The following is a 288358-nucleotide window of genomic DNA, read 5'->3' as shown; positions in this document are numbered from 1 at the left end:
ATTTCTCTCACGCGAGTGCAAAACGCATTACAATGTTTTGCACTCGCGCAGAAAAATCGCGCATGTTCCTGCAACGCACCCGCACATTTTCCCGCAACGAGGCCTGTGAAAGAGGCCTAATTGTCACCTGGCCAAGTTGCTGCCGGTGCAGTTGCTGCCGTACCATTTACTAAAGTCTGCTGTCTTCAGGGAGTTGATGGCATGCGCTCAACCTCGCTGGAACCTACCTAGCAGCCATTATTTCTCCTAAGAAGCCATCCCTGCCTTGTACTCTCACGTGGTGGATAACATATGCTGCTCCCTGCAATTGTCGCTGTGTGGCAAGGTTCACTACAGAGTGGACATCTGGAGCAGCTCTTACAGGCAGGGACAGTACATAAGTCAGGATAAGGACCCACCGCCCCTACCTACTTGCATGGTCACCCTAGGCAGTGACCCCACAGCTGGAGGACAGTCCCTATACTGCAATATGTGAAAAGGCGACACACAAACAAACACCAAAAGAGCAGTTATACAGAAAAAGGGTCAAATGCCATTTGGATGATGCAGTAGAAGATGAGCTAGAGGCAAACGAGAAAACCAAACACACCAAAAAGTCAGAACCGAGAGATCAATAGTGTTGAGCGCAAATATTCGAATATCGCAGCTTCGAGAATTCGCGAATATTTCGAACATAGTGCTATATATTCGTTATAGCGAATATTCGTCATTTTTTCCCCATCAGAACACATGATTCCCCCCTGCTTCTTGCTTGAGTCATTGGCCCACAAGCAACTCAAGCATGGAGGAATCATGACTTAGATGGAAAAAATTACAAATATTCTAAAAAACTAATATTCACCCTCCAGTATTCACCCTCCTTGATTTTTATTTTGTATTTTGTTACATTACAACCTTAAGTTCAATGTTTTTTAATCTGAATTTTTATGTGATGGATCAGAACACAATAGTCTAAGTTGGTGACGTGAAATAAGAAAAATATATAGATTAAACTATTGTTTAGAAATAGAAAACAGAAAATCGGCATGTGCTTATGTATTCACCCCCTTTGTTAGGAAGCCCATAAAAAGCTCTGATGCAACCAATTACCTTCAGAAGTCACATAATTAGTGAAATGATAGCCACCTGTGTGCAATCTAAGTGTCACATGATCTGTCATTACATATACACACCTTTTTTGAAAGGCCGCAAAGGCTGCAACACCTAAGCAAGAGACATCACTAACAAAACACTGCCATGAAGACCAAGGAACTCTCCAAACAAGTAAGGGACAATATTGTTGAGAAGTATAAGTCAGGGTTAGGTTATAAAAAAATATCCAAATCTTTGATGATGCCCAGGAGCACCATCAAATCTATCACAACCAAATGGAAAGAATATGGCACAACAGAAACCTGCCAAGAGATGGACGCCCACCAAAACTCATGGACCGGGCAAGGAGGGCATTTATGTAGAGCGCATAGAGACCTAACGTAACTCTGGAGGAGCTGCAGAGTTCCACAGCAGAGACTGGAGTATCTGTGTAACATCCCGGAGTATGTCACCAAACTCTTTCTCCCCGCTACAACATGTTAGGTGTATGTAAATGGTCATCTTGTGTAATTATTCTGTTATTAACCTCATTTTATATATTTCTAGGCCTGTTTTACATATTATGCTGTAATTTCCCTGTACACCAGCAGGTGGCAGCAATGTATTTAGCAGGACCATAGCCAGTTTAGTATTGCTAGACTGGAATCAGGGCCGTCTTTACCAAGGGGCAAAAGGGGCAGCTGTCCCGGGCCCAGTTGCTCCTGGGGGGCCCAAGGCAGCTGCATCTTGAGCCCTGCTAGCCACTGCCCCGGGTGTCAGGCTGTCAGCTACACAGGGGGTGCTGCCATGCCATACCTGCCGGCACTGAGTCCAGGCATCGTACTGTGTTAGAGCTGTGATCTAGGACCATAGATGATATCATCACCATGTGACCAGTAACCTAGCAATATTACTGGTCACATGGTTTTGAGGTCATCACAGGTCCTAGCAGGAGTGTTACAGGAGAAGTTGGAGCTTTTTTGTGTGAAAATTACATCAGAAAAAGGTGACAGGGGCTGTTATGCTAATATACTGTAAACTACTGTATAGTGGGTGCTGTATACTGTTTGGGGAGCTGTATACTGTGTGGGGCTGTATACTGTGTGGGGGGCCTGTATACTGTGGGGGGGGGGGCTGTATACTGTGGGGGGGCCTGTATACTGTGGGGGGGCCTGTATACTGTGGGTGGGGCTGTATAGTGTGGGGGGCCGTATAGTGTGTGGGGGGCCGTATAGTGTGGGGGGCCTGTATAGTGTGGGGGGGGGGTGTATAGTGTGGGGGGGGCTGTATACTGTATACTGTGGGTGCTGTATATTGTGGAGTGCTATACTGCTGTACTGTATACTGTGGGGGTCTGTATACTGTATACTGTGGGTGCTGTATACTGTGTAGTGCTATACTGCTGTACTGTATAGTGTGGGGGGCTGTATCGTGTATAGTTTGGGGTGCTGTATATGGTGAGGTGCTATACTGCTCTACTGTATACTGTGAGGTGTTGTATACTGTGGGGTGTTGTATACTGTGGGGTGCTATACTGCTCTACTATATACTGTGGGGTACTGTATAATGTGGGGTGCTATACTGCATACTGTGGGGTGCTGGGTTGCACTGTAACACTAGGGTGAGCCGAGCCCTGGTCTCCTTCCTGCAGAGCGGTGCCCACTTCCAGCCTGAGCCCAGCTGCCCAGAGCACTGATCCTGAGCCGCTGGAGTCTTCAGAACTGGAAGTATTTACAGTCATTCACTATACTCTACCAGGTGTGTGGATTTTTTGTGTGTGTGTTGTGGTGGAGGGCGTGGTTGCCTGCTAAGGTGTGGGAAGGCGGGATCCAGGGGGCCCAAGTAAATTTTTGCCCAGGGTCCAATCAATATTAAAGACGGCCCTGACTGGAAAAGTTCATTACAGTTTTAGCTTTCCCTTCTCTGTGAGCAGAAGTGGGCTGGTCCCATGTCCTGTCTTATGGGGAGGAGAAGGAAGTTTAGTTTAGTGTACCAGCCGCCCCGGCTAGGGGAAGGCTGTGTTAGTAGAAGCTCCCAGAAACAGGGATCCCAAGACAGGATCAAGCCTCGGCTGAGGCCAGAGATCACCCTTCCCAGTCCGAGCCCTGCAGCCTCGACTGTGGACAAGAAAAGCAGCCACTTCCAGGAAGAAGCATTCCCTGTGAGTCAAGCTGTGAGTACATATCCAGAGACCAGGAGAAGCCAAATTCCTCCTCAGCTAGTCAGTCCCACATCAAGCAGAAGATAAATACCTGCCAGATTCTCCAGGCACATAGTATAGAAGCAGAAGAGATATTGACCCCTGCCATATATTGCCTATACCTGCTGGGACCCAAGACTATTGCTGTTACTCGTATGGATTCAAAGCTGCCATTCAGTAAAGACAAGTTGGATTACATCTCCAGTCTGGATCCCATTTACTGCTACCAAAGTTCCTCAGTTACTCCTATTAACAACACTCATTTTATTGCAAGTGAGCCAGGATCCAGGAGTCCAGCCGTACCCAGGTAGGAGACACCGTTGACATTACACAGAGACACTATCCCCACTCTGGCATTTCTCCGGAATACATCGGTGTTGCAATACGCAGGTAACCCAAACCACGTGCAACAAACATTTCCACTGGCGCCAAATTTGAATCAGGACATCAACCCTTGAGACCGGAGTTGTATACCAACACGCCGAGTCGAGGAACCATTATCCAGTGCAAAGGAGCCTCGGGTAAGCACTTGCATATCCCACTCATAAGCGATCGCATCATACTAACACAGCGGGACGCCGCTGTGCGAATCAGCAGCCAAACTGATATCCAGTATAATTTCATAGCTGCATACGCTTGGGACTTTGATTTTTTCCTACTTGAGAGACCTATTATAAAGACTGGCTGTCGGAGTGGATCACCATACATGGAATTATTCTTCAGAATTTAACCAGTGAATATCCCTATGTTTGACATTTGAACTCACTATCATATTTTTAACCATATATATCGGGATCTCATTTATCAATTTATTTATTTATTCAAATAGTATTGTATTTAATCCTTTTTTATCGCTTTTTATTGCTGTTGTATTTTATTATTCATATCATCGCCAGTACCAAATTTTATTTGCTCTCCTTTTATTATAATATTGATATTATATTGTTCTTATTGTACTTCTATTGTGTAGTGGTTCTAATAAATTCAAGATCCCTATACTTTTAGTGAGTGCCCCACTTCTATTCTTTAGATAACAGTCTCAGACAGTCTTTAGCAAGGTTATTTTCCCAAGAAGTACTCACTCAGACCTCTGGATGTTGCTTCTCAGGATCCAGGGAAGAAAAAAACTGCATTTTCCCTTTTCCAAGATGGCCACCGCTTCCCTTCCTCTTTGTCCCCTTGCAAACTAGTACTAAGCACTTTCCTTCCTTCTGCTGTAAAATGGTTTCTCTGTGGAGGCAGGCTCTTTGTTTCCCTCCCCTCTGCTGGCTGGATGCCTTCCTTTCACTACACAAGGTCCAAATCCAAGATGGCTGATTAACCCCTGTTTTGACACAGTGCGGAAATCGCTGCAGATTTACACTCTCCAGCAGTGAGTAAATGCAATAAATCCTCTTGTTGGTGGGTTTTACAGGCACTAACGTAGATCCTCTCTAGTCCTTGCAGTATAGGGGCACACACGTATTTCTGTTCGTGACGCCACTTGCAGCGTCCGTACATGGGTCTAGGGTTGTTTTTTAGTAGGTTTTGTCATGACGCCAGTTGCATTGCAGCAACAAGGGACTGAGTTCCCTTAAGTAGATGGTGTTGGTGGTACCCAGGTGTAGGAATGCCAGAGTGGTGTAAGGGTAGCCTATAATGTCCCCTAATGATGTTGCATATGTCACAGTGCTTCTACCTAGATACGCTGGACCCCAGGCGTTGTCGGACGAAGCTGAGCAAATAGGGTTAATATGTGGGGGAGAGGATGATTAAATAAATGGAGTTCAAACTTGTAACAACGTTGATAACAGGTTTGCTTGAATAAATTTGCATCAGAAAACAATCTTGCAACCTTGTCTTTGTTACAAGCAGGTTTTAGCATGAAAATGGCAGGCAAACCCTCTCGGCTCTGCTACATCTGCACTCTCTAAGGCTACTTTCATACTCGCATTTGTTGCGATTCTGTCAGGGATCTGCACAAATGCTTCCGTTCAGATAATACAACCGCATGCACCAGTTCAGAACGGATCCGTTTGTATTATCTGTAACATAGCCAAAACGGATCCATCTTGAACACCATTGAAAGTCAATGGGGGACGGATCAGTTTTCTATTGTACCATATTGTGTCAGTGAAAACGAATCCGTCCCTATTGACTTACACTGGGTGTCAGGAAGGATCCGTTTGCCTCTGCATCGTCAGGCGGACACCACAATGCTGCAATCAGCGTTTTGGTGTGCGCCTCCAGAGCGGAATGGTGACTGAACAGAGGCAAACTGATGCGTTCTGAGCCTGATCCTTTTCCATTCAGAATGCATTAGGGAAAAACTGATCCGTTTTGGACCTCTTGTTAGAGCCCTGAACGGATCTGACCAACAGAAACCAAAACGCCTGTGTGAAAGTAGCCTAACTCTGCTGTGCTATCAGGATGAAATATAAATTTTTCCTTTCTCTTGAACTTAGCTTTCGGTAGTCTGACTCTGTCCTTATCTTTATCCAGAGAACTTTACTCCTGGCTTGTGAGGCCTCTATGCCCAACAGAGCTGAGGCTGTGCTCTGCTGGCTTGCACACGGCCTTGCCCTTGCAGGGGCTACTCTAGTCTGACCTTCACTAACTAAAGCTCCTCCCTGACTAGAGAGAGGGCTGGAATAGAAGAGGGGTTCCATTCCTGGTAGACCAGGCACATTACATTCGAACATAAACAGATGCATAACAGGAAATGCACAAGATATGGGACTTGGGTGAAATTCGGCTTCATAACTAATCTATTTTTTCCTGAAGTTCGGAACTAATGCCACTTTGTTAACTTCGATTTGCTCAACGCTATTGCTGATGGAAATCACTGACCACAAACAATGTCAAAGAGCACTAAGGGTAAATGTCGGAGTGGCAAAAAGGACATTTTCTTACTGACCTTTTTACATTTTTATTTAACACATTAATACAGAGAATGCAGAATGTGTGCTTTTGAATCCATTAGTACTGTATTGTATATTATTAATAAAGATATTTAATTTGGTTTTTATTCCCAACAGTTCTCAGGTAGATTTATCATCAAAAGGGTAAATATTATGGTCACTAGGGACCTTGTTAGGACTGTTTTTCAGTTATCCACCAACAGAATGGATTTAATGAGATTGTCTTCAAAGACAAAGGAAATGGCGTCCCCTGTGTAAATCTTAAAAGTCAGAGACAGGGGAAGGAAAAAAAGAGGGTTAGTCACTGGGCCTTCAGGAGTGATGGTCCAGGGGTAACTACGCAGGGCGCCAAAGGTAGGGCAGACTAGGTACAGTACGATTGTGTATTATATATTTAAAAAATATATATCTTAGGAATATATATATTGATCAAAAGATTATGGTACAGAGATAATGGTAAAACAGAAAAGGGGCAGGCTGCCGGTGGTCTCAACCCACCCTGATCTCTCAAGGTGGGTGATTGGAAAGGAAACAGTGGGGTTGCGTGAAAGCGCAATAAAAAGGACCACAGGGGGGGGCAAGAACCCTAAAATCTATGGTTATGAATGTGTAGAGCACAACGATAGAGGCTTATCCTTTTGTATACACTCACCGGATAATGTAGTTGTTGGTATACAATGGGTAAAAAATAGGTTGTTAGTAGTTAGGAAATAAGATAACAGTATTGATAAAATATATAAAATCAACTTATAAGATCCCAATAATGGGTTGTAAAATCAAATCAAAATTTTTATCAAAATTTTAGTGACTCACTTCACCCAGGAGGGTAATGTGGGATAAAGCTCAAGACACCCACATCACACCTCCTGCGCCTGGATCGCCAGTAGAATCTCAGAAACGAACAGTGATCACTCTGGAGTCCTATGTTCTTTCTTTCAATCTTTTATTTCAAAGCCAGGGTGGGGGAGTGAGGAGCTCGACGCGTTTCGGGGCCTCTTAATGGGTCCCCTTCATCAGGAGCAAAGATAATAATAACATGGTACACATAGGGTTTAAATAGTAATGAGGGAACAAGAAAAGACCGCCAAAAACGGTTTGTAGATTGGTCACTTCCGGTATCTCCATGCGTTCCACCGTGGAACGCACCGGAAGTGACTTCTTGATAGTTATAGGTAATTTTTTCCTCTCTATACAATTCGTGCTGATGTCCCAAGCACTGGGTTACCCGTGTGGCTGGTGGAGGATCCTGTTATGTGTCCCCTCAGCCTATTGGTAATTTCCTAAAGGTGCGCTCGTGGTGGAACGCATATCGGACTTCCGGTGCGTTCCAGCCTGGAGCGCATCCGGACCGGAAGTGAGCCTCTAGTCCGAGATATTCGTCTAATAGCATTGTTACTGAAAATGTACATCTAAATATTGAAATATACATATTGAAGGGGCATGTCGATACAAATAGAATATAGGATACATCTTTTAGACAAGAAAATATATAATGGCAAAAAAATATATATATAATGGCAAAAAATAAAAAATAATTTTTTTTTTTTTTTTTTTTTTTTTTTTTTTTGGAGGATACAGATATGTCAATTTTGTATACAAAATATCTTTTTGCTAAGGTGTCTTTGGTGATGAATCACATCGTGGGATATGGCGATAATAATGTATCTGTGTTTATGAATATAGTAAAGTAAAAGGATAGAGGGGAAAATAAAGAGCAATTGAATAAGTGGATTATATATTATAGAAGAGACGGTTTTAAAAATGTATATATATAAAAATATAAGAAATTTTGGCTTAACAAATGCGGCCAATAAGAAGGGGATCATAATAATAGAGAAAGATCGGGGATGTGTATATATCGTAAAATTGTACGGGAATATAATGTGTATATATGGATGTACATACCATAGATATTCACATGACATGGTTTAAATTGATAGTTGAAAACATATATTGAAACATATAATAAAAACACATATTGAAATAAATATTAAAAGTATATGTGGATTTATAGAAGAGCAAGTGGTGTAATAAAAAGGTACATTATATCTCTTCTCTCTTCCTTTACTTATTAGAGGTTATGTTATCGTTGTATATATATATATATATATATATATATATATATGTTTATGTTCATTTAATAGTTGGAATATTCTAGACATTCATTTAGGCCGAAGGGGGATAGAGTGTTCAATGTGAAAATCCAGTACATCTCTTTTCGGCATAACTGTTGATAAGATGAGGTAATGGTTTCTATAGGGGTGACTTGGAGGCCGGTTATGGAGCCTTCATGTTGTGTGGAAAAATGGCGGGATACACTGTGTGTCAGGACCTTACGTTTGATGTTGGACCTGTGTTCGCACATCCTTTCCCTAAGGGTCTGTGTGGTCCTACCCACATATTTTAAACCGCACGGGCATCTCAAAAGGTAGATTACATTTCTTGTCCCACAGTTTAGGTCTTGTTCTATTGTCCAAGGGCTTGAGGGGTCTCCGGTATCGATAGTCTTAGTGTTATGTGAGATCATCACACAGCATTTGCATTTTTTAATGTTGCATCTGGAGCACCCTTTTCTCGTTGGTAGTGGGAAAATTGTTTTTGTTGGAGCTTCCAGTTTGGGACAGGATGGGGCGATAATATTTTTAATGGTTTTGGCCCTTCTGAATGTTATAGATGGTAATTGGGGTAGTATGTTTTTAAGGATGGGGTCCTTTAGTAGGATATACCAATGTTTCATAACTACCTTTCTGATATTAAGGTGGTCTTTATTATATCTGGTAATAAGGTTGTATTGGTATCCTTTTGGGTCTAGTGTTTTTGTGGGTGGTGGTTTCAGTGCTTCTCTTTGGTCTGTTTTTAGGATCCTCTGGGTTGATGCTTTGATTAAACTTTTCGGGTAGCCTTTTTCTAGGAAGCGGTCTTTTAGAATTCCTAGTTGTGTCCTCAGAGTCTTTTCATTTGAACAGTTTCTCCGAATTCTCTTCATCTGCCCGTATGGTATGTTTCTCTTCCATTTTGTATGGTGGCAGCTAGAGTATTCAAGGTAGCTGTTAGCGTCAACTTTTTTGAAATGGGTACTGGTGGTAATCTTGTTGGCGATGGTTTTGATGTGTAGATCCAAAAACATGACTTCCTTGGAGTCAGATTCGTGTGTGAACTGAAGGCCCCAGTCGTTTTGGTTTAATACTGATATGAAGGATATTAATTCTTCAGAAGTTCCCCCCCAGATAAAAATTATGTCGTCGATATATCGACGGTAAAAATGCACATCCTTATGGGATTGGAGACCTGAAGAATCTTCAAAGAGGCCTACAAACAGATTTGCATAAGAGGGTGCAAATTTTGTGCCCATGGCAGTACCCCTAGTTTGGATGTAAAACGTTTCATTAAACAGGAAAAAATTGTGTTCTAAAATGAATTGTATTGCGTTTAATATAAACTCTTTTTGGAGGGGGAGCATTTCGTGATCTAGCTCTAGAAAATGTTTGATTGCGCGTAATCCTAAGTCATGACGGATGTTGCTATAAAGGGAGGCCACGTCAAGGGTGACCCAGATATAGTGGTCCTCCCAAGTTATATTATTGAGGGTATTTATGAGATCTGTGGAGTCTCTTAAATAAGAGGGGAGTTTTTGTGCATATTTTTGTAGGAAGGTGTCAACGTAGGCTGAAAGGTTTGATGTAAGGGAGTTTATACCGGAGATAATTGGTCTACCAGGTGGGTTAATAAGGGTTTTGTGGATTTTGGGTAGAAAGTAAAAGCGAGCAGTGGTAGGATGGTTAGGAGTGAGAAAAGTTTTTTCTTTTTTGTTAAGGATATTATGATTGGACCCCGAGTCTACAAGTTCAAACAGTTTTTTCTTGAAAGTGGCCGTTGGGTCATTAGCTAGCACTTTATAGTAGGTTGGGTCAGACAAGATTCTTTTGGATTCCTGTATATAATATTCTAGGTCCATAATTACAACTCCCCCTCCTTTATCGGCGTTTTTTATTACGATCTCCCTATTCTTTTTGAGGTCCGTCAAAGCTCTTTTTTCTCGGGCATTGAGATTATTCCGACTGTCTGAGGTGATGGTTGCTTTTGGGGTTTTGAGGTCGTCTAGGACTATATTGAGGAAACTCTCTAAATAGGGACCTCTACTTTGTAGGGGATAGAATGAGGATTTTGTCTTAAGGCCAGATGGTATGTAGGCGGTGGTTTTTTCTTCTGGTGGGGATGGTACAGAAGGATCTTCTGTGGTGAGGGTGGTTGGCTGTATGGTGTGAGTGGTATTGGTGGTATCTGATATTGCTGATGGGTTTTTATTTATTCCTGAACTGATCTCTTGGGTTGCAAAATGTCTTTTGAGTGTTAACTTTCGGATCCACTGATTGATGTCGACAAATAGTTCGAAGGGATCAGAATTGTTTGTGGGGCAGAAGGAAAGTCCCTTACTGAGTAAGCTAAGTTCGGTTGGTTTGAGTTTGTATTTCGATAAATTGAATATTCCTCTAGTTTCTTTAGGTGTGTCGGTCTGTGGGTTAATGAGGGAATCTTTTAGTGTGTTGGGGACTGTGGGGTTGGGTCTGTCGTCGTGCTCCTTAATGTATTGGGCGTTTTTAGTTTTCTTTTTTTGGGGGTGTTTGGTTCTACCTCCTCTGCATCCCCTGAATCGTTTTTTGCTCTTTTGCGGGATGTCGGGATCGGGCTGAAAAAATGTGTGATCTTGAGATTTGGAGTGGGAGTGGGCATGGAGGGTAGGGGTCCTGTTGGGGTGAAGAAGGGGCTCAGGACTTGGAGACTTGATAATATCTGTCTGGCAGGTGGAGTGTGATTGTGGTCGTTTAATGAGGGCGAGATTCTCCCTAAAAAAGGGCTTTCGGAAAGGTTGGGGGGCAGGGCTAAAAAAAATTCGGATTGAGTGGTGGAAACTGAATGTGTTGAAATATCGTTTATAGAAAGTTTTGATCCAGTGGGGGTGGTAAGAGAGTTGGATTTGTTCTGTACGGTGGGGGACGGTGTTTGATTTGGACTGGAACAGATGGATTTGGGAGGTGACTTTGGTGGAATGGGACTCTTATTGCGTGTGGCGGTAGAATCAGAGCAAGGGGAGCTACTGTTTGGTGTGTGGACTGGGGGGGTTTTTCTCTTGGTATTTTGGCCTATGGATTTCGGTCGACAGGAGGTATCCTGTGTCTGGGTGGAGCCCCAGTGGAGTTTTGGGGGAATTGCTGCCCTGGATATTTGTTCTTGATCTTTAGCTGGTTGGGGGTGTGGTGTAGGGGTGTGAATGGGTCTTGTTGGCCCATATTTGTTGCTATTATAGAAAACTCTGTTGTGAGAAAAATGTTGTGTTGGCATGGAGGTGGGTCTGTAATGGGACTCTAGGTGAGTGGCTCTAGTGTAGGAGTTTTTTGAAAGAGTGGGTACATTATTGGGAGCATGGGGGGAAGGATGTTTTCTTTCCCAGGATCTGGTCTTATTTAGATTATAGTCTCTGATGTCCCTGGAAAGTTTGTTGCATTTTCTAAGCACCTCATTGTATTCATGGGCACAAAATTTGCACCCTCTTATGCAAATCTGTTTGTAGGCCTCTTTGAAGATTCTTCAGGTCTCCAATCCCATAAGGATGTGCATTTTTACCGTCGATATATCGACGACATAATTTTTATCTGGGGGGGAACTTCTGAAGAATTAATATCCTTCATATCAGTATTAAACCAAAACGACTGGGGCCTTCAGTTCACACACGAATCTGACTCCAAGGAAGTCATGTTTTTGGATCTACACATCAAAACCATCGCCAACAAGATTACCACCAGTACCCATTTCAAAAAAGTTGACGCTAACAGCTACCTTGAATACTCTAGCTGCCACCATACAAAATGGAAGAGAAACATACCATACGGGCAGATGAAGAGAATTCGGAGAAACTGTTCAAATGAAAAGACTCTGAGGACACAACTAGGAATTCTAAAAGACCGCTTCCTAGAAAAAGGCTACCCGAAAAGTTTAATCAAAGCATCAACCCAGAGGATCCTAAAAACAGACCAAAGAGAAGCACTGAAACCACCACCCACAAAAACACTAGACCCAAAAGGATACCAATACAACCTTATTACCAGATATAATAAAGACCACCTTAATATCAGAAAGGTAGTTATGAAACATTGGTATATCCTACTAAAGGACCCCATCCTTAAAAACATACTACCCCAATTACCATCTATAACATTCAGAAGGGCCAAAACCATTAAAAATATTATCGCCCCATCCTGTCCCAAACTGGAAGCTCCAACAAAAACAATTTTCCCACTACCAACGAGAAAAGGGTGCTCCAGATGCAACATTAAAAAATGCAAATGCTGTGTGATGATCTCACATAACACTAAGACTATCGATACCGGAGACCCCTCAAGCCCTTGGACAATAGAACAAGACCTAAACTGTGGGACAAGAAATGTAATCTACCTTTTGAGATGCCCGTGCGGTTTAAAATATGTGGGTAGGACCACACAGACCCTTAGGGAAAGGATGTGCGAACACAGGTCCAACATCAAACGTAAGGTCCTGACACACAGTGTATCCCGCCATTTTTCCACACAACATGAAGGCTCCATAACCGGCCTCCAAGTCACCCCTATAGAAACCATTACCTCATCTTATCAACAGTTATGCCGAAAAGAGATGTACTGGATTTTCACATTGAACACTCTATCCCCCTTCGGCCTAAATGAATGTCTAGAATATTCCAACTATTAAATGAACATAAACATATATATATATATATATATATATATACAACGATAACATAACCTCTAATAAGTAAAGGAAGAGAGAAGAGATATAATGTACCTTTTTATTACACCACTTGCTCTTCTATAAATCCACATATACTTTTAATATTTATTTCAATATGTGTTTTTATTATATGTTTCAATATATGTTTTCAACTATCAATTTAAACCATGTCATGTGAATATCTATGGTATGTACATCCATATATATACACATTATATTCCCGTACAATTTTACGATATATACACATCCCCGATCTTTCTCTATTATTATGATCCCCTTCTTATTGGCCGCATTTGTTAAGCCAAAATTTCTTATATTTTTATATATATACATTTTTAAAACCGTCTCTTCTATAATATATAATCCACTTATTCAATTGCTCTTTATTTTCCCCTCTATCCTTTTACTTTACTATATTCATAAACACAGATACATTATTATCGCCATATCCCACGATGTGATTCATCACCAAAGACACCTTAGCAAAAAGATATTTTGTATACAAAATTGACATATCTGTATCCTCCAAAAAAAAAAAAAAAAAAAAAAATTTATTTTTTATTTTTTGCCATTATATATATATTTTTTGGCCATTATATATTTTCTTGTCTAAAAGATGTATCCTATATTCTATTTGTATCGACATGCCCCTTCAATATGTATATTTCAATATTTAGATGTACATTTTCAGTAACAATGCTATTAGACGAATATCTCGGACTAGAGGCTCACTTCCGGTCCGGATGCGCTCCAGGCTGGAACGCACCGGAAGTCCGATATGCGTTCCACCACGAGCGCACCTTTAGGAAATTACCAATAGGCTGAGGGGACACATAACAGGATCCTCCACCAGCCACACGGGTAACCCAGTGCTTGGGACATCAGCACGAATTGTATAGAGAGGAAAAAATTACCTATAACTATCAAGACGTCACTTCCGGTGCGTTCCACGGTGGAACGCATGGAGATACCGGAAGTGACCAATCTACAAACCGTTTTTGGCGGTCTTTTCTTGTTCCCTCATTACTATTTAAACCCTATGTGTACCATGTTATTATTATCTTTGCTCCTGATGAAGGGGACCCATTAAGAGGCCCCGAAACGCGTCGAGCTCCTCACTCCCCCACCCTGGCTTTGAAATAAAAGATTGAAAGAAAGAACATAGGACTCCAGAGTGATCACTGTTCGTTTCTGAGATTCTACTGGCGATCCAGGCGCAGGAGGTGTGATGTGGGTGTCTTGAGCTTTATCCCACATTACCCTCCTGGGTGAAGTGAGTCACTAAAATTTTGATAAAAAATTTTGATTTGATTTTACAACCCATTATTGGGATCTTATAAGTTGATTTTATATATTTTATCAATACTGTTATCTTATTTCCTAACTACTAACAACCTATTTTTTACCCATTGTATACCAACAACTACATTATCCGGTGAGTGTATACAAAAGGATAAGCCTCTATCGTTGTGCTCTACACATTCATAACCATAGATTTTAGGGTACTGGCGCCCCCCTGTGGTCCTTTTTATTGCGCTTTCACGCAACCCCACTGTTTCCTTTCCAATCACCCACCTTGAGAGATCAGGGTGGGTTGAGACCACCGGCAGCCTGCCCCTTTTCTGTTTTACCATTATCTCTGTACCATAATCTTTTGATCAATATATATATTCCTAAGATATATATTTTTTAAATATATAATACACAATCGTACTGTACCTAGTCTGCCCTACCTTTGGCGCCCTGCGTAGTTACCCCTGGACCATCACTCCTGAAGGCCCAGTGACTAACCCTCTTTTTTTCCTTCCCCTGTCTCTGACTTACATTTGTTCGGCCGATGGGTGACCAACGGCCGACCAGAGGAGCAGCGGCTGACATAGGTTCGGCATATTTGGATAGAGATATCCATGGCTTAATGACGAGAATCCTAAAGGAAGTTAGAAGAATTCCCACCACAACTGAACTAAGACTACCCTTCCCAAACACGATCAGTGGTACCTGGCAGTCCATCGAGGAACAACTCCTCCCAACACCTGAAATCGGAAAATTGAACATTACTAAAGAGGACCTCGAGATACCAGACACCATTAAGAACTTTTTAAAGAACGAAATTGACTGGTATTTCCTCTACATTTATGAATTTATGGGGATTATCCCCCGAGGCCTAAGACTGTCCATAAAACCATCTTTTATAAATGACCCAGAATTTGTTAAAAATTGGATAAATACAAGTGACAAATGTTCACAACAATACATGAGGCTTTTAATTGCCAAAAGAAAAGCCACATGTATGCACCTGGGGCAAAAACTCAAAACCTGGTCCTTAACCAGACCGCATTTCAAGGCCAATGAGAGAACAAATCCCCACTGGGACCCTCTTAGAGGCTTTGAATACAATGAGGTGCTTAGAAAATGCAACAAACTTTCCAGGGACATCAGAGACTATAATCTAAATAAGACCAGATCCTGGGAAAGAAAACATCCTTCCCCCCATGCTCCCAATAATGTACCCACTCTTTCAAAAAACTCCTACACTAGAGCCACTCACCTAGAGTCCCATTACAGACCCACCTCCATGCCAACACAACATTTTTCTCACAACAGAGTTTTCTATAATAGCAACAAATATGGGCCAACAAGACCCATTCACACCCCTACACCACACCCCCAACCAGCTAAAGATCAAGAACAAATATCCAGGGCAGCAATTCCCCCAAAACTCCACTGGGGCTCCACCCAGACACAGGATACCTCCTGTCGACCGAAATCCATAGGCCAAAATACCAAGAGAAAAACCCCCCCAGTCCACACACCAAACAGTAGCTCCCCTTGCTCTGATTCTACCGCCACACGCAATAAGAGTCCCATTCCACCAAAGTCACCTCCCAAATCCATCTGTTCCAGTCCAAATCAAACACCGTCCCCCACCGTACAGAACAAATCCAACTCTCTTACCACCCCCACTGGATCAAAACTTTCTATAAACGATATTTCAACACATTCAGTTTCCACCACTCAATCCGAAATTTTTTTAGCCCTGCCCCCCAACCTTTCCGAAAGCCCTTTTTTAGGGAGAATCTCGCCCTCATTAAACGACCACAATCACACTCCACCTGCCAGACAGATATTATCAAGTCTCCAAGTCCTGAGCCCCTTCTTCACCCCAACAGGACCCCTACCCTCCATGCCCACTCCCACTCCAAATCTCAAGATCACACATTTTTTCAGCCCGATCCCGACATCCCGCAAAAGAGCAAAAAACGATTCAGGGGATGCAGAGGAGGTAGAACCAAACACCCCCAAAAAAAGAAAACTAAAAACGCCCAATACATTAAGGAGCACGACGACAGACCCAACCCCACAGTCCCCAACACACTAAAAGATTCCCTCATTAACCCACAGACCGACACACCTAAAGAAACTAGAGGAATATTCAATTTATCGAAATACAAACTCAAACCAACCGAACTTAGCTTACTCAGTAAGGGACTTTCCTTCTGCCCCACAAACAGTTCTGATCCCTTCGAACTATTTGTCGACATCAATCAGTGGATCCGAAAGTTAACACTCAAAAGACATTTTGCAACCCAAGAGATCAGTTCAGGAATAAATAAAAACCCATCAGCAATATCAGATACCACCAATACCACTCACACCATACAGCCAACCACCCTCACCACAGAAGATCCTTCTGTACCATCCCCACCAGAAGAAAAAACCACCGCCTACATACCATCTGGCCTTAAGACAAAATCCTCATTCTATCCCCTACAAAGTAGAGGTCCCTATTTAGAGAGTTTCCTCAATATAGTCCTAGACGACCTCAAAACCCCAAAAGCAACCATCACCTCAGACAGTCGGAATAATCTCAATGCCCGAGAAAAAAGAGCTTTGACGGACCTCAAAAAGAATAGGGAGATCGTAATAAAAAACGCCGATAAAGGAGGGGGAGTTGTAATTATGGACCTAGAATATTATATACAGGAATCCAAAAGAATCTTGTCTGACCCAACCTACTATAAAGTGCTAGCTAATGACCCAACGGCCACTTTCAAGAAAAAACTGTTTGAACTTGTAGACTCGGGGTCCAATCATAATATCCTTAACAAAAAAGAAAAAACTTTTCTCACTCCTAACCATCCTACCACTGCTCGCTTTTACTTTCTACCCAAAATCCACAAAACCCTTATTAACCCACCTGGTAGACCAATTATCTCCGGTATAAACTCCCTTACATCAAACCTTTCAGCCTACGTTGACACCTTCCTACAAAAATATGCACAAAAACTCCCCTCTTATTTAAGAGACTCCACAGATCTCATAAATACCCTCAATAATATAACTTGGGAGGACCACTATATCTGGGTCACCCTTGACGTGGCCTCCCTTTATAGCAACATCCGTCATGACTTAGGATTACGCGCAATCAAACATTTTCTAGAGCTAGATCACGAAATGCTCCCCCTCCAAAAAGAGTTTATATTAAACGCAATACAATTCATTTTAGAACACAATTTTTTCCTGTTTAATGAAACGTTTTACATCCAAACTAGGGGTACTGCCATGGGCACAAAATTTGCACCCTCTTATGCAAATCTGTTTGTAGGCCTCTTTGAAGATTCTTCAGGTCTCCAATCCCATAAGGATGTGCATTTTTACCGTCGATATATCGACGACATAATTTTTATCTGGGGGGGAACTTCTGAAGAATTAATATCCTTCATATCAGTATTAAACCAAAACGACTGGGGCCTTCAGTTCACACACGAATCTGACTCCAAGGAAGTCATGTTTTTGGATCTACACATCAAAACCATCGCCAACAAGATTACCACCAGTACCCATTTCAAAAAAGTTGACGCTAACAGCTACCTTGAATACTCTAGCTGCCACCATACAAAATGGAAGAGAAACATACCATACGGGCAGATGAAGAGAATTCGGAGAAACTGTTCAAATGAAAAGACTCTGAGGACACAACTAGGAATTCTAAAAGACCGCTTCCTAGAAAAAGGCTACCCGAAAAGTTTAATCAAAGCATCAACCCAGAGGATCCTAAAAACAGACCAAAGAGAAGCACTGAAACCACCACCCACAAAAACACTAGACCCAAAAGGATACCAATACAACCTTATTACCAGATATAATAAAGACCACCTTAATATCAGAAAGGTAGTTATGAAACATTGGTATATCCTACTAAAGGACCCCATCCTTAAAAACATACTACCCCAATTACCATCTATAACATTCAGAAGGGCCAAAACCATTAAAAATATTATCGCCCCATCCTGTCCCAAACTGGAAGCTCCAACAAAAACAATTTTCCCACTACCAACGAGAAAAGGGTGCTCCAGATGCAACATTAAAAAATGCAAATGCTGTGTGATGATCTCACATAACACTAAGACTATCGATACCGGAGACCCCTCAAGCCCTTGGACAATAGAACAAGACCTAAACTGTGGGACAAGAAATGTAATCTACCTTTTGAGATGCCCGTGCGGTTTAAAATATGTGGGTAGGACCACACAGACCCTTAGGGAAAGGATGTGCGAACACAGGTCCAACATCAAACGTAAGGTCCTGACACACAGTGTATCCCGCCATTTTTCCACACAACATGAAGGCTCCATAACCGGCCTCCAAGTCACCCCTATAGAAACCATTACCTCATCTTATCAACAGTTATGCCGAAAAGAGATGTACTGGATTTTCACATTGAACACTCTATCCCCCTTCGGCCTAAATGAATGTCTAGAATATTCCAACTATTAAATGAACATAAACATATATATATATATATATATATATATATATATATATACATACAACGATAACATAACCTCTAATAAGTAAAGGAAGAGAGAAGAGATATAATGTACCTTTTTATTACACCACTTGCTCTTCTATAAATCCACATATACTTTTAATATTTATTTCAATATGTGTTTTTATTATATGTTTCAATATATGTTTTCAACTATCAATTTAAACCATGTCATGTGAATATCTATGGTATGTACATCCATATATATACACATTATATTCCCGTACAATTTTACGATATATACACATCCCCGATCTTTCTCTATTATTATGATCCCCTTCTTATTGGCCGCATTTGTTAAGCCAAAATTTCTTATATTTTTATATATATACATTTTTAAAACCGTCTCTTCTATAATATATAATCCACTTATTCAATTGCTCTTTATTTTCCCCTCTATCCTTTTACTTTACTATATTCATAAACACAGATACATTATTATCGCCATATCCCACGATGTGATTCATCACCAAAGACACCTTAGCAAAAAGATATTTTGTATACAAAATTGACATATCTGTATCCTCCAAAAAAAAAAAAAAAAAAAAAAAAAAAATTTATTTTTTATTTTTTGCCATTATATATATATTTTTTTGCCATTATATATTTTCTTGTCTAAAAGATGTATCCTATATTCTATTTGTATCGACATGCCCCTTCAATATGTATATTTCAATATTTAGATGTACATTTTCAGTAACAATGCTATTAGACGAATATCTCGGACTAGAGGCTCACTTCCGGTCCGGATGCGCTCCAGGCTGGAACGCACCGGAAGTCCGATATGCGTTCCACCACGAGCGCACCTTTAGGAAATTACCAATAGGCTGAGGGGACACATAACAGGATCCTCCACCAGCCACACGGGTAACCCAGTGCTTGGGACATCAGCACGAATTGTATAGAGAGGAAAAAATTACCTATAACTATCAAGACGTCACTTCCGGTGCGTTCCACGGTGGAACGCATGGAGATACCGGAAGTGACCAATCTACAAACCGTTTTTGGCGGTCTTTTCTTGTTCCCTCATTACTATTTAAACCCTATGTGTACCATGTTATTATTATCTTTGCTCCTGATGAAGGGGACCCATTAAGAGGCCCCGAAACGCGTCGAGCTCCTCACTCCCCCACCCTGGCTTTGAAATAAAAGATTGAAAGAAAGAACATAGGACTCCAGAGTGATCACTGTTCGTTTCTGAGATTCTACTGGCGATCCAGGCGCAGGAGGTGTGATGTGGGTGTCTTGAGCTTTATCCCACATTACCCTCCTGGGTGAAGTGAGTCACAAAAATTTTGATAAAAATTTTGATTTGATTTTACAACCCATTATTGGGATCTTATAAGTTGATTTTATATATTTTATCAATACTGTTATCTTATTTCCTAACTACTAACAACCTATTTTTTACCCATTGTATACCAACAACTACATTATCCGGTGAGTGTATACAAAAGGATAAGCCTCTATCGTTGTGCTCTACACATTCATAACCATAGATTTTAGGGTACTGGCGCCCCCCTGTGGTCCTTTTTATTGCGCTTTCACGCAACCCCACTGTTTCCTAAATCTTAAAAGCCATATATTGCCTTGAGTAACTGAACCTCATTACATTAACATTGTGAAAGCAATGGAAGAATGCCATGTTTTTGACCAAAGCTGTTTTTGACCAAGTCAGTATTAGTAAGGTGAAAATGACAGTGACCTGTTACACTTCCTGGCCAAAAAAAAGGTCACACACTCTAATATTTTGTTGGACCACCTTTAGCTTTGATTACATTTCCACAAGCTTCTGCAATGTCACAGCATTTATTTCTGTCTAGATGTTGCATTAATTTTCCCCCAAGATCTTGAATTGGGAGATTTGGACCACTGCGCAAAGTCTTCACCAACACATCCCAAAGATTCTCAATGGGATCAGGATCTGGTGGCCAATCCATGTGTGAAAATAATGTATTTTCCTTCCTGAACCACTCTTGCACAATTTGAGCCTGATGAATCCTGGCATTAACCTCTTGACATATGCCCCATGCAATCCTTTGATGGAATAACCTGGTCATTCAGTATATTTAGGTAGTCAGCTAACCTTATTCTTTGAGCACATAACATTGCTGAACCTAGACCTGGCCAACTGAGAGGCTCTTACCTATCTGCTTATTTAAATCCAGGTGGTGACCTTTTTTTGGCCAGACAGTGTATATGGCTTAGGGTAAACACATATGATAGACGATGGTACATTTAAGACATTTTAAATTTGGTGTTGTTGAACCAGTAGCCAAAGCTGACTAAAACTTGAACATCTTGTAAAATAAAGCTTTTAGAAGTATCTACTAAATGGTATTTAAGACTTGGTATAACTTCTTCAGATCGTCTGCTTCTTAGGTAAGGATTCTGTACATCTGGCGATTTGATAGTTTCAGCCAGTACATGTCCTTGCACTGCACTGAGAGCATCGCTTATCACCATCAGGGTTCCTGATGCTTGTAGCCCTGAATCTGAAGTTGGTGGCTGAGCCTATGAAAAGGCAGCTCTCAAATTCTCTAAAATCGGGTCACACAAAATTTGTCTTCGGTATAATCAGAATTGGCTCATCTCTAATATTTTATTGACAGTTGTCACTTAGGCTCCTTACCTTACTTCAGTGTTATTCATATACTGTATTATTATTTGGGGACTGTATACACAATAAGGGGAAGATGAGAATGACAAGAGAGACATTTTATTTTTTCACACATTTACATAGTGAGTGCGGTATTTGTGCAGTTGAATCTGTTGATATTGTAGGTTTGTCACAGTGTAGTTCACTGTGTCACTAGTTGCCGTACATACTCGCCTTAGTAGCTCTCTAGAATACTGGCTGCGGTGGATTCCGTGTAGGTTGGTTGCTATGACCTGCGTGTAGTTGTAGCAGCCTGTGTGAGAACTGCTTCTTGTGCTTGCATGCTCCTCTCCGTGTTGTCTCGGTTCTGGTGGGGTTAACTTTCCCTGTCCTTTATGGGTGTGTTAGATAGGTGGTCAGATGAACTCGTTACTCTGCTATAACATCCTGCGTGCTGTGGGTTTGAGGTCAGTCTGCATGTTATATGTGTGGTCACCTAGTGAGACTAGTGATGAGCGGGAGGTGCCATATTCGATTTCGCGATATTTCGATGGAATATTCGTGTTATATTCGTCGAAATTAAATATTCGTAATTATTCAATTTATCGCTAATAATATGCGATTTAATTAATCGCGTATTGCGATTTTTCTTTTGATAGTATAAGACAACGTTCCTATGACTAATTGACTATGGCTAGGCTAATATGTGTATTTTACGAATATTCGCAATATTGCTCCAACTTCGTCTTTTAAAATATTCGGAATATTCTAAAAGACAAAGTTAGAGCAATATTGCAAATTTTCATAAAATGCAAATATAGATCGTAATTTAGCTAATATAGTGCTATAATCCTTTTTTTTTTTCTCAAATTTTTTTTTGCCTCTTCTGAACTACAGTTTTGGAAAATATGTACACTATTAAAAAAATTACTATAGCATTATATTAGCTAAATTACAATCTATATGTGTATTTTACGAATATTATTATCATCTCACTGCTCAGGGATAACGCTCAGTCTTGGGCCTTTTCACTACCAGTGGGGGCATGGCCCCTCCGATCCGTGGATGAATTTTTTGTAGCCCTGGGTCAGATATATGATGATCCGGATTGTATTGCTCTGGCTGAATCTAGACTACGTCTATTATGCCAGGGTAAACAGTCCGCAGAGTTATACTGTTCAGAATTTCGGAGATGGGCAGCTGATTCTGGTTGGAATGATGCTGCACTCCGAAGTCAATTTTGCCATGGTCTTTCAGAGGGATTGAAGGGAGACCTGCCTCCTTGGAGTCTGCCATGTCTCAGGCTGTTCGTATTGACAGGCGTCTTAGAGAGAGGAGAGAGATCACTCCTTCCTGTCATATTCACTCCAAGGACAGTGGGTCTCTCTCATTCAGTGCACAGGGGTCTCAGTCTCTCTCAATCCCCTTTGAGGAGGAGCCCATGCAGCTGGGTTTGCTTGCCTCTAATAATAGAGCATTCAGCTTTCCGAGGAGGGTTTGTTTCTGTTGTGGAGGTATAAATCATTTGGCAAATGTTTGCCCCTCTAGAAGATCCAGGGAGAGTTTTGAGGGTAATAAAGAAACAAAAAGAAAGAAATCCTCTAAAAAATTTCCATCTGTTTCCATTGGCAAGGTTGATGCGGAAATTGAAGCTTTTCTGTTTGCTTGTAGTTCTCATTTTGTCCTTCCTGCCAGGGTGGAGCTAGAGAGCAAGAACATTGTTTGTGAGATTTTTGTGGATAGTGGAGCAGCTGTCAATCTCATTGATAGTCAATTTGCTGTAACACATGGTTTCCAGGTATGCACTTTGGGAAAGGACATACCTGTTTTTGATATTGATTCCGCTCCACTATCTCAAAAATCATTAAAGGGCATAGTTCACAATATCCGTTTGACTGTAAGTGATGCTCATGTTGAGGATGTGTCATGTTTCGTCCTAAGCGGGTTACCTTTTTCTCTAGTATTGGGGCTACCCTGGCTCACTAAACATAACCCGATCATTGATTGGCAAGCAAGGCAAAAAAATGGTTGGAGTGACTTTTGCAGAGAGAATTGCCTCTCGACGTCTCTTTCAGAGGTTTCTACTAAGACTGTACCATCTTTTCTCTCAGAATTTTCAGATGTGTTTTCTGAGTGTGGTGTTCAGGAGCTGACCCCTCATCGGGAGTATGATTGCCCTATTAATCTCATCCCAGGCGCCAAACTGCCTAAATCTTATATCTCTGAGAGTCTGAGAAAAGGACACATACGACCCTCGAAATCACCTGTTGCCGCTGTTTCTTTTTTTTTGTTAAGAAAAAAGATGGTTCTTTAAGACCATGTCTGGATTTCAGGGAGCTGAACAGTATCCCAATTCGTGACCCTTATCCGCTTCCTCTGATCCCGGACCTGTTTAACCAGATTGTTGGGGCTAAAGTTCTTTCCAAGTTGGATTTAAGAGGGGCTTACAACCTTGTCAGAGAAGGGGACAAATGAAAGACGGCCTTCAATACCCCTGAGGGCCATTTTGAGAATTTGGTTATGCCTTTTGGTTTGATGAATGCTCCAGCTGTCTTCCAACATTTTGTGAACAGTATTTTTTATCATTTAATGGGGAAATTTGTACTAGTGTATCTAGATGACATTTTAATTTTTTCTCCGGATTTCAAGACCCATAGGGATCACCTACGTCAGGTCTTGCTCATTCTGCGGGAGAATAAATTGTACGCTAAACTGGAAAAATGTGTGTTTGCGGTTCCAGAAATTCAATTTCTGGGGTTTCTCCTCTCCGCTTCTGGTTTTCGCATGGACCCCGAGAAGGTCCGCGCTGTGCTTGATTGGGAGCTTCCTGAGAATCAGAAGGCGCTGATGCGCTTTTGGGGTTTTGCCAATTATTACAGAAAGTTCATTTTGAATTATTCCTCTGTTATTAAGCCACTCACTGATATGACTAGAAAGGGGGTAGATTTTTCCTCCTGGTCGGTAGAGGCGCGTAAGGCCTTTTCTAGTATCAAGGAGAGTTTTGCTTCCGCTCTCATCTTGGTACAACCTGATATCTCTCTGCCCTTCATTGTTGAGGTGGACGCTTCTGAGGTGGGTGTGGGTGCGGTCTTGTCTCAGGGTCCCTCTCCTGCCAAATGGCGTCCGTGTGCCTTTTTCTCGAAGAAACTCTCCTCCGCAGAGAGAAATTACGATGTGGGAGATAGGGAGTTGTTGGCCATCAAGTTAGCTTTTGAGAAATGGCGCCATTGGCTAGAGGGAGCCAGACACCCTAATACCATGTTTACTGACCATAAAAATCTGGCCTACTTGGAGTCAGCCAAGCGCCTGAACCCGAGACAGGCCAGATGGTCTTTGTTCTTTTCAAGGTTTAATTTTGTTGTCACGTTCCGCCCTGGGGTTAAGAATGTGAAGGCGGATGCCCTGTCACGTTGTTTTCTTATGGTAGTGGTGGACCGTTTTAGAAAAATGGCGCATTTCATTCCTTTTCCTGGGTTGCCCAATGCTAAGACGCTGGCGCAGGCATTTATTGATCACATTGTCAAATTGCATGGTATTCCTTCAGACATAGTCTCTGATAGGGGCACGCAGTTTGTTTCCAGATTCTAGAAGGCTTTCTGTTCTCGCTTGGGGGTTCGGTTGTCATTCTCTTCTGCTTTCCACCCGCAGTCGAATGGCCAGACGGAGCGCGTCAATCAGAATCTGGAGACATATCTTCGCTGTTTTGTGGCGGAGAATCAGGAGGATTGGTGTTCTTTTCTGTCCCTTGCTGAGTTTGCTTTAAATAACCGTCGTCAGGAGTCCTCTGATAAGTCACCATTTTTTGGTGCATATGGGTTTCATCCGCAGTTTGGGACATTTTCTGGAGAGGGGTCTTCTGGTTTACCTGATGAGGAGAGATTCTCCTCGTCTTTGTCATCTATTTGGCAAAAGATTCAGGATAATCTAAAGAGCATGAATGAGAGATATAAGCGTGTGGCGGATAAGAGACGTGTGCCTGGTCCGGACCTGAATGTTGGTGATCTGGTGTGGTTGTCTACTAAGAATATCAAATTGAAGGTTCCCTCCTGGAAGTTGGGTCCTAAGTTTATTGGGCCTTACAAAATCTTGTCCGTCATCAATCCTGTTGCCTACCGTCTTGATCTTCCTCAGACTTGGAAGATCCATAATGTTTTTCATAAGTCCTTATTAAAACCTTATGTCCAACCCATTGTACCCTCGTCTTTGCCCCCTCCTCCGATTGTGGTTGATGGTAATCTTGAATTTCAGGTCTCTAGGATTGTGGATTCTCGTGTTGTCCGCGGTTCTCTCCAGTACCTCGTTCATTGGGAGGGTTATGGTCCTGAGGAGAAGATGTGGGTCTCAGTGACGGACATTAAGGCCACTCGTCTCATCAGGGCTTTCCATAGGTCCCATCCTGAGAAGGTGGGCTCTAAGTGTCCGGAGTCCACTCGTAGAAGGAGGGGTACTGTCACCGCCAGATATCTGAGAAGCTCTGACAGACGTTCTTCAGAACCTCCTGCTTGAGGTTCTTTTGTTTTGCTTTCGTTTTGTCATCTCGTTTCCCTCTCTCAGCTGTCATCTAGTTGCACTGATTGCATCCCTTTAAATTCCCTCCCATACTGTATCACTTTGCAGTTTATACAACTTCCTAGAGTGTGTGCATGCTGGATGCTGCAACTGATGCTTCTACAGATAAGTCTGTTCATTTATTTGTGTTTTCCTGTTTGCTTGATCCTAGGTGACCCTGACTCCCTCCGTATTAAGTGTAGGAAGTTAGTGGTCCTGTCCCCTCACTATTATAGGGTGTTCAGGTGTCATACAGTCGAGGCATGAGGGCTCACCCTTATGTTCCTTAGTTTGGGATCAAGTCAGTCGGATCTTCGTTTGTTATCTTCTAGTTTTCTGCAACACCATCCGTGACATATATGTAGTCTATGTGTGCAGCTCTGCCTGTGTATGCCATTTGTAGTTCTTCATAGGGTCCAGGCATATTCTTGTCTGCCTGTCTGGGCAGCCTGTGATCGCCATGCATCTGTTCTGCATGGGGTCCAGTCATCTGCTTGTGTTCTGGTTCCTGTTTATCTTGTCTTAACTGTGTCCTATACAGTTATGTTTGGATTTCAGTTTGTGTGCCTGGGTTCCAGTCCTTATGTTGTGTAAACTGCTTGCGCTTGCACCGTTAGTCTCTGCAGGTAAGTCACCAAGTGCACTGGGACCATCCTGGAGGTGCAATCAGTGAACCCTCGGCTAAGTTCATCCCCACCATCAGGTGCTCTGTGAAGAACAGGGCTCACTGAGTCTTTGCCCTCTGGGTTTGGCCCCAAGTCAAACCAGTGCACTTGGTCCAGTGGTATTACCTGCCACTATACCCTTAACTGCTGGTCCAGCTCACTGTCATGTCCTCATTTTGTTATTAAAGTATACGTTTTTGGTCCTTGCTTGGTCTGTCTGCTTGCCTTGGTGTCCTATGCCTGAGAGATGTTCTAGGGGTTGGTAGGACCCTCGTTAGAACATGACATTAGATTATTGCTAAATATAATTCAGTTTTATTGGTTCTTATGTCACACATGATTCTGGATTTATCATTAGAGGATTAAAATATATATACACTCACCTAAAGAATTATTAGGAACACCTGTTCTATTTCTCATTAATGCGATTATCTAGTCAACCAATCACATGGCAGTTGCTTCAATGCATGTAGGGTTGTGGTCCTGGTCAAGACAATCTCCTGAATTCCAAACTGAATGTCAGAATGGGAAAGAAAGGTGGGCTACAACAGCAGAAGACCCAACCGGGGACCACTCATCTCCACTACAAATAGGAAAAAGAGGCTACAATTTGCACAAACTCACCAAAATTGGAATGTTAAAGACTGGAAAAATGTTGCCTGGTCTGATGAGTCTCGATTTCTGTTGAGACATTCAAATGGTAGAGTCCGAATTTGGCGTAAACAGAATGAGAACATGTATCCATCATGCCTTGTTACCACTGTGCAGGCTGGTGGTGGTGGTGTAATGGTGTGGGGGATGTTTTCTGGGCACACTTTAGGCCCCTTAGTGCCAATTGGCCATCGTTTAAATGCCACGGGCTAGTTGAGCATTGTTTCTGACCATGTCCATCCCTTCATGACCACCATGTACCCATCCTCTGATGGCTACTTCCAGCAGGATAATGCACCATGTCACAAAGTTCGAATCATTTCAAATTGGTTTCTTGAACATGACAATGAGTTCACTGTACTAAAATGGCCCCCACAGTCACCAGATCTCAACCCAATAGAGCATCTTTGGGATGTGGTGGAACGGGAGCTTTGTGCCCTGGATGTGCATCCCTCAAGTCTCCATCAACTGCAAGATGCTATCCTATCAATATGGGCCAACATTTCTAAAGAATGCTATCAGCACCTTGTTGAATCAATGCCACGTAGAATTAAGGCAGTTCTGAAGGCAAAAGGGGGTTCAACACAGTATTAGTATGGTGTTCCTAATAATTCTTTAGGTGAGTGTATATATATAGTCACTAAAGGCCTCGTTAGGACAGTATTTTAAGTTATCTACCAAACCATGATGGCTTTAATGAGATTGTGTTGAAAAGGAAATGGATTTTCCCTGTGTATATCTTACTCTTATATTGCTTTGAGTAGCTGGACCACCGTAAACATTCTTAAGCCAAAATGTAATGGAAAAATGCTATGTTTTTGACCAAAGCTGCATGGATTGTTAAAATATGAAGAGGTATTAAGATCTGTACAATGTAACACTCACCACTACACCGTCTGGACGAATCTTGCTGTGCTTGGGTAGCTGAGAAGACAGTCCCATTGCAAGCAAGGAAAAGTTGTGGCACCCAGCACAAAATCTATTCCAAAAGCAATTCCAGTAAAAAAAAAAAAAAAAAAAAAACACACCATATAATCAAGACTTTATTAAATCCAGATTAAAATAATGTACACAGGCACCCTGTATATAAATTATTACTTCTCTATGCTATGTAGAACATAAAATAATTAAATATAATTTCATATTGTTTCATATATATGAAATATACTGAATATATATTATTATTTATATATACATACCACAAGAAAAGTGGAATCATTGTCACTGAATTTTAGCAATATAAGTAGAGATGAGCAAACTTTTGATATTTGTTTTAGGTCTGAATCAACTATTCAGATTTAGTTTGGGCGCAATTTTTTTTGACATTTGGAGCTCTCCTAGTACTACCTATATACAACCCTTTTCAAGCCCGTTAATACTTAGAATTAGCAAAGTGAAAGCAGAATCCACCCCTCAACACCAAGAAGGACAAGCTGTAAGATTATGCAAATCAAGTACAAAGCAGATGTCACTAAAATTTGCAAATGATCAAATTTCTAAACACCTAGCTCCAATCTGTGGTATGTGGGAGGGGCATAAAAGCCTGATTGCAAGCAAAGTTTTTTAGGCACATGAAACCTCAAAAATTAGATCACTCATGTGGGATCATTGTGCAATGCCTCCTATTCACCACCAGTTATCACCACTTGTTGCAAACTGAGAGGGACAGAATCCTTGAACTGAGAAACCTTGGTTTATCAATCTAGCAGATCACTATGTGCCTAGACCGAGATGGCAGTACTGTTCAACTTTGCTTGTCCTGGTGGTTGAGAGGACAATAATAAACTGGAATGATTAGAGGTGCGCAGAGGCAAACATTTGCACAAAATTTGCACAGACAGATCATCTGATTAAAAGAATGGTGCTCAGTGATCCATCCTGTACTGCAAATGAGACTGGACATCATATCCCAAGCCAAGGGCAGCAAAAAGTGTCTAAACAAACCATCAGAGGGCCTTTGTATAACATTGGGCTATCAGCCAGATATACAGCTACAGGTGTTCCTATGACCACACATCGGGGCATGTCAAGATGACAATGGAGGCTGAAAATAGTTTGTAGATGATACCTTAGACCACACCAGGCTTTCAAAACTGCAGTGTAGATACTGGCAGTTTGAAACATATCTGGTAGGACAGTAAAGTGATTTCTCCCCTGTAAAGTGTGATTGGGAGTTTTTTATCTCAAAGATGTGGTTGTATAATCTCTTACTAAGCAACCAGTGTTCTCACATCTGTGCAGAAGACAGCAGGATGACAACCTAAAAACATTTAAATCTTCTGGTCCCCAACTCGACATTGACTAGTGCTGTAAGTTATAACTAGAGATAAGCAAAAATTCGATTTGGCTGCTTCCCCGAATTTCACAAAGAAATTTGATTTGTGACGAATTAATTCATCACAAATTAAATTCCATTGTATGTATTACGGGGAGAGACGATCGCAGCATCTGACATGAATGTTAAGGTCTATCAGGGGTAAAAAAAAAACATATTTCATCCGTTTACGAAGAGGCTGACGCCGCCATCTTGATTGAAGAAATTGTGTAAAATCTTGTGTAGTGACGTCCCTACGTCATTACGCTGGGCAGGCCGAGAGAGATTTTACATAGTTTATTCAATCAAGATGGCCAGGCAGCCTCTCTGCATGCAATTGGTTGAGGTGAGTATGTTTTTGTTTTATTGGCGCCATTGATTCATTGCCACGAGGCACGATGAAATTTGGCTTCATGACCAAAGACTTTTTTCTTGAAATTCGGATCAAAGTAAATTCACTCAACACTAGTTATAACCTATTCACCTGTAACCACATACGTAGATTACATTCCATACTCATGTAATTTCAGTTAGTTGGAATAAATTCTGACAAAGTTAAGGCTGAGATCCTGTTTGTTGGTGGTCAAAAATTACACTATACTGCACCATTCATCTTTTGGGGAGATGCTTTACCTTACTCATATTGTAGCAACCTTTTCTTCCTGAGGAACATGGTGAGGATCAAATATTGTGTGTTCCCTGATAACTTATACATCTATTTGCTTTTCACCAAGATGACATACAATGCTCAGTCCAAAAATATCAGACCCAAAACCAGTATGTTAGTGAAAAATACACTTCTTTACTGCCAGTGAAAAACCTTCCTGAGGTTTACACATCTTACTAAAAGTCTTCATCTCCAAGCACATTCACTGTGTTTTACCATAGACAATAATATGGCGTTGGGCTATCTTTGGAAGCTCTAACGGCCCTCACTCTTCTGTGATATCAGTTGAATATCCATCACTTCTCTGATTTTACAGAATATCTTCATTTATGGAATACAGCAACACAACCTATGTGACAGAATTCATCCTTTTGGCTTTCTCAGAGTTCCATCAGTATCAGATTTTACTTTTTACTATTATCTTATTTACATACATTGTTTGTATTGCTGGAAATATGACTATCGTTCTGCTGGTCGTAATGAACCAGTCTCTCCATGTGCCCATGTATTACTTTATTAGCTTATTTTCAGCTGAAGAAATGTTTTTTGTATCTGTTGTATTTCCAAAGCTCTTGGCCAACCTGATGACAGATGATCAGAAAATATCTTTTGTAGGTTGTTCTGTACAGGTGTATTCATATCTTACTTTGGGACAAGTGGAAAGTTTTTGCATCATGATAATGGCCTACGATAGGCACTTGGCCATTAACAAGCCATTGCATTATATAGTTATTATGAGTCGGACCCTCTGCATAGGACTGACGATTCTTCCATGGTCTTTTAGCTTGTCTAGCTCTTTAATTTTGACACTGTTTACAATGTTTTTGGATTTTTGTGGCCCTAATGAAATCAACAATTTCTTCTGTGATGTAGGACCATTACAGAGTCTGGCATGTTCAGATAGATACCTGCACATCACCAATACAGTGACAACCGCAGCTGCCGCCATAGCATCTGTTGTCCCATTCATGATAACTTTTGGGCTCTATACCAAAATCGTTATGACTGTTTCGAGGATAAGGAGTTCTTCTGGTAAACAAAAAGCGTTCTCCACATGTTCATCTCATCTTATAGTAGCCATGTTACTTTATATATCAGCCTCTGTTATCTACCTTAAACCTTATGACAGACAACGTGATAAATATTATTCTCTCTTTTACTTTCTCATTAATCCAGTAGTCAACCCTTTTATATATGCCTTACGGAATAGGGATGTGAAAGATATTCTAAAAACAATCTTGAAATTCAATGCAAACTAAAGCAACATACAGTAGAATTACCTATGTCTAAGGCCACCGAATCATCAGAAGGTTTGTTCACAAATGACTGTACCAAACAGAAAGCTTTTAATAAACAATTTTGGTATTTCAGTTTCCACTTTTGTTGGAAGTTGCAGTATTTCTGTAGGTTCCTTTTCCATATCAAAGGGCATCTCTCCACTACCAGGTCTAATGCTCCTCATTAAGAATTTAAGGTACAATTATCAGACGTTATGATGTAAAGAGGGTGCGTCATACCCTCCCCCTCTCCTACTGCCACGCTCCTCTGTGCCTCCAGCCCCGCGTATGTCCAGCGTCTGGTGCACTCCTGGGCTCTGGATCTCAAGACCCGTTTGCCGAACCATCTGCTCACTCTCCGTTGCTTCTTCTGTGTGAAGATCCCGTAATGGTTCATGCTTTGACTCTGTTATTCTAGCCCTACCTGCCTATATTGAACTCCACGTCCTGTTCCTCCCTGCTTGGCTGCCCGTACTGTGTGGCTTCTTTCTCTCATTCTGCCTCCTCTCTGCCTGGCTGCTCTGGGTCGCTGTGTGGTCTCTGTGTCTCCCCTTGTCTCCCCTATTTGAAGATCCTGTTAAAAAAAAGCAAGTGAAATTATCTCATATTGAATCGTCTTCTATAAAATAAATATTGCTGGCAGTTAATAAAAAATGCGGAATTGATACAGGATATTTCATTGCAGCTCGGGTCAATCCAGTCTGATGTAGCTCTGATTAGGAATGATGTATCGAAGATTCGGGATAGAGTTAATATTATAGAAAAGTCCGTGGGTGTTTTACAGAATGAATTTAACATATCAAAAATGGAAATCTCTACCCCGAAGACGGGCTTTAGTTTGCTAAATAAAAAGTTATAGATTTGGAGGACAGGTCAAGGAGATGTAACGTGAGAATCCTGGGGTTACCTGAGGGTGCTAAAGAAAAAAATCCTGCTCAAATGATTCAACTGCTGATCTTGGAGAAGTTTGGAAGGGAACATTTTTCTTTTTCTTTTTAGTGGAAAGCGCACATCGGGTCCCCAGAGGTAAACCAATTCCTGGAAGGTAGCAACGGACACTTCTGGTAAAGATACTGGTCTCACGAGACAGAGATATGTTATTGAGAAGGGCAAGGAAATGTTCACCTATTTTATAAATGGGAACAGATTGGCTTTTTTTCCAGACTTTTCTAAGGAGATCCAAGGAAAGATGCGTACTTTTACCGAGGTTAAAAAACACTTACAGGAAAAGGACATTAAGTATTCATTTGTGTATCCAGCTAAACCTCGGATTATATTTAATGAGGGATTCGGGAACTCATATTTTTGATTCTTTGGACCTTGCTATGAACTGGCTTGACCGGAATAATATCTGATTGGCCTTACTTTCCTTTTTCTGATTGGTATTAGTGGTGGGGCTATGTTGTAGTGAGAGGGGGAGGGGCGGGCTTAGTTTAGAGATCGGTTACATAATACGGCTGGTCAGTTGGATTGGGGGTTATTTTATTTTGGGGAGAAAAGAGGGTATAGGGGCATTTGCGATGCGTCTCATAGGTTAAGGGAAGAGAGGCTTGGGCTAGTTGAAGTTCTCAGGGTTTGGGGCTAGAGTTGAGCGGACACCTGGATGTTCGGGTTCGGCCGAACTTCGGTAAAAAGTTTGAGTTCGGGACCTGAACTTGACCCGAACTTAACCCCGAGCCCGAACCCCATTAAAGTCAATGGGGGCCCGAACTTTTGAGCACTAAAATGGCTCTAAAAATGTAATGGAAAGGGCTAGAGGGCTGCAAATGTCATCAAAATGTGGTTAGGAGCATGGCAAGTGCTCTGCAAACAAATGTGGATAGGGAAATGACTTAAAATAACATAAAATACCTAAAAATAAAAAATGTAATCTTGATCTAGGAGGACCAGGTCCATATGGAGTAGGATGCAATGAGTAGAAGGAATAAAGATAGCGGCACTCACCCGGATGTTGCAAATAGTGACTTTATTCTTGTAGATTCGGATACAAAGTTCAACAGGCTGGGGCGGACTGAAGCGTGTATATGCTGAGTGATCAAACAGGCGACGGCCGCTTCGCGCACCTTTGCGCTTCCTCTGGCCTCAGGAAGGCGCAAAGGTGCGCGAAACGGCCGTCGCCTGTTTGATCACTCAGCATATACACGCTTCAGTCCGCCCCAGCCTGTTGAACTTTGTATCCGAATCTACAAGAATAAAGTCACTATTTGCAACATCCGGGTGAGTGCCGCTATCTTTATTCCTTCTACTCATTGCATCATTATTGTGAACATCCAGTCTGATAGCAGAGCACCACTGAACGATGCCGTTTCACCGATTTGCACAGTTCCCGTCTCTGAATTTGCTGGACGCACCTGTAGTGCCGCCTCACCCTTCTATGTTGTTTTTTCCATATGGAGTAGGAGGTTGAGGAGGCGGTGGATGTGGCGGTGTAGGTGGAAGCCGCGGTGGAGGAGGAGGAGGTAGCCTACACTGCTTTTTGGTTTTAAATTTTATTTTTAAAATTAGTGTACACCCCAAAACATTGGGAAATATAACCTGTGATAACCCCCTCCAGTCGTGCAAAAACACACATTCAGACAATACACTGGCTGCAGGGCAGGTCAGCTCCTCCAAGGGGTAAAGGGCAAGCTCAGGCCATGTGCCCAATTTGGAGACCCAGAAGTTGCAGGTTCTGACCCCTGTCAGTCAGTTCGTGTAGGCGTGTGCACACTTAGTGCTCCACCATGTCGCACGTCCCCGTGATGTTCACGATCCAATTTGATATCTGCTCAACTTTCAATGTTCTTTTAGGCGCCTACCATGGTGATCACAGGTGGCGGGGAATCAGGGTTCCAGGCCAGAGAGGGAGCCTGAGAAAGAGAGACCACATCCAAGGGAGGATTCATTTTTTCAAATTTAAAATTATAGAGCTGAAATATGGGAGAAATTATTAAAGCTTAAAAGTGTGACAACTTTTCAAAGTTTAAGCATTGAATGAAAGGATGTGGCGCGCATTAATTACTGAATAATATATAAAAAAATATTCCCTGTCACCTATGCAGAGCAGGTGTTTATTCACATCTAAAATTGTAAAATGTCAACCCAAGAATGGAACAGAAAAATTATTGAAATTTATTAAGCTGTCAACTAGGTAGAGGAGGGTTATATTACACCCACAAATTGGTGAATTTCACCCAAAAATTTAACTGACAAATGTATTTATTTATTTTCGGTCTACTAGGTATAGGAGTGGTACATGACACCCAAAAATTGGTGAATTTCACCAGAATATATAACTGACAATAATTTTTTTTTGTTTAAGATGTCTACTAGGTATAGCAGTGGTACTATACAGTTAATTTCGCCAGAAAATGTAACTGACATTTTTTTTTTTTTTTTTTTTTTTTTTACCGGTCCACTAGGTATAGCAGTGGTACTATACACCCCAAAATTTGTGAATTTCACCCTAAAATGTAAATAATAATTATTTTATTTTTTTAACCGGCCTACTAGGTATAGCAGTGGTACTATAAACCCAAAAATTGATGAATTTTACCAGAATATGTAAATGACAAAGTAGTGAAATGATCTAAAAAAAAACACGTACAAAAAAAAAAAGGGAGTTATGAGGTGGAGTTCCATATGGAGTATGAGTTTGAGGAGGCGGTGGACGTAGCGGAGTAGGTGGAAGCGGCGGTGGAGGAGGACGAGATAGCCAACACAGGTTTTTGGTTTTAATTTAATTTTGTAAAATTAAGGTACACTCCAAAAAAGAGTGTGAAATATCCAAAATACAAACATGAGCAATTGCGCTGCAGTATAACAATGGCTGCTTAGTGTCGGTATACATGTCTATTTTGCACAAGGTACAGACAAGTCCTGAGGGATCCATGCCTGGTTCATTTTAATGAACGTGAGCTTGTCCACATTGGCTGTGGACAGGCAGCTGCGCTTGTCTGTGATGACGCCCCCTGCCGTGCTAAACACACGTTCAGATAATACACTGGTTGCAGGGCAGGCCAGCACCTCCAAGGTGTAAAGGGCAAGCACAGGCCATGTGCCTAATTTGGAGACGCAGAAGTTGAAGGGGACAGTCATTTAGTACGTGTATTCGGTAAGCCCTTTGTACCTGATGAAGGGGAGTGATTCCCCGGAACGCGTTTTATTGCTGCAATAAAAAACTGTACTCCTGATCCTGGTGAGCTGAGGATGGTCCTTTGCGCCATGGGACGTTTTACTTCTGAAAAACCATTTAGTACGTGTAGGCGTGTGCACACATACTGCTCCACCATGTTGGTGAAATGCTGCCTCCTGCTAAGACGTTCCATATCCATGTTGTGGCATGCTGACAAAGCTTTTCCACATTTTTAGGCCATGCTAACCCTGCCTTCTGAGGAGCTGGTGGTGCCCCAGCTGCGTTGGCGACCTCTTCCTCCTCCTCTGCTTTCGCCTTGTGCTTCCACTGTGCCACCGCTGTCAGGTGGGAATGCCACCAGCAGCGCGTCTACCAGCATGCGCTTGTACTCGCGCATCTTACGATCACGCTCCAGTGACGGAATTAAGGACGGTACGTTGTCCTTGTAATGGGGATCCAGCAGGGTGGCCACCCAGTAATCAGCACAAGTTTGAATGTGGGCGGTTGTTGCGGAGACACTGCAGCATGTAATCGCTCATGTGTGCCAGGCTGCCCAGAGGCAACAAAAAAGCTGTCCTCTGTGGGGGGTGTATCGTCTGTGTTTTCTGTATCCCCCCATCCATGCACCAGTGATGGCCATGAGCTGGTCTGGGTGCCACCCTGCTGTAAACATGGTTCCTACTCCTCCTCCAGAACTGTGCCCTGGCTGGACAATTGTGTACCTTGGGTTTGTGGGTGCAGGAACCCACCCTCGGAGCCACTTGGGAATGACTGTCCGGAAACCCTACGAAAGGATCCCTCTTCCTCCTCCTCTTCCTGTGCCACATCCTCTTCCATCATCGCCAGGAGCTTTTTTTCAAGGAGGCATAGGAGGCAGCTCGTGTGCGGTGTGGGGTTTGTCCCCCAATCAGATAAGTTTTAAAACTGCCTGCTGTCTTTTACCCCCGGCTGTGCTGAAGTTGGTGGTGAAGGTGTTACGCTGACCGGATGAGGAGCTGGTAGAGGATGAGGAAGCAGAGTAGGAGGAGGAAGCAACAGTAGGCAAACTGAAGCTCCCTGCAATCCTCGGTGGTGGAAGGACATGCGCCAATCTACTATACGCCTCAGGCCCAGCCGCCACTGCATTTACCCAGTGTGCTGTAATGGAGATATAACGGCCCTGACCGTGCTTACTGGTCCACGTATCTGTAGTCAGGTGCACCTTGCCACAGATGGCGTCGCGCAGTGCACACCTGATTTTGTCCCCTACTTGGTTGTGAAGGGAAGGGATGGCTCGCCTTGAAAAGTAGTGTGGGCTGAGCACGACGTATTGTGGGACAGCCACCACCATAAGGCCTTTAAAACTATCCGTCTCCACCAGGCGGAATGACAGCATTTCAAAGGCCAGTAATTTAGAAATGCTGGCATACAGGGCTAGGGATCGCGGGTGGGTAGGGGGGGTACTTCCTCTTCCTCTCCAGCGTTTGGGATATGGAGAGCTGAACGCTTCCCTGGGACATTGTGGAGATGCTTGGTGACCCAGGTGTTGGTGTTGCTAGCAGATCCTCTGTTTGCGGGGTGGCAGGTGGCACTGTCACTCCAGAGGTGGATGAAGAGGCCGTGACTGCAGCAGAAGAGGAAGCAGGAGGAGCCAGAGACCTTTCTTGGTTTTTGAGGTGTCTAGTCCACTGCAGCTCGTGCTTTGCACTTAAATGCCTGGTCATGAGGTTGTGCTCAGATTAAGAACGTTTATGCCTCGCCTCATGCTCTGATTGCACAGCGTGCAAACCACTCGTGTCTTTTCGTCAAACCACTCTGTCCCTTGCTGCGGTGGGCAGTAAGAGGCGTATTGTCTAGAGGATGGCCGCTCTGCTTTTGCACCCTGCTCCCTCTTCTGCTGTGCTGGGGGATCTGTGAGACCACTGCCTCTTCCTCCGAACTACATAGGTCGCTCGCATGACCTTGATTCCATGTGGGGTCGAGGACCTCATCGTCCTCCACATCATCTTCCACTCAGTCTTCACCCCTGACTTCCTTGTCGGTCTGCACACTTTCGAAAGCCCCAGCAGTTGGCACCTGTGTTCCGAGACGTGCTGCGATGGTCGTCCCATGTACAGTTGTATCATCGTTAGCGCTCCCTGCAGACTCGCATCAGCGCGTAACGATAGCGAATTTCATTTGTGAACCAGAAGCGCTTGGTGGTGCAAAGTTTTGCTGAGTGAACCCCAGATGGCGCTTGGAACTACCCGGGACCCGCTTGGAACTACAGTACATGGGAGAGTAGGCTGTAAACTGTAGCCCCCCCTCTGTGTACAGTAAGCACCTACAGTAAATCATCTACAGTACTTGCGGCTGCGTTAAATGGTATGGTCTGTCGGGTAGCCGACTTCATCATCCTCAGGAAGGAAAATACATAATTTTCAAACATGGATTGGCCACCAGACCTGATACCATTGAGAATCTTTGGGATGTGCTGGTGAAGACTTTGCGCAGTGGTCCAAATCTTCCAATACAAGATCTTAGGAAAAAAGTTAATGCAACATTGGACAGAAATAAATGCTGTGATATTGCAGAAGCTTGTGGAAACGTTGCCACAGCGAGTGCGTGCCGTAATCAAAGCTAAAGGCGGTCCAACGAAATATTAGAGTGTGTGAGTTTTTGTTTTTGGCCAGGAAGTGTAACAGGTCACTGTCGTTTTCACCTTACTAATGCTGACTTGGTCAAAAACAGCTTTGGTCAAAAACATGGCATTCTTCCATTGCTTTCACAATGTTAATGTAATGAGGTTCAGTTACTCAAGGCAATATATGGCTTTTAAGATTTACACAGGGGAGGCCATTTCCTTTGTGTTTGAAGACAATCTCATTAAATCCATTCTGTTGGTGGATAACTGAAAAACAGTCCTAACAAGGTCCTTAGTGACCATATATTTTACCCTTTTGATGATAAATGTAGCTGAGAACTTTTGGCAAAATCATCGGTTAATTTTTAAAAACATCTGGGAATAAAAACCAAATTAAATATATTTATTAATGTACAATACAGTACAAATACATTCAAAACCACATACTCTGCATTCTCTGTATTAATGTGTTAAATAAAAATGTAAAAAGGTCATTAAGCAAATGTCCCTTTTGCCACTCCGACATTTACCCTTAGTGCTCTTCTACATAGTTTTTGGTCAGTGATTTCCATCAGCAACAGCGTTGAGCGAATCGACGTTAACAAAGTGGAATTAGATCTGAATTTCAGGAAAAAATAGATTAGTTATGAAGCCGAATTTCCTCGCTCTTCGTAGTAACGTTACAAAAAGGAAGGAAGTGTAACTCCCCGAGTGGCATTATCACACCTATGCCATGTTTCTATCTGGATATGCAATCTCAATGTCATTTTATACATTTATTCCAGGTCCCATATATCGTGCATTTCCTGTTATGCATCTGTTTATATGCAAATGTAATGTGCCTGGTCTACCAGCAGATGGCGGCACCTCTGGCAGAGCTGTGTTAGCTAGAATGGAACCCCTCTTCCATTCCAGCCCTCTCTCTAGTCAGGGAGGCGCTTTAGTTAGTAAAGGTCAGACTAGAGTACCCCCTGCAAGGGGAAGGTCGTGTGCAAGCCAGCAGAGCACACCCTCAGCTCTGTTGGGCATAGAGGCCTCACAAGCCAGGAGTAAAGTTCTCTGGATAAAGATAAGGACAGAGTCAGACTACCGAAAGCTAAGTTCAAGAGAAAGGAAAAGTTTCTATTTCATCCTGATAGCACAGCAGAGTTAGGCTACTTTCACACTGGCGTTTTGGTTTCTGTTTGCGAGATCCGTTCAGGGCTCTCACACGCCGTCCAAAACGGATCAGTTTTTCCCTAATGCATTCTGAATGGATAAGGATCAGCTCAGAACGCATCAGTTTGCCTCCGTTCAATCACCATTCCGCTCTGGAGGCGGACACCAAAACGCTGATTGCAGCATTTTGGTGTCCGCCTGACGATGCGGAGGCAAACGGATCCTTCCTGACACCCAATGTAAGTCAATGGGGACGGATTCGTTTTCACTGACACAATATGGTACAATAGAAAATGGATCCGTACCCCATTAACGGGGGATCCGTTTTGGCTATGTTACAGATAATACAAACGGATCCATTCTGAACGGATGCATGCGGTTGTATTATCTGAACGGAAACGTTTGTGCAGATCCCTGACGGATCCGCACCAAATGCAAGAGTAACAGTAGCCTTAGTGAGTGCAGATGTAGCAGAGCCGAGAAGTTTAGACTCCATTTATTTAATCATCCTCTCCACCACCTATTCACCCTATTTGCTTTGCTTCGTCCGACAACACCTCGGGTCCAGCATATCCAGGTAGGAGCACCGTGACATGTACAACATCATTAGGGGACATTATAGGCTAACCTTACACCACTCTGGCATTCCTACACCTGGGTACCACCAACACCATCTACTTAAGGGGACTCAGTCCCTTGTTTCTGCAATGCAACTGGCGTCATGACAAAACTTCTTTAAAAACAACCCTAGACGCGTGTACGGATGCTGCAAGTGGCGTCACGAACAGGATTACGTGTGTGCCCCTATACTGCAAGGACTAGAGTGGATCTACGTTAGCGCCTGTAAAACCCACCAACAAGAGACTTTATTGCATTTACTCACTGCTGAAGAGTGTGAATCTGTGCGATTTCCGCACTGTGTCAAAACAGGGGTTAATCGGCCATCTTGTATTTGGACCTTGTGAAAGGAAGGCATCCACCCAGCAGAGGGGAGGGAAACAAAGAGCCTGCCTCCACAGAGAAACCATTTTACAGCAGAAGGAATGAAAGTGCTTAGTACAAGTTCCCAGGAGGACAAAGAGGAAGTGAAGCGGCGGCCATCTTGGAAAAGGGAAAATGCTGTTCTTTCTTCCCTGGATCCTTAGAAGCAACATCCAGAGGTCTGAGTGAGTACTTCTTGGGAAAATAACCTTGCTAAAGACTGTCTGAGTCTATTATCTGCCTGTCAGAAAGGACTGCTCCATGACTTGCGGCTCAGACTGCTTGGCTGATTTGCAAGGGGGTGAGGTGAAAGACCGATGGCCATGGGCTGCAGGTGCCAACTCTGATCTTTCAGCAGGAGACTGGGTGGGAGACAATGTGAAGGAACTGGAGGCACTGTCAGCCACCCAATCTACTATCGCCTGTTTTTGTTCTGGCCTCACCATTCGTAGAGCCGCATTCGGCCCTACCAAATACCGCTGAAGGTTCTGTCGCCTACTCGCACCTGAGGAAGGTGTTTCACTTGTGCGTGTAGCTGACACAGATCGACCACAACCTCTCCCTGCAACAGGAGCTCCACCAACACCAGCAGCACCACGACCGGGGCCACGTCCCTTATTTGACTCTCTCCTCATTCTTTGCATAGATGGTTTATGTCAGGCGACAATGTAACTGCCAATAGTCAACAATTAAGTTCACTGAGAGTAAGGCAGTGTCGGTGTCATAAAGAGGAAAAATTTCTTGAGGTCACACAACAGTGTGACAGATGACGTATATTCAATTACTTCACGGTCACAAAAATTGGTAATTTGTCAACCAACAATGTAACCGCAGTATTGAATGGTTGTATTTGACTGAGACAAATGCAGCAAAGGCCCCAGATGTAGGGTCTTGCCCAAAATGGGTGTTTTTTTTTAAAACCAGAATATAACAGCAGCATCTACCGCTTGCATTGGACTGTCAGAAATGCAGCAAAGGCCGCGAATCTAGTGTCTTGCATAAAATAGGTGTTTTTTTTAAACCAGAATATAACAGCAGTATCTAACGCTAGTATTTGACTGAGACAAATGCAGCAAAGGCCCCAGATGTAGGGTCTTGCACAAAATAGGTGATTTTTTTAAACCCAGAATATAACTGCAGTATTTAAAGTTTGTATTTGACTGTTACAAATGCAAATAAGGCCGCAAATGTATTATCTTTCCCAAAATGGGTGTTTTTTTTAAATACCAGAATATAACAGCAACATCTAGCGCTTGTATTGGACTGTGACAAATGCAGCAATGGCCCCAGATGTAGGGTCTTGCATAAAATGGATGTTTTTTTAAAACCAGAATATAACAGCAGCGCCTAACGCTTGTATTTGACTGTGACAAATGCAGAAAAGGCCCCAGATGTAGGGTCTTGCACAAAATAGGTGATTTTTTTATTACCAGAATATAGCAGTAGTATCTAACGCTTGTATTAGACTGTCAGAAATGTAGCAAAGGCCGCAAATCTAGTTTTGCACAAAATTTGTGTTTTTGTAATACCAGAATATAACAGCAGTATCTAACACTTGTATTTGACTGTGACAAATGCAGCAAAGGCCCCAGATGTATTATCTTGCCCAAAATGGGTGTTTTTTTAAACCCAGAATATAACTGCAGTATTTAAAGTTTGTATTTGACTGTCACAAATGCAACGAAGACCGCAAATGTATTATCTTGCCCAAAATGGGTGTTTTTTTAATACCAGAATATAACAGCAGTATCTAACGCTTGTATTGGAATGTGACAAATGCAGCAAAGGCCCCAGATGTAGGGTCTTGCACAAAATGTTTTTTTTTTAAACCCAGAATATAACTGCAGTTTTGAAAGTTTGTGTTTGTCACAAATGCCACAAAAGCCGCACATTTATTATCTTGCCCAAAATGTTTTTTTTTTTTAAAAACCAGAATGTTACAGCAGTATCCAACGCTTGTATTTAACTCTGACAAATTCAGAAAATACCCCAGATGTAGGGTCTTGTACAAAATGTTTTTTTTTTTTAAACCAGAATAAAACAGCAGTATCTAACGCTTGTATTTGACTGTGACAAATGCAGCAAAGGCCCTAAATGTATTATCTTGCAAAAAATGTGTGTTTTTTTGTAATACCAAAATATAACAGCAGTATCTAAAGCTTATATTTGACTGTAAAAAATGCAACAAAGGCCCCAGATGTAGGGTCTTGCACAAAATGGATGTTTTTTCAAACCCAGAATATAACTGCAGAATTTAAAGTTTGTATTTGACTGTCACAAATTCAAAGGACCCAAAATGTATTATCTTGCAAAAAATTTGTGTTTTTCTTTTAAACCAGAATATAATTTCAGTATTTAAAGCTTGTATTTCACTGTGACAAATGCAGCAAAGGCCCCAGATGTAGGGCCTTGCTAAAATTGGTGTTATTTTAAGCCAAGAATATAAAAACACCACACACAGGGGCGTAGCTATAGGGGGTGCAGAGGTAGCAGTTGCTACCGGGCCCAGGAGCCTGATGGGGCCCAAAGACCCTTGTGCCACATAAGACACTGGCATTATAGAAAGTGCATACTGGTCAATTTACACCTCTGGCTGGAGGGAAGCGGTTAGGTCAAGAATTTGGCATGAGGGGGTGCCCTTTCAATGTTTGCCTCAGGCAGCAGGAAGGATATGTGCTCCCCTACCCCTTGCCAACCAGCACTGAGGGAAGGGGGGCCCAAGCTAAACTCTTGCACCAGGGCCCATGAGCCTTTAGCTACGCCCCTGACCACTCACATACTGACAGTGTGTCTTTTAAATTAGCTTCCAGCTGGGTGAGGTGATAACACACGACATGGAGTATGGGAGTAACCTTCCCACCCAAACTCTTCAGTCACTCCTAAATCCCAGACCCAAACTCCAGCTACCAAAAACTCAGCGATCTAACATCACTGGTTGCCATTTACATCCGGGAGTAGCAACCTCAGTGACACATACTTGCCATCAATAACCTCACCGTTTGGATGCTTACCCTGTCTAAATCTGTGTTAGTGAGCACTTCTCCTTTGCCGATATAGTCCATCCCACCTCCTGTGCCTTAGACTTCTCACAATAAAAGGACACTCTGAAATGTGCAGTTTGATCACACAGCACAATGGCACAGATGTCGCAATGTTTGAGGGAGCTTGCAATTGTCATGCTGACTGCAGGAATGTCTACCAGAGCTGTTGCCCGTGCAATGAATCTTCATTTCTCTACCATAAGCCGTCTCTAAAGGTATTTCAGAGAATTTGGCAGTACATCCAACCGGCCTCACAACAGCATACCACGTGTAACCACACCAGCCCAGGACCTCCACTTTCATCATGTTCACCTCCATGATCGTTTGAGACCACCCACCCGGACAGCTGCAGCAACAATCGGTTTGCATAACCAAAGAATTTCTTTACAAACTGTCAGAAACTGGGAAGCTTATCTGCATGCTCATCATCCTCATCGGGGTCTGGACCTGACTGCAGTTCGTAGTCGTAGGCGACTTGAGTGGGCAAATGCTCACATTTGATGGCATCTGGCACGTTGGAGAGGCGTTCTGTTCACGGATGAGTCCCGTTTTTCACTCTTCAGGGCAGATGGCAGACAGTGTGGCGTCGTGTGGGTGAGCGGTTTGCTGACGTCAATGTTGTGGACCGAGTGGCCCATGGTGGTGGTGGGGTTATGGTATGGGCAGGCATATGTTATGGACAATGAACACAGGTGCATTTCATTTATGGCATTTTGAATGCACAGAGATACTGTGCACATTTCAGAGTGGACTTTTATTTTGGGCACCTGTGCAATATTCATGCTGTCTAATCAGCACCTTGATATGCCACACCTGTGAGGTGGGATGGATTATCTTGGCAAAGGAAAAGTGCTCACTTACACAGATTTAGATAGATTTGTGAACAATATTTGAGAGTAATGGGTCTTTTGTGTTTGTAGAAAATGTTTCAGATCTTCGAGTTCAGCTCATGCAAAATGGGAGAAAAACCGAAAGTGTTACGATTATATTTTTAGTCAGTGTAGATTTGAATACACTGGGTGTCCCCAAGCACTGACTCCATATACTGACATAGCTATATATAGAGTCAGAGCAGGGACTCCTAAGCCGAACTAGAGTCCCAACACCCTCACCTCTTCAGAGCAGGGGGTTCCTGGATTAATGCTTGGGTTCTCCCATTGACTTCCATTGTGCTCGTGTGCTTTGTAGAGCACCCGAGCATCAAGAAGTGTTCTACTCGAGCACACGAGCACTTTGGTGCTCGACCAACACTAATGCTTACATTTGTGTTTGCTAGACCACATCTTATTTTTCTCTTCCACAGCATGTAAAGGGAAGTGCTTTTGTCTTCCAGAAGTGTGGAAACAAACTGCCAGACGGGAGATCCTCCAGTAGATGTAGAGGTAGCAAAGCTTGGTTTAGCTCTGACACATTTTTGGCCTAACCCATTCTCCTGACTGCCATTTTCGCTCCCCCCAATGCCAATACCACGGCTATGAGTGCCACTACTACCGCCACCAACAACATGGTTATGCCTGCGGTCTGCGCTCATTAGTGGGACCGTTTTCACAGATGGTTTAATCTTCTGGTGAAAAAGGCTCACCTGGATGGGTTACGCTTGGAGCTGTCTGTCGGCCTGTAAGTAGAGATGAGCGATGTTCTCAAAAATTTAATAAGGCTGCTCTGCTGAAACAAAAAAAAATTGCTTTGTGGCAAACTACTTTGTCACGGAGTGCATTTCTTTCTAAGTAGCGGGCACAATGGCGGGTAATGGTGATTGCGCCGTCATTGAAACCCTCAGATGCCGCATACATTGCTGATTGCGGCATCTAAGATTAAAATTAAGTCCATTCAGGGGTGAATAGGTTAAAATATATAATTAAATTGTACTTACCTCATCCACTGGCTGTGGCTATCTTGCTTGAAGATCTTGCGTAGTGAGTGATGATGTCATTACGCTGGTTGGCGTGGTGACATCGTATGTCACCTCGCAGAAGATTTTGCGTCAGATCTTCAAGCAAGATGGCCACTGTAGCCTATTCATGTTCAAATAGATGAGATTAGTAGGATTTTTATTTTTTACCGCACAAGGAAATTCGGCTTCACGGCAAATCAAATTTTCCCTGAAATTCGGATTAAAGTACACTTTGAATACTTTGATATGCGCAACAATACCAGCCAATTAGGGCAAGCCCTTTCCCCCTTCCTTTCAGGGTCATGTGAGCACCCTTTTTCCACTAAAACAAACTTGAAAAGGTTTAAATTCGTCCAGTGGCGTACACACAATCCATGGGGCCTCTGTGCGAAACTGATCCAAGGGCCCCCTTTGCCCCCTGTGTCCTTGCCCCCCAGTGTCCCCGCCCCCAGTGTCCCTGCTCCCCCAGTGTCCCCACCCAGTTGCCCACCCTCAAGCCACACCTATGCACAGCCCTACCTATATATCGCGCCCATACCTCTTACATCCAGTAACGTCTCCTTTGATGTAGATGTTCTCTTTCTTCATCTTCTCCATTCAGACCAGACCACCATCATGATTTCTTTCAGACATCTCTCATCTCTGCAGAGGTTGACAGACAGACATCTTAGTTTCCTACCCCCATCAGACCCCCAGTCAGCCCCATGAGACCTCAGATCAGCCCAGACCCCCAGTCAGCCCCCATGAGACCTCAGATCAGCCCAAAGACCCCCAGTCAGCCCCCATGAGACCTCAGATCAGCCCAAAGGCCCCCAGTCAGCCCCCATGAGACCTCAGATCAGCCCAAAGACTCCCCAGTCAGCCCCCATGAGACCTCAGATCAGCCCAAAGACTCCCTAGTCAGCCCCCATGAGACCTCAGATCAGCCCAGACCCCCAGTCAGCCCCCATCAGACCTCAGATTAGCCCAGACTCCCAGTCAGCCCCCATTAGACCTCAGATTAGCCCAAAGACCCCCCCATCAGCCACTTTTGGGGTCATGGTAGGCCAGGGCCCCAGGGTCCCTCACTACTCAAGTCAGGGGCCCAACCTGAGGCTAAATTTTCCTGCCAGGCAGCTCAACCCCCCCCCCCCCCCCCGGGTGCCTGGGGGCCTAGTGTGCCCTGCTGCTGCCCCCCCCCCCCCCCCCCGGTCATCTGCTAGGGGGGATGCCGGGGGCCTAGTGTGCCCTGTGCCCCAGAGAGACAACGAGTGCCAGGCCAGCCCAGGGTCCGGTACGCTGCCGCCCCCCCCCCCCCCCCCGGCTTTTACTTACAGTCGAGTTCTTCTTCTGTTCTTCCGGTCCGCGCCTCAGCACTCCGCTTCTCGAATTCTGACGTCCTCTCTGAGTTCCCGCGAGACCTGCACAGGAGTTCACACAGGTCTCGCGGGAGTTCACGGGCCCGGCGCCGGCTGCAGCTGCAGCAGGGGCCAGGGGTCCGCAGGCGGCCGGGCCCCCCTGGGGTGCCAGGCCCGGTCGCAAGTGCGACCCCTATATGTACGCCACTGAATTCGTCTGTCATCCATCAAATAGCTAAGTTCAGACTAAACAAGTTCAGTATGAACTGCTTCGCTCATCTTTAGTCCAGTACTTCTTATGGTGCTGGGAAATATGATTTAAGTATGGAGATACAATTAGGTTCTATCTTAAATTCTTAATGAGGAGCATTAGACCTGGTAGTGGAGAGATGCCCTTTGATATGGAAAAGGAACCTACAGAAATACTGCAACTTCCAACAAAAGTGGAAACTGAAATACCTAAATTGTTATATTAAAGGCTTTCCGTTTGGTACAGTCATTGGTGAACAAACCTTCTGATGATTCGGTGGCCTTAGACATAGGTAATTCTACTGTATGATTTATTTTGCATTGGAATTCAAGATATTTTTTAGAACATTTTTCACATCCCTATTCCGTAAGGCATATATAAAAGGGTTGACCACTGGATTAATGAGAAAGTAAATAAGAGAATAATATTTATCACGTTGTCTGTCATAAGGTCTAAGATAGATAACAAAGGCTGAGATATAAAGTAACATGGCTACTATAAGATGAGATGAACATGTGGAGAACGCTTTTTGTTTACCAGAAGAACTCCTTATCTTGGAAACAGTCATAATGATTCTGGTATAGAGCCCAAAAGTTATCATGAATGGGACAACAGATGCTATGGCGGCAGCTGCGGTTGTCACTGTACTGGCGATGTGCAGGTATCTATCTGAACATGCCAGACTCTGCAATGGTCCTACATCACAGAAGAAATTGTTGATTTCATTATGGCCACAAAAATCCAAAAACATTGAAAACAGTGTCACAATTAAAGAGCTAAATAAGCTAAAAATCCATGAAAAAATTGTCAGTCCTATGCAGAGGGTCCGACTCATAATAATTATATAATGCAATGGCTTGTTAATGGCCAAGTGCCTATCGTAGGCCATTATCATGATGCAAACACTTTCCACTTGTGCCAAAGTAAGATATGAATATACCTGTACAAAACAACCTGCAAAAGATATTTTCTGATCATCTGCCATCAGGTTGGATAACATCTTTGGAAATACAACAGTTACAAGCAACATTTCTTCAGCTGAAAATACGCTAATAAAATAATACATGGGCACATGGAGAGACTGGTTCACTATGACCAGCACAATGATAGTCATATTTCCAGCAATACAAACAATGTATGTAAATAAGATAATAGTAAAAAGTAAAATCTGATACTGGTGAAACTCGGAGAAAGCCAAAAGGATGAATTCTGTCACATAGGTTGTGTTGCTGTATTCCATAAATGAAAATATTCTGTAAAAACAGAGAAGTGATGGATATTCAACTGATATTACCGAAGAGTGAGGGCAGTTAGAGCTTCCAAAGATAGCCCGACTGTCACGGCTGAGGATGGGGAAAACCCTCAGCCGTGCGGTATCAGCAGATGGGTGGTCAGAGCATGGCCAGGACAGGAATAAGGGAGAAGGTCACCTCCTACACATCCCTAATTCTGACCCTGTCTCCTATCGTATGAGCCAACCCTGAAGGTAGGAGGGCTCATACTCCGGAATCTGATATTCCTGCTCGCTCTCAGGGTGACCCTGGACTAGGAGCAGGGTAAGACGACCCGTTCCTCCTAGACACGGAGGAACAGGAGTCTCACTGGCCAAGCGACATAGAAAGGGGAACATAAACAGACATATGGCAATGACAGGTAAGTGAGACTAGTACCACACTTAGCTGCCACAGACACACAACCTGGAACCCACGTGCAAGTGCTGCTATCCACAACCAACACAAAGGACACAGCACACAACAGACATCACACAGGAACCTAGTAAAGCATATGCTGCAACAACAGATAAACCATAAAGACATAAACTAACACCAGACATAACGTTTATGACCACCAGGGTGGCCCTCACTGGCAGATGGTAAGTAACCAGGAGGATGTCTCCAGCAAGCATGGCTGAAGCACCCTCTCTGACTACTGCCTTCCACTGAGGCTTTATAAGGCCAAGTAGCCACACCCACAGTCAGACACACCCAGTGCACACACACACTAGGAAGGAAGTTAACCCTTCCAACACCAGGGAAGGGAAGACATCAACTTAAAGGGGAAGTGCACACAACACATGTAACACCCCGTGCACACCGATAAAAGGCACACCTATAAGGAGAGTTTGCCAGGTGCAACCGCATGCACATTGCAGCAAGCTGCCAAGCACCGCTCAGGCTGCTCTGCTGCCACATACACAATGTTGCCAGTGGCAACCACAGGTGAGGCAACATACTATAGCCGTCACCTGTGATTGACAACAACACCAAGACCGCAGGCAACTGCATGCGGTTACAGGAGTCACGACCATGACCAAGGGTCGTGACACAGACTCCATATTATTGTCTACGGTAAAACACAGGGAATGTGCTTGTAGGTGTAGACTGTTGGCGAGATGTGTAAACCTCAGGGAGGTTTTTCACTGGCAGTAAAGAAGTGTATTTTTCACTAACATACTGGTTTTGGGTCTGATATTGTTGGACTGAGAATTTTATGTCATCTTGGTGAAAGCAAATAGATGTATAAGTTATGAGGGAACACACAATATTTGATCCTCACCATGTTCCTCAGGAAGAAAAGGTTGCGACTAGTGTTGAGCACGAATATTCGAATTACGAAAATTTTTCTCGAATATCACAACTTCGAGAGTTCACAAATATTTCGATGCTATATATTCGCTATATCGAATAGTTGTCATTTTCTAACACCTGAAAACATGATTCCTCCCTGCTTGTTGCTTGTGGGCAAATGAGTCATTGGCCCATAAGCAACTTAAAGTGGTGATAACTGGTGGTGAATAGGAGGCATTGCATGATGATCCCACATGACGTGATCTGATTTTTGAGGTTTCATATGCCTAAAAAACCTTGCTTGCAATCAGGCTTTTATGTCCCTCCCACATACCACAGATTGGAGCTAGGTGTTTCAAAATGTGATCATTTTAGTGACATCTGCTTCTTACTTGATTTGTATAATCTTACAGCTCGTCCTTCTTGGTGTTGAGGGGTGGATGCGGCTGTCACTTTGCTAATTCTAAGTATTAAAGGGTCAAAAATATTTGTGCCCAAATTAAATCTGAATAGTTGATTCAGACCTAAAACAAATATCAAAAGTTTGCTCATCTCTACTTATATTGCTAAAATTCAGTGACAATTATCCTAATTTTCTTGTGATATGTGTATATATAAATAATAATATATATCCTTATATTTCATATATATGAAACAATATACAATTATTTTAATTATTTTATGTTCTACATAGCATAGAGAAGCAATATTTTTTATGCAGGGTGCCTGTGTGCATTATTTTAATCTAGATTTAATAAAGTCTTGATTATATGTTATTTTTTTCCTGGAATTGCTTTTGGAATTGATTTTGTGCTGGGTGCCACAACTTTTTCTTGCTTGCAGTGGGACTTTCTTCTCAGCTACCCAAGCACAGCAAGATTCGTCCAGACGGTGTAGTGGTGAGCAGAGGACTATACTGTTACATTGTGCAGATCTTTATACCTCTTTGTATTTTAACAATCCATGCAGCTTTGGTCAAAAACATTGCATTCTTCCATTACTTTTGGCTTGAGAATGTTTACGGTGGTCCAGCTACTCAAAGCAATTTAAGAGTAAGATATACACAGGGAAAATGAATTTCCTTTTCAAGACGATCTCATTAAAGCCATTATGATTTGGAAGATAACATAAAATACTGTCCTAACAAGGCCTTTAGTGACTATATATTTTACTCCTCTAATGATAAATCCAACTGAGAATTTTTTGCCATAATCATGTGTAACATAAGAACCAATAAAACGGAATTATATTTAGCAATAATCTTGTCATGATCTAGCGAGGGTCCTACCAACCCCTAGAACATCTCTCAGGCATAACACACCAAGGAAAACAGACAGACCAAGCAAGACCAAAAACTAATACTTTATTAACAAAATCAGGACATGACCGTGAGCTGGACCAGCAGGTAAGGGTATAGTGGCAGGTAATACCACTGGATCAAGTGCACCGGTTTGACTTGGGGCCAAACCCAGAGAACAAAAACTTAGTGAGCCCCATTATTCACAGAGCCCCTGATGGTGGGATAAACTTAGCCGACGGCTCACTGGTCACACCTTTAGGATGGTCCCGGTGCGCTTGGCCACTTACCTGCAGAGACTGACAGTGAAAGCACCAGCAGTTCTCAGAACATAAGGACTGGAACCCAGGAACACGAACTGAAACCCAAACATAACTGCACAGGACACAGTTCAGACAAGAAAAATGGGAACCAGAACATAAGCAGATGCCTGGACCCCATGAGGAACAGATGCATGGTGATAACAGGCAGAGCTGCCCAGACAGACAGACAAGCAAATGCCTGAACTCCATGCGGAACGACATATGGCGATCACAGACAGGGCTGCACACATAGACTAGATGTCCCTGACTAGCAGACCCCCTTATGGGGAACCGAGACAACAGGGAGGGGAGCATGCAAGCACAAGGAGCAGTTCACACACAGGCTGTGCCTGCTACAACTACACACAGGTCATAGCAACCAACCTACATGGAATCCACCGCAGCCAGTATTCCAGAGAGCTACTAAGTCGAGTTCATACGGCAACCCATGACACGGTGAACTACACTGTGACAATATCAATAGATTCAAATGCACAAATACCGCACTCACTGTATAAATGTGTTAAAAAATAAAATGTCTCTTGTCATTCTCATCTTCCCCTTATTGTGTATCATACAGTCCCCAAAAATAATACAGTATATGAATAACACTGAAGTAAGGACTGGAGCCTAAGTGACAACTGTCAATAAAATATTGGAGATGAGCCAATTCTGATTCTACCGAAGACAAATTTTGTGTGACCCGATTTTGGAGAATTGGAGAGCTGCCTTTTCATAGGCTCAGCCACCAACTTCAGATTCAGGGCTACAAGCATCAGGAACCCTGATGGTGATAAGCGATGCTCTCAGTGCAGAGAAAGGACGTGTACTGTCTGAAATGATCAAATCGCCAGATACACAGAATCCTTACCTAAGAAGCAGACGATCTGAAGAAGTTATACCAAGTCTGAAATACCATTTAGTGGATACTTCTAAAAGCTTTATTTTACAAGATGTTCAAGTTTTAGTCAGCTTTGGCTACTGGTTCAACAACACCAAATTTAAAATGTCTTAAATGTACCATTGGCTATCATATGTGTTTACCCTAAGCCATATACACTGTCTGGCCAAAAAAAGGTCACCACCTGGTTTTAAATATGCAGATAAGTAAGAGCCTCCCAGTTGGCCAGGTCTAGGTTTAGCAACGTTATGTGCCCAAAGAATAAGGTCAATTGACTATCTAAATATACTGAATGACCAGGTTATTCCATCAAAGGTTTGCACAGGTATATGCCAAGAGGCTAATCATAGGATTCTTCAGGCTCAAATTGTGAAAGAGTGGTTCAGGAAGGAAAATACATAATTTTCACACATGGATTGGCCACCAGACCTGATCCCATTGAGAATCTTTGGGATGTGTTGGTGAAGACTTTGCGCAGTGGTCCAAATCTTCCAATACAAGATCTTGGGGAAAAATTAATGCAACTCTAGATAGAAATAAAAGCTGTGACTTTGCAGAAGCTTGTGGAAACGTTGCCACAGCCAATATGTAGAGCCAGTATGTGCCGTAATCAAAGCTAAAGGCGGTCCAACAAAATATTAGAGAGTGTGTTTTTGGCCAGGAAGTGTAACAGGTCATTGTCATTTTCACCTTACTAATGCTGACTTGGTCAAAAACTGCTTTGGTCAAAAACATGGCATTCTTCCATTGCTTTCACAATGTTAATGTAATGAGGTTCAGTTACTCAAGGCAATATATGGCTTTTAAGATTTACACAGGGGACACCATTTCCTTTGTGTTTGAAGACAATCTCATTAAATCCATTCTGATGGTGGATAACTGAAAAACAGTCCTAACAAGGTCCTTAGTGACCATATATTTTGGCAAAATCATCAGTTAATTTTCCAAAACATCTGGGAATAAAAACTGAATTAAATATCTTTATTAATAATATACAATACAGAACTAATACATTCAAACGCACATATTCTGCATTCTCTGTATTAGGCTACATGCACACAAACGCTGTTTGTTTCCGTGTCCGTTCTGTGTTTTTTTGCAGATAGGATGCGGACCCATTCATTCTGTCCGCATCAGTATGTCCGTTCCATAGCCTCGCAAAAAAAAAATAGAATATGTCCTATTCTTGTCCGTTTTAGGTATTGTTACAATGAATCTGCAAAAAAAACGGATGTCATCCTTTTTTTTTTTTTTGCGGATCCGCAATTTGCGCTCCACAAAACACATACGGTCGTGTGCATGTAGCCTTAATGTGTTGAATAAAAATTTAAAAAGGTCAGTAAGAAAATGTCCCTTTTGCCACTCCGACATTCCCCCTTAGTGCTCTTCTACATAGTTTTTGGTCAGTGATTTCCATCAGCAATAGCATTGAGCGAATCGAAGTTAACCAAGGGAAATTAGTTCCGAATTTTAGGAAGAAATAGATTCGATACCAAGCCGAATTTCCTAACTCTTCGTGGTAACAAATCGTTACAGGCACTAGGGACAAAGATTTTATTCACAAATTATTACTGTTGAGCAGTTTAGGGACAGCTTAGAGATATAAGAGGGAGGCATTATCCACACAGTAGAGAGAGAGAGCAGGGACCGAGAGAGAGGACAGTGTAAAGCCTGGGTAATAGGAGCTATTCTTGCTGCACTAATTGGGGTTAAAAAGTGTTCCAATTCTACTGATTTTAGGTTGTTTACATTCTTTTATACATCAGTAATTCCATTAATCCTCGATTGTGTTTTTGGGTTGAAACTGCGGCCTGATAGTAGAGATTTTAGGCTGGGTTCAGACCTGAGCGTTTTACAGCGCGTTCCTACGCGCTGTAAAACGCTCAACAGGCAAGAACCAATGATTCCCTGTAAACGCCCGACGCCCCAAGAAGTACAGGAGCTTCTTTGGGGGCGTCTTGTCGCGCGTTCCCGTACATAGACTTCAGCGGGAACGCGCGACAATGGGCCCAGGGTTAGGGTACTCACTAGTGATGATCGAGCATGCTCGGCCGAACACCAGCTCGGCTCGAGCATCTCGATGTTCGGCACATGGCAGTATGCAGCTGAATACCGCATGTTCTCGAGCGCAATGCTCAAGTCTCCGCCTCCGCTACGCAGCCAATAAATGTGCAGTTAAGCGCTGCCCTCACTGTAATGCCATAGCCATGTTGGCTGCTGGCATTACAGTGATTGCCTGGCCAGAACGTGTCATCGGGTGCTATATAGCACCCGATGATGCATGTTCGGCTCATTTTTAGTCAGGGAGAGCTGAGCATAGGAAGGGAAAGACAGTGTAGAGAGTGATTTAAGAATATTTTACCACCAAAACTTTTCAGAGACCCAAAAGTCTTTTTGAGGACTATTGTGTGTGTCCGCAGCAATCTATATTTTAAGCACAACCTGCGCTAAATTGCTAAAACTATAAAGACCCAAAATTCCTTCTAAGGACTATAGTGTGTGGTAGCAATATGTATTTTTAGCGCATCCTGCGCTAAATAGCATACAATAGTTAGGCCGCTGCAGACAACTACATTAGCTGCGCCACATCTCCAGTGTAAAGTGTGCACATCCTAAAAATATCTGTGACATCCAGTGTACTTTTTCAATAGACGGTGTCTGCTGCGGACAGTGACATTAGCTGCGCCACATCTCCAGTGTAAAGTGGGCACATCCTAAAAATATCTATGACATCCAGGGTACTTTTTCAATAGACGGTGTCCGCTTCTGACAGTGACATTAGCTGCGCCACATCTCCAGTGTAAAGTTTGCACATCCAAAAAATATCTATGACATCCAGTGTACTTTTTCAATAGACGGTGTCTGCTGCGGACAGTGACATTAGCTGCGCCACATCTCCAGTGTAAAGTGGGCACATCCTAAAAATATCTATGACATCCAGGGTACTTTTTCAATAGACGGTGTCCGCTGCGGACAGTGACATTAGCTGCGCCACATCTCCTGTGTAAAGTGTGCGCATCCCAAAAAAATCTGAGACATCCAGTGTACTTTTTCAATAGACGGTGTCCGCTTCTGACAGCGACATTAGCTGCGCCACATCTCCAGTGTAAAGTGTGCACATCCAAAAATGGATCTGTGACATGTGACATTACCAGTAGTGATGGACGATCATCGGTCAGGACGATTCGCGAACGCGATCAAATGTTCGCCAACCGCAAGTTCACGGTGGGCTCCATTCACTTTAATGGCAGGTGAACCTAAAAAAAACTTTGAGGTGACATTTGCAGCCACCAAATACTTACTAGAAGTGCACAAATCGTCCCATAACATGGACAGTGACATACCAGAGGGGGATCAATGGCAAAAATTCCCTTAAAATGTTTTTTATTTTAATCAATGGCCATTTTTATGCATCTTAAAGGGAAACTCAAAAATGTACCCTGCTGGAGCCTAGAAGAATTTTATTTTAGGCCACGGTAGTATAGGCCCCAAACATTAGGCATTCACCGGACAGAAAACATCAAGTGATTATGTGGCTGGAGGTAGATTAGTCGGTCATTGGATAACAATTTTACTTCAGGCCAGTGTCACACAGGCGCCAAAAATTATTCATTCACCGGACAGAAAAGATCAAGTGATTATGTGGCTGGTGGTATATTAGATGGTCATTGGATGTCAATTTTACTGCAGGCCAGTGGAGTACAGGCCCCAAACAATAGGCATTCACCGGACAGAAAACATCAAGTGATTATGTGGCTGGAGGTATATTAGACGGTCATTGGATACCAATTTTACCGCAGGTCAGTACAAATACACGTCAAATACATATGTTTAAAAGAACTAAAAATATACAATTGGATTAAAAGCATGGCTAACGAAATCCCCCCTCTTGAAAAAAAAAAAAAATGATAATAGTTGAAATTCGATAACACGTGGTCGTCACAGGTGTTGAATTCCACCGAGGCCCCAAACATTAGGCATTCACCAGACAGAAAAGGCTTTTTATGCCGCTGTATTTACATAAGACAGGGACCATTATTTGTTCTGGGTGGTGGTGGATATGTCTAGGCTGGCATGAGGAAATTCAATTAAACATGGTCATCACAGGTGTTGAATTCCTCCGAGATCCATGCCTCATTCATTTTTAGAAATGTGAAGTAGTCCACACTGTCGTGAGCTAGGCGAGTGTGCTTATAGGTCACGATCCCCCCCTGCTGCGCTGAACGTCCTTTCAGACAGGACACTCGACGACGGGCAAGCCAAGAGTTCCATGGCAAATTGTGCCAGCTCTGGCCACAGGTCAAGCCTGCACACCCAGTAGTCCAGGGGTTCCTTGCTTCTCAGAGCGTCCACATCGGCCGTTAACCCGATGTAGTCGGACACCTGTTAGTCTAGGCGTTCCCTGAGGCTGGATTCGGAGGGCGGCTGTCGATGGGTTGGTTGCAAGAATGATCTCATATCCAAAGTGACCAGCACATCTTCAAACCGCCCTCTTCTTGCATGCACTGTTGGATTGGTACCTGCAACTGTTTCTCTGTGGGTGGAAATTGCTCTGCCAGCGCCCGCAACAGCAGAATGCAGCATCTCTTGCAGCAAGGCCTGGAAATGCTGCATTCTGACAGCCCTCTGTGATGGTGGTAACATGTCCGCCATTTTATGCTTGTATCGGGGGTCTAAGTACGTTGCCATCCAGTACTGGTCCTTGCCCTTTATGCTTTTTATACGAGGGTCCCTCTTCAAACACTGGAGCATGAAGGCACCCATTTGCACTAAATTGGAAGTGGTGGAGCGGCCTGGCTCCTGCTCATTGCCAAGGAGAATGTTGTCCTCAGTCTCTCCCTCCATCCACGCAGGTCCGTCTTTAATATTGAATGGACCCGGGGCAAGAATTTACTTGGGCCCCCTGGATCCCGCCCCCCCCCCTCCCACACATTGCTGTACTTGCTATACAGCAGCACTTACCTGTCACGTCCAGGGCCTCCAGGTGACGTCTCCTCTCTGTCATCATCTTCTCTGTAGATCTTCTCCACTCGGTCTGGACAACTTCTCTCAGCCGCCTCGTCTCTGCAGAGTGTGACACACAGACATCTTAGCTTCCTCACATTCTATCATTATCCCCCAACTGGAGTCCCCACAGTGTTATCCTGCTGCTTGCTGTGCCCCCCCCCCCCCCCCAGGGGTGTAGCTATAGGGGGTGCAGAGGTACCAGTCGCTACCGGGCCCAGGAGCATGAAGGGGCCCAAAGACACTTGTGCCGCATAAGAAGACACACAAAGCACTGAGGGAAGGGGGGCCCAAGCTGAACTCTTGCATCGGGACCCATGAGTCTTTAATTACGCTCCTGCCCCCCCCCAATACTATCCTGAAGAAACATTACTGCCCCCCATAGTAATAGTGCTCCTCATAGTCCCACCAATAGTAATTCCCTTCTAGAATGCCCTCATTAGTAACACTGCCCCAACCGTGATAATGCTCCTCAACAATGCCCCATTATTAGAAGAGCCCTCCCATATTAATAATACCCTCACAGAGTCCCCAGTAGAAATAAGGCCCCCTATTGTTCCCCAAGTGGTAATAAAGCTCCCTACAGACCCCTCAGTAGTAATAAGGCCCCCATAGTGCGCTTAGTAGAAAAAAGGCGGATCTATAAGACCCTCCTATAGAGCCCCCAGTAGTAATAAGACCGCCTATAATGTCCCCTGGATCTGCAGTGCCCCCTGCAGTTATAATCCTCCCTCCACCATACAGTCCTATGTAAAGAACATCACCTCCTCCCCAGCCACCTCCAACGCACAATCCAATGTAAACATCACCCCCTAAGGCTACTTTCACACTTGCGTTCGTGCGGATCTGTCCTGTACTTGTACAGGACGGAACCGCACCGATAATACAAACGAATGCATCCGTTCAGGACCAATACGGATCCGCCCTGACCTACATTGAAAGTCAATGGGGGACGGATCCGTTTACAATTGCACCATATTGTGTCAATGCAAAGGGATCCGTCCCCATTTACTTACATTGTAAGTCAGGACGGATCCGTTTGGATCTGCAACGCCATGCGGATACAAAAACGCTGCTTGCAGCATTTTGGGGCCCGCCTCCAAAACGGAACGGGGGGCTGTACGGAGCCGAACTAATGCATTCTGAATGGATCCGCATCCATTCAGAATGCATTGGGGTTAAACTGATGCATTTGGGGCTGCTTGTGAGAGCCTTGAAACGGATCTCACAAGCGGATCCCCAAACGCAAGTGTGAACGTAGCCAAAACATTAAGTCCCATGTACATAAACATCATTCCCCCCCAGCATCCTCTTCAATCCGGTCCAATCCTGCACTGGTCACATGATGGTGACATCATCCAGGTCATCCTATCACAGCCTGTTTTGCTGATCACATGACCTGTGATGTCACCACAGGTCTTTCATCTCTTCCCAGTGTATTAGATTCAATTGTATTGCCGTTCTGTGTACGGCAATACAGTTGTATCCAGGCCCCGAATGTTTTAACCTAGCGACACCCCACTAGTGAATGGGAGTCAGGAAACGGAGCTCCCTTGGGCCCCCAGGAGCAACTGAGCCCGGGGCTGCTGCCCCTTTTGCCCTGCGGCAAAGACGGCCCTGCATCCGCAGACAACACCCAGGGCAAAAGGGGCAGCTGCCCCGGGCCCAGTTGCTCCTGGGGGCCCAAGGGAGCTCCGTTTCCCGACTCCCATTCACTAGTGGGGCGTCGCTAGGTTAAAACATTCGGGGCCTGGATACAACTGTATTGCCGTACACAGAACGTCAATACAATTGAATCTAATACACTGGGAAGAGATGAAAGACCTGTGGTGACATCACAGGTCATGTGATCAGCAAAACAGGCTGTGATAGGATGACCTGGATGATGTCACCATCATGTGACCAGTGCAGGATTGGACCGGAGTGAAGAGGAGAAGGAGCCTAATGCTGATGTTTGTATATGAGGACTGGAGAGGTAAGTGAAGGGAGAGGCAAGAGCAATGCTGGGAGTTGTAGTTATTTAACTGGGATGTATGTTAGGGCTGAAGGGAGGGATGTTATTGACATGGAACTGTGTGCTTGAGGTGGCTGGGGGAGGGAGTGATGTTATTTACATGGGACTGTATGTTGAAAGTGGATGCTGGGGGGAATGATGTTTATGTACATGGGACTTAATGTTTAGGCTACGTTCACACTTGCGTTTGGGGATCCGCTTGTGAGATCCGTTTCAAGGCTCTCACAAGCAGCCCCAAATGCATCAGTTTAACCCCAATGCATTCTGAATGGATTCGGATGCATTCAGAATGCATTCGTTCGGCTCCGTACAGCCCCCCGTTCCGTTTTGGAGGCGGACCCCAGAATGCTGCAAGCAGTGTTTTTGTGTACGCATGGCCTTGCGGAGCCAAACTGATCCGTCCTGACTTACAATGTAAGTAAATGGGGACGGATCCCTTTGCATTGACACAAAATGGTGCAATTGTAAACGGATCCGTCCCCCATTGACTTTCAATGTAGGTCAGGACGGATCCGTATTGGTCCTGAACGGATGCATTCGTTTGTATTATCGGTGCGGTTCCGTCCTGTACAAGTATAGGACAGATCCGCATGAACGCAAGTGTGAAAGTAGCCTTAGGGGGTGATGTTTACATGGGATTGTGCGTTGGAGGTGGCTGGGGAGGAGGTGATGTTATTTACATGGGGCTGTATGGTGGAGGGAGGAGTATAACTGCAGATCCAGGGGACATTATAGGCGGTCTTATTACTACTGGGGGCTCTATAGGAGGGTCTTATTGATCCGCCTTTTTTCTACTAAGCGCACTATGGGGGCCTTATTACTACTGAGGGGTCTGTAGGGAGCTTTATTACCACTGGGGGGACAATAGGGGGCCTTATTTCTACTGGGGACTCTGTGAGGGTATTATTAATATGGGAGGGCTTGTCTAATAATGGGGGCATTGTTGAGGAGCATTATCACGGTTGGGGCAGTGTTACTAATGAGGGCATTCTAGAAGGGAATTACTATTTGTGGGACTATGAGGAGCACTATTACTATGGGGGGCAGTAATGTTTCTTCAGGATAGTATTTGGGGGTATTGGGGGGGCAGGAGCGTAACTAAAAGCTCATGGGCTCCGGTGCAAGAGTTTAGCTTGGGCTCCCCTTCCCTCAGTGCTTTGTGTGTCTTCTTATGCGGCACAAGTGTCTTTGGGCCCCTTCCTGCTCTTGGGCCCAGTAGCGAATGCTACATCTGCACCCTCTATAGCAATACCCCTGGAGGGGGGCACAGCAAGCAGCAGGATAAGACTGTGGGGACTCCAGTTGGGGGATAATGATAGAATGTGAGGAAGCTAAGATCTATGTGTGTCACACTCTGCAGAGACGAGGCGGCTGAGAGAAGTTGTCCAGACCGAGTGGAGAAGATGATGAGAGAGAAGATCTACAGAGAAGATGATGACAGAGAGGAGACGTCACCTGGAGGACCTGGACGTGACAGGTAAGTGCTGCTGTATAGCAAGTACAGCAAAGTGTGTGTGTGGGGGGGGGGGGGGGGCGGGATCCAGGGGGCCCAAGTAAATTCTTGCCCAGGGTCCATTCAATATTAAAGACGGCCCTGACATCACCAGGGATCCCATAAAAGTTTAAAGCCTGCTCTTCTTGCTCCTCCTCCTCCTTCTCCCAGACACCATCCTCCTCTGACTCCTCTTCAGACTCCTGCTGACTTGTCTCAGATGGAGTAGCCTCCCCTGGGAATTCATTCAGCATTGCGACTTTCTCATCATCCAGCTCCTGCACCTCAACTGCTTGATCAATGACCTGACGCAATGCACACTCCAGAAAGAAGGTGTAAGGTACGATGTCACTGATGGTGCCCTGGCTGCGACTGACCAGTTTGGTGAGCTCATCAAATGGCAGCAGAAGTCTGCATGGGTCACGCATGAGCAGCCACTGGTGTGGTGAAAAAAAAACAAGCTCCCCAGAAAATGTCCTGCCGCAGAATTTGTACAGGTAGTCGTTAACGGCATGTTTCTGCTGTAGCAGTCTATCAAGCATGTACAAGGTGGAGTTCCAGCGCATCGGGCAGTCAAAATCAGACGTCTAACGTGCAAGAGGTGTCGCCGCTGAGCAACAGCAAGGCGAGTAATGGCCGTGTAAGATCTTCTAAAATGGCCAGAGATTTCCCTGGCCTGCCGCAAGACATCCTGGACCCCCGGGGTATTTGGCAACGAATCACTGCACGACTAAGTTCAGGAAGTGTGCCATGCACGGCACGTGTGTCGTCCCCTGTTTCAGCGTGCTCAGCAGATTAGCACCGTTGTCGCACACCACTTTACCCACTGTCAAATTGAGCGGGGCTAGCCACTGATCGGCCTGTGACCGCAGAGGTGAAAGCAGTGCAGGACTGGTGTGGCTCTTGGCTTCCAGGCACAACAGCCACAGCACAGCATGGCAACGTCTCACCTGGCTTGTCGAATAGGTTCTGGGGAGCTTGGCGGGTGCAGGGGAAGAGGCGGTAGCAATGGAAAAGGAGGAGTCAGCCGAGGAGGAGACGGAGGATGGAGTAGGAGGAGGAGAAGAAGAAGAGGCAGGTCTGCATGCAATCTGTGGCGGTAACACCAAATCCACACGCGTGGAGCACCGGGAGTGTGGCATTGTGGGTTCTGATGGCGTTGCTCCCACTGGGCTCAGTGATGGGAAGCCAGCTGCCTGTCACGCCCTGCCGTGTGAGAGGCCTGAGAAGATCTGACAGACTTGCTGCATGTGAGTCTATCTAACAGATTGTTCTGTTTCTCTTTGCCGTGGTTTTGGGCAGGATCCCACAGGCTCTGCTCATTAGCCGATTAGTGGTGCTATTTATACCCGCCTCTCACTATAACCCTTGCGGTTTATATTTGCTTATGGAGTTCTCAGCTGGTGTTTGATGGATCTCCTGCTCCCCATCCATCTTAAGCTAAGTCCTACTCCTTCTCTTTTGTTGTGTGTCCTGGCTAGGCCTCAGGAAGACGCTGACTCCTGCACCTGGCGCTAGGAACCGGTCGTCTTATCTCCAGCTCCTTAGCTGAGGGTTTGTTACAGTTTCAGCTAGGCTTAGGTTCCAGCACATGAGCACTTCCACCTTTAGGATTTGCTCATGTTGTCAGCAGTCAGGAAAAGGCTCAGGGATTGTCAGGTGGTGACCTTTCCCTGTTCCCTAGCTTTGGGGCCTAGCCTGGTGTTTTGTTGCTTTTGTTGTATTTGGTTTGCTTCCCTTCCCTCACCTACCGTGACAGTGCCTTCTTAAGGCGGTCGTCTCTAGGTGAGTGTTGGGCTTACCGCGACTCATGCATTGACAGCACAGGCTGCAGATGGCAACACCTATTGTCAGCAGCTGACACGTTAAAAAAAGACCACACTGCGGAGCCATGTGCCGGCATCCTAGGAGCGCCAGATGTGACTGTGCATGGTGGATGGCTCGCTCCAGATACATTTGCAGTCTGCTTTTTTACTCCTGTGCACTGCGAGTTCTGCCTTCTTCTCCTTCTTCTACCCCCTATCTGCTGTTCTTTCTCTGCCTCTGAACTCCCCTCCTCTTCAAGACAAGAGTAGAGGGTCAAGCAGGGAAGGCGAAGAAGCCCACCTGAACACTGCTCCAAAAATGCAACAAGGAAAGCTTGTAAGACAAACATGTAAGACGTACACACCCTCAGCCTGGTGTAAGGCAAAAGTGCTGAAGGCCAAGATGTCAATGTTAGTGTTATTGGTGGGCTAGGCAAAGACTGAACGTAGAACCTCAGAGGGGAGTTGTTAATGTGGTATACACGCTAACCCTAGAGACTCCCTACTTGTCCTAGTCCACCCTAATAGTAAATCCAAGGGACGGGGTCCAAAAAGCCCCGCAAAGGGTGGCCCAGACTGGAGCTCTAATCCTACACTGGAAGCCCTAGTAAGGCCCTAACTAGTGACAAAAAGACCATGCATCCAATGGATATAACACATTGATACGAGTTGTTAGAAATATGTCCCAACAAAAAACAAAAAACAGAGATAGAGAATACTCCATTATCCCGACGCGTTTCCTCAATAAAGGCCCCAAGATTCTTCAGGTGACACGGGGCGTAATGATAATTACCCCAGCTGGCATATGGCCCAACAGCTAGGGAGTAACCTGTACGGTAGCTACAGTCAGTGTGTGGCTGAGCCTAAAACATAACAACAGAAGACAAAAAACATAAGTATAGTAACCAAATAGGTCACCACCAATCGTCCAACATGGGACGATGGAGGAGAGTGACTTACGGTTTGGTGGCAGCGGTCAGCGTATGGCTGTGGACCCAAACACAAGCAAGTCCCAGGGTGGTGGTGTCTGCAGAAGTAGATGGACCGGCAGCAAATGGGGCTGCATTGCCCCATTATAAAGGCAGAGGGGCCATGTGAGACGCATCTGCGGCGATCAGCGCCAGCTGACAAGGCATCCGCTGATGACATCATAAGATGCACCTCACAGTCGCGGTCACGTGATCGGGAGAGCCAAGACCACATGGCCGCACATGCGCTAAAAGATCCTGACCCATGCGTTTCATGGGGCCTAGGATGGGTCAGGATCTTTTAGCGCATGCGCGGCCTCGTGGTCTTGGCTCTCCCGATCAGGTGACTGCGACTGTGAGGCGCATCCTATGACGTCATCAGTGAACGCCTTGCGCCCAGCGCACGCCTGGTGCACCTGCCTGACCCCTACCACCGCTGAGGAATGGCCTGCCTCTTCCTCTGTTATTTTCAAAATGACCCTGTGTCAAAGTCGCTATAGAAGAGCAGTATTTGTGGAAGCGGGTATATCGCAGGCCTCAATCAATATTTGGTAGAAGCTGGCATATCAATCCCCTCTATCAGTATTTTGCGGAAACAGGTATATAGAACCCCTTAATGAGTACTTGCTGGAAGCTGGTAAATCAAACCCCTTAATCAATATTTGGTGGGAGACGGTGTATCGCAGGCCTCAATCAATATTTGGTGGAAGCCAGTATATCAATCCTCTCTATCAGTATTTTGTGGAAGCAGGTATATAGAACCCAATAATGAGTATTTGCTGGAAGCCGGTAACAAACTCCTAATTAATATTTGGTGGAAGCTGGTGTATCGCAGGCCTCAGTCAATATTTTGTTGATGCTGGTGTATCACACCCCTCAATTAGTATTTTGTGGAATAAGGTATATTAAGAACCCCTTAATAAGTATTTTGTGGAAGCGGGTATATTGCACCCATTAATCAGTTTTTTGGGGGGCAACAGGTATATCATACCAGTTGCAATTAGTTATTCAAATAGCGTTTGCCTCTTTATATAGCTGCGGTATCTCAGCAGAACCGCCCACAACTTCTGTACAATACAAATGCACTATAATATCATTTCTATGTTAGAAGGTATAATATAGGTATATCACACCCCTCAATTAGTTTTTTTTTGGGACAACAGGTAGGTTTATCACACCAGTTGCAATTAGTTATTCCAATAGCTTTTGTCCCTCTATCTAGCTGCGGTATCTTAGCAGAACCGCACTCAACTGCTGCACAATACAAATGCACTATAATATACTTTCTAGGTTGGAAGGTGTATTATAGGTATATCGCACCCCTCAACTTTTTTTTTGTTTGGGGGGCAACAGGTATATCACATCATATCATATTTCTTCAATAATATGGCCAGGGACATCAGCACATTTATATATCATACCGTGCAGGATCTTTTTATCTTTGCTTATGCTATGATTTTTTTTGTCTATGTAGTGTATGCTTGAGGGAGTGGCACCTTCAAGTGTGAATGCACTCCTATTTTATCTTGGGAGTAGCATTCCTTTGCACTTTTGCTCTTCCTATCCAATAGAGCACCTTGATTAGGTGGTACATATAGTTGTGCTTGCTCCTCCTCCCATCGGTTGCTTGATGCACATGGAGGTGACTAGGAGCAGCACACCATATGTGCGGCATCTGCGCTCCTTAACATAGAAGCCCAACGGCTTAGGTAGGTTTAGCGTAGGACCCGCCTGACCTGAAACCACCTTGGCGCTTGTTCGGTGGGCACAGATGTGTTTTGATCAAAATATATTGGCTAAGTGTCTCAGATTTTATCATATCAGAGTGAGGACTTTGTCCATATATAGTGCTTGCATCTACTTTACTAAGTGCATTATTATCTTATTTCTGTGATTTATATCACACCAGTTGCAATTAGTTATTTCAATAGCGTTTGTCCCTCTATCTAGCTGCGGTATCTTAGCAGAACCACACTCAACTGCTGCACAATACAAACGCACTATAATATACTTTCTATGTTAGAAGGTATATTATAGGTATATCATACCCCTTAATCATTTTTTTTTTCATTAGGGCAACAGGTATATCACACCAGTTGCAATTAGTTTATCCAATAGCGTTTGTCCCTCTATCTAGCTGTGGTATTTCAAGAGAACTGCACTCAACTGCTGCACAATACAAATGCACTATAATATACTTTCTATGTTAGAAAGTATATTATAAGTATATCACAAGCCTCTGTATGTCACACCTATCGATAGCATACCTATACCAGTCCTTAAAAGGACTTTTGTGGCCCTATTAGCTAGCGTTTGTTGTTCCTATCAGCTTGTCACTGCTCCACACAGCAACCTCTCCCTACACTGGCAAAAAACAGAATGTTAAATGGCAGCCAGGTTGGGTTTATTTATAGGACAGGGGGGGGTGCATGTGCTGAAACGTCTCAATTGGCTGTCCTGTCCCACCTGATGTATGTGTCATGGGTCAAAGTTCTGCACAATGCAAAAGAATATGGCGCCGGCATACATCGCCGCCTGTTTGGCGAACGACCGCCGGGTGAACCGCAAGGCCATCTCTAATTAACAGGGCCACATCTGAGGTGTAACAGGTGCGCTGAAAAAATTTATCTGCGACATCCATTGTACTTTTTCAAAAGACGGTGACATTACCAGTGCCACATCTCCAGTGTACGGGTGTGCTTAAAAAAATTATCTGTGTCATATAGTGTACTTTTTAAGTAGACGCTTTAGACAGTGACATTAACGGTGGTACCTCTCCTGTATAACAATCATCCACGATACCTATCTTGATGTCCCAGTTTGCAGGGCAGCGCAAAACACCACTCTTGAAGTAAGACCAGTGCAACCAGGTGGTCGGTTGGATTGCAGCAGATAATGCTTCCAGTCGGTTAAGCACCATCCTGTCTTCCACCAAGTCCAGTCTTGATATTCCTTCCTCCTACCATGGAGAGTCTGGCCAAACAAGTGATCCCACACTCGGATATTCTGAGGACCTCTTTTCAGCGCCATTCTTTGATTTGGCCCTCTCGCCAAGCACGCTTGAAGAGGGACAGATCTTGTGCCCTGATTCCCAAACTCTTGAGCATTCAGAGTCACAAGAAGATGACGGTGGGAAACAGCAATTACTGTTTAATGAGGTGGATGATGATGAGACACAGTTGCCAATATGTCCACGGCAATTAGGGTCTTAAGAGGTTGATGAAGAGGATGAGGCACAGTTGTCAATCACTGAGGTTGTGGTTAGGTCAACAGGTCAGGAAGATGAGCAGAGTGAGGAAGTGGAAGAGGAGGTGGTGGACGATGAAGTCACTGACCCAACCTGGGCAAGTTGAAAGCCGAGTGAGGACAGAAGTACAGAGAGGGAGGGATCTGCAGCACTGCAACAGGCTGGAAGAGGCAGTGCGGTGGAAAACGGGAGAAGGCATGCCACACCAAACAGGCCTGCAACTGTTCCATGAAGCACCCCCTTGAGGAAATCTCCCTTGCCAAGGGGTAGGTGTTCCACAGTATGGCACTTTTCTGAGGAAAGTGCAGAAAACAAAAGAATAGTAGTTTGCAACCTGTGCCGTACTAAAATGAGCCGGAGCGTGAACACTAGCAACCTCACCACCATCAGCATGATCCGCCACATGGCATCCAAGCACCGTAATAAGTGGGCCGAACGCCTGGGTCAACAATCTGGGTCTGCAGATCACACCACTGCCTCCTCTTCCCCTATGTTACTGGCCAATCCCCTGTCGAAGGCGCAGGCCGGATTGCCTCCTGCCCTGTTCCAGGACCTTCGCAAGCACCATCAGCAACAACATCAACTTCTGTGTCCCAGCGCAGCGTCCAATGTCCTTACCCTAGGCCTTTGAACGCAAGTGCAAATACCCAGTCTCCCACCCACAGGCCATAGCACTTAATGCACAGCTTTCCAAATTACTGGCCCTGGAAATGTTGCCATTTAGGCTTGTGGACACTGAGGCCTTCTGCAGCCTGATGTAAGGGGCCATCCCGTGTTACGCAGTCCCCAGCTGCCACTATTTTTGAAGGTGTGCCGTGCCTGCCTTATGCCAACCTGTATCCCGTAAAATCACACGTGCCCTGACCAACGCAGTTACTGGGAAGGTTCACTTAACCAAGGAAACATGGAGTGCAACAAAATGCATTTGGCCAGGGACACTACACTACATTTCACTGACGGCACACTGGGTGAATGTGGTGGTGGCCGGGAGCGAGTCGTACCCTGGGATGGCACAGTTGCTATCGACGCCAAGGATTGCGGGACCTACATCGATCAGGGTTTTCCGCCAGCACCTACGTTAGTAGCTCCAACCCCCACTTCTCTTCCTCCGCCTCCTCCTCCACTTCCACCGAATTATCTGACTGCAGAATCAGTCAGCGATCAGTCGGTAGCTGGAAGCAATGTAGTACTGTAGTGGGGAAGCGTCAACAGACTGTGCTGAAGCTGATATGCTTAGGGGACAAACAGCACACCACCGCAGAGCTGTGGCATGGGATAAGAGACCAGACTGAGCAGTGGCTCTTGCCACTCAACCTACAACCAGGCATGGTTGTGTCTGATAATGGCCGTAACTTGGTGACGGCTTTGGAGCTTGCAAAATGACACCCATCCCATACCTAGCCAACTTATTAAACTTAGTGGTTCAGCGGTTTCTCAAAACCTACCCCAATTTGCCTGAGCTACTGGTGAAGGTGCGCCGCATGTGTGCACATTTCCGCAAGTCATCAACAGCTTCAGCAGGTCTTTCAATGCTGCAGCAGCCAGCTCACCGGCTGTTGTGCGACGTGAGCACACGTTGGAACTCCACGTTCCACATGTTGGCCAGGCTTTGTGAGCAGCAGAGGGCAGCAGTGGAATACCAGCTGCAACATAGTCGTCGCCTTTCTAGTCAGCTTCCGCTATTCACAAGCGAAGAGTGGGCATGGATGTCTGACCTCTGTGAGGTTTTAAGAAACTTTGAGGACTCAACACAGATGGTGAGCGGCGATAACACTATTGTTCCTGTGTCGCTGCCATTGGACTCCTTCCCCTCTTCGAGTAACCTCTACAAGCAATTGTGCAGGTAACCGTAACACCTTCTCTTCAAACAGCTGATCAGCAAGGGTCCCAGTGGCTGACCCCTGCCAATCTGATATTCTGAGGATTGGTCATCTATAGAAAAATGCGTGCAACCCCATTAAAGAACATTACATACAGCGCTACAAAACATACAGGGTAGTACAGTGCCAAATATCTCTTATATCCAGTGACGTACCCGCTGATGTAGGTTTTCTCTTTCCTTATCTTCTCCATACAGACCAGACCACCATGATAATTTCTTTCAGCCATCGCTTCTATCTTTATAGTTTAACAATCAGACATCTTACCAACTTTTCCATCATCCTCCCACCTTCTGAACACCCCATCCTGCCACCCCCAATACTGTGCCTGCTGTGCTCCCCAATACTGTACTGCAGAAACAGTCCCCCTGAAAATACTAGATAGTATTAATAGTACTTTGTGGAAGCGTTCATCTCCATAATGATCTGTATCGCCGTACTTAGGCTGTGGGGCAGGGGAAGGAGAAGTGTCTTCCTTCCCTGTTCCTCTGATATCTCAATCCATAGAAAGACCGTGCAGCTCAAAATTCCTCCATAGGGATGTTGGTAATTAGGGTACGTTGATAGTGTCAATCGATCACTGGAATTCAAGTTTTAGGTTCCCTTCACAATCAGATTTTTCATCTCTTGAGTGTTATACAAGAGAACTGAACATAGTGAGGTACCACAACTCTTCAATAGTCAAATATTTTTTATTATACTCACATAGATAAAAACAGATCTGTGCATATAGAAGTATTAAATGTTTCGGATTTATCGCCTGTCCGACGCGGGTTTCGCTCTCGCTTGCTTTGTCAGGGGCTGCTCTAAATTCAATTGTCTTTTATACTGGGCGTTAATTAAATAGGCCCTTTGAACACTCCTAAAAGTAAAACTCCTCTGATAGGCTGCCGTCACAAGGCACGCAGCGTATCAGAGGCCGGTTCATGCGGCCCATTACGTCATCGCGCCGCCTGAGCCATATAGCGCAGGACACAGGCCGGAAGAGGCCTGCATTGCAGCTGAGGTAAGTAAAAGTGTTTTTATTTTTATTTTTTCCCTGGACTATCTGTTACTGGCACATGGAGAAGGAGACAGGCACTTGATACTGGAACATGTGGGGGCATATGGGGGGGGCATTTGATACTGGCATATGGGGGGGGGCACTTGATACTGGCATATGGGGGGGGGCACTTGATACTGGCATATGGGGGGGCACTTGATACTGGCATATGGGGGGGGGCACTTGATACTGGCATATGGGGGGCACTTGATACTGGCACATGAGGGGCACTTGATACTGGCACATGGGGGGCACTTGTTACTGGCACATGGGGAGAGGCACTTGTTACTGGCACATGGGGAAAGGAGGCACTTGTTACTGGCACATTATTATGGGGCACTATGGGGGCTTCTACTGAGGCCACAAAGAAGGGGTGTTTATATGGGGGGTCTGTGTGGTACTAGTATTATCAGGGGTATTATCTGTTTCTGCAGTATAGTATTGTGGAGCACAGCAGCACAGTATTGGGTGTAGTAGGATGATTTGTCCAGAAGATGGGAGGATGATGGAAAAGTAGTAAACTAAGATATATATATTTTTTTGTTGTCAAACTGCAGAGAAGGAAAATGGCGACAAAATGGTGGTCTGGTCTAAAAGGAGAAGACAAAGACAGAGAACATCTACATCAAAGGAGACGTCACTGGATGTAAGAGGTATGGGGTGCTGTATTTCTGTAGTGATGGGATCAGGGGCGTAACGATTGCGGTGCGACTGCGAGGTGACAGCGGGATATGGGTGTGGCTGGAGACGGAACATGGGCGTGGCTGGAGGTGGAACATAAGTGGGGCCTGGAAGGGGGGCCATTGATCTATTTTTCCTGGGGGGCCCTGAGGGTTCTCAATTCGCACCTGTTTATTTGCCTTTATGATGAAGTTTTGCGGCTTATCTGTATTGGTTTGCCTTTGGACCATCTGGACCTTGAGTAGTCACTTGACCACTTACTAGATGGCCACAATCTTGAAAGATCACCAAAGTTCACGCATATAATGTTTTACAGGGTCAGCTCACCTGCAGGCCCTCACATATAATTTTTTACAGGGTCAGCTCACCAGCAGGCACTCACCTACAAGTACAGTCTCACTATCCAAGAGTCTGGTCAACACAATCGTCATCGCCGGGGGTCGTGTAACTAGTTATCACGGAGGAGTCTCGCTCGTTATCGGAATTAACTAGACAAATCGCTCCACCAACTAAGAACGTCCATGCACCACCACCCACAGAATCGAGAAAGAGCTATCAATCTGTCAATCTTTTTCCGTGTCCGGGCTGGGTAAGGTTTTCCGTGTTGAGTCAAATTAAGCCACAGGCTCCACTCCTGGTGGTGCCCTTCCATCAATTCCTTTAAGTTTCAGCTTTGCAACCATACTCCCCCCGTGATTGTGAAAATCACCACTTATGATCTGAATTTTCTTTTTGCAATAAATATAATTTCACTTTTTATCAGGTCTAAGTAGATATTACTGAATGGTGCACTAAGTACCACACACTATATATCCCACACACACACACACAAAACACAGTCTATAGATTAGAGTTTAAGTCCTGTTGGTCAGGGCTCAGGAGAAGCTTTATTTGTATTAACATGAGTATTTGCTGGTAGTTATGGGCGAACATCGGCCGGTACAATTCGCAAACGCGGTCAAATGTCACTTTAATGGCAGGCGAACCAAAAAAATCTTCAGGTCATATTTGAAGCCACCAAATACTTAATAGAAGTACACAAATCGTACCACAACATGGACAGTGACATACCAGAGGGGGATCAATGACAAAAATTCCCACAAAAAATATGTATTTTAATCATGGGATATTTTTATGCGTCTCAAAGAGAAATTCTCAAAAATGTGCCCTGCTGGATCCTAGAAAGATTTTATTTTAGGCCACGGGAGTATGGGCCCTAAAAATTGTCAATTCATCTAACATAAAAGAAATTGTGATTATGTGGCTCGAGGTACATGATACAGTCACTGAATAACAATTTTACTGTTGACCAGTTAGATTACAGGCCCCAAAAATTATGCATTCACCGTACAGAAAATATCAAGTGATTAGGTGGCTGGAGGAATTTTAGATGGTCACTGGATATCAATTTTACTGCAGGCCAGTACAAACACATGTCAAACACATATGTTTAAAAGAACAAAAAATATAAATTGGATTAAAATCATGGCTAACGAAATCCCCCCTCTTGAAAAAAAAAAAAACAATGGTAATAGCTGAAATTCAATTAAACATGGTCGTCAGAGGTGTTGAATTCCTCCGAGATCCATGCCTCATTCATTTTTAGAAATGTGAGGTAGTCCACACTGTCGTAAGCTAGGTGAGTGCACTTATCGGTCACGATCTCCCTTGCTGCGTTGAACGTCCTTTCGGACAGGACACTCGACGAAGGGCAAGCCAAGAGTTCCATGGCAAATTGTGCCAGCTCTGGCCACAGGTCAAGCCTGCACACCCAGTATTCAAGGGGTTCCCCGCTTCTCAGAGCATCCACATCGGTCGTAAACCCGATGTAGTCGGACACCTGTCAGTCTAGACAATCAGCCACTGATCGGCCTGTGACCGCAGAGCTGAAAGGAGGTCAGGACCGGTGTGGCTCTTGGCTTCCAGGCACAACAGCCCCAGCACAGCATGGCAACGTCTCACCTGTCATGTCGAATAGGTTCGGGCGAGCTGGGGGGTGCAGTGGAAGAGGCAGTAGAAGTGGAAAAGGAGGAGTCAGTCGAGGATGAGATAGAGGATGGAGTAGGAGGAGGAGAAGAAGAGGCAGGCCTGCATGCAATCTGTGGCAGTAACACCAAATCCACATGGGTGCCATGGGTTGCATGCTTGACAGCTGTCAGAAGGTTCAACCAGTGGGCAGTAAAAGCTATGTACCTTCCCTGCCCGTGTTTGCTCGACCACGTGTCTGTGGTCAGATGTATCTTGGCACCAACCCTGTGTGCCAGAGATACATTCACTTGTCACTGAACATGGCCATATAGCTCTGGGATGCCCTTCTGGGAGAAATATTTCCTTCCAGGGACCTTTCATTGCGGTGTGCCAATGGCCACAGATTTTCTAAAGCCCTCCAAGTTCACCAGTTTATATGGCAGTAGTTGGCGGGCTAGCAGTTCCGACAAGCCGGCGATCAGCAGTTGTGCAACAGGGTTTTCCGGCGTCATCAACTTTTTTACGTTCAAACATTTGGGCCATGGAAGCCTGCCTTTTGCCAGTGAACGTGACGACGGCATGGTGAAAAGTGAAGTGGAGGACAAATGGGAGGAGGGAGGAGAAGGGGAAGAGGCAGGACGTGGAGCTCCTGGAGTGAGGCTTTGTGGGTTTTGACGATGTTGCTCCCAGTGGGCTCGGTGATGGGAGGCCAAGTTCCTTCTTAAGGCGGTCATCCCTAGGTGAGTGTTGCGCTTACCGTGACTTTTGCGTTGACAGCACAGGCTGCAGATGGCAACATTATCGTCAGCAGCGAACACGTTTAAAAAAACCCACACTGCGGAGCCATGTACTGGCGTCCTGGGAGCGCCAGATGTGACCGTGCATGGTGGGTGGCTCGATCCAGATACATTTGCAGTATGCTTTTTGCCTCCTGTGCACTGCGAGTTCTGCCTGCTTCTCCTCCTTCTACCCCCTATCTGCTGCTCTTTCTCTCCCTCTGAACTCCCCTCCTCTTCCTCTCTTGTGGGCACCCACGTGACATCCATCGACACATCATCATCGTCACCTTCACCACCACTGACATTAGAGATCTCGGAGTAGGCAGCAACAGCAGGGACCTCCATCCTTGGGCTAATCTGGGTACTGTCGTCAGACCGCTAGGTAGCGGCCGTTGCTACCTTCTCAGCCGATGCCAAGAATGGCTGTGCATCGGTATGGTCTGGGAATGGATGGGAAAATAATTCCTCTGACTCGAGTGGAGGGGATATGGTGGTGATGGTGGTGTCTTTGGGGGTGCACACAGCATAGATTGAGGAGGGTGCAGAAGCGGAAGGCTGTGTGAGCCACTCAACCAACTTTGATGCGTCCTTTGATGTAATTGCACGCACCTTCTCCAACTTCCCACTTAGGCTCCGGACTTGTGCACCTGCCTAACCCCTACCAGCCCTGCGGAATGGCCTGCCTCTTCCTCTTTCATTTTCAAAATGACCCTGTGACAAAGTCCCTATAGAAGAGCAGTATTTGTGGAAGCAGGTATATCAAACTCTTTAATCAGTTTTTTTGGGGGCAACAGGTATATTACACCAGTTACAATTAGTTGTTCCAATAGCGTTTGTCCCTCTGTATGACTGTGGTATCGCAGCAGAACCGCACACAACTGCTGCACAATACAAATGCACTATATAGGAAGTATATTATAGGTATATCACATCCCTGCCTCAATCAGTTTTTGGGGGGCAACTGGTATATCACACAACCAGGGCCGTTTGAAGGAATTTGGGGGCCCCAAGCAAAATAGACATGCTGCAAAATTACACCATTTATACAAGACAAGTAGAGCTATTTTATCTAGCGTATGTCATTTATCACTTACCAGTATCTTGTTTTTTCTTATCCTCCTCTTCCTTTCTCTTCTTCCTTTTCTGGCTTCCTGAAGCATAATTCCGCTTCATGATGACTGCCGACTCCGATGAGGTTTTCTTTTTTGCCGGCAGTCGAGATCACGTGGTTGGCTGGCTGCTGAGAGAGGGGCCCCCTTGAGGAGGGATAAAAGTGTCACTTTACTGATGCATTATGTGTGTGTGCGCGGCGGCGTAGTGTGAAAGAGCTCCCTGTCCTGCCCCCTTTCCTATAGCGCTCTCTCTTTCGTCCCTTAGAGCTCTGCACCGGCCCCCTCTCTGTGTTCTCCTCACCCCCCTTCCCTGTGTTCTCCTCATCTCCTCCCCCCCTCCCTTTGTCCTTCTTACTCCCCCTTCCCCCTCCCTGTGTCCTTCTTATTCCCCCACCCCATGTCCTTCTTACTCCCCCTTCCCCTGTCCTCTTACTCCCCCCCTCCCTGTGTCCTTCTTATTCCCCTCCCCGTGTGCTTCTTACTCCCCCCTCCCGTCTTATTCCACTACCCCATGTCCTTCTTAGTCCCCCCCCCTCCACCTCCCTGTGTCCTTCTCTACCGAGCTCTCCTCCTCTACCTCCTGGCTGTCACTCAGTCCGGCCAGGAACCGCGTGGTACAGGTCAGGATATACAGTTTCCTGTTCCCGGCCGCGGACGGACTAAAAGGAAGTGAGCACTCACTCAGTGTACACTTCCTGTCAGTCTGGCCGGGAACAGGAAACTGAATCCCCTGTTCCTGTACCGCGCGTTTCCCGGCCGGACTGAGTGACAGCCAGGAGGTAGAGGAGGAGAGCTCGGCCACGCTACAGAGCAGCAGTCAGCACAGCAGAGGAGGAACTCGGGAGGTAACCAGGACTGCTGCAGCCGCCTGAGGCTCTCTATAGAGTGCTCAGGCGGCTGCAGCCTTAAATGAAGCAAAACAAGCACCGACTCTGCTTGGGGCCCCTGGCCGGCTCGGGCCCCAAGCAATTGCTTGTTTTGCCTGTCTGTTAGCGACGGGCCTGCACAAGGGGCTTTAACAATGGGCACTACCATTGTGCTCCTCGTGATGGAGTAGACACGAGCGCATTATACAGATAATCTGTCCTGTTTTATGTCTTCTCTGTACAGTGTCTTACCATCAGATTCCCTGGTAACATCGAGGAGGACTGGATAATTCTTATAGAAGACCTGGAGGACGGTGATGCAAAGAACATCTCAGGAACATCTGAGCCAGATCTGGAGAAGGGGCCTTAATTTAATCTAGACCCAATGGTTCCCATATGGGGTTGCCCCTATGTTGCTGCATTAATCAGCTTTAATAAAAAACAAGAAGATGGTCTCAGGAATTAAAAGAAATAAAAACAATACAAATTTAATTATACCCACTACCTATCCCTAATCCTAACCCCACCCCTAACTATAAAAAATAAAAAAATAAAAAAACAAGTTGTCTGATTATTTTTTACTTTTTGCTGTATACTCTAACTACTTATTCCTTAGTCAAAGGCAAAACATATTTCCATACCTTTACACCATGGTATAAACCTTGCCGCATGGCAACGATATTATACTCCAGAGCTGCACTCACTATTCTGCTGGTGGAGTCACTGTGTACATACATTACTTATCCTGTACTGATCCTCAGTGACATCCTGTATTATACTCCAGAGCTGCACTCACTATTCTGCTGGTGGAGTCACTGTGTACATACATTACTTATCCTGTACTGATCCCGAGTTACATCCTGTATTATACTCCAGAGCTGCACTCACTATTCTGCTGGTGCAGTCACTATGTACATACATTACTTATCCTGTACTGATCCTGAGTTACATCCTGTATTATACTCCAGAGCTGCACTCACTATTCTGCTGGTGGAGTCACTGTGTACATACATTACTTATCCTGTACTGATCCTGAGTTACATCCTGTATTATACTCCAGAGCTGCACTCACTATTCTGCTGCTGCAGTCACTGTGTACATACATTACATTACTTATCCTGTACTAATCCTGAGTTACATCCTGTATTATACTCCAGAGCTGCACTCAGTATTCTGCTGGTGCAGTCACTGTGCACATACATTACTTATCCTGTACTGATCCTGAGTTACATCCTGTATTATACTCCAGAGCTGCACTCACTATTCTGCTGGTGCAGTCACTGTGTACATACATTACTTATTCTGTACTGATCCTGAGTTACATCCTGTATTATACTCCAGAGCTGCACTCGCTGTTCTGCTGGTGGAGTCACTGTGTACATACATTACTTATCCTGTACTGATCCTGAGTTACATCCTGTATTATACTCCAGAGCTGCACTCACTATTCTGCTGGTGGAGACACTGTGTACATACATTACTTATTCTGTACTGATCCTGAGTTACATCCTGTATTATACTCCAGAGCTGCACTCACTATTCTGCTGGTGCAGTCACTGTGTACATACATTACTTATCCTGTACTGATCCTGAGTTACATCCTGTATTATACTCCAGAGCTGCACTCACTATTCTGCTGGTGCAGTCACTGTGTACATACATTACTTATCCTGTACTGATCCTGAGTTACATCCTGTATTATACTCCAGAGCTGCACTCACTATTCTGCTGGTGCAGTCACTGTGTACATACATTACTTATCCTGTACTGATCCTGAGTTACATCCTGTATTATACTCCAGAGCTGCACTCGCTATTCTGCTGGTGGAGTCACTGTGTACATACATTACTTACCCTGTACTGATCCTGAGTTACATCCTGTATTATACTCCAGAGCTGCAATCACTATTCTGCTGGTGCAGTCACTGTGTACATACATTACTTATCCTGTACTGATCCCGAGTTACATCCTGTATTATACTCCAGAGCTGCACTCACTATTCTGCTGGTGCAGTCACTATGTACATACATTACTTATCCTGTACTGATCCTGAGTTACATCCTGTATTATACTCCAGAGCTGCACTCACTATTCTGCTGGTGGAGTCACTGTGTACATACATTACTTATCCTGTACTGATCCTGAGTTACATCCTGTATTATACTCCAGAGCTGCACTCACTATTCTGCTGGTGCAGTCACTGTGTACATACATTACTTATCCTGTACTGATCCTGAGTTACATCCTGTATTATACTCCAGAGCTGCACTCACTATTCTGCTGCTGCAGTCACTGTGTACATACATTACATTACTTATCCTGTACTAATCCTGAGTTACATCCTGTATTATACTCCAGAGCTGCACTCAGTATTCTGCTGGTGCAGTCACTGTGCACATACATTACTTATCCTGTACTGATCCTGAGTTACATCCTGTATTATACTCCAGAGCTGCACTCACTATTCTGCTGGTGCAGTCACTGTGTACATACATTACTTATCCTGTACTGATCCTGAGTTACATCCTGTATTATACTCCAGAGCTGCACTCACTATTCTGCTGCTGCAGTCACTGTGTACATACATTACATTACTTATCCTGTACTAATCCTGAGTTACATCCTGTATTATACTCCAGAGCTGCACTCAGTATTCTGCTGGTGCAGTCACTGTGCACATACATTACTTATCCTGTACTGATCCTGAGTTACATCCTGTATTATACTCCAGAGCTGCACTCACTATTCTGCTGGTGCAGTCACTGTGTACATACATTACTTATTCTGTACTGATCCTGAGTTACATCCTGTATTATACTCCAGAGCTGCACTCACTATTCTGCTGGTGCAGTCACTGTGTACATACATTACATTACTTATCCTGTACTGATCCTAGAATGTACTCCAGAGCTGCACTCACTATTCTGCTAGTAGGGGCAATGTGTACATATTTGTCTTTCCTAGTAACAACCAGCAGAATAGTGAGTACAGCTCTGGGGTATAATACAGTCTATAGGTCTGGTTCAGTATGGGATAAGTGATATAACACATGTACGCAGTAGCCATCTATAAACGTTAATGCGTTTTACCGGTAACAGCCCGAGTCCTTTCTATGGGAGACGGTATGATCGGGGCGTTCCCTGACTGCAGGGACAGGAAGGCGTCTGTGGGTTTAGAAGAGGTTAATCAATAAGTGATCAATATAAAATTACTGGATAACCAGTTTTCATTGTATGGTAATATTATGCAGGCTGTATATGGCGGCATTATCTTAGCACTGTATGGAGATATTATGCAGGCTGTATATGACCTGGCAGTATATGGTGGTATTATACAGGTTGAATGCAGCATTATGTTAGCACTGTGCGGTGGTATTACGTAGTATTAACTGAGCACTCTATGGTGGTAATATGCAGTCTGTTTACGACAGTATTATCGTAGCATTATTTTGCGGTATTATGTGAGCTGTTGGTGGTATGATGCAGGTTGTATATGACTGTATCTTGGCAGTATATGGTGGTAATATACAGGGTGAATATGGAATTATGTTAGCACTGTGTGGAGGTATTATGTAGGCTGTATATTGCAGTATTACCTAAGCACTATATGGTGGTATTATGGGTAATATGCATGCTGTATATGGCAGTATTATCTCAACACTCTATGGTGGTATTATATAGGCTGTATATGACAGTATTATCTGGGCAGGGTATGGTGGTATCATACAGGTTGAATATGGAATTATTTTAACACGGTGTGTTGGTATTATGTAGGCTGTATATGGCAGTATTAACTTAGCACTATATGGTGGAATTATTTAAGATGTGTATGGCAGCATTATCTTGGCAGTATATGAAATAACAGCGTCCTGTCCCTTTAAATTTCCTCTTCCAGATGTCACTGCTCAGCAGCCAATGGGATCGCTGGATTTGAACTTGAAAGGAAACCAACGGTCAGTGGTCCTCAGACCGTTACAGGACGACGAGAGGTGAAGATGGACGCCGGTGAGATCTCACCCCCTCATCTGACATCTCCCATGAGGCTTCACATTTATCCTAAGTCCTACCTGTCCCAGACACCACTAGGGGGAGCTAGCTGTATATGGGGCTATACATCTGAGTGCAGTGAGCTCCCCCTAGTGGCTGCTGCAGGACTCCCATATTCTGTGCTGCCAGTAGTGTTTATTGAGGGCCCTGTGCTGGGAATTGGGGGCTTTCTGTTTGCAGTATTGTAAATGGGGGCAATGTGCTGGCTCTGGAAATGGGGTATTTTTTAAAGTGTTGTTAATTGGGGTATTTTTCTGTCTTTTTGGGGGTGAGTTCTGTTCTCCTGACTCCTGGGCAGGATACATTTAGAAATAAACCTGTCATATGTCTGTATAGGGTCCAGTACAACCAGTCTGCGTTACCGGGAGATGGATCAGAACTGGTGCAAAGGAAAACTGGCTCAGTTGCCCATAGCAACCAATCAGATTCCACCTTTCATTTTTCAGAGCTGCTTTGGAAAATGAAAGGAACAATCTGATTGGTTGCTATGGGCAACTGAGCCAGTTTACCTTTACACCATGAATCTCCCCTCTGTGTCTATGTGCGGTATTACGTATATGGGCCCTTCTGCTATAAGGGACACTACAGATACCCAGTAAAGACGGCACTATATATATATATACTGCATGATCATATGTGATTATTATCCTCTTATATGTAACGTGAATGTCCGACTTTTATCATCAGGACATTTTTTATGTGGATTCATTTCTTGATATATTTCTATAGTGATCAGAGCTCTGTTTTACTGATACAAAGCTCCAAATCCTCAGCGCTGATATAAATGGTAACATTAGATCTGCCTGCAGACACCACTAGGGGGAGCTCAGGACTGATGACTGCCTGTACAGTGCGCTCCTTTGCTCCCCCTAGTGGTGGCTGCAGGAAGCTACAATTTATCATTTTATTCTAAGGCTTTGCAGGGGATTTGGAGCTCTGTATGAGGAAAGCTGATCTCTGTCTGACTGCTATAAAGATATATGAAGAAGTTATAAATGGTTCTCCAGGACCTCCATATTACCACCCTTAGGACCGGCCATCAGTGTGTGATCACGAGGGTCCTCCACCTGGGAGAACATTCACTGCCTTTATCAGATCTGTGACTAAGTCTCTTTTATGGGTTAACAGATCGCGCTATGATTTCTTCAATTCTTGACGAGTACAGGATTGGAGCAGGCCGCACTTCTCTGGAGGTAAGTAGCTTCATTGTAATCTGGCCCTTTGTGCCTATCACCCATGAGGAGTGGTAAGTGGTCACTTACTGTATGCTCTTCTCTTTAGGACATCTACTGCCTCCAGCATTGCATCTATGGCCTGACACCCTTCATAAGTGAGTATTTTTGTTAATAAGACTCGACTATGAAAACTTGATCTGATTTCGAGGTTTAGACTAATTTGAAGTAAACTCATGATCTGGTTGTCTTCTCTCTGCAGCTTATCCCCGCACCGTGGAGGAGAGAGACCAACAACGTCTCATCTACTGCATGAGATTCCTCCCATCTCCAATCTTCAAGATGGAGGTGAGTGATCCTACTGCCTGTCAGATTGTCCTTAGAGCAGATTCCTCCATGTTCTCTCTATAGATGTGAAGGTTTTATAGGAAAGTCTCATAGACAAGTGACTGAATCTGTTCTTAGCGCCTCATGCCGACCAACCGTGAAGCTCAGAGGAAATATCTGCCTTTTCCTCTGGAGGAAGAAGATCCAGAGCCGGCATTGATGATGGCAAGCCACCTGTGTGAAGACCTGAAGGTGAAGAAGGCCAAGAGAGAGCGAGAAGAGGCAGAGACATCCCAAGAACAGCAGGATGAGATGACTGAAAAGAAGTCCGCCAAGGAGCAGAAAAAAGAAGAGCGGATGGTCAAACAGAAACTGGACGTGAAGAGCAAGGAACCTGAGAAGAGTTCAGCATCAGCCTGGAAGAAGACAGAAGATCCGCCAGCCAACCACCTTCCAGTATGTCAACACCAACCTGAGAGGAAAGAAGAACATCCTCTGGACCATCCTCTTCAAACCATTCTGCCGGTGAAGGATGGTAAGGAGCTGTAGGACCACCAGCAGCAACCAAAAAAATAAAAAAAAATCATAGTTATTAAATAATAATAATTAGACAATAGTAATAAGCTAAGGGGTAGTAATATAGTAATACATCTATAATAATAGTAAAAATAAACAATAACAACATGATTATTAGAAAACTTAGAAATAGAAATCAGGGTTTGATCCAGGGTTCTAGGACCGATCGCCTTTTCCCGGGGTCGAGAAGGAATTTTTCCCCTGTGGCACGAATTGGCCGAATGTGTCCAGGGGTTTTCGCCTTCTTCTGGATCAACTACGTTAGGGATGGGGACCTAATTTAGGGATAGGGATTTGGGGGTTTGATCCAGGGTTCTAGGACTGATCGCCCTTTCCCGGGGTCAAGAAGGAATTTTCCCCCTGTGACACGAATTGGCTGAATGTGTCCAGGGGTTTTTGCCTTCTTCTGGATCAACTACATTAGGGACCTAATTTAGGGATAGAGATCAGGGGGCTTGATCCAGGGTTCTAGGACTGATCGCCTTTTCCCGGGGTTGAGAAGGAATTTTTCCCCTGTGACATGAATTGGCCGAATGTGTCCAGGGTTTTTTGCCTTCTTCTGGATCAACTACGTTAGGGATAGGGGATCTAGTGTATAGTAATAGTGTAAGGTATTTAGGCTAATTAACTAAAACAATGAATTATAAAAAGGGATTAGGGGGCTTGATCCAGGGTTCTAGGACCGGTCGCCTTTTCCCGGGGTCGAGAAGGAATTTTCCCCCTGTGACATGAATTGGCAGAATGTGTCCAGGGGTTTTCAGCCTTCTTCTGGATCAACAGGTTTAGGGATAGGGACCTAATTTAGGGCATAGGGATGAGGGGGCTTGATCCAGGGTTCTAGGACCGATCGCCTTTTCCCGGGGTCGAGAAGGAATTTTTCCTCTGTGACACTAATTGGCTGAATGTGTCCAGGGGTTTTCGCCTTCTTCTGGATCAACAGGTTTAGGGATAGGGACCTAATTTAGGGATAGGGATCAGGGTGCTTGATCCAGGGTTCTAGGACTGATCGCCTTTTCCTGGGGTCGAGAAGGAATTTTTCCCCTGTGACACGAATTGGCTGAATGTGTCCAGGGGTTTTCGCCTTCTTCCGGATCAACAATCTTTGGTGTAGGGACATAATTATCAGTAATAGGAGAATATCATTAGAAATATTAGGAATAATATTATAGTAGTAGTAAAAACTCAGGGGGAATAATAGTAATAATAAATAATAATAGGATAGTCATTAGTGTTAGTGTAGGGACCCACTTGAAGGAGGTCGCCTTGACGTGGCAAGTGGGCTTATACATTTTGATGACAATGTATACTAAGAACCTCCTGTCCAGGGTTGGGCTAGGCAGGGGGCACATGCCCCCCCGATAGATGTTTAGGGTCACTGCAGCCCCTGAAATCAATTGTATCGGCATCCACTAAACGTAAATACAATAGCGCCTGCAGCAGCGCCGACTAGACAAAGGAACCACTGGTTCCCTGCCCCACTATTCTCACAGCGCATTGACGGGACGTCATCGTGCCGCCTGCAACGTTCCTCAGCAACAGACCCTCCCAGAAGAGGCCGGTCTGCATCGCTGCATCATGGGACCGCATCGAGACAGGTGAGTATAAACTGCCCTGCCCTATTATCTCAATGTGCCCTAACCCCAATACTGACCCTAACCCCAATACTGACCCTAACCCCAATACTGACCCTAACCCCAATACTGACCCTAACCCCAATACTGACCCTAACCCCAATACTGACCCTAACCCCAATACTGAACCTAACCCCAATACTGACCCTAACCTTAATGATGGCCTCTTATTCTAATACTAACCCTAACCTCAATACTGGTTCCTAACTTTAACACTGACCCCTATCCTAATACTGGCCCTAATGCTATTACTATGGCTAACCTTAATACTGTCCCCTAACTCTAGTGCTATGCCTAACTCTAATAATGACCCCTAACCCTAAGGCCCCTTTCACACGGGCGAGTTTTCCTTTCGGGTGCAATGCATGAGGTGAACGTATCGCACCCGCACTGAATCCGGACCCATTCACTTCAATGGGGCTGTGCAGATGGGCGGTGATTTTCACGCATCACTTGTGCGCTGTGTGAAAATCTCAGCTTATTCTATATTCTGCGTTTTTCACTCAACGCAGGCCCCATAGAAGTGAATGGGTCTGCGTGAAAATCGCAAGCATCCGCAAACAAGTGCGGACGCGGTGCGATTTTCACGCACGGTTGCTAGGAGATGATGGGGTTGAGCAACCCCATTAACCTGCTCAGGACCGCCGTACGCAGGATTGCGTCTTCTTGGCGGTCCTGTTTCTCTGGGTGGACGCGCCGGTGCGTCCTCTCGCGAGACGCGAGATTTCGGGCAAAGCCGGCCCGCGCATGCGCATCGCGGGCCAGCAAAATTTAAAAGACAGGTTCGTCATCAACCTGCCGGCCACGATCATTGGCTGGCAGGTTGTTGATTTTCAAAAAAACGAATCAGAAACCAGCTAACAAATCATAGTAAATATGATCTGGTTATATGGCTGCCTGCTCCTCTGCTGGTTCTTTTGGTCGGTTGGTTCCAGCAGAGGAGCACACATCACAGTGAGTAGCACCAAACACCACACACTTTACCCCCAGATCACCCCCCTGCACCCCAATTAACCCTTTGATCGCCCCTGTCAATCACTAGTGAAAGGAACAAAAGTGATCAGTGTAAACTGTCACTTTTTTTTTCACTGTTATTGACCGTTAGGTTTTAGGATAGTTTAGGCCCCTTGGTTAGGTAGTTTAGGGATCGGTTAGCGCCCAGCCCACCGCACCGCAGTCCGTTATTCGCTGATTAGCGTATCGCTAATCAGCATTTGTACTTTTATAGTATCTGGAAGTGATCAGAACTGATCACGGTCAGATCTATAATAGTATTAGTGTCACTTTAGTTCGCCCTCCACCCAAAACGCAGTGTTTGCCCGATCAGGCCTGATCGGTCGCCCACACGTGCGTTCGCCCACACCCGCCCCACCGCAGTGACAAAAAATATATATTTTGTTGATCACTGCACATTCACTTTACACGCACTGCGGCGATAAAAAAAATCAGTTTTGATATTTTTTATCAACCGCAGCGGCCTCCGGTACTTCGCTAGCCTCCCATTTGTAGGACAGGCTTGCTTTTTTTTTCTTGGGTAGTCTCAGGGAATACCCCTAAATTTAGTTGCCCACATGTCTAACAGGGGGTATTCCTCTGAAGAGGCCTACAGGCTTCTGACCCAGTCGGATGAGGAGTGGGAACCCTCATCTGACGAATCCAGCGGGTCAGAATACGAACCTGTAGAAAGCAGTGGCTCTCTGACCCAAAGTTCGGACGAGGAGGCTGAGGTCCCTGATACCACCAGGCGTACCCGGCCCCGTGTCGCTAGACCGCAGGTTGCGCAGGATCCGCTTCAAGAGCAGCAGAGTGGGGCTGGTGCTGTCGGATTACGTGGTGAGGCATACACCAGCAGCGCAGCCCTTCCTGGACCTAGTACCAGCACTGCCGTACAACATGGTGAAGTGGCGAGCACCAGAAGGGCAGTTGAAGCTGGTACGGTGGCACGAGCAGTAGTGACCCCGTCGCAGCCACCGCAAAGACGGGCCCGTAGAGCCCCTAGAATCCCAGAGGTGCTGGCAAACCCTGATTGGCAGTCCCCAACTTCCGCCGCACCTGTAGTTTTCCCTTTCACCGCCCAGTCTGGAGTTCGGGTTGAGACGGCTCAGATCGGTTCGGCCCTGGGATTTTTTGAGCTGTTCTTGACTGCGGAGCTCTTGGACTTAGTTGTGGCCGAAACAAACCGGTATGCCACACAATTTATCACCGCTAACCCGGGAAGCTATTATGCCCAGCCTTTCCGGTGGAAACCAGTCCAAGTTTCCGAAATTAAAATCACACAGGATAGGATTAGATACACAGCTCAGCAGGCTGTATCCACACAGGATAGGATTAGATACACAGGCTCAGCAGGCTGTACCACACAGGATAGGATTAGATACACAGCTCAGCAGACAGTATCACACAGGATAGGATTAGATACACCTGTGAGGGCAGAGCCTGTGGACGGGCAGTGATGGGATTCCTGTCTGTGCAGATAGATGGAGCCAGCAGTTCTAGGAGTGGCTGCTGCAGCAGAGCGGGGGCGTGGCCAGCCTGTGCCTCATCACTGTGCGCTGCAGCCAGGCTTGTGTGTCAATAAAGTTAGGAAAGAACTAAACAGGAAACTGAAGAATGTAAACATCTCTGCCTCAAAGAAGCCAATACATTCTAGGCTGCACACGGGAGATTCTGAAGCACAAACAGGGGAAGAAAAGCACAAAAATGAAAAACAGGTATTGGGGGCATTAAGGGGGAGCACTACTGTGTGGGGGCATTAAGGGGGAGCACTACTGTGTGGGGGCATTAAGGGGGAGCACTACTGTGTGGGGGCATTAAGGGGGAGCACTACTGTGTGGGGGCATTAAGGGGGAGCACTACTGTGTGGGGGCATTAAGGGGAGCACTACTGTGCGGGGGCCATTAAGGGGAGCACTACTGTGTGGGGGCCATTAAGGGGGAGCACTACTGTGTGGGGGCATTAAGGGGAGCACTACTGTGCGGGGGCCATTAAGGGGAGCACTACTGTGTGGGGGCCATTAAGGGGGAGCACTACTGTGTGGGGGCATTAAGGGGGAGCACTACTGTGTGGGGGCATTAAGGGGGAGCACTACTGTGCGGGGGCATTAAGGGGAGCACTACTGTGTGGGGGCATTAAGGGGGAGCACTACTGTGTGGGGGCATTAAGGGGGAGCACTAATGTGTGGGGGAATTAAGGAGGAGCACTACTGTGCGGGGGCATTAAGGGGGAGCACTACTGTGTGGGGGCATTAAGGAGGTGCACTACTGTGTGGGGGCATTAAGGGGGAGCACTACTGTGTGGGGGCATTAAGGGGGAGCACTACTGTGTGGGGGCATTAAGGGGAGCACTACTGTGTGGGGGAATTAAGGGGGAGCACTACTGTGTGGGGGAATTAAGGAGGAGCACTACTGTGCGGGGGCATTAAGGGGGAGCACTACTGTGTGGGGGCATTAAGGAGGAGCACTACTGTGCGGGGGCATTAAGGAGGTGCACTACTGTGCGGGGGCATTAAGGGGAGCACTACTGTGTGGGGGAATTAAGGAGGAGCACTACTGTGTGGGGGCATTAAGGAGGTGCACTACTGTGCGGGGGCATTAAGGGGAGCACTACTGTGTGGGGGAATTAAGGAGGAGCACTACTGTGTGGGGGCATTAAGGGGAGCACTACTGTGTGGGGGAATTAAGGAGGAGCACTACTGTGCGGGGGCATTAAGGGGGAGCACTACTGTGTGGGGGCATTAAGGAGGTGCACTACTGTGTGGGGGCATTAAGGGGGAGCACTACTGTGTGGGGGCATTAAGGGGAGCACTACTGTGCGGGGGCCATTAAGGGGAGCACTACTGTGTGGGGGCCATTAAGGGGGAGCACTACTGTGTGGGGGCATTAAGGGGGAGCACTAATGTGTGGGGGAATTAAGGAGGAGCACTACTGTGCGGGGGCATTAAGGGGGAGCACTACTGTGTGGGGGCATTAAGGAGGTGCACTACTGTGTGGGGGCATTAAGGGGGAGCACTACTGTGTGGGGGCATTAAGGGGAGCACTACTGTGCGGGGCCATTAAGGGGAGCACTACTGTGTGGGGGCCATTAAGGGGGAGCACTACTGTGTGGGGGCATTAAGGGGGAGCACTACTGTGTGGGGGCATTAAGGGGGAGCACTACTGTGCGGGGGCATTAAGGGGAGCACTACTGTGTGGGGGCATTAAGGGGGAGCACTACTGTGTGGGGGCATTAAGGGGGAGCACTACTGTGCGGGGGCATTAAGGGGAGCACTACTGTGTGGGGGCATTAAGGGGGAGCACTACTGTGTGGGGGCATTAAGGGGGAGCACTAATGTGTGGGGGAATTAAGGAGGAGCACTACTGTGCGGGGGCATTAAGGGGGAGCACTACTGTGTGGGGGCATTAAGGAGGTGCACTACTGTGTGGGGGCATTAAGGGGGAGCACTACTGTGTGGGGGCATTAAGGGGGAGCACTACTGTGTGGGGGCATTAAGGGGAGCACTACTGTGTGGGGGAATTAAGGGGGAGCACTACTGTGTGGGGGAATTAAGGAGGAGCACTACTGTGCGGGGGCATTAAGGGGGAGCACTACTGTGTGGGGGCATTAAGGAGGAGCACTACTGTGCGGGGGCATTAAGGAGGTGCACTACTGTGCGGGGGCATTAAGGGGAGCACTACTGTGTGGGGGAATTAAGGAGGAGCACTACTGTGTGGGGGCATTAAGGAGGTGCACTACTGTGCGGGGGCATTAAGGGGAGCACTACTGTGTGGGGGAATTAAGGAGGAGCACTACTGTGTGGGGGCATTAAGGGGAGCACTACTGTGTGGGGGAATTAAGGAGGAGCACTACTGTGCGGGGCATTAAGGGGGAGCACTACTGTGTGGGGGCATTAAGGAGGTGCACTACTGTGTGGGGGCATTAAGGGGGAGCACTACTGTGTGGGGGCATTAAGGGGAGCACTACTGTGCGGGGGCCATTAAGGGGAGCACTACTGTGTGGGGGCCATTAAGGGGGAGCACTACTGTGTGGGGGCATTAAGGGGGAGCACTAATGTGTGGGGGAATTAAGGGGGAGCACTACTGAGCGGGGGCATTAAGGGGGAGCACTACTGTGTGGGGGCATTAAGGAGGTGCACTACTGTGTGGGGGCATTAAGGGGAGCACTACTGTGCGGGGGCCATTAAGGAGAGCACTACTGTGCGGGGGCCATTAAGGGGAGCACTACTGTGTGGGGGCCATTAAGGGGGAGCACTACTGTGTGGGGGCATTAAGGGGGAGCACTACTGTGTGGGGGCATTAAGGGGGAGCACTACTGTGTGGGGGCATTAAGGGGGAGCACTACTGTGTGGGGGCATTAAAGGGGAGCACTACTGTGTGGGGGCATTAAGGGGGAGCACTAATGTGCGGGGGAATTAAGGAGGAGCACTACTGTGCGGGGGCATTAAGGGGGAGCACTACTGTGCGGGGGCATTAAGGGGGAGCACTACTGTGTGGGGGAATTAAGGGGGGAGCACTACTGTGCGGGGGCATTAAGGGGGAGCACTACTGTGTGGGGGAATTAAGGGGGAGCACTACTGTGTGTGGGAATTAAGGGGGAGCACTACTGTGTGGGGGCATTAAGGGGGGAGCACTATTGTGTGGGGGCCATTAAGGGGGAGCACTATTGTGTGGGGGCCATTAAGGGGGAGCACTATTGTGTGGGGGCCATTAAGGGGGAGCACTATTGTGTGGGGACCATTAAGGGGGAGCACTATTGTGTGGGGGCCATTAAGGGGGAGCACTACTGTGTGGGGGCCATTAAGGGGGAGCACTACTGTGTGGGGGCCATTAAGGGGGAGCACTACTGTGTGGGGGCATTAAGGGGAGCACTACTGTGTGGGGGCATTAAGGGGAGCACTACTGTGTGGGGGCCATTAAGGGGGAGCACTACTGTGTGGGGGCCATTAAGGGGGAGCACTACTGTGTGGGGCCATTAAGGGGGAGCACTACTGTGTGGGGGCCATTAAGGGGGAGCACTACTGTGTGGGGGCATTAAGGGGGAGCACTACTGTGTGGGGGCATTAAGGGGGAGCACTAATGTGTGGGGGCATTAAGGGGGAGCACTATTGTGTGGGGGCATTAAGGGGGAGCACTACTGTGTGGGGGCATTAAGGGGGAACACTACTGTGCGGGGGGCACAGATATGAGGAAAGCTTAGATTCCCATTACTGACATTCATACTCATCCTTTCTTCTAGGACATCTGTGATTATTCTACACGTTTTCCACTTTTTCTTTATCTTCACCTTTTCACACATATATTTTTTCTAGTTTTCATATATTTAGCGCAGATGTTTTGTGTGTTAGGATTTGCCGCACCAATGTTGGCCCCTCTCCCCCTTTTATTATTTTTAATTTTTTCCGTCTAATATGTTATACACAGTCTTCCGCCATGTGGCGGCCCTCGTCATGTGCTGGGTGGTCTTGCTCCCTATGAGTAATGACATACCGCTCGCCTGGCACCCTGGTACTCAGGAATGGCGATTCTCGTGGATACCACGCCAGATGGGTAATGCTGTGAAGTACAACCTCCTCCATCGGCTCAGACTGGGTATAATAAGGATTTTTATCAGGATTCTTTGTGTCCCCTGAGGAAGCTGATGCCAAACACGTGTCTCCCCTGAGGAAGCTGGCACCAAACACGTGTCGGGGTGTTTTGTGGGGGCGCCATTTGCCCGGGTCTGTAGATTGACATATATGGTACGACTTGTGGGGGTACACCGCATTGTGGTGTGACTGTTTCTACATATGTACCCCCGTTTACCTGATTTGCAGGTCAGACAAAGTGAGCCGGCTAACCAAAGCTAGGGCTGGACCTTCTGTACCCTGCAGACAAGTGAACTGACTAGTAGATTCTCATATATGGGTGGACTGGCCATACAACCTACTGGGAAGATTCCTAGTGGGCGATGCCCAGTAGGCACCGCAGCCCTCCTCATGGCTGCCGGACGGTTACATAAATATCTGATGCTCCCCGCTCAATTAATGCATTATTACCTCCTGCAGCAGGACATGGACATCTCAGACTCTACAAACTGTAACAAACTAGGCAGAGGCGAGATGTGGCTGAAAGACGTCATCATGGCGGTCTGCTCTGAATGGAGGAGATAAGGAAAGAGAACTTTTACAGAAGAGGAGACATCACTGGGTGTGAGAGGTATGTAGTGCTGTATTATGTATGACCAGGCAGAAGTAGGGCTAGCTCAGTACTGGGGCCTTGTCTCACCTCCTCAGCCTTTTCCTCCTTAGCCTTTTAGAGGCAACTGGAGTAGAAGGACAGAACGTGGCGGCTGGTGCTGGACACCACAGATTTGTGATTTCCATCCTTCTTATACATCAGAAGACAACCCCTTTAAGACTTCTGTGTGTGAGAGAAGAGTTATTAGAAGGTGTTCAGGAGAGGTCTCGGGTTCAGGGATAGTTAGAGGTTTAGTATGATATAGATGTTCTTCAGAAGGCCCCGTATCAATATTTCTTTCTCTTATAGATTCCTAGAGCGACAGGTGGCATCAGTCTGTATGAGAAGAGCGGTGAGTACAGCATAGTGGAGGACACAGGGTAGGAGAGAAGCATCTGATCGGTGGACATCTGACTGCTGGAACCCCACCATCCCAAGAATGGGAGTCCTGTTCTCCCATATGAATAGAGTGCATGCCTCCCAACTTCTGAAAAGTCCAAGGAGGGACAACAGCAGCGGAGCACATAGCCCGCTGTGCAAGAGCTTCTTACACTAAGCCACACCTCTAACTCTGCCTAGGGCCTGGCTATATGCGCCCAATCCATTTTCCATCCCCACACAGTAATTATTCCATCTTACTATCCCTTCACCATAGTTGGAACCCTTAGTGCCCCCACACGTTAGTTGGGCCCCTTAGTGCCACACAGAGACGCGCTGTTAACGAGGCAAGGTGAGGTTGTTGCCTCAGACGGCCTCATCTAGGGGAAAGTTGGGGACAGCAAGCCAGCGATATGCAGCAGTACTCAGTGACAGCGCAGTGCTGTACTGTACTCTATGCACTGTGTTAGGAGAAGACCAGCTCAGGATGTACTGCTCTGGTGAGGACTGGTGCATCCTGACTTCTAGCACAGCACTGATGCCTTTGTTGTGTCTCCAGAGCCAGATTAAAGGGAGGGCACAAGTGGTTCCACCACTAAACAGAAGAAGGACCTCTACCAGTTCATGTTTGAGCCTCTGAAAGCTCATTTGGCACACAGCGAACCAGCTCCTCAGCCTCAGCGCATTATATTACTGGGGGCCTACAGGGGCGCATTATGCTACTGGGGGCCTACAGGGGCGCATTATGCTACTGGGGGCCTACAGGGGCGCATTATACTACTGGGGGCCTACAGGGGCGCATTATACTACTGGGGGCCTACAGGGGCGCATTATACTACTGGGGGACTACAGGGGCGCATTATACTACTGGGGGACTACAGGGGCGCATTAAACTACTGGGGGACTACAGGGGCGCATTATACTACAGGGGGACTACAGGGGCGCATCTTACTACAGGGGCGCGTTATACTACAGGGGCGTGTTATAATACTGGGGGACTACAGGGGAGCATTATACTACAGGGGGACTACAGGGGCGCGTTATACTACAGGGGGACTACAGGGGCGCGTTATACTACAGGGGGACTACAGGGGAGCATTATACTACTGGGGGACTACAGGGGCAATTATACTACTGGGGGACTACAGGGGCGCATTATACTACTGGGGGACTACAGGGGCGCATTATACTACTGGGGGACTACAGGGGCGCATTATACTACTGGGGGACTACAGGGGCGCATTATACTACAGGGGGACTACAGGGGCGCATCTTACTACAGGAGGACTACAGGGGTGCGTTATACTACAGGGGCGTGTTATAATACTGGGGGACTACAGGGGAGCATTATACTACAGGGGGACTACAGGGGCGCGTTATACTACAGGGGGATTACAGGGGCGCATTATACTACAGGGGCATTACAGGGGCGCATTATACTACAGGGGCATTACAGGGGCGCGTTATACTACAGGGGCGCGTTAGAATACTGGGGGACTACAGGGGCGCATTATACTACTGGGGGACTACAGGGGCGCATTATACTACAGGGGGACTACAGGGGCGCATCTTACTACAGGAGGACTACAGGGGTGCGTTATACTACAGGGGCGTGTTATAATACTGGGGGACTACAGGGGAGCATTATACTACAGGGGGACTACAGGGGCGCATTATACTACAGGGGGATTACAGGGGCGCATTATACTACAGGGGGATTACAGGGGAGCGTTATACTACAGGGGCGCGTTATAATACTGGGGGACTAGAGGGGCATTTATACTACTGGGGGACTACAGGGGCGCATTATACTACTGGGGGACTACAGGGGTGCATTATACTACTGGGGGATTACAGGGGAGCATTATACTGCTGGGGGACTACAGGGGAGCATTATACTACTGGGGGACTACAGGGGAGCATTATACTGCTGGGGGATTACAGGGGAGCATTATACTACAGGGTGACTACAGGTGAGCATTATACTACAGGGGGACTACAGGGGCGCATTATACTACTGGGGGACTACAGGTGAGCATTATACTACTGGGGGACTACAGGTGAGCATTATACTACTGGGAGACTACAGGTGAGCATTATACTACTGGGGGACTACAGGTGAGCATTATACTACTGGGGGACTACAGGTGAGCATTATACTACTGGGGGACTACAGGTGAGCATTATACTACTGGGGGACTACAGGTGAGCATTATACTACTGGGGGACTACAGGTGAGCATTATACTACTGGGGGACTACAGGTGAGCATTATACTACAGGGGGACTACAGGGGCGCATTATACTACTGGGGGACTACAGGGGCACATTATACTACTGGGGGACTATCAGGGGGGAAAAAATATAACAACTGGGGGACTACAGGGGAGCATTATACTCCGTATGCCTTCCATTTCCGTTCAAACATAGAACATGTCCTATTATAAGCCCGTTTATTCCTCATCTTGCCTCTCTCTCTCCCTCCTGGTTGCACACTGTTGCGATATACAGTAATTAAGGAATATCGCCACGATGATATAATCATGTGCACAATATATGTCATTCATTCGCAACAATGTTTCTTTTCACAGTGCAATTGAAACTCGCCTTCCAGGGCATGACCTCTGTGAAGATTTAACAGGAGGCGTCCACCTACACTGTTGTTTACGTGTCTCCCCGGCAACGTGATGTCATCATCACATGACCAGGGGCGGGCTATATAAACCTGTTTGTTTGTTCTTCCACTCATACTAGCTGCTCTCTTTCTGTTTGAAAAAGGCGCATTATACTGCTGGGGGATTACAGGGGAGCATTATACTGCTGGGGGATTACAGGGGAGCATTATACTGCTGGGGGATTACAGGGGAGCATTATACTGCTGGGGGATTACAGGGGAGCATTATACTGCTGGGGGATTACAGGGGAGCATTATACTGCTGGGGGATTACAGGGGAGCATTATACTGCTGGGGGATTACAGGGGAGCATTATACTACTGGTGGATAACAGGGGCGCATTATACTACTGGGGGACTACCTGTGAGTGCCGAAACGCGCGTCACCCTAATATGAGTGACCAATAAATTTCTTACTAGCAAAGATTATTGGAGTGCCGGTTTTCTTCTATTTTCTGATTCCGGGATTACATCCGCACAAACCGAGCACCCGTCGACCAGCGCGCAGTGCCGCCTGACTTTATCACACAACTATGTCCTATTATTCTCCACATAACGGACAAGGATAGTACTGTTCTATTAGGGGCCAGATGTTCCGTTCCACAAAAAACTGAATGCACACAGATGTCATCCGTATTTTTTGCGGATCCGTTTTTTGCGTACCACAAAATAGTGAAAAAGACATGCGGTCGTATGCAAAAGGCCTAAATTATTAATTTACCAAACACTTGAGCTATATGGGCTGGGCATAGCATTTCTACAGTATGGATCCGCAACGTGTGCGTTCTGTATTTTTTGCGGACCCATTTACTTGAATGGGGCCTCGGACCGTGATTTTTTGACAATAATAGGACATGCACTACTTTACGGAAACAGAAATACGGAAACAGAATGCACACGGAGTACCTTCCATTGTATTTGAAGACCCAGTGAAGTGAATGGTTCCGCATACGGTCCGCAAAGAAAATACATTCGTGTGCATGAGCCCTAAGGGGCATTTTACCTACATGGACACTGTAGGTGGCCTTATTACTACTGTTGGCTTTATAGATAGGCCTTATTACTACTGAGCACTCTAAAGGGGGTGCTGTTACAGACGGAGGCGCTACCGGTGGGCCTTATTTCTACTAGGGGTCCTATGGTGGCAATATTACTGCTGGGGGTACTGTGGGGCTTTAGTATTATTACCAATATTGCTGGGAGTTGTAGGGGCAGGGTGGATTTCACTTATGGAGACTCAGTGGCTAGCAGTTTGGGGGCACATTGGCTAGCAGTTATGCGGACACTGGGGCTATCACCCCTGGCATCATTGTGGAAAACACCTAGGGGGTCACTATCGCTGGGATTTCTTGGGGAACTATGGCTATCAGTTACGGAGACAGCGGATGAAACTTATGGGGGCATTGACGGGCACTTATATGGCGTTGTCACTCACTATCTATAATGGGGCACTGAGGATAGCACAAGGGGCCCACAATTCTAGGATCTGTAGGGGTAGGCACTAACTATGGTCATGTAAGAAAAATATATAAAATAATTTGAGGGTTAATCAGGTCTGAAGGAAAAAGGATTTCCATAAGAAAAGAGAAACTGGAGGCGCCGGTGGATCGAAGGAGACCCGTGATGGAAAATATAAAATATATATCAAAGGGAGAAAGGGGTGAATGGACTAAATGGTATGGTGACCGAGAAGGCAGCGGGTGGGACAAATACGTGCATGGTAATCCGTGTGTGAACAGACAATTCGGTAGGAAAAAAGGAGTTGGGTCCGGAGCACGTGACTGTGCAGCCGTGTCTGGGTGTCTGACTCCCTTTCGGATCAATCCCCAAATATAGCGCCACACTCTAATCTAGAGAAACTGGAAGATAATGTTCCTATAATGAGGCCATAGGGGATAGGTTAATAGACCCAGAATAAAGCGCACAGAGTCCAGATAGTGTCCGCTGAAATAAGGCCAGAGTGGTGTACAAATCACAGTATAGGTATGGCTGCTACGTAATTATAATCCAGAAGAAAGGTCCAGGGTAAAGTCATTAAAATCCAGGATGTGATGATGTGAATGTACATAAAGTAATCCCTGTAAAACAGAGATAAAAAATGTATTCACTTTATATATTCAGGCCAGGCTGTGTTCCAATTTAGACACAAAAAGGGACATGCGGCTAAATTTGCAACTTACCATAAAACAGACGTAGAAGATTGATCCATTCGCCCACAGCGTTCACCTGAACAGTCGTTGACACTCGGCGTCATTCGCTGCTATCAGACTTCCGAAAACTGCCGAGCATACTCGTTATTTTTGGAACTCCCATAGCAATGAATGGAGAGGACTCTGATGCATGCGCAATGTGCTGTCCGTGTACTTGGAACCCCCTGTTCTGGAGATATGAGCGCCGGGACCTGCATCTATCGCACACTTATGGCACATCCTATCGATATACGCCGTATACGTCCTAGATGGGAATACCCCTTTAACCTCCTCCCTGACAAAATCATGTATACACCCCTGAAGCCAAAGAACGCAAAATGAAGACACAGAAAACGGTAATTGGGGAATAAATGGCCAAATTGTTTATTTAAAATATTAAAAAATGGCAAACCCCCGACTCACGGAGAGTCACCCTCCAGCACTCAGGAGAGGAAAACCCCCTGTGGAGGAAACCTCTAGGGAACCATGGCTGGAGGGCTGCCCTTCCCTTGGGCCTAGAGGGTAATGCCGCTATGTGGCTGCCACGTAAATAGAGGGGAGGCAGCAGCCAGGCTGATCAGGTTGGCTAGGCGGATGTCCCATCTGTTCTGTTGGGCAATGGGCTTCCTGCTAGAACCTCCAAATTCCATCAAGGTGCGCTGGGCAGGGGTAGTCAAGCTCAAGGTCCTCAGGCCATCAAGTACGGCACCAAATATGGCCGCTCGCCCGCTTTTTACAAGGGTTTTTCTCTTATGACACACGTGCTTGTGATGTCATAGGTGTCTATGACTAATGTTGTTGGCAGTGTTCCCAAGGGTTAACCCTTTAATGACTGCCAATGTGCCCTTCTGCAGAGGCCATTAACCCCTTCCTGACTGCACTGTGTCAATATACTCCAGTTTACAGGTTTGATCCCCTCAGCTGACTCTTGCTGTCTTCTCTCAGTGACTGAGCCCAGACATCTGATTGGTGCTGGATACAAGACCGGTGGGCCTCCTCTGCACCTCAGGGACTCCGGCTCTTACACTCAAAGCACGGAGGAAATAATTTAAAGGGGCAGCACCACCGCCTTACAAGCTCCTGTATGCCGGCACTTCAAGGCCTCTGCTCAGTAGATGGAGAGTCTTTTACTTCCGGCTCCATTCGCTGTGTTGATTCCAGGCTGCTGAAAACAGCTAATCGGTGGGGGGTCGGGTCCCCACTAGGGTTCACACCTCCCTGTATTACCAGTAATCTGCTGGGAAAAGTGGGAACCCTACATGGAGTGTGTACATTATATAAGAGGTTAGGGTGACTGCTTTCATAACCCCCAACAGGAGGATACCACCCACGGGTCAGTGGGTGACGACACAACACACAGAATGGAAAGCATTACAAGGAGGAGGTATCAGAGGAGAGGACTACAACTCCCAGCATGTCCAGACTGATATAATGTGATAGTAGAGCACATTACAGGCAGGAAGTATAATAGGAGAGGACTACAACTCCCAGCATGTCCAGGCTGATGTTATGAGAATTAGAGGGATAAGGTATAAGAGGAGAGAACTACAATTGTCAGCATATCCCGGCAGTTATTACGTGATATCAGCGGACGTTACTTGGAAGGGATATGAGGAGAGAACTACAACTACCAGCATGTCCAGTTCATTATTATGGAATATCGGAGGACAGGCCAGAGAGGGAGTATGAGAGGAGAGGACCAGGTTCAGAGTGGCCCACAGGGGGTACAGGCCCCTAGTCCCCCACCCCTGGCACGTGGCCCTGTAGAGTGGCGGCACTTCATATAGATGAGCAGTGTACGAAAACTGGGTAGATTATTTTTGTAGATGCATCTGGTGGCTGAGAGGACTTCTAGACGCCGAGGCAGGCCAGGCAGTGTCCTCCTTTTCTAGGCACCCGGCTTCTTGAAGCCGCTGCAGGGACCCCAATAATCAATCATCTTGCTGCTGTCTGCCGCTGTGTGAGCGAGTAATATCTGCATGTTAGACGCACGTAAGGGGCATTAGGGTGCGTACGGGAACACAAAGAGGAACTACAATGTGTGGGGGGGCTAAAAGAGGCACAAAATGGGGCATCACACTTTGCGGAAGGAATTCCAGAGTCCTTATGGTACGTAGAGGCACATTGGGGTACTTATGGGGGCATTATACTCTTTGGGGTACAAAAGAGGACATCGGTGGTGGCACACAAGGGGACACGCACTGAGTGGATGCACATAAAGGGGAATCCTACTGTGTAAGATAAATTGGAAGATTACATTGTGTGGGGGCATAGAGGATGGCATTACACTGAATGGGGACAGATAGAAGGTCACCACAGAATGGAACGTGTCAGACCATGAAACCCAACAGTATGGAGGAAACCCACTATTTCAGGGGATTTCTGTGATCGCAGCAATTCTAGGGGATTTTCTATGTATTGGGGAAATGTATTTTTGTTTTTTCAGTATTTCTTCATTTGTGGGAGCGTATATAACACCTGACCCCCGTCAGTACACATTTAGAAGGGGGCGTGTCCTCCAAACATTGCGTGTAACTCAGTACGTATCAGACTTGTCATTTTACATGAAAACGGAAATAAAAGGAAAAATTCCAAAGAAATCCTCCAGTGTCGTGTGTGGCCAAGACCGTGATCACTAATGCTGTTATTATAAGGTGTCACCATTTCTTTAGTGATATCTGTTCCTGGAAACGCTGGGTGACAACCAGTATGGCTGTCCTGTGAGGTCACGGGGGTGGTCACCCAGCTTTTCTACAATCCTGAATAGCACAATGCCATGTTCTGCAGTGATAGGGGATGGACTGATGCAGAACAAGCAGATCTGCCATTCAGGGCTCTAGAAAAGCTCAAATGCAGCTCCCATAGGGGTGGTCACCCAGCTTTTCTAGAGGCCTGAATGGCAAATCTTCCTGTCATGTAGGGATCAGGGATTGACGTGTTTAACAAGGAAGATTTGTCATGTAAGACCTCATGAGAGTAAAAGTCTCCATACGGCCCCTTTACGGTAGGGCTCAAATATCATAGAAGACACTGCTGTCAGTGGTGAACAGCGGTATTGCAAGTGAAGACACGGTATTGAGAATTACAATAAGATCGGAAGCAATCATCTCCAAATAAAGGTTTGGACCGTGATGTCAGGGGCGCAGCTACAGGGGGCGCTGTGTCTGGAAGATTCCTATCTATCTGCCTCAAGGTAGAAATAGCCATGTGATAAGAAAATATTACTTTAGAAAGGTTTGTTGGTCTCATCTTGAATAGATGGCAATTTGTCTTCCTTGCTTATACAGCTCCTTACAGACATTATCCTCTTAGAGTCAGATGACTTATCGCCAATGTCATCGTGATGTCACCCATGGTCAGATTTGAAGGCCTACACTCCAAGACAGAAGTATTAATCACTGAGCCACCATGCCTTCCAAGACTGCCAAGCCCTTTTGAAAACACTTAAGAAGTGATAGAAATGTCATAGAAAACATTGGAGCCCCATCCTCCACTCCCAATGGCTGCTTCATATCAACACTCACCTCATCATGCTTACTTCTACCAATCTCCAATGTGGCTCATCGCTTAGGGCTGGTGGTGTTCACATCTGTGGTCCTGGGTTTGAATCTGACTATGGCTGGTATTTGCATGTAGCACTTTCTCAGTGGGTTTCCTCCATTAAGGTTCAACTTGGTTATGAGCTCCAATGGGGGCAGTGAGTGGTGATACTCTCTGTACAGTTCTATGAAAGTACAATAAATGAAGGTCTCCCTAAGAGGACACCAATGAATTTTACTTTGGCTTGCGCTATATGTTGGCCCACTTTGTCAGTTCTCCGTCATTTTGAAGAATAAGAGGTTCTTCACCATCTCCTTCTTCTGCACCTCATACTTATATATGGTGATGACTATAAATATCCCTGTACTTTACATTGTGAGGGGGTATTCTCTAGATATTCTCCTCCTGAAATATTGTGGTCACCACTGGGGAATTTGGTGTTGCCAGTCAGAAAACAGGTGCTACTTTGGGTAGCATGGTGGCTTAATGCTTAACATTGATGTTTTGCAAAGCTGGGGTCCTAAGTTCAAATCTGATTTGGGCAGATGGAACTGGCAGAGTGATTATTTCAAAGGGTCTACCTGCCTTTTATTGCTGCCGGCTCATTTGCCTTCTGTCCTCAGTGATCAAGTACTTGGGCAGTACTAGGCATAGGAACATTGAGAAACACTGGAACTGCAGACATCTCTTCACCTAAAGGGTCTCCTCCCGTTGCTGGTCCATGTCATCATTAAGTTCCCACTGCTTGCTAGTACTGAGCTGAGTGGTGGCTCAGTGGTTAGCACTGCTGTCTTACAATACTGTGCTCCTTGGTTCAAATCCAACCTCATGCTGTTACCTGATGGGGAGGTTTCACTGTTCTCCAGAAAGGTGCAGTTAGTTGGTGAGATCCATTTGGAGACAGGAAAGTAAGGTTCAATTACAGCTGTGTATAATGTTGGTCTCCCTGGTGGAGACCAAACACCACACTTAACCTTCTTTTTTTTTTTTAAATAATGCAAAAGTATATTTTCCCTTTCCTCCCACCAAATTACATCTCTCAACTCCACACAGCCTCCTTCCAGTAAGCACTCTCTCACCCTTGGTCAGGATTGAACCAAGGGGCCCCCATTGTTCTACATCATCTGCCGTGACACATTATTACTATCCTCAGGAGCCACCACACTGCTCAACAGAAGCCCCTGCTCTTAGGGGAATGATGACATGACCCTGCAATGGGAGGAGGCCCCCCTAGCTTGTTATATTCCCATCACCTCATAGTGTTTGTAAAAATCACAGGTTGGGCAGCCTGGTGGCTCAGTGCATAGCACTTGGGTCTTGCAGCTTTGGGATCCTTGGTTCAAATCCAATTTAATTTTGCTCACCCATATAATAGCAACATATTACACAGCTATAGTCCTAGGTAAGAAAAATACACCAGGCAGAACAAACAATCTTTATGCCATAGCATCCTTAAGCAGATTTGAACCAAGGATCCCAGGACCACCAACACACCAGCACTAACCTCTGAGCCACCACATTGACCAACAAAGAAAACCCATTTTGAAAACTCTATGAAGTGATAGAAATGTCATTGCCCAAAAAAATATGGTGCGTTCACCCATTGCTTGTTCATGTCACCACATGCCTCATAGTGCATGCTAATGGTGGCTCAGTAGTTAGCACTGTTGTCTTGAGTTTGAATCCACATGAGACTGATATTGGCATGGAGTGTGTATGTTCTCTGTGAGCATCCTTCAGAAACATACAGCTGGGTGGTGAGTTCCAATGGGGACAGGGAGCGATCATCCTCTTCGTACAGGGCAGCAGAGCAAATGGAAGTCTTGCTTGAGGAGCGTAAGAAATGGTCGGTGGGGTAATATTCATTCATTTCATCCTCAATTTGTTTTGCTCACTTACCATAGCAGCAAAAACTTACACAGCTCCTTACAGACATTGTTTTCTCCCAGACATTTGATTGTGTGTGATGATAAAGCTTCTGTACAGATGTCAACTTTCGTCCACTTTGAACCAAGGACTGTGCTGCTGTAAGACACCAATGCTAACCACCGAGCCACCATGCTGCCCAACACCAGCAAACACTATGAGGTGGGTGATGAGAAGACCTAGCAATGGGAGGAGTACCCATTTATTTTTTCATAATTAATTTTTTACTATGACATTCTACCGCTGCTGTTGGGCATTATGGTGGCTTTGTGGTTAACACCAGTGCAGGCCATAGTTCTGGTGGGACGTATTTTGGAGATTGTGTGTTGTCCCTGGTTTTACTTTCACACTCCAGAGACATTTGATGTGAGGGATGATAATGTCTGTAAGGAGCCATGTAATATGTCTCTGCTATGTAAGCAAGTAACATACACCGGGGCCCCCTAGAGGGGGCCAATAAATGTTACTTTAGAAGATAAATGGAGCTTCAGAACTAATATTTGTCAGTCTCCATCCATAGCATCAGCATATGATGTGGGGCATCCCCCTCTGTATGTTGGCAGTGCGAGATCAGTTGCCCAAATTCATTTAACCCTTTAACATTAGTTACTTATTCAAATCAGTGAAAAGTGTTTATTTTTTTCCATTTTGATGCAGTTTTCATGCTTAGAACCTGTTCGGGTCAGGCTGAACTGTACATGATGCGGATCTGTATGTTATCAGTGCGAGATCAGTGGCCCAAATTTATTTAATTCTTTAAATCACAGGTTTTTATGCCCATCATTTGTATTTTAATGCCACCTTCAACTGGTTTCCCTTTAGGACAGCTCACTGCAATTTTTTTTTTATTACTGGTGATAAATAGGGATGAGCGATTCAACTTCAGATGAAACATCCGAAGTCGATTCGCATAAAACTTAATTCCAATACTGTACAGAGCAGGAGCTCCGTACAGTATTAGAATGTATTGGCTTCGATGAGCCAAAGTTATTGCTTCACGAAGTCTCGCGAGATTTTGGGTAATAATAACTACATAAACTAATTTGTACTGTAAAAAAACATTTCCCGAACTCGGGTTCGGTTCCATTTTCACCCAGGCAGGCCATCTGATATGAGCATTGGATCATTTCAGGCTCCAATGCTCTCCCTTGCCCTGTGCTGAATCACACAGGGCAAAGGCTTTTTCTGGAAATCCGGTGATGTAGCGGGCTCTCCATGGGTAAAGCTAGGCAGAGACTTCCACCTAGCAGTGAGCCCAGTGACGTCACCGACACTTATGGGACGGATTTAGCGCTGGCCAGCCTGTAAAGTGGCTAGGTCAGCGCTAAAACCCGTCCATCAGTGCCGGTGACTTCACCGTAAACACTGCTAGGTGGAAGCCTCCGCCTAACAGTGTAAAAAATATAAACAAACAGCCCTTTCCTGCACAATTTAGCAAAGGGCAAGGGAGAGCATCTCATATGAAAAGGGGCTGAGTTTAACAACATAGCCGTAATTTGGAAATTGGATTCATTTCTATAAGAGTAAACAATTCTAAAAATAAAAAGCATTTAAAGTTTATTTTATTTTTTAGCCTTCCTATCACTGGCACGCTACACTGCTACACATTGCGTTTTGCCTGACGCCACCTGCAAATATGTGTATCGTAGTTGTAATCAAATATTAACGTAAGGGAAGCGAGATGTTGAAGCCCAGTGGTGCGCTGTCTAAGTTTTTAACTTTGGCTACATCTGTGGGTCTAGAAATGGTGGCAAAAGGGGCCATGTCTGTGCTTTGTGCTTTGAGCAGGAGCAAAACCTTTTTATGTAAGACGAGTGCTTTGCCTTCAGTAGTGAGCTGTCTGAGGCTTTACGCTGGGTTCAGACCTGAGCGTACTTGAACGTACGCTCTGTATGCGCGATTGTACGGGCGTTTGCAATCGCGCATACAGAGATAAGCGAACGCCCATTGTCGCACGTTCCCGCTGAAGTCTATGTACGGGAACGCGCGACAAGACGCCCCAAAGAAGCTCCGGTACTTCTTGGGGTGTCGGGCGTTTTACAGCGCAATCGTACGCGCTGTAAAACGCTCAGGTGAGAACCATTCCCATAGGGAATCATTGGTTCTTGCCTGTTGAGCGTTTTACAACGCGTAGGAACGCGCTGTAAAACGCTCAGGTCTGAACCCAGCCTGATAGTCCAATCCACTGGTAGATTCTGGCCAAACTTTGTTCCCAATATTTGAGGGCTCTGGTTTCCTTCCCAAACCAGACTCTCAGACACTTGGTGGTAAATGGAAAGGGACAGATAGACATGTGCCAGTCCCCAAAGAGCATAGCTTCTGACTTTCAGCAGTTGACTTTGGCCCCATAAGCTTGTCCAAACTCCTCACATGTCTGGATGACTACAGTCTCATTGGCTAGTGTAGTAGACACTGTCTCACGTGCAAGCTGCCACCCTCTTCTCCTGATGATGATGATGGCTCCCAAGTGCGATCAGCTACTGTACATTATCATCTGCTACTGTCTGAAAGTCACTGATGCCCCCTTAACGATCTCAGGACCAGGAGCCTGACCGCTTGCAACACCTGCTCCTACGCGACTCTCCTCCAGATCTTGACTGGGCAGTAGCTGCTTAATGTTACCTAGTAGTTTGTCCTTGCTGGAAAGTGGAGCAGAGCCTACAGAATATTTTACTTATCTCGCTGAGGGAACTGAAAATGACATAGGAAGGTTCAGGACAGGTGGGGCCACAGGGCCTGCTCCCGGGCCATGCCAACTAAGCGTTGTGTCAGAGGAACCCACCGAATCTTGGCTGGAGGTGTGTGATGTCACTTGTGATGAAGTCGAAGACCGAGTCAACCATTCAAGCACCACTGGTCAAGACACGACCGCTATATGACACCGGGAGCTCAGGCCTCTCGCTGCGACTCCTGTTGCCACCCTCTTCTTCTGATGTCTGTGAAACATTTTGGTCACTGCCTGTTCCCTTTGAAGGGCCTGCCACCTGCCTGTCTGAAATACTGTATAATAAAATAATTAAATTAAAATAATACCCCCCAAAAAAGGCTGTAGTACAAAGTAACTTTACCGCAGAACGGCAATTAAGATATATTTATATCGTTTTTTCTGATTAATAAACTAAAAATAACAATCACAATTCACCGCAGAACAAGATAATAGGAAGTAGAGTTATTTCCCTTCAATACACCCCATAAATGGCTGTAGTACATTGTAACTTCACCGCAGAACAAGATAACAGGAAGTAGAGTTATTTCCCTTCAATACACCCCAAAAAAAGAAATATAACAATCACAATTCACCGCAGAACGGCTAATGGGACGTACATATATTTCCTTTTAAACACCACATAATCGGCTGTAGTACAATGTAACTTCACCGCTGAACGGCAATTAAGACATATATTTATTTTTTTGATTAATAAACTCATTAGTTTATCTCTAATGATAATTGAGGATTTTATTATTTTATTTGTTTTTTAGTACTAGCTGATGACCTGGCGTTGCTCGGGTATTTATTTATTACAATTTTATATTAAATAACAGTGACTTTCACAGTGGCCGCCTCTTAAACGGTGACCGCCCCTTTAACAGTGACTTTCACAGTGGCCGCCCCTTTAACAGTGACTTTCACAATGGCCGCCCCTTTAACGGTTACCGCCTCTTTAACAGTGACTTTTACAGTGGCCGCCCCTTTAACAGTGACTTTCACAGTGGCTGCCCCTTTAACAGTGACCGCCCTTTTAACAGTGACTTTCCCAGTGGCCGTCCCCTTTAACATTGACCGCTCCTTTAACAGTGACTTTGACAGTGGCCGCCCCTTTAACAGTTACCTCCACAGTGCCCGCCCCTTTAACAGTTAACTTCACGGTGCCCGTCCTTTAACAGTGAACTCCACGGCGCCCGCCCCTTTAACAGTTAACTCTGCAGCGCCCGTCCGTTTAATAGTGGCCCCTGGTCCATGCATGTAGCAGTGTAGTTGTGCCCTCATACGTCATATGACTGAATATTTCAGGACCTGCGCACTGCTAAAACCTGTGATCAGTTGTTATGGCAACCTGGAGTAGGACCTGCGAGCTTCTATTGGCTGATAAGGGACATGTGACAGTGTGTAAGGCAGTTCGGATTTAAGTGAAAGGCTGGCAGGCTTGTATTGGATAATGCAGGTCATTTCTTGGGAATATCTTGGGAACGGTACGTCCTAGAGAGCTGAGTCCCCCGCAAGATTTCTTTCCAGGTAGCAAGGGATGTGTATACCAAGTAGAATGGATGGTTGCGTTTTTGAGTTTTCACGGAACATACAAACACACATACATACATACATACACACTTCTACTGTCAAGGTCTGGCAAGGTCCACCTGCATGGGCTTCTATACTGGAGTCAAAGGAGGAGGACCTGGGGTCAATGAAAAAATTGTGCTAGTCAGGGTGATCTCCTCTCGCATACCAACTCCTTGGCACGCTCCCTGAACTAGAGTTCAGTGCGGGTGGCAACGGAAATCAGGTCATCCAATGTGGCTGGCACATCTCAATCCCCGAGTTCATCTTTAATACATCCAGACGGACCCTCCTAGTAAGCTGCCACAAGAGCCTCATTGCTCCACTCTAGTTCAGAAACCAGAGTGCATAACTATTTAGCATATTGGCCTACTGTGAGGTTGCCCTGGTGGAGACACAGAAGAGAAAGGAAAGGTCTTCAAAGACCCTGTGTAAGGTGTGTAGGAATATATGCAGCCCAGGTAAGAGACTTCCCTGTCAGGGGCAAGACTAGGAAAGTAACTTTGGCCGGGTCAGTGGGGAACTGGTGTGTTTGCAGCACAAAGTGTATAGTACACAGGTTGACAAACTCTTGCCATCTTTTGGGAACCCTATTATAGCGAGAGAGAGGTGGCAGATGTAACTCGGAACCGCCTGAGGTTGAGTCCATACAGTTGCTGTGGCTGGTGGTTTCATTACCGCAGTGGCAGTGATCAAGGCGTCCAGATTAGCAGAAATTTTATACATGTATGACAGCAGTTGCTTCTGTTGACCACGCTGTTTGTCCAGTTCTTTGAATACCTCAGGCAGACCTCTCTGTGGTGGGCTAGCCACTTGCATGGCCTGAGCAAACTGTTACAGCAGTGAATGTGGAACCATGGTGTCAACCAACGAGTTTGACTTTGGGCTAATTCTAAGGGTCCCAACCTGGCGGTCTCCTGCTATTCACCTTTTAACTCCTATACAGGGATCTGGACTTTGCTGCAGGGAAGCCACCGGGTTGTTACTCCTGGAGTAGTCACTGTGTGTTTGATAGCTGACTCATGGGGGTCAGAGACTTGGTGCATAGCAACAAGGGATCAGGAAAAACTCATAGTCAGAAGCAGGCTGAGGTCAGGGCAGGTTAAGTATGTGCAAATCTGTGAAATAGTATAAAGGGCATGCACCTCAGGATCAGTATGGTGAACAGGCACAGGTCCGTCAGCAGAGAGTCAGAATCCAAGAGTCAGGAAAAAGTCGAAACACGGACAGGCAAACAGATACAGACTACCTATTGCTCGGGCCCCTTCCCACAGGGGAAAGTTCCTAAAGTACCCTAGGACTTCCAGCAATTGGCTGGTGAAAATTAGGGTGCATGTTTTCTAACCCTTTCAGAGCCTGGGAGAGCTTGTGCGCCTGCCCTAAGGGCAGATTGGAGAGGCCTAACTGGCAAGCACAGAACTTGGCCTGCAGCATAATAGAGAACTATTATAGTCTATGGGATTTTCATTGCCTGCCTATGAAGCTGTGCCTCTAGCACAGCTTTACAGGCAGCTCACCATGACAGGCGTGGGAATCTTCAGCAGGCCCCAGGCTATCATGGTCACCGATTCTAGCCCCACAATTTCACTGTGGGGGCTCCAATTAGAAGGCAGAGTAAGCCCCTACCTCTGACTAAACTCACAGATGCTGCGATCGCTATTGAACACGGTTTCAGAAGGGGTTAAATGACGGGTTTCAGTGTTATAACTGATCCTGGTCATTGTGTTATTGCTGTATGAAGGATCTTTTATGGTGGATCCAAGTAAAATAGGTCACCTTTTGACGCTAAAGAATATAAATGGCCAATTCATAATGTATCTTCCACGAAGAGAAGCTCAAGGTGTAGTCTTGGGTCTTGGACATTTTAGTTACACAAGGTCTGTCATCTCTACAGCTAAAAAGTTTCAGCTACTTTCTTCAGATGACATCATTGTTTTCTGACTCTTAGTGCTATACTTTTATAAAAAAAAAAAATAGAGATTCTCGTCTCTAAGGAAAATATTCCCCCTGAGAATTAGTTACTGAGACACATTCCAGTTCAGCACATTATAAAAAGTGCGGCTCTTCATTGTCTTGGTCTGAGCTGTTATTCAGCCATGACCAGGAGAGGACAATGCCAGATAGAATGATTAATTACTGGAAATACTTAAGAGGTAAATACAATTCTTTTTTACATTATCTTATTTTTGTAGCAAGCAATAGACAGATTTTGCCACATATTTAGCTGCACATTTAGCCTTGATCCAGATCCAGTCTACGGCAGAATATCCTTCCTGCAACGTGTGAATGGTGTTTCCCTAAAGCTCGATAGTTCTGCACCGTACTTTGCTTCAAAACTGCACTTTTGAACCCGCCTTATATGTCACTTAAGCTTTCCCAACCCATGTGTGAAATAAAGCAATAATCACAGGGGAAGGGATATTCCTGGATTTTCTGACAGTAATCCCACTGATAATATTACAGTCCGTCCTCCCTTCTCCGCTATTACTGTTTATAGGGAACAGCAGGTTTTACTCGCCTGCCTCAGTTCCTCCTTCATATCAGTGATGACACAGGCGGATAGATTAATATTAACATATTATTATCATAATATTATTGTCAGGAGGAGAATAACAGTCGACGGTGTCCCATCCAAGGATACCAGAGCAGATCTGAAGTACAGAAACCAGACTAAAGCACAGTTTAGTGCAGCCAAAAGAAGGGAAACAGTTAGTAAGCAAGCCTGTCAGTACAGCAGAGAAAGAGAGCAAGCAGAGTTATTGAGTTTGCCTGCCAGTTTATGCCAAAGCTTGCTGGAACCAAGACAAAGCCTGCCAATGGTATGGATTAAAGTTTATTCAAGTAAAGCTGCCATTGAACTTCATTACAAGGTCCGGACTCAAGTTATTTTTCCTTCATCCCTTAAATAAGGGATGTGTTTTTAGGGAGCAATTGAAACTGGATGTTATGAATTAACCTAATTTCTTGGGGTAGGGCATTCCAGAGAACTGGTACAGCTCAGGAGAAGTCTTGGAGGCGGGAGTGAGAGGCTTGGATTATGGTGGATATTTGTCATAAGTCCTCAGCTGAATGGAGAGTACGGGTAGGATAGTAGACAGAGATGAGGGCGATTTAGGAGGGTGTAGCACTGTGGAGAGTAGTGACTGGCACGGGGCGGAGGCATCGGAGTAGTGACTGGCACGGGGCGGAGGCATCGGAGTAGTGACTGGCACGGGGCGGAGGCATCGGAGTAGTGACTGGCATGGGGCGGAGGCATTGGAGTAGTTACTGGCACAGGGCAGAGGCATTGAAGTAGCGGTTAGACAGACAGAACAGTCAGGCTGCTGTGTTCAGGATAGACTGGAGAGAGGAGAGTCTGGTGAGGGGGAAACTAATTAGTAATGAGCTACAGTAATCGAGATGGGAATGGATCAGGGCAACAATAAGAGTATTGATACAATTCATTTACAGACAGTAATAATTACAGTATCTAGACAACTGGAGAACTAGCACTAGATCCCACAAGACAAAACACAAGATAATACTAAACTACCCAAGAGCGCTATAACTGAGCCTAACTAATATAGCATGAAAGGCGAGCACCGCGGCCTGACTAGAGGAGTGGGTGGTACATTAAACCAAGCATAGCATGGCCTCTCCAATACAAAGTCAACGATGGGCCTCACAGGTAAAGGGGCAGCTCTGTATATTTATCTCATATTCCCCCCCCCCCCATATCTATAATATATCTACAGTTGAAACCAGAAGTTTACATACACTATATAAAAAGACACATATGAATGTTTTTCTCAATATCTGACATGAAATCAGAATAAACCTTTCCTGTTTTTGGTCAATTTGGATTACCATAATTATTATTATTTGCCAAATGCCAGAATAATGAGAGAGAGGGGATGTTTTAAGGCATTTTTATTACTTTCTGCAATGTCAAAAGTTTACATACACTAAGATTACTATGCCTTTAAACAATCCTGGACTGACCATATGATGATGTCATGTGTATGGAAGCTTCTGTTAGGTTTGTTGGTAACATCTGAGTTAATTAGAGACACACCTGTAGATGTATTTAAATGCACACCTGAAACACACCGCTTCTTTGTGTAGCATCTTGGGAAAGTCTAAAGAAATCAGCCAAGATATCAGGAGAAGAATTGTGGACTTGCACAAGTCTGGCTCAACCTTGGGTGCAATATCAAGATACCTGAAGGCGCCTCGTTCATCTGTACAAACAATTATACGAAAGCACAAACAAGATGGGAATGTCCAGCCATCATACCGCTCAGGAAGGAGACAGGTTCTGTGTCCCAGAGATGAACGTGATTTGGTCCAACATGTGCATATCAACCCAAGAACAACAACAATAGACCTTGTGAAGATGATGGCGGAAGCTGGTAAGATTGTGTCATATCCACCAGTGGCGGATCCAGAGCCTGGTCTCAGGAGGGGCACTTCCAGATTATTTTCTTTCCGCCGCCACAAAACAATGGTGCTTATAGAACAGACTCAGTTTAGTAAAATGTGTATTTCATTGATTTACATTGCTGCTCATTTTGGGAATTGAAGTCAAGGAGGTGTTCCTATCAGTGATTGACAGCCTCCCTCTATGACTCTGAATGCAGAGATGGCGGTCAGTCACTTATAGGAACACCTCCTTGACTTCAAAGCCAAGAATAAGCAGGACTTCAAATGTATAATTACAAATGATAGTGAATCTTTTTCCACAAAACTATATATAGTTGACAGCTCATCATTGAAGTGCCTAGAGTTGGTCTCTTTTGAGTTAAAATGAAAATTAGAACAAATACGTTAATTGTAAAATTTAGTGTTTTGGCTGAAGATAGGTTTTGATGAGTTTTGCATACTTTGATTACAGATTAAAATGGAAGAGTTAAATGAGACCATTGTAACAGAATTCATACTTCTAGGTATTACCGATGTGCTGTGGCTACAGGTTGTCCTCTTTGTGACATTTCTTATCTTCTACCTCTGCAGCTTCGTTGGCAATTTAAGCATTGTGACAGTGGTTATTACTGACCATGTTCTCCACACTCCAATGTACTTTCTAATGGCAAACCTTTCATTCCTGGATTTCTTCTATGCCACCACAACAGTCCCTAAAATGTTGTCCGGTTTAATTATGGAAGACAAGAAAATATCTTTCCAAGGCTGCATAGCCCAGCTCTACATGTTTCATTTTATGGGATGCACTGAAGCCATGCTCCTTGCATCAATGTCTTATGACAGGTATGTTGCCATTTGTAACCCTTTGAGATACCAGATCCTTATGGCAAGGGCAGTGTGTCTTCAACTAGCATTCACATCCTGGCTCATTGGTTCCTTATACTCATTGTCTCATACCATTATGACTTCCAGGCTTCCTTTTTGCAAAATGAACAAAATAACTCATTTCATCTGTGACATTAAACCTCTCTTAAAGTTGGCATGTGCTGACACACATATCAACGAGAGCTTGGTCAACATAGTTACAGGTTCTCTAGGTTTCATCACATTTGTATTGATTATCATCTCCTATACCTTTATTGGAATTCATCTCCAGAATATCCGCTCAGAGCAAGGTAGAAGTAAAGCCTTCTCCACCTGCTCTTCTCACCTTACTGTGGTCCTTTTATTTTTTGGCACTGCTTTCTGTACATATTTAAGTCCAGTTACTAAGGATTCCCTGGAGCAAGACAGGATAACTGCAATCTTGTTCACGGTTATCACACCAGCGTTAAATCCCATCATCTATGCTCTGAGAAATAAGGAGGTGAAAAAGGCTTTTAGGAGAAGGTCTTTCATAAAGTGGATTAAGAGTGTATGTGATTGACATTGCTCAGACATTGCCTTCCCCAGCCATTTTTGGATGTTGTCCTTTCCTTGTACACCAGACACAAGTTGCCCCTATCTCCTATAATATGCATTAGCATTATATTCCTTGAAACATTGATGCAACATTTAAAACGAGACCAAGCAATACCATACTAGTCCTCAGTGCAAAAAATGCAACTCATCACAACGACCTTCCTACATTAAAACACCACACCCAACAATGTATTTCACCCAAGGAACAGGTGAGCAACAAATCTTTTCTCATTACCAATCGGCCCTGATAACTTAATGCAGATTATTACACCAGAGGAAAGGTATGAAATCTGAGAAGAGGTACAGGTGAGACAAATGCAATATTAGAGATGGAATTACAAAAAAAAAATTCAGGGGCAAATGAACTTGCAAACATTTTGAGATGTCTTACAGCATATGGGCTTACCTTAGTAAAATACAATCATTAAAAATTGCCTCCGAAGGTGTACATAGCCTTTAAGATCTACTCTGACAAAATGTCTGTAGGGTAAATTTTCATATTGTATGTTTTCCCTACCGTGAACTGCAGCATCCTAAATGTTGACCTAAGCCTTTAATGATCTACTGAGGACTTTTCATTAAGCTACAGGTAGATGTCAATCTATTGTAGTCTACCTAAAAAATGCAATGTCTTTCCGACTCAACATGGTGATCAGACTGGATCTACATTCAATCCAAAGTTTTATACATTTGAATAAACACTGAAAAAAAACACTTGAGCTGTCTGGGAGATGCCCTGTCTCAGATTTTGGACTACTATTTACAATGTTTTCACAAAGTTGTATGTTGTTCTTGCAGGTAGCTCCATTTGAGGTTCTGCAGTAGCTGCAGCTGCGTTATAAGGCAGTAACTGCAACTACAAGGAACTGTCTGTGGCAGGCACACCTAGCCTCAGCTCCTCACTCCTAATTTCCCAGCTGAAAGCTTTCCCTGCCTTTCCCTATTCTACAGAATTCTTTTTCATTCTAGGCTTTCCCTTCACTGTCCCTGACACTAGAATAGAAGCTTGATTGTCAATGTACACTGGCCCTAAGATCATTTTCTGTCAAAGACTTCATAGACCTATCCACCCGCATTCATAGCCCAACTCATTCCACAAGGGCACCTCCCTTCCTGCTGCAGCACTTTTTGGCTCATCCAGGCTGTCTACCATTTTATTGGATTGCAAACCTGAAAAGCTTAAGGTTTGTTTGGTGGAAAATTTGGGGAAAGTTCGGAACAAACCTAGTTTGTTATGAACTAATTTGCTCATCTCTAATTCATCAAATGTTCAAATCACTTCTACAAAATCAAAAACAATGTGATATCCATAAATGATACACTACATCATATTCCTAGAGCAAAATCGGCTCCTTTAAACACTACCCCAGAGATACATGGCAAGAACATACTTAGAACATATGAAAAAAAAAATCCTCCAGGAAATTAAGAAACCAAACCAAAATACACCGTTCACCAAGATCCGTTACATATTTACATAGTTAATACGATTGAGACAAAAGTCCATCAAGTTCAACTAAAAATACATAAGTCCATCAAGTTTATTTCCGCGACAGTGGAATAAAATACAAATGGGGTTTTGTCACAAAAATAATTCTAAATAGAAATGACGTCACCTACATTATCAACAACATAGAAGAGGGAGAAAAAAAATCCAAACCTGGAATCTCCATCATCCAAATCTCCATCTACCTCTACCCCTAGAAATAAATCTAATCAAATGCATCAAATATCTCCTCGATACTCATGATTCTGATAAATTATACTCATTTCCTTATCTAATCAGTATCATATACCAAAATGGATTTTTTTAAATACCTAAGGGTCAGACATATCCTTACTCAATTGACAATAAATGAACCAATGTTCCCCAGATATTCTTTCCTTTATTACTCTGCTCAAAAGCCAACTATGAAAAGTAGTAGAAGTTTCTACTCAAGCCTTACCAACAACAGACACAATCCCATAACCATGTATGTTATAAAGTAGGAGTCTGCTGTAGGAACCTCTTATGCATTTAATATCACTGGCTCAACAATTAAAGGGGTTGTCTGAGTTTTTTTTGTTTGTTTGTAAGTTTCTAACTACTCAGATGTAAGGGGTTTACAATGCACTTCCTTCATCTGCAGTGGCTCCTTTCTCAGATGTCACTGAGGGTCACATAACCTGTGATGTCAGCTTCTCTCCCTGCTCTGATGATATCTCGTACACAGCCTAAGGAGCAGATCTGTGTCTGTACATGAAACGTCACTGTCTGCTGCTGTCTCCCTCCCACTGGATTCTTCAGGAAACTTTAAGCCTTTCTGTAGCACAGACTCAGGGCTGGAGGCTTTGCTGAGCAGCTGCAGGCAGCGAAGAGACAAATGCTCAAGATCTGCCCTCCTCATCCTGCAGACACAGAGCTGACAGACTGGAGGAGTTCTGCAGAGCATTGGGCAAGGACAAATAGGGGGAAGATCCTGTATGTATCAGCAGTGTCATTGTACAGCTGGGACTTTTAGTCCTACACATACAACATGTTGTTGAGTATCCCAGCAGTCAGCCTAAAAGCTGCTTAGCTTATGTATATATTGCTGACCATCAGAGTTACAGTGCTATATTTTTTCATAACTCTGACAACCCCTTTACATTTTTGTGCTAAAATGTCTATGAAACATGTGATCTGATCCAGTAATCCAGTGAAATGTCTTTGAACTTTGTGATCAATAACACAGATATAAAAATGGTGTCATTGCCAGGCAGAGTACATGCATAGTCCAGGTCACAGCTCCAGGGTCAGGGCAGGCGCCAAGGAGCAGAATCGGTAGACAGGAAAAGTACATGGGCATTCAGAAGAGAGATCACTTTCGCTCGTTACTAGAAACTAGACAACCTCAACGCTCAGGCAAGGAGGTGGATCCACATCCCAGTTAATGGGAAGGTTGGTCAGCTCTTTAATCGACAGCTGGGCTGAGAGCACAAGTAAAGGATTAACTCTTGCAGTGCTGAAGGACAGTTCACTGACCACTAATCTCAGTTCACACATGGAGAATAGAGCAACATCCGCACCTGCTTGGGACAGCAAGACAGTGGCAGGCATGGACCACCGGCGTGACAAGCAGTGGCAGCATTTAAAGGGAATGAAAAAATACCTATGGTTTAAATCTATTTTTATTTTTCCATGTCACTATCTATATATAATAACAATCCTGCAGTTTTACACTGACCACTAAGCTGAGACCTTCTGCTATGTATAGATCACTTTTCAGTAGTCATCTCATTATCATGACAAGCAAGACTTACATAACAGACAACATCCAGATAAAGATAACACAGGATCACCATTTCCAATAGGTGATGTAAAAGCTCAACTCCTTCCTTTCCCTGGAGTTGTAGTAAGTTCTGATCAGTGGCATCAGACGTGACTATGGCAGGTGACAACTGATATAGAAACTGGAACGGAGGAGAAAATCATAAAACCTCTTTTGTGGAATCAGATAAGAGCAGTTATGGCTTCCGCTGAGGTTCAGGATGGATCTATCTTCATGTGTGGTGGGTACGACCTTCCTGCTTGTAGTGAAACCACAGAACAGTACAGGAAAACCGTACCCGATCCCCACATGTGCACCATGATATCATCAGTATTAACCCTCAACTGCTTCCTGATGGAGAAGAAATCACAGCAAATTTTGTTCAAAAAGCTAAATTTCGGGGCAGGACAGGATGGACCTCAGCATCTCTGCCACTTCTCTGTTTTTCTGAGCGGAGACACTGGAGACAGACTGGTTGCTATAGGTACATCCCCTAACAACCACAACCTTTTTAAAGTGTTGCTATGGAGCTCTTCCCTAGCAACTAGTCTGTCTCACATTACTCAGGTCAAAGCTGAACTGATCAAAGAGGAGTCTTCAGGTTTGGTAGGACATGGACCGTATGTTCCTTAGGCCTCTTTCAATACGTAACAGATTGTGTCAGGGTCTATTCAGAAAAAAAATTATGGTTTTGCACGCAAGTTCGGTCAATCTTGTCTCCAATTGCGTTCAGTGTTTCAGTTTTTTCCACGTGGGTGCAATCGGTTTTTGATGCGTTTTTCATGTCCTTGAAAAAAACCTGAAGAAAAACAAACAAACAATCTACATCTCCTAGAAACCATCAGTAAAAAAACGCTTTACTTCCGGATGCAATCCGTTTTTCACTGAAGCTCTATTCACTTCTATGGAGCCAGAGTGGCATAAAAAACGCAAAATATAGAACATGCTGGGATTTTTTCTGAACGCAGAGATGATGCGTGAAAATCGGATGGGTGGGTCAAGATTCAGTCCGGATGCGTTGCATTTGCGCCACGTATTACACCCTGACGGAAAACTCACTCATGTGAAAGAGGCCTTAGTCTCATGCTGTGAGATCAGGGATGCACCTAGAAATCCTGAAGCCCTCTAGTAAAGGTGAGAATTGGGCCCCACAAGATGCGGACACCTGTACAAAGAATACGAAAAATTACAAAAAATGTCAGCAAATCCCTCAACGTGATGTCCTCCTCAGTCTAAGGCTCCTCCGCTCCCGTCCATGCACTTACCTCAGGCTCCAGTAGTCAAACATACATAAGATAGAAGGGCTGGGTGGTCTCAGGCAGTGGGTGGGATTAAGTAGATGAATAAATCTGACGGATTCTGCAGGGTTATTGTATTCCCGGAATACGACTTCCTCATTTTATACTAGTGGTTGGTCTCTCGATGTTCAGACTCATTTTCTGATTGCCTCTTTGGTCCTGACTCTTGTCCTGGTCACTGACTTGCTTATTGTCTATTCCTGGATTGCTGAGACCTGTTGTTCCCGGATCACCCCACCATAAGAGCGCTGATTTCAATGCATGCACATGCAGACCCCTGCTGTTCTAGAATTTATCTGAAAGGTTAAACACACATCTATGGCACTGCTCGTTATTTCTGGAAATGATTCCAATTAGTGTTGAGCAAATAGAAGCATCCAAAGTGGACTTTGATCGGAATTTCAGGAAAAATTTGTGGTAACGAATCAATTTTTTCTGATATGGCGGTAAACAAAAACAAAAAAAAAAAAAAAGGACATACTCGCCTCATCCATTTGAGCGTGGAGAGGACATCGTGGTCATATTGATTTAAAAAAAATGCTAAAATCTTGCGTGCGCTGATGTGTGATATCACCACGTCGTCATGCTGACTGGGAGCGGTGATGTCATCAGTTATGAGGTCACTGTGTCCACCCAGAGCGATGATGGCATCACACCAGTGCGTGAGAGATTTGGCGCATTTTCTTCAATCAAGACGGCATCAACGGCCTCTCCGTGATCAAATGCATAAGCTGCAAGTGTGCTTTTTTGTTAACCCCTGATTAAACCATGAAAGGCCTGAATGTGATTCTCAGATGCCTTGATCAGGGTTGATCTCTACATCTGAGAGGTTCAATGACGGGGGATGAGGGCAACGCAATCAGCGTTCCCAGTCATTGCGCCTACTACATAGAATGGAATGTGATTAGTGATAAAGTACTTTGTAACAAATCAAATTTCTTGTCGAAGTTCGGTGAAGAAGACAAATCACATTTTTGAAAACTTTGTTACAGTTAGAAACAAAAAAAAAAAGTGTAGAGCATACTGCTTTATAGAAAGAGGCTACAGAGAAAACAGACGTCACCCGCAGTGAAGAAGTAGATACCACAGGAAGGTGATACAGGAGTCCTTGTAAGCGCATGTTACATGCTGTTACGTAGGGACAACCGCCATCTTGTGGACATCCTAGAGTACTACACAGCAAAACTGCTGGCATGTTTGAGAGAAGTCAGGATATAGCTAACTAGAGGTGGATGAATGGATCATGGATGCATAGCTATGGAATAGATGATAGATATACAGTCTGTCAAATAGATTAGATCTATCTCTTCATCTGTAATATGTCTGCAATATATACTCCTCCTCAGCACTGAAATTACAACACCAAGGAGGACAAGCCCTAAGGTTATGCAAATCAAAGAAGTAGCAGGTATCACTGAAATCTGCAAATGATGAAATTTCCAGCACCTAGCTCCAATCTGTGGCATGTGGGCACAAAATCCAAATTGCCTTATGAAACTTTAGCAATCAGATAAAATCCTATGGGATTTTTTGGGCAATGCCTCCTGTTCATTGATAGTGGTGGAAGGTGATAAAAAAATATATATATGTGCATATATATTGAACCTTAACGGCGCTGCTGCAGAAGACAGGACTCAGGTGCATAAAATAAAGTTGGTTCTTTATTTGATAAAAGTCTACGCGTTTCTGGGGCGGACTGCCCCCTTCATCAGGACAATGGGTCTGTTCTATGGGGGTTTACTGTGCTTTTTATTAGGGTTTTTTTGGCGCAAAAAACGGGATTCTGTGGGCGTTAGAGCGCCGGCGGGGGGCGTGTCTGCACGTGCTTTTGTTGTCAAACGTTGCTATGGCGCTTGCTGGCATATTATTGGCTATGTATGTATTACCAGTCGGTTGTTGTAGGACCTGGCGTGGGCGGGGTGGTGACGTCACACTCCTGGTTGTCTGGGCTGGCTTAGTTATGCTGACGTTTTAAAGAAGGCGGTCGGACTGTAGTGCTTCTGCTTCTCTTATTGGTGTGTGGGCCGACTGTCCATGCGTCATCTGGGAGGGCTTAGATGACGTATTTTGTGGGCGGTGCGCTGGTTCTCGTGATGCTGTGTTAACGTCCTCGCTTGCTTGGTATGTCCGTCCTTGTAGTAGGCGTGGCTCGGGTAGCGCTGGTCTGCTGCGTTCTGTCTTATACAGAAGTGAGTGGTGTGGCTCGGGTGCTGTTTTAGGGTCTCCAGTGGTTTCATCTGTTAGACTTAAAAGTAGTTATTAGTATTCCCCCAGTATATGTGTGGTTTTTTGTTGAGATAATTAATGTGTGAGGGGTATACAAGATTGTTCAACGTTTCCGGCTTAGATTCATATGGATATATTACATGCCGCAGCATGTGTAGGCATATATAGGGGGGTTATTAGTGTAGCAGGGGTATGGGCTGGTCTTTCTGTATATACACCGCGTGTGGGCGGGGCGAGAGGTTTATAAAACAAATGGTCATAACAAGGGGAGATGAAATAAATCTCAAATGTGGGTACGCATGGGGGTAGTGTGAGTAGAGAAAAAAGATAGAAATAGTAGAAATAATAGAAATAAAGAAAAATAAAACTAGTAAAAATTAAAAAATAAATAAAATAAATAGAATAAAAAATAATATAATAAAATAAAAATGAATATAAATAGATAAAAATAGATAAAAATACGTAAAGATACGAATAAGTATGGAAGTGGGAATAAACATAATTATCTGTATGTTGTGGGGGTAAATTGTAGGACTGTGTTTTCCCTATTGGCGGGGGCAAGAAAGAGGGTAGGGTGGTGAAGGTAACGGGTAAGTGTGGAATCTTGGAGTGGTCAATATTAATATATACCCATAAATGTGCTTGATATAAAATAAGCTACGTGGTTGGTGCGCGTGGGCGTACCGATGTGTGTCTGTAGGTATTGTAGGACAAGAGTGTAGTTTGGAATTACAAGATGGTTTCACTAATCTCATTTAATCCAAAGGGGTTAGGGTGTCCAGTTGAAATATCCAAAATACTTCTCGTCTCTGTAGGCTGGTGAATCTGTTGTAGGGGTTTGCTGGTACGTAGTCAATGGGTGTGATTTTTATCGCGTGTTTGTCTTTTTCTATTGTGGTCATGCAATGTCTGGAGATGCTATGTTTCATGCTCTGTTTCCGTATGTTATATCTGTGTTGGTTTAATCTACAATGTAATGGCTGTGTGGTGCGGCCCTTATCTCAAAAAATACTTACCTAACAAACCAATTATTACATACAGAAGAGCCCCCACAATCAAAAGTACCGTGGCCCCAAACAAATTAAAACGAGACACGGGAGATAAAAAACATACAACACAGAAAATAACAGGCAGCTATAGATGTAACGAAAGACGCTGCCTCTGTTGTAATACCATCACACACAAAAGTACAACCTTCACATCAACAAAAAACGGTGCCACTTTCAAAATCAAACATAACCTCACCTGCAAAAGCAGCTATGTCATCTACCTGATAGAATGCCAATGCGGCCTCCAATATGTGGGCCGCACCACACAGCCATTACATTGTAGATTAAACCAACACAGATATAACATACGGAAACAGAGCATGAAACATAGCATCTCCAGACATTGCATGACCACAATAGAAAAAGACAAACACGCGATAAAAATCACACCCATTGACTACGTACCAGCAAACCCCTACAACAGATTCACCAGCCTACAGAGACGAGAAGTATTTTGGATATTTCAACTGGACACCCTAACCCCTTTGGATTAAATGAGATTAGTGAAACCATCTTGTAATTCCAAACTACACTCTTGTCCTACAATACCTACAGACACACATCGGTACGCCCACGCGCACCAACCACGTAGCTTATTTTATATCAAGCACATTTATGGGTATATATTAATATTGACCACTCCAAGATTCCACACTTACCCGTTACCTTCACCACCCTACCCTCTTTCTTGCCCCCGCCAATAGGGAAAACACAGTCCTACAATTTACCCCCACAACATACAGATAATTATGTTTATTCCCACTTCCATACTTATTCGTATCTTTACGTATTTTTATCTATTTTTATCTATTTATATTCATTTTTATTTTATTATATTATTTTTATTCTATTTATTTTATTTATTTTTTAATTTTTACTAGTTTTATTTTTTCTTTATTTCTATTATTTCTACTATTTCTATCTTTTTTCTCTACTCACACTACCCCCATGCGTACCCACATTTGAGATTTATTTCATCTCCCCTTGTTATGACCATTTGTTTTATAAACCTCTCGCCCCGCCCACACGCGGTGTATATACAGAAAGACCAGCCCATACCCCTGCTACACTAATAACCCCCCTATATATGCCTACACATGCTGCGGCATGTAATATATCCATATGAATCTAAGCCGGAAACGTTGAACAATCTTGTATACCCCTCACACATTAATTATCTCAACAAAAAACCACACATATACTGGGGGAATACTAATAACTACTTTTAAGTCTAACAGATGAAACCACTGGAGACCCTAAAACAGCACCCGAGCCACACCACTCACTTCTGTATAAGACAGAACGCAGCAGACCAGCGCTACCCGAGCCACGCCTACTACAAGGACGGACATACCAAGCAAGCGAGGACGTTAACACAGCATCACGAGAACCAGCGCACCGCCCACAAAATACGTCATCTAAGCCCTCCCAGATGACGCATGGACAGTCGGCCCACACACCAATAAGAGAAGCAGAAGCACTACAGTCCGACCGCCTTCTTTAAAACGTCAGCATAACTAAGCCAGCCCAGACAACCAGGAGTGTGACGTCACCACCCCGCCCACGCCAGGTCCTACAACAACCGACTGGTAATACATACATAGCCAATAATATGCCAGCAAGCGCCATAGCAACGTTTGACAACAAAAGCACGTGCAGACACGCCCCCCGCCGGCGCTCTAACGCCCACAGAATCCCGTTTTTTGCGCCAAAAAAACCCTAATAAAAAGCACAGTAAACCCCCATAGAACAGACCCATTGTCCTGATGAAGGGGGCAGTCCGCCCCAGAAACGCGTAGACTTTTATCAAATAAAGAACCAACTTTATTTTATGCACCTGAGTCCTGTCTTCTGCAGCAGCGCCGTTAAGGTTCAATATATATGCACATATATATATTTTTTTATCACCTTCCACCACTATCCAATTCCGGACACCGTACCCCACGGCTACCGGCAAGGACCTAGGCAGCAGCAGCAGTCACCCCCGCAAGCTGGACGGGCCTTACTACCAGCTAAAGCAATCCAGAGGAGTTGTGCCTTCTCACAACCATACACGGTAAGCGCAATCAGTGCTTTGGTGGTTTTTATAAAAATACCACACGGTTTTACACACGAGGCGCTGCCTCCTGTTTTTTCTCTCTTGTTTTATCCTGTTCATTGATGTGCCAGTTATCACCACTTGTCCCAACCTGAGAGGGACAGAATCCTTCAGCTGAAAGCCTTGGGCAGCAAACAGAGTCTGCACAAACCATCAGAAGGCATCTACATGACATTTGGCCATCAGCCAGATGTCCAGCTCCAGATGATCCATTCATCTCACACCACCACTCTCAGAGGCTATCATGGTGCATGACAGCAGCGGAGGCTGGAATGAAGGTCTTCAGAGATGAGGCCCACTGTTGTCCCAGATGCAGTGATATCGGAGATTGGTTTTCTGCACATGGCGCTCATACTCAATACTGAAGAAATCGAGGTGTTAGAAATATTTTGCTTCCATTTATTTTATAATTTGCATATCATTAACATATTGATCGATCCTGTGATTTCCATATGTCCAGGACTTTTCCTATTTGGTCTTACAATTTCAATGTTGGGGAGTGTACCTGGTGATATTAGTGAAAGGGTCGGGGCTGTGACAACTTCCCATTCATTTCCATAATACAAAGGCTATCACTGAGGGTGCGGATCTAATATTTAATTATCTCTTTCAATGACATTAAGAAATAGAAGATCAACAGCAGCAGAAGACCCCGATCCCTCTCCTCTGCCCTTATATCATTACTTATTACAACAGATATGTTTACCCCAGGTAGGTTTAAGTTCACTTACTGGAGATTTCCCAACCTCATCTGCTGGGTGTTTGTCCCAAGCCCGAACTACTCTTTCAGTGTAAAAATATTTCCTGACATTGGTTCTGATCTTCCTTCAACTCATTTTAGATTGTGCCCCTTGTTCTTGTTTTGATGTTTTTATATTAAAAACTCTTTCCTTCTGAACCTTATTTATGCCCTTAACGTAATTAAAGGTTTCGATCATGTCCTCCATGTTCCTCATTTCTCCTTCCCCATTCTCGAGAATTAAAACTTGGAATAAGATCACTACAAATAATTACAATTGTATCAACTCTCCTAGGTTTAATAAATGTCTCATTGAATGGTTCCTGGTTTGTTTGGCTGTCACCTGGTCTGTCATTAGTCCCACCCCCGAGGTGTATGACAGGACCATAACACAGGCACTGTGGAGAACGGAGGGGCTCATGCTCCGTCATAAGGTTACAGTACACATACCTTCAACTCTTCCGATTTTCATAAATTCCCATAGTCCCTCAGATAGCCATTGTCTTCTGCTCTCCTTAGGTTTAGTAGATGTCTCCCTGAATAAGTCATTCAGATTTCTGGTTCTGTCTCATGATACTGAAGAGTGTGGCAAGAATTGCATAGTATAATGTAATCCAGAAAGCCTTCAGTATTTATAAAGCCCCCTGTAGTGTCCCCTGTATTTTAATGCTCCCTGTAGTACTCCCTGCTTTATAATACCCATAATGTGACCTCATGCACCAAATTTTAGGTGGCCTGATAATGTGATCACTAAAATCTGCATCAGACATTTGTGACCACGTCATTGCGCCACCTGAGAGCCAGCAGAGGAAGTCATGGTGATGTCATCACAACTTCTTACACTCCTACTTCTTCACAGGCTTCAAGCATAGGGGACTGCAGCCTATAAGGCTGGATGGTGGGGTTAGGAGCGATAGGCTCCCATGCACCACCATAAACCTTTGCTCCTTCAGAGGCCTATCGGCTACTGCCTGAGGCGAGACGCTCATCTTACCTCATGGCAGTGGCGGCCCTGTATGAAGCTAGGTACAATTAAAAAATAATAACAATTTAGAAAATAACAAATATGGGGATTCATTTCTAAATCCAGACTGAGACCCCAGGGGTGAAAAGTATCAAACTGGTATATACAGTAAAAGTTCCTAAGATTCATTTGGAAGATAATGTTTCCACCCGTCAGTCACGCTGAACAAACCCTATAGCCTAAAATTTAGGACTGATTTAAAATGCACAGTTCAGTGCTTTACACCTCTGAGTCTCACTCTAGATTTAGAAATTAAATCTCATTGTTGTTAATTTTGTTTGTTACAGTTTTTTTTAAAACCTGTGCCTAGATTTATGCCTCATCATTCTCATCCAGCCTGCTTCTGCCTTAACTTTTAGGGGTGTCACCAAGTTTGCAAGTTATTCCCTATCCATAACATAGAGGATAACTAAGTGCTTTCTAGGGGTCTGACAGCTTGGGCCCCCATCAATCCTTAGAACAGGAGTCTATTTTCCCAAACTGATGGAGCGGCAGGTCAAGCGTGCTCTCTTCTGATACATTAATTCTCTGTGGGGTCCCATAGAGAATGAATGCTGCTGCTCCATCAGTTGTGTTGAGCGCGAATATTCGAATCGCGAATATGGTTACTTCGAGAATTCGCAAATATTTAGAATATAGTGCTATATATTCGTATTTGCAAAGTGTTGAATATTCTAATCGCAAATTTATCGCAAACATATTACATTGCCGATTTTCACAATCAAGTAAACAATGACTGGAGATCACAAATTCTCGAATTTGCAAATTGATGGCGAATATTCGGCCAAATATTTGCTAAATATCGCAAATTTGTATATTGCCTATGCCATTCATCACTATCCATCAGATCAGATGAAAATGACCCTCATTCTCTGAATCAGTGGTGGGCCCGGCAATCAGTTAGTCATCCCTTATAGTGTGAATAGAAGAGAACTTGGCACAGTGGATATGTGTTTTTCCTTTAGAGATACCGGGGATTCTATGCTGTTTTGGGTTGGGGGGGTTAAATAAAAATATTTCTTATTAGTTTGATTAGATCTTTACTGCCTTCCACACTGTCCAGTAGATCTCCCCATCTCCATGGTTGCCCCTTGTCATAAACCCTTGTTGGAATAATTTCCATACTGTCCAGTAGATCTCCTCATCTCCATGGTTGGCCCCTTGTTATAAACCCTTGTTGGAATTATTTCCATAATGTTCAGTAGATCTCCTCATCTCTATGGTTGGCCCCTTGTTATAAACCCTTGTTGGAATAATTTCCATACTGTCCAGTAGATCTCCTCATCTCCATGGTTGGCCCCTTGTTGGAATTTTTTCCATAATATTTAGTAGATCTCCCCATCTCCATGGTTGCCCCTTGTTATAAACTCTTGTTGGAATTATTTCCATAATGTTCAGTAGATCTCCTCATCTCTATGGTTGCCCCTTGTCATAAACCCTTGTTGGAATTATTTCCATACTGTTCAGTAGATCTCCTCATCTCCATGGTTGCCCCTTGTTATAGACACTTGTTGGAATTATTTCCATAATATTTAGTAGATCTCCCCATCTCCATGGTTGCCCCTTGTTATAAACTCTTGTTGGAATTATTTCCATAATGTTCAGTAGATCTCCTCATCTCTATGGTTGGCCCCTTGTTATAAACCCTTGTTGGAATAATTTTTCTAGTGACATGCTATTAGTATAATAGCTCACAAGATGTCGCCAGATAACTTTAATTTCACATTGATGAGGACCTTTTCTCTTTGCTTTTACATGAACATTACTGATCTATGCATAAGATATAATAAAACAGCTCGTAGCTCCACGTATTATTTATCTGGAGTCATAACATTGAAAGACTCCGTACAGCGCAGCAGAAATATGAAAATAAGTGAATGAAAAGTAAGCAGATAAAGATCTGTAGCGTCTTCAGGGTTTTCTGGAAGCCATAACAGTATATTGCAGCGGGAAGGCAGTTAACGCTCAACGATATACTATTATGGCAATGCGATGACGCAGGCTCAGGAGTGATTCCCACACCATCACTACATGTGTTACACATCTTTGCACATCGCTTTAATGGCCGAGATTGGCTTTAAAGGGGTTATCCAAACCTGAAAAACCCACCCACAATACCCAGGCTCCTCAAACAGACAGTACTTACCTGGTCCACGTTGCCTGTGTTTTTTCAGCTCCCTCCATGGTTGTTGCTGCAGATGTGCAGATCACAACACCTGTCGACGGGAGGATTCAGCCAATAGCAGGCTAAACCTTGCGCCAGGACATGGTCGCTTACTCTCTGCAGCTGATGGCTGGCTTCAGCAGTGACATGTCCACGAGCAGCACCTCACTACTGAAACAAGTCATTGGCTGCTGCAGAGACAGAGCATGTGACCATGAAGAAGAAGAAAACAAGCCTGGGACCAGAAGATGGATATTCAGGAGCCAATGTGAAGGACATGAACTGGCAGGGAGCAGGTAAAGATGAAGCTTTCGCTTTCTTAGTGTCACGGCCTCCGTGTTGTGCGCGTGACACATGGCCGTGCATGCCTGTTGCCAGGGACAACCCATTTATGTTGGCTTGTATGTGCCTTTCTCCCCTTCTCCAGGTTCCTCTCCTGTTTGGTACTGGAGGGGTTAACTACCTTGCTGGGTGTGGTCACTAGGTGTTTCTTTTACTTGTGGCTTAAGGTCAGGAGTCAGTGGTTCTCCAGCCTTGGTGTGTGCTGGAGTTATGCTCCTTGTCTGGTTGTTCCATCTTCCGGTGTGAGGGCCACCTAGTGGGACATACTGTCACGGTGGGGAGTGGGGTAAACCCCCCACCGTACAATGTCAGGGATAAATAGGATGCCACCAGGCCGGAAACCACGGATAAGGGAGCAGGTCACCTCCTAAAGCATCCCTAATCCTCTCCCAGCATCTATATCTGGTCATATGGCTGCTACAGTCAATGACTGGAATCAGGAAGTGGTCAGTACATGGCCAGACAAGCAGAAATAGCTAGTCATCTTTCCACAGGAAACGATGCCTTAAGTACCCTGAGGTGTCCAGCCATTGACTGGAGAAAATTAGAATGCACATGGTGGCCTTTTAAGAGCTAGGGTGCATGCACATGTCCTCCAGTCAAACTAGGGAGTTCTACCTGGAAAGCGCAGCCTGCGGTCTGCAGGGACAGAAGAAGCAGAAGATCCCGGTAGCTGCAGGAGGTCAGTGAGTCCAAGCCATTGAAGAACACAGCAGATGATTGATGGAGCAACACTCGCACTTGACTGAGGTAGTTGGACAGTGGTGGACATGAGCACATAAAAGATAGGTAGTAGATAGATACACAGGGGAAAACAGTCACAGCAAAAAGCCCAATAAAAAAATAAAAAAAGTGACTTATACTTCCATAGACAAAAAGTTATGATTCAGTCCTATCACATGACCTTTCTCAATATAGACAGATAGATATAGATAGATATCTGTACTCTCACTTTAAGTTATTTAAGCACTTTATGATCTCTCTGAGAGGTATATCTGAGGTTAACCAATAGTTCTACTTGATCCACTTGGTTTGCAGTTTGCTCTATACAATTGTTTATGATCTAGTATGAGCAGTTCGCAGTTTGTATGGTTGAACTGTAAGTAAACATACATAACTGGTTCAGTATACAGTTCTAATCACTAAATTAACATTAGGAACATTCTAAAAACCTATTTTGGCCTCTTGCTTCCATAAAATACAGCTCTTAGTGGAGTGAATGCCTGTTCAGCGCCTCTCCTCTGGTGAAATGATTCCAGCTAGGGGATTTCCCAAACAGGCTGAGTGTAAGATTGTCCGTGATTGGCCATTGGTCTTACCTCATGCTCAGTAACAACAGTTTAACTCTATGCTTTCTGTTGTGTCTGCTGTGTCATTGAGTTTACCTTACATTCATATAATGAATCTCAAAGGCATATTATCTTTTCGGCTTCTGTGAACACAATATATGACATCCGAAAACATGAAGTCACAGTAAATAATTCTGCCTTTGTCTATAACCTATAAACATATAATATAAAGGAACTGTATTAAGGTTATTGACAGGTCTAGCTGTATAAACATATAAGCTATATTAGCAACCTAGGACAGGTCTTAGCTGGCCAGCTACAGAGAGCATGGCATAAATTAGCATAAAGGCACGTATTTTGGTTTAAAAGAGTTACCTCTGCTCTCCCAGCATCTATATCTGGTCAGATGGCTGCTGCAGTGAATGACTGGAATCAGGAAGTGGTCAGTACATGGACAGACAAGCAGAAATAGCTAGTAAACCTATTGTTCAGTCATCTTTCCACAGGAGACGATGCCTTAAGTACCCTGAGGTGCCCAGCCATTGACTGGAGAAAATTAGAATGCACATGGTGGCCTGTTAAGAGCTAGGGTGCATGCACATGTCCTCCAGTCAAACTGGGGAGGCCTACCTGGAAAGCGCAGCCTGCGGTCTGCAGGGACAGAAGAAGCAGAAGATCCCGGTAGCTGCAGGAGGTCAGTGAGTCCAAGCCATTGAAGAACACAGCAGATGATTGATGGAGCAACACTCGTACTTGACTGAGGTAGTTGGACAGTGGTGGACATGAGCACATAAAAGATAGATAGTAGATAGATAGACAGGGGAAAACAGTCACAGCAAAAAGCCCAATAAAAAAAAAAAAAAAGTGACTTATACTTCCATAGACAAAAAGTTATGATTCAGTCCTATCACATCACCTTTCTCAATATAGATAGATAGATATCAGAGCGTCCACATCGTTCGCCTGTTCGGCGAACTGCGAACGAGCAAAGTTTGCAGCGAAACGACCGCCCGGCGAACCGCAAGGCCATTTCTAACTATGAATAATCACATGTACCAGCAATTACTGCTGATATTAGAGGGTTTAGACTAATAGTAAATAGGGCTACAAGCTTCCAGCGAGCCAGGAGTGAAGGAAGAAGAGAAACCTGAAGAACGTCCATGGTAGACCTCCATTTATAGTCTCCCTCATTATCCTCATGTAAGGGTACTTTCACACTTGCGTTGCTGGATTCCGGCAGGCAGTTCCAGCAATTTGTATGCAAACGGACAGCATTTGCAGACTGATCCGGATGTGGATCCGTCTCACAAATGCATTGCAATACCGGATCTGTCTCTCCTGTTGTCATCTGGAAAAATGGATCCGGTATTTATCTGTTTCACATTTTTAAAGGTCTGCGCATTTTTTCCAGAACACTTGGGGCCGTATCCGACATTAATGCATTTCAATGGAAAATAATGCCGGATCCGGCATTCTGGCAAGTGTGCCGGAATTTTGGACGGAGAAAATACAGCATGCTGCTGCATTTTCTCCATCCAAAAACCGCACAGTGACTGAACTGAAGACATCATGATGCATACCGAACGGATTGCTCTCTATTCAGAATGCATTAGCATAAAACTGATCAGTTCTTTTCCGGTATTGAGCCTTTAGGACGGAACTCAATACCGGAAAAGTTTAATGCAAGTATGAAAGTACCCTAAGACGTCTGCATGTTGTGGTGGATTGTCCATGGAGGAAAAAGACTACGTGTAATTCCACCCAAACCAGCTGCAGCTTGGTTGACCGTTCTTCTAATCACCGGGACCCCTCATCTATCAGATCTCTTATGACATGCTTGTGTTAGCTGGGGGAGGGGGCAACAACCAGTCCGCTTGGTCGGTGTAATAAATGGGGGGTTTTAGGCTCCGGATATGGGGGACCTCTCCTCAAGACGTCTGCTTACAACCATAGAACTATGGAAAACCCCTGATGGTGGTTTCATGCTTAATTTTTTTCAGCTATTATTGTAGCTTTTGGGGCTGTTTTATATCTGCATTTAGATGTTACTTTAAAGTTTATAGTGCATTATAAAAGGCGATACATACAAAAAAAAATATAATTAGAGATGAGCGAATTTCTTAAAAGTTCGATTCGGCTGATTCGCCAAATTTCATACAAAGATTCACTTTGTCACGAAGTGCATTTTTTTGGGAAGTAGCGGGTGCAATGCCAAGGAGCTGTGATAGCGCTGCCCCCATCATTGTACCCCTCAGATGCCATGTTCATACCTGATCGAGGCATCTGAGTGTAAAATTAAGAATAAAATATTTGTTTAATCAAACTTACCGCCTCCATTTGCTTGCGACGGGCCATCTTGCTTGAAGATCTCGGCCGAAATCCCACGGTGGCCCGTCGCGAGCAAATGGAGGAGGTAAGTTAGATTTTTTTAGTTTTTTTTATACCATTTTTAAATCGATTCGCTGACACGAAGAAATTCGGCTTCTAGGTGAATCGAATTTATCCTGAAATTCGGATCGAATTCCACTTTGTGGGATTCGATTCGTTCATCGCTATGGACAATTTATTTTTCAGTCTTTTGCTTCTTACTTATTCCATATTGGACAAAGCTTAAGGTTTACGTTTCTTTACAGTTGACAGGAATGGCTGGAAATTTTGGATTATTGCTTTATTTCACCAAGTGGTCGTCCTTACTAGGACTTGTAGTTCGTGATATGAATTACGGTATTGAAATTTCTTTTAAATGTTTTTTTGTACTTTACTTTAGCATTTTAGCAAATTTGTCTGTGACTTCAAAGCGCAGGAAACCCAATGCTGAAGAGCAAAGTGGAAATAAGTATCAGCTCCATCTTGATGACGTCTGCTTGTTATCTGTGATGGAAACGGATCCAGATGATAAAGTTACTGCTCAGCAATGTACATCCACATAATATACAACATTCGTGTCACAGCTCATTCATTTATCATCTTCTATGTTATATCGTGTCAGCTGCTGGCATTAACGGGGTATTCCGGCTGTAACAAGGTATTCCCTATACACAGGATAGAGATATCCATTAAAACGGTTGGGGGTCCGACCATTATAACTAGAACGTGGATCCCATATCCTATGGGGCCCCTGAAATGCATGGAGTGGAAGATGATGCTCCATTCATCACTATGTAGCTTGCAGTAGGGTTGTCACGATACCAACATTTTGATTTGATTTCAATCCCATAATAAAGTATTGCGATACTCGATACCAATCAAAAGAAAAATAAAACCTCAAAAAAGCTGCGTGCATTCTGCATTTATATAGCCTTATACTATTTTTGGGGACACAATGTGACACAAAATTGGCGAATCACGTGTTTTTTATTTTTTCTGTTACGGCGTTCACTACATAGAAGATATTTTTTAATATTTTAATAGTTTGCACTTTTTCGGACGTGGCGATAAGTAATATTTGTTTTATTGTTTATATATTTTATATGTAAAATTGGGAAAGGTAGGAGATTCAAATAAAAATTAAGACTGTGTCTCTCTTTTGGCTTAAAAAAAACTTCTTGAAAACATATTTTTTTGGGTGTTGTTCAGGGCTAAACACAAACTAAGGCCTCTTTCACACTACAGTTTTTTGCGTTCCGTATACGGTCCGTTTTTTGCGTTCCGTATACGGTCCGTATACGGAACCATTCATTTCAATGGTTCCGCAAAAAAACGGAATGTGTTCCGTATGCATTCCGTTTCCGTATTTCCGTTTTTCCGTTCCGTTGAAAAGATAGAACATGTCCTATATTTGGCCGAGAATCACAGTCCGTGGCTCCATTCAAGTCAATGGGGCCGCAAAAAAAACGGAACACATACGGAAATGCATCCGTATGTCTTCCGTATCCGTTCCGTTTTTTGCGGAACCATCAATTGAAAATGTTATGCCCAGCCCAATTTTTAATATGAAATTACTGTATACTGTATTTGCCATACGGAAAAACGGAACGGAACAACGGAACGGAAACGGAACCACAACGGAAGCAAAAAACGGAACAACGGATCCGTGAAAAACGGAACGCAAAACACTGAATGCAACATACTGTAGTGTGAAAGAGGCCTAAGGTGTAAAGAAAAAAGTAAAAAATTAAGAAAAAACTCAATTTTTGTCTCTTTTTATTCTTTATGCTGTCAATGTTTCACACTATGTAACCCAGTAATTGAATTTGTCAGGTTATTGCAGCCAAATGGATACATAAAGTGTATTTCATATGTTTAACATGTGCTCAATGAAATATATTTTCCAGTAAATTATGATAATTTATTATGGTTTAGTGATTTTTTTTTCATTTCAAATTTTTTGGGGACTGCTGTTTTATAACTTTATTTCAAAAGTATATTTTAATACAATATGTTCTGTGTTACTGTGACACGGAGACTGTTAGGTCAACACTACATTAGTGTACTCTAACAGTAGGCCTATGAAAAGACAGCCCTGGGGTCCTTCATAGGTCCTCTGAGATGACTGCAGATGGCTAATCCCAAAATATGTTGCTGCAGACTAAGGCCCTGCACCGTCCACCATGAAATAACAGTGGGTGGTCAGTATACACCAATCAGCCATAACATTAGGGCCACTTTCACATGTTCACTATTTTTCATCAGTAAAACCAGAAGTGGGTCCAAAACACAAATATTTCTGTCATACTTTTCCTCTGTAGGTTCCACTTGTGGTTTTGGCTTATAAATACTGAACCAAAATACTGACCATGTGAAAGGTCTTTAGACTGGGTTTCCACATTCAGGTTTTCTGATGCCGTTTTTGAAGCCAATAGCAGAAGTGGATTCAAAGAAGAGTTGAGGTTGTGTCCACCTTTTATACTTTCTGATCCACACCTCATTTTGGCATCAGAAACTGCATCAGAAAACCTGAACTTGGAAACTCAGTCTTGGGAAGAGATCCAAAAGGGAGAAGTAGAATTTTTTTCTATATACTTTCTTTTCCTTTATGTTACTGGTTATAGCTTTATAAACTGCATCAAAATCCAGAACAAAACCTGATCTAAACCTGGAAATGTACTAGCACCATAAAACCATGGACAGAAGATGTGAATAATATTGCATATTTAGTGCCAATAATGCCATCACAAATCCGTTCTGCAGTAGACCCTGCAGTGACCAACTGAACCATAAGAAACCATCTACATGAAGCAGGGCTGCATTCATACACTCCACTAGCTCATTGACCTCTCATCATCAACAACAGCTGCTGCACTGGTGCCACGAGAGAGACCATTGGAGGCATGAATGGATGAATGGCAAACAGTAGTGTTTAGTGATCAAAGGAGGTTCTGCCTTAATTTTAATGATTACTGCATCAGAATTTATAGGAGGACTGGAAAGCGCCTACTCTACTGCCATTATGCATAGTGTGGAGAACCCACATGACCAGCACCATTGACATTCACCATCCTTTGGTATATACAGCACATTGTGTAACCAGTCCTAATGCCATTTTTGGCAGTAGATAACACCTACCCACACATCACCTAAGCTACACAACATGCTATTCAGAGCATCCAGAAGATCCCCTGGCCAGCTCCGTCTCTTCTCCATTATTTCCATACAGAATGTCTGGGATGGGATGGGGCGATGGATCTTCCATGCACAGCAGCCAACAAACACGTTGCCTGAACTATCCGTTCCAAGTTGAAAGAGCTTGGAATGACAAAATACAGGAGATATCCAACATCTGTATGACCATTACCATGATAGAGTGGCAGCCTGTATCGCAGCAGGGGGATATGCCACCCAGTATTAATGTGACCCTGCCTCATCATATACTCTGCCATAGAACCCAAAATAAAGGGTGCACCACCAGAGGTTTATATTTTCTCAGTCTCGGATTAATCACATTAAGTTTTCCAGGTGAACATTTTTCATGTTTTCCAGTGTATATTCCTGATCTTAAAGAGGGATAGAACAGTAAAGTATAATTTTGTAGATATTAAAATATTTAAAGTAATAAAAAAAAACTACAGTATACTTCTAAAGGTGGATCGGAGGCTTGGTGTCACCGCCACATCTGTGAGAAGGTCTGTTAGATGTTCTTCTCTACCTGCATGAAGTTCTTTGTTTTGGCTTCACTTTGTCATCTCCTTTCCTTCTCCCAGCTGTCACCCATTTACACTAATTGTCTCCCCATTCCCTCCCATACTGCCTCCCTTTACGGTTTATACTTCTTCTTGGATTGTGTTCACTGCTGGATGCTGCTTCTGCTGATTCCCCAGATAAGTCAGTTTCCTTTATTTGTGTTTCCTTGCTGTGTTGATTCTAGGTGACCCTGACTCTGTCCGTATTAAGTGCAGGGAGCTGGTGGTCATGTCCCCTCACTATTATAGGGTTTTCAGGTGTCACATAGTATGAGGTACGTGGACATGCAATCATCTACCATAAAGACCTTTGCATGGGCATAGCAGTCGGGAGAGCTCTAGGGGTTTTATTGGGCTCACCCATATGCTTCTTAGTTTGGGATCAAGCCTGTCGGATGTGTATTTATAAGTTCCAGCTTTCTGCAACACCATCCGTGACACTTGGACAGAGAAGTGACCAATGAGGTTAACACTTGTACGTCAGGTTATGCACATGAAGAGGAAAACAACCACCAGTACATAGAATACAAAACTGAAAGCACAAGGTAGGAATGCCATGGAAGAGAACTTAGAATCCACCTGACTCTGGGTGCTACAGTTAAGTCATCTACAACTCCTGCCAAAGCAAAAAAATAAATAAAAATGTGGGACATCAAAAGGGCGCATAGATGTCCATGATAAGAATGAACTACTCTACAAATCACTAGGCAGATCACGTATGAAATTTGATGTGCACAAGTAAGACATACTGGAGCTTGGTAATGTCACAGTCCCACCTGTGACGGGGACTAGAAGATCAAGCAGACTGGCTGCACATGATTGACAGCCTCTTTGGTTTTACCTTTCTGTGTTATTGTTGGGGATGACCACAACTCTTGTCTCAGGTGTAGCTTAAGTGGTCATTCCTTCTCCTTTATTTAGAGGATAGCTCCTTGCGGTTGATAGCTCCTTGTTTGTGGAAGTCCTGGTGTTGGTCCTACTTGTCTGCATACTTTTTGAAGTTAAGTTTCTCTTCTTTGTTGTTTGTTGTTTTCTCCTTCCATCTGGTATTAGGCCTGAGGGGGTCTGCTATTCCTTCTCAGAAGGAATAGGCCATCCATGTCCTGACTATATCTAGAGGGCCCTGTTTGTGTGAGATAGGGCTTAGGTTCCTGCGTATGAACATTCCTACCATCAAGGTCTGTTCATATTGATAGCAGTCAGGGCTCGGCACAGGGACTTACTAGGTGGTGATCTTATCCCATCCCTAGTTTCCAGGCCTAGTACCCTTTCCCTTGCCTTCTGTGTGGAGTGTATTCCCCACAACTCACCGTGACATGTAACTACTGTACTGCACCAACATAGATGATCAAAATAGGGGTTATTTAGTGTGGAAAAAAATATGGCTGATGGGAGATGTAATAACTCTTTAGAAGTATATAAAAGGTTAATTTAGAGATCTCTCCCATGATCGATTTGTACCCACAACTGTAACCCTAACAACGGGACATTCTTCATGTCTACAGGAAAGATGGTTTCCTCCAACATTTATGAGGCTTCTTAGATCATGAGATTATGGGACGTTCTGCCAGAGGTAGTTATGATCTAAAGATTTCAAATATAAAAATTTATAGTTATCAGTTTATTTCTGATACATTGCTGATCCACAAAGTTAGGCCTCATGCACACGGCCGTTGTGCGGCCGTGGCCGTATTGCGACCCGCAAACGGCGGGTCGACAATCCACGGCCGCCAGCCGTGTGCACCCCGCATTCACTTGAATGGGTCCACAATTCCAGAGATGCGGAACGTAGTCACGGAACGGAACACCGGAAGCACTACGGAGTGCTTCCGTGGTGTTTCTTTTCGTTGTTGTCATATTTTTTCGCGGTGCAGACTGACCACAGACCCATTCAAGTTGAATGGGTCCAGCCCGCTGCACGGATGTTGCCCGTGCATTGGGGACCGCAATTGCGGCCGCACAATGGCCGTGTGCATGAGGCTTTATTCTGATTGCCAGATTTGGAGTCAGGATGGAGTTTTTATTTTTTTTGGTCTCCCATCAACATTGCACATTGAACTTTTGCGTTTTTTAACATTACAAATGATATCACTATCCTACTATCCTGTACCAAGGCCTGCCATCTGACTTTAAATATACAGAAGTTTTTTCTTCCGGTTTAGACGATGCAGCCACAGACTTATCTCTCAGATCGGCTTCCTGTTTTTCCCGCTTGAGAGCAGCTGTGCTCACAACATCACTAGGCCCTGTACTAATAAAAGATCAGCAAAACAGATAAAAACTACCTGCATAGTAAATTATATAGCAGCGATTCGTCCATCATACTAGTTTTATACCCTTTATCATGTCTACTGCCATGAAGGGGTTAACTGAACCTGATCTACAGGAATATTACGTTTGATTACAATATAACGACATGGTGCCTGATGGCGCAGTAAGCCATACACTGGGCAATGGTGCAGGTACGCTGTGAGTAGAGCTGTAGAAACTGGACCCTGGACTCCACCATCACCTGTAATCCACCCAGTAGGACAAGAAGCTGGATGTGGATACTGCTGACAAGAAACATCCAGGAGACCAAAAGTGTAATTATTGGCAGTATATTGGCTACGCGTTTCAGTAATGAACCAGTGCCTTCCTCAGGCCATAATACTAGTAACTTAGTTTGGAGGCTGAATATAAGACTTAGGCCCATCCAGTTCAGCCTGACTTCCTGCAAAGTTGACCCAGAGAAAGGAAAAAATAAATAAATATGAGTTAGAAGCCAATTTTCCACCTCTGACTCCAATCTGGCAACCAAAATAAGGGCTCTTTCACACTTGCGTTGTCCGGATCCGGCATAGAGTTCCGTCGTCGGGGCTCTATGCCGGAAGAATCCTGATCAGTTTTATCCTAATGCATTCTGAATGGAGTGAAATCCGTTCAGGATGCATCAGGATGTCTTCAGTTCCGGAACGGAACGTTTTTTGGCCGGAGAAAATACTGCAGCATGCTGCGCTTTTTGCTCCGGCCAAAAATCCTGAAGACTTGCCGCAAGGCCGGAACCGGAATTAATGCCCATTGAAAGGCATTGATCCGGATCCGGCCTTAAGCTAAACGTCGTTTCGGCGCATTGCCGGATCCGATGTTTAGCTTTTTTTGAATGGTTACCATGGCTGCCGGGACTCTAAAGTCCTGGCAGCCATGGTAAAGTGTAGTGGGGAGCGGGGGAGCAGCACACTTACCGTCCGTGCGGCTCCCGGGGCGCTCCAGAGTGACGTCAGGGCGCCCCACGCGCATGGATCACGTGATCGCATGGCACGTCATTCATGCACATGGGGCGCTCTGACGTCACTCTGGAGCGCCCCGGGAGCCGCACGGACTGTGGGTATACTGCTCCCCCGCTCCCCGCTCCTACTATGGCAACCAGCACTTTAATAGCGTCCTGGCTGCCATAGTAACACTGAAAGCATTTTGAAGACGGATCCGTCTTCAAATGCTTTCAGTACACTTGCGTTTTTCCGGATCCAGCGTGTAATTCCGGCAAGTGGAGTACACGCCGGATACGGACAACGCAAGTGTGAAAGAGCCCTAACTCCCTGGATCAACGACTCATCTGTACAAACTTGCAATTTTGTTACACTCCAGGCAGTGAGTTCACCATCATCACCTCCCGAGGCAGAGAGCTCCATAGTCTCACTGCTCTTACAGTAAAGAATAGTGTTGAGCGAACCCGAACTTTGCTGGAAAAGTTTGGGTTCGGGTTCGGTGTTCGGGCATTTAATAAAGCTTTTTAAAGGCTTCAGGGCAGCCAATCAACACACTTTTAAGCTGTGGGAACTTAGAAGCCATCACAAGTAATGGCATGGGTGTTATTGGCCAGTGCATCATGTGACCCAGCCTCTATACAAGCTGGATCACGTAGCGCCGCCCATCAGCTCTGAGTAGTGCAGAGACAGGAAGCAGGCAGCTGGAGTGAGGGACAGTGTTAGGCCCCTTTCAAGTATTCCACGCGGATGCGATGCGCGAGTTGAACGCATTGCACCCGCACTGAATACCGACCCAATCATTTCTATGGGGCTGTTCACATGAGCGGTGATTTTCACGCATCACTAAAATCGCAGCATGCTCTATATTGTGCGATTTTCACGTAACGCAGGCCCCATAGAAATGAATGGGGTTGCGTGAAAATCTTAAGCATCCGCAAGCAAGTGGGGATGCGGTGCGATTTTCACGCAGGGTTGCTAGGAGACGATCGGGATAGAGACCCGATTATCATTATTTTCCCTTATAACATGGTTTCCCGCAATGCCCGTGTGAAAGAGGCCTTAGGAATCTGGCTATTTGTTTTGTGGGTGACCTATAATGATTTTTTGTGGGTGCAATACACCAGCTTTGCACCCCTGACACAGAAACATAATAATAAATCTGCCTGTTAATTCTGTGGGTGACCTATAGCGAGTTTTTGTCGTTGCAATGCACCATCTTTATACCGCTGACACAAAAATATAATAGTAAATCCGTCTGTTAGCTCGGTGGGTGAGATATACCCATTTTTGGTGTGAGGTACACCTGCACTGCATCCGTGACAGGGAAATTAATATAGTTAATCCATCTGTTAGTTCGGTGGGCGACCTCAAAGAATGAGGAGAGCATCAAATAAGGGACGTGGCCCCGGTCGTGGTGCTATTGGTGGAGCTGCTGTTACAGGGAGAGGACTTGGTCGATTTGTGCCAGCTACATGTCCAAATGAAACACCTTCCTCAGGAGCATGTAGGTGACAGGACGTTCAGTGTCATTTTGTAGGCTGGAATACTGGTGTACGAATTGTGAGACCAGAACAAGTAGAGGCGATAGTAGATTGGGTGGCTGACAGTGCCTCCAGTTCATTCACATTGTCTCCCACCCGGTCCCCTGCTGAAACCGCAGAGTTGGCACCTGCAGCCGATGTCCATCAGTCTTTCACCTCACCCCCTTGCAAATCAGCCAAGCAGTCTGAGCCCCAAGTCATGCAGCAGTCTCTTCTACTTTTTGATAACTCTGCTAGCAGGGTTTCCCAGGGCCATCCACCTATTCCTGCCCCATAAGTGGAAAAGATTGAGTGCACCGATGCCCAACCACTTATGTTTCAGGATGTGGACATGGGAGGACCACCGCAGCACGTCTCTGATGATGATGACTAAACACAGGTGCCAAATGCTGCGGCTTTCTGCCGTGTGCAGACCGACAAGGAGGGCAGGGGTGAAGGACTGGGTGGAAGATGATGTTGAGGATGATGAGGTATGAGACCCCACATGGAATCAAGGTCATGTGAGTGACGTGTGCAGTTTAGAGAAAGAGGTGGTGGTCACACAGCGCCAGCCGCACAGCGAAAGAGGAAACAGGGTGCAAAAGCAGAGCGGCCGTCCCCTAGCCAGTATGCCTACTACTGCCCACCGCACCCAAGGACTGAGCACACCAAAGCCAACTCCAAGGAGTTCCCTGGCATGGCAGTTCTTCAGACAATGTACTGACGACAAGGTGCGAGTGGTTTGCACGCTGTGCAATCAGAGCCTGAAGCGAGGCATAAACGTTCTCAACCTGAGCACAACCTGCATGACCAGGCATCTAAGTGCAAAGCACGAGCTGCAGTGGAGTAGACAACTGAAAAACCACAAAGATATCAGGCTCCTCCTACTCTCTCTTCTGCTGCAGTCTCGGCCTCTTCCTCTGGAGTGACAGTGGCACCTGCCACCCCGCAAACAGAGGATGTGGCAGCAACACCACTACCTCCACCACCATCACCCAGCATGTCCACACTGTCCCATGGAAGCGTTCAGCTGTCCATCTCCCAAACACTGGAGAGTAAGAGGAAGTACCCCCCTACCCACCCGCGATCCCTGGCCCTAAATTCCAGCATTTCAAATGCACCATGCACATGCTGGAGAGACTGTGCGAGCAGAAGCAGGCGATAGTGGAGTGTCAGCTGCAGCACTCATGGGCGAGTCGCTCTGCGGAAGAGCACCACTTCACCACTAGTGATGAGAGGCATAGGCAATATTAGTTTTCCCGATAGTTCTAAAATATTTTGCTTAATATTCACAATAAATTCACGAATTTTAGAATTCGTTATCTTGTCATTATTTTCGCGATTGTGCTAATCTGCATAAATGATGCACATTTTTTTTTTTTTGGCACAATACATGCAACTTCCCATTTTATCAGGTCTGAGTAGATATTACTGATTGGTGCACTAAGTATTGTTGTGACATCACAGCACTATCTCTGTAGCATGTATGTATGGACAGCAAAGAAACAGTAATTCCTATCACACTACCTAACCCCCTGCACTGGAATCCATCAGCTACATTGACTATCTCCGACTAACTATCTGTAATAGCTTATATATATATATGTTGGTAAGGCTGATTAGTCAGCCTGCATTTGTGGGAGGGGCGGAGGCTCTTCATTTACGAGCCACAGCCTCACTCAGGCCTGTGTTCTCAGGTGCACATCTACCGCTGGGTGTCATTAGCAGACTAGCTTCTCTGGTGGTAGGATTCTTTCTTTGCAGCATGGAGCTTGTTATTTTGCTCTCTGCTACCATAGCATGCACGCGCCATACTACGTAACTAGGTTGGGCCGGGGCCATCTCTCCTGGCCGGTCGGAACCGACTTTGCTAACGAACGGGAGGCTTTGCCTCAGATTCTGCTACCTCAGGTCTGCTAGTTGGGCCTAAATACTTCCATTTTCTTTTCAATTTTGTTTGTTGGTAATAGGAGTTAGGTTCCTATAAATCTTACAAGTTTTACTTTGCTTCGTTTGTCTCGTATGAAAAGTTACTTCAGCCGGTTTGCTGTAAAGAAAGAGTTACCCGGGCCGCACGTGACATCATGTTTGGAGATCGGACGCAGCGCTTATTGTTCAGGCCTCTTGCTGTAGCTGTTCCTTGCCACGTGTCTCTCTCTCCCCCCCCCCCCGCTACCACCATCTGTAGACTTCATGTATTTCACTTTTGTAAGCTGTGTACCGGGGTGGGCTCCCCAGGATACAGCAAAGTCACAGACAAGGAAAGCAACACTGACCACCAGCTTTATATGCAAGAATATAAACTTTACTTTGGAAACAATATTAACATATTAAGTACAAACAGTATAAGCAATACCCCAGGCCCACAGTCACCGTCCCTGTTAGAGGGACAGGCCTAGCCTGTTGGCGTACACAGCAGAGCCTACAAGTCGTACTGTGCCGCTATAGAGGACACACCTAACTGGTGGCAGACGCAGCAGAGCCTGCAAATCAATTACTGCGCTGCAGTCCAGTACAGTAAGGCCTAACAAAGCTATAACCCTATCTAACTAGCTAATACAAGGCCTAGGCTAGTCTCTGTTACTTTAGGCGCCAAACAGTAAAGTACAATTGGTAATCAGGTGTACTGACCTGCGTCTGTTCTGGGCCCTAGGATGCCGCTTACCCAGGATGGCCACCAAGCTCTCACCAACCGTGCGGCCTTGCTTGATGCTAAGGTTTTCTGTCCATACACTGGAACTGGTCTTCCTGGGACAACCTTCCTTTCAAAGAGCTGGATCCTGACAGGGGATAGCAGATACTCTCCTTCCTTTGAGTGTCCATTCACTGCTGGACATCTGCAAGCCAGGATGGAATCGGATTCAGTCCCTCACAGCACAATCCTTCCACCATGTCAGATCATCACCTCCTGGTTCACCCAGAAGCATGCTAACTGTGCTGCAAAACAGCGGCCTCTAGTGCCCGGAATGCCAAATGACAGCTCCAATACAATATAAACATAAATATACAGGCAGAGCTTCATCCACAATCTCACACTTTCATGCTCTGCTGTTTTCCTGAGCGGCATTTACACTTCCGGCTTTTATTTCATGTCTTATGCTGCATCCGCACGTCCTTACTGTCCTGCACTTTTCTACTCTTGGTTCGTATTCACTCAGATTGGTCTCACATTCAAGCTGACGTCACCTGTTGGCTGTTACATCTCATTCCGTCCCCAGCCGACAGCCGGATCCGTATTACATGCCTGTTATTACATGTTGTATACTCGGCTTACAGCCATAGCTGCTACTGTTACTCCGTTTTCATGCTCTGGACGCACCACCCTGGTGTCCCCACCTTGCTCCACTCACAACCAGAGCTGCGTTTATACCAAATTTCGTGCTCTAGTTATACCTAAAGTTGTGTTCACACTTCTACTGCTACACCAGGTCGTATACCCCACTCACCAAAGCCGCTTTCCATGTCTGTCACATCAAGTTAATCTTCCGTTCACATGCAAAGCTGCGTCCGCATGTCTGCTTTTCACATCTTGTCCTATACTCCTTTCACTACTAGAGCTGCGTCCACGTGTCTGCTTTCGCATCACGTCAATACTCTGCTCACTTTCAGGTTGCATTTATACGTCTGCTTTATACCATGCTTTTCATGCGCTACCCATACTCAGAGCTGCGCCTATACCATGTTTTTTAGGTACGACTCACATCCAAAGCTGCATTCACCTACTTGTTGTTACATCATGTGTTGTACTCTGCTCCCACTCAAAGCTGCATTCTCCTGTTCATTGCTTCATCATGGTTTTGCTCAATCTCACCGCTCTTGTACCTCTCTCCTGACAAACATAACTGCGTTCTTTTCAGGCTTACGTTCCCTTCCTCGGTGGTCTGTCACATTCCATAGGCCTACTTTCTGTTTAATCCTGGTTCATAATCACTCAGACTGGTCTCCTTTTACTTCTGGTTTGTATTCACTCAGATTGGTCTCCTTTTACGTCTGGTTCGTATTCACTCAGATTGGTCTCCTGCCCCAGTTCACCAAACAGCTCCTCAGCGGAGGTCAGTGGGCCAGTAAGTTTCCTGCTATGTTTTCACAAGCTGTTCATTTGTTTGTCACGATAAGAGAATTCTCTTAGCGAACTTGCATAGCCCCAGGCATTTCATGTTTACGTTTATGGTTCGCGGTGGTTAATGTTTTATGTATGCACGTGCTTCGGGTTACTAATGTCTATATTTTCAACGCCTGTTGGCAGTCATGTTCCTTAGGCCACCTTCTAGCCAATCCAATCATTCAAGTCGCTGCATATGCCATCAGGTCCGGCTTACGTTTTAATTACTTATCGTCACCGCAACGTCATCCCTCTGGCTTCGGGGGTCCCTATGACTGATCTGGCCTCATGGCTCCAGGGGCCCCATGCCCGTTTTTCATGTTTTGTTTGTTAGTGGAACAACATGGTTGTAGGCTGGTTAGTGTCCCAGGTTTGCTGTTGGAGGGGGTCATGGTTATGCGAGTCCCCATGGCATTCTGGTGCAGCATAAGTGGTTTATAAAAAAAAAAAAAAAAAAATCATAAGAGGCTCGCACGAGTGGCTCTTCGCCTTTAGGACCTCACGATTGGCACCGACACTTGTAGTTCACCTGGCCATCTGATACTTTTTTCCGCCATAAGGGACTCGCACGCATGGCTCCCGCCATAAGAGACTCGCACGCATGGCTCCCGCCATAAGAGACTCGCACGCATGGCTCCCGGCTTAGAGGATTTCACAATTGTCATCGACATTGGTAGGTCATACGGCCATCTGATACTATTTTCCATGGCGCACCTTTCAGAAGTTTTCTTTTGGTCATTTATATTTTACATATTAGTACTTGCGGTTCATTTCAGCCTCATTTCATTAAGAAGCTTTACCCCATGTCTATGTCTTTCTAGGTTATCGAGTCCCGGTTGATTACTAAACCTGTCGGGTCAAGCCCCAATCTTTTCCCCAGCCGTCCTCAATTCTTAAGGTTCGCTGCCTGGTGGTTGCTTCGGCCCCATGGCTTCAGGGGTCCGACCAATGGTTGTCTGTCCACCTGTGCAGCTATGCATTTGGTTTTGAATGGCTCACATCTTTACCTGCTTGCCAGCTCATATTATTTTAGGTTTCATTTTAATAATGTCCGTTATTATCTCCATTTTCTGTCACGTTTCCCTTCATCTTTTCAGGTCATGCAGTTTGAGGTCACCTTCCACGTCGGTCAGGTCGCGTTCCTAACGATATTTTGCCTTGCATGTTATTCAGGCCACGTAGTTTATCTTAGGTATCGCCTGCCACATCGGTCAGGCTCATGGTTTAATTTCACCTGTACCTTATTCAGATCACTTATTATAGTTATAATTATTTATTTATTTTTTTACTCGGACCCATGGCTTCGGGGGCCCGATGACCGCTTCGGCCCCATGGCTTCGGGGGCCCGATGACCGCTTCGGCCCCATGGCTTCGGGGGCCCGATGACCGCTTCGGCCCCATGGCTTCGGGGGCCCGATGACCGCTTCGGCCCCATGGCTTCGGGGCCCGATGACCGCTTCGGCCCCATGGCTTTGGGGGCCCGATGACCGCTTCGGCCCCATGGCTTTGGGGGCCCGATGACCGCTTCGGGGGCCCGATGACATGTTTTCAGTCCTGTTGGGCTGATTGCCTGGTTGGTTGTCCATCTGTGCATCTGGGCTGATTTGGCCCCTATATATCACATACATATCTGCTTCCCTAAATTCCTAATAATCCATGTTGATCACTCACTTTATGTTTTGACCACAAACTGGTCTGGTTCGCCCTACAGCATCATTGTCATGTCTTACGCAGATATTTCGTCTTGCTTTAATTGTTCATGCTTCGTTCAGGTCCTGCCAGAGGAGGAATAAGTAGGTCAATTCCCTCTAGCATTTCAGCCTCTGACCGTAGTCGATCATATCTTGTCAACCAGGTCCCCACGCAAAGTCATTGCCTTTTTACCACGACCAGGAATTCTTTTTCGCAGGTAGCTTTATTGCAATTGCATTCCCTCACTCATGGGAGGGCATAGACAAAATTTTGTATATTATGGCTTCGTAGCTTCTTGCCGCACTAAGATTCAGAAAGTAGGTCGGTCTTCACGTCTCAAGTGTTAAAACAATTCTGAGGTGCCACACAGTAGAACAACGCGCGGACCACGGCTAGCAGATAGCTGTTGTCTGGGGAACTATTCAAGGATTCTCTTCCTATCTACATAGTTCTTTTTGGCCCTCATTCCTGCCTAGTCTAGGCAGTTAGGTTTCAGTCCCACGATCTTCTGAGGCTAGGGCATTGCCAGTACTCGCACTAGAACCAAAACTTTACAAGGTTCAGTTGGTTTTCATGATCCATTTCACAACGTATTCCCAGTCCTCCATTCCGCCTCTGGCAGTCATCCACAAGATGGGTTGTAGGTCTCCTTCTGGTCTTGCCTCATACACCCCGAATTTCGCTCTAGAACCCTGACGCCTTGCAATTGGCTTGGGGATTAGTTTGCACATGCCATTCGAGTTCCTTTTCTACCCTACTTGGCTTGGTTTTTGCCCACTTATAGGCCTACCCACGATCATGGCTTAGGGCACACAAAGGGCCATTTAGTCAAGTTAGCTAAGACACGCCTAGCTGGGTTAGGTTGTTCCCGTGGTTTCTCTCCCTAGGGTTCTTCGGATATCTCTTGGCCATAGCCATGACCACAAGTTGGTAAGGCTGATTAGTCAGCCTGCATTTGTGGGAGGGACGGAGGCTCTTCATATACGAGCCACAGCCTCACTCACAGGGGCGTGTTCTCAGGTGCCCCATCCCTCCCTCCCTTATCTTATCATTTCCACAGGGTATGCCCACTTATAGGCCTACCCACGATCATGGCTTAGGGCACACAACACGCCATTTAGTCAAGCTAGCTAAGACACGCCTAGCTGGGTTAGGTTGTTCCCGTGGTTTCTCTCCCTAGGGTTCTTCGAATATCTCTTGGCCATAGCAATGACCACAAATATATATATATATATATATATATATATATATATATACACACTCACCTAAAGAATTATTAGGAGCACCTGTTCTATTTCTCATTAATGCGATTATCTAGTCAACCAATCACATGGCAGTTGCTGCAATGCATGTAGGGTTGTGGTCCTGGTCAAGACAATCTCCTGAACTTCAAACTGAATGTCAGAATGGGAAAGAAAGGTGATTAAAGCAATTTTGAGCGTGGTATGGTTGTTAGTGCCAGACGGGCCGGTCTGAGTATTTCACAATCTGCTCAGTTACTGGGATTTTCACTCACAACCATTTCTAGGGTTTACAAAGAATGGTGTGAAAAGGGAAAAACATCCAGTATGCGGCAGTCCTGTGGGTGAAAATGCCTTGTTGATGCTAGAGGTCAGAGGAGAATGGGCCGACTGATTCAAGCTGATAGAAGAGCAACGTTGACTGAAATAACCACTCGCTACAACCGAGGTATGCAGCAAAGCATTTGTGAAGCCACAACACGCACAACCTTGAGGCGGATGGGCTACAACAGTAGAAGACCCCACCGGGTACCACTCATCTCCACTACAAATAGGAAAAAGAGTCTACAATTTGCATGAGCTCACCAAAATTGGACTGTTGAAGACTGGAAAAATGTTGCCTGGTCTGATGAGTCTCGATTTCTGTTGATGCATTCAAATGGTAGAGTCTTAATTTGGCGTAAACAGAATGAGAACATGTATCAATCATGCCTTGTTACCACTGTGCAGGCTGGTGGTGGTGGTGTAATGGTGTGGGGGATGTTTTCTGGGCACACTTTAGGCCCCTTAGTGCCAATTGGCCGTTGTTTAAATGCCACAGGCTACCTGAGCATTGTTTCTGACCATGTCCATCCCTTCATGACCACCATGTACCCATCCTCTGATGGCTACTTCCAGCAGGATAATGCACCATGTCACAAAGCTCGAATCATTTCAAATTGGTTTCTTGAACATGACAATGAGTTCACTGTACTAAAATGGCCCCCACAGTCACCAGATATCAACCCAATAGAGCATCTTTGGGATGTGGTGGAACAGGAGCTTCGTGCCCTGGTGTGCATCCGTCAACTCCCCATCAACTGCAAGATGCTATCCTATCAATATGGGCCAACATTTCTAAAGAATGCTATCAGCACCTTGTTAAATCAATGCCACGTAGAATTAAGGCAGATCTAAATTACAGATACACATACTACAGTTTTAGGCTACTTTCACACTTGTGGCAGGACAGATCCGACAGGCTGTTCACCCTGTCGGATCCATCCTTCCGCTATTTTTCCATGCCGCCGGACTGCCGCTCTGTCGCCATTGACTATAATGGGGATGGAGCGGAGCTCCGGCGCAGTAAGGCAATTCGCGGTGAGAGGCCGCCGGACTAAAAAGTCGGACATGCAGGACTTTTAGTAGTGCACTGCCGTGCTTTACCGGAGCTCCACCCCCATCCCCATTATAGTCAACGGGGATGGAGCGGCAGTCCGGCGGCACGGCAAAATAGCGGAAGGACGGATCCGACAGGGTGAACAGCCTGTTGGATCCGTCCTGCCACAAGTGTGAAAGTACTCTTACACTGACCTTCTCTTTTGAACCAAGCATATTGGTTAGACATGAATCCATGCTGGTTTATTAGTTTATTCGTCACAATTTACTTTTGAGGCTCATCTCTAAAGGCCCCTTTACACTGCCTGAACATTGGGCTGATTATCACTAATAAGCGTTTGGAGGATACTCATTAGTAATAATCTGCTGGTATAAAGGTGCAGCTGATTTCCCAATGAACAAGCGAAACGCTTGCTCATTGGGTAATTTGTTCGTTCATGTGGACACCTAAATAATTGCTGGCTGACAACCGATTGTGCTGTCTAAACGGTGAGCCATTAGCGATCGCTGCTCATCATACTGTGGATGAGATCACTTCATAGAAATGTTTCCTTCACTGATGAGCATGCAATTGTCCAGAAGGAATGTTTCCTTCCGACAATAGTTTGCTGTATTGAGCAGTGTAAAGGGGCCTTTAGAGTACTTACCGGTCGGTGGTTACACGGTTCCACCAATTTACCTTTCTTAAAATTGGTACCACATCAGCAGTTCTTCGGTCCTGAGGCACTGACCCAGTAAGAGAGCCTAAGAAGATGAGATACAATGGTCTATCGATTACGGTGCTCAGTTCCCTTAATACCCATGGATGTATATCATCAGTAACGGGAGCTTTATCAATACTGTATTTGCTCAGATGTAGCTGGACTTCTTCTTGTGTTAAGATAATGATATTTGACAGAGATCCGTGTTCACTGCCCCCATAAGACATCTTGTACTGGCAGCTCACTGGTGAACACAGATGAAAAGTAAGTGATTAAATAGTGGGTGACTGAGAAGGTGAATAAGATTAAATTATTATTATTATATTTTTTTTTTATATTCCCAGTATTCTGACAAAAATTGGATCCTGGAAATCTCCTCTGAAGCCAATAGTGTGAAGTAGGGTTGAGCGAATCGGGTTCGGATTTCCATATCCAAATCTGATTATTTAAAAAACGTAAACGTAGTGCCTCATTAACTAAGCCGAGTTCAGCTCTGTACTTTGATATAGTCATTTATGTGAATAAACAAAGCGACACTGGATAGAGGCCAGACAAAGTAAGTCTCGCGATATTTGCTTAGACTTCAGAAAGTCCTCTGTGGAGGCAATACATTTTACAGTAGGACGGAGCCGATATTCTTATCATAGTTTTTATAAGAATCGGATTTCGCATTGCTCCCTAGTGCGGAGCATACTGAGCAGAAGTTGGCGAATTACAGTGTTAGATGCTGCAAATGTAAATAAATTGCTTATCTCCCATCATCAGTAAATACGGCTTCTCACTCCTGGTAATTACAGATGTCTCCTGTACAGGTGGCTTATACATCTGTTCACTGTGGAGAAGATCTGAACGCTTATGTGAGGATATCAGATTTTGAGGTTACACATTAGATATTGGCAGCTGTTTGCACATCAGAGACATCTTCCCTAGATAAATACATGAACTGCGGTTGTGTAGAAGATGCTGACATGCAGAAAATGGGAATAGGATAAAAAAAGTGTTCAGCTTATTATTTTATCCTTCGTGAGAAGCGTCCCCCCGCATCTTCTACATAGGGTAACACTGCTGGTAGAGACCTCCTGTACTTGCCCATCCCACTGAGCCGTATATAAGCTAATACGAGTGGTGAATGTTCTCCTGTTGTGTCTGGTGCAGCTCATCATCATCATCATCATCATTGAAGGCCCCATAGTATAGAGCGGTCAGAGGATTACTCATGAGGACATGGACTTTACACTATTTCTGATATTTACTGCTTTACGACTCTCACTTCTGAGCTTTAATTCTCAAATCACTGCCCAAACTGACGGAGAAGGTAGGTTCCTTCAATGATATCCTGATAGTAAACTATTAAGAATTACCTGTTACCTGGATTCCTGAGATTTAACATTTCTTGGATATGATACATTGAACTGTACAGGAGACTGGATTGTGTAAGATTTTACCACTTTTGATATTTAGATACTACATAATACGTATAGCTATCGTCTATAGCCCTTTAACGCATAATGACGTACATGTACAGCATTAAGCACCCACTATTGTATGGAGCGGGCTGCTGTGGTGAACCCGATCCATACACAGTGGGTGCAGGCTGTATAATCCAGCCAGCCCCCGGCCGCAATGTTGGCAAATGGCGATCGTGTCGAAACCTGTCACTTAACCCTCAGATTTTTTTCAAATTATAATTTTTTTTTTTTTTAAGTAATAAAATAAAAACTATAAAAGTTTGGTATCATCATAATTTTTATGAGCTGCAGAATAAGGACGTCATGTCAATTTTAGTGCACAGTGAACGCTATGATGTCATAACCCCAAAAACCTTGGTAGAATTGTGCGTTTAAAAAAAAAAAATTCTATTCCCCCCCCCCCCAATAATTTTTTTCCCTTTTTCCAATACGGGACATACTAAGTTAGATGGTGCCATTACAAAATACATCTTGTCCTACAAGTAATAAGCCCTCATATATGTGAACAGAAAAATAAAAAAGTTATGGCTAGTGCAATGTATGGAGGAAAAATAAAAAATGCAAAAATTAAAATATGTCTTTACGTTAGATGACATTACTCCACTCTTTTGCAGTAGTTCTAAGTTTTGTATATGCAGAATTATCACCAGTTTCCTTATAGTGACTTTATATTGTATAAATGAATCCTGGTTTTATTATTTAGGCTGCTTTCAGATACCGGTAATACAGGTGGACCTCCATCTTCAGGATCGGACTGAGAGCACAATTGGCTTCTAGGTTCTAACTGGTTCTGATGAACTTCAGGAGGTCCCGGCGTTTTGTCTTTAATTTGGGTGCTAAAAACATCTCACCCTTGATTTCCATCAGAGTAGCATTATTACCATTGGTTTTGTTACCCATTACTCTTAGCTGACCTCTGGGCTTCCCAATGAGAAAGAAAGTTACGAGTGATTATGTAGACCACAGAAGCAATTAGAATTTATGGCAACTTTTTCACATAAAGAAACATTACAGTCCCCTGCAAGTTGTGGTAAAGAAACAATTTCTCCACGTACACCATCTCCCCATAGAGCCCTGACCTTAAAGGAGGTCTCTGGCTGCACATATGGGGCTCATGTTACCCAAAGCTTTTAATTAGGATTCAAAACCTCAATAACCCAGCCACTCCATTCATCTTTTCCACTCATTAGAAATCCAGGTGCTTTGCTGCCAAAAGAAGCCTGTTCAAATTGGAATAAAACTTCAGTCTCAGAAATATCTGCAACAAACCTGTCTGTGAATACCCCCTAAAGATTGTTTATTACAAGTACAGAAACATACACTGGTCAGATCTTTTTCTTTGATTTGATGACCACTATTGATGACTATTCCCATGTAATTAGCTGCAGATTTTTTGGGTTGAAAACCCCACCAAAAGTCCATGACATAATCATCAGGTCTGAACATGGACTCAGTGTCAGCAGACATTCTAGCTCGGGGTTGATGCAAATTTAATGACTGGTCAGCACGACATGTGAAATGTCATTATGCTACTTTATAAAAAGTATAAAACCCCCTAATATACTATGCATCATATATAAAACATTATTCTTATTTATAAAGTCAGACGCCCAGGATTACATTTAATGATCTATACAGATGTAGCAGGGGTAACACACAAACTCTTAACTCAAGTTTCTTTAACTCATCGCAAAATCTTGAAACAAAAGACATTAAAAAGCTATTGAAGGTGTTTGCTTAATGCATTTAGTTCAGATAACACGTTTCATAAAGCATGTGTGTTAACGCTACTATTACATCTGTATAACAGTAAAATTCGTATACTTAAAGGTTTTGTCCAGGGAGCCAATACTGATGGCGTCTTACTAGTAATGAAGTGGTTAATAACCAGTAAAATCGGTCAGTTGTAGAGTATTTTTTTGTGAAATGTATAGTAAAATATTGTCGTCCAAACCAGCATCAGCAGCTTTATGAAGGTTTCTCTGTATCACATTACTATGGTGTTACTATTACTATTGTAAGCTTATCTTACTATATTACATTATTACTATTAGTATTTATACAGCGCCATCATTTTCTATATCATATTACCCAGCACAGTACTGGGGTAACACATGGAAGAGAATAGAGATTCACAGGATACTTATAAAGGCTTACTATATTACATTAGTACTATTAGTATTTATACAGTGCCATCTTTTTCTATATCTCATTACCCAGCACAGTACTGGGGTAACATATGGAAGAGAACAGAGATTTACAAGATACTTGTCAGAAGACATACAGTAAGTTCTCCATGAACAGATGAAGGTTCGGAGGGTTGTCCTGTGTCACATCATGTAATTACTAGTGAAATGAATGAAACATTTAAGATCACCCCATGAGCAGGTATATGTAGGGTATTCAAGGTAATCAAAAATAAGTTAACATTCAAAAGTCACAGAGTACATGATTTTGGGTGTGTATCCTAGCTCCAAAGGGAAAAAACTTAAATGTTATTTAATTCAATTTGACTTTTACTCCTCAATTTTTTGGTTAATATAAAAACCATGGCCTAAGATAGATGGAAATCAGCTGTTCCCAAATTGTCAAAATTCTAACTCCTGGATCAGACTAAATCCATATCTCCGTTGGAGGCTCAGTTCGGGCATGCAGAACTTTTTTGTCCTGTAAAATGGGAGACTTCCTGATGAAAACTAAACAGACCAGTGGGGGTGGGGGGGGGGGGGGGGGGTTGTCTGGCGGAGATAATATCAGTTACAGTGTGTCGCATCCAGAACTTTTACAGAAATCATTTGCAGAAATGTGAAAGAACGGTCATCTTGGTCATATACTAACATCTATACACATTAATCACCAAAGTATTATCCCCTTTAACACCAAGCTTTTTCACCTTAACCTCTTCAATCAGGACACATGACGTACCGGTACGGCATGTTGTCCTGGTACTTAAGGACACATGACGTACCGGTACGTCATGTGTATTTCCGATCACCGCCGCCCGCTGGGCGGTGATCGGAACCCGGTGGCTGCTCAAATCATTGAGCAGGCACCTTGGCGAAATGCGCGGGTGGGTCCTGTGTCAATTCAGACCTGCGGTTTGCGGCGGCAATAAACAAAAACGTCATTTTCTCCAAATAAAGTTTAAGAAAATTGTTAAAAAGTAAGGGAAGAAAAAAAAGTATACATATTAAATATTGCCACGTCCGTATCGACCCGTTCTATAAAAATATCACATGACCTAACACCTAAGATGAACACCGTAAAAAAAAAAAAAAATTACCTTACATCACAAAAAGTGTAATAGCAAGCGATCAAAAAGTCATATGCACCCCAAAATAGTGCCAAACAGTCATCTCATCCCGCAAAAAATGAGACCCTACCTAAGATAATTGCCCAAAAACTGAAAAAACTATGGCTCTCAGAATATAGACACTAAAACATGATTTTTTTTTGTTTCAAAAATGATATTATTGTGTAAAACATACATAAATAAAAAAAAAGTATACATATTAGGTATCTCCGCGTCCGTATCGACCGGCTCTATGAAAATATATCACATGACCTAACCCCTCAGGTGAACACCGTAGAAAAAAAAAAAAAAACGGTGTAAAAAAAGCCATTTTTTGTCACCTTACATCACAAAAAGTGTAATAGCAAGCGGTCAAAAAGTCACACGCACCCCAAAATAGTGCAAATAAAACCAGCATCTCATCCCGCAAAAATCATACCCTACCCAAGGTAATCGCCCAAAAACAAAAAAAAATATGGCTCTCAGACTATGGAAACATGATTTTTTTTGTTTCAAAAAAGAAATCATTGTGTAAAACTCCCATAAATAAATAAAAAGTATACATATTAAGTATTGCCGCGTCCGTGACAACCTGATCTATAAAAATACCACATGATCTAACCTGTCAGATGAATGTTGTAAATAACAAAAAATAAAAACGATGCCAAAACAGCTATTTCTTGTTACATTGCCTCACAAAAAGTGTAATATAGAGCAACCAAAAATCATATGTACCCTAAACTAGTACCAACAAAACTTCCACCGTATCCTGTAGTTTCTAAAATGGGGTCACTTTTTTTTTTAGAGTTTCTACTCTAGGGGTGCATCAGGGGAGCTGCAAATTGGACATGGTGTAAAAAAAAAAAAAAAACAGTCCAGCAAAATCTGCCTTCCAAAAACCGTATGGGGTGTTTCTGTAAACTACAGAATCAGGGCCATAAATATTGAGTTTTGTTTGGCTGTTAAGTTAACCCTTGCTTTGTTACAGGAAAAAATAGAGTAAAATGGAAATTTTTTATCACTGAACAATAGAACGTTTGTGTATATGTATATTTTAAAATGTTGAACTTTATTAGTATACCTTAAAAAATTGGAACGAGAGTGAATTCCTATGTAAACTAATGTTCACAATAGGGGTTATCCCTTGTGTAGCTATATATGCAAAAATTGGCACTAATTCTGGCCAGTGAATACTCCCACCCCTATCAATTTATATGGGGTACATAGAAGGAATATCTGTGCAAGAAATAAGCTTGCAAGGTAATAAACCCCTTATCAATTGTGGAGCATCCATCAATTTAGTGATGTGATGCTTCCACAAATAAAGAAAAGGAAACCGAGCACAGAGGGGACACCACTATTTGCAGGTAGAGGAGTGGGCAAAATGGAAAATTTGCCAAAAAATTTTAATTCTGAAATTTCATCTCCATTTGCCAATAACTCTTGTGGAATACCTAAAGGGTTAACGACGTTTGTAAAATCAGTTTTGAATACCATGACGGGTGTAGTTTCTTAGACGGGGTCACTGTTATGGAGTTTCTACTCTAGGGGTGCATCAGGGGGGCTTCAAATGGGACATGGTGTCAAAAAAAACAGTCCAGCAAAATCTGCCTTCCAAAAACCGTATAGCATTTCTTCCTTTCTGCGCACTGCTGTGTGCCCGTACAGTAGTTTACGACCAAATATGGGGTGTTATTGTAAACTACAGAATAAATTGAGTTTTGTTTGGCTGTTAACCCTTGCTTTGTGAAAGTAAAAAAAATATAAAAATGGAAAATCTGCCAAAAAAGTGAAATTTTATCTCTATTTTCCATTAATTCTTGTGGAACACCTAAAGGGTTAACAAAGTTTGTAAAATCAATTTTGAATTCCTTGAGGGGTGTAGTTTGTAAAATGGAGTAATTTTTGGGTGGTTTCTATTATGTACAAAGTGACTTCAGACCTGAACTGGTCCTGAAAAAGTGGGTTTTAGAAATTTTCTGAAAAATTTCACGATTTGCTTCTAAACTTCTAAGCCTTGTAACGTCCCCAAAAACTAAAATGGCTTTTACAAAATAATCCAAACATGAAGTAAACACATGGGGAATGTAAAGTAATAACTATTTTTGGAGGTATTACTATGTATTGTAGAAGTAGAGAAATTGAAACTTGGAAATTTGCAATTTTTAGCAAATTTTTGGTTAATTATATTAAATTATAAATAAAAATATATTTTTTTTTTACTTCATTTTGCCAGTGTCATGAAGTACAACATGTGACGAAAAAACAATCTCAGAATGGCCTGGATAAGTCAAAGTGTTTTAAAGTTATCACCACTTAAAGTGACACTGGTCAGATTTGCAAAAAATGGCCTGGTCCTAAGGTGAAATAAGGCTGTGTCCTAAAGGGGTTAAAGGCTATGTACAGCTTTGGTGCAATTTTTTAAAATTATTGTATTGTTCTTATTTTGAGCTAAAAATCTTTTTTTTAATAGTTTTTTTTAATAAAAAAAAATATGGGAAGAAAGGGATGCAAATGAGCTCTTAACAAGCTCTGTCTCTAATGCCAGCAGACATGAGGCAGCTATCCTACAAGTCAGTGTTCAACCCTTTAACTAAGCCTTGAGACATGACTCGGATATTAAATAAGTCAGCACCTCATCTGCAGACAGCTATTTCAGGGTGATTGCCCCTCATCAGTGCAGAGCAATGAGGTCTGGATTAACTGGGTGAGAGGCCTAAGTCAGGATTGGGGGGTACTATCTCTCCTTGGGGAGAGATACCACTGGGACCCCTACCAATCACGTGTGGCCACTCCAATAATTTCTGTGGGAATTCCAGAGATAAGCAAGTACAGCGCTTCCATCTACGGAATTCTCATAGACATTAATGGAAAGGCCGCAAACATCGCTCCGTTCATTTCAGGGGGGCTGCAGGAGTTACAGGGCCCTAGTTCTGATGAATGGTGGGGGTCCCAGCAGTTGGACTCACTGATCTTATATCCACATGATCTGTGCCAGCTAAACCCTGTAAAGGCATCACCTCCCATACACTTGATTTCTAGAGAAGTCTTACTGACTACCCATTCCTGCACCTCGATGTATCTGTAGGTCCAGGAGAAGCCTTAGTTTCTACACCTGGATGCACAGCAGTTGTGCCCACACCATCAGGAGCGGGAGGCTGGCAGTAATATACAGCTGGGCTCCTGCTACAACAGCCAATACCAGAGCCCATTCTCAGCCCTTTAACCCCTGAGGGGATTCGCTCTGGTAGGCAGGTTAGCGGACGCAGTATAGAGGCAACCACAAAGTCTTTAACTTAAACAGTTCAGTGTTTATTCACACAGCAGGCAAAACAAAATGACAGTTCGCAGTCTTGGTGTTCGTTCACACCATGGAAAGTCCACAGAACAAAACATTCACATTGTCAGCAGTTTTTCATCAGTGGTCCCCAGCAGGCTTTAGGGGCCTGTTTTCCAGCATGCGGCTCTCAGCACTTTAGCACGGCACACATCTTCAGATCCCAAAACACACAGACTCCACAGCTTCACTGTGAGATGAAGGATAATCCACCACACCTGACAGTGCTGACTGCTTTTTATAAGCCTCCCAAAACCTGGAACGTGGGGAGTAGGCACCCACCCAGCACTTTGGATACTCCCAGTAAGAGCAGTCCCGGATCAGTTTTACAGCGATACTAACCCGCTGAAATGTCCGACAGCAATAATGACATTCCAAGGAAAAAAAGGCTCCTACCTCACATACCGTCCATCAATGACGACCCCTTGTTACTTCCTACACCCCTTATATCCTGTGGTCAATAGGGGTGCTAATAGTTAGGCCTAAGAGGCTGCCTGTCAGTAGTATTCTGACTAACAGACATAATGCCGTGTATTTTCTAAGCGATTAAATGATCAAAGATACCAGTGCTCTTATGGGACTGATAAAGAAAGTAAAAATATAGTTTACATTTTTTTTTTTTTTTATATATTTCCGAAACGAAAGGGAAAATGAAATATCTAAATACCTCAGCAAGTATTGGGTGAGGGTGCCTATCTTTTAGGCTATGTCTGTAACAGGGCCACCATCTTGACAGCCACCATATTGGATCAAGTTTAAAACATCAAAGTGCAAAGTTCTGTGTTCAGCACCAGGGACAACACACTAAACACATCAATTAAGCTGTGCATCACAGGGAACGTTCCCAGTTGTTGCTGAATCTTTCTGTGCTGATAACATTTGACTATACAGTAGCAAGAAAAAGTATGTGAACCCTTGGAATGATATGTATTTCTGCATAAATTCGTCATAAAATGTGATCTCATCCTCATCTAAGTCACAACAATAGACAATCACAGTCTGCTTAACCTAATAACACACAAAGAATTAAATGTTACCATGTTTTATTGAACACACCATGTAAACATTCACAGTGCAGGTGGAAAAAGTATGTGAACCCTTGGATTTAATAACTGGTTGAACCTCCTTTGGCAGCAATAACTTCAACCAAACGGTTCCTGTAGTTGCAGATCAGACGTGCACAACGGTCAGCAGTAATTCTTGACCATTCCTCTTTACAGAACTGTTTCAGTTGAGCAATATTCTTGGGATGTCTGGTGTGAATCACTTTCTTGAGGTCTTGCCACAGCATCTCAATCGGGTTGAGGTCAGGACTCTGACTGGGCCACTCCAGAAGGCGTATTTTCTTCTGTTTAAGCCATTCTGTTGTTGATTTACTTCTATGCTTTGGGTCGTTGTCCTGTTGCAACACCCATCTTCTGTTGAGATTCAACTGGTGGACAGATGGCCTTAAGTTCTCCTGCAAAATGTCTTGATAAACTTGGGAATAAATTTTTCCTTCGATGATAGCAATCCTTCCAGGCCATGACACAGCAAAGCAGCCCCAAACCATGATGCCACCACCACCATACTTCACAGTTGGGATGAGGTTTTGATGTTGGTGTGCTGTGCCTCTTTTTCTCCACACATAGTGTTGTGTGTTTCTTCCAAACAACTCAACTTTGGTTTCATCTGTCCACAGAATATTTTGCCAGTACTGCTGTGGAACATCCAGGTGCTCTTCTGCAAACAGTAAACGTTCAACAATGTTTTTTTTTGGACAGCAGTGGCTTCCTCTGTGGTATCCTCCCATGAAATCCATTCTTGTTTAGTGTTTTACGTATCGTAGATTCGCTAACAGGGATGTTAGCATATGCCAGAGACTTTTGTAAGTCTTTAGCTGACACTCTAGGATTCTTCTTCACCTCATTGAGCAGTCTGCACTGTGCTCTTGTCCAAACTGTAAACGTGCAGCAATGTTTTTTTGGACAGCAGTGGCTTCCTCTGTGGTATCCTCCCATTAAATCCATTCTTGTTTAGTGTTTTACGTATCATAGATTCGCTAACAGGGATGTTAGCATATGCCAGAGACTTTTGTAAGTCTTTAGCTAAAATTATAGGATTCTTCTTCACCTCATTGAGCAGTCTGCGCTGTGCTCTTGCAGTCATCTTTACAGGACGGACACTCCTAGGGAGAGTAGCAGCAGTGCTGAACTTTCTCCATTTATAGACAATTTGTCTTACCGTGGACTGATGAACAGCAAGGCTTTTGGAGATACTTTTATAATCCTTTCCAGCTTTATGCAAGTCAACAATTCTTAATCGTAGGTCTTCTGAGAGCTCTTTTGTGCAAGGCATCATTCACATTAGGCAATGCTTCTTGTGAAAAGCAAACCCAGAACTGGTGTGTTTTTTATAGGGCAGGGCAGCTGTAACCAACACCTCCAATCTCATCTCATTGACTGGACTCCAGTTGGCTGAAACCTCACTCCAATTAACTCTTGGAGAGGTCATTAGTCTAGGGGTTCACATACTTTTTCCACCTGCACTGTGAATGTTTACATGGTGTGTTCAATAAAAACATGGTAACATTTAATTCTTTGTGTGTTATTAGTTAAGCAGACTGTGATTGTCTATTATTGTGACTTAGATGAAGATCAGATCACATTTTATGACCAATTTGTGCAGAAATCCATATTATTCCAAAGGGTTCACATACTTTTTCTTGCAACTGTATATATATATATATATATATATATATAAAATAAAAGAATTCCGCAGCACATATATATACACAGGCTTGGTATCGCTGCTTCCCATCCCATAAAGCTATCCTGTCACTTTACTAGCTTGGTGAATGCTGTAAAAATAATGGAATAAAAAGGTGATAAAAAATGTACCCCAAATAGTACAACCCTTCTATAGCCCTGTCGACTGAAAAGTTATGAAAACATAAAAAATAAAAAAATCTTTGTGTAAAAGTGATTTTTGGTAGCAATGTGGAAACAAAAGTTTATTAAGTTGTTATCTCTATAATCATATTTATCTGCAGAATAAGGCCTCATACACGAGACTGTATCCATAGTGCGGCCCGCAAACCGCAGACCCACTGAATACGGATAGCGTTCATGTGCACGCCTGAATATTCTCACTCCCATTAATAGAAATTGCTAATCTGGCCCTCAAAACAGACATAGGACATACGTTCCCTGTCTGATTATTATTTTTTTGTGGACCCCATAAAAATTAATGGGTAGGGTGTCCCACCCGCAACCGCAAAAAAATCTGTATCTGACACGGATCCCAAATATGACTGTGTGCATGAGGCCTAAACTAAGCAGGACAATTATATCAAATTGTGAACAGCAATAAAAATCCAGAATTGCAGGGTTTTTTTCATCTCTATTCCGGGGAAGAAAAAAAAAACTGAATAAAAAGGGAATAACCGCTTCAGGACCAGGCCATTTTGAATTTTTTCATTTTTGTATTTTACTTCCTTCCTTACCAGAGCCATAACCTTTAAATTTTTCCATTCACATAGCCGTATGAGGGCTCATTTTTTGCGGGATGGTCTATAATTTTTTACAACTTTTTGATCGCGTTTTATTCAATTGTTTGTGGGAGGTGAAGAGACCTAAAAATGGCAAATTGGCCATTTTGACTTGATTTCCATTTAGCCATTTGCTGTATGGGATAAATAATTTTATATTTTAATAGTAGGGGCATTTTCATACGCAGCAATGCCCATGATTTTTTTAAATTGTTTATATATTTTTATTTTAACTTTTGGCAAAAGGGGTGAATTTGATTGTTATTTTTTTTTTTATATTTTTGAACCGGTAGATTAGCGGCAGATCTTAAAGAGGACCTTTTGCAGATCCGCACATTGTCCACATTAAAGAGGACCTTTCACCTGGATATACTCAATCTAAATATTATCCTACCTTATAGTGCGGCCCCCACTGATGTCTTGGCAATGTTTTCTTTTCGAAAGAACTCCCCGTTTGTGCGCTGTGGTCCCCGTATCTTTTGGCGCCTCATATGCTAATGAGGTGATACTAGGTGTGGACTTGTATTTCTCCTGGATGCGGTTATCTTCTCTCTGGCTGCGAGCGCATCTAATCAGAGAGAGTCCCGCTGTTAGCCAGGGAGAAGGAGCTCAAGTTCTCGCGAAAATCGCAGCTCCTTTTCCAGCGAGAACTTGAGCTTCTTCTCCCTGGCTAACAGCGGAGCGCACTGATTGTATGCGCTCTCAGCTAGTGAGAAGAAAACCGCGCCCAGGAGAAATGCAAGTCCACGCCTAGTATAACCGAGTTGCCTCATTAGCATATGAGGCGCCAAAAGATACAGGGACCACAGCGGATGAACGGTTCTTTAGGAAAAAAAAAGTGCTAAGACATCAGTGGGGGCCGCACTATAAGGTAGGATAATATTTAGATTGAGTATATCCAGGTGATAAGTCCTCTTTAATGTGGACAATGTGCGGATCTGCAGTGAAATTCACAACAATCTTTTCTGCAGAATTTCGGGCCCCTGTGTAACTCTGTGGGGGGTTCTGCAGCATTTCCACCCAGTATCCACAAACACAATTGGCGCTGTGGACTTTCTTTCAGCAATCTACAGAATTTTGCTGGTTTGTAAATTGCTGCTGATTTTCTACAAATGAGTGTCCGCTACATGTGGATTTGTACAAGAGGAATTTCTATTCTGAAAAACCCAGGCATTGCTATAACAGTAATACCTCACATTATACAATTATCCACTCGATGGACGCCATAAAAAGGAAACCCAGAAATCAGTGATGGGATCTTTGCCGCACCTAGCGGTATACCTTCAATGGAGGCAGGTCATGTGACTGCTATGGAGTTCGGGGGAGGTGGAGCGGGGCAGCGCTAAACCATTTCTTCTTTTCCTGACACTTTACTTTAATGTAGACGCCACTAGGGGGAGCTTTATGCAATGATTGCCATATTCACGTGGCACCAGTCAAAAGTGGGTGAGATGGAAAGCAACCTTTTTTTTATTACTTTAAATTATTTTACATTAAAACTTTTCCATTTGGTTAAAAAAAATTGAATTTTCCATAAATCTAGGGCTTTGTGCTTTGAGTTGCCTGCGAGAGATTGTTTAATGCACACTGGTAAGCTGTCCCCACCCCCAAAAAGGTAATAGTGTATATTTGATATTCTATGTACCCTAAAATGTCATTAAAAAAATCATCTTGTCCTGCAAAAAAAAAAAAAAAAAAAAAGACCTCATATATTGACTTGGCTGTGGGTCATTCACTGTTACTTTTCTTATATTCATGTATTTCTGTCTTTATGTCTTTTCTCAGCTCCAGTGAGACTTTCTGGTGGAGACACTGAATGTGAAGGGTTAATAGAAGTGTTACATCAAGGAGAATGGAAAGGAGTGTTTTATATAGATAACAACAACAAAGACATTACCGCTGTGGTTTGTAGAGAGCTGCGATGTGTCACCCCAAATGTACAACATTATGTGACCCGAGGAAATATATTTGTGAATGATGACAAGAGGATGGTGGTTCTATTATGTACAGGAGGAGAAACATCTGTGTCACAATGTAGAGAATATCCAGATGATGTATATAATCCTGTATATATGATGGGAGTGAGATGTTCAGGTAAGAGGAATGTCTTCTCTTCTTCCTCACCACACATCACACACTGGACTGGACCCTCCATTATACCTGACACCACGTACAATACCTGCACCTCCAGCTACTGACAGGATGACACCACAATGATGTATATAATCCTGTATATATGATAGGAGTGAGATGTTCAGGTAAGAGGAATGTCTTCTCTTCTTCCTCACCACACATCACACACTGGACTGGACCCAGCATTATACCTGACACCACATACAATACCTGCACCTCCAGATACTGTCAGGATGACACCACAATGATGTATATAATACTGTATATATGATAGGAGTGAGATGTTCAGGTAAGAGGAATGTCTTCTCTTCTTCCTCACTACACATCACACACTGGACTGGACCCTCCATTATACCTGACACCACGAACAATACCTGCACCTCCAGATACTGACAGGATGACACCACAATGATGTATATAATCCTGTATATATGATAGGAGTGAGATGTTCAGGTAAGAGGAATGTCTTCTCTTCTTCCTCACCACACATCACACACTGGACTGGACCCAGCATTATACCTGACACCACGTACAATACCTGCACCTCCAGCTACTGACAGGATGACACCACAATGATGTATATAATCCTGTATATATGATAGGAGTGAGATGTTCAGGTAAGAGGAACGTCTTCTCTTCTTCCTCACCACACATCACACACTGGACCGGACCCAGCATTATACCTGACACCACGTACAATACCTGCACCTCCAGCTACTGAAAGGATGACACCACAATGATGTATATAATCCTGTATATATGATGGGAGTGAGATGTTCAGGTAAGAGGAATGTCTTCTCTTCTTCCTCACCACACATCACACACTGGACCGGACCCAGCATTATACCTGACACCACGTACAATACCTGCACCTCCAGATACTGTCAGGATGACACCACAATGATGTATATAATCCTGTATATATGATAGGAGTGAGATGTTCAGGTAAGAGGAATGTCTTCTCTTCTTCCTCTCCACACATCACACACTGGACTGGACCCAGCATTATACCTGACACCATGTACAATACCTGCACCTCCAGCTACTGACAGGATGACACCACAATGGTGTATATAATCCTGTATATATGATGGGAGTGAGATGTTCAGGTAAGAGGAATGTCTTCTCTTCTTCCTCTCCACACATCACACACTGGACTGGACCCAGCATTATACCTGACACCATGTACAATACCTGCACCTCCAGCTACTGACAGGATGACACCACAATGATGTATATAATCCTGTATATATGATGGGAGTGAGATGTTCAGGTAAGAGGAACGTCTTCTCTTCTTCCTCTCCACACATCACACACTGGACTGGACCCTCCATTATACCCGACACCACGTACAATACCTGCACCTCCAGCTACTGACAGGATGACACCACAATGATGTATATAATCCTGTATATATGATAGGAGTGAGATGTTCAGGTAAGAGGAATGTCTTCTCTTCTTCCTCTCCACACATCACACACTGGACTGGACCCTCCATTATACCTGACACCATGTACAATACCTGCACCTCCAGCTACTGACAGGATGACACCACAATGATGTATATAATCCTGTATATATGATAGGAGTGAGATGTTCAGGTAAGAGGAATGTCTTCTCTTCTTCCTCACCACACATCACACACTGGACTGGACCCAGCATTATACCTGACACCAGGTACAATACCTGCACCTCCAGCTACTGACAGGATGACACCACAATGGTGTATATAATCCTGTATATATGATGGGAGTGAGATGTTCAGGTAAGAGGAATGTCTTCTCTTCTTCCTCTCCACACATCACACACTGGACTGGACCCAGCATTATACCTGACACCATGTACAATACCTGCACCTCCAGCTACTGACAGGATGACACCACAATGATGTATATAATCCTGTATATATGATAGGAGTGAGATGTTCAGGTAAGAGGAACGTCTTCTCTTCTTCCTCACCACACATCACACACTGGACTGGACCCTCCATTATACCCGACACCACGTACAATACCTGCACCTCCAGCTACTGACAGGATGACACCACAATGATGTATATAATCCTGTATATATGATAGGAGTGAGATGTTCAGGTAAGAGGAATGTCTTCTCTTCTTCCTCTCCACACATCACACACTGGACTGGACCCTCCATTATACCTGACACCATGTACAATACCTGCACCTCCAGCTACTGACAGGATGACACCACAATGATGTATATAATCCTGTATATATGATAGGAGTGAGATGTTCAGGTAAGAGGAATGTCTTCTCTTCTTCCTCACCACACATCACACACTGGACTGGTCTTTCATGACATTTATTTCTGTCTTTCTTGCTGAATAAAAGAGTGACAACAATAGAAAGCATGTGAAACCGGGTCCAAAGATGAATGTATTATTCTCACCATATGTTTAAATCCTGATTTCAGGTATACAGATATATGCCACTCTATGAAAAGTCCACGAGAGGGTGAAAACACAGTGTGAAGGTTCCTAAAGGTCTTACGTAAAACAGACCCTGAGACACACAACTTCTCCTTAAAGGGGTTATCAAATCCCTATAATGACCCCCAGAATGCCCGGGCCCCTCCTCTAGAACATACTTACCTACTCCCTGCATTGTCGTCGCTGCATCTCCCTTTAGCGTGGAGCAAAATATTTGACGATGAGGGGAGCAGCCAATAGCAGGCCGCGCCATTGACCAGCCTCCCTAGCATCACCCGCGGTATAGGGAGGCTGGTCACCGTCGGATTGGTGAAGCTTAATTTGTACAGGCAGCAGACGTTCCTATAGGATGAAAGTGCCTGAACTGTTAGGCTGGGTTCACACGGGTGAGATTTTCGCGCGGGTGCAATGTGTGAGGTGAACGCATTGCACCCGCACTGATTCCAGACCCAGTCACTTCTATGAGGCTGTCACTTGTGCGTTGTGTGAAAATCGCAGCAAGCTCTATATTGTGTGTTTATCATGCAACGCAGGCCCCATAGAAGTGAATAGGGCTGCGTGAAAAATCGCTAGCATCCGCAAGCAAGTGCTGATGCGATGCGATTTTCACGCATGGTTGCTAAGATGACAGTCTATTCACTGTATTATTTTCCCTTATAACATGGTTATAAGAGAAAATATTAGCATTCTTTAATACAGAATGCTTAGTAGGTGGTCAATTGAAGGTTAAAAAAAATAAAAAACAATTACCGATGTAACATGGTTAGCTCTCCTTTTTTCTGAGATTTCTGAGTTTGGTTATCTAATCTAAGCAAACACCTTCAATTGCTTTTCAATCGCTTTTGTCTCAAGATAATGAAATAAATTAAGAAATTTAAGTTAACAGCGGGAGTGCTAACCCTGGTACATCTGTAACTCACCTCCTCCTTTTGATTGCGTAGTTGCCGATCTCTTCTTACTTCTTTAATCTTGAGCTGCCGGCTAAAGGACCTGTGGTGACGTCACATCACATGGTCCACAACCGTGGTGATGGGCCATGTGATTGGACCATGTGATGAGCTCTGTGATGTCACTACAGGTCCTTTGACAGGTCCTGAAGAAAGAACAGGAGACCGGCAGCTAATCAATCAATTGGAGGAGGCGAGTTAATATTTTTTTTTTTTAACCCTCAATTGACCTTGTACTAAGCATTCTGTATTAAAGAATGCTATTATTTTCCCTTATAACCATGTTATAAGGGAAAAAAATTACATCAACCCACAACACCGAACCCAAACCTGAACCAGTGAAGAAGTTCGGGTCTGGGTACCACATTCAGTTTTTTATCAAACCGCATTGCACCCGCGCGATAAAACTGCAATTGGGTACCTACTCGTGCGGGTTTGCCGCAATGCACCCAGGACGCATCCTGAGCCAAAACGTGACGGCCGTGTGAACCCAGCCTTACACACACAGTGATATCTCCACAACTGCTAATAATTCCACAGGACCCTGTCACACAGGTATAATGAAGAAGACAGTCCAGCCTCCCTGCCTGTACACTTCTATCCTCTTAGATTACTCAGCATAGGATACTTAGGAGGATATGGCGCTGTTTTAACTGCTCCTGTGATGTGCTGAGGCGTCATGGGGTAGATAATATAACTCAGAAGAAGAAAATGCAGTTAGGAATAAAACAATCTGATCTCGATCCCCGCCCTCTCATCCCCCTCCGCCCCTATTCCTAGTTGTATTATATCCTACGTTAATAGTTATGTACATGATACCTATGTATAATGTATTAGATTATAACTCTGCTGTCAGCTCGGCGCAACTATCCAGCTAAAGCTTGGTTGTTATTTCACCAAAGCTGGTGTGTCGGGCACCGGTCTGCTCATCACCCTTTTATGGCTTGCGCTTTATAGTTGCGTCTTCACATTATTTAAGGGAGTTGCAACCAAGCGATCCATGAGCTTGTCCAACCTATACCCATGATGGTGTGGTTGCACTGCCCAGGTGTTATGCTTTGCCATGTACACTATTTGGTCTTTATATACATTGATGCTGTAACATTGTGATGACTTGTTGATTATGTATCTTGTATCACAAATGTTTATATGTTTTCTTTATATTCCGTATTTATAACGGATATAATTTAAAATCAATAAAAAGAAAATTGAAAAGAAAAGGAATAAAACATTCTGGATGGTGTCTGGTCAGGAGCAGGTGGAAGGCTGCAGGGAAGTGACTAAGATATACAGAAGAGAAGTCCATGGTGTGATAATCAGAGGACAGGAATATGTCAGTTATAAGAGTCCTGTGACAATGCAGGCGGCTGATTAGCTGTGTAACACTCTCATTTGTAAGGGGGTGAAAAATAATGAATACCCCAAGTATATCCCCGATATCAAAAACTGCCGGGCATCATTATGCTACAAACTCTTGTATTCAGGTCAATGTGTTAACCTATAGAGGACCCTCGCTGTATATGTACGGTGAGCTGATCGGACGGGTGCAGCACGGAACTGGCAGTCACTGACAGCCGGGCCCCTGCTAAAAAAACCAGCATTGGTGAAAAACACTTGTATGCCGCGGTCAAAGCTGACAGCAGCATGGCTACTATTGGCATGACTGTGATTGGCCAAGTGCACCATGTGACCCAGCCTCATTAAAAGCTGGAGTCATGTAGCGCTGCAAGTCACTCTTCTCTTCACTAGTGTAGGGATAGGTTGCTGCTGCTGTGGGGGGGTGATTAGGCAGGGAGAAATACAACGAAGTCCTGAAATTCTGCACATCTGCAGCTAAGAATCATCAAACTTTTGTGGGTGCAGAGCACACAGGTTTTGTGCCTGCCCTAAGCATTTTTTTCAGTGGTAATTGGCGGCCATTTTACCACAATTGCAGTGCACCAGCACAGCATTGCATGATCTGACGCTTGTATTCAGGCCATACCGCTCTGAGCCACTCTGTGTGTAACAGAACAAATTTTTAAGTAGCTGAACTAAAGCTATTTTGCTGGGAATCTTTCATTTTAACAAGCCCATATACACCGCTGTGACACTGTGTGTGACCAAACCAATTTATAAGTAGCTGAACTAAAGCTATTTTGCTGAGAATCTGCTATTTAAACAAGCCCATATACATCGCTGTGACACTATCTGTGTGTGACCGAACCTATTTAGAAGTAGCTGAACTAAATCTATTTTGCTGGGAATCTGTCATATTAACCAGCCGATATACACTGCTGTGACACTATCTGTTGGCGGCATTGAATTTGGGCAAGTTGACACATGTGCCGTGCATGGCAGATATGTGTAATCTGATCGTACAACACTTTATGCATAAGTACTCAGGCTTACAGGACGTCCTCAAGCAGGCCAGGAAGGTGTGTGGCCATTTCAGGAGTTCCTACACGGCCATGGCACACTTTTCAGACATTCAGCGCCGAAACAGCATGCCAGTGAGGCGCTTGATTTGCGACAGCCCGACAAGTTGGAATTCAACACTCCTAATGTTCAGCCGCCTGCTTCAACAAGAAAAAGCCGTCAACGAGTATTTGTATGACCGGGGTGCTAGGACAGCCTCTGCGGAGCTGGGAAGTTATACAAACAACAATAGCCTGTTGGCCATAGATCTGAGAATATCAAGCTCTTTCTCCCAGTCTCTGACATATAGAGGTTTTTTCGCCTCACCCTCAGCTCCTACCAAAGAGTAAATTGCTGAAATTTTCCTCTGTTTATGAAGTGGGGACAAAAGACTCTTTTCAAACTCTGTCAGTTGTCTCGCTGAGCTGAACTTCTCTCTCAAGCCTCCGCACACAGCACCTATGTATGCTCTTGTGAGAAAAAAGCTAGGGGAGTTTTTTATTTGTTCTGGTAGCTTGTTTAATATAGATGTTTCTATGTCTGGGGTTAACTTCCCAAGTCTGACTTGAGCTAATGATGACCATACTTCCTGGTGGATATTTCCGCTATTTCCTAAAAGTTCAGGAATGAGGTTTGCAGGTAATAAAGGGGACGGTTCAGGTGCTAAGCTTTTGCCTAGTTCCTTCCATGTCTCTCTTATCCCTATCAATAAGGGGTCAGTATCTTTATTCTTATTTTGACTAGTATCAGGAAACCAGAGAAGCCTTTGGAGTGTAGGGCCTACACTATACTGCATGAGCTCTAGTACATCTGGTTGTCTCTGGGGATCTACTGACTCCAACCATCTGTTTAGTTGTATGGCTTGGTAGTATCTCGAGACGTCTGGAAGTCCTAAGCCACCTCTTGTTCTATTCCTGACTAAGAGGTCATGTGCGAGCCTGTTTTTTTTCCCATTCTATAGGAATTTCAGGAAGATTCTCCTAAACTCCAGGAAGAATGTTTTTGGTAGGTGTATCGGTTGCATGACATATAGAATCTTGGGGAAGACATAAGCTTTGATCACGTTTTTCTGCCCATCCAAGATCGCTCTGTTGAGCTCTGTAGTGTGGAAGTTGAGATACTCCTTCACTCCCGTGGAGTGCGACACAAGTTCCTGTGCTGCAGTTTCTAACGACTCCACTCTGTGCCCCATTTGAGTAATCTTCGATTTTATATCTGAGAGTTCCACTAGTACTGGCCTTATGGCCTTTTCTAGCGCTTGCCCCAGTACCTTAGTGAGAAAAGATTTTGATATCGGTGAGGGATCTCGAGTCTCTACTGCGTCCCCTTGTGAGCTGGCTGCATCGGAGTCTTCTCCTTCTTCAGCGCATGCTGCCGCCGCCTCCATCTTAGGGCCCGCGCCTGGTGAGATGAGGGCTTTCTTCTTGAGAAAACGCTGCATAGCTTACTAGCTCTTTTGGGTTCTCGTGTGTCAGGGGTATCAGCACCCCTAACTCTCCCATACTTGACCATTTTGAAGTGGATCACCGCTGTATAAGTGGTTTCATTTGCTTGAGTGCGGAGGAGCCCGAGGTCTCACACAGCCATCTGCAGTCACGGCTAGGCTCCGCCGGAGCTGGAAATTCTTTTGCCACGTTACTGGATGCTCATACGCAATGTCTGTAGGCTCATGCGTCCTTTTGAGGAGATGACAAACCTAGTCAGTCGCACCGAAGGCACCATCAGCGACATCATCCCATTTGTTTTCTTCCTGGAGCGTGCCCTGCGAAGAGTGCTGGATCAGGCCATAGATGAGCGTGAAGAGGAAGAGTTGTGGTCACTATCACCACCAGAAACAGCCTTATCAGCATCGCTTGCTGGACCTGCGGCAACGCTGGAAGAGGAGTGTGAGGAAGAGGAGTCAGAGGAAGAATTTGACTTTGAGGAGGAGGAGGAAGACCAACCACAACAGGCATCCCATGGTGCTCGTTGTCACCTATCTGGTACCCGTGGTGTTGTACGTGGCTGGGGGGAAGAACATACCTTCAGTGAGATCACTGAGGACGAGGACACTATCTGTGTGTGACCGAACCCATTTAGATGTAGCTGAAATAAATCTATATTGCTGGGAATCTGTCATATTAACCAGCCCATATATACTGTTACCGTATTTTTTATTTCTTGCTTGGCGGAACGCTAACCATGAGGAAAAATTCTAATAAGGGACGCGGTCATGGTCGTTGTGGTGATGTTAGTGGAGCTACTGCTGCAGGGAGACGACGTGGCCGTTCGGGCCCAACTACGCGTCCTAGTGAACCAACTACTTTGGGTCCCAGTAGGGGCCAGAATCTCCAGAGATATTTGGCCAGGCCTAATGCCGTGCTAAGGATGGTAAGGCCTGAGTAAGTACAGGCGATAGTTGATTGAGTGGTCAACAGTGGATCCAGCAGGTTCACATTATCTCCCACCCAGTCTTCTGCAGAAAGCTCACAGGTGGCGCCTGTAACCCGTGCCCATCAGTCTGTCACATCACCGCCGTGCATATCAGGGAACTTGTCTGAGCCACAAGTCATGCAGCAGTCTCTTATGCTGTTTGGAGACTCTGCTGGTAGGGTTTCACAAGGGCATCCACCTAGCCCTTCCCCAGGGGTGGAAGACATAGAATTCACTGACGCACAACCAATTATGTTTCCTGATGAGGACATGGGAATACCACCTCAGCACGTCTCTGATGACGAAACACAGGTGCCAACTGTGTCGTCTTTCTGCAGTGTGCAGACTGAAAAGGAGGTCAGGGAGGAAGACTGGGTGGAAGACGATGCAGGGGACGATGAGGTCCTAGACCCCACATAGAATGAAGGTCGTGCCACTGACTTTCAGAGTTCGGAGGAAGAGGCAGTGGTGAGACCAAGCCAACAGCGCAGCAAAAGAGGGAAAAAGGTGCAAAAGCAGAGCAGCTGTGGCAAAGACAGTTCGCCTGCTACTGGCCACTGCCATCAGGGACTAAGCACACCAAAGGCAGCTTCAAGGAGTTCCCTCGCATGGCACTTCTTCACACAATGTGCTTACGACAAGACCCAAGTGGTTTGCACGCTGTGACATCAGAGCTTGAAGCGAGGCGGCATTAACTTTCTGAACCTTAGCACAACCTGCTGAGACACTGGCTGCAGTGGAGTAAGTACCTTCAAAACCAAGAAAGGGCTCAGGCCCCTCCTGCTCCCTCTTCTGCTGCTGCCGCCTCGGCCTCTTCCTCTGCCTCTGGAGGAACGTTGGCACCTGCCACCCAGCAAACAGAGGATGTGCCACCAACACGACCACCTCCGTCACAAAACATTTCAACAGCTCTCCATCTCACAAACCTTGGAGAGATAGCATAAATTCCCACCTAGCCACCCTCGATCTCTGGCCCTGAATGCCAGCATTTTTAAACTACTGGCCTTTTGAAATGCTGCCATTCAGGCTGGTGGAGACGGATAGCTTCAAACAGCTCATGCCGCTTGCTGTCCCACAGTACGTCGTTCCCAGCCACCACTACTTCTCCAGGAGAGCCGTGCCCTCCCTGCACAACCAAGTATCCGATAAAATCAAGTGTACACTGCGCAACGCCATCTGTGGCAAGGTCCACCTAACCACAGATATACGTGGACCAGTAAGCATGGCCAGGGACGCTATATCTTTCTAACTGCACACTGGGTAAATGTAGTGGCGGCTGGACCCCAGGCAGAGAGCTGTTTGGCACACATCCTTCCGCCGCCAAGGATCGTAGGGCATCATTCTTTGCCTCATGTTGCCTCCTCTTCCTACTTGGCTTCCTCCTCCTCTTCTACCACCTCCTCATCTGGTCAGCGACAGACCTTTACCACCAACTTCAGCACAGCCAGGGGTAAACGTCAGCAGGCCATTCTGAAACTGATGTGTTTGGGGGACAGGCCCCACACCGCGCAGGAGTTGTGGCGGGGTATAGAACAACAGACCGACGAGTGGTTGCTGACAGTGGGCCTTAAGCCCGGCCTGGTGGTGTGTGATAATGGGCGAAATCTCGTTGCAGCTTTGGGACTAGCCGGTTTGACGCACATCCCTTGCCTGGCGCATGTGCTGAATTTGGTGGTGCAGAAATGTATTCACAACTACCCCAACATGTCTGAGCTGCTGCATAAAGTGCAGGATGTCTGTGTGCGCTTCCGGCATTCTCATCCTGCCGCCACTCGGCTGTCTGCTCTACAGCGTAACTTTGGCCTTCCCGCTCACCGCCTCATATGCGACGTGCCCACCAGGTGGAACTCCACCTTGCACATGCTGGAGAGACTGTGCGAGCAGCAGCAGGCCATAGTGGAGTTTCAGCTGCAGCACGCACAGGTGAGTCACACTGCGGAAAAGCACCACTTCACCACCAATGACTGGGCCTCCATGCGAGACCTGTGTGCCCTGTTGTGCTGTTTCGAGTACTCCACCAACATGGCTAGTGGCGATGACTCCGTTATCAGCGTCACAATACCACTTCCGTGTCTCCTTGAGAAAACACTTAGGGCGATGATGGAAGAGGATGTGGCCCAGGACGAGGAGGAGGAAGAGGGTTCATCTCTAACACTTTCAGGCCAGTCTTTTAGAAGTGGCTCAGAAAGAGAATTTTTGCAACAGCAGAGGCCAGGTAAAAACTTGGCCAGCCAGGGCCCACTACTGGAGGACGAGGAGGATGAGGAGGATAGGGATGAAGCATGTTCACAGCGGGGTGGTATCCAACGCAGCTCGGGCCCATCACTGGTGCGTGGCTGGGGGGATATGGAGGATGCAGACGATACGCCTCCCACAGAGGACAGCTTGTCCTTACCTCTGGGCAGCCTAGCACACATGAGCAACTACACACTGCAGTGCATGCGCAACGACAGCAGAGTTGCCCACATTTTAACGTGTGCTGACTACTGGGTGGCCACCCTGCTGGATCCCCGCTACAAAAACAATGTGCCATCCTTAATTCCCTCACTGGAGCGTGATCGGAAGATGCTTGACTACAGGTAGACGCGCTCCTGAGAGCATTCCCGACTGATGCTGGGGGACAAGTGGAAGCACAAGGAGAAGGCAGGGGAGGAGGAAGAGGTCGCCAACGCAGCTGTGTCAGCGCCAGCACCTCAGAAGGCAGGGTTAGCATGGCCGACATGTGGAAAAGCTTTGTCACCTCGCGGCAACAACCGGCACCAAATGCTGATATGGAGCGTGTTAGTAGGAGGCAGCATTTGAACAACATGGTGGAACAGTACCTGTGCACGCGACTAATACGTACTGACTGATGGTTTTGCCCCATTCAACTTCTGGGTCTCCAAATTGTCCACATGGCCAGAGCTTGCCCTGTATGCCTTGGAGGTGCTGGCCTGCCCTGCAGCCAGTGTATTATCTGAACGTGTATTCAGCACGGCAGGGGGCGTCATTACAGACAAACGCAGCCGCCTGTCCACAGCCAACGTGGACAAGCTCACATTCATTAAAATGAACCAGGCCTGGATCCCACAAGACTTGTCTGTACCTTGTGCAGAATAGACATTTATACCACCATCAAACATACATTCTTGTACTCAAGTCAAGTGCAATGATTCTTGGTTTTATTTTTTTTATTTTTATTTTTTTCCCAATATTTTGGGGGCTACCTACCCCAATAAAAATAATAATAATACATTGTTGGCTACCTCCTCCATTGCTGCCTCCACCTACAACATCACATTCACCGCCTCCTCAACCTCCGACTCCATATCCACCTCCTTCTCTGAGTTGCAGGTTAATAATTTGTAATTTTTAGTTATTTTATTTCATTTTAAGTTATTTCCCTATCCACATTTGTTTGCAGAGCAGTTATCATGCTCTTAAGCACATTTTACTGCCTTTTACATCCCTCTAGCCTTTTCAAGGACTATTTTAGAACCTTTTAAATGCAAAGTGCCAATTTTAGTGCCCTAAATTGAAAAAAATCGTATTTTCAATTGTCGGGTGACTTTTTGGCATATACAAACACCTGCTATGCCTGGGTGACAGGGGCCTAAATCTCTCAAAATCCTCTGTTCTATTGCTGGGTGACATGAACCCCCTTTTGCCGTGAATGAACCCCTGCTCTGCATTGCTGATAGGGAAGTAAATTTATTGAAAAAATCTGTTACTGATCGGAAGATGCTCAACTACAAGCGCACGCTGCTGATGGCATTTCCACCTGACAGCGGGGGCACAGTGGAAGCACAAGGCAAAGTCAGAGGAGGCGGAAGAGGTCGCCAACGCAGCTGGGGCACCACCAGCACCTGAGAAGGCAGGGTTAGCATGGCCAAAATGTGGAAAAGCTTTGTCAGCCTTGGAGGTGCTGACCTGCCCTGCAGCCAGTGTATAGCGTGAACGTGTGTTTAGCACGGCAGAGAGCATTATCACAGGCTGCAGCCAACGTGGACAAGCTTACGTTTATTAAAATGAACCAGGCATGGATCCCACAAGACTTGTCCGTACCTTGTTCAGAATAGACATTTATACCAGCCTCAACCATCCATTCTTGTACTCAAGTTCACTTATTCTTTGTTTTATTTTGTTATATGTCTCAATATTTTGGGGGATACCCCAATTTAAAAATAAAAAATAACACGAATCAGTGTTGGCTACCTATTCCTCCTTCACCGCTACGTCAACCTACACTGCCACATACACCCATTCACCACCTCCTCAACCTTCTACTCCTAGATCCAGATTGTTATTTTAAATTTTTCAGTATTTTATGTTATTTTAAGTCATTTCCCTATACACATTTGTTCGCAGAACAGTTGTCATGCTCTTAAGCACATTTTGTTGCCTTTTGCAACCCTCTGGCCCTTTCCAGGACTATTTTAGTGCCCAAAAGTTCGGGTCCCTATTGACTTCAATGAGGTTCGGGTTCGGAGTCAAGTTCGGGTCAAGTTCGGGTCCCGAACCCAAACTTTTTTTCAAGTTCGACCGAACCTGCTGAACCCGAACATCCAGGTGTCTGCTCAACTCTACTAGTGCCATTTGTGTGCTGCATATAATGTCCCTCTTCCTTCTTTTCGAAAGTTGGGAGGCATGAATTAACCTATCAGTGTACTTCTGAAGTGTGGGAGGAAATGGAGACCCAGAAGAGGCCCAATCATACTTAGGGAGAACATACAACCTGTATGCAGGTGATAGCCAAGGTTATATGTAGACTGAGGGACACAGGGCAAGAGTGCTAACCACTGAGCCACTCTGCTGCCCTGACAGAGATGACACTGTTACCCATTGATCCTCATCATTCAAAGTAAAGTAAACTGCTCCTGAAGAGACTTTTATAGTTGACTGGGGTCAGCGGTGGTATCAGACACATGTTATATACATGATAATGATCTACTGAAGGACAATGGCTAACCCTTTGTGTTCTGTAGTAGTGAAATGTCTGCCAGTGAATGGCCTTGCACTGGCTTTATCCCATATATGAGAATGAATGGGAATTAATGCTACATTTTATACAGTTAATGTGAAGGAATACTTATGTTTCATCATACTAATAGCACCAGGTCCACACAACGGGATGGTGGAGTGATTGTAACTAGAGATGACAGAACCACTCAATGGTTTGGCTTGGCTCAGGTTGGGCAGATTTTCAAAACATTTTGGTTTGGACCCAAATCGACTTGGACTGATCCAAAGTGGCTCCAGTTGCCCTTAAAATTGATATATAACACCATCTCCTAGGAATTTTAGGAAAATTGCTATCTCTTTTCATATTTTTTTTCACAAACTTTTTCTTTTTTCCTCCCTCCCCCCAAGCTCTGGAACACAATGACAGCAATAGTAAATGATGTCTGAGTGACAATGACATACATAGCTATTAGAGATGAGTGAATGGAAGTTGACGAAGTGGAATTCTGCCATTTTCCCGTGTACTTAGTGCAGGGAGAGACGTCAGCAGGCGCTAGGGACAGTGCTAGGAAAGACTTCATTGTGCTGGAAAAACGATTTACAAGTTCAGCGAAAGATTATTCAAGATGTAGGGAAAGGATAGGGAGGAATCATTCCACAGCAATTGTTATCGGGGTACAAGTGCTGTGTGATGCAGCCATTAACAGGGGTTATTACAAGGAAATATTTCCACGTCTTATAAGCCCTTGTGCAGTTATATGTTCTGTTTGACCTTGTTTACATCACCATTTATTTTACCCTTTTAGTGATCTGTCAGAAGGATGGAAAAATGAAAAACACAAGTGATCCTGTCCTTGGAGCATCCATAAGACCTTTATCACACGGTCCCTATTTGGTATGAGGATATACTCATTATTTGGAAGCCAAAAGCAGGAGTGGGTACAAAACACAAAAGACAAGCAAATATTCCAATAATGTGTCAACCCAGTGTTGTATCTTCTCCAGTGTTTTTGGCCATACAATACTGATGGATTACTGACCAAATGCTGACTGTGTGAAGGCGGATGCTCCAAAGACAGGATCCATTTTTGGGGGTTCGTCCTGTGATGGATCAAAATAAGCAAAAAAATAAACAGTGTTGTCAACACAAACTTACTGCTGACACCCTCTCCACTATGTCAGGGGGATGCTACTTGTATCCGCGTGTAACAGTGATTCTAAGAATGATGGCTGCCAACTGCCTGTCATTCAGATGCAAAGTAACTGTTTCACTGCCACAGCAGACTCCCTATGCATGTTTATGCAATGCACAGTGTTCTACACCACTACAGGGAGTGCAGAATTATTAGGCAAGTTGTATTTTTGAGGATTAATTTTATTATTGAACAACAACCATGTTCTCAATGAACCCAAAAAACTCATTAATATCAAAGCTGAATATTTTTGGAAGTAGTTTTTAGTTTGTTTTTAGTTTTAGCTATTTTAGGGGGATATCTGTGTGTGCAGGTGACTATTACTATACATAATTATTAGGCAACTTAACAAAAAACAAATATATACCCATTTCAATTATTTATTTTTACCAGTGAAACCAATATAACATCTCAACATTCACAAATATACATTTCTGACATTCAAAAACAAAACAAAAACAAATCAGTGACCAATATAGCCACCTTTCTTTGCAAGGACACTCAAAAGCCTGCCATCCATGGATTCTGTCAGTGTTTTGATCTGTTCACCATCAACATTGCGTGCAGCAGCAACCACAGCCTCCCAGACACTGTTCAGAGAGGTGTACTGTTTTCCCTCCTTGTAAATCTCACATTTGATGATGGACCACAGGTTCTCAATGGGGTTCAGATCAGGTGAACAAGGAGGCCATGTCATTAGATTTTCTTCTTTTATACCCTTTCTTGCCAGCCACGTTGTGGAGTACTTGGACGCGTGTGATGGAGCATTGTCCTGCATGAAAATCATGTTTTTCTTACCTTGCAGACTTCTTCCTGTACCACTGCTTGAAGAAGGTGTCTTCCAGAAACTGGTAGTAGGACTGGGAGTTGAGCTTGACTCCATCCTCAACCCAAAAAGGCTCCACAAGCTCATCTTTGATGATACCAGCCCAAACCAGTACTCCACCTCCACCTTGTTGGCGTCTGAGTCGGACTGGAGCTCTCTGCCCTTTACCAATCCAGCCATCTGGCCCATCAAGACTCACTCTCATTTCATCAGTCCATAAAACCTTAGAAAAATCAGTCTTGAGGTATTTCTTGGCCCAGTCTTGACGTTTCAGCTTGTGTGTCTTGTTCAGTGGTGGTCGTCTTTCAGCCTTTCTTACCTTGGCCATGTCTCTGAGTATTGCACACCTTGTGCTTTTGGGCACTCCAGTGATGTTGCAGCTCTGAAATATGGCCAAACTGGTGGCAAGTGGCATCTTGGCAGCTGCACGCTTGACTTTTCTCAGTTCATGGGCAGTTATTTTGCGCCTTGGTTTTTCCACACGCTTCTTGCGACCCTGTTGACTATTTTCAATGAAACGCTTGATTGTTCGATGATCACGCTTCAGAAGCTTTGCAATTTTAAGAGTGCTGCATCCCTCTGCAAGATATCTCACTATTTTTTACTTTTTTGAGCCTGTCAAGTCCTTCTTTTGACCCATTTTGCCAAAGGAAAGGAAGTTGCCTAATAATTATGCACACCTGATATAGGGTGTTGATGTCATTAGACCAAACCCCTTCTCATTACCGAGATGCACATCACCTAATATGCTTAATTGGTAGTAGGCTTTCGAGCCTATACAGCTTGGAGTAAGACAACATGCATAAAGAGGATGATGTGGTCAAAATACTCATTTGCCTAATAATTCTGCACGTAGTGTATACAGGTTCTCTGCAGCCAGGAAATAGCTGTTTTTTAACACCATTTGTCACGAAAAAAAATTCTGATTGAATCAAATATTTTTGGGAATTTTGGTGAACCGTCCAAATCGAATTTTTGAAAATGTCTACTATGGAACTTCACAAGACTTCCAACTGCCACAGTAACTCATGTGAACAATCAGCTCCCGAGTGGGTGCCAAGTTTAAAGTGCCAACCTCTGCTGTTCATGTCCTGCAGATGTTGTCACTGGGTTACTAATAGATCTCGATACTAGATCACATCTATCACTGCCGCACTATGTAGGACTGATGTGTCATGTTTTATATTTAGGAAAAAGGGGGGTCAGTCAGTGCATCCCAATGCGTAGGTGCACGTCGCTATGGCTAAAAACACATATAGAACAACACATGGTGCAACAGCACTCTACAAACCAAATATAGTACAAAGGTATATTATATTGCAAATGCTATGCTAATAAATTAGAGATGCTTGGCAAATACATTTTGTACAAAATTATTTGAGCCTGTCTGCCGCACGTCAAGGCGATCTCTATAAGACGTGTCCTAACACTAAACTCACCTGTTATGTGCCATGACAGCGACCATGAAATTCAGGAAGTGTAGGTCCCACATGCATGCTGGGCCCCTTTTGGTTTATATCTCTATGGTACCAAAATGGCCTCCATTGAATCCATGGACTACAGATACCAGCCTCCTATGTACTCATGCTAATTAAAATCAGCCTGTTTTGCCTCATAGGCAATTAGTTGCTGTTACACTATGTGTTGTTCTATATGTTTTATATTAGGAACACGTTCACTCAACATGGAGCAGAAAAAGAAAAACAAAAGCGCGCTGGCTCTTCTATCTATAAAATTATTTATTAAAAACAGACATAAAATACTATAGATAAAAGGCTAGCTACGCGTTTCAGTGGCGGGCCGCCACCTTCGCGTTTTATAATGACACCGAGATGGGGAAGGGACAAGTGTTCATTGGGTTCATATTCATCACGTGTAATATGTAAAGAATGATTTCTTATCATCAGGTCACAGAGAATACAGACTAGTTGATGGTCCCAGTCATTGCTCAGGACATTTAGAAGCCCTCCATGGTAATACTTGGGGATCGGTTTGTGAGATTGACCAGGACCTTAAATCGGCCAATGTACTTTGTAAAGAACTTGGATGTGGAGAAGCAGTACCATCATTAGTCACCTATACAAGAAGACCTGGACCAATATGGACAGAACAAATCCATAATGTTGGTAATGAGTCCAGACTGTATGACTGTTTAAGAGAACCTGGGGTAGAAGGAAACTGCACCAAACCAAGTCCTCCCTCTATCGACTGCAAAGGTTAGTAATACATGTCATGTTATGGTGGGATGGTAATCATGTTTAATATATTTTTTTTGTTTTTTGTTTTTTCCCCCCCTTCTCCCGAGAGGGAGTAAGTAGGCAATGGATAAAGGGAGGTTGGGTGGGGAATTGATACAATCTCATGTAATTAAAGATTGTTGAAGATTTTTTGTAAGATGTTTGTAAAAAATACAATAAAGATTTATACTAAAATATATATATATGCATTGTTTAAAGGAAATATAGAGTCAGAAGATAATGCTTTGAATAAAAACTTAATTAAAGTGTTATCTTTCAAAATTCTTCAGTCTTCAGTTGACCAGTAGAGCGAGCTGCCAATTGACGACCAATTATTGTAGCTGTCATAGAGCACACACCCTGATACACTGTTTGTACAGACTCCATATCTGCCATATGTAAGCACAACTTTTGCTCACTAGACAGTTAATCTTGGGGACCACTGTCACAGCATTTCTCAAGGAAAGTTATTACAATTAATATTCCCAACATTTAAAAATTGGAGGATGAAGAAGGGGATTGTTTGTCTCTTGGGACTTAGAAATTTCTTTCTTTCTTTGTATTCCGTCGTTCCAAGACTTTTCCTCTTTGATTCATATATAACCCCCTTATTCTGTGTATTACATAAACACCCTGCAGTCCTTCATACACCCCAGGAGTAACATACAACCCTCACAAATACTTACAGATGTAGCCAAGCTAAAATTGACTCTGATAATTTGTCACAGTGTTATCTTGTGACAAAAGCCATTGAAATACATTGAAAACTTAGTTAACTTTTTCTTGCCATTCTTTACTTAACGCATTAACCATCAAGTTTAGCTCGGCTGCATCTGCATATATAAAAATACTTTACTGATACGCTAGAGGTGACAAAGCAATAGACATTACATGAAGATACAAATACTAGACATTACGTAGAGACCACCACCACACACAGCTGCTTCATGTCCTGCTCTCCCTGGATACTAAGCAAATGTGGCCAGTAACACGTATGTACATACAGTATATCCAGATCCCAACATATACTGTCTACTGGATCTACATTTCTAACCAACTCACATGCAGTACCTGACCATTAGTACATGTACATATCGAGACGCATGCATAAACAACATATGTATCTGCACATCCATAAACATGTACAGGCCACAGGATCCACAGTCCCCTGATTACATGGAACTACAGACTACAAATATCTATATGTACACATATAAAGTCTACAAGGATATTATATTTATATATATATACCACTGTTCGTCCAGGGGTTGCAGGAAAAAAGAGCCAGAGCCCCCGAATTTCCAAGGGACACAATGAACAAATGGCTTCTGAGCATACTGATAATTTAATGGGTGAATATCAGTATATACTTTATCCAATTATTAGCCATATTTGTGTGGTCATCGGAATGGTGGGAATCATATTTTCCTGTAACAGAGGAGATTTAGAAAGCATCGCATCCCAGAAATATGGCGCCAAATAGTTACACATCTTTGCGTACGCCCTGCTTTGTGCAAAAATATTTGTCCCTTTCTTTCACACTTAGAACTTTCATATCAAGAGGGCAGAGTGTAGGCTGGAGAGGATATGACCTACGTGAGCCAACACGATGAGCATTACTTATGCCAGTTTTCTGCTGCATTTCCAGCAAGTAGGCTGCAGGGGCGTGCGGGAGTGTAGTGGATGGGTGTAGTAGTAGTTGTCATGGTTTTCTTCCCTCCAAGGCACACTCCAGTTCTGGGGTTCTCTTGCCTAATGATGGTTGGGGTGATTTTGGTTTGCGTAGTTTTGAGATGCAAGGTGGGGTCCTAGTATACCGTTATACCTTGATGCCAACACTCTGCAGTGTAGAAGTAGTGCAGGAAGCAATGATGAGGCATTTTCACCCAGGCAGCCCCCCGACAAGAGCATCGGAATAGTTCATGCTCCGATGCTATCCTTTGCCCTGCGGTAAATCGCACAGGACGAAGGCATTTTTAAAGTTCAAGTGACAAACCGGGCTCTCCATGGGGCTGCCAGGAAGCCCGGTGACATCAACAGCACCGATGGGTGAGCTTTAGCCCGCCAATCAGAGGCGGTGATATCACCAAACACACTATGTGTTATGATACATAAAAGAGCCCGTGCCCTGTGCGATCTAGCGCAGGGCAAGGGAGCACATCGGAGCATGATATGCTCTGATGCTCGCCTCAGAGGTGCTGCCTGGGTAAAAATAAGCCCCTTTAATTCTATTGAATCAACTGAATTCACATTTTACGCTACATGTCACTTAGTCTGTAATTCATTTTACTATTTTTAAGTCTGTATAAAACCATGATTTGCCGGCGGGAGAATGTGCTCTAATCATGATCTGCGGCTGGCAAATAACTAGACAACATGGGGACGAGCGATGGCTTAACGATCGCTCCTCTGGCTGCTGTGGAGGAGATCACTGCATGTAATAGCAGCCAGCGAGCAGGCAATTGGTGGGAGGGAACGCTTCCTTCCTGAAAATCCCCTGCAGAAATGTCCTGTGTAATAAAGCCTTAAGACGCTGCAGTGTTCATGAATACATTACAGAGATTAATGATGAGCAAGTTTCTTGAAATTCAATTGTGATACAATTCAGCCTTTTCCCTGAAAATCTGTGAATGGCATTGTGGGGTCTTCCATGACTGTATGTAACTCATAATAAGCTCTTTAAAGCCAAGCAAGCGTTAGTAATGTCAAAGTAAGGGTCCATTCACACGTCTGTTGTTTCTTTCCTGATCTGTTCCGTTTTTTGCGGAACAGATCTGGACCAGATCTGGACCCATTCATTTTCAATGGGTCCTGAAAAAAAATCTGACATTGTGCTGTCCGATTTTTTTCAGGACCCATTGAAAATGAATGGGTCCAGATCTGTTCCGCAAAAAACGGAACAGATCAGGAAAGAAACAACGGACGTGTGAATGGACCCTAACAGTGACAGACCAAAAGTTTGGACACACCTTCTCATTCAACGAGTTTTCTTTATTTTCATGACTATGAAAATTGTAGATTCACACTGAAGGCATCAAAACTATGAATTAACACATGTGGAATTATATACATAACAAAAAAGTGTGAAACAACTGAAAATATGTCATATTCTAGGTTCTTCAAAGTAACCACCTTTTGCTTTGATTACTGCTTTGCACACTCTTGGCATTCTCTTGATGAGCTTCAAGAGGTAGTCACCTGAAATGGTCTTCCAACAGTCTTGAAGGAGTTCCCAGAGATGCTTTGCACTTGTTGTCCCTTTTGCCTTCATTCTGCGGTCCAGCTCACCCCAAACCATCTCGATTGGGTTCAGGTCCGGTGACAGTGGAGGCCAGGTCACCTGGCGCAGCACCCCATCACTCTCCTTCATGGTCAAAAAGCCCTTACACAGCCTGGAGGTGTGTTTGGGGTCATTGTCCTGTTGAAAAATAAATGATGGTCCATCTAAACGCAAACCGGATGGAATAGCATGCCGCTGCAAGATGCTGTGGTAGCCATGCTGGTTCAGTATGCCTTCAATTTTGAATAAATCCCCAACAGTGTCACCAGCAAAGCACCCCTACACCATCACACCTCCTCCTCCATGCTTCACGGTGGGAACCAGGCATGTAGAGTCCATCCATTCACCTTTTCTGCGTCGCACAAAGACACGGTGGTTGGAGCCAAAGATCTCAAATTTGGACTCATCAGACCAAAGCACAGATTTCCACTGGTCTAATGTCCATTCCTTGTGTTCTTTAGCCCAAACAAGTCTCTTCTGCTTGTTGCCTATCCTTAGCAGTGGTTTCCTAGCAGATATTCTACCATGAAGGCCTGATTCACACAGTCTCCTCTTAACAGTTGTTCAAGAGATGTGTCTGCTGCTAGAACTCTGTGTGGCATTGACCTGGTCTCTAATCTGAGCTGCTGTTAACCTGCGATTTCTGAGGCTGGTGACTCGGATGAACTTTTGGTCTTCCTTTCCTGGGGCGGTCCGCATGTGAGCCAGTTTCTTTGTAGCGCTTGATGGTTTTTGTGACTGCACTTGGGGACACTTTCAAAGTTTTCCCAATTTTTCGGACTGACTGACCTTAATTTCTTAAAGTAATGATGGCCACTCGTTTTTCTTTACTTAGCTGCTTTTTTCTTGCCATAATACAAATTTTAACAGTCTATTCAGTGGGACTATCAGCTGTGTATCCACCTGACTTCTCCACAACGCAACTGATGGTCCCAACCCCATTTATAAGGCAAGAAATCCCACTTATTAAACCTGACAGGGCACACCTGTGAAGTGAAAACCATTTCAGGTGACTACCTCTTGAAGCTCATCAAGAGAATGCCAAGAGTGTGCAAAGCAGTAATCAAAGCAAAAGGTGGCTACTTTGAAGAACCTAGAATATGACATATTTTCAGTTGTTTCACACTTTTTTGTTATGTATATAATTCCACATGTTAATTCATAGTTTTGATGCCTTCAGTGTGAATCTACAATTTTCATAGTCATGAAAATAAAGAAAACTCTTTGAATGAGAAGGTGTGTCCAAACTTTTGGTCTGTACTGTATATGGCTATGGGTAAAAACTATCGACTGGGATCATATTGTCCTTCTTCATCTTTCATTTCTCCTGATTCAGATTTGACCCAAATTTCTTTTTTCTTAATTTGAATTGTTTAGAATCAATTTTCCCATCTCTAACAGACACATTTATCACACTTTGAAGACTTTTTCACATCACGTCTTCATTCTTTTGATGGTTTTAGGCTTATTTACCAGCTATAGACTTGTGGACAGTGGTGACAACTGTTCTGGGAGAGTGGAGGTGATATATGAAGGACAATGGATGGTGGTGTGCAGCTCTCACTGGAGTCTACGAGAGGCCAATGTTCTCTGCAGGCAAATAAATGTGGAACTGCTGTCTCTATTCCAGGTGGAGGATATTTTGGGGAATATAATGTTACTACCACATATAGATTTCATTGTACAGGTACAGAATACCACCTGGAGGACTGTGATATAACTGCACTTGGAAATAGTAAATGTCCATCCTGGGATACTGCTGGAGTTACATGCACAGGTAAGAGTCACTGAATATCGACCTTTAACCGTGTAACCATACCCTTACTAGGATTTAAAAAGAATACAAAGGTCCAGAAGTACACAAGAGGTACATTACAGTCTGCTTTTGAATTGTTTCATTTCAGTCTCTACATGGTTTTAAGAGTCGTTAATATCCTTAAAATATCAGCCTTCACAAAAACATTTTTTACTGCTCCAATGCATGTAAAATAAAAATGAGCAACTTTTTGTATATATTCTTGATAATAAATTTTCTTTTTTTATTTAATTTTTATTGTTTTTTGTAAACCATTACAATATGTATCATTTCAATGTATCATATCTTTCAGATATATCATTTCATTGTATCATAGCTAAAAGCAAAAAACAAGCAACAAACATAGCAAAAACAAAATTGAAACAAAATAAAACAGAAGGCAGCTAGGAGTTCAGATTGAGCTCAGGTTTGAGTCGTATCCTACAACAGACATTGTGAGAAATATCTATCATTTGTACCTAAATGTTCAGAAGAGATCAGGTTTATATTGTTTTTCTCCCGGAGGAGATTTCTACACCTAACTTGGAGGTATTTGTAAAATTCAGTTCAATAAAGCATAGGTATCAGACAGGTACCTGAAAGAGCAAAAACATTTCCAATCATATAGCTGAGACAGAGAATGAATACCTCTAGCCATCCATGTCAACATATCTAGGTTTGGAATGCAAGCAGATACATACTGTATTGGGACAGAGGACTAGGAATATTTAGGCACATGTGGTGATTCTCTATGGAATTCAATCCAATAGTTGGCTGAATAAGGGTGTGATGACAGTACCCAGGTATCCTATTCTGTCAGTCTTCCAGTCTAGAAGATATTTAGTACAAAACAAGTGTAAGGACTTAAAGGCATAGCTTGAGATTTAGTAGTGTTTAGTTTATATAGGTAGATTTGTTGATAAATGTACAAGTCACTTAGGTCTTTTTCGTGAGCTCTCGGGTCAGACAGGGTCAAAATAACGATTATATAGAAAAAGGTGGGCACTTTGAGAATAGTGTTGCTGGTGCTGAGTAGGTAGGGAAATCTTCCAAATATACTTATAATCAAGGAACTACTGGCACTCAAGCTTGGGGTTACTGTAGTTGCAGTTAGTTTATTTATTATTTCCATCCAAATTAGCATAGACAACATATGGCCAAAATTTTGGTTCCTTCCCGGAACCTTGTTCACTGGCCTATAGACAGTAAGTACATAGACAGTGATTAGCTGTTGTTAATTAACTATATGTACTAAATGGTGGTAAGTATAAGTCTAAAGTAAAAAAAAAAAGTGATCTCCACATTATAAAAATAGGTTAATAAAATATTGTCACCATCAAAATGAATATATATATATATATATATATAAATATAAAATTATATACTACATATGTCGAGAATATATGTAATGTCTAACGTGGGGATACAAGGATACCACACAGAGACAAAAAACACCCATAGAATAACATCATCCAATATTAAGTTGTCGACTGTTAAGTACATTACAGTTCACATAATTAAATGCAGACCAACATATACATGTAAAGTCTAAGGCTAGAGGTGTATCACTCACTGAGAAATGGCATTGTTCTATAACTAGAGTTGAGCAGACACCTGGAAGTTCGGGTTCGATGGGTTCGGCCGAACTTCGCAAAAAAGTTTGAGTTCGGGACCCGAACTTGACCCCGAACCCCATTGAAGTCAATGGGGATCCGAACTTTGGAGCACTAAAATGGCTCTAAAAAAGTAATGGAAAGGGCTAGAGGGCTGCAAAAGGCAGCAAAATGTGGTTAAGAGCATGGCAAGTGTTCTAAAAACAAATGTAGATGGGGAAATTACTTCAAATAACATAAAATACGTAAAAATAAAAAATAACCTTGACTTAGGAGGAGGAGGTCCATATGGAGTAGGAGGTTGAGGAGGCGGTGAATGTGGCATTGTAGGTTAAAGCGGCGGTGGAGGAGGACAAGGTAGCCAACACTGGATTTTGGTTTAGTTTTTTATTTTATTATTTTTTTTTTGGTTTAAATTTGGGTAGACCCCAAAACATTGGGAAATATAAAAAATAAAACTAAGAGAGAATGCGCTGGAGTACAAAAATGGCTGGGTGAGGCTTGTATACATGTCTATTCTGCACAAGGTACGGACATGCCTGGTTTATTTTAATGAACGTGAGCCTGTCCACATTGGCTGTGGACAGGCGGCTACGCTTGTTTGTGATAACGCCCCCTGCTGTGCTAAACAGACGTTCAGACAATACACTGGCTGCAGGGCAGGCCAGCACCTCCAAGGCGTAACGGGCAAGCTCAGGCCATGTGCTCAATTTGGAGACACAGAAGTTGAAGGGGGCAGACCCGTCATTCAGTACGTGTAGGCGTGTGCACACATACTGCTCCACCATGTTGCTGAAATGCTGCCTCCGTCTATACAGATATGTCTTAAAACAGCCTGCTGTCGTTTCCCCCTGGCTGTGCTGAAGTTGGTGGTGAAGGTGTTACGCTGACCGGATGAGGAGGCGGTAGAGGATGAGGAAGGGGAGTAGGAGGAGGAGGCAACAGGAGGCAAAGAGAAACGCCCTGAAATCCTCGGTGGTGGAAGGACATGCGCCAAACTGCTATCCGCCTCAGGCCCAGCCGCCACTGCATTTACCCAGTGTGCTGTTAGGGATATATAACATGCCTGACCGTGCTAACTGGTCCACGTATCCGTAGATATGTGGACCTTGCCACAGATAGTGTTGTGCAGTGCACACCTGATTTTGTCCCCCACTTGGTTGTGCAGGGAAGGGATGGCTCATCTGGAAAAGTAGTGGTGGCTGGGAAACACATACTGTGGGACAGCCACCGCCATCAGATTCTTAAAACTGTCCATGTCCACCAGACGGAATTAAAGCATTTAAAAGGCCAGGAATTTGGAAATGCTGCTATTCAGGGCCAGGGATCGCGGGTGGGTAGGGGGGTACTTCCTCTTTTGCTCCAATGTTTGGGAGATAGACAGCTGAACGCTTCCATGGGACATTATGGAGATGCTTTGTGACCGAGGAGGTGGTGTTGCTGCCACATCCCCTGTTTGCAGGGTGGCAGATGCCACTGTCACTCCAGAGGGGGGCGAAGAGGCCGAGACTGCAGCAGAAGAGAAAGCAGGAGGAGCCAGAGACCTTTCTTGTTTTTTGATGTGTCTACTCCACTGCAGCTCGTGCTTTTCACTTAGATGCCTGGTCATGCAGGTTGTGCTCAGGTTGAGAACGTTTATGCCTCACTTCAGGCTCTGATTGCACAGCGTGCCAACCACTCGTGTCTTGTCGTCAGCACATTGTCTGATGAACTGCCACGCCAGGGAACTCCTTGGAGCTTGCTTTGGTGTGCTCAGTCCCTTGGTGCGGTAGGCAGTAGCAGGCATACTGTCTAGGGGACGGCCGCTCCGCTTTTATACCCTGCTCCCTCTTTTGCCGTGCTGGTGGCTCTGTGCGACCAACACCTCTTCCTCCGAACTACACAGGTCACTCGCATGACCTTGATTCCATGGGGGGTCCAGGGCCTCATCGTCCTCCACATCATCTTCCACCCAGTCTTCACCCCTGCCCTCCTTGTCGGTCTGCACCTATGTTTCGTCATCATTCGAGACGTGCTGCGGTGGTCCTCCCATGTACTCACCTTGAAACATAAGTGGTTGGGAATTGGTGCACTCAATCTCTTCCACTTCTGGGGCAGGGCTATGTGGATAGCCCTGGGAAACCCTGCCAGCAGAGTCATCAAAAAGCATAAAAGACTGCTGCATGACTTGGGGCTCAGACTGCTTGGCTGATTTGCAAGGGGGTGAGGTGAAAGACTGATGGCCATGGGCTGCAGGTGCCAACTCTGATCTTTCAGCAGAGGATTGGGTGGGAGACAATATGAAGGAACTGGAGGCACTGTCAGCCACCCAATCTACTATCGTCTGTACTTGTTCTGGCCTCACCAATCGTAGAGCTGCATTCGGCCCTACCAAATAGCGCTGAAGGTTCTGTCGTCTACTCACACCTGAGGAAGGGGTTTCACTTGGGCGTGTAGCTGGCACAGATCAACCATGTCCTCTCCCTGCAACAAAAGCTCCACCAACAGTACCATGACCAGGGCCACGTCCCTTTTTTGATGCTCTCCTAATTTTTTCGGTCACCCACTGAAGTAACAGACGTTTTTACTAAATTAAGTTCCTTGTGAACAATGCAGAGCAGGGGTTTTTTGACGGCCAAAATGGGTTAATGTCACCCAACAATAGAACAGGTACTTTATTGACCCCAAAAGTTTTTTTTCTCACACACAATGAAACAGATGGATTTAACTGTATTTATTTAACTACCAGAAATGCAACACGGGGCAAAAAGGTTCTTTATTGCCCCCCAAAAGTTTTTATTTTTTTAACCATAAATGAAACAGATGGATTTAACTGAGATTATATTGCACTCACAAATGAAGCACAAGGGTTTTTTACATAAAAAATGGTGGATATGTCACCCCTACAATGGAACAGATGGATTTGCTGAATTTATTTGCCTGCCTGTCACATATGCAGTGCAGGCCTCAGAGGTACTTTACAACAAAAAATGTAAATATGTCACCCCACAATGGATCAGATGGATTCAACTGATTATATTTTGCTCTCAGAAATGCAGGACAGGGGTACTTTACAGAAAGAAAATGGGGATATGTCCCCCCCTGGGTCCCAGAACTCACAGACTGTATTATTTTCCCTTCTCCTGGCACATATACATTGCAGGTGCACTTTAAAAATGGGTATATGTCGGTCACTGAACTACAAGAACAGGATTAAATGATTGTCCCTCGCACATATGCAGTGCTAGTGCACTGCTGTTGCACAAAATGGCCACTGACGCCCACAGACGATTTAAAACTTTTTTTTTCACTCTCACTAGGACTCAGGGCAGGGTACAAAAATGTTGCATTGCACCCCAAAACAAAAAACGCTGTAGATTGCAGACTTCACACCAAGTGCAGATATCAGAGTCTTTCCTATTCTCTCCCTCACAGCAGCAGCATCCAATCCCTACACTAAGCACAGCAGAGTGACGTGCAGCGCTACGTGACTCCAGCTTATATAGAGACTGGGTCACATGCTGCACTTGGCCAATCACAGCCATGCCATTAGTAGGCATGGCTGTGATGGCTTCTAAGGGCACACGAGTTAAACGCTTGTTGATTGGCTGCCCTGCAGCCTTTCAACAAGCGCCATTAAATCACCAAACACCGAACTCGAACCCAGACTTTTACAAAAATGTTCGGTTTCAGGTCCGGGTACAAAAAAAACTAAAGTTTGGTACGAACCCAAACTTTACAGTTCGCTCAACCCTATCTATAACTTGTTATTAGAGTCAAAGACCCCTTGATACTGTGTCTCAAAATGCTGAGTGTTAGCACATTAAGTATAGTCACTTCAATTACAGTTTGATGACAAACTGATGAGTACCAGATATATTTTAAACCAGAAACAGCAGAGTATCGGTATAGGATGGTGGCATTCCAATCTGTTAAGCGCACATGTCTTGTTTAAATAGGCATGGTAGTAAGAGCGCATGTCATGTTGAAGTAGGCGTGATAGTAAGGGACTAATAACCGCCCCTTCATTGGTTTACCATTCGCTGCGTGCTACATGCGAGCTGATGTTATGTCAGCTAAGCAGTCGTATGACCCGGAACACGCCCAAGTAGTGGTGTGAGTATGGGTAGGGGATATTTTAGAGTCATGAGAGCAAGCACCGTCTCCTTCAGCTTGGACAAGGGTATCTACAAGGGTAGTCGGGATGATGGACACACTAATGACCAGGCAAGGTTTAACGGACATAATGAAAACTTGAGTACTAGCCTCAAATGTGCATAGAATGAAATATTAGTATAGAAATCACAGATTTATAATTTGAGTTAGTAACTTAATGTGATGTATTGATGATATAGATTTTTTTTGTCCGTCTACGAGGACCTCTGATAGGTCTATCTTATATCTATCATACGGTATAACTGTTAGTATCAAGATTAATAAAAGTATGTATACAGGACTATACCTTATTTGGTCTCTTCATCTAGTCTGCAAAAAAGTAACACAGATTAGGAAAATTACACATGATTTTTTAAGAGCAAACATCAAATTCTTGATTAACCATTACGGTGAAGAGTTTTGAGTTCATGAACCCAAAAGGACTCTTGTTTTTTAATTAATCGTACCCTATTTCCTCCCCTTCGGTAAACAGAAACGTGTTCCAATACTTGATATTTTAATTGATTAACGCGGTGTCATGCCCTGCTCGGGCTACGTGCAGAGGTCTGCCAGATTAGCAGCACGTGTCTAGTCTTTTGTTTTGTTTTGGAGTCAAACTAGAACCGCCTCCCTTCCCTGTTGGTTTAAATTACACCCACTCCCAGTGTTCAGTGCGGGTTATAGCCTTTGTCTAGCTCTGTGGAAGTAAGGAAGGAAGGAAGGATTGGCTTTTCATGCTCAGAAAAGATAAATTGGTTATTGTTTTCTTGTTGTTTGCTGTCTATGCTGTTAGAGAGACGCCTGTCCCCTCCAGGTTCTGAGGGAGCAGGCTGGCTCTATTCCCCTAAATCATCTTAGGGATTTTAGGGTATTTGCAGCCCAGCCACGAGAACACGTTATTCCCACCTTAAGGGTCTGAACGTGGGCATAGTAGTATAAGGAGAGCTGGTAGGGAAGTGTCAGGAGGTGACCCTGATCCCCAGCTTCTTGCCTAGATACTTGTTTGTTTATTCTTCTGTGTATCTGATGTCCTGTCCGCCGTGACATTATAACCCGCCATAACCTAGACTGCCATTTCGCAGCAGCCTTGAGATGGAGTCAATTAATTCGTTGGTTGATTGTATGCAGGAATCAACTTGGGAGGTAGCTGACCTCCACAATACTGTTGCACTTTGTCAGAATTGTCTGCTTCATGGCTCCGCTGGTGGGAGTCAGTCCAACCTTGAACCTAAGGTTGCTCTTCCTGATCGGTTTTCAGGGGGTGTGGATAACTTTATCCACTTTAAAGAGTCATGCAAGTTATCTTTTCGGCTGCGTCCAGCTTCGTCAGGTGTTGAAAGTCAGAGGGTTGGTATAATAATTTCTCTACTTAAAGGAGACGCGCAATCCTGGGCCTTTTCTCTGCTGCCCTGTTCTCTGGTCCTCCGCTCGGTAGAGGAATTTTTTAAATCCTTGGGATTAATTTATGAAGACTCAGATGGCGGAATCTAAATTGCGTCATTTATCACAGGGTGAACATACTGCAGAGACTTACTGCGTTGAATTTAGGAGATGCGCTACCGAGTCAGGGTGGAATGATCCTGCGTTACGTAGTCAGTTTTGTCAAGGGTTATCTGAGAGATGCCCTTGCTTTTCATGAGTACCCAGAAACTTTGGAGAATGCAATGTCTTTGGCAGTACGGTTAGATAGACATATTAGAGAGAGGTGTAAGGCTCCCTCCGCGCAAGGGATCCCTTCTGTGAGTGGTTTTGTCTCGCCTGCTCCCCAGGGTGATATGACATGTAACTCTGGGTAGGGGAGGAACCCATGCAGCTGGGTCAGGTATCTTTCCGTTCTGGCAGTAAAGACTTTAGGAGATTGCATAAACTATGTTACTACTGTGGGAAAAGTGGTCATTTTATTTTTGCTTGTCCCTTTGTTAAACCGCATGCTGATGAGAAAGAGAAAAAATAAAACTTCCTGACTCTTGGTAGCGTGAATGGAGTGGTGAAGCAAGCAGGTATGCAAGCTCCCTGTAATACTTGTTTTCTCCTTCCAGCTATGGTGGCACTAGACTCAAGAAATTTATTTGTTGAAGTATTCATTGACTGTGGTTATGGGGTAAACCTTATTGATTCTCTTTTTCTTCAAAGTCTGGGGCTAAGTACTTGCACGTTAGAAAGAGAGATTCCGGTTTTTGCAATTGATTCTTCCCCTCTTTGTCAAAGGAGTCTCACTCATATTGCCTATGGTATTCAATTAACCCCTTAAGGACCGGGCTCATTTTCACCTTAAGGACCGGGCCATTTTTTGCAAATCTGACCAGTGTCACTTTAAGTGCTCATAACTTTCAAACGCTTTGACTTACCCAGGCCGTTCTGAGATTGTTTTTTCGTCACATATTGTACTTCATGACACTGCTAAAATTGGGTCAAAAAAGTTATTTTTTTTGCATAAAAAAATACATTTTTTACCAAAAATTTTGAAAAATTAGCAAATTTCAAAGTTTCAGTTTCTCTACTTCTGTAATACATAGTAATACCCCCAAAAATTGTGATGACTTTACATTCCCCATATGTCTACTTCATGTTTGTAGCATTTTGGGAATGATATTTTATTTTTTGGGGATGTTACAAGGCTTAGAAGTTTAGAAGCAAATTTTGAAATTTTTGAGAAATCTTCAAAATCCCACTTTTTATGGACCAGTTCAGGTTTGAAGTCATATTGTGAGGCTTAGATAATAGAAACCTCCCAAAAATGACCCCATTCTAGAAACTACACCCCTCAAGGTATTCAAAACATGTTTTTTCAAACTTTATTAACCCTTTAGGTGTTCCACAAGAGTTAATGGCAGATGGAGAAACAATTTTGAAATTTCTATTTTTTGGAAAATTTTCCAATATAATAAATTTTTTCCAGGAGTAAAATAAGGGTTAACTGCCAAACAACACTCAAAATGGGTTGCCCTGATTCTGTAGTTTGCAAAAACACCCCATATGTGGTCGTAAACTACTGTTTGGCCGAACGGTAGCACATAGAAGGAGGGGAACACCATATGGGTTTTGGAAGGCAGATTTTGCAGGACTGGTTTTGTTTATACCATGTCCCATTTGAAGCCCCCTGTTGCACCCCTAGAATAGAAATTTCAAAAAAGTGACTCCATCTAAGAAAGTACACCCCTCAAGGTATTCAAAACTGGGTTTACAAACTTTGTTAACCCTTTAGGTGTTCCACAAGAGTTAATGGCAGATGGAGAAACAATTATGAAATTTCAATTTTTTGGAAAATTTTCCAATATAATCAATTTTTTCTAGGAGTAAAACAAGGGTTAACTGCCAAACAACACTCAAAATGGGTTGCCCTGATTCTGTAGTTTGCAAAAACACCCCATATGTGGTCGTAAACTACTGTTTGGCCGAACGGTAGCACATAGAAGGAGGGGAACACCATATGGGTTTTGGAAGGCAGATTTTGCAGGACTGGTTTTGTTTATACCATGTCCCATTTGAAGCCCCCTGTTGCACCCCTAGAATAGAAATTTCAAAAAAGTGACTCCATCTAAGAAAGTACACCCCTCAAGGTATTCAAAACTGGGTTTACAAACTTTGTTAACCCTTTAGGTGTTCCACAAGAGTTAATGGCAGATGGAGAAACAATTATGAAATTTCAATTTTTTGGAAAATTTTCCAATATAATCAATTTTTTCTAGGAGTAAAACAAGGGTTAACTGCCAAACAACACTCAAAATGGGTTGCCCTGATTCTGTAGTTTGCAAAAACACCCCATATGTGGTCGTAAACTACTGTTTGGCCGAACGGTAGCACATAGAAGGAGGGGAACACCATATGGGTTTTGGAAGGCAGATTTTGCAGGACTGGTTTTGTTTATACCATGTCCCATTTGAAGCCCCCTGTTGCACCCCTAGAATAGAAATTTCAAAAAAGTGACTCCATCTAAGAAAGTACACCCCTCAAGGTATTCAAAACTGGGTTTACAAACTTTGTTAACCCTTTAGGTGTTCCACAAGAGTTAATGGCAGATGGAGAAACAATTATGAAATTTCAATTTTTTGGAAAATTTTCCAATATAATCAATTTTTTCTAGGAGTAAAACAAGGGTTAACTGCCAAACAACACTCAAAATGGGTTGCCCTGATTCTGTAGTTTGCAGAAACACCCCATATGTGGTGGTAAACTACTATTTGGCTAAACGGCAGGACATAGAAGAAGGGGAACGCCATATGGTTTTTGGAAGGCAGATTTTGCTGGACTGGTTTATTTACACCATGTACCCTTTCAAGCCCCCTGATGCACCCCTAGAGTAGAAACTCCATAAAAGTGACCCCATCTAGGAAACTACGGGATAAGGTGGTTGTTGTTTTGGGACTATTTTTGGGGTAAATTTGATATTTGGTTGCTCTATATTACTCTTTTTTGAGGCAATGTAACAAAAAAATTAAATCTAAAATTGTTTCTACATTCGCTATTTAGTTTTGTGGAACACCTAAAGGGTTAACATAGTTTGTAAAGTAACTTTTGAATACCTTGAGGGGTGTAGTTTCTTAGATGGGGTCACTTTTTTGGAGTTTCTAGTCTGGGCTACATCAGGGGGGGCTTCTAATGGGACATGGTGTCAAAAAAAAAACTGTCCATCAAAATCTGCCTTCCAGAAACCGTATGGCGTTCCCTTCGTTCTATGCCCTGCCGTGCGGCTATATAGCCATTTACGACCACATATGGGGTGTTTCTGCAAACGACAGAATCGGGGCAATAAATATTTAGTTTTGTTTGGCTGTTAACCCTTGCTTTATTACCGGCAAAATGGATTTAAATTGAAATTTTGCCCAAAAATAGGTGTTTTGGCACCGTTTTTATTTTATATTTTTAACACCGTTCATCCGAGGCGTTTGGTCAAAAGTTATTTTTATAGCGACGACTTTTACGCACGCGACGATGCCCAATATGTATGGCTCTCAGACTTTGGAGACACTAAGCAGGCATCCTAAAACTGCGGCCCTCCAGATGTTGTAAAACTACAATTCCCACCATGCCCTGCTGATGGCTGTAGGTTGTCTGGGCATGCTGGGAGTTATAGTTTTACAACATCTGGAGGGCCGCAGTTTGAGGATGCCTGCACTAAAACTAATATTTTTGGGGGAAAGAAAAATAGTTTTCGTGTCTCCAAAGTCTGAGAGCCATAGTGTTTTATGTTCTCTAGTGAACTGTTGGGGATTATAAAAATTTAGTACTCCATGGAAGTGTGATACTCCCTGAAGCAATCGATAACGCAGAGGCCCGGATGATCGGGGCACGTGTCGCACTGAGTGGTGGTGTCCTTCCGTATCCCCCTCCTGCGACACACTCTGCACTTTTTTTGGGTTCGTCCCTTCTTTCCAGTATGGGGGACCACACCTGGAAAGTGTTGGCCAGGGACGATCCGGGCGCCTCCAGTTCCCGAGGTACTCCGGCCTGCTCTTTCCCGGTCCGAAAAGATCAGGTCCTTGAGGACTGCCTCATAGAATTGGAGGAATGTCCCTGTGCTGCCAGCGCTTCGGGATAGTACAAAAGAGTTGTACATGGCAACCTGCACCAAGTAGACCGCAACTTTTTTGTACCATGCCCGGGTTTTGCGCATGGCGTTATATGGCGTGAGGACTTGATCCGAGAGATCAACTCCTCCCATATACCGATTGTAGTCGACGATACAATCGGGCTTGAGGACCGTTGCCGCGGTACCTCGCACAGGGACTGGGGTGGTGCCGTTACCGTGGATTGTGGACAGCATAAGGACATCCCTCTTGTCCTTATACCTGACCAGCAACAGGTTTCCACTGGTAAGTGCACGGGTCTCACCCCTGGGGATAGGTACCTGGAGGGGGTAGGCAGGGAGGCCGCGCTGATTTTTCCGCACGGTCCCACAAGCGAACGTAGATCTGGCGGCAAGGGACCTGAACAAGGGAATGCTGGTATAAAAGTTATCCACGTACAAGTGGTAACCATTATCCAGCAGTGGGTACATAAGGTCCCACACGAGTTTCCCGCTAACACCCAGAGTGGGGGGACATTCTGGGGGTTGAATACGGGAATCTCGCCCCTCGTACACACGAAATTTGTAAGTGTACCCTGAGGTACTCTCACAAATTTTGTATAGCTTCACGCCATACCTCGCTCGCTTTGTGGGAATATATTGGCGGAAACTGAGTCTCCCCTTGAACGCAATGAGCGACTCATCAACCGCGACCTCCCTTCCAGGTACGTAGGCCTGCTGAAATGTGGCCCCAAAGTGATCGATGACAGGCCGTATCTTATACAGCCGGTCATAGGCAGGATCACCTCGGGGTGGACATGCTGCATTATCGGAATAATGCAGACATTTCCGGATGGCCTCAAACCGGGAGCGTGTCATGACCATACTGTACAGTGGGGTCTGGTACAGGACGTCCCCACTCCAGTATTGCCTGACACTGGGTTTTTGGACTAGACCCATATGCAGCACGAGGCCCCAAAATGTCCTCATTTCGGCTGCACTGACCGGCGTCCAGCCACCGGGTCTAGCCAAAACTGAGCCTGGGTTTTGAGCGACGAACTGTTGGGCGTACAGATTCGTCTGCTCCACCATCAAATTCACCAGTGGGTTACTGAAAAAAAAACTAAAATAGTCAATTTCAGTAAACCCCACTGTGGGAATCTGGATTCCAGGATTGCCAGCGAAATCCGGAATCTCAGGCTCAAAGTCCACTGGGGGACACCAGCTAAGTTCATCGGCAGGGGTCTCCGGTGAACTTATTTGGTGGGCCGGGAAACCAGTACGAACCCCAGGGCGGCTCGTACTAGGGTGGGCCACAGGATCCCTAGCATGTGCGGCCCCTGGCTCCGCCTGGCGGCGTCTCCGCCGCCTTGGTGGCTCATCGTCATCCGATGATGATGAGGAGGATGCTGATGATAAGAGGAATGTGGGGTCATCCTCATCCTCACTGGGGCTCTCGGAGTCGGAGGCAATCTGGGCATATGCCTCCTCGGCCGAGAACACCCGGCGGGCCATGGGTGTGTGTGCGTGTAGGTGTGCGTGTGTGTAAAACTTTATTATATGTGCGTGTGTGTGGGGGCAACGGGTGTTCGCGTACTAAAAAAAGGAAAAAAGGGCAAGTGTTAGGAAAAAAAAAAAGTTGCTGATTAGCGGTACAACGCTGATCAGCGGTGGGGCAGGCGATGCGCTAACAGTGGACGGACGCTAAAAAGTGCCGACCAGTCAGCGAACGCAGAAAAAAAAGTGGTGGTGAGGGGGCTAGTGGTGGTGGTGGGGGGGGGGGGGTTGGGGGGAGTGGTGGGGGGATGGGTGGAGGGGGTGGGGGGGCTGGTGGTGGTGGGGGGCTGGTAGGGGGGGGCAAGTGGCAGGGGGGGGTCTGGGGTCTGATAGATGGATCAAAAAAAGTTTTGTGTAAAAGTTAAAAGTTTTTTTTTTTTTTTTTTTTTTCCTAACTAACTTTTCCCTTCTTTCCCTGCCTAACGATGCCTCTCCCTCACTGACCCTAACCTACCTGGGTGGCGATGGGTGCAGGAGGGTGATGGATGGCGATTAGGGGGACACAGGAGCTGGTGCTGGACGATGCTGCCGGGTGCTCGTGCAGAACAGGAAGAGGAGGGGAGAGAGGAGCGCAGGAAGTTTGAATCTCGCGCCTCTCTCCCCTGCACCAATCAGCACCCTGGACAGCAGTGTTCAGCACCAGGGCCAGCACCGCCTCCTCAAATCCTCGGACTGCGATTGGTGGTGTATAATTACGCCACCGATCGCAGTCTTTTTCCGGTTCATCGGGTCACCGGACACCCGAATGGACCGGAAACGCAGAAAACCGCAGGTCTGAATTGACCTGCGGTTTTCTGCGATCGCCGATACGGGGGGTCAAATGACCCCCCCCTGCGTTGTTACGGGATGCCGGCTGAATGATTTCAGCCGAAATCCCGTTCCGATTAACCCCCGCGGCGCCGGAATGCCGATTTTAAGTCAGGACGTACCGGTACGCCCTTGGTCCTTAAGGACTCGGGAAATAGGGCGTACCGGTACGCCCTGTGTCCTTAAGGGGTTAAGGGTGGGTGATTCACAAGTTGAGATTATTTCTTGTTTTGTCATGAAGGACTTGCATGCTCCTATAGTCTTAGGCCCCTTTAACACGGGCGAGTATTCCGCGCGGATGCGATGAATGGGGTTGCATGAAAATCGCAAGCATCCGCAAGCAAGTGCAGATGCGGTGCGATTTTCACGCACGGTTGCTAGGAGACGATAGGGATGGAGACCCGATCATTATTATTTTCCCTTATAACACGGTTATAAGGGAAAATAATAGCATTCTGAATACAGAATGCATAGTTAAATAGCACTGGAGGGGTTAAAAAAATAAAATAAAAATTTAACTCACCTTAGTTCACTTGCTCGCGCAGCCCGGCATCTCCTTCTGTATTCATCTTAGCTGTGTGCAGTAACAAGGACCTGTGGTGACATCACAGTCATCACATGATCCATCACATGATCTTTTACCATGGTGATGGATCATGTGATGACTGTGACGTCACCAAAGGTCCATGTTGCTGCACAAAGCTAAGATGAAGACAGAAGGAGATGCCGGCTACACGAGCAAGTGGACTAAGGTGAGTTAAATTATTTTTAATTTTTTTTAACCCCTCCACCGCTATTTAACTATGCATTCTGTATTCAGAATGCTATTAAGGGAAAATAATACAATCTACAGAATACCGATCTCAGACCCGAACTTCTGTGAAGAAGTTCAGGTTTGGGTACCAAACATGCGCAATTTTTCTCACGCGAGTGCAAAACGCATGACAATGTTTTGCACTTGCGCGGCAAAATCGCGGGTGTTCCCGCAACGCACCCGCACATGTTTCCGCAACGGCCATGTGAAAGAGGCCTTAGGGTTACCGTGGTTGAGAAAACATAACCCACTTATAGATTGGCAAGCAAGACAGATCATTGGTGTCACCGCCAGATCTCTGAGAAGTTCTGATAGACGTTCTTCAGTACCTCCTGCATGATGTTCTTTTGTTTTGACATCTCTTCTCCCTCTCCCAACTGTCATCAATTAGCAGTGATTGCCTCCCTTTAGATCCCCTCCCATACTGCCTCACTTTGCGGTTTATACTATTTCCCGTTTTGTCCTACCTGCCAGGTTGGCGCTAGAGAGCAAAAACATTGTTTGTGAGATTTTTGTAGATAGTGGAGCAGCTGTCAATCTCATTGATAATCAATTTGCTATAACACATGGTTTCCAGGTATGCACTTTGGGAAAGGACCTGTTTTTGCTATTGATTCCGCTCCACTTTCTCAAAAATCATTAAAGGGCATAGTTCACAATATCCGTTTGACTGTGGTTGATGCTCATGTTGAGGATGTGCATGTTTTCGTCCTAAGCGGGTTACCTACTCCTCTAGTGTTGGGGCTACCCTGGCTCACTAAACATAACCCCACCATTGATTGGCAAGCGAGGTAAATAAATGGTTGGAGTGACTTTTTGCAGAGAGAATTGCCTCTCGATGTCTCTTTCAGAGGTTTCTACTAAGACTGTACCATCTTTTCTCTCAGAATTTTCAGATATGTTTTCTGAGAGTGGTGTTCAGGAGCTGCCCGCTCACCGGGAGTACAATTGCCCTATTAATCTCATCCCAGGCGCCAAGCTGCCTAAATCTCATTTGTACAATCTCTCCCAACCTGAAAGGGTCGCTATGCGTACTTATATATCTGAGAGCCTGAGAAGGGACACATACAACCCTCAAAGTCACCTGTTGCTGCTGTTTAGTTTTTTTGTTAAGAAAAAAGATGGTTCTTTAAGACCATGTTTGGATTTCAGGGAGCTGAACAGTATCACAATTCGTGACCCTTATCCGCTTCCTCTGATCCCGGACCTGTTTAACCATATTGTTGGGGCTAAAGTTTTTTTCCAAGTTGGATCTAAGAGGGGCATACAACCTGGTCAGGGTCAGAGAAGGGGACGAATGGAAGACGGCCTTCAATACCCCTGAGGGTCATTTTGAGAATTTGGTTATCCCTTTTGGTTTGATGAATGCTCCAGCCGTCTTCCAACATTTTGTGAACAGCATTTTTTATCATTTAATGGGAAAATTTGTACTAGTGTATCTAGATGACATTTTGATTTTTTTCTCCTGATTTTAAGACTCATAGGGACCACCTATGTCAGGTCTTGCTCATTCTGCGGGAGAATAAATTGTACGCTAAACTGGAAAAATTTATGTTTGCGGTTCCAGAAATTCAATTTCTGGGGTTTCTCCTCTCCGCTTCTGGTTTTCGCATGGACACCGAGAAGGTCCGCGCTGTGCTTGATTGGGAGCTTCCTGAGAATCAGAAGGCGCTTATGTGCTTTTGCCAATTATTACAGGAAGTTCATTTTGAATTGTTCCTCTGTTGTTAAGCCACTCACTGATATGACTAGAAAGGGGGTAGATTTTTCCTCCTGGTCGGTAGAGGCGCGTAATGCCTTTTCTAGTATCAAAGAGAGTTTTGCTTCCGTTCCCATCTTGGTACAACCTGATATCTCTCTGCCCTTCATTGTTGAGGTAGACGCTTCTGAGGTGGGTGTGGGTGCTGTCTTGTCTCAGGGTCCCTCTCCTGCCAAATGGCGTCCGTGTGCCTTTTTCTCGAAGAAACTCTCCTCCTCAGAGAGAAATTACGATGTGGGAGATAGGGAGTTGTTGGCCATCAAGTTAGCTTTTGAGGAATGGCGCCATTGGCTAGAGGGAGCCAGACACCCTATTACCATGTTTACCGACCATAAGAGTCTGGCATACTTGGAGTCAGCCAAGAGTCTGAACCTGAGACAGGCCAGATGGTCTTTGTTCTTTTCAAGGTTTAATTTTGTTGTCACGTTCCGCCCTGGGGTTAAGAATGTGAAGGCGGATGCCCTGTCACGTTGTTTTCCCGGAGGGGGGAACTTTGAAGACCCGGGTTCCATTTTGGCTGAAGGGGTGGTGGTCTCAGATCTTTATCCTGAATTGGAGGCCGAGGTTCAGGCAGCCCAGGCAGAGGTTCCTGATCTTTGTCCTCCTGGGAGGTTGTTTGTGCCTCTCGCTTTACGACACAAGGTTTTTAAGGAGCACCACGATACTGTCCTTGCTGGGCACCCGGGGGGTAGAGCCACAGTGGATCTCATTGCTCGGAGATTCTGGTGTCCGTGGCGCTTCGTAAGTCGGTTGAGGGTTTTGTGGCAGCCTGTAGACCTGCGCTCGTGCCAAAGTCCCTCATTCACGGCCATCAGGTCCTCTCCTCCTGTTACCCTTTCCTTCCCGTCCTTGGACACATCTGTCCATGGACTTCATTACGGACCTGCCTCATTCTTCGGAGAAGACCGTGATTCTGGTGGTGGTGGACCGTTTTAGCATAATGGCGCAATTCATTCCTTTTCTTGGGTTGCCCAATGCTAAAACGCTGGCGCAGGCATTTATTGATCACATTGTCAAATTGCATGGCATTCCTTCAGACATAGTCTCTGATAGGGGCACGCAGTTTGTTTCCAGATTCTGGAAGGCTTTCTGTTCTCGCTTGGGGGTTCGGTTGTCATTTTCTTCTGCTTTCCACCCGCAGTTGAATGGCCAGACTGAGCGCGTCAATCAGAATCTGGAGACATATCTGCGCTGTTTTGTGGCAGAGAATCAGGAGGATTGGTGTTCTTTTTTGTCCCTTGCTGAGTTTGCTTTAAATAACCGTCGTCAGGAGTCCTCTGATAAGTCACCATTTTTTGGTGCATATGGGTTTCATCCGCAGTTTGGGACATTCTCTGGAGAGGAGTCTTCTGGTTTACCTGATGAGGAGAGGTTCTCCTGGTCTTTGTCATCTATTTGGCAAAAGATTCTGGATAATCTAAAGAGCATGAGTGAAAGATATAAGCGTGTGGCGGATAAGAGACGTGTGCCTGGTCCGGACCTGAATGTTGGTGATCTGGTGTGGTTGTCTAATAAGAATATCAAATTGAAGGCTCCCTCCTGGAAGTTGGGTCCTAAGTAGAGATGAGCGAACACCTGGATGTTCGGGTTCGAGAAGTTCGGCCGAACATCCCGGAAATGTTCGGGTTCGGGATCCGAACCCGATCCGAACTTCGTCCCGAACCCGAACCCCATTGAAGTCAATGGGGACCCGAACTTTTCGGCACTAAAAAGGCTGTAAAACAGCCCAGGAAAGAGCTAGAGGGCTGCAAAAGGCAGCAACATGTAGGTAAATCCCCTGCAAACAAATGTGGATAGGGAAATGAATTAAAATAAAAATTAAATAAATAAAAATTAACCAAAATCAATTGGAGAGAGGTTCCATAGCAGAGAATCTGGCTTCCCGTCACCCACCACTGGAACAGTCCATTCTCAGATATTTAGGCCCCGGCACCCAGGCAGAGGAGAGAGGTCCCGTAACAGAGAATCTGTCTTCATGTCAGCAGAGAATTAGTCTGCATGTCATAGCAGAGAATGAGGCTTCACGTCAGCCACCACTGCAACAGTCCATTGGCATATATTTAGGCCCAGCACCCAGGCAGAGGAGGGAGGTCCCGTAACAGAGAATCTGTCTTCATGTCAGCAGAGAATCAGTCTGCATGTCATAGCAGAGAATGAGGCTTCACGTCAGCCACCACTGCAACAGTCCATTGGCATATATTTAGGCCCAGCACACACACAGGCAGAGGAGAGAGGTCCCGTAACAGAGAATCTGGCTTCATGTCAGCAGAGAATCAGTCTGCATGTCATAGCAGAGAATGAGGCTTCACGTCAGCCACCACTGCAACAGTCCATTGGCATATATTTAGGCCCAGCACACAGGCAGAGGAGAGAGGTCCCGTAACAGAGAATCTGGCTTCATGTCAGCAGAGAATCAGTCTGCATGTCATAGCAGAGAATGAGGCTTCACGTCAGCCACCACTGCAACAGTCCATTGGCATATATTTAGGCCCAGCACCCAGGCAGAGGAGGGAGGTCCCGTAACAGAGAATCTGTCTTCATGTCAGCAGAGAATTAGTCTGCATGTCATAGCAGAGAATGAGGCTTCACGTCAGCCACCACTGCAACAGTCCATTGGCATATATTTAGGCCCAGCACCCAGGCAGAGGAGGGAGGTCCCGTAACAGAGAATCTGTCTTCATGTCAGCAGAGAATTAGTCTGCATGTCATAGCAGAGAATGAGGCTTCACGTCAGCCACCACTGCAACAGTCCATTGGCATATATTTAGGCCCAGCACACACACAGGCAGAGGAGAGAGGTCCCGTAACAGAGAATCTGGCTTCATGTCAGCAGAGAATCAGTCTGCATGTCATAGCAGAGAATGAGGCTTCACGTCAGCCACCACTGCAACAGTCCATTGGCATATATTTAGGCCCAGCACCCAGGCAGAGGAGGGAGGTCCCGTAACAGAGAATCTGTCTTCATGTCAGCAGAGAATTAGTCTGCATGTCATAGCAGAGAATGAGGCTTCACGTCAGCCACCACTGCAACAGTCCATTGGCATATATTTAGGCCCAGCACCCAGGCAGAGGAGGGAGGTCCCGTAACAGAGAATCTGTCTTCATGTCAGCAGAGAATTAGTCTGCATGTCATAGCAGAGAATGAGGCTTCACGTCAGCCACCACTGCAACAGTCCATTGGCATATATTTAGGCCCAGCACACACACAGGCAGAGGAGAGAGGTCCCGTAACAGAGAATCTGGCTTCATGTCAGCAGAGAATCAGTCTGCATGTCATAGCAGAGAATGAGGCTTCACGTCAGCCACCACTGCAACAGTCCATTGGCATATATTTAGGCCCAGCACACACACAGGCAGAGGAGAGAGGTCCCGTAACAGAGAATCTGGCTTCATGTCAGCAGAGAATCAGTCTGCATGTCATAGCAGAGAATGAGGCTTCACGTCAGCCACCACTGCAACAGTCCATTGGCATATATTTAGGCCCAGCACCCAGGCAGAGGAGGGAGGTCCCGTAACAGAGAATCTGTCTTCATGTCAGCAGAGAATTAGTCTGCATGTCATAGCAGAGAATGAGGCTTCACGTCAGCCACCACTGCAACAGTCCATTGGCATATATTTAGGCCCAGCACCCAGGCAGAGGAGGGAGGTCCCGTAACAGAGAATCTGTCTTCATGTCAGCAGAGAATTAGTCTGCATGTCATAGCAGAGAATGAGGCTTCACGTCAGCCACCACTGCAACAGTCCATTGGCATATATTTAGGCCCAGCACACACACAGGCAGAGGAGAGAGGTCCCGTAACAGAGAATCTGGCTTCATGTCAGCAGAGAATCAGTCTGCATGTCATAGCAGAGAATGAGGCTTCACGTCAGCCACCACTGCAACAGTCCATTGGCATATATTTAGGCCCAGCACACACACAGGCAGAGGAGAGAGGTCCCGTAACAGAGGATCTGGCTTCATGTCAGCAGAGAATCAGTCTGCATGTCATAGCAGAGAATGAGGCTTCACGTCAGCCACCACTGCAACAGTCCATTGGCATATATTTAGGCCCAGCACACACACAGGCAGAGGAGAGAGGTCCCGTAACAGAGGATCTGGCTTCATGTCAGCAGAGAATCAGTCTGCATGTCATAGCAGAGAATCAGGCTTCACGTCAGCCACCACTGCAACAGTCCATTGTCATAAATTTAGGCCCAGCACCCAGGCAGAGGAGAGAGGTCCCGTAACAGAGAATCTGGCTTCATGTCAGCAGAGAATCAGTCTTCATATCATAGCAGAGAATCAGGCTTCACGTCACCCACCACTGTAAGAGTCAATTTTCATAAATTTAGGCCCAGAACCCAGGCAGAGGAGAAAGGTCCCGTAACAGACAATCTGGCTTCATGTCAGCAGAGAATCAGTCTTCATATCATAGCAGAGAATCAGGCTTCACGTCACCCACCACTGTAAGAGTCAATTTTCATAAATTTAGGCCCAGAACCCAGGCAGAGGAGAAAGGTCCCGTAACAGACAATCTGGCTTCATGTCAGCAGAGAATCAGTCTTCATATCATAGCAGAGAATCAGGCTTCACGTCACCCACCACTGCAACAGTCCATTGGCATATATTTAGGCCTAGCACACAGGCAGAGCAGAGAGGTCCCGTAACAGACAATCTGGCTTCATGACAGCAGAGAATCAGTCTGCATGTCATAGCAGAGAATCAGGCTTCACGTCAGCCACCACTGCAACAGTCCATTGTCATAAATTTAGGCCCAGCACCCAGGCAGAGGAGAGAGGTCCCGTAACAGAGGATCTGGCTTCATGTCAGCAGAGAATCAGTCTGCATGTCATAGCAGAGAATGAGGCTTCACGTCAGCCACCACTGCAACAGTCCATTGTCATAAATTTAGGCCCAGCACCCAGGCAGAGGAGAGAGGTCCCGTAAAAGAGGATCTGGCTTCATGTCAGCAGAGAATCAGTCTGCATGTCATAGCAGAGAATGAGGCTTCACGTCAGCCACCACTGCAACAGTCCATTGTCATAAATTTAGGCCCAGCACCCAGGCAGAGGAGAGAGGTCCCGTAACAGACAATCTGGCTTCATGTCAGCAGAGAATTAGTCTGCATGTCATAGCAGAGAATCAGGCTTCATGTCAGCCACCACTGCAACAGTCCATTGGCATATATTTAGGCCTAGCACACAGGCAGAGGAGAGGTTCATTCAACTTTGGGTAGCCTCGCAATATAATGGTAAAATGAAAATAAAAATAGGATTGAATGAGGAAGTGCCCTGGAGTCCAATAATATATGGTTATGGGGAGGTAGTTAATGTCTAATCTGGACAAGGGACGGACAGGTCCTGTGGGATCCATGCCTGGTTCATTTTTATGAACGTCAGCTTGTCCACATTGGCTGTAGACAGGCGGCTGCGTTTGTCTGTAATGACGCCCCCTGCCGTGCTGAATACACGTTCAGACAAAACGCTGGCTGCCGGGCAGGCCAGCACCTCCAAGGCATAAAAGGCTAGCTCTGGCCACGTGGACAATTTAGAGACCCAGAAGTTGAATGGGGCCGAACCATCAGTCAGTACGTGGAGGGGTGTGCACACGTACTGTTCCACCATGTTAGTGAAATGTTGCCTCCTGCTAACACGTTGCGTATCAGGTGGTGGTGCAGTTAGCTGTGGCGTGTTGACAAAAGTTTTCCACATCTCTGCCATGCTAACCCTGCCCTCAGAGGAGCTGGCCGTGACACAGCTGCCTTGGCGACCTCTTGCTCCTCCTCTGCCTTGGCCTTGGGCTTCCACTTGTTCCCCTGTGACATTTGGGAATGCTCTCAGTAGCGCGTCTACCAACGTGCGCTTGTACTCGCGCATCTTCCTATCACGCTCCAGTGCAGGAAGTAAGGTGGGCACATTGTCTTTGTAGCGTGGATCCAGCAGGGTGGCAACCCAGTAGTCCGCACAGGTTAAAATGTGGGCAACTCTGCTGTCGTTGCGCAGGCACTGCAGCATGTAGTCGCTCATGTGTGCCAGGCTGCCCAGGGATAAGGACAAGCTGTCCTCTGTGGGAGGCGTATCGTCATCGTCCTGCCTTTCCCCCCAGCCACGCACCAGTGATGGACCCGAGCTGCGTTGGGTGCCACCCCGCTGTGACCATGCTTCATCCTCATCCTCCTCCACCTCCTCCTCATCCTCGTCCTCCTCGTCCTCCAGTAGTGGGCCCTGTCTGGCCACATTTGTACCTGGCCTCTGCTGTTGCCAAAAACCTCCCTCTGAGTCACTTCGAAGAGACTGGCCTGAAAGTGCTAAAAATGACCCCTCTTCCTCCTCCTCCTCCTCCTCCTCCTGGGCCACCTCCTCTTCCATCATCGCCCTAAGTGTTTTCTCAAGGAGACATAGAAGTGGTATTGTAACGCTGATAACGGTGTCATCGCCACTGGCCATGTTGGTGGAGTACTCGAAACAGCGCAACAGGGCACACAGGTCTCGCATGGAGGCCCAGTCATTGGTGGTGAAGTTGTGCTGTTCTGTAGTGCGACTGACCCGTGCGTGCTGCAGCTGAAACTCCACTATGGCCTGCTGCTGCTCGCACAGTCTGTCCAGCATGTGCAAGGTGGAGTTCCACCTGGTGGGCACGTCGCATATGAGGCGGTGAGCGGGAAGGCCGAAGTTACGCTGTAGCGCAGACAGGCGAGCAGCAGCAGGATGTGAACGCCGGAAGCGCGAACAGACGGCCCGCACTTTATGCAGCAGCTCTGACATGTCGGGGTAGTTGTGAATGAACTTCTGCACCACCAAATTCAGCACATGCGCCAAGCAAGGGATGTTCGTCAAATTGGCTAGTCCCAGAGCTGCAACGAGATTTCGCCCATTATCACACACCACCAGGCCGGGCTTGAGGCTCACCGGCAGCAACCACTCGTCGGTCTGTTGTTCTATACCCCGCCACAACTCCTGTGCGGTGTGGGGCCTGTCCCCCAAACATATGAGTTTCAGAATGGCCTGCTGACGTTTACCCCGGGCTGTGCTGAAGTTGGTGGTGAAGGTGTGTGGCTGACTGGATGAGCAGGTGAAGAAGAGGAGGAGGAAGCCGAGAAGGAGGAGGTGGCAACAGGAGGCAAAGAATGTTGCCCTGCGATCCTTGGCGGCGGAAGGACGTGCGCCAAACAGCTCTCCGCCTGGGGCCCAGCTGCCACTACATTTACCCAGTGTGCAGTTAGGGAGATATAGCGTCCCTGGCCGTGCTTACTGGTCCACGTATCTGTGGTTAGGTGGACCTTGCCACAGATGGCGTTGCGCAGTGCACACTTGATTTTATCGGATACTTGGTTGTGCAGGGAAGGCACGGCTCTCTTGGAGAAGTAGTGCCGGCTGGGAACAACATACTGTGGGACAGCAAGCGACATGAGCTGTTTGAAGCTGTCTGTGTCCACCAGCCTAAATGACAGCATTTCATAGGCCAGTAGTTTAGAAATGCTGGCATTCAGGGCCAGGGATCGAGGGTGGCTAGGTGGGAATTTACGCTTTCTATCAAATATTTGTGAGATGGAGAGCTGAACGCTGGCGTGTGACATGGTTGAGACGCTTGGTGACGGAGGTGGTGGTGGTGGTGTTGGTGGTACATCCCCTGTTTGCTGGGCGGCAGGTGCCAACGTTCCTCCAGAGGCGGAGGAAGAGGCCGAGGCGGCAGCAGCAGAATAGGCCGAGGCGGCAGCAGCAGAAGAGGTAGCAGGGGGAGCCTGAGTGACTTCCTTGGTTTTAAGGTGTTTACTCCACTGCAGTTCATGCTTTGCATGCAGGTGCATGGTCATGCAGGTTGTGCTCAGGTTCAGAACGTTAATGCCTCGCTTCAGGCTCTGATGGCACAGCGTGCAAACCACTCGGGTCTTGTCGTCAGCACATTGTTTGAAGAAGTGCCATGCCAGGGAACTCCTTGAAGCTGCCTTTGGGGTGCTCGGTCCCAGATGGCGGCGGTCAGTAGCAGGCGGAGTCTCTTGGCGGCGGGTGTTCTGCTTTTGCCCACTGCTCCCTCTTTTGCTACGCTGTTGGCTCGGTCTCACCACTGCCTCTTCCTCCGAACTGTGAAAGTCAGTGGCACGACCTTCATTCCATGTGGGGTCTAGGACCTCATCGTCCCCTGCATCGTCTTCCACCCAGTCTTGATCCCTGACCTCCTGTTCAGTCTGCACACTGCAGAAAGACGCAGCAGTTGGCACCTGTGTTTCGTCATCATCAGAGACATGCTGAGGTGGTATTCCCATGTCCTCATCATCAGGAAACATAAGTGGTTGTGCGTCAGTGCATTCTATGTCTTTCACCGCTGGGGAAGGGCTAGGTGGATGCCCTTGGGAAACCCTGCCAGCGGAGTCTTCAAACAGCATAAGAGACTGCTGCATAACTTGAGGCTGAGACAGTTTCCCTGGTATGCATGGGGGTGATGTGACAGACTGATGGGGTTGGTTTTCAGGCGCCATCTGTGCGCTTTCTGCAGAAGACTGGGTGGGAGATAATGTGAACGTGCTGGATCCACTGTCGGCCACCCAATTGACTAATGCCTGTACCTGCTCAGGCCTTACCATCCTTAGAACGGCATTGGGCCCCACCATATATCGCTGTAAATTCTGGCGGCTACTGGGACCTGAGGTAGTTGGTACACTAGGACGTGTGGATGTGGCAGAACGGCCACGTCCTCTCCCAGCACCAGAGGGTCCACTAACACCACCACGACCATGTCCACGTCCGCGTCCCTTACTAGATGTTTTTCTCATTGTTATGGTTCACCACAACAACAAATATATTATTTGGCCCAATGTATTGTATTCAAATTCAGCGGGATATAAATTTGAGGCCTAGTATTTAGGCGCTGGGTGACCGGTATGGATTTAGTGACAGAATTAGACTTGGAAATGCACAGAAGCGTGTGTGTGAAGTTATTCTGAATGACCCTATGTGCACCTTGAATATTATATACCCTTTTAGGGATAGATTTCAAATAGCTCTGATATAGCAGAAACCACTAATTATGAAATTGCTAAATTGGGAATTGTATTTCAACCCAGAACAAGAAATGTGCTTGAACGGACACTAAATAACTCGCCCAGCTACAGCACTAGGGACAGATTTAGCTGGATATAAATTTGAGGCCTAGTATTTAGGCGCTGGGTGACAGGTATGGGTTTAGTGACAGAATTAGACTTGGAAATACACAGTAGCGGGTGTGTGTGAAGTTATTCTGAATGACCCAATGTGCACCTTGAATATTATATACCCTTTTAGGGATAGATTTCAAATAGCTCTGATATAGCAGAAACCACTAAATTATGAAATTGCTAAATTGGGAATTGTATTTCAACCCAGAACAAGAAATGTGCTTGAACGGACACTAAATAACTCGCCCAGCTACAGCACTAAGGACAGATTTAGCTGGATATAAATTTGAGGCCTAGTATTTAGGCGCTGGGTGACAGGTATGGGTTTAGTAACAGAATTAGACTTGGAAATACACAGTAGCGGGTGTGTGTGAAGTTATTCTGAATGACCCTATGTGCACCTTGAATATTATATACCCTTTTAGGGATAGATTTCAAATAGCTCTGATATAGCAGAAACCACTAAATTATGAAATTGCTAAATTGGGAATTGTATTTCAACCCAGAACAAGAAATGTGCTTGAACGGACACTAAATAACTCGCCCAGCTACAGCACTAGGGACAGATTTAGCTGGATATAAATTTGAGGCCTAGTATTTAGGCGCTGCGTGACAGGTATGGGTTTAGTGACAGAATTAGACTTGGAAATACACAGTAGCGGGTGTGTGTGAAGTTATTCTGAATGACCCAATGTGCACCTTGAATATTATATACCCTTTTAGGGATAGATTTCAAATAGCTCTGATATAGCAGAAACCACTAAATTATGAAATTGCTAAATTGGGAATTGTATTTCAACCCAGAACAAGAAATGTGCTTGAACGGACACTAAATAACTCGCCCAGCTACAGCACTAGGGACAGATTTAGCTGGATATAAATTTGAGGCCTAGTATTTAGGCGCTGGGTGACAGGTATGGGTTTAGTGACAGAATTAGACTTGGAAATACACAGTAGCGGGTGTGTGTGAAGTTATTCTGAATGACCCAATGTGCACCTTGAATATTATATACCCTTTTAGGGATAGATTTCAAATAGCTCTGATATAGCAGAAACCACTAAATTATGAAATTGCTAAATTGGGAATTGTATTTCAACCCAGAACAAGAAATGTGCTTGAACGGACACTAAATAACTCGCCCAGCTACAGCACTAGGGACAGATTTAGCTGGATATAAATTTGAGGCCTAGTATTTAGGCGCTGCGTGACAGGTATGGGTTTAGTGACAGAATTAGACTTGGAAATACACAGTAGCGGGTGTGTGTGAAGTTATTCTGAATGACCCAATGTGCACCTTGAATATTATATACCCTTTTAGGGATAGATTTCAAATAGCTCTGATATAGCAGAAACCACTAAATTATGAAATTGCTAAATTGGGAATTGTATTTCAACCCAGAACAAGAAATGTGCTTGAACGGACACTAAATAACTCGCCCAGCTACAGCACTAAGGACAGATTTAGCTGGATATAAATTTGAGGCCTAGTATTTAGGCGCTGGGTGACAGGTATGGGTTTAGTGACAGAATTAGACTTGGAAATACACAGTAGCGGGTGTGTGTGAAGTTATTCTGAATGACCCAATGTGCACCTTGAATATTATATACCCTTTTAGGGATAGATTTCAAATAGCTCTGATATAGCAGAAACCACTAAATTATGAAATTGCTAAATTGGGAATTGTATTTCAACCCAGAACAAGAAATGTGCTTGAACGGACACTAAATAACTCGCCCAGCTACAGCACTAAGGACAGATTTAGCGGGATATAAATTTGAGGCCTAGTATTTAGGCGCTGGGTGACCGGTATGGATTTAGTGACAGAATTAGACTGGGATATGGCCAAAAAATAAACAGACTATTGCTGGTTAAATGCACTTGGTGTGACAGCTTCACCCTGATGTAGGCTTTAGCCAAAAAACAACCACACCATTGAGGGTTAAATGCACTTGGTGACAGGCGCAGCTTGCCCCTGATTTAGTATATGGCCAAAAAATGAACAGACTATTGCTGGTTAAATGCACTTGGTGTGACAGCTTCACCCTGATGTAGGCTTTAGCCAAAAAACAACCACACCATTGAGGGTTAAATGCACTTGGTCGCAGCTTGTGCTGGCGCACCACAAGACACAAAATGGCCGCCGATCACCCCAGAAAAATGTGACTGACAAACGGTCTGTGCAGCCTAAAAACAGTGAGCAATTGAGGATCAGCAGCTCAATGATCCACAGCTGCAGATCGATCAGTTAATCAAGTCCTTTGGAGGAGTTAATCTGCCTAATCTCGCCCTACTGTCGCAGCCGCAACCTCTCCCTACGCTAATCAGAGCAGAGTGACGGGCGGCGCTATGTGACTCCAGCTTAAATAGAGGCTGGGTCACATGGTGCTCTGGCCAATCACAGCCATGCCAATAGTAGGCATGGCTGTGATGGCCTCTTGGGGCAAGTAGTATGACGCTTGTTGATTGGCTGCTTTGCAGCCTTTCAAAAAGCGCCAAGAAAGCGTCACAAAAGCGCGAAGAAAGCGACGAACACCGAACCCGAACCCGGACTTTTACGAAAATGTCCGGGTTCGGGTCCGTGTCACGGACACCCCAAAATTCGGTACGAACCCGAACTATACAGTTCGAGTTCGCTCATCCCTAGTCCTAAGTTTATTGGGCCTTACAAAATGTTGTCCGTCATCAATCCCGTTGCCTACCGTCTTGATCTTCCTCAGACTTGGAGGATCTATAATGTTTTTTACAAGTCCCTATTAAAACCTTATTTCCAACCCACTGTACCCTCCTCTTTGCCTCCGCCTCCGATTGTGGTTGATGGTAATCTTGAATTTCAGGTCTCTGGGATTGTGGACTCTCGTATTATCCGCGGTTCTGTTCAGTACCTCGTTCATTGGGAGGGTTATGGTCCTGAGGAGAGGATGTGGGTTCCAGTCGCGGAAATTAAGGCCACTCGTCTTATCAGGGTGTTCCATAGGTCCCATCCTGAGAAGGTGGGCTCTGAGTGTCCGGAGTCCACTCGTAAAAGGAGGGCTACTGTCATCGCCAGATCTCTGAGAAGTTCTGATAGACGTTCTTCAGTACCTCCTGCATGATGTTCTTTTGTTTTGACATCTCTTCTCCCTCTCCCAGCTGTCATCTATTAGCAGTGATTGTCTCCCTTTATATCCCCTCCCATACTGCCTCACTTTGCGGTTTATACTACTTCCTGGATTGTGCTCAGTGCTAGAGTTTTGCTACTGCTGGTTTCTCAGATAAGTCTGTCCCTTTGTTTGTGTTTTCCTGTTGGCTTGATTCTAGGTGACCCTCCGTATTTAGTGCAGGGAGCCGGTGGTTGTGTCCCCTCACTATTATAGGGTTTTCAGGTGTCACTCAGTCTAGGTAAGTGGACATGCAACTTTCTATCACAGAGATCTTTGCATGGGCTGAGCACACAGGGAGAGCTATAGGGCTTTAATAGGGCACACCCTTTTGTTCCTTAGTTTGGGATCAAGTCAGTCGGATCTTTATTTGTTACTTCTTGTTTTCTGCAACACGATCCGTGACAATTGGTTGGAGTGAATTTTGTTCGGATAATTGTCTTGGCACATCTATCTCTGTTGTGTCTACTACAGCTCTACCTCAGTATCTCTCAGATTTTGCGGATGTCTTTTCGTAGGGTGGGACTCAGGAAATGCCCCCTCATCGTGACTATGATTGTCCAGTGAATCTCATCCCAGGGGCTAAGTTGCCAAAGTCTCGGCTTTGCAATCTTTCTTAACCCGAAAAGAGGTCATGCGGAAGTATATTGCCGAGAGTTTGGCAAAAGGTCATATTAGGCCATCTAAGTCTCCGGTGGCAGTAGGTTTTTTCTTTGTAAAGAAAAAGGATGGATCGCTGAGACCTTGTCTGGATTTCCAGGAATTGAACCGTATCACGGTCTGTGATCCGTATCCCCTTCCTTTGATCTCCGACCTTTTCGATCAGATTGTTGAAGCCAAGGTGTTCTCCAAGTTGGATTTGAGAGGGGCCTACAATCCTGATCAGAATCAAGGAAGGGGATGAGTGGAAAACGGCCTTCAACACGCACGAGGGTCATTTCGAGAATCTGGTTATGCCTTTTGGGTTGACGAACGTGCCATCATTTTGTGGGGAGGTTCGTGGTAGTTTACTTGGATGACATTTTAATTTACTCTCCTGATCTGAAGACCCATCAGGATCACGTGAGACAGGTTTGGACGATCCTTCGGGAGAATAAATTATATGCCAAATTAGAGAAATGTGTGTTTTCTGTGCAGGAGCTTCCGTTTCTGGGATATCTGCTTTCTGACTCCGGTTTTCGTATGGATCCCGAAAAGGTCCGGGCGGTTCTGGAATGGGACCAACCAGAGAATCAGAAAGCTTTGATGCGGTTTTTGGGGTTTACTAATTATTATAGAAAATGTATTTTGAACTATTCTACCTTTGTAAGACCTCTGACCGATATGACTAAGAAGGGCGCCGACGTCTCTGTCTGGTCGGATGAGGCATTGCAGGCCTTTTTGACTATTAAGAAATGTTTTGCGTCTGCTCCCATTCTGGTGCATCCCGACGTGTCTCAGCCATTCGTGGTGGAGGTTGATGCATCAGAAATGGGGGTTGGAGCAGTGCTGTCACAGGGTTCATCTCCTGGCAAATGGGTTCCGTGTGCTTTTTTTCCAAGAAGCTCTCGGTCGCCGAGAGGAACTATGATGTAGGAGATTGAGAATTGCTGGCCATTAAATTGGCCTTTGAGGAATGGCGTCACTGGTTGGAGGGGGCGTCTCACCCCGTTACTATCACGATCGGCATGACTATCACATACGTGACACAGAGGGAGGGAAAGAGGAAGGCCCTGCCCAAGTGAGAGGGAAGGTGGTGACCCCTGACTCACCTTGCGGCTGGCACCTCGCTGCCCTGACGTCCCTAGACGGGTTCCTCACCCGTACGCCGATCACGTGCCTAAAACCCTGGCTTTCCCTAAGATGAGCCCTAGATAGTGAACAGGGCGGTGGGAACACTATTCCGCACCACTAGCTCTAAAGGAAAACACCAAGGGGAGGACAGACAATACAGACTAAACATATAATCCCAGGTGGGCGACAACAGGAGACAACAAAAAGCCCAACAGGGATCCGGAGGGTAGCTCTCTGGAACAACAACCAGGATTCACAGCTCCAGTGGGTCAGTATAGATGTCCAGGCAGGAAGCTCTATAACTGGCAACTAGAGAAGTGTGAGAGGAGAATATAAGGAGGTTGGGAGTGGCAGACAAGGAAACAGCTGAGGAGGAGAAGCTACGGATCCCGGAGTGAGACAAAAAGGATTGCAAGGCAAACACAGAAAACAATCACTAAGAAACAACGTGATCTTTAGACATAGAGCGCACAGCCACCCGCTGCGACTTCCTGACCCCGGGTATAACGGAGTCAGACGTGGCTCTTGACACCCTTGTGACAGTTACAGTATATACGGATCATAAGAATTTGGCTTACCTGCAATCTGCCAAGCGTCTGAACCCTAGACAGGCCAGATGTTCACTGTTTTCTACCAGGTTCAATTTTGTGGTTACTTTTCGACCGGGGGTTAAAAACGTCAAGGCAGATGCGTTGTCTCACAGTTTTTCTGGGGGATGTGATTCAGAGGATCTTGCTCCGATTTTGGCTGATGGGGTGGTGGTCTCCTCTCTGTACCCCGAATTGGAGATGGAGGTGTTGGGAGCCCAGGAGGGGGCTCCTGGTTCTTGTCCCCCAGGGAGGTTGTTTGTTCCTGAAGGACTGCGATACAAGGTATTCAAGGAACATCACAATACTGTTCTTGCTGGACATCCTGGTGGCAAGTCCACCTTTGACCTTGTGTCCCGGAGGTTCTGGTGGCCCGGGTTACGTAAGAGCATTGAGGATTATGTGGCAGCTTGTGAAACCTGTGCACGGTCAAAGGTTGCACATACTCGACCTGCTGGTTCACTTCTTCCTTTGTCTATTCCGTCTCGTCCTTGGACGCACTTGTCTATGGACTTCATTACGGATCTGCTGAGTCCCTCCGGGAAAACAGTAATTCTGGTGGTTGTAGACAGTTTTTGTAAAATGGCTCACTTTATATCGTTAGCTAGTCTGCCCAATGCCAAGACTCTTGCGCAGATTTTTGTTGATAATATCGTGAAATTGCATGGCAGTTTGTCTCCAGGTTTTGGAGGGCGTTCTGTTCTTGGCTTGGTATTCAACTTTCGTTCTCTTCGGCTTTTCATCCGCAGTCGAATGGGCAGACAGAGCGTACTAATCAAAACCTGGAGACCTACTTGCGGTGCTTTGTGACTGAGAATCAGGAGGACTGGTCCTCATTCTTGTCCCTAGCAGAGTTTGCTTTGAATAACCATAGGCAGGAGTCCACGGGTAAGTCTCAATTTTTTTGCGCATACGGTTTTCATCCTCAGTCCTAGTTCCTCTGGGATGCCAGAGGAGGAGAGATTTTCTTCTGCCTTGTCCTCTATCAGGCGGAGGATCCAAGTGAATTTGGAGAAGATGGGTGAGAGGTATAAGCAAATGGCTGACAAGAGACGTGTGACTGGTCCGGACCTGTGTGTGGGTGATCTGGTGTGGTTGTCCACTAAAAATATGAAGAAAAATAACTGAGAGTGCCATCTTGGAAACGGGGTCCAAGATTTATTGGACCGTAACAAAATATCTGTGGTGGTCAATCCAGTAGCGTTTCGGCTGGATCTTCCGCAGACTTGGAGGATCCATGATGTGTTCCACAGGTCTTTACTGAAAAAATATGTGAAACCGGTGGAACCATCGCCATTGCCTCCTCCTCCTGTTCTGGTTGATGGAAATTTAGAGTTCAAGATCTCCAGGGTTCTTGACTCTAGAGTTCTTCAGGGTTCCCTTCAGTACCTGGTACACTGGAGGGGATACGGCCCTGAGGAAAGAATGTGGGTTCCGGCGCTGGATGTCAGTGCCAGCCGACTGGTGAGGGCTTTTCACAGATCCCACCCGGATAAGGTTGGTCTGGGGTGTCCGGAGGTCACCCGTAGAGGGAGGAGGTACTGTCATGCCCTGCTCAGGCTATGTGTGGAGGTCTGCCAGATTAGAAGCACATGTCTAGTCTTTGGTTTTGGAGTCAAACTAGATCCACCTCCCTTCAGGTGCACTGGGTGGGGTTGTTGGTTTAAATTACACCCACTCCCAGTGTTCCGTGCGGGTTATAGCATCTGTCTGGCTCTGTGGAAGTAAGGAAGGAAGGATTGGCTTTTCCTGCTCAGAAAACATAAGTTGGTTATTGTTTTCTTGTTGTTTGCTGTCTAGGCTGTTAGAGAGATGCCTGTCCCCTCCAGGTTCTGAGGGAGCAGGCTGGCTCTATTCCCCTTCACCATCTTAGGGTATTTGCAGCCCAGGCATGAGGACATGTTATTCCCACCTTAAGGGACTGAACGTGGGCATAGCAGTATAGGGAGAGCTGGTAGGGAAGTGTCAGGAGGTGACCCTGATCCCCATCTTCTTGCCTAGATACTTGTTTGTTTATTCTTCTGTGTATCTGATGTCCTGTCCGCCGTGACACGCGGTGTTTGATGTGGTCAAAATGATAACAAATTGGAGTTCTGTCTTATTGAGGTGGATCATAGATTTATGTTTTGAGATGCAGTCTCACACACATTGGGAGGTCTCAACCCTTATGGGTTGTTTTGATGACTGATAACAGCTTTAATCACGTGATCCTTCAAATTTTGAGGACGTTTATAACACATCATAAGAGTGTTGTTAAATTATGCTACTTGAGGATATGATTTAAGCAGCATGGGCCAGTGTCTCTGTATGGTTTGTTTAAGCTTTGGTATAAATGGATGTTACGTGACTACTAATGGCAATCTCTTAGATGGTTCTAGTTTTGGTGTAGGTTCATGTTGTGTTCTTATTTTTTCTTTGGCCAATAATGGTTTCGGATAGCCTCAATCTTCAAATTAATTTGACATTACCATTTTTCGCAGATTATAGGATTAGTTACGATATGTGAGATTCATTTGAATTGAGATCTTGGCAATGAGTTTTTTGTGTTCCATAAATGGTTATATAGTGCAGTAAAGTATTGTGATCAGTAGGTTTTGTGTATAGATCTGATGATAGCATCCCTTTATTGTCTTTTACTACTACTGTGCCCACAAAATTGATGTGTTGACAGTCTCTGTGAGCTGTAAATTGTAAGTCTTGATCTATATTGTTAAGCTGGTGGTGAAATATATGAAAAGATTCTATATCCCTATACCAAGTACCAAAAGTATTGTTGCTATAACAACACCATATTAAGGCATGTGTTTGATAAATAAGACTAGTATAGACCTATTGGTCCTCAAAGTTGGCCATGAAACAATTTGGTTGGGCGGCGCCATGTTAGATTCCATCGCGGAACCCCGTTTTTGCATAATAAAAAATCACCATGAGTTTGTAACACTAATTTTAAAAGTTGTATACAGAAGGCTTTCTGTACTGGAGATAAGTCGGTGAGTAAGGTAGTTACAGGTAATATCTCTTTCTTGTGTTCTATTAATGTGTGAAAACTGTTCACATCTAGTGTAATAAGTATACTTTCTGGAGGAAGTGTGTGTAGTTCTGATATTAGCTCTAGGAAGGCTGATGTGTCAAGCAAATATGATTTAGTTCTACATGTTAATGGGGTAAGGATTTTTTCTAGATATATTTATAATGGAGACAGTATGGATTCAGTAGAAGACACTATAGGCCTACCTGGTGGTTCTTCTAAATTTTTGTGAATCTTGGGTAAAAGGTAAATGTGGCGAAACCAACCTCGCCACTGGGTTTTGGAGGGGCCTGGCTACTAGCCTCCTGCCCCAGGATTATGGCCCATACTAACTTTTAAAGAGAAGACAGACCGGCCGCATGGCTTAAATCTGTGGAACTGTTTTGGGCAGGAAATGTTGAATCGTATAGGCTGGATTTGAATTGATCTGTTCATATGTAGTATTATCTGATAACTAGCATGGAATCTCTTTTATGTAATAGGAGGTAGTCATAATCACAATGGCACCGCCCTTGTCGGACAATTTTATTGTGATGGTTTTAGAGTCTGAATAGCTATAAGTTCCTCACAAGTTGTGTTTGAATGTGGGTGGAACTTTTTGAGGGCTTAAATTTCATTTTCAATATCTCTTTCTACTACCCTTCCTACCCCCTGATGACTGGTTTCTGCTTCCTGGTTCCTCTTAATACTCAGGAAATGTCCAATGAACCATTCAATGGCTGAGGGGGGTCACAGAGGCCATCAATACAGTCATTATCAGTATCGTCACTTGTTCCTGCAACTGTTTGTATAAAAAAAATTGAAAATAAAGTCTGTTATGTGATTATATAACCACAGGAGAAAAGGAGATGATGAGGCTGATGGGTGGAGAGGACCACTGTGCAGGAAGACTGGAGATATTCACTAATAATACATGGAACAGAGCTTTCACTGACCAATGGGGCATGAATGAGGCTCAGGTTGTGTGCAGAGAATTACATTGTGGGGATGCAGTTGGTTCATTTAATATCACAGTCCCAACAACAACCAATGGTCATGTGTATGTCAGTGGAAATTGTCAAGGAAATGAGACCCAACTGATGGATTGTACTGATACTGAATCTTCTGACATAAGGACATGGACTGGCCAACAAAAGGAGATAGAAGTCATCTGCTCAGGTATAGTAGACTGTATGTAGTATGTATACAGATTATTTTATAATAAATATATGCATATATGTTCTTCTAATACAGAAAATAAGCAGCTGAGACTGGTAAATGGCTCTGGTCGATGTGCTGGAAGAGTGGAGATTTATCATAATGGAAGATGGGGGACGATCTGTGATGACTCCTGGGATGAAGCAGATGCAGATGTGGTTTGTAAGCAACTGGGTTGTGGTTCTGCTGTCAGGGCTACAAGAGAAGCCTATTATGGGAGAGGAACTGGGGACATCTGGCTGGATGATGTAGAATGTGAAGGAAATGAAACACACATCTTGAAGTGTCCTTCAAAGACGTTTGGCGACCATGACTGTGGTCATAAAGAGGATGCAGGTGTCATATGCTCAGGTAGGAACATTTTTATATGGGCTGTATGTCAACTCCTTCCATGTCCCATATTAAGACATATGGACATCATAGAAGGGGATTACCAGCTCAAGAGAATGTTTATGATTTAGAATAAGAAGTGTAGTTATAATCGGTGAGTAAAGGCTAGTAAAACGGTGTGGTTAATGTAACATTTCAACCAGAAAGAGGCCTTTTTTTAAAATCAATATGTATAGAAAATATATTTTAAGATTTGTTTTGCTATTTAATTTCATCACTACTTTGACATTAAAAAAAATATACATACAAAATCTTGTCCTTCTGTAGTAGTGACCGGAAGTGACTAAACCTACTGGAGGTGAAACATTGGAATGACTGACAGAATGACAGATCTCTTTCTGACTACTGCATGCTTATCTAGGCCTACTAGGAGGACAATAGATGTTAAAATGTATAGAACTTCCAAGCCAGCAATTTGTAATGACACTAATCATCAACCCAAGAAAGAATCCTGCTTTAAAGAGTAACTCAACTTTTGAGTAACATTTTAATAAGATGTTCCTAATGCCCTATTAATAGTTTTTCTAATATATTTTGCATTTTTATTACAGTTTCCACCCACTAAAGTGCACCATTCTCTGTGTGCTTGAAATTGATATTTCTGTACACCGCTGACTTCTCAGCGGTGTAAGGAGTACGGGCTGTAGACATTTTATAAATGGAGTTGCAGCAGCAGTGCCTACGGGCACGAGCAGCAAAATGCGCCCCGGAGGTTTACTAACTCCTGGCATAGTACATGGGTACCTTCAGTGTGGGAGGGAGACACCACACTAAGCATAAGAGGGAAAGGGGGAACAGGGAATCAGGACTGAGAACTAGGAAAGAAAGATGGACACCTCCTAGTAACACCCTAACCAAAATCCTGACTTAATACAAGTATGGACAGACCCCAGAGGTAGGTGTGTTCATACGCAGTAATACCTAGAATCATATCAAGCCCTAAAGGACCCTGGTACTAATGGCAGGGACAAGACTACCTGTTCCTCCAAAAGGAAGGACGAACAGGAGTCTCCTACAGGCCTAATCCAAACAATAGGGAAAAGCAACAAACAGGACCCAAACAAAGTACAAAAGGAAAAGACTTAACTTCAATTAGGCAAAGGAAGCACCAGGATCTCCGCCGAGATCAACAAACCAGCAAACCACAAATGAAGCTGAAGCTATAAACCGCACTGCAAGGTGGGAGAAGCAGCTCTAAGTAAGGAAGGTGAAATGACCACATAAGCAACACCTGGAGGCAAGGGGTGTGGCCATACCCAGAAACACAGACGCCTATTGATCATTAGATCCACAAAGAAAACCTGTCAGATCAAACCACATGTTGCCAGTCTCACCAATCTCCTGCCACATGTCACGGGAACGTCCATGACAAATACAGACACCATAAAATGTGACAAAAAAACATTAAAACAATATGCAATATATATTCATTAACACATTCCAAGTCCATATATGAGATCACAGCTTTCTTCTGTAGCCAAGGCATTCCTACATATATCACATAGCTAATGCTAGAAGTGACAACCATACATATGTAGTACCCTAGAGCGGGCACTATCATTCCTAATAATTTCAGGTGTGTGTTCAATTCCAGGTCCACTGATACTCTTCCTTAATAATATTGCCTTGCAACTGTTATTACATGTAATGTGCCTAGTTTTTCAGCAGGTACAGTGTGTCTGGCAGAGTACCTTTAGATAGAAGGGAACTTACCATTTCATTCTCCCCCATTTTGGGCAGAAGTGGGCTATAGTCAGTCAATAGTGGAATTGAGAGTTGGAAGGAGATGAGACAACAAGGCGCAGTGAGGGGAGTCCCCCTGCAGCAGGAACCCTGGGAAGCAGCTTGTAGAGCACCAAGACTCCTTGCAGTTCAAGGACTGAGTATTGCGAGGGAGTAAAAAGTAAAAGGCACCCTGCTCAAAAGGTACCATAACTGTCATAAAGTCCTGTAACCAGACTGAAGCCAGAGATTAGCACAGCAGAGATATAAAGCCAAGTATTCAGGTTCACCTTCCAGTCTACCACAAAACCTGCTGGAGCCAGAGACAGATCAAATATTTTTTGGATGCAAGTTTATTCAAGTAAAACTGTTGAAATTTACCAAGTCTGGATTAGGCTTATTCTCCACCAACTACAACTCTCTTCTTTGAATGCTATGGTGCCTAACCCTGGGGAGCGATGGTATCTAGGTAGGAGCACTGTGGCACACAAACTTGTCAGGCTGCATCACCACTCGGCATTCCTGAACACTTGGACCCGATCGGCCCTGGGAACGGCACGTTGCACATACTAGACAAGAATGCTGATGCAAAATTAATACACAGTAGTACTCAGTTCAGAGCCTATATTATCGAGAAGAGTTGGGAATTTTTAAAACCTTATTTTGCACGAATGTCTAGGGGTTCAGAATAAAAAAAAAAGAACATACCGTGTTCTCTCGTATAAGCAAACATACTGTATATGTCTTGCAGAATTCTTGGATATCCGCTTGGTTAAAGGAAAACATGAATGTGAAGGGTGGCTGGAAGTTTATTATAATGGAAGTTGGACCTCAGTGTGTAATAATGTTATGCCAGACTTGTCAGTCTCTGTTATCTGCAAACATCTGAACTGTGGATCAAAAGGACAACTGGATGTAAGATATGGTATTAGAAGAAGACCCTTCTGGGTGGATCATATTGACTGCACCAAGCATAGTAAACTGTTATGGGGATGTCCATCATCTCCATGGAATATAGGATCCTGCCGTGTAGACATTGCTTATATAATATGTGAGTATCTGTATTATGTTATTATACTATATCATGTGTATTCGAGATGAGTGAACCAGTCAAGATTCATTTAGGTTCCGGTTAACCAAATTTTAGAAAAAGTTCAGTTTGGACCTAAAACTTTCAGGGCAATTGGTTTGGGCCGAATGGAAGTTGCTCGAAATTGCCCTGAAAGTTGGCTCTTTAACCCCGTTTAGCCTCCTAGGACACATAATTTTTATTTTTTTTATGATTTCCCCTTCCTTCCCAAGCTCTGGAACTCAATGACAGCAATAGTAAATTATGTCTGAGTCACACTGACATACAAAGTTATGAGTAAACATTTCATGGTGTTAACATACATGTTTAAAAATACACTGTGCCGACACGTGTCATACTTTTTGATATTCCAAAGCTTCCAGAAATTGTCCCTTATCGGGGAAGATGATGTGTAAACACACAAGGTGTTAAATTAGGCCAACTAAGGATTGTGTCTGACAAACCCACCGATTCTTGGCTGGAGGTGTCTGATGTCACTTTGGATGAAGAGAATGACAGAGCCAACCTTTCAAGAACGCTGGGTTGCTGGTCAAGACACGACCGTTAGATGACACGGGGAGCTCAGGCCTCTCGCTGCGACTCCTGCTGCCATGCCCCCTTACTCTGTTGCGACCTTTGCCAGAAACATTTAGGACTCTTCCCCTCCCCTGTGCAGGGCCTGGCACTTCTCTGTCTGACATACTGTTAGATCAAATAAATAAATAAAAAGGAAATAAATAGACCCAAAAATGGCTGCAATTTTGTCACTTCACCGCACAACAGCTAATAAGCCTTTTTTTCCCCAGTAACACACCACAAAAAAAGCTACAGAACATATAACTGCACTGCACAAGGGCTAATAAGACGTAGAAATATTTCCTTGTAATAAACCCTGTTAATGGCTGTATCACACAGCACTTGCACCCCAATAACAAGAACGGTTTGCTGGAATTAGGCAATTTGGATCCGCAGTCAGTGCAGCAAGGTGTAATAGGATTGTTCCTATTTCCCAGGATGTAACCTCCCCTACTGAACCCTGTTCAACATGAATGCTGTGGAATGATTCCTCCCTATCCTTTCTCTGAACTTCTATACAGCAAAATAAAAGTTTTCAAGTCTTTCCTAGCACTGTCCCTAGCGCCTGCTGACGTCTCTCCCTGCACTAAGTACACTGGAAAATGGCAGAATCCAAGATGGCTGAGGCTATTTATAGGGCTGTGACATCACAGGGCTGGCTGGCTGCTGATTGGCTGCATGCATGGCATTGTGGGTGATCCCTCGTTCCCAGAGTTCTTTGCTCCATGTCCTCACAAGTGCAGCAGCCATTTTAGGAAAAAATGCGATTCGTTACCACGAACCGTGAGGAAATTTGGATTTGGTGCAAATCAAATTTTTTCCTGAAATTTGGATCGAATTCCACTTCGTTAACTTCGATTTGCTCATCTCTATAGGAGATGTTAGACTTTACTCATGTAAGAAAGGCATTAATGTAAATTTCTTAGCGATGTCTAAATAGTGCATAGTGTTACCCTTATCCTGAAGTGAGGGGATGAACTTGAATAGGAGGATCGGACTATTATATAGTGAGCTGTGCAGGTATTATGTGAATAAAGGTGCACAATGTATAAGTGAATTTATTTGAATGTATTATGAATTGATCTGTGAAAGGCAAAATTTTAAGGGGTTGTCCAGAAAAAAGTTGTTTTAATGAGCTTGATATAAAAATTGATTGCACTTATTAATACACTTTTTTCTCCATAGCTGCCCTGAGGTCTCTGAACTGTGGTTCTGCTGCTCTGGCCGTATGGTTCCAGCACAGAATGACAACTCCCACTCCCTCTCTTGGTCATCATGTGACCGGAGTGATGTCCTTGATCCTTGAAGGCTTCCATAGTTTCAAATAGAACCTGTCACCATGAAATATAATACAATTTCCAGACAACGTGTTATAGAGCAGGAGCTGAGCAGATTGATAGCAAGTATTGTGTGGAAAATTATTCAGTAAAACTTGTAGCTCATTCCTTGGAACCTCTGCTGTTTCTGAGCTCAGTTGCCCAGGTAGGTGGTCTTATCAGGGATGGACAGCTAACTTATACAGGGAAGGCTGTTTAGAACCACCTACTGACAGAAATGAGCCCAGAGCCCAGATTTCATGAGTAAATGACACGTTAGCTCCTCCTGCTCTATGACCACAGATGGCACTGTCCCTCACGGTGAGGGCTCTTCTATATAATATAGCACAACATGCTGCTCCAACTGTTCTGCCTTCAGACAGAATCTACTACAGAGGCTACAATGTAGATGTGAAGGCACGTGGAAAGTGCTTGATATTTCTGGATATTTCAAGACTACAAATATGATCTATTATGTCTTCTGTCTGATATTTAGGTGAGGAAACCAGAAAACCAGCTCAGAGGAGCCCAACATATCAGCCGTGCCCAGGTCAGTACCAGTACTTTACCGACTGATCATTCACAGGATACAGTCATATTTCAGAGCAGAGAATAGTCATTACAGATCATTTTCTCCCATTGAAACTTTTTGAAGATAAAATCAGTCAGGGGGTGTTCTTAGTCCTAAAAATAAATGGTTGAAATGTGAGGACAGTCTCCTGGACATTGCCAGGACCTTCTTCAGGCCAGTGTGCTTTTTCAAAAAGTGTGACTAGATTTATGCCATGCAGGGAGCATGTATTATACCCCCCAAATGAAGCACATCAACAATGTTCCTTCTTTGACCACTTTGCCCAGTTGTAGTAGGCAGAGAGACAGCCAGTGAGATGTTTGCTTCTTGTTGCACATCGGCGACCAATCGGCTCTGTGGCTTTTCTGGCCCAGACTCACCAGTTCTAAGACAACATGGCAACACTTCAGGTTACACACATTAAATGAGGGAGGGCAGTGGAAGCAATGCTCTGCCCTGCTTCTGTTAGGATAATGTCTATTGATGAGGACGTGGAGGAGGTGGACAAGCGTCTGGTGTGGGAACGGTATTTCTTTATCTGTCACCAGCCTAGGCATCCAAATATAAGGGTAGTACAGACTAATATGCTCTAGTATTGGCCAAAACAAAAAAAACGTAAAGTTGTGCCTTAGGAGCACTCAAAGAATACCTTAGACAGTTATGAGCTCAGAGTATTTATAAACGGAGCCTTCCATTCACTGTCTATACCCCTAATTGATGGCTGGATGGTATGTATCTGCATTACTGTGAGGAGGGAAAGGGTAGGTGTAAGGATGGCCCCCATTATGAATACACCAATCTCGTAACTATTTGTAGTATGGAATTTTTATTGCTCTTATGAACCAAAAAGGCCAATGTCTTGTTCTGTTTTGGCTGATAGGAGAACAGACCTGTCCTAAAGTAATGTTACTCTTCAATAAGGCAGTATAGTCTGATCGATGACAGATATACTTTAGACGATGTCCACCCTCTGTTCATTTAAGTGGTCATTAGAGTTGAGTAAGGTTTTAAAAAATTAAATTCGCCAGCTTCGCCTAACTTCAGCTAGAAATTTGACTCGTTACGAATTACTTTGTCGCAAAGCATTTTTCATTGTATTGAGCAGATGCAATGACTGGGAACGGCGATCGTGCCACCCCTCTGTCATTTAACCCCTAAGATTCCGCATTCAACGCTGATCGCGGCATATGAGACTCACATTTATCTCCTCAGGGATTAATCCAGTGTTAAATAAAAATATAAATTATATGTCCACTCCCATCTTGATTGAAGAAAATCCTCCAAAAGACCTTTGGTAGGTTTTCTTCAATGAAGATGGAACATGCGACCTTTTCGCAATCAAGTGAATGAGCTGAGTATAACTTTTCATCCACCATTTTAGGAAAAGTGATTCGTTCACATGAAGCACAAGGAAATCTGCCTTCATGGCGAATCAAATTTTTACACACATGTATGACATGGTCGGCTGATATTTGATCAATCATTTGCCAAAGACCAGGAAGTATTTATTTGTATTTTTATTTAGCATAAATACTTTAGAATTAGAGCAATTATGAGCCAGTGGGGTCTACAAGGTGCTTCATGTAGGACAAGTGCTAATACATGGCTTGAGAGTGATATTGTATATTATAGCGATATGGATATTTGTATAGAAAGCATGTTTACCTTTATATCATTGTCCTTACTTTGTAATACAAGATAATACCACGATTTGTCTCATCGGAGGAGAGAACAACTGCTCAGGACGAGTGGAAGTGCGTTTCCAGGAACAGTGGGGAACAATCTGTGATGATGGGTGGGATATGAAGGATGCAGAAGTCGTCTGTAGACAGATAGGATGCGGCTCAGCTATTAACGCTACTACAGAGGCCATGTTTGGAAATGGAACCGGTCCCATATGGCTGAGTGAGGTGCAATGTAAAGGATATGAGCGAGATCTAGAGGATTGCTGGTCTAAACGCTGGAATAAAAGCGATTGTCTCCACAAAGAAGATGCTGGAGTCATATGTCATGGTATGGGCGCTTTTATTTATCTTATTACTAATTTATCAAGTAGTTGTCTTAGAATCCTGGAATAATTCTTCAAAGAATATGGATCTTATTGGACGGGTAGTCTTTTATTTGATTTTTTTTATTAATGAGTGGCTAGCAACAACTTGGTAAATCATTTACATCCAAAACATGTTCCATCATACAAATATTTTTGCCGTTATTGTGATAATTGCTCATTCACTCACTTCTTTACTGGAGGAACTCAAGTTTAAAGGGAGTCTTTCACCTAAAATGACCATTATAGAACACTAACCCCATGATCTGCATTATAGTCCTCATATTCGAATGCAACTTACCGTATAGCTGTCCATTAATTATTTTCGCCAAAAAAAACTTTTATTCAATATGTAAATTAGGTTCTGAAGGTGCCCAGGGGCGGCGTGCAAGCGACTGGGGCCCAGGCCTCTTGTCGCTTTTCATATGAAACCCCTCCGGCTTGCCCTAGGTTCTTCAGAAATTCAGCACCAGAGCTGTTCACAAGATTTGTCGCTCCTGCGCACTTCATTCCCCAATATGGGCAGAGGCACATGAGCGTTTAATGTGCATGTGCCGGCCCGTACATCTAGCCGGCCTTGTGCCTCTGCCCATAATGGGGAATGAAGTGCACAGGCGTGGCAAATCTTATGAACGGCGCTGGATTTCTGAAGAACCTAGGGCGGGCCAGAGGGATGAAAGGGGAGGGGTTTCATATGAATACCGACGAGGCGCCTGGGCATCGGCCGCTTGCACGCCGCCCCTGGGCACTTTTAGAACCTAATTTACATATTGAATAAAAGTGTTTTTTTGTGCGAAAATAAGAGACGGACAGCTATACGGTAAGTAGCATTCAAATATGGGGACTATGGGGTTAGTGTTCTATAATGGTCATTTTAGGTGAAAGACTCCCTTTAAAACAATACAGGCAAAGTATCCTCCCTGGTTGAAGTTGTTTTCACGCTGAAAGGCATGAGCTAGCTGTACCTCTCTCTCAGAATGCTGGCATCATATCCAAAGACTGGTGGACCAGGGTCTGTGGCTCAGTTGTCTAGCTGGAGCCCTGAACGAGCTGATAACCCGGGGTCTCTGGCTCAGCATCCCCATCTCAGCATCCACTTCTGATCACTCATGTAGCCTAGCAGAGTCCCTCCTAGTAAGCACTTGTCCCTGACTGCAGACAACTAAGGGGTTTAACTGCTCTCCTTATATACTGTTCCTAGCTATACTAGAACCTTCTAGTGGGAAGGGTGGAACAGGAGAAACACAGCCTGAACAGAAATAATGTTACAATTTTAGCCTGCCATAGACTTTAGTATAGAGTTTAAATGCCTAAGCATTTTTTTCAGACATAAACAAGGCTTCAGACATAAAATGAGCTAAATTTGAGGGTCAAGGTGAGTGAGTCTGTTTTCCTTCCAAAACTTTGCAAAGGGAGAAAGTCATAATGTCTCTCAGTAATAGCTGACTCTTCCACAGCGCAATGCAGATATAGTGCAATAACATTACAAATGATTTCAAAATGAACAGATTAAAAAAAATATATACATGTCCAACAACAGAAAAACAATATAAGTGCAGACAACAGCATAAATCAAAGTGCACGTTAACCCTTCAAAGTGCAATAAAGTACGGAGTTGATGACTTTGCATAGTAGCAATAAAGGCAAACGTCCGTAGTCCAAAGTACCCTGGCTCCAGGGCACTTCATCTCTACAACATGCCAAACGGGACAAGTGCAGGGACACTTTCATTTGATAAAGTGGCTTTTGATTTTGTCATTCATAGGTCATGAAGACCTGAAGAGTATTACTCCGACTGTATCGACCAGAAAGAGAGGTAAAATATTACAATAAGAAGTGACACAGAAATGTTATAGCGTAGAAATGCCTCCATATAATAAAGCAATGACTCTTTACATGTATAATACTTCTGATATTAACCTTCCTCATTCATATATTATATTGACTGTAATAGATATTTTATATTTATCGACAAAGACAATTACCCGATACCGGAAATCAGATAATTAGAAGTGATTAACTGGAACTGGAATAATACACAGGATATGTGGATAGATCTTCTGCCGTTAGTTATTAGATTGCTGTATATGATTGATGTCATTATTTTATTACATGTTTTATTTCTATTTTCTTGCAGCCCAACTTACCACACCACAACCTACCTCTCCTATCTCCAATGTGTTCCTTATCATCTCCATTATTTTTCTGCTCCTTCTCGGTATTGCCGTCATTACAATAGTATACTTGTTAAGACAATCCAAGTGGTATAAGAAGGGTGAGTATAGTACTGTAATACACATTCATATCCAAACATACCCATGACAAACATTGTAAATTATATGGACAGAGCCGTGACTTAAATTGATATAAATAAATATAAATAAATATCAATCTACAGAGTGACCCACAAACAAGTAGCCCGCCTCCAATATCTCAAAATGCCTAATAGTAAATCTTAGTTGTCCATAGGAACCAATCAGAGCTCAGCTTTGTTTTCCAGAGCCCTGTAGGAACTGAAAGTTGAGGTTTGATTGGCTGCTATGGAAAACTAAGACAGATTTACTTCTAGGCAGTTTGATTTGGAGATATTGAAGGCAGGCTACTTTTTCGTGGACCACCCTGTATAACAAGATAACACCAGCACCAAACTTTACCTCAAAGGGGTTGTAAAGTGGGCACTAGAGATAAGCGAATTTGTTAAAAATTCGATTCGGCCGGTTGACCGAATTTTTCCCAAAAAAATTCTTTCGATCTGAATTTATTAGCGGCAAATCGCTTAAAAAATCAGCTATTTCCTGGCTGCAGGGAGCCTTTATAGTGGTGTAGAACACTGTGCCTTGCAGTAACACACATAGGGAGTCTGCTGTGGTAGTGAAATAATACTGTGAGTCCGTGGACAACAGGGCTTTAGAATATATAACTGCACCGCTGAACGGCAATTAGGCCCTAATCTTTTTCCACTTTTAGGGCTCTTTCACACAATCGGATGCCATGCGTGGAATCCGCTGCGTGAGAGAGAGCCAAGCCCCGTTCTGGATAGCAAAGACACAGAGCATTAACATGATCAATAATGCTCTTTGCCTCTCTGTGACCTTTTTAATACAAAATAAGGCCTCATGCAAGCGAACGTTGCGGCTGCCGATGCGGACCCATTCACTTCAATGGGGCCGCAAAAGATGCGGACAGCACTTCGTGTGCTGCCCGTATCCGTTGCTCCATTCCGTGGCACCGCCAAAAAAATAGAACATGTCCTATTCTTGTCCATTTTGCGGACAAGAATAGGCATTTCTACAATGGGCCTAAGGCTACATGCACACGGACGTTGTTTGTTTCCTTGTCCGTTCAGTTTTTTTTGCGGATAGGATGCGGACCCATTCATTTCAATGGGTCCGCAAAAAAAGCGGACAGCACACCGTGTGCTCTCCGCATCAGTATGTCCGTTCGGTTGGCCCACAAACAAAAATTGTGTATGTCCTATGTTTTTTCTAGTTTTTTTCATACGGAACGTCATCCTTTTTTGCAGATCCGCAATTTGCGGACCGCAAAACACATTTGGTCGTGTGCATGTAGCCTAACAGTGACAATATTATCTCACTGTGATTTTGTAGTAAAAAGATCACAGAGAGGCACGGAGCATTATCAATCATGTTAATGCTCCGTGTCTCTGCTGTCTGGAACGGGGCTTGGCTCCCTTTCACGCAGCTGATTCCACGCACGGCATCCGCTCTTGTGAAAGAGCTCTTACACTACACAAAAGGCTTTTCAACATATAAGTGCAACGCTGAACGGCGAATATTTTTTTATTTTGCCACTTGTACACGGCAAACAGAGCTTTAGAATGTATAACTGCACCGCACAAGGGCAAATATATTTTTTGCCACTAATACACGGCAAAAACTGCTTTGCAACATATAACTGCACTGCACAAGGGCAAATAAGACATACTGTAGAAATATTTTCTTGTAATAAACAGCACTTGCTCCCCAATAACAAGAACAGTTTGCTGGAATTACAGAGCTGTATAATGGCAATTTGGATCCCCAGTCAGTGCGGCAAGGTGTAATAGGATTGTTCCTATTACCCGGGCTGTAACCTCCCCTACTGAGCCCTGTTCAACATAAATGCTGTGGAATGATTCCTCCCTATCCTTTCCATTCCCTGCACTTATAAATCATTTTTTTACCACAATCAAGTCTTTCCTAGCACTGTCCCTAGCGCCTGCTGACGTCTCTCCCTGCACTAAGTAGACTGGTAAATGGCAGAATCCAAGATGGCTGAGGCTATCTATAGGGCTGTGACATCACAGGGCTGGCTGGCTGCTGATTGGCTGCATGCATTGCATTATGGGTGATCCTGCCTTCCCAGAGTTCCTTACTCCATGTCCTCACACATGTAGCAGTCAAATGCGATTCGTTACCATAAAGCGTGAGCAAATTCGGCTCCGGGGCGAATCAAATTTTTCCTGAAATTCAGATCAAATTCCACTTCATCAGCTTCGATTCGCTCATCTCTAGTGGGTACATATTGATGGCCTACTTTCAGGATAGGCAATCAATATCTGATTGGTGGTGGTCCAAGGAGTCAGACCTAAGGATAGTTTATCAATATTTACTGCTACACAACTCCTTTTAATCCAACTTTTATGGAGTTTTATTTACTTTTATGTGGATATGCTCCAGACAGTAGTGAGATACACTTACTTCTGACAGTACATGACTTGGGTACCTACAGACCATTACATGAAGATAGTGGAGCTCTTTACCATCTTAGTGAAAAACATAGAGCAGGTTATAGAGCAGGATGAGCTACAGAATAATATATAGTTTTATGAGAAAACTGCTGCTCATTCTGAGCTCAGTAGCCATGTTGGCAGTCCTATCAGTAATTGACAGCTATCTCTGTGTACACACTCATAGGGGGAAGGTTGTTAATCAGATAAGACCATCTCCCTATAAAGAGAAGGCTATCAATCACTGATAGGACTGCCTCCTCATAGAATAAAGGCTGTCAGTCACTGATAGGATCTCCTCCTAATAGAGGTAAGGCTGTAATGACCGATAGGACCTCCTCCTCATAGACGTAAGGCTGTTAATGACCGATAGGACCTCCTCCTCATAGACGTAAGGCTGTTAATGACCGATAGGACCTCCTCCTCATAGACGCAAGGCTGCCAGTCATTTATTCAACCTCCTCCTAGAAGGAAGGTTGTCGACCACTGATAAGACCTTCTCCTCATAGAATAAAGGCTGTCAGTCACGGATAGGACCTTCTCATCATATAGGGAAGGCTGTCAGTAACTGATAGGATCTCCTCCTCATAGAGGGAAAGCTGTCAATCACTGATAGGACCTCCTCCTCATAGAATAAAGGCTGTCAGTCACTGATAGGACCTCCTCCTCATAGAATAAAGGCTGTCATTCACTGATAGGACCTCCTCCTCATAGAGGGAAAGCTGTCAATCACTGATAGGACCACCTCTATTACTTCAAAGGTCAGAATGAGCACAGATATAAATGAATAAATTATATATTATACTGAATCTTTTCAAATAAAACATATCTCATATTTCAATCTGATCAGCTCCTCCTACTCTATAACATGCTGCCTTTAACTCAGACATCATGTTAACCGCGAAAGGTTCTCTTTAAGACTGTCGGGCAATAATGACTTCTGTACAGAGCACCCCAGACTGAACATCACAGAGGACTGTATTTTTAACACAGCTGTGGTTGAGACGGTAAACAATAAAGAGAAGTGCGCCTTCCCTTCAACCAGCTAATCAGAGGGGATGCCGGGTGTCAGACCCCTGCCAACATGATATTAATATAAGTGGAAGACTGGTTGGCACTCCAGGTAAGTAAGGTGGTGATCAGTGGTAAAAAAAAAAAATCTCAAAACAAAATTGAATAAATACCACAACACTCCAGAAAAGATATTGCTCTTAGAAATGTATTTAATCCATCCACGTAAATATAAGGACATTGGCCAATGTTTCGGTCCGACCTGGACCTTGTTCACAACCTCTCTCCCAGGTTACAAGTTCAGTACAAGGATTCACTTTGCAGGTTTCATTCACGAGGTGACTTTAGGCACAGACCTAAGTTGGTCTATTTGTTTAGCCCAACACATAGACACAGGTGTCTCCGCCTTCTCTCCCTGGCAGTCTCTAATGAAAAACACACTGCCAGGGAGAGAAGGAGGAGAGACCTGTGTCTATGTGTTGGGCTAAAGAAATAGACCAACTTAAGTCTGTGCCTAAAGTCACCACTGTGAATGGAACCTGTAAAGAGAATCCTTGTACTGAACTTGCAACCTGGGAGAGAGGCCATGAACAAGGTCCAGGTTGGACCTTAACATTGGCCAAAGTCTGTTTATTTACTTGGATGGATAAAATAAATGTCTAATATTAATATACAGTATTTTCTGGAGTGCCGTGGTATTTATACAATCTGATATTGATGAACTACTGTATCCTAAGAATAGGTAATCGTTACAAATAACTTGGACAACCCCTTAAAGATTGTGTCAGTATTATACTCCTCACATTAAAGGCATTGTCTGAGATTAGAAGAGGTTGGAAATGATCACAAAATAAAAACAACAATCAATAAAATAAAATAAAAAAACACCACTCACCTGGTCAGGGTGTTCTGGTTCCAGTGTCTCTGCTCCTGTCCCCATTTCTTCTGCTCTCCAGAGGCTCAGCTGTGACAATCCATTACTGCAGATATCACCACTGAGGCCACTAATTGGCTGTTAGCGGTGACATGTATGTAGACAGCATGATGGCGTATAAATACACAATGATGGAGTTTATGATTCTATGTTGGTTGTATTATATTCTATGTGGAGCTCTGTGGATCCAATGTATTATTATCTCTTCATATAAAACAAGTTTTTTCTCAGTTCTTAGAAACATCAGTTCGGGTTCTTTCCATGATCCGGTGTATGAAGAAATTGATTTTAGGTTAATGGAGACAAACCAGAACTTGTCCCAAAAATCAGGTAAATTAAAGGAATTTTAAACAATTAGAATCCAGCCATCCGTGTTGGTTAGTAAATCTACCACTAGAGGTTTATAGTAATAATTATTATTAGACGGAATGACATAAAGTGAGGCTTCCTGTGTGATGAGAACATTACTATTATGGAGCATATTGTACCTTCCAATAGGACATGACTGTTCTCCACAGGTTCAAAGGTAGTCATCAGTGTAACATCAGATGTCTGGACAAAATCATTTAATGTATCCTATAGAATTAGAAAAAGATGGCTACTGTCTTCCATAAACAATGACACAGGAGGATTTACGTTGTGCCTATTTTTGTAGCTCAGATACATTGAAGTGAATGAGGCTAAGCTACAATGCCTCACAACCTATGGGCTGTTTTTGGAAGATGTCAGCCATGTTTTTCTTGTCCTTACAACCTCTAAATCGCACTGAAGTTATAAAACCACAACTCTAGTTGATGGGATATGTGCGGTATTGTAGAATTTACAGCAGCATCATTAGTCCATACAAGACAGGAGAAGTCATCTCTTACATTTTAGGTTACCAATACAATTTTGAGAGAACTCAAAAACCTATACAATAATGCCAATAACTCACAAATGAAGAACCACCACTGGTAAATAATAATATAAATGTTTCTTAGAGTACACATCACATTAATAATATATCTGTGAAAAATACAAGGCAAGATGGAAAAAGCCCAGTATTTCTGCTGTGTACATGGAAACACCACTTGTCATTTAAGCCGGTACATTTTTGCCCTGTTATATAGTTTTTGCATTATTTTGTTATTATTTATAGCTATTTTGGGGGGAATATCTGTAGTAGCCCAGGCCAGCAGTCTTACCTAGTAATTATGGTCCAGCTTTCCATTTACTCAGTGGTGTTTCCATGTACGTAGCAGTAATACTCGGCTTTTTCCATCTTGCCTTATCTTTTTCGCAGATATATTTTTAATGTGATGTGTACTCTAATAAACATTTATATTATTTATCTCTTACATTGTGGTCTGAAGTCATATACATGAAGAGCTTGTACCTTGTCTTCTGCAGTTGACCTCAGTGATCTTGGAGAGAAGCTGGAATACTACTACATCTGAAGAAAGGCTTCATCAAGGTAATAGAGACCAAAGCTTGCCACTTTATCACATGATCTTCTTAGAAGATTTTCAGTAATGACTTACGATGGAGATTCTGTAATGATAATACACTAATCACCTCACAGGAATGTAGACTCCATCCCAAGGCAGGAAGCTGATTATGTAATGATGTTAAAATCAGTTTTCAAATGTGAGGTAGAACAAAGAGCATGAAATAAATATACCTTATGGTAACCAGATGATCATCAAGTCATATTGAAATTTCAGAAAAGGGTTATCTTCATGAGACAACCCCTAAAAGTTACTTTCTGTAACTTTATTAACCAGCTGGTCAGTCTTTCAGGAGCTTCTATGCCAGTGAATGGGAGCAGCTCCAGAGTAAATGGGCCCGGCCATTACTAAGTCTAAAGAGCTACATAGATCCAGTGCTTGTTTCCAGAAGCTCCTGAATAACATCACTGGTGGTGATGATCAGTAGGGGGAGTTCAACCCCCTACTGATCTGATATTAATGTCCTATTCAAAGGATAGGTTATTAATAGTAAAGCTTTACTTTTCTAGAATAAGAACTATTATTACAAACACTGTCAGTAGAGATCCACCATGTAAATTCTAAAAGCGAGGACTGTCCACACCAGATCCTTCCTCAGTGGTGGCTCATTTATAGTCTTGTATAAAATACTAATGAAAAGTCTCAGAATAATGGCAGTCATACAGTAACTATATTCTGTGACTACAGGACATCACTTGTCTCTTCTGCTTATCAGTCTGATTCTTGTGCTGAACCTTTCATTTCTAGGAGATGACAGTGACAGGATTCCTTCATATGATGATGTAGATGTCATACATGATGGAGAACATTTACCAGGTAAGTTTGGTCATCACATTAATCAAAGTGTCTTCCATATTCCTGTATCTACAAGGTTAACCCATTGAAGGCTTTGTTATTTTGCCTTAAGGTCAATTTATATTTGAATCTCCTCTTGGTATTCTGGCAGTCAGAAATGTAGCAATTTTAGGTTGACAAAGTTCCATAAGATTTGTGTTTTGTGGCGATTTCTATGGTGTAGAGACACCTTCTATACTAATATACATATATATATATATATATATATATATATATATATAGTGGGGATTTGCTCTGGTAGGCAGCTTAGCGGACGCAGTATAGAGGAAATCACAAAGTCTTTTAACTAAATAGTTCAGTGTTTATTCACACAAAAGGCAAAACAAAATAACAGTTCGCAGTATTGGTGTATGTTCACACCATGGAAAGTCCGCAGAACGCAAACGTGCACCTGGTTAGCAGTTTTTCATCAGCCATCCACAGCAGGCTTTAGGGGGCCTATTTTACAGCAATGCAGTTCCCAGCTCTTTAGCATGGCACACCCCACCACATGCAGATCCCAAAACCACAGAGTCTCCACAGCTTCACAGTGAAATGGAGGATAATCCACACAGCTGAGACTGCTGGCTGGGTTTTTATATCCCAGCCAAAACCCAACCAGGAGCATGGGGAGAAGCCACCCACCCTGCAATTTGGCTGCTCCCAGTAAGAGCCGGCCCGGATTGGCTCTACATCCATACTAAATAACAAATAGTGTCAGTCAGCACTAACTGTGATCCAGCGCAGAGACCGCATTGAAGCCACAGAAAGACAATAGACCGCCGAGGAAGGCCTTGAAAGGCCGAAACGTCCAGTCACATAATCTAATACCCAGTATTAATTGCGCTTCAGAAATTTTACAGGATCATGAATTCTATGTGATGCAATATGAATAAAATGCCTTAAATTGCAAATGAAGAGCCGTGAGCCGTAATTTTCTATTTGACTAGCTACGACTGACAAGTCCTTGCTGGCACTGGCAACTAGGGTGTGTGGTGCTCTAAGTCCAGCAAGTATTATAGTAGTAGATAAATGAGGGTAATGATTAATAGAGTAAGTCCAGCAACAAAAACCCTTATAAAATAGATAACTAATGTTTATTAAGGAAATGACAAACTAAACTATATAGTTATCCAGGTAGGACCACACTGGGCTAGGTATATCTAGCTCAAGGGTGGGGAAGGTGTCCCTATACTGCTACCCTAGTCTAAGACCTCAGCCCAGGGACGTCCCCTGATGGTGGGGACTCCCTGTCCTCGAGCCTTGCCTCAACTCCTGTCTAGCCCTGACAGGAGGTGAAAGCTGGTGCCGGGGTGGCCTACCGTACGATGACTATCACAATAACAAGATAGAAATAGGTGCCCACTGTATACGACCCTCGTGACGGTAAGCCAGGAGGTACAGGGTACACCAAGTATAATAAAAGCACAAAAGAAGAAACACAAAAACGCACTCTAGTTGTTAGATGAATACTATAGAGTGATGGTGCTCTACCTTTAAGTCAGCACTAACTGCCGATGACACTTAAAATTAACGTCTCTTACCTCACCGAGGCCTGGAATCTCGGTTACACATACCTTCCGTCAACGACGGACTCTTGCGCCTTCCTACAATATATATACAGTTGCAAGAAAAAGTATGTGAACCCTTTGGAATGATATGGATTTCTGCACAAATTGGTCATAAAATGTGATCTGATCTTCATCTAAGTCACAACAATAGACAATCACAGTCTGCTTAAACTAATAGCACACAGAGATAAATGTTACCATGTTTTTATTGAACACACCATGTAAACATTCACAGTGCAGGTGGAAAAAGTATGTGAACCCGTAGACTAATGACATCTCCAAGAGCTAATTGGAATGAGGTGTCAGTCAACTGGAGTCCAATCAATGAGATGAGATTGGAGGTGTTGGTTACAGCTGCCCTGCCCTATAAAAAACACACACCAGTTCTGGGTTTGCTTTTCACAAGAAGCATTGCCTGATGTGAATGATGCCTCGCACAAAAGAGCTCTCAGAAGACCTACAATTAGGAATTGTTGACTTGCATAAAGCTGGAAAGGGTTATAAAAAGTATCTCCAAAAGCCTTGCTGTTCATCAGTCCACGGTAAGACAAATTGTCTGGTCTATAAATGGAGAAAGTTCAGCACTGCTGCTACTCTCCCTAGGAGTGGCCGTCCTGTAAAGATGACTGGAAGAGCACAGAGCAGACTGGTCAATGAGGTGAAGAAGAATCCTAGAATGTCAGCTAAAGACTTAAAAAAGTCTCTGGCATATGCTAACATCCCCGTTAGCGAATCTACAATACGTAAAACACTAAACAAGAATGGATTTCATGGGAGGATACCACAGAGGAAGCCACTGCTGTCCAAAAAAAACATTGCTGCACGTTTACAGTTTGCACAAGAGCACCTGGATGTTCCACAGCAGTACTGGCAAAATATTCTGTGGACAGATGAAACCAAAGTTGAGTTGTTTGGAAGAAACACACAACACTACGTGTGGAGAAAAAGAGGCACAGCACACAAACATCTAAACCTCATCCCAACTGTGAAGTATGGTGGTGGGGGCATCATGGTTTGGGGCTGCTTTGCTACGTCAGGGCCTTGACGGATTGCTATTATCGAAGGAAAAATGAATTCCCAAGTTTTCCAGACATTTTTGCAGGAGAACTTAAAGGGATTCTGTCACCTCGTTTTTGGTTATAGAGATGCGGACATGCACGGCTAGATCGCCGCTAGCATGTCTGCAATATACTGGTCCTATAGCGCTGTGTACTTGTATTTTGTTAATAAAAAGGATTTTAGAGATATGTAAATAAGCCTTGTAAGGCGCCCAAGGGGCTGTACGAACCTTCCTGGAGCCCAGCCACGCCCTCCTGTGAAGGAGCCCAGCACCGCCTATGTAAAGATGTCGTAAACATAAAATTTTCCGTTCGCGAAAGGCTAACATGAATTTCTGCAAATGTTCGCGAGCGGGCGAACCGCCACTGACTTCAATAGGCAGGCGAATTTTAAAACCTACAGGGACTCTTTCTAGCCACAGTAGTGATGGAAAAGTTGTTTCCAGGGGACTAACACCTAGACTGTGGCATGCCGGAGGGAGATCTATGGCAAAACTCCCATGGAAAATTACATAGTTGACGCAGAGTTGGATTTTAATCCATAAAGGGCATAAATCACCTAACAATCCTAATTTTTTTTGAACAACGTGGTTTAAAACATCCAGTGTGTTTATACCATCAGGTATGATGTTGTATCGATCAGGTAGTGTAAGGGTTACGCCCGCTTCACAGACATTGACAGATCAAACTCCCCTTTTAATGCACCGCAAACAACCGCAAACAGTCCATTTGCCCAACCGCAAACTTCCCATTTGCACAAGGTTGGATACCAAGCTAGCCATGTCCCGTTGATGTCATTGAAGGTTTCTTCCTCCACCCAGCCACGTACAACACCAAGGGTCCCGGAAAGGCCAATTGAATAGATTTTTTGAACGGGGAGATGGTTAAAAAAACGCTGGCTCCCTCCCCTTTGTTTGAATCCACGGTCACTGTGTCTGCGCCGTGCAATTTACTATCACACCCGATATGAGTGGTATTTTCTGTAGTACTATTCTCATCAGTGTAATCCCTGTTACGTCCCATATCAGGGATTGCCTTTTGTGAAAAAAAAAAATTAGGCCGGGTACATTCGACTGCCTTCAGTGACAGACCAAACTCTGATACACCAAACTGAATAGATTTTAGGAACTGGGAGATGGAAAAAGCAGCTTGGTCGGTCCTCTTACTCCCAAGTTGGGGTACTGCGCGAGCACGGAGCAATGTGCTGTGACACCCTATACGAGTGGTGTCTTAACTAGTACTATTCCTATCCGGGGACGTGTGTCGAATTGATTAATCATTGTCGAATAAACGTCATCCTGAAATAATTTAGTTCTGAGCTCTGTACTTGCTTTGTATTGGAATTGATTGGATTTTTTTAATTGTCTGCATTATTAATAAACTATTAAGAGACTTTATTATGATTTTTTTATTTTATGTATTAAAAAGCCATACAACTTAAAAAATGAAAAATAATGTTTTTTCTATGAAAAATTATCCAGCCAATCGCTTTTAGTCTGATCATAATGAAGCAATGGCCTTATCTGGGGTGTGGCAACATTGCCAACACACTCATAGAGGTGATAATCGCTTCATTGTGATACGCAAGCCCCTTTACCACAACAAGGTACCAATCACAAAGGGGAATTGACACTTGTATGTGCCTTTTTTTTATTTTGTTTTGCTTTTGCAGCCATAGTGCAGCACCAGAGGCCAGAAAAATTAGGCATGTACACATGCCTGAAAAATCAGGTATTGTTGCAGCCGCTTGATGTTTTCCAGGCAGAAAGGTGACAAACATTGCGGCTTGAACCCTAGTTGGTGGCGGAGAATTCACGAAAGTCATCCGGTATGCAGACATTAAATACAGCAGCGTGGGGACCATTTTGAGGCCAAGGCATGTCATCAGGCCTTTTGTTAGTCAAACGTATCCCCCACTGTCAGTCCCTTCGGGATCCATGCCTCATTCATCCTAATGAAGGTGAGGTAATCAACACTTTTTTGACCGAGGCGACTTCTTTTGTCAGTGACAATGCCTCCTGCTGAACTGAAAGTCCTTTCTGACAGGACACTTGAAGCGGGGCAGGCCAGAAGTTCTATCGCAAACTGGGATAGCTCAGGCCACAGGTCAAGCCTGCACACCCAGTAGTCAAGGGGTTCATCGCTCCTCAGAGTGTCGATATCTGCAGTTAAGGCGAGGTAGTCTGCTACCTGTCGGTCGAGTCGTTCTCTAAGGCTGGATCCCGAAGGGCTGTGGCGATGTGTAGGACTGAAAAAGCTCTGCATGTCCTCCATCAACAACACATCTGTAAAGCGTCCTGTCCTTGCCGCCGTGGTCGTGGTAGGAGGAGGATTACTTTGACCTCTTCCCCAGTTAGATTCCCGTTGTGCTGTGACATCCCCCTTATAAGCTGTGTAAAGCATATTTTTTAGTTTGGTTTTGAACTGCTGCATCCTTTCTGACTTCCGGTAATTTGGTAACATTTCCGCCACTTTCTGCTTATACCGGGGGTCTAGTAGCGTGGCCACCCAGTACAGGTCGTTCTACTTCATCCTTTTTATACGAGGGTCCCTCAACAGACATGACAGCATGAAAGACCCCATTTGCACAAGGTTGGATGCCGAGCTACTCATTTCCCGTTCCTCGTCCTCACTGATGTCATTGACAGTCTGTTCTTCCCCCCCAGCCACGTACAACACCACAGGTCCCAGATAGGAGACAACAACGAGCACCCTGGGATGCCTGCTGTAGTTGGTCTTCGTCCTCCTCAAAGCCACATTCCTCCTCTGACTCCTCTTCCTCATACTCCTCTTCCAGCGTTGCCGCAGATCCGGCAAGCGATGATAAAAAGGCTGTTTCTGGTGATGATGGTGACCACAACTCTTCCTCTTAATGCTCATCTACAGCCTGATCCAGCACTCTTTGCAGGGCACGCTCCAGGAAGAAAACAAATGGGATGAGGTCGCTGATGGTGCCTTCGGTGTGACTGACTAGGTTTGTCACCTCCTCGAAAGGACGCATGAGCGTCCAGTAACGTGGCAAAAAAATTCCCAGTTCCGCAGAGGCTGTCCTAGCACCCCAGTCATACAAATACTCGTTGACGGCTTTTTCTTGTTGGAGCAGGCGGTCGAACATTAGGAGTGTTGAATTCCAACGTGTCGGGCTGTCGCAAATCAAGCGCCTCACTGGCGTTGTTTCGGCGCTGAATGTCTGAAAAGTGTGCCATGGCCGTGTAGGAACGCCTGAAATGGCCACACACCTTCCTGGCCTGCTTGATGATGTCCTGTAAGCCTGGGTACTTAGACACAAAGCATTGTACGATGAGAGTCAACACATGTGCCATGCACAGCACATGTGACAACTTGCCCAAATTCAATGCCGCCAACAAATTGCTTCCATTGTCACACACCACTTTGTCGATCTCCAGTTGGTGCGGGGTCAACCACTGATCCACCTGTGCGTTCAGGGTGGACAGGAGTGCTGGTCCGGTGTTGCTCTCTGCTTTCAGGCAAGTCAACCCCAAGACAGTGTGACACTGTCGTATCCGGGATGTGGAATAGCCCCTGGGGAGCTGGGGGGATTCAGTTGATGTGCAGCCAGACACCGCAGCAGAAGAGGACTCAGCCGAGGAGGTTATGGAAGAGGATGGAGTAGGAGGAGTAGAGGAGGTGGCAGTAGGCCTGCCTGCAAGTCGTGGTGGTGTCACCAACTCCGCTGCAGAGCCACGCATTCCATGCTTGGCAGCCGTCAGCAGGTTGACCCAATGCGCAGTGTAGGTGATATACCTGCCCTGACCGTGCTTTGCAGACCAGGTATCAGTGGTCAGATGGACCCTTGCCCCAACACTGTATATGCCAGAGATGCTATGACTTCCTTTTCAAATCACTGAGTAGAGGTTTGGGATTGCCTTTTTTGAAAAAAAAAATTGTCCTGGGTACCTTTCACTGTGGTGTCCCAATAGCGACAAATCTTTTGAAGGCCTCAGACTCCACCAGCTGGTATGGTAAAAGCTGGTGGGCTAAGAGTTCCGTCAAGCCAGCTGTCAGACGCCGGGCAAGGGGGTGACTCTGTGACATTGGCTTCTTACGCTCAAACATTTCCTTTACAAACACCTGACTGTGGGTAGATGAGATGGAACTGCTGAAGGTGAGAGGCGGAGTGGCGGGTGGTTGAGAGGGGGCAAGGAGGACAGCAGTGGTTGACGTGGCTGAAGATTCTGGACCAGTAGGAGGATGGTGGCTTTGAGCTTGTGTGCTGCTTCTACTCGTCATCATGTGTTGATTCCATAGCCGTTTGTGATGTGAGATCATGTGCCTTCGCAAAGCAGTTGTACCTAGGTGGGTGTTGGATTTCCCTCGACTCAGTTTCTTTTGGCACAGGTTGCAAATGGCATCGCTGTTGTCAGAGGCAGACACACGAAAAAAATGCCACACTGCTGAGCTTTGCAATGACGGGATTCTGGTGGTGGAAACAGCATGCGTTGATTGGGGTGCTGTCTGGCTGACCCCGGGTGCCGATACATGCTGTCTGACTGTGCCGCTAGCTCCTTGCGACGACCTCCCCCTGCTTCCAACTCGTCTCCTCCTTCTCTCTGTCTCCCCTTCTGAACTTTACCCCTCTTCTTCTGCTCTTCGAGCAGGCACCCACGTGGCATCCACGGACACATCGTCATCATCAACCACTTCACTTGTATCTGACACCTCGGCAAAGGAAGCAGCAGCGGGTACAACATCATCATCATCACACTGTACGTCCATGTGTGTAATGCTGCCTGAATGAATTTTTTTATCTGCAAGGTATTTGAGTGAATGACACCCTGTAACGGTATGAGTGGAGGCCTAGCCAGTGGCCACAATACAGTCTGTGGGCCTGACACACACGGGCTTGCAAATGTGATTATATCACAGAAAAATATTAAATATAATTTTTTTTTATCTGCAAGGTATTTTCTGTCACACCCTGTATGAATGGTGTGCACACAGTGCTGTCTGTGACTGAGCCTGCAACCTCTCACACACGGGCAGCCAGGCAACTGCAATATATGTTATATAGGTATGAAATTTACCTCTGAGATTCATGATAACGCTATCACGTTTCTGGATCTCAAACTGTCGCTGGACCCTGATGGCCACATCCAATCCGAGATACATCGGAAACCCACAGCGATGAACAACTTGTTACAGTGGAGTAGTTATCACCCGAGACCACTCAGAAAGGGGATACCTGTAGGTCAGTATATTAGAGCCCGCAGGAACTGTTCGGAGGACGCCAGCTTTATTAATGAATGTAACACTTTATATGATCGGTTTCGAGCAAGGGAATACCCTAAAAAGGTTTTGCACAAGGCATTTGCCAGGGCAAGTAAGACCAATCGGACGGAACTACTTAATGCTGTACCCAAGCCATCTGGACCACATGTGGTCAGATGTATTGGTACATTTGATGCACAAAACAACCAAGTGTTCAGAAATTAGAAAAAACATTGGCATGTCCTGTGGGCAGACAATGATTTAAGGACTGTCATTAGGCAGAATCCCAGTGTCACCCATCGCCGAGGGAGAAACTTGAAGGATGTTTTGGTCCACAGTTTCTACCGCTCCACACCACGACAAACCACCTGGCTAACATCTAAGCTGGTGGGTACTTACCCGTGTGGCGACTGTTTTCTGCCCCCTTGTGAGAAAGTGTCGCTCTTTTACCAACCCTGTAGATGGAAAAGAATATCATATAAGACAATATATAAATTGTAAAACCAAAGGCATAATATACAGTATGCCATCCAATGCTCGTCCCAAGATTTACGTTGGAAAGACGTCACAGGAGTTTAGGAGAAAGATCTGCCAGCACATCAGTAGTATTAATACCAAGGCAGACACCTCCATCTCTAGACATGTAAGAGCCTGCCATAATGGAGATCACAAGGTGCTCAAATTCTGGGGAATTTTCAAAAAAAACCTAGGAGTCAGAAAAGGTGATATCGACACTATTCTTTTGAAAGAAAAAACAAAATGGATTTACCGTCTTGATAGCCTTAATCCAAAAGGGCTTAATGAGGGATTTGCCTTCACCTCTTTCCTCTGATAATGAGGAAGAGGTGTTTTGAAAAGTGGGAATAATCGTGTATTCTATACATTTCACGTTCATCAATTTCCCCATCTCCCAAGTGTCAGTTGACACCAATACATTTACAGCCAAAATTCTTGAGAACCTTAGACACTGGCTCATATACCAATGGAACATCACAGCATATGCTTGACCTACTATTCCATCAGATTGGGAGAATAAGACCCCCATTATCAGGATCTGTGGGGGCCCAGCCGTAAAACCCCAGCAATCAGGTTATATTTAATTATGTTTTCAGTTTGTCCAGGATTTTGATATTGATGGCCTACTGTATCTTCATGATAATCCAATAATATCACATCGGCTTATACCAATAGAGTAATATTCATGAAACAAGTGAGTACTATCACCGGTGTATTATTTTAGGTTTCCCTCTGGAGGAAAATACTTCAGAATATGGTTATGATGACACTGGATTATCCTATGAGAACCTCGACAAGGACAACCCAACAACTGTAACTGAGAGACATGGTAAAGAGTTACCAAAATCATTCAGTATCATTGTATTTCATTCACTTTAACCTAATTTTCTTACCCTTTTCCCTTTGAATGGATTTAAAAGTATATTGGGATTTGTATAATTTGTATAAGAAGCAGAAAAGTTAAATTCTGGATATAATAAGATTAGTACTACTTAGTGTAAGTTCTAACTGGAACCAATTTTCTTTTAATTGTGTCAGTGCATCTACATGAAAACTGAAGCGACTTTACAGGTCTTGCTAAAAATTGCCCTTTTAGTTAGTTTCAACAGCTCTTATGCAGACATATGTTTCCATGGTAACAGACCACAATCAAACCCTGTGTAGTCGGATCCTGCCATCATATTACCTATCCGTATTTTACTTCAGGAACAGACTATACTGGATTAGTTGTAGTCTGTTACTATAGATTGACATAGACCTGCATGGGAGCTGTTGAAAGAAAAAAAAATAAAAAATATTATATATATATATATATATATATATATATCTATATATACACATACACACACACATTTTTATTATAAGATATAAAATTGCTTAATTGTCTTTATTTTCAATGATTCATCACAATAAAATAGATTAAAATGTTAAAGGCGCTATAGTAGTCTACACTTACAAGGAGGAACTTAGAATACTGGAAACGTATTTTAATACTACAAGCAAGAAATGAGCTGATCTTTAACAGTACACATTTAATTACAGCATCTACGAGAAGTTACAAAAATGTTAGTTGGCATCCAGGGCACCAAATAGACATGTCCCACCTAAAACGGCCAGTTAGACCTGGGCCATTCCATAGGCATATACAATGGTATCAAGTGAAAAAATGAGTTCTAAACAACCAAACCACTAAACGCTACCACATTGTCTGCACTGAGTGGGGTATAAACTGGTATCTTGTACAAAGCCTGTGCAATTTACTATATACTGTATTTCAAAAATATCATGTAGTCCCCTCCCCAAACCCCATAAAGGGGAACCTGGCCTTTTAATAACTTTGTAATGTCTAAAATTGTCCCCACAGAAACAGCTTCACATCACTTCATGGGCTGTGTCTGGTATCGGGCTCCTTCTCATTCAAATGAATAAGACCAAACAGCGATATCAAACACCATTCATGGACAGATGCTGCACGGTTTTTAGGGAAGCACAAGAAAACCTTTTTTTTTTATACTGGAGAAAAAACTGTAATAACATTTACTGTGGTTTTGTACCCAGGAGAAGAACATGGATATGATGATGTGGATAGTGGTTGATTTGTCTCTGTCTTTGAAACCGGATGGAGAATTCAGCGCACTTGATAAAGAGCAGACATCTTTGAGAGGCTTTTACTAGAGATGAGCAAATTGATTCTAAATGATACAGATTCATTATGAATTTCCCCAAAATTCTACTTGCATACAAATTAGCCGTTTTGGAGGAATCGCACAAAATGGCAGCCGGCATTTTACATTTCAAATTCAGTACAGTAGCGAGGGAAATAGGGCAGGGAAGGGAAGTGTTAAGTAAAGTAAATGTTTTTTCAAAGGTTTTAATTTTTTTAAAGTAGTAAAAACATAAAAACTACACAAGTTTGGTATTGCCATAATCAAACTGACCCATAGAGCAAGGTTGTTGTGTAACTTTTAGTTCATATTGAACATGATAATTAGCGTTGAGCGAATCAAAGTTGATTAAGTTGAATCCCGCACAGTCTCTTGCCCGGTGCTAGGGAAAGTTATTAGGACTTTATTAGAAAAATATTAGTTTTCAGCAGTTCAGGGACAGCACTGAGATAATGCAGGGAGACTTTGTCTATAGTCGTGGCCAAAAGTTTTGAGAATCACATAAATATTGGAAATTGGAAAAGTTTCTGCTTAAGTTTTTATAATATAAATTTGCATATACTCCAGAATGTTATTAAGAGTGATCAGATGAATTGCATAGTCCTTCTTTGCCATGAAAATTAACTTCATCCCAAAAAAACCTTTCCACTGCATTTTATTGCTGTCATTAAAGGACCTGCTGAGATCATTTCAGTAATCGTCTTGTTAACTCAGGTGAGAATGTTGACGAGCACAAGGCTGGAGATCATTATCTCAGGCTGATTAGGTTAAAATGGCAGACTTGACCTGTTAAAAGGAGGGTGATGCTTGAAATCATTGTTCTTCCATTGTTAACCATGGTGACCTGCAAAGAAACGCGTGCAGCCATCATTGCGTTGCATAAAAATGGCTTCACAGGCAAGGATATTGTGGCTACTAAGATTGCACCGCAATCAACAATTTATAGTATCATCAAGAACTTCAAGGAAAGAGGTTCAATTCTTGTTAAGAAGGCTTCAGGGCGTCCAAGAAAGTCCAGAAAGCGCCAGGATAGTCTCCTTAAGAGGATTCAGCTGCAGGATCGGAGTGCCACCAGTGCAGAGCTTGCTCAGGAATGGCAGCAGGAAGATGTGAGCGCATCTGCACGCACAGTGAGGCGAAGACTTTTGGAAGATGGCCTGGTGTCAAGAAGGACAGCAAAGAAGCCACTTCTCTCCAAAAAAAACATTAGGGACAGATTGATCTTCTGCAGAAAATATGTTGAATGGACTGCTGAGGACTAGGGCAAAGTCATATTCTCCGATGAAGCCTCTTTCCGATTGTTTGGGGCATCAGGAAAAAGGCTTGTCCGGAGAAGAAAAGGTGAGCGCTACCATCAGTCCTGTGTCATGCCAACAGTAAAGCATCCTGAGACCATTCATGTGTGGGGTTGCTTCTCATCCAAGGGAGTGGGCTCACTCACAATTTTGCCCAAAAACACAGCCATGAATAAAAAATGGTACCAAAACACCCTCCAACAGCAACTTCTTCCAACAATCCAACAACAGTTTGGTGAAGAACAATGCATTTTCCAGCACGATGGAGCACCGTGCCATAAGGCAAAGGTGATAACTAAGTGGCTCGGGGACCAAAACGTTTATATTTTGGGTCCATGGCCTGGAAACTCCCCAGATCTTAATCCCATTGAGAACTTGTGGTCAATCCTCAAGAGGCGGGTGGACAAACAAAAACCCACTAATTCTGACAAACTCCAAGAAGTGATTATGAAAGAATGGGTTGCTATCAGTCAGGAATTGGCCCAGAAGTTGATTGAGAGCATGCCCAGTCGAATTGCAGAGGTCCTGAAAAAGAAGGGCCAACACTGCAAATACTCTTTGCATAAATGTCATGTAATTGTCGATAAAAGCCTTTGAAACGTATGAAGTGCGTGTAATTATATTTCACTACATCACAGAAACAACTGAAACAAAGATCTAAAAGCAGTTTAGCAGCAAACTTTGCGAAAACTAATATTTGTGTCATTCTCGAAATTTTTGGCCACAACTGTACACTATAGGGAGAGTGCAGGATCCAATAGAAGAGTGTATAATAATAGAGGAGTTATTCTATTACACCTTGCTGCGCGAATTGGGATTACAAAGTGTTCTAATACTACTGATTTTAGGTTGTTTGCATTCTTTTATACATAATTCCAGTAAACCATGAATCTGTAATTGGGGTAAAATTGCGTTCTAATACTACTGATTTTGGGGTGTTCACGTTATTTTATACATAAATAAATGTTAATCCTTGATTCTGCAATTGGGGTGAAATTGTGGCCTGATACTACTGATTGTTTCCATTGTGTTTCCGTTTCGGTTCTGTTTTTCCATTCCATTTTTGTTTGGCATATACAGTATACAGTAATTACATAGAAAAAATTGGGCTGGGCATAACATTTTCAATAGATGGTTCTGCAAAAAAAAGGAACGGATACAGAAGATATAGGATGCCCTTCCGTATGTGTTCTGTTTTTTTGCGGTCCCATTGACTTGAATGGAGCCACGGAACGTGATTTTCGGGTAATAATAGGACATGTTATATCTTTCAACGGAACGGAAAAACGGAAATGCAGAAATGGAATGCATACAGAGTACATAAAGTTTTTTTTGCAGAACCATTAAAAATGAATTGTTCCGTATACGGATTGTATACGGAACACAAAAAACGGCCCCTAAACAGAAAAAAAAACGGTCGTGTGAAAGAGGCCTAAGGCTGAGTTCACACTTGAGTTATTTGGACATTAACGGGGCCGAAACTGACCAAATAAGTGAAGTGTGCAGTGACTCTAAGAGCGACGCCTGTCATCTGCGTGTCATACGGACTCACAGTATAATTTCACTCCCACAGTAGACTCCCTATGCGTGTTACTGCGAGGCACAGTGTTCTACACCACTATAAAGACTCTCTGCAGCCAGGAAATAGCTGATTTATAACTCGCTCCATCACAAATTAATTCAGATCAAATAAAAAAATTAAAAATGGGAAAATTTGGCAAAGCGTCCAAATCAAATTTTTTAAAATTTCGTTCATATCTAGTCATAATAACAAAATCTAAATTGTCTTGGTGGAATAATGTTGTTTTATTTTATTTTTTACCAATTTCACCTGACAAAAAAAACTTTTCCGCTTTCCAATGCAAGATATGGTAAATTAAAAATGGTACCACAAAAAATACAACTTGTCCTGCCAAAATATTTGAACTGAAAAATTAAAAATGTTGTGTATCTTAGAAGGCGGGGAGGAAGAAACGTAAAATACCTGGGGTTAATGGCTTAAAAAGCTTTGATTTCCCACAAGAATCAATGTCACTTCCCTCCATGGGCTGTGTCTGGTATCACAACCTTTTCCATGCATGTGAACTTTTGGACAGAGGCTAAAATAATTTTGGGGAACACAAACACTTTGAATAATATCATCTTCCTGTAACTTTGTAACTAGGAGAAGAACATGGATATGACGATGTGGATCTTAATGATTTGACTCATCCTTTGAACCCTAAAGAAACACTCGGAGCACATGATAGCAAAGACGAGTTGGGACACTCTTGGGAAGGTTTGTACTTGTACACTTATGATGAAGATGTTCTATTAGTGAAATAGTCACAGTAGGATATTTAACACACAAACACTGGTGTGCACTCGACATATAATACTGGTAAGCACTTGTTCACATCTGTGTTGGAAGGTCCACTTGGGGCCTCCATCATAAGGATAGAACCTATTACCAAGAAGGCTGGCCTCACTGTATACAGAGGGTGGACAGAACAGGAAGTCTAGGAGTTTCAGCTTCAGCCAATGGCCACAGAGCAGGAAGTGATGTCAGCGGAAGTTATTTTGTTACATTTACTGCACAAGTTCAGTAATTTGCAGCATGTTTTATCACCCGTGATGTTAGGAACCTACTGTATAGTGTACAGAGCACTTTTCAAACTTACATTTTGGTGAGCAGAGATATAGACTGAATGGCCCTGCTACGTTAAATGTCTTCTGATAAATACAGTACAGAAATCTAAAATTATGATGGAAGCTCAATAATTAGAGAGAACATATCCATGCCAGCTGTGAGAATGAACAGAATTCTTTTGATGGTGTATATGATATATTTGTTGAAGTGTTTTACTACATCGTCATGCTATTGTATTGAACTTGATTTATGGTAAAATGTCCTCAAAGGGGTTCACCCACCCAAAAAATAAAAATTTAAACCAGCACCCGGGCCTGATTTTTTTTTTGTAATTGGTTGGAAAAAAAAATTAGCGTAGCTACTAAGTTATTCAATAAAATATATCTGTATAGCGCCACCTGCTGTTTGTCCTGCTCACTGAGAAGTCCGCACATGCCTCCTGAGCTGTGGGAGCTGCAGGCAGAAAAGACGCTCCTCTTGAGCTGTCAGCTTGGTATAAATCTAGTAGAGCAATGAATGGGGAGATCTCTGGATCCATGTGAGGTACAGGGCTGGTTCTAGCTTAGAAAGAGATGGTCATGGACTATATGATGTCTGATTTTCATTTTTTACATTAGTCATGGGATAACCCCTTTAACAAAATATGATAAAAGGTTAAAGGGGTTGTGTCACTTCAGTAAGTGGCATCTATCATGTAGAGGAAGTTAATTCAAGGCACTTACTAATGTATTGTGAGTGTCCATATTGCCTCCATTGCTGGCTGGATTCATTCCTCCATCACATTATACGCGGCGCGTTCCCATGATTACGACCACCTTGCAATCCATCAGCGATGGCCGTGCTTGTACAGTATAGAAAAACACCAGTCTAATGTGAGCTCCCATGGTCCTGGCCACCAGAGAGGCCAATGACTGTTCTTATAGTGGGCAAGCACAGCCACCGCTGATTGCTGGGTGGTCATAACCATGGAAACAAGCAGTGTAAAATGTGATGGAAAAATGAATCCAGCCAGCAAAGGAGGCAATATGGACAATCACCATACATTAGTAAGTGCCTGGTATTAACTTTCTCTACATGATACATGCCACTTGCTGAAGTGAGACAACCCCTTTAAGGGTGGACCTACTGCATAAAGTGAGAAAACATGGAAATTATTTTGTCATGCGTATAATGGAAGTTATTCATGTATTTTTTGCACTAGACTTCACTGACAAACACGATGATCAAAAGGCTTTTATATCCGACAATCAAGACAAAGTTCCTCTCCCTGTTGACTAAGATTATGATGAATCTACGTCTACATGGTGAAGATGTATCACTGAAGTAATATTAGACTTATAGTAGACAACAGAGCCCATCTTATACCTGAATACATGACGCTCTTAAGACTCCTTCTAAACACCGTGAGGAGACCATGCTCGCAGCTTTACTTTGTGGAACTGCTAACAGCGCGGTCATATTCTATGCAGAAAAGGACTTATTGTGTCCGGAATTTCTCCAATGCTTCCATCATGTATGGTCATCGTTCAGCTTGGTTGGGACAGTCTAAAGACCTATTCAATTGCTTTGCTTATTAACCCTTTGAATTCAGTCATAATGCGCCCTAATAAATCATTTCTTCAATGAGAATCTGTGTTTTTGCACTTTTGTACCGTATATGCGTGTTACATATTTACGTAGCATAGCGAACAAAAACATATGTCCATCACAGTCAATTAAGCGATGGGAGAGGATTTAACTGAACATGAGTGGAAAACCTGAAAACTACAAAAATACTTAAAGCTAGTTTCACATTATTCTGGCAGGGAACAGCCTGCTGGAGCGATCTGGATACGGCATGGCTGGAAGATGCCCAAATGCACGCCAGCCCCATTAACTGCATAGCGGTTTTAGTACTGGATCTCCACAGGTCACCATTATAGTTAATAGGGCTGGAGCTAATTCAGGATTTTTTGGGCAATGCCAGATCCAGAGAGCTTGGACAGGCTGTTCCCTGCCTGAGCATCCTGCCAGAGCTCTCAAATGCTTGTGTGAAACTAGCCAAACTGTTAGGCCTCTTTCACACGGGCATCGCGTGTGAGGGCCGGATAGGATGCAGGAGTGTCGTGGGAAAATGCAGGATTTTTCCGCACAAGTCCAAAGCGTGAGAAAAATCGACATGTTTGGTACCCAGACCTGAACCCAGACTTCTTCACAGAAGTTCGGGTTTGGGATCGGTGTTGTGTAGATTTTATTATTTTCCCTTATAACATGGTTATAAGGGAAAATTATAGCATTCTTAATACAGAATGCTAAGTAAATTAGGGATGGAGAGGTTAAAAAAATAAAATAAAAATGTACTCACTTCATCCACTTGTTCGCGAAGCCCGGCTTCTCTTCTTTCTTTTTCTTTGAGGACCTGGGTGGAAAAGGACCTTTGGTGACGTCACTGCGCTCATCACATGGTCTGTCACATGCTCCATCGCATGGTCCATCACCATGGTGATGGACCATGTGGTGAGCGCAGTGACGTCACTAAAGGTCCTTTTCCTCCCAGGTCATCAAGAAGAAGAAAGAAGACGAGACGAGCCAGGCAGCGCGAACAAGTGGATTAGGTGAGTTTAATATATTTTTTTAACCCCTCCATCCCTAATTTACTTAGCATTCTGTTTTAAGAATGCTATTATTTTCCCTTATAACCATGTTATAAGGGAAAATAATAATGATCGGGTCCCCATCCCAATTGTCACGTAAAAACCATGCGTGTAAATCGCTTGCGGATGCTTGCAATTTTCACGCAGCCCCATTCACTTCTATGGGGCCTGTGTTGCATGAAAAACATACAATATAGAGCATGCTGTGATTTTCACGCAACGCACAAATGATGCGTGAAAATCACCGCTCATGTGCACAGCCCCATAGAAATGAATGAGTCCGGATTCAGTGCGGGTGCAATGCGTTCACCTCATGCATTGCACCCGCGCGGAAAACTCGCCCGAGTGAAAGGGGCCTTAAAGTAAGGTTATTTTGCCCTTGGAATGAATCTAAGCCTTTATTAAAACTATTAGCTTTCATGTTGTTATTTAGTCTATGATCTATAAGTACATCCAAATCCTTCACTACAAATGACTCTTACAGTATGACTTCACCAAGGACATATATTTTATATAGACTATTACTACCCAGAATGAGTTTGTTACAAATATTGCAGAATTTTGTCTGACAGACGAACAAGAAACTTTTTACTGCACATGTTTGTGGGGAAAAAAGCACTAGGGAGGTAAACGATATGTATTCACATGACCCTGAGATGAAGTGGAGGGGCATCCCTTGACTGGCTCCGACAGCCTGAATGAGCCAATCAGTGCTGCAGCAGGCAGGCAGGGGCTCTACCACAACGAACAGAACATTATTACAATATCGAGGGTAGAGGACAAAAACATCTGTGAGTGATAATGTTATATTAGGCTGAAATCTGTGTACTCCCATCTCCATACAGTTCCAATTTAATGTTTTGGGGGTTGTTGAATTTTTTTAAACCCAGCATAAACATGTCTTATAATACGCAGGGTGGATGAGGATAACATCTATGAGTGAACTGATAACATGAAGTATTAAGCCCAAATCCGTGTATTTCCATCTCCACACAGTTCCAATTTTTTTTTTATTTTTTTTTTGGGGGGGGGGGGGGGTTGAATTTATTAAAACCAGCTAAGGATAGACCATTAATATTACAGAAGATCTCTTTAAAAGGGTTTTCCGACATTTTGATTCTGATGACTAGAGATGAGTGAAGTTTTGAAAAATTTGATTTGGCCGTTTTGCCGAACTCCGACAAGAAGATTGGATTTGTTCCGAATTACTTTGTCATAAATGGCAAAAAAAAATAAAAAAATCGGCCACTCTGTCTAATCATATTCATCCCATGAGGGTGGCCCAATCTCAGTGTGAAGGCTTGGACGTTAAACTGCAGGGACAGTGCAGGGAGAGAGTATGTGCATTACATTCTAGTGCACCCACATTCATAGTTAATCTGTTCTGTAGGTACTGTGCCATCAGTATTACAGGTATAATTTATCGCCATCTATATCACTGTGCAGTGCACCAAGATTCATATCTAATCCCAGTTAAATAGAAATAAAAGCATACAGCACCCTTCAGTAAACAAGTGTGCACCCCTGCAGGAGCTGTGTCCAAATGGCTCCTTAATGGAAGAAAATAAATGGAGGCAGCACCAATAAAATAGTGGAGAAAAAAAGGTTCTTTTCATGCATGTTGTGGCAGTTCAAACACATGCTTTTTAATCCCTTCTGTTAGATGTAGATTTACTGTGCGTCAGTATTACCATCAGGTCGAATTTATCAACGTGGACTTAACCGCGTAGTGTCCCATGATTAAAGAAGTGGCCCCATGACAGAGTGGGGAGGGTGGCAGCAGCAGTGACACTAAGGGCTCATGCACAAGAACGTGTGCCAGCCAGGCACATGCTGCGGACCGCAAATTTAATTCCGCAATACATGGGCCCTGATGCAGACGCAGGACTTATTCACTTGAATGGGGTCCGCGATCTGCTTTAGATGGTCTGACCGCAAAAAAATAGCGCATGCACCTTAGTGCTTCCATGGAGTTCGGTGCCTCTGTTCCGCACTGCACCTTCCAGATTACAGACCCATTCGAGTGAATGAGTCTGCATCCGTGATGCTGTGCACAAACAGCCGATACCCATATATTGCGGACCCTCTGTTTGGGGGCCGCAATATGAGCACCAGCTGACAACAGCCATGTGCATGAAGACTAACAGCGTTTGATTTCTTTATTGATAACGCTGAGTAGTTCCTCCCTGGTGTGGCTCCTTTCACCAACTCTGACCAGGTGCAGAACCGAGTGACAATGCCTAGCTTTGCATAGGTGATATACAGGTCCTTCTCAAAAAATTTGCATATTGTGATAAAGTTCATTATTTTCTGTAATGTACTGATAAACATTAGACTTTCATATATTTTAGATTCATTACACACCAACTGAAGTAGTTCAAGCCTTTTATTGTTTTAATATTGATGATTTTGGCATACAGCTCATGAAAACCCAAAATTCCTATCTAAAAAAAATTAGCATATCATGAAAAGGTTCTCTAAACAAGCTATTAACCTAATCATCTGAATCAACTAATTAACTCTAAACACCTGCAAAAGATTCCTGAGGCTTTTAAAAACTCCCAGCCTGGTTCATTACTCAAAACCGCCGACCTGACTGCTGTCCAGAAGGCCATCATTGACACCCTCAAGCAAGAGGGTAAGACACAAGAAAGAAATTTCTGAACGAATAGGCTGTTCCCAGAGTGCTGTATCAAGGCACCTCAGTGGGAAGTCTGTGGGAAGAAAAAAGTGTGGCAGAAAACGCTGCACAACGAGAAGAGGTGACCGGACCCTGAGGAAGATTGTGGAGAAGGACCGATTCCAGACCTTGGGGGACCTGCGGAAGCAGTGGACTGAGTCTGGAGTAGAAACATCCAGAGCCACCGTGTACAGGCGTGTGCAGGAAATGGGCTACAGGTGCCGCATTCCCCAGGTCAAGCCACTTTTGAACCAGAAACAGCGGCAGAAGCGCCTGGGCTACAGAGAAGCAGCACTGGACTGTTGCATGTCATTCGGAAATCAAGGTGCCAGAGTCTGGAGGAAGACTGGGGAGAGGGAAATGCCAAAATGCCTGAAGTCCAGTGTCAAGTACCCACAGTCAGTGATGGTCTGGGGTGCCATGTCAGCTGCTGGTGTTGGTCCACTGTGTTTTATCAAGGGCAGGGTCAATGCAGCTAGCTATCAGGAGATTTTGGAGCACTTCATGCTTCCATCTGATGAAAAGCTTTATGGAGATGAAGATTTCATTTTTCAGCACGACCTGGCACCTACTCACAGTGCCAAAACCACTGGTAAATGGTTTACTGACCATGGTATTACTGTGCTCAATTGGCCTGCCAACTCTCCTGACCTGAACCCCATAGAGAATCTGTGGGATATTGGGAAGAGAACGTTGAGAGATGCAAGACCCAACACTCTGGATGAGCTTAAGGCCGCTATCGAAGCATCCTGGGCCTCCATAACACCTCAGCAGTGCCACAGGCTGATTGCCTCCATGCTACGCCGCATTGAAGCAGTCATTTCTGCAAAAGGATTCCCGACCAAGTATTGAGTGCATAACTGAACATAATTATTTGAAGGTTGACTTTTTTTTGTATTAAAAACACTTTTCTTTTATTGGTCGGATGAAATATGCTAATTTTTTGAGACAGGAATTTTGGGTTTTCATGAGCTGTATGCCAAAATCATCAATATTAAAACAATAAAAGGCTTGAACTACTTCAGTTGGTGTGTAATGAATCTAAAATATATGAAAGTCTAATGTTTATCAGTACATTACAGAAAATAATGAACTTTATCACAATATGCTAATTTTTTTAGAAGGACCTGTACTGGAGGAACACTGAGTTGTGCCTAGAGGGGAGAGTGAGGATGAGAAGGACATTGGTGCAGCATTGTCATCACCTGGTCAAGTTGCTGGGGTGTCTGGGCCAGAACCACATTCAGCCAGTGGGCTGTGAACGACTTATATTGTCCTTGACCATAGTTACAACTCCATACATCAGCGCTGGCTTGAACTCTAACAGACACCAAAAGGCCCAAGGACTAGCCCACCTTCTGCTGAATGTATGTGTGCAGGACTGGTATAGCTTTTTTGGAAAATAAATATTGGCTTGGGACTCTCCACCTTGGGTGGGCACAAGTCATCAGTAGTGTTGAGGGAACGTGTGTTAAGTTTGGCGTCTAAAGTTCGGGTTATCGAAGTGTCCCGTTATGGATTCTAAATTCCGTTATAGTCCATGGTAGCTGAATCCATAACGGGATACTTCGATAACCCAAACCCGAACTTTAGACGCCGAACTTAAAACACAAGTTCGCTCAACACTAGTCATCAGTTCTCTGAAATGTGCAGAGTCAGGGACATGGAAAAGGAGCACTTGACAGCAACTTGGCCAGGTGTTCGGTCAGCTTCTGCGCCGTTGGATGAGTGCACGCATACTGTTGTCTTTTAGCAATCACCTATGGGATTAATTGCTGGTGAACCAAGTGATGAGGAGGAGGAGGAGCATCAGAGCAATAGATGACATTGAAGTCAATGGGAAGGAACGACAGCTTCCTTCTGCTGACCCCTGAATGCTAGAGAGTATTGTTGAGCGAACTTTTGTTTTAAGTTCGGCGTCTAAAGGTCGGGTTTGGGTTATCGAAGAATCGCGTTATGGATTCCGCTACCACGGACATGGTCCGTGGTAGCAGAATCCTTAACGCAATTTTTCGATAACCCGAACCCGAACTTTAGACGCCGAACTTAAAACAAAAGTTCGCTCAACACTACTAGAGAGGAGGTGCAGGCCAGTGGGAGATGCAGCGGTTGCTGCATCCGGTTGTAGGACTAAATGAGTGGCACTGTTTTCCCATGCCACTTTATAGTGACGCTCCATGTGTTGACACAGTCGTAGCACCCTTGCCACCCCTCACCTTCTGCCCACACATCCTGCATACCACCACACTGACAAGTATGGCATTTTCCCTCCACCACTTTTTATATCTAATATATGACGTTTTATATATTATATGTGACTTTTTATATCTAATATGTGACTTTTTAATTCATGAGTAGTGATGAGCGAACTTCTGTTTTAAGTTCGGCGTCTAAAGTTCGGCTTCCGGTTAGTGGAGAATCCCGATATGGATTCCGACTTCCGTTGTGGTCCGTGGTAGCGGAATCAATAATCGGCCATTATTGATTCCGCTACCACGGACCACAACGGAAGTCGGAATCCATATCGGGATTCTCCGCTAACCGGAAGCCGAACTTTAGACGCCGAACTTAAAACAGAAGTTCGCTCATCACTATTCATGAGCCAACCAAGGAGTAGTCTAATTGCACCCGATCCACCTGCGCGCGGACGAATACAAAGACACATCCATCTCCTCATTCATCAGCTGCTGTGCGACTCCTTATAAATACTGCGACACATTTATTAAGGTAACCCCTTTTTGGCCATAAAAGTAGACAGGAATATTTGATTCATCTGTGTTTCTTTTGCTCCTATTCACTTAGACTGGTCTAATCTATTTGTGCATAAAAAAAAAATAATATGTTGTATCTTTTACACTTCACCACTGAAAAAAGACAAATAAAAGTAGACCAGCCCTGGGGTGGAGTAGAAATTAGCCTGTAATACATAACTTAACCCTTGGCCTTCCCACCTGAAGGCCCCGCCCTAAAACCTTACCAAGAACCCATGAATGCCAACACGGGGAGGGTCCTTGAAGCCCCATAAATGACGGATAACTGGCCTCGCCCTCAGTTAAATTACCTCTAGCCGATGAACGCCAGCTCAGAGGCAGGAACCGGTAACCAAGGGCAACCAACTTGGGCAGCTACCCGCCATATCACACCTTAAACCAGTACCTGGGGAGTCCAGAGCCTCCTTTGGCTCCCTCCCCACCACGCCAGAGCCACCATAACCACCAACTCCAAGGACCCCCCACCGCCCCAGGCGGCTATGACAAAGCTTACCCTCCAATCACTGCCGGACCATCTGTAATCCACTCGCAACCCCCCGGCCGAACCCCAACACTAAGCGACACTCGAGGACCCCAACCTAACCCCAGGCAAATAGCAGCCAAAAATAACAACAAAAATTGGGTGGGTGGGAGGGGGCTGCTGCCACACTGCTGTCCTCACAAAATGGCCCCTTTTCCCGCCCCTGCTAACCCTTTTAACCCCTTAGCCACACCTCCATCCCTTACGTCACTATCCTTCCTCCTTAACCCTTTGTAACCCCGAATCCTCTCCCTCCAAGCCCCAGTCATGCCAGGCCTCCATCCAGCCTTGCAGCCCTGCTTCCGGCCTGCACTGGTGCAAAAAAAAGGCACACCAACATAAATAGGTCATAAAACAGTCTGTTCTGTCTGCTATGTACTGTACCTTATAAAGTTGTCAGAACCGGAGCCTGAAATGTATCAAATACTGATTAATCCACATCTGTTTTCTGGGATGTTTTCTTGCTGACGGAGGAAGTTCAGTTTTCCAGGGCTTCTTATATACAGTCCTAAACCAGCAACTTCACCAGAAACCTCCAGCAACAAAACCAGAGACTGAAGGTCCTTATGGTTAGGATTCATACTGGAAACTCAGAATCCAGGTTCAGGTCACTTTGCTCAGTGATGGTTTTAGGCTCACACACAAGCTGGTCTTCTCCTCAGACCAAGATGTCTTCTGCTCTCTCTGGCAGTTCACTTGTCATCAGCAGCACTGAACCCCACCTGAGCTCCTGTTCAGGTAGACACCTGCTCTGGCTCCTCAGTCACTCTTAAAGGGGTATTCTGGTTGTTTGAAGTTATCCCTATCCACAGGAAAGGGGATAACTATTAGACCGGTGGGGGTCCTACCGCTGGGACCCCCACCGATCATAAGAACGAAGTCCCTGTACCCCCTGAAGCCCCCCTGAAATGACTGGAGTAGACGGTCATACAAACACATGGCCTCTCCATTCATTTCTGTGGGAGTTCCAGACATAGCCATTTTTTTTCATCCGTATATGAGGGCTTTTTTATATGGGATAAGTTGCACTGTGGGGGCCGTGTAACAACAAGACTAAGCTGTCCCTTGACTAATCTGCCCTTCCCCTCCCCCTGCTCTGCGGTGCATGCTCTGCACAACCTAAGGCTACTTTCACACTTGCGGCAGGACGGATCCGACAGGCTGTTCACCATGTCGGATCCGTCCTGTGGCTATTTCGCCGTGCCGCCGGACCGCCGCTCCGTCCCCATTGACTATAATGGGGACTGGGGCGGAGCTCCGGCGCACACGGTGGTGCACGGAGAAAGCCGCCGGACTAAAAAGTCTGACATGCAGTAATTTTAGTCTGGCGCCCTTTCTCCGTGCACCGCCGTGCTGCGCTGGAGCTCTGCCCGTATCCCCATTATAGTCAATGGGGACGGAGCGGCGGTCCGGCGGCACGGCGAAATAGCCGCAGGAGGGACCCGACATGGTGAACAGCCTGTCGGATCCGTCCTGCCGCAAGTGTGAAAGTACCCTAACCTGGCATACAAACACAGTCACATGGTCATCTCCTGCTCACACAGCCAGAAGAGGTCCTGTCACATGGCAGTTACACCGAATACATATATACACTGTATACATTCTATACTGTACCAACACTGTTCACCAGCACTTCTTATGTCTAGTGTCATGTATACTGCTAGAACATACATATATATCTTCTTAGTAAAACTGATAGACACAGCAAGCGCATATGAGGACATGAGGAGCTGTGCAATGTGTGTGTGTATATATATATATATATATATATATACACACACACACACACACACCATACAGCATCTTCTGTCCTGTATACTGGGTGTAATTCTCAGTATCTGCTCCTATTCTGTATATACGGACACTGCACAGTACCACTTCTCCTATCCTGTATGCTGGGTGTATTTCTCAGTAACTGCTCCTATTCTGTATATATGAACACTGCACAGTGCCACTTCTGTCCTGTATACTGGGTGTAATTCTCAGTATCTGCTCTTATTCTGTATATACTGACACTGCACAGTACCACTTCTCCTGTATGTTGGGTGTAATTCTCAGTATCTGCTCTTATTCTGTATATATCAACACTGCACAGTACCACTTCTCCTGTATACTGGGTGTAATCCTCAGTATCTGCTCTTATTCTGTATATAAGGACACTTCACAGTACCACTTCTCCTGTATACTGGGTGTGATTCTCAGTATCTTCTCTTATTCTGTATATACGGACACTGCACAGTACCACTTCTGCCCTGTATACTGGGTGTATTTCTCAATATCTGTTCTTATTCTGTATATACTGACACTGCACAGTACCACTTCTCCTGTATGTTGGGTGTAATTCTCAGTATCTGCTCTTATTCTGTATATATTGACACTGCACAGTACCACTTCTCCTGCATACTGGGTGTGATTCTCAGTATCTGCTCTTATTCTGTATATATGGACACTGCACAGTACCACTTTTCCTGTATACTGGGTGTATTTCTCAGTATCTTCTCCTATTCTATATATATGAACACTGCACAGTACCACTTCTCCTGTATACTGGGTGTATTTCTCAGTATCTTCTCCTATTCTGTATATATGAACACTGCACAGTACCACTTCTCCTGTATGTTGGGTGTAATTCTCAGTATCTACTCTTATTCTGTATATATGAACACTGCACAGTACCACTTTTCCTGTATACTGGGTGTATTTCTTAGTATCTTCTCTTATTCTGTATATATGGACAATGCACAGTACTACTTTGCGATGAGTCTCTGCTATTTGCTCCAATACAGAATAATATTTTTGATTCGCGAACAGTATTTGTCGGAGGACCGAGACTAGGGGACCCAGCAGCTCCTTCACACTGCCACCGCTTATCAACTAAGTGATCAGCGGCAACAGCACTCAGAGCCAGTGAGGCAACAGACTCAAGCACTTGGCCGCTCCCCCCCTCCCACTGGGGAACAAATCACAGCACTGAAGCTTGACCAAAAGCCCGCCGCTGGGCCACCCTTACTGTCTGGCCTTTTGGGCGATGCCTTCCCTCCCTGCATCTTTGCTACTGCAAGCAGAAACGGAGCTCAGCGCCATACTACCTCTCTTTGTTATCTCCCTGTGCCTTTGCACCGAGTCCACAACAGAACCCGGGCTGGGATGGGCTGGACAACTGGTCGGCCCTGCGGCCTACTCAGGGGACTCAGGAAGGGGACCATAGACATAGCTTACCTCCTCCTGCAGCTTTGGCCTGGTCTTCTTCGCCTTCAACTTGCGTCTGCCCCCAGGTGCCTCCAAAGAAAAAGTTCTGGGGAAATGCGCAGCTTTTTCTGTGCCATTAGTGCCACTCCCTAGGCACTGGTGTCACTGTCCTCCCCCAAGTTGACATAACCGCACTGGGATGTTACTGGTTCCTGTCCTACAGGGAGCCTGCTGCACATGGCCTGCTGTTGGGACTGCAGGCTGCCAGGTGACTCCTGCTGTTGGTCACCATCCTCCACCTCCTGGCTCTCACATTGCAGCCCTGTCAACCTTTTCTCTGCCATATTGCAAAATCTGTCCGCTGGCCTGGTCAGAGGAACAGAAGCCTGGGACTTGCTCTGTACAATCATCCCCAGAGATCCAAACGCAAAAACACAAAATGCAATCGCACTCTGCAACCAGCACTCTGTATCTGTATTTCACCATAGCAATCTGCACCTGCTAGGGGTTGTGCGGGCTGAATCCCCCATATTTTTTCTTTGTAGTATATATTGGAGGTGTGGTGATCTCCATGCAGCCATGCACACCTGACCAGTCAGTCTGCCCTGGAGGCTGGTTTTAAAGTCAGTATGAAACTGAGTCTGCTTATACAGCACCTACCAGTAGCCATTTGGCTCCAGGAGAAGTATATAGTGGGCTCAGCATGCATGTTGGTACTTGCATCCCTAGATCCGATGAAAGCTGTAATGGCACCGGACGGGGTTAAAAGCAGAGTGTGCTTGGCGTGCATGCTGTACCTGCGCTCCCTAGACTTTGTGTGGCTGTCATGGCCCAAAACAGGTAGGAACTAGTGTTAGGGACCACTCATGGAGGCGACCTTGACGTGGCGAGTGGTTTATTACGCTTTGGCCAAAATGTACACCAATGCCTTATTCAACATCCAGCATAGAGGCTGGGCAGAGTGCTGGATGCAGAGTGCAGTTGCATTTGTGTTTCTGCGTTTGTATCTGTATTTCGCCATAGCAATCTGCACCTGCATACAAGGTTGTGCGGGCTGAATCCCCCACATTCTGTACTATACTCCAGAGCTGCGCTCACTATTCTGCTGGTGCAGTCACTGTGCACATACATTACATTACTTATCCTGTACTGATCCTGAGTTAAATCCTGTATTATACTCCAGAGCTGCACTCACTATTCTGCTGGTGGAGTCACTCTGTACATACATTGCATTACTTATCCTGTACTGAGCCTCAGTTACATCCTGTATTATACTCCAGAGTTGCGCTCACTATATATGTTAGCACTATTTGCAGGGTCATGGGCCCTGTAGCAAGAGTTCAGCTTGGGCCTCCTTCCTTCGGTGCTTTGTGGGAAGGGGCAGGGAAGCACATTGCCTTGGTGCTGTCGGAGGCAAAAATTTGAATGCCCCCCCCCCCATGCCAAATTCTCAACCTAACCCCTTCCCTCCAGCCAGAGGTGTAACCTGACCAGCATGCACTTTCTATAATACTGGTGTCTTCTTATGTGGCTCAAGGGTCTTTGGGCCCCATATATGGTGGTATTATGCCGGCTATATATGGCAGTATAATGTGAGCAGTATATGTTGGTTCTCTTCTTCTTAGTCATTGTAGCCATCCACAATCCTGTAAACCCCATATGACAACCCTTGGGGGGGGATCTGCACTGGCGGCCATGTTGGTTGTCACCCAAGTTTTCTAAAACCAGCTTGTGGATAAGTGATGGAGGCCTAGAAGTAAGTCTGTACTATATCAGTACGTGTCCCATCTATTCCGGAGAGCTGGGTGATGATGATGATGATATCACAGCTTCCTGATCACAGATCGGAGCCAATGGTGAAGACATGGGTGAGAAGACAAAACCTTCCCCTCCCCCATCTTTTACCAACAGCAGAATTTTTGGGGAATATTCATCTGAGAAACCAGTTATATAATCAGAGATGTAAAATAACCTGGTCAGGAAGGGGTTAAAAACATTTATAAAAACTGTCATTGTAGATTTCGATGCTTCTTGGCACATAATAGTGTAATAATATGTCGAATATAACACTGATCAGATATTACGCCCCCTCGTACCTCACATATCAGTACACTGCTGTATATACTATATATCTGTACACACTGCATCTATTATACCTCATACCTCACATATCAGTACACTGCTGTATATACTATATATCTGTACACACTGCATCTATTATACCTCATACCTCACATATCAGTACACTGCTGTATATACTATATACCTGTACACACTGCATATATTATGCCCCGTACCTCACATATCAGTACACTGCTGTATATACTATATATCTGTACACACTGCATTTATTATACCTCGTACCTCACATATCAGTACACTGCTGTATATACTATATATCTGTACACACTGCATCTATTATACCTCATACCTCACATATCAGTACACTGCTGTATATACTATATATCTGTACACACTGCATCTATTATACCTCGTACCTCACATATCAGTACACTGCTGTATATACTATATACCTGTGTACACTGCATCTATTATACATTGTACCTCACATATCAGTACACTGCTGTATATACTATATATCTGTACACACTGCATATATTATACCTCACATATCAGTACACTGCTGTATATACTATATATCTGTACACACTGCATCAATTATACCCCGTACCTCACATATCAGTACACTGCTGTATATACTATATATCTGTACACACTGCATTTATTATACCTCGTACCTCACATATCGGTACACTGCTGTATATACTATATATCTGTACACACTGCATCTATTATGCCCCGTACCTCACATATCAGTAGACTGCTGTATATACTATATATCTGTACACACTGCAACTATTATACCTCGTACCTCACATATCAGTACACTGCTGTATATACTATATATCTGTACACACTGCATCAATTATACCCCGTACCTCACATATCAGTACACTGCTGTATATACTATATACCTGTACACACTGCATCTATTATACCTCATACCTCACATATCAGTGCACTGCTGTATATACTATATACCTGTACACACTGCATCTATTATGCCCCGTACCTCACATATCAGTACACTACAGTATATACTATAAATCTGTACACACTGCATCAATTATACCCCGTACCTCACATATCAGTACACTACAGTATATAATATATATCTGTACACACTGCAAATATTATACCCTGTACCTCACATATCGGTACACTGCTGTATATACTATATATCTGTACACACTGCATCTATTATATCTCGTACCTCACATATCAGAACACTGCTGTATATACTATATACCTGTACACACTGCATCTATTATACCTCACATATCAGTACACTGCTGTATATACTATATATCTGTACACACTGCATCTATTATACCTCATACCTCACATATCAGTACACTGCTGTATATACTATATACCTGTACACACTGCATCTATTATACCTCGTACCGCACATATCAGTACACTACAGTATATACTATATATCTGTACACACTGCAAATATTCTACCCTGTACCTCACATTTCAGTACACTGCTGTATATACTATATATCTGTACACACTGCATATATTATACCTCACATATCAGTACACTGCTGTATATACTATATACCTGTACACACTGCATCTATTATACCTCATACTTCACATATCAGTACACTGCTACTGATACTATATGTCTGTACACACTGCAAATATTATACCCTGTACCTCACATAGTACACTGCTGTATATACTATATACCTGTACACACTGCATATATTATGCCCCGTACCTCACATATCAGTACACTGCTGTATATACTATATACCTGTACACACTGCAAATATTATACCCTGTACCTCACATATCGGTACACTGCTGTATATACTATAAATCTGTACACACTGCATCTATTATATCTCGTACCTCACATATCAGAACACTGCTGTATATACTATATACCTGTACACACTGCATCTATTATACCTCACATATCAGTACACTGCTGTATATACTATATATCTGTACACACTGCATCTATTATACCTCGTACCTCACATATCAGTACACTGCTGTATATACTATATATCTGTACACACTGCATCTATTATACCTCATACCTCACATATCAGTACACTGCTGTATATACTATATACCTGTACACACTGCATCTATTATACCTCGTACCGCACATATCAGTACACTACAGTATATACTATATATCTGTACACACTGCAAATATTCTACCCTGTACCTCACATTTCAGTACACTGCTGTATATACTATATATCTGTACACACTGCATATATTATACCTCACATATCAGTACACTGCTGTATATACTATATACCTGTACACACTGCATCTATTATACCTCATACTTCACATATCAGTACACTGCTACTGATACTATATGTCTGTACACACTGCAAATATTATACCCTGTACCTCACATAGTACACTGCTGTATATACTATATACCTGTACACACTGCATATATTATGCCCCGTACCTCACATATCAGTACACTGCTGTATATACTATATACCTGTACACACTGCATCTATTATGCCCCGTCCCTCACATATCAGTACACTGTTGTATATACTTTATACCTGTACACACTGCATCTATTATACCTCATACTTCACATATCAGTACACTGCTGTATATACTATATATCTGTACACACTGCATATATTATGCCCCGTACCTCACATATCAGTACACTGCTGTATATACTATATATCTGTACACACTGCATCTATTATACCTCGTACCTCACATATCAGTACACTGCTGTATATACTATATATCTGTACACACTGCATATATTATACCCCGTACCTCACATATTAGTACACTGCTGTATATACTATATATCTGTACACACTGCATCTATTATACCTCACATATCAGTACACTGCTGTATATACTATATATCTGTACACACTGCATCTATTATACCCCGTACCTCACATATTAGTACACTGCTGTATATACTATATATCTGTACACACTGCATCTATTATACCTCACATATCAGTACACTGCTGTATATACTATATATCTGTACACACTGCATCTATTATTCCTCGTACCTCACATATCAGTACACTGCTGTATATACTATATATCTGTACACACTGCATATATTATACCCCGTACCTCACATATCAGTACACTGCTGTATATACTATATATCTGTACATAGTACATCTATTATACCTTATACCTCACATATCAGTACACTGCTGTATATACTATATACCTGTACACACTACATATATCATACCTCTTTTGTGTGCCAGGGCTGTTTTGTAATCCCAATCCAGCCCTGATGGCAGAAATTATAAAACGCAGCAGCAAGAATAGTACATGGAGCAATGGGAGAGGCCTGGAATGGGTAATTGGGAGGGGCTATAAAAAGGAATGGATTCTTGCTATGGGACCCAGTGATTTCTATGTACGCCCCTGGAGGCACCTATAATATTTAAAGGCTACGTAGCTCCATTAAATGAAATAAAATTGTGTAAAAATACAGTGACTCTAGAATCATACATTACTTTTTAGGACAGTTTAAGCACTGTCAGTATGGGATGAATTTATTTGAACCCGAATCAAGAAATTCTCTCTCTACAGTATAAAATATTTTATGACTCTGGTCTACATTCAGATGTATATTTATATAAAACAAATAAAAACTACTCAAAGCGGTTTTCCTGGACTTTTATGATATTTGTGATCTATCCTCACAAGTCGTCATTAATATCAGATTGGCGGGGGTTGGACACCTGGCATCCTCATCAATCAGCTGTTTTGGGGAGCCATCAGTGCCAAAAACTATGCAGTGGATGGAGTCAGAAGCAGAAGCATCTGATCATTGTGTATTATTATTTGAAAGTGCCATTAATTCCATGGGGCTGTACATCAATAAGGAGATACACATACAAAATATATATAAAAAAAACACACAAATAAAATAAACAAGAAACTACCATATTAACAGATTGGTACAGAGGGGGAGAGGACCCTGCCCACAATAGCTTACAATCTACAAAGGAAGGAGGGAGAACACAGTAGGTGAGAGACAGATCTGCTCATCTGGCTGTGTGGTGGCAGCATGCTCATTGTAGGTGGTAGGATTTTCTAAAAAGGTGGGTTTTCAGATTTATTTTGATGGTTTGGAGGTTGGGGGAGAGTTGGACGTGCTGAGGTAGTGTCACGGACGGTGTACAGGAAACAAGGCAAAGCAACATGCATAAATGACTTGCTGGATCCAAAAACTAAGGAACCAAGGGGAGACCCCTGCAGAAGACCTGGCACTTTCCCTGGCTGCTCAGCCTATGCAAAGATCCGAATGGTGGAGGTTTGCATATCCACGTACCTTGACTATATAACCCCTGAGCACCCTACAATAGTGAGGGGACACGACCACCGGCTCCCTACACAAGATACGGAGGGAGTCAGGGTCACCTGGGATCCAGCAAACAGAAAATAACAGATAAATGTTCAACACTTAGCTTTTGTGGCAGACAGGAGAACAAGATCAGCATGCACACACACTCCAGGAAGAAGTATAAGCCGCCCAGAAAAGCATTCTGGGGAGGAATTTAAAGGGAAGCAATTAGTCCAACACATGACAGCTGAGAGAGGCTAACGAGATGAGGAACTGAATACCACAACAAAGAAAGTCAAGGAGGAGGTTCTGAAAGGCCTCTGTCAGAGCTTCTCAGCTGTCTGGTTGTGACAGTACCCCTCCCTCTACGAGTGGACTCCGGACACTCAGAACCCACCTTTTTAGGATGGGACCTATGGAAAGCCCTGATGAGACGAGAGGCCTTAATGTCCGTCACTGGGACCCACATCCTCTCCTCAGGACCATACTGTCACGACCGCTATCCCAGCAGCAGTCGTGTCGCACCAGATGGAGGGGAAGGGGGACCCTATTCTACGGATGGGAAATAGAATGGTCACCCCTGACTAACCCTAAGCTGGCACCTGTCTGCCCTGATACCCTAGACGGGGTGTGAACCCGTGCGGCGAGCAGGATGCCTAAACCCTCAGTCACCCTAACAAGACTAGACTGGGGAAAGGCAGATGGGAGCACTAGTCACCATCACTCACGTCTAGGAGAACAACAGGGGAAGACAGCAACAAACAAACAAACAATCTATAACATAGACTTATCCAGTCACGAGCAGAGAAGGTGATCCCAACAACGACAGTCCACGCCAGACCAGAGCTCCACAGCAATACCGTCAAACGATCTCCTTCAAAGGTCAGAATAGCACTGGAAGTAAGGACTATATCTGGCAATGACTGCAAGTGAAACTGAAACTAATATAGTAGCTGGGAGTGGCAGACAGGACTCACCTGAGAAGGATGCCTACAAACTCCCAGTCAGGACAAAAAGGTTTACAAGGCAAAACCCTGATGACATACCCTGAACCACAGAGCAAACTCACAAGCTATCGCGAGTAGCAAGTCGCTGCGACCTTCTCCTCCCAGACCTGTCTGGATCAGTCACAGTCGTGACACATACCCCTCACAATGAACAAGGTACTGAAGAGAACCGCGGACAAGACGAGAATCCACAATCCTAGAGACCTGAAATTCAAGATTCCCATCAACCATAATCGGAGGAGGAGGCACAGGCGAGGGTACAATGGGTTGAACATAAAGTTTCAATAAGGACTTATGAAAAACATTATGGATCTTCCAAGTCTAAGGAAGATCAAGACGGTATGCAACAGGATTGATGACAGACAGGATTTTGTAAGGCCCAATAAACCTAGGACCCAACTTCCAGGAGGGAACCTTCAATTTGATATTCTTGGTAGACAACCACACCAGATCACCAACATTCAGGTCCGGACCAAGCACACGTCTCTTATCTGCCACACGCTTATATCTCTCACTCATGCTCTTTAGATTATCCTGAATCTTTTGCCAAATAGATGACAAAGAGGAGGAGAATCTGTCCTCATCAGGTAAACCAGAAGACCCCTCTCCCGAGAAAGTCCCAAACTGCGGATGAAACCCATATGCACCAAAAAATGGTGACTTATCAGAGGACTCCTGACGACGGTTATTTAAAGCAAACTCAGCAAGGGACAAAAAAGAACACCAATCCTCTTGATTCTCCGCCACAAAACAGCGCAGATATGTCTCCAGATTCTGATTGACGCGCTCTGTCTGGCCATTCGACTGCGGGTGGAAAGCAGAAGAGAATGACAACCGAACCCCCAAGCGAGAACAGAAAGCCTTCCAGAATCTGGAAACAAACTGCGTGCCCCTATCAGAGACTATGTCTGAAGGAATACCGTGCAATTTGACAATGTGATCAATAAATGCCTGCGCCAGCGTCTTAGCATTGGGCAAACCAGGAAAAGGGATGAAATGCACCATTTTGCTAAAACGGTCCACCACCACCAGAATCACAGTCTTCCCCGAGGAACGAGGCAGGTCCGTTATGAAGTCCATGGACAGATGTGTCCAAGGACGGGAAGGAATGGGTAAGGGAAGGAGAGGACCTGATGGCCGTGAATGAGGGACTTTGGCACGAGCGCAAGTCTCGCAGGCTGCCACAAAACCCTCAACCGACTTACGAAGCGCAGGCCACCAGAATCTCCGAGCGATGAGATCCAGTGTGGCTCTTACCCCCGGGTGCCCAGCAAGGACCGTATCGTGGTGTTCTTTAAAAATCTTGTGTCTTAAAGCGAGAGGCACAAACAACCTCCCAGGAGGACAAAGATCAGGAGCCTCTGACTGGGCTGCCTGCACCTCTGCCTCCAATTCAGGAAAAAGAGCAGAGACCACCACACCTTCAGCCAAAATGGGACCCGGGTCTTCAAAATTCCCGCCTCCCGGAAAACAACGTGACAGGGCATCTGCCTTCACATTCTTAACTCCAGGGCGGAACGTGACAACAAAATTAAACCTAGAAAAGAACAAAGACCATCTGGCCTGTCTCGGGTTCAGACGCTTGGCTGACTCCAAGTAGGCCAGATTTTTATGGTCAGTAAATACGGTAATAGGGTGTCTGGCTCCCTCTAGCCAATGGCGCCATTCCTCAAAAGCCAACTTGATGGCCAACAATTCCCTATCTCCCACATCGTAATTTCTCTCTGCGGAGGAGAGTTTTCTTGAGAAAAAGGGACACGGTCGCCAATTGGCAGGAGAGGAACCCTGAGACAAGACCGCCCCCACACCCACCTCAGAAGCATCAACCTCAACTATGAAGGGTAAAGAAACATCAGGTTGCACCAAGATGGGAGCGGAAGCAAAACTCTCCTTGATATCAGAAAAAGCCTTACACGCCTCTACTGACCAAGAAGAAAAATCTACCCCCTTTCTGGTCATATCAGTGAGTGGTTTAACAATAGAAGAATAATTCAAAATGAACTTCCTGTAATAATTGGCGAAGCCCAAAAAACGCATCAGCGCCTTCTGATTCTCAGGAAGCTCCCACTCAAGCACAGCGCGGACCTTCTCGGGGTCCATGCGAAAACCAGAAGTGGAGAGAAGAAACCCCAGAAATTGAATTTCTGGAACCGCAAACACACATTTTTCCAGTTTCGCATATAATTTATTCTCCCGCAGGATGAGCAAGACCTGACGTAAATGTTCCTTACGAGTTTTGAAATCGGGAGAAAAAATCAAAATGTCATCCAAATACACCAATACAAATTTTCCCATCAAATGATAAAAAATGCTGTTCACGAAATGCTGAAAAACGGCTGGGGCATTCATCAAACCAAAAGGCATAACCAAATTTTCAAAATGGCCCTCAGGGGTATTGAGGGCCGTCTTCCATTCGTCTCCTTCTCTGACCCTGACCAGGTTGTATGCCCCTCTTAGATATAATTTGGAAAAAACTTTAGCCCCAACAACCTGGTTAAACAGGTCCGGGATCAGAGGAAGCGGATAAGGGTCACGAATTGTGATACTGTTCAGCTCCCTGAAATCCAGACAGGGTCTTATAGAACCATCTTTTTTCTTAACAAAGAAAAAACCAGCGGCAACAGGTGACTTCGAGGGTCGTATGTGTCCTCTTCTCAGACTCTCAGAGATATAAGCACGCATAGCGATCCTCTCAGGTTAGGAAAGATTGTATAAACGAGATTTAGGCAGCTTGGCGTCTGGGATGAGATTAATAGGGCAATCGTACTCCCTGTGCGGGGGCAAATCCTGAACTCCACTCTCAGAGAAGACATCCGAAAATTCAGAGAGAAAAGATGGTACAGTCTTAGTAGCAACCTCAGAAACAGATGTCATGAGGCAATTCTCTCTGCAAAAGTCACTCCAACCATTTATTTGCCTCGCTTGCCAATCAATGGTGGGGTTATGCTTAGTGAGCCAGGGCAGCCCCAACACCAGAGGGGTATGCAAACCGCTAAGGACGAAACATGACACATCCTCAACATGAGCATCACTCACAATTAAACGGATATCGTGAACTATGCCCTTTAATGATTTCTGAGAAAGTGGAGCGGAATCGATAGCAAAAACAGGAATATCCTTTCCCAAAGTGCGCACCTGGAAACCATGAGTTATCGCAAATTGATTATCAATGAGATTGACCGCTGCTCCACTATCCACAAAAATCTCACAAAAAATGTTCTTGCTCTCTAGCGCCACCCTAGCCGGCAGGACAAAACGGGAACTACAAGCAAATGGAAAACCTTCAATTTCCGCCTCAACCCTGCCAATAGTAACAGACGGAACATTTTTAAAAGATTTTTTCCTGTTTGTTTCTTTATTACTCCCAGAAAACTGCCTGAATCTCCTAGAGGGACAAATATTTGCCAAATGATTTATACCTCCACAACAAAAACAAACCCTCCCATGCGAGCTGAATCTTCTATTGTCAGAAGCAATCAACCCCAGCTGCATGGGCTCCTGCTTAGAAGGGGCTGACGGCGACTGAGACCCCTGCGCACAGAATGGGACCGCTGCACTGTCCTGGGACTGCGTATGACAGGAAGGGGACATCTCTCCTCTCTCTCTAAGACGCCTGTCAATACGAACGGCCTGAGACATAGCAGAGTCCAAAGAAATAGGCCTCTCATGAAAGGCAAATGCATCTTTCAATCCCTCTGAAAGACCATGGCAAAATTGACTTTGGAGTGCAGCATCATTCCAACCAGTATCAACTGCCCATCTCCGAAATTCTGAGCAGTATATTTCTGCGGATTGTTTACCCTGGCATAATAGACGTAGTCTAGACTCAGCCAGAGCAATACAATCCGGATCATTATATATCTGACCCAGAGCTAAAAAGAATTCATACACTGAACGGAGAGGCTGTGCCCCCTCCGGCAGCGAAAAGGCCCAGGACTGAGCGTTACCTCTGAGCAGCGATATAATGATCCCCACCCTCCGTTCCTCATCACCAGAGGAATGGGGAAGAAGGCGAAAATGGAGTTTGCAAGCCTCTCTAAAACGCACAAAATTCTCACTACCCCCGGAGAACGTATCCGGGAGCGAGATCTTAGGCTCAGAACAAACTCCATGAACGCAAGCTGAACCGGTCACTTGAAGCTGAGAAAAAGTCTTACGGAGATCAGCTACCTCCAATGAAAGACCCTGGAAGCGTTCAGCCAAAAGTGAAACCGGATCCATGCTTGAGACGGTTTTGGCGGCTTATAATGTCACGGACGGTGTACAGGAAACAAGGCAAAGCAACATGCTTAAATGACTTGCTGGATCCAAAAACTAAGGAACCAAGGGGAGACCCCTGCAGAAGACCTGGCACTTTCCCTGGCTGCTCAGCCTATGCAAAGATCCGAATGGTGGAGGTTTGCATATCCACGTACATTGACTATATAACCCCTGAGCACCCTACAATAGTGAGGGGACACGACCACCGGCTCCCTACACAAGATACGGAGGGAGTCAGGGTCACCTGGGATCCAGCAAACAGAAATTAACAGATAAATGTTGAACACTTAGCTTTTGTAGCAGACAGGAGAACAAGATCAGCATGCACACACACTCCAGGAAGAAGTATAAGCCGCCCAGAAAAGCATTCTGGGGCGGAATTTAAAGGGAAGCAATTAGTCCAACACATGACAGCTGAGAGAGGCTAACGAGATGAGGAACTGAATACCACAACAAAGAAAGTCAAGGAGGAGGTTCTGAAAGGCCTCTGTCAGAGCTTCTCAGCTGTCTGGTTGTGACAGGTAGCTCGTTCAAGAGTAGGGGAGAGGCACATGAGAAATCCTATAGTCAATTGTGTGAAGAACAGTTAAGAGGAGAACAAAGTAGTAGGTCCTGTGAGGATCGGAGAGTATATGTGGTTATGTATCTGGAAAGCAGGTCAGAGATATAAGGAGGGGACAGATTGTGGACCACTTTATATGTAGTTGGCAGTATTTTAAAATGAATGCATTAGGCAACGGGGAGCCAGATGAGAAACGAGGGGAGAGGTGGATTAACCCGGCAGCAGATTTGAGAATAGAGTGAAGGGATGCAAGAGCGCTCTATGGGAGGCCACAAAGGAGAACGTTGCAGTTGTCCAGGCAGATGATAATAAGCTCATTTACTAGCATTTTAGTTGACTCAGGAAGGAAAGGAGCAAATATGAGAGATGTTCTTGAGTTGAAAGCAGCAGATGGAGTTGAAGGTTTGGATGTGTGGCTTAAAGGACAGGGCAGAATCAAATGTTATCCCCAGGAAGCGGACCCGTGAGACTGGAGAAAACATGGAGCCATTAGTTGTAATAGATAGGTCTGCTAGGGGGGCTGAATAACATAGGAGAAAGACAATTAATTCAGTTTTCTCCAGTTTTAGGAAGGAAGAGGAGAGAAATGAAGATATAGCTGGGATTATGTATACCAGGGAAGTGACATCTTGGCCAGAGAGGTGGTACTGTAAGTCATCGTACTCGATGAGCTGTCCAAGGCCAAATGTATAAATGGAGAAAATCAGGGGACCTAGGAAAGAGGCTTTATGGACACCAACTAAAAGGGGGCATGATCAGGAGGTGGTGGATGAATGGGAAACGCTAAAGGTTCTGTTGGTGAAGTAAGAGGAGATCCAGGAGAGAGCCAGGTCTTTGATGCTTAGGTAAAAGAGGGTTTGTAACAGGAGAGGACATGTCAAGTAGGAGGAGCAACTAATTATGTTTAGCTTTGGATGCTAGCAGATCGTTGCGATTTTAGTTAGGGAAGTTTCAATGGAGTGATTAGGCAGTGGTGTAGTAGCAGTCTTACCTGGTCAACACACGTCAAGGGTATTTCCGAAACAATGTGCTAGGGCAGTGATGGCGAACCTATGGCATGGGTGCTAGAGGTGGCACTCGGAGTCCTCTCTGTGGGCACTCGCACCCTAGAAATAGTCTATGGTCTACCAATATGCTTTAGACTTTTCCTGCCATTCATCAGCGCAGGGCACACTATGAATGGCACAGGCAGTGCATTGAATGTAGGCAGGCTATTATAGCTAAATGATAAAGTACATGAAAGATATATTATATCGGTATTCAGGTCACATTGCACATTGCCAAGATAAGTGGGTATTTGGTTGCAGTTTGGGCACTCGGTCTCTAATAGGTTCACCATCACTGTGCTAGGGTATAAATAAAGCAAAAATAAACTCTTTGGCTACTGGTCACAACGGCAAAAGAAAAACATTTGAAGATAATAATGTCATGCCAAGGATAGTTTTTTTTTTCTCTCGACATTAATTGGCCCTTATCACATCATAAACATGCATTGTCAAAGGACTTGCTATTCCCCCTTGCCTTAATTATCTTTGACAATAAAGAATATAAAAAGAGGAATGTGTGGGCTACAGATATGGTTACGTTATATAGTGATGCAGCACTATGCCAGATATAACATTTCTAAGGAGGTTTCTTTTGTTTTTGGATTGATTTATTCAAGTCAGATAGAAAGAGGTAAGTAAATACACAAACAGCTATTTATTAATATTAAAGGGAACCTGTCACCGGGATTTTGTGTATAGAGCTGAGGACATGGGTTGCTAGATGGCCGCTAGCACATCCTCAATACCCAGTCCCCATAGCTCTGTGTGCTTTTATTGTGTAAAAAAAACGATTTGATACATATGCAAATTAACCTGAGATGAGTCCTGTCCCTGACTCCTCTCACGTACAGGACTCATCTCAGGTTCATTTGCATATGGATCAAATAGTTTTTTTTACACAATAAAAGCACACAGAGCTATGGGGACTGGGTATTGCAGATGTGCTAGCGGCCATCTAGCAACCCATGTCCACAGCTCTATACCCAAAATCCCGGGGATAGGTTCCCTTCAATAACTTAATGACTATAGAAAGAGTGTTCTAGTCTTGAAAGATTACACAAAACCTAACAAACTAATACACCCGATATTTTCTGTAGTACTATTCTCATCAGTTTAATCCCTGTTATGTCCCCAATCTGGGGTCCATTTATTAAATTGATTTTTCAAATGGGGAGATGGTTAAAAAAACGCTGTCTCCCTCCCCTTTGTTTGAATCCATGCCACGGTCACTGCGTCTGCGCCGTGCAATTTACTGTCACACCCGATATGAGTGGTATTTTCTGTAGTACTATTCTCATCAGTTTAATCCCTGTTACGTCCCATATCAGGGATTGCCTTTTGTGAAAAAAAATTTAGGCCGGGTACCTTCGACTGCCTTCAGTGACAGACCAAACTCTAAAACACCAAAGTGAATTGATTTTAGGAACCAGGAGATGGAAAAAGCAGCTTGGTCGGTCCTCATACTCCCAAGTTGGGGCACTGCGCGTGCACGGAGCAATGTGCTGTGACACCCTATAGGAGTGGTGTCTTAACTAGTACTATTCCTATCAGTTTAATCCCTGTTACGTCCCATATCCGGGGACGTGTGTCGAATTGATTAACCATTGTCGAATTAACAAACTATTACGACATCCTGAAATTTAGTTCTGAGCTCTGTACTTGCTTTGTATTGGAATTGTTGGGGATTTTTTTAATTGTCTGCATTATTTCTAATAAACTATTAAGAGACTTTATTATGATTTTTTTTATTTTATGTATTAAAAACCCACCCATACAACTTAAAAAAAAAGAAATAAAAAAATTTAAGTTTTTTCTATGAAAAAACATCCAGCCGAGCGCTTTTGGTCTGATCATAATGAAGCAACGGCCTTATCATCTGGGGTGTGGCAACATTGCCAACACACTCATAGAGGTGATGATCGCTTCATTGTGATACGCAAGCCCCTTCACCACAACAAGGTAACGATCACGAAAGGGGAAGTGCCCTTTTTTTTGTTGTTGTTTTTGCAGCCACAGTGCAGCACCAGAAGCCAGAAAATTTAGGCATGTACACATGTCTGAAAAATAATGTTATTGTTGCAGCCGCTGTTGTAGCAGCGGCCAGAAAAATTGATGTTTTCAAGGCAGAAAGGTGACTAAAACATTGCGGCTTGAACCCTAGTTGGTGGCGGAGAATTCAAGAAAGTCATCCGGTATGCAGACATTAAATACAGCAGCGTGGGGACCATTTTGAGGCCAAGGCATGTCATCAGGCCTTTTGTTAGTTAAACGTATCCCCCACTGTCAGTCCCTTCGGGATCCATGCCTCATTCATCTTAATGAAGGTGAGGTAATCAACACTTTTTTGACCGAGGCGACTTCTTTTGTCAGTGACAATGCCTCCTGCTGCACTGAAGGTCCTTTCTGACAGGACACTTGAAGCGGGGCAGGCCAGAAGTTCTATCGCAAACTGGGATAGCTCAGGCTACAGGTCAAGCCTGCACACCCTCAATGCTCCTCAGAGTGTCGATATCTGCAGTTAAGGCGAGGTAGTCTGCCACCTGTCGGTCGAGTCGTTCTCTAAGGCTGGATCCCGAAGGGCTGTGGCGATGTGTAGGACTGAAAAAGCTCTGCATGTCCTCCATCAACAACACATCTGTAAAGCGTCCTGTCCTTGCCGCCGTGGTCGTGGTAGGAGGAGGATTACTTTGACCTCTTCCCCAGTTAGATTTCCGTTGTGCTGTGACATCCCCCTTATAAGCTGTGTAAAGTTTGGTTTTGAACTGCTGCATCCTTTCTGACTTCCGGTAATTTGGTAACATTTCCACCACTTTCTGCTTATACCGGGGGTCTAGTAGCGTGGCCACCCAGTACAGGTCGTTCTCCTTCATCCTTTTTATACGAGGGTCCCTCAACAGACATGACAGCATGAAAGACCCCATTTGCACAAGGTTGGATGCCGAGCTACTCATTTAACGTTCCTCCTCCTCACTGATTTCATTGACGGTCTGTTCTTCCCCCCAGCCACGTACAACACCACGGGTCCCAGATAGGTGACAACAACGAGCACCCTGGGATGCCTGCTGTGGTTGGTCTTCCTCCTCCTCAAAGCCACATTCCTCCTCTGACTCCTTTTCCTCATACTCCTCTTGCAGCGTTGCCGCAGGTCCGGCAAGCGATGATGACAAGGCTGTTTCTGGGGGTGATGGTGACCACAACTCTTCCTCTTCATGCTCATCTACAGCCTGATCCAGCACTCTTCGCAGGGCACGCTCCAGGAAGAAAACAAATGGGATGAGGTCGCTGATGGTGCCTTTAGTGCGACTGACTAGGTTTGTCACCTCCTCAAAAGGACGCATGAGCCTACAGGCATTGCGCATGAGCGTCCAGTAACGTGGCAAAAAAATTCCCAGCTCCGCAGAGGCTGTCCTAGCACCCCAGTTATACAAATACTCATTGACGGCTTTTTCTTGTTGGAACAGGCGGTCGAACATTAGGTGTGTTAAATTCCAACGTGTCGGGCTGTCGCAAATCAAGCGCCTCACTGGCATTTTGTTTCAGCGCTGAATGTCTGAAAAGTGCGCCATGGCCATGTAGGAACGCCTGAAATGGCCACACACCTTCCTGGCCTGCTTGAGGACGTCCTGTAAGCCTGGGTACTTAGACACAAAGCGTTGTACGATGAGATTCAACACATGTGCCATGCATGGCACATGTGACAACTTGCCCAAATTCAATGCCGCCAACAAATTGCTTCCATTGTCACACACCACTTTGCCGATCTCCAGTTGGTGCGGGGTCAGCCACTGATCCACCTGTGCGTTCAGGGCGGACAGGAGTGCTGATCCGGTGTGGCTCTCTGCTTTCAGGCAAGTCAACCCCAAGACAGTGTGACACTGTCGTATCCGGGATGTGGAATAGCCCCTGGGGAGCTGGGGGGATTCAGTTGATGTGCAGCCAGACACCGCAGCAGAAGAGGACTCAGCCGAGGAGGTTATGGAAGAGGATGGAGTAGGAGGAGTAGAGGAGGTGACAGTAGGCCTGCCTGCAAGTCGTGGTGGTGTCACCAACTCCGCTGCAGAGCCACGCATTCCATGCTTGGCAGCCGTCAGCAGGTTGACCCAATGCGCAGTGTAGGTGATATACCTGCCCTGACCGTGTTTTGCAGACCAGGTATCAGTGGTCAGATGGACCCTTGCCCCAACACTGTATGCCAGAGATGCCATGACTTCCTTTTCAATCACTGAGTAGAGGTTTGGGATTGCCTTATTAGAAAAAAAAATTCGTCCGGGTACCTTCCACTGTGGTGTCCCAATAGCGACAAATTTTTTGAAGGCCTCAGACTCCACCAGCTGGTATGGTAAAAGCGGGCGGGCTAAGAGTTCCGTCAAGCCAGCTGTCAGACGCCGGGCAAGGGGGCATTGGCTTCTTAAGCTCAAACATTTCCTTTACAGAAACCTGACTGTGGGCAGATGAGATGGAACTGCTGAAGGTGAGAGGCGGAGTGGCGGGTGGTTGAGAGGGGGCAAGGAGGACAGCAGTGCTTGACATGGCTGAAGATGCTGGACCAGGAGGAGGATGGTGGCTTTGAGCTCGTGTGCTGCTTCTACTCGTCATCATGTGTTGATCCCATAGGCGTTTGTGATGTGCGATCATGTGCCTTCGCAAAGCAGTTGTACCTAGATGGGTGTTGGATTTCCCACGACTCAGTTTCTTTTGGCACAGGTTGCAAATGGCATCGCTGTTGTCAGAGGCAGACACACAAAAAAAATGCCACACTGCTGAGCTTTGCAATGACGGCATTCTGGTGGTGGCAACAGCATGCGTTGATTGGCGTGCTGTCTAGCTGACCCCGAGTGCCGATACATGCTGTCTGACTGTGCCACTAGCTCCTTGCGATGACCTCCCCCTGCTTCCAACTCGTCTCCTCCTATTCTCTGTCTCCCCTTCTGAACTTTCCTCCTCTTCTTCTTCTCTTCGAGCAGGCACCCACGTGGCATCCACGGACACATCGTCATCATCAACCACTTCACTTGTATCTGACACCTCAGCAAAGGAAGCAGCAGCGGGTACAACATCATCATCATCACACTGTACGTCCATGTGTGTAATGCTGCCTGACTGAGACATATCCCTGTTATCTACATCCCCTGGCAATAATGGTTGCGCATCACTAATTTCATCCAACTTATGTGTAAATAACTCCTCTGAGGGATCAAGTGAAGCGGCTGTGGTGGCTGTGGTGGTAGTGGAGGTGGTGGCGGCGGGCGGGAGAGTAGTAACTTGAGAGCAGGTGACCAAAGCTGAGCTGGAGGAGGATGGTGCGTCAAGGTTCTTAGCGTAAGCTGTTGAAGATTGGGTGTCCTGTGTAAGCCAGTCAACTATTTTCTCGAAATTTTTTGGGTTCAGGGTATGTGGCCTCTGAACACTGGGCATTATTCCAGGGCCAGTGGAAATCACAGCACCACAAACACGACGGCCCCTGCGGCGTGGCCTGCCTCTGCCTGTCATTTTTTATTAGATAAGTGTTACTATGCGTGCAAGGTACTGTGCCACCCTATATAAGTGGTGGGCAGTGGGCACAGTACAGTCTGTGTGGGCTTGACACACACCAGCTTGCAAATGTGATTAGATCACAGAAAAATGTTCAATAGATTTTTTTTTATCTGCAAGGTATTTGAGTGAATGACACCCTGTAACAGTATGAGTGGAGGCCTAGCCACTAGCCAGTGGGCACAGTACAGTCTGTGTGGGCCTGACACACACCAGCTTGCAAATGTGATTATATCACAGAAAAATGTTCAATAGAATTTTTTTTATTTGCAAGGTATTTGAGTGAATGACACCCTGTAACGGTATGAGTGCAGGCCTAGCCACTAGCCAGTTTGCACAATACAGTATGTGTGGGCCTGACACACACGGGCTTGCAACTGGGATTATATCACAGAAAAATATTAAATATAATTTTTTTTTTATCTGCAAGGTATTTTCTGTCACACCCTGTATGAATGGTGTGCACACAGTACTGTCTGTGACTGAGCCCGCAGCCTCTCACACACGGGCAGCCAGGCAAAATAAAAAAATAAAGCACACTGATGTACCAGCCCTGAAAAGGGCTTTTTGGGGTGCTGTCAGGACGCTGTCCTTACAGCAGATGAGTCTGTGGACACAGAACAATGCCCTAGCTGACGCTTTCCCTATTGAATCAGCAGCAGCACTCTCCCTCCTCTCACTGAGAATGCAGCTTACGAATGAATCTAAAATGGATGCTGTCCAGGAGGTGGAAGGGTCTGGGAGGGAGGGTCTGCTGCTGATTGGCTGGAATGTGTCTGCTGACTGTGAGGTACAGGGTCAAAGTTTACTCATTGATGATGTATAGGGGGCGGACCGAACATCGCATATGTTCGCCCGCAGTGGAAAACGCGAACAAGCTATGTTCGCCGGGAACTATTCGCCGGCGAATAGTTCGGGACATCATTCACTAGCACTCGGTTTTATCTCTATTCTCTTGATTAGTTAAAGTCACAGTAATACATATTTCAGTGGGTTCATATTCTTCTTCTTCCGGTTTCTTTCTTTCTTTCTTTATTTTAAAAAAGTATATGCATAGTAAAATACTATACTATTTTTGTATTCACCTGTCTTTTCCATTTTTTTACTCTCTCACATATGACAGTTTTTTTTATATCTATCCGAAATGCAGCACATCAACCGAACAACTGTGAATGAATTTTTTCTTTTGGGCTTTTCCTACTACTACTACTCATTTCAGCATTTACTCTTTGGCATTGTTATTATGGCCTATATCATTTGTGTTTTTGGAAATGTTACTATTATTCTGCTAGTTAGAACCGAGCCTTCTCTTCAGACTCCAATGTACTTCTTCATCAGTATTTTTACCGTCTTAGAGATCATGTTTGCCTCGGTTACCATTCCAAAACTGTTAGCTATCCTAATTCAGACTAAGAAGACCATCTCTTTTTTTGGTTGCTTTGTCCAGATGTATGCCTTCAATGCTCTTGGGGAGACAGAGTGTTTCCTTCTAGCTTTAATGGTCTTTGACCGATATCTAGCAATTAATAATCCATTACGGTACTCAGCCATAATGAATAGTCCAGTTTGTCATAGATTGGCTGTCCTGCCGTGGTTTCTTGGTTTTATTATCTCCTTTTTTCCAAGTATTTTTACTTTTCTGTTGGACTTCTGTGGACCAAATGAGGTTGACCATTTCTTCTGTGACCTGGCACCATTGCAGAACTTAGCTTGTTCAGACCCATTTATTAGTAACATGATGACTACTATGGCAGCTATTTTAGCTACAGTCTTGCCCTTTTTTACCATCATGGGGTTTTATATTCATATCATATATTCTGTGCTGAAAATCGAAAGCATTAAGGGTAAAACAAAAGCCTTTTCAACTTGCTCGTCCCATCTCATTGTAGCTTCTTTGTTTTATGGTTCGGCTATTATTGTGTACGTCAGGCCTAAAGGCAGTCAGTATGACAAGTTCCTTGCCCTCATGTACACTGTTATAATTCCAGTCCTGAACCCATTTATTTATACTTTCAGAAATAGAGAGGTGAAGAATACCTTAAGAAAAACTATTAGACAATTTATCAAGATTCTCAGTTGACACAACATGCACTTTATGTGAAGAAGTCCAACCTACCTACCAAGTGGATGGATATAACTGTGCTTCCAGTGTGAATGCATTAAGGCCAAGTTCACATCAGAAATCTTCTGTCGCCATTGAGTCTTCTATTGTAAAAAACAGGAATCATTTGGCTTCCGTTTTTGGAAAGAATAGAAAAATGTGGAAGGCAATGTTTTTCTGCCCCCTTATAAATCAGGACTCTTCTATTAGAATTTACCGAACTTTAGATAATCTTGATTTCACTAATTTTATATTCCATAAAAGAAAAAAAAAGATAAAACAGGAGAGAAAGATGAAGTAAAATTGTATAATTGGGATGAATAGGGTTCAAGTAAAGAGTTATTCTGCTTTTTAAAGTGATGGTGTATCTCAAGGATATCCCAACGTTTTATGATTGTTGAATTAAGACTTTTGGGTCCCCACCTATCCTGGGAAGGAAGGTAATGCAGCGCTAAACTAGTGCTGTGGCTCCTTCAAGATCATGGAGGTCAACCTCAACCTCCCGCCACTGATCATAGAGTGAGGACATATTTAGCGTATGTAGCCATTGAAAAATAGAGATGGCGCGAACATAAAATTTTCCATTTGTGAACGGCGAACACGCATTTCCGCAAATGTTCGCGAACCGGGCGAACCGCCATAGACTTCAATAGGCAGGCGAATTTTAAAACCCACAGGGACTCTTTCTGGCCACAATAGTGATGGAAAAGTTGTTTCAAGGGGACTAACACCTGGACTGTGGCATGCCGGAGGGGGATCCATGGCAAAACTCCCATGGAAAATTACGTAGTTGACGCAGAGTGTGGTAAGTCGAATTCGCAATGCGATTAATATAACCTGTATTAATCGCATTGCGATTACAACTTAGATCTGAGTTCCTAATGGTTGTATTGCTAGAATTGACGAATATAACAAATATAGCACTATATTCTCAATCTTTGTTATATTCTAGCAATACAACCATTAGGAACCCATCTCTAAGTTGAATTTGCAATGCGATTAATACAACCTGTATTAATTGCATTGCGATTACAACTTAGTCAAATTTGTGACACTGCAGCTTCAGAATGAATCTAAGATGGATGCTGTCCTTGCTTTTTGATAGGAGGTGGGAGGGTCTGGGAGGGAGGGTCTGCTGCTGATTGGCTGGAATGTGTCTGCTGACTGTGAGGTACAGGGTCAAGGTTTGCTCAATTGATGATGTATAGGGGGCGGACCGAACATTGCATATGTTCGCCCGCCGCGTGGAACGCGAACAAGCTATGTTCGTCGTGAACTGTTCGCCAGGCAAATAGTTCGGGACATCTCTATTGAAAAAGTCATGTTAAAGTTTGCATCTGAAAAATGACAATAATGGGATATACATATAAAAGGTCTACTTGGCAACCATTTTTATTATTAAAATTAGTTCAACATTTTATACTATATACAGTATGGTAATTCAGTGTATGTTCTAGTTTTTGGAGCATGCTTACTGAACACTGAAATGTTGAGGAAGTGTCATCATATAAGACGATATTTCAAGAGTTTTATATTTTAATGCAAAGCAGATAGAAAGATAAAAAAATTGTTTTATGGGATCAGGGAAAAAAAAAAATCTCTCTCTTCTCTTCCCCCTACAGAATGCCACAATTCCTTTACAATTTCTCCTTCCCTCCTCCAAGAGTCCACTAAACTCAATTTTAGATCCAACGTGTTAATATACTTTTTAGATTAAAGTTCTAGATTTGGTGTTGTCTATTTCAACCAGTCAACCTAGCACACAATAGCAATTTGTATTACCTCCCTAACACCTTTGATGAATAATTTGCTTGACTCTGCCAGTACATATATGAGATAGAAATGGAAAGGGTAAGAAAGTTTAACCCTGAAGCAACCTAACTGTATTGGGCCTTAAAGGGGTTCTCGAAGACCAGTAAACCCTTTTCAAATGTGCCAGCTGGGTGCGGTTGTAGGGGGCATAAAAAACAGTTGCCTGTCAGTAGTGCTCTGGTTCCAGCACCAAGCTCTTTTCTCCTCCACTCCCTATCCCACTGAGCCACAATTGTGACATGCTGTCTACACTCACTTCACTACTACTGGACTACTAATCGAAGCCCACTGCCACCTGAGGATATCGATTTTTCAAATTTTTTCCAAGATCCATGTCATCAATGACCTCAGTAATTCAAAAGGTCTTCTGTCATCCATATTGAACCTGAGTCTATGCCAATATCCTATGTTACCACATGCCTGATGGATGTTTTGTAACCCAAAATAGTGTCTCATAATTTGCATCAGTAGTGTTCTCATTGAATCTCAACAACTCACCTCATCTGTGTGATGTTCTTGATAGTACACATTTGGATGGGAAGTTATTGTCCCACCAAAAACATGCACCCAACACTTCATGAGTGGACATCCTAAAAGCCCCCATATACTGTAACATCTTTTGATGTAATTTTTTTTAGCAATTCTGGAGTTATAGTCATACAAACTTGTGAGCTGTTCTGTGACCCAATTCAATGGCTGAAGTGCTACATCATCAGTCACATGGCAAGCGTCTTGGCCAAGATAGCCAGATAACAGACTGGAGACAGGACAGAGTAGTATTTAACTGAATCACATAGCATAGAATAGACTCCCAGCAGGTGGTGAACCTTATCACCATACAAATCAAGTAAATGTTTGGATCAGGGAGCCCTTTTGACCACTAGAGGTTGACAGATGCACAGGGGGTCCAGTGGGCATGCTGGGCCCTTATAATAAATCAGGGTACTTCCTTGTATTTTACACTTCTGGATGACCAAGAGTCTCACTTTGAATCAGATACTCAGACTTCATATGCAATTCAGCCATATAACATTTTGAATATTTGTTGTTAGATGAGAAGGATACTACTCGCACTTTAGAAGACCTCTTGGTCCTTTCTTTACTTTATTTTTCATAATTAAAAAGTGTTGCATGGCTCTCAGGCCCACTTGTTCAGAGTTCGACGAGTAGTAAACCACATTCAAACGCAAGCTGGGCCCTTGTCAGCTCTTAGTAGCAGAAGTGCCCAGATTCCTGCATTAAACTAGGAGTGGCGCTTAGCAAACAGGGGTAAAGAGTATCAATGTTTTTGGGTGGGGCTGAGGAGCCTGGTGATACAACAGGGTCAGAACTTAAAGGGTGACAGGGACCCAAAAATTGCAAACTTCTCCCGGCTCCCAGCACAGCAGGAATGAGCAATGTGAGTCAAGTGAATTTTATAGCTCTTCAACTGAAAGGACTTTACAAATCACTAGTCAGACCGCACATGGAGTATTGTCTGCAACTGTCTTATTACAACAGCTTATCCACAGGATCGTTGGGGGCCCAACTCCTGGGGCCATTGCCAGAAACAAAAATGAGGGCCTGTGTTCCTCAATTGAATTGAGCGGCGGTCATGCTCCATTCAACTCTATGAGGATGCCCAAGATAGCCAGGTGTTTTTACTCGACAGTCAAATAAAAATGAAATGGGGGAGTACAGCCCCTAAGGTCATTACCGGCTATGGCCCTAGCAATAATACCTCACCTTAATTACATTTGTCATTTATTTAATTGTTCTATTATTATAGGTCATACATAGAGTATAAGCATACATAGTACCTTATGCAACATAATGCAAAAAATAAATAAAGTAAATATCAAATAATAATAATAATCTACTAAAATTTTGCTCCAAATAAATCAATGAATAAAGTATATTACCATTGGCAAGTCTCTGTCATCTGAGATTTTTACTCTTTGTTCTACATGTTAGTCCTTTGGGATAATGTCATCGGAGGGACTGTGCTCCTTATAAAAGCAACATTTATTAGAATGTATCCAGTGCTCCATCTACAATCATGAAAAATCCTTCCTGATGTTGTTTTTCATCTACTAATAACTTTATCATATGTGAGATTTCTAAAGTAAGCAAGTGTGTGAGCTGTAGACCCTTCATAGCCAAGATGCCTCAGCACAAAAGACCCCGTAGATAAGGACTGAAGAGGAAAAAGGCATACAATAATGATGAGGTATCCTGAGGATGGGTCATCGTTATTAAAAACCCCTTTAACTATATATACATAACACATGAAATAATCATATTTTTCCCAATATAATCCAAGTATGCAAAATGCTAATAAAACCACAGTAACGGAATTTGTTCTGTTGGGCTTCTCTAACTTTAAGACATTTGAGAACATCCTTTTCTACGCTGCAGTCCTGGCATATGTTGTATGTATATTTGGTAACACTGCTATCATTATATTGGTGAGGCTCAATCCTTCTCTTCGTACTCCTATGTACTATTTTATTACTACATTTGCTGTTCTAGAGATAATGTTTGTCTCAGTAACAATTCCAGAACTCTTAGCCCTCCTTATGGAAGCTACCAAGACCATATCCTTACCTGGTTGCTTCATCCAGATGTATGCCTTAAATGCTTTGGGTGAGACGGAGTGCTTTCTACTTGCCCTGATGGTTTTAGATCGATACTTGGCTATCAACAAACCCTTACATTACTCCACTCTAATGACCCAGAAGTTTTGTTCTGTATTAGCTATATTTCCCTGGCTGGCCGGATTCACCATTTCTTCAATACCTACAATTTGTACAATTCTTTTGGACTACTGTGGTCCCAATAAGATCAATCAGTTCTTCTGTGACTTGGCTCCTTTGCAAAATTTGGCCTGTTCTAACCCATTTTTCAGTAACTTGGCCACCCAGTTAGCTGCAATTCTTTCCGTTGTGTTTCCATTTATCACAATCGGAGCTTTATACGCTCACATTATAAGTACAGTATTAAAAATTGACAGCTCAGAAGGCAAACAGAAGGCGTTTTCGACATGTTCCTCCCACCTTATAGTGGCTTGTCTGTTTTATGGCACAGTCATTGCTGTATACATCAGGCCAAAAGGCAGCCAGTATGATAAATTCCTCGCACTTATGTACACCGTTGTTACGCCACCATTGAACCCATTTATTTATACTTTAAGAAACAGGGAGGTGAGAAATTCTTTAAGAAAATTAACCAGGCAACTTTTAAAAGAACTTTCACTTTTAGTTCCATAAGAAAATGTAATTTAATCAACAAGCTGGTAAAAAAATTTTTTTAAAGATGGTTTGGATATGGTTAGGTGATTTTGTATGTAGTTTTTGTAAATCGTCGAATGAATACTACTCATCATAATAAAACTAATGATAACACCAGTCTGCTACTGGGCAAAAACCATTTGTTCTATACTAAATCGAGTGTGCGGATTACAAATCCGAAGTCAGAATTGTTGTAACACGTCACAAAATTTTGCTATGCATAAGTATGCCTAAATGAATTAAGCACTTGGAAAGCATTGAATAATTTTGAACAGCACGAGTTTTACTCCAACAATCACCTGATCTACATCAAAGTTTGCGTAGTAAACAGTGTATGAAAATGTAATGGAACAACAAAATTTCAAAAAAAGTCTCCTTTTTCAGTTTAAAAGTCTTACTTGAGCAAGGTCCATTACTGTTAAAAGTGCTTCAGGCATCTGCTTTTGCGTTTGTGAACGGTCATATTTTCCCATTGCAAAAACCAGCAGTAGTCCCCCATCATGTTGGGATTCCAGCGGCCTTGATACCTGTTCTCCATTGTAGAAATATCTTTATGGAACCGCTCTCTATGTTCGTCACATACGTGTCCTAAATTGGGTGGGAAAAAGTCAAGGTGGGAATGTAAGAAATGCACTTTCAATGACATTCGGCAGCCAAGTTGTTCATATGATGTAAGCATGTTGTCTACTAATTCAGCATAGTTTGCAGCTCGTCTGTTCCCAAGGAAGTTCTGCACTACTAGCACAAATGCATCCCAAGCTGCAAGACGCACTCGCTTTGTCAATAGAAAAAACGATTCCGGCACCTATTTTTCTTCCCATAAAATCTTCCTCTTTATTCAATCACATCATATGCGGGACAGTATCACAAACAAGCTGTTTACGCGTTTCAGAGACCTTTTCCTTAGTTGTAACGTTACGACTAAGGAGAAGGTCTCCGAAACGCGTATACAGCTTGTTTGTGACACTGTCCCGCATATGATGTCATTGAATAAAGAGGAAGATTTTATGGGAAGAAAAATAGGTGCCGGAATCGTTTTTTCTATTTCACTTTGTCTACGCCCAGGAACTTGCTGGCTTGACTCCATGCACACGGGATATTACACGCCGACCAGGTGAGCTGGATAACATTACCTATATATATTTGCAGCGGAAATTGTCTGGATCGTTAACACATTTGTGTTTATCCATCTTAAGTTTCAAAACTGATAGCACTATAACAGATCACTTTATCAAAATCTGTCCAGCTTGCCTTATATACTTACTGCTGACATCAGCATGAGTGCGTCCAAACAGGTCTGAACATGTCCAATGGAATATCTCCAATATAATGCATTAATATTATAACTGAATAGGCTTTGCATGTACTTTAAAATCTAGATGTGTCAGGCAAATTCTGAGTTCATATTTGGAATCAGCGCGCTCATTATAGTATAAATCACATGTTTTTATCTCAGTAGCAAAATCATTGTTGCGCGGTGTAATTTTAGTTTAAAAGTTCTATTCTAAAAATTACATCCATAGTACTGCATCTATCCTGCTTAAAAAGGCTCTCCAGTCTACAATTATTGATGGCTTATCCTCAGAATAGTTAATCAATAACGGATCGGTAGGGGACCACCTGCCCGCCACCCCCACCGATCAGCTGCATGGGCAGCCGCCAGCCCTGAAATCTATACCTTGTGCTGAACTGGTAGCAGATAACTGCATACACTGTAATCAGGGGCGTAGCTATAGGTGGTGCTGAGGTAGCAGTATCTACTGGGCCTAGGAACCTAAGGGGGCCAAAAGACCCTTGTGCCACATAAGAAGACACTGGTATTATAGAAAGTGCATGCTGGTCAGGTTACACCTCTGGCTGGAGGGAAGGGGTCAGGTCAAGAATTTGGCATGGGGGAAGGGGCGCCATTTAAATTTTTGCCTCAGGCAGCACAAAGGCTATGTGCTTCCCTGCCCCTGGCCACAAAGTACTGAGGAAAGGGGGACCCAAGCTGAA

At 44.3% G+C, this 288358-nt stretch overlaps 6 protein-coding genes and 1 long non-coding RNA gene across 7 annotated transcripts; 6 read left to right on the top strand and 1 right to left on the bottom strand.

The window, feature by feature from the left end:
- Positions 1 to 30554: 30554 nt before the first annotated feature.
- On the top strand, positions 30555 to 31484 carry LOC122921347 (olfactory receptor 1G1-like). Its single transcript, XM_044271324.1, has one exon. The coding sequence runs from the start codon at positions 30555 to 30557 to the stop codon at positions 31482 to 31484; it is 930 nt and encodes a 309-aa protein (XP_044127259.1).
- A 15705-nt stretch (positions 31485 to 47189) lies between these two features.
- Positions 47190 to 48119, bottom strand: LOC122921346 (olfactory receptor 1G1-like). Its single transcript, XM_044271323.1, has one exon. The coding sequence runs from the start codon at positions 48117 to 48119 to the stop codon at positions 47190 to 47192; it is 930 nt and encodes a 309-aa protein (XP_044127258.1).
- A 61508-nt stretch (positions 48120 to 109627) lies between these two features.
- Positions 109628 to 110575, top strand: LOC122921345 (olfactory receptor 12D2-like). Its single transcript, XM_044271322.1, has one exon. It carries the CDS (start codon positions 109628 to 109630, stop codon positions 110573 to 110575), a length of 948 nt encoding a protein of 315 aa, XP_044127257.1.
- A 14137-nt stretch (positions 110576 to 124712) lies between these two features.
- On the top strand, positions 124713 to 233212 carry LOC122921344 (antigen WC1.1-like). Its single transcript, XM_044271321.1, has 15 exons — positions 124713 to 124794; positions 124926 to 124941; positions 128897 to 129045; positions 159542 to 159850; positions 176962 to 177270; positions 182202 to 182348; positions 217052 to 217372; positions 217448 to 217762; positions 220275 to 220574; positions 222981 to 223034; positions 224754 to 225068; positions 226868 to 226918; positions 227240 to 227377; positions 232008 to 232106; positions 233166 to 233212. Exons 1-15 carry the CDS (start codon positions 124713 to 124715, stop codon positions 233210 to 233212), a joined length of 2652 nt encoding a protein of 883 aa, XP_044127256.1.
- A 796-nt stretch (positions 233213 to 234008) lies between these two features.
- LOC122921828 lies at positions 234009 to 248205 on the top strand. The gene is made up of 3 exons (XR_006387066.1): positions 234009 to 234079; positions 243196 to 243300; positions 248096 to 248205. It is a non-coding gene; the product is annotated as an uncharacterized LOC122921828 (long non-coding RNA).
- A 32120-nt stretch (positions 248206 to 280325) lies between these two features.
- LOC122921343 (olfactory receptor 10C1-like) lies at positions 280326 to 281261 on the top strand. The gene has a single exon (XM_044271320.1). The coding sequence runs from the start codon at positions 280326 to 280328 to the stop codon at positions 281259 to 281261; it is 936 nt and encodes a 311-aa protein (XP_044127255.1).
- Positions 281262 to 285397: 4136 nt separating this feature from the next.
- LOC122921342 (olfactory receptor 10AG1-like) lies at positions 285398 to 286342 on the top strand. The gene has a single exon (XM_044271319.1). It carries the CDS (start codon positions 285398 to 285400, stop codon positions 286340 to 286342), a length of 945 nt encoding a protein of 314 aa, XP_044127254.1.
- The last annotated feature ends 2016 nt before the right edge of the window (positions 286343 to 288358 follow it).

Source organism: Bufo gargarizans, chromosome 11 (assembly GCF_014858855.1).
Source record: "Bufo gargarizans isolate SCDJY-AF-19 chromosome 11, ASM1485885v1, whole genome shotgun sequence".
Classification (NCBI taxonomy): Eukaryota; Metazoa; Chordata; class Amphibia; order Anura; family Bufonidae; genus Bufo; species Bufo gargarizans.
The sequence above is the reverse complement of the archived record's forward strand: the minus strand, read 5'-3'. Positions and strand labels throughout refer to the sequence as shown.

What these genes read in the sequence shown, in the direction of transcription:
- LOC122921343 (XM_044271320.1), top strand. Translation starts at nt 280,326, where the DNA reads ATGCAGCACATCAACCGAACAACTGTGAATGAATTTTTTCTTTTGGGC.
- LOC122921344 (XM_044271321.1), top strand. Translation starts at nt 124,713, where the DNA reads ATGAAGAAGAAGAAAACAAGCCTGGGACCAGAAGATGGATATTCAGGA. An exon ending in TGCTGGAGTCATATGTCATG is followed by an intron (nt 225,069 to 226,867) that starts GTATGGGCGCTT and finishes TGTCATTCATAG; the next exon opens with GTCATGAAGACCTGAAGAGT. An exon ending in ATCCAAGTGGTATAAGAAGG is followed by an intron (nt 227,378 to 232,007) that starts GTGAGTATAGTA and finishes GTTTTTTCTCAG; the next exon opens with TTCTTAGAAACATCAGTTCG.
- LOC122921347 (XM_044271324.1), top strand. Translation starts at nt 30,555, where the DNA reads ATGGAATACAGCAACACAACCTATGTGACAGAATTCATCCTTTTGGCT.
- LOC122921345 (XM_044271322.1), top strand. Translation starts at nt 109,628, where the DNA reads ATGGAAGAGTTAAATGAGACCATTGTAACAGAATTCATACTTCTAGGT.
- LOC122921342 (XM_044271319.1), top strand. Translation starts at nt 285,398, where the DNA reads ATGCAAAATGCTAATAAAACCACAGTAACGGAATTTGTTCTGTTGGGC.
- LOC122921346 (XM_044271323.1), bottom strand. Translation starts at nt 48,119, where the DNA reads ATGGAATACAGCAACACAACCTATGTGACAGAATTCATCCTTTTGGCT.